Source organism: Aricia agestis, chromosome 10 (assembly GCF_905147365.1).
Source record: "Aricia agestis chromosome 10, ilAriAges1.1, whole genome shotgun sequence".
NCBI lineage: Eukaryota > Metazoa > Arthropoda > Insecta > Lepidoptera > Lycaenidae > Aricia > Aricia agestis.
Window position 1 is genome coordinate 4,208,667 of NC_056415.1, and position 272,152 is coordinate 4,480,818.

At 35.9% G+C, this 272,152-nt stretch overlaps 1 protein-coding gene across 1 annotated transcript; it reads right to left on the reverse strand.

Moving 5' to 3' along the window:
* Positions 1 to 38,354: 38,354 nt before the first annotated feature.
* LOC121730903 (NACHT domain- and WD repeat-containing protein 1) lies at positions 38,355 to 205,104 on the reverse strand. Its single transcript, XM_042120113.1, has 31 exons — positions 204,909 to 205,104; positions 127,580 to 127,729; positions 124,260 to 124,339; positions 113,313 to 113,435; positions 110,361 to 110,527; positions 98,659 to 98,813; positions 96,017 to 96,182; positions 95,217 to 95,376; positions 94,271 to 95,015; positions 93,927 to 94,070; positions 93,325 to 93,525; positions 89,898 to 90,076; positions 87,389 to 87,535; positions 79,419 to 79,537; positions 73,523 to 73,698; positions 60,603 to 60,726; positions 60,054 to 60,165; positions 59,225 to 59,503; positions 55,787 to 55,958; positions 55,215 to 55,333; positions 53,522 to 53,782; positions 53,021 to 53,191; positions 47,981 to 48,175; positions 47,242 to 47,440; positions 46,920 to 47,057; positions 43,042 to 43,128; positions 42,551 to 42,695; positions 40,943 to 41,015; positions 40,233 to 40,337; positions 38,796 to 38,871; positions 38,355 to 38,510 (listed from the first exon to the last, which is right to left on the reverse strand). The coding sequence occupies exons 2-31, from the start codon at positions 127,689 to 127,691 to the stop codon at positions 38,494 to 38,496; spliced, it is 4,947 nt and encodes a 1,648-aa protein (XP_041976047.1). The 5' UTR covers positions 127,692 to 127,729; positions 204,909 to 205,104; the 3' UTR covers positions 38,355 to 38,493.
* Between the last annotated feature and the right edge of the window lie 67,048 nt (positions 205,105 to 272,152).

The window sequence follows — 272,152 nt, forward strand, 5'->3', positions numbered from 1 at the left end:
TTTCGGGGGCAATAAATCGATCTAGCTAGGAATCATTTTTAGAAAATGTCATTTTATTCGTGTTTTATCGAATACCGAGCAAAGCTCGGTCAAATAGCTAGTAGAATGTTTATTAGAGTATTATTATGAAACGTAGCTAGACGTATAAAATGTATCTGCTAATGAAGCAATATGTCTGTTAAAACCAGGGATTTGTTTATATTTTGTAAAAAATGCTAGTTGTTGTAGTGTAATTTGTATATAAATAAAAAAACAGTTATATCTTGCAGCTGCTATATCAATGATAAATTCGAAGTGTGATATATGTAATTATAATTATTCTCTATCAACAAACTAAAAGTAGGCCATTGTTTATTTAAAAATTGGTTGTAACAATTTCAGTACTACCTTATAAGTTATAGTTTAGTTAAATCTTAATGCATATAAGATGTACTTTCACACGAGATGAATGTTAATTAATTATTTAACTTTTGAAATTCTTTTTCTAATGTCATAGAAACAATAAATATGTATATTGTATAGTAATAAAATATGTATATATTTTTATATTCGGATGTTTGTCTAGCAAACAAAACCTTAGGTGCATCTATTTAATAATAAATAATAATATTGTAGAACAATATTATCTGTGATCAATTGATATAATGTTATGTGAATGTTACGATTTGTATAAGTCGACCACAACTTTTAGATCGGCTGAAAAATGGACAAGGAATGCGCTGTGTCAAGTTATAGATCTTTTAACAATTAGAGTGGCGGCTGAAAAGGAAGATCTTCCGACCGAGCGAGATAGCATGCTATTTTTTTTTTATTAAATGAGCGGGCAAACGAGCAAACGGGTCACCTGATGGTAAGCAACTACCGTCGCCCATGGACACTCGCAACATCAGAAGAGCTGCAGGTGCGTTGCCGGCCTTTTAAGAGGGAATACACTCTTTTCTTGAAGGTTTGCAGGTCGTATAGGTCCGGAAATACTGCTGGTGACAGTTCGTTCCAGAGTTTTACAGTGCGCGGCAGAAAGTTACGCTATTGATGCTATCTCGCTCTCGCTCGGTGCTATTGATAGGTTAAATCAGATGTTATACGTTATTGGCAGCTATTGAAATTTTAGGCTATATTTTGTAGACTATAATACACATGCGTCTATTGCCGTGTCCAGTTTCGGCGAGAAATCTTAATGTTGTGCGCGCCTTACATAGTAATTTTTCTATCATGATTTTCTACTATTTATTAAAAAATGTTTGAAGACACTGCGACGTGTGGGAGTGTCAGAGCGTTTTATGTAAAAGTATAAAAATGTGCACAATATTTTAAATAAAAAAGTTGTCTGTAAGGTCGGTTTACGGACGGTAGTTTGACGTGACAACGTCAAACAATACAGTCGCTCGAGCCGATCATGCCTCTCTCTCGTTCGTGCCGCGCACGAGCTTGCGGAACGCGACAATGAGCGTAACGGGACAATGTCGTCATCTTTTTCGTGCATGCAGCCCGTAGTATCGAGTTATAAGACGTTGTCACGTTAAAATATTGACCTATTTACCAATAGCTATGTCCACACTGCAGTGTGCACTTTCATTTTCAATTTTCGTCATCAACTTTCATATTGGCACATTCAATAATTGAATGCGTCAAGAAACGCAACGCCAATAGTGTCATTTTTGAAGTTTTGGATACGGTCAGAGGGCATGCGTCGCGGGCATGCCTCACGTTCGCTGTTGACTGCGCTGTAACGCATGCCCTTGACGAACAGAAAAAGGCTCAATGTGGACAAAGCTAATGTGCGCTTTTATAATTCCGGACGTCACGTTATCGTGGACGCCGACTTCCACAGTAAAACGTTGGGTACGTTAAATGCCCTTTTGATTTTACGCACCGCGGACGTTTTGTGCGGTTCAGAAGAGTGTAGACGTCGTGATGTCCTCTAACGTGTACGTCAAAAAGTTATCGTCGACGGAAATTTAAAAGCGTCTTCATAATATATTTCCATACATTTTACTTCCCTATGTTATCGTTTTACCGAGGACGTCCACGATATTACCACCACGTCCAAAATTATAAAAGAGCACATTAACTATAAAATTGTATTTACTTATCAGAAAACGTATACAAATTACTATATAGGTGTCTATGTTTGATACACTGGAATTAGACAATAGATAGACAAAGAAAACTTGTATAGCTTAACTGCTGAAATAGAAATCTATAAATTATCTTGTAGATTAAATCATAATTTATTATGAACATTTTGTAATTACTTATCATTAATCAGCATTTAATATTTATATCAATTTTTGATTCGCTCACAATATTTTGGTAAACCTGGAGATGTGAACTATACCGTTGGACATGTTTTAAAAATTCAAACCCTCTTACTAGTAAAGATGTGATGCAGCGTATAACTATTTAAGGTTTAAACTTTGTCTGTCAAAATACTTCCAAAGTGCCAGATTAAGACGTGCAGACCTTGAATAGATCTTTATTGATGGGTTCGAGTTTTATTGTAAACTATTCGTCGTACGTCAGGCAAAAAGTTTTGTATTTGACCAATATAATCATTTGTATCTGTTAAAATAATAGATTAAAAATATTATATATATAAAAAAATCAGCTGTTGATATTTCATGCGCATTGTTTTTATACTTAGCTAGAATAAAATAAATTATTTTTCATGAGTTATGCCTTTTTTTTTATTTCATCTATTTAAGTGCCCACCCCTATGTCATCAAACCTAAGATCACGATTAGGTATCGCGGGCCGCAACCAAAATGTTAGGGATAAAATAAAATTTGGAAATATTTTACAGGCGGGCGTGAATTTCAAAATGGTTTAACTTCACGCAGGTCACATACAAAGTCCCGGCGGGCCGCATGTTGGGTATAACCACAGCTATAGGGTAGCTGCCAAGGCCATATATACACAGTTATGCCGCGGCCGCACATGACGTGTCTATCGTACAAAGCTATGAGACGATACAATTAGACGATAGGCGCAGATCGTACAATGGTATCGTTTTAGGCACGCTGCACGAACACGAAGCACTACGCAGGTGCGGCCCGGGCATAATACACACACAGATATAGGTAGGTACACGCTACGGTACTCGTCAAACTTCCCGCTTTTTTCGTCGCGGCCCGGGGGCTAACCTCTATATCTAATAAATATTATTAACTGTAAGCGACAGAAAGTCGCAGCCCCGGGGTTAATATAATAAATAATATTTTTATTAATAATCCACACTGTAAAACAGACTTCATAGTAAATAATTATAGGTGAACTATGTAGTACCTATTTGGCATAATGCTTTGTCCTGAATAACATGAAAATGAAATCACGCTACTGCAGTCTAAACCAGGGTTTTCCACACTTATTGGTACTGTGACGCCCTAGGGACTTTGCCATTTCTTGACGACGCCCCTGAACACAGCCCCCCAAAAATACTTTCCAATTTTAGAACCAGAGGCCGTACCACGAAACCGTTTTGAGACTCAAACAATCGTACGAGAATGCCGCGTCCTACTCTAACAAACGAGAAATGACGTTGTTAGAGCGGGACGCGGCATTCTCAGCCGATTGTTTGAGTCTCAAAACGGTTGCGTAGTAGGCCTACTGCCTACATAGATTATATTCTATACTTATAATAAAATCGTAGAGGTAAAATTTTTGTACATTGAAAATAAACTTGAAAAAACGAGTCAGAGGCATGTTAGCAGAGTAATAAAACACATTTTAACTGTTTTTGAAATTTTTGTTTCTCTGTCTGTTTGTCTGTTTGTCTGTTGTCTGTTTGGCCAAAAAATCATGTTTGTTTTATGGGAGCCCTCCTTAAATATTGTTTTTATTTTGTTTTCAGTATTTGTTGTTATAGCGGCAACAGATATACACAATCTGTAAAAATTTCAGAACTCTAGCTATAAAGGTTCTTGAGATACAGCCTCGAGAAGACAGACGGACAGACAACGAAGTCTTAGTAATAGGGTCCCATTTTTACCCTTTGGGTACGGAACCCTAAAAACGGTGACTTGATAAGTAATGGAATTGAAGGAACGCCTCGAAATTTACAACGACAACCAAAGTAATTACCAATTCTAGCAAAGGTCGATCTTTCAAACTTTTCCTAATATTCGTAAACGATTATCCAAACCATGGATGGATATTGACCACTGTGTATCTCAATTCGTTACCGGCCATGGAAATTTTAAAGTCAAACTTTACGGATCTAAGTTACTAGCATCGGTCGAGCACATAGGTAGAAATGGTAGAATATGTACGACCGAAGGCAATATGTTTGAATAAACATCTCATCATGTTCTCTGGGAGAGTTTTTTCTGCCAAGACGAAAGAACTACAATGTTAGAAAACCTACAGTGTAATTAATCTGATGTCGCATACTACGGTGATATCGTGGACAGCGCTATAGGAACTTAATCCGTGTCTTCAAGCGTTTTTGTCACAATTATTATTGGCAACAGTCTAACACAACAAATTCCAATTTGTTTACCTTCGAAGAAAGGATTTCTCAAGACGATAAGTATCTGAGGTGAATTAAATTAAACATTTCGTGTGTAATATAGATCCAAATAAAAGAGTCGTAGATGGGTGTTAAATTTTCTAAATCTCGATTTTAATAACATACATTCACGCGGACGAAGTTGCCGGCAACAGCTAGTTTATCATAAAAACACTAATTATTTGGACATTTTTATTTTTTATGAGGAAATAATTACCAAATAAAAACATAAGCTAAGCATAAAAATTCAAAAAAGATATTTCTGGAAGATATTAAAGCCAGCAAGGCTGGCTAATGTGAAGGATGCGCTTGCTTTTCTGAAAGCGGGGATACTGCACGGGATGAATGAATGGCATAATGCTCACTCGATTTGGTTGTGTCGACATGCGACGCCCCTGGGTTAATGTGGCGACGCCCCGGGGCGTCGCGACGCACAGTTTGGAAGGCCCTGGCTTAACCACTGATCGTAGAGACTTGAAATTTGGGGGGAGAGTTCTCCGTATGACGTCTAATTTTTCGAAATTCCTCTCCTTGACACAAATGACACGATGTTTCAAAACTAAATAATCAGGGGCTAGGGCTTATTTGAGAGCTAAAAAATATTATGTTTGTTACTAATTTATGCTTACTTAGGGTTCCGTACCCAAAGGGTAAAAACGGGAGTCCCGTTACGGAACCCTATTACTAAGACTTCGTTGTCTGTCCGTTTGTCTGTCTCCAGGATGTATCTCAAGAACCGCTTCGTGCGCGAGTCCGACTCGCACTTGGCCGATTTTTTATGTAAAGAATAAGTACAGATAACTTGTTTTTAGGGTTGCGTACCCATAGGGTAAAAACGGGACTACTACTAAGACTTCGATGTCTGTCTGTCTCCACTCTTCAGGCTGTATCTCACGATGGGTGATAGCTAGAGTTGAAATTTTCACATATAACGTATTTCTGTTGATGCTATAACAAGAAATACTAAAAACCTAATAAATATTTAAGGGGGGCTTCCATACACCAAACTTGATTTTTTGGCATTGTATAGTCGGGGAAATGAATGTTAGGCAGGAGGCTGGATTCAAATAAGTCAATGTTTTTCAGTAGGTTATATAAAAATTTCCCACATTGTACAACCGGGAAATATAGGTAACATAATATTATTAACCTTCAAACTATAGAGGTACCTAATTTTCCACGTAGCATTGCAGCCATAATCATGATTGACTTCGTAGTTAAAAACTTTGCCAACTTCTAGTGTACCCCTGTTGGTTGTCAAAAACTTGGTCGCCGCAGTTGGAGACTCCTTGTCAAAGGAAACTTTCTTATGACAATATGGCTTGGTTCGCGGTATATCTGTGATGAGTTATTACAGAATGGAAATTCATTGTTATTTTGATTGTAATATGTTGATAAATATGATGTACTTACTAGGTAATGAATGAAATATGCTTTTAACAGTTCTGCTTTTAACGCTAGAGGTTACGTACAGAATGTAGGTAAGCTACTATAACACTTGTTAGCTAAAAGATTATATTAGCTGAGATACTAGATAGTAAAAATTAGGAGATTATACTATTTTAAGTGTGTAGCTCATTCTTAAAATATTATAATCTCTTTTTCGTGCGATTTCGGCTACCTTTGGCTATTAAAATAATACTTATTAAACCTTAACCAAATCATTATTTTCTAAATCTACAGGTTGTAATAAAACTACTTATGAGGAGTCCACACCAACCTTTTTTCCATACAAACGTTGTCCCCTGTTTCCTCCCTGGATAATGCTAGTAGAGTTATAATTTTTTTCCTGAATATCTACGGCCACTAATACAATGTCCCTATGTTTTCTTTTTTTTCATAATTTAATTATTAAATAAGATATGAACGTTCAAAAACCCAAAAAAATGGCCAGATCCGCTGTGTTCAAACATCCAGAAAACAGATTTGGCTAGATTATACAAAAAAAAAAAAAACATAGGAACGCAGCTCAGGCCTTTCTTTAATCTTTTATCATCACTCTTATTATATCACTCTTTTGAAAAAAGTACTTAAATCGGTTAAGTTTTGGAGAAGGAATCAGAAGACAACGAATCGTTGATTTTCTGCAGTTGTCTCTATCGCGTTCTGCGGTATAGGCTTGAGGTAAGGGAGACAGATATAGATATTACACGTACTTTTTTTTCATTTCTCTAGCCCCTGGTGTATCCTCTGTGATAATATTTTAGGGCATGTATATAGAGTTCGCTGTGAGACTATACCTACTATAATATTATAATATACACCATTAAGTTCTTCTTACTCATATAAGTAGTCATCACGAAATGTGAGTCCTTCCCTCAGTGTACAAAATCACAAAATAACAAAATTCGACTCCATTATTTATATTCGGAAATATTTTATTCACAAACATTTTGCTCGCTGGTATATCATACAACGTAACTGAAAGCTCCAGACCGGCCATTAGTGAGATTACCTCCCCGTACTCGTAAAAGGTAATATTTTATCAACGTTTGCCGCTCTAGGATAAGTATTTCTGAGACAACTTGCTACAGTAATATAGCATTTAATGTGTGTATAGTACAAATTACAATAATACAGAGAAAATAATTATAGTTACATACACTGACAGAGAGAGAGTATCACCCACTCCACTCTCTTAACCTTCAGAGAGAGAGAATAGTGTGAAGTCACGTGTAAGTATCACGGCAAAATGTACGGTTCCTATAAGAAGCGATTAAAATTATTCTACGTGAACGAAGAATATAAATTATTTTGTCCTATTTCTATATTAGCTGTTACCCGCGACTTCGTCCGTGTCAACATAATGTAAAATACATAGGTAAAAAATAAAAAAGTAAAAATATGTCCTCCTCCTTTTTGGAAGTCGGTTAAAAAGTAGCCTAAGTTACTCCGTATTACATCAGCTATCTGCCAATAAAAGTCCCGTCAAAATCGGTCCAGCCATTTCGGAGATTAGCCGGAACAAACAGGCAGACATACAGACAGACAAAAATTCTAAAAATTATTATTTTGGTGTAAGTACCGTCTAAATATTCATATGCATGTAGTAAAAAACAGTTATTTTAATATTACAAACAGACACTCCAATTTTATTTATATGTATAGATTTATGCAATTTTTAAGGCCTAACCACAATCTAGATACATTAAGTAGCCTGTATTTCATATAAAAACTCATACCGACAAGTCACTTTCAATCAAACATTTATCTAACATTTCCACTGGCCGGGGCCGTATTTCAGACTTCAATCTTTCAAACGGGAATCGATTCAGCACTTAAGTGATTGGCAAAACATCAGCTGTCGTCACTCTGCATGGGATTTGCATTATCAATACCTCCACGAAAGCCGTTAGATATTTTATTCAGATTCTTTAAGTGGAAATGTTGGTTGTAGAACTTGTAGACTGTTGTCAATTTGCGCTTTTGATCTTAACATGAAAATAGTATTCTTAATTCTTAAAATATACCTATGCCCAACGTATATATTTTAAAGTTTTGAGCAATCAAAACACATTTACATAGAGAATAACATTTTGCATACGGAGACTGTATTGAAACCATTTTAAAACTACATTATTGTGTGCCAGAATATACGTACCTACCGAGAAAATAGCAATGCAGTGATGATACCACAGAATAAATCAAGATAGAACAGCGACGTGCGTCCGTTGCTAAGGAATCGCTAGTGTCAATTTTTGATTTGATTTTAGTTAAAACAAATAATTTACCCGTGGCAAGAAATACCTCCTTTTAACCGATTGCTTTTAACCGTGCGCACTGACTGAATGAACGTTCAACGAATCTTGCACGACGGAGCAAGATTGAAAAATGAAACATGCGTATCCACTCGCTTAGCCGTTCTATCTTGATTTATCTCTGTGGGCGAGACAGTGCTCTCCGCCAATTTTAACCGACTTCAAAAAAGGTTATAATAATATGTTCGGCTGTGGATTTTTTTATTTTTATTGCGAGTACTGTCACCACTTTACTCGGGTACTGTAATCAGGCCCTGTCGATTATTTAGCAGAATCCACCTACAGGCATTTCATTACAGTCTTTACAGCGGACCGTGATTCAGGCCGCCATATTGTAACTGCCGTATCCGCCATTACAACTGTAAATCTCACTAAATGCCTCAACCCTCTATAAATTTACAGCCAATTGTACTGAGAATTGCTAAGATGGGGAATATAAACATGAACGAAGCATTTGGCGTATATTTATAGCGATAATTATTGCGTTATGTTAACAGCCTCGGATTTATTAATACCGTATAGGCCGTATAGGGCCGGAAGATTTCGTAAATGGGGCGGCAGAAATAAATAGATGGCCTATACTCATAAAAAATATAAATTCGACACTGGTTATGTACCATCGGAGAAATTGATTCTTATTGGTGTAAATAAGAGCTCCGAAAGATACATGTTAAAGTAATCAAATAGTAGTACTCAGTCTAGAGTCTCAAGTAACTCAAATAAAATATACTAGCTATTTGACCGAGCTTTGCTCGGTATTCCATAAAAAAAAAATGACATTTTCTAAAAATTATTCCTAGCTAGATCGATTTATCGCCCCTGAAACCCCCTTTATACAAAATTTCATGAAAATCGTTGGAGCCGATTCCGAGATTCCAATTATATGTATATATACAAGAATTGCTCGTTTAAAGATATAAGATAAGATAGATCCTCTATGCAATCAAACTGTCGAAATAGAAGTTTACTATTACAAGTTAGTAGTTAGAATTTCGCTGATTAAGCTGGCATCAACACTCAATTAGTGTTCAAAAAAAAATTTAGGAAAGTTCAATAGATCAATTAATGACGTCAGTACGTGCAAGATTTACCAAAGACCATTTTGATACAAATGAAATGCCGAAGCCCCTCAGATCAAAGCGTTATTTTGCATCGAGGAAATCCTGCCATTATAGGGTCACGAATCTCATTCGAATTCCGGTTCGTACCTTTTTAATCGAATCGAAAAATTCTTAATGGGACTAAAGATTTATGTGGCATATAATTCTCTGATATCACCGAGTTTTGGGTTGAGACTTTGCAAAGTTAGTCTTAATCTTAATTTTAATCCTTCGATCGCGAATACTTGGAAATCTATTGTTATTCTATTGTGTCTCGTTCACCGGTGAGCTTATGGGGCTTGATGGGTTAAACTTTAGACAAAAGCTATTTTTATTAATCGCAGTCAATATCAATACTTATCTACCGTAATATTAATTATTAGATAAGTAACTCTAAAGATTTATATTTGGGCCATCTGTTTCTATTTTATAATACCTAAGTAATATTTTATACCCGATGAACTCCTAATATTCACTTAAGGGGGCGACTAACCCTAAAGTGTCGATTTTATAATTCATTTTCATACTTGAAAATAAGCCCCGAATTGTTTAATTTTCTAAAATTAGATACTACATTACATTTACGAGAATTCGATCTGAGTCAAAACATGATATCTTAAAATTTTCTCGATAGAAAAAAATCACAAAGATGCATCTAATTTTCACGAATTTTTCATTTATTGCCATAACCATACATTGAACTAAGTTCATATTTTAACACATTGTATAAATTCTATCATTGAGAGATCGACCTAGCGGATTTTTGAAATGTTGTATATTTAGGTATCGAGTTATTGAGAAAAAACTCATTTGGCGATGAATCCGCGTCGTCCTTTTTCACCTGGCATATGAAAGACGGGCTTGAGTATGAAGAGAGAAGGACGATGTTTGATTTTTGGGGTTAGTCGCCCTCTTAAAGAAAATAAAATAGCAAAGTAATGTTATGTTGAATATAAAAACCAGCCTCTCTCTTCGCTCCCTAAAGAGACCATAAAGTGCGCCCTCAATTTATAAGAATGACAGTTCAAGGAAGTTGGCACACGAGGTAGCTCATTAAAAAAAAGGAAAATGTGTACCTAGGTACACATTTTTGACAAGACGTATTGTAGAACATGTTTTTTGACGGAGTTAATTTTCCTTAGTTTTTATTATTCGTAGATTGTACCTCTAGTTAAATATAATAAGTAGGTTCGCTAAAAAGTCACAGTTTATTAACCCGTACGCAGGGCCCCCGTAAGGGCTACTGGCGCCTGTGTGCAAAATAAGGATTTCAATGGCGACCCTTTAGGCAAATTTTTTGGGTCCTTGGTTTTGGCGCCCATAAAGATGACGATTTGGCGTCCCTAGAGGATGGCGCCCGTGTGCATTGCACACATTGCCCATATGGTAGCGGGGGCCCTGCCCGTACGTTTATAAGCCCGTACTTCGCTACGCCCATGGCCACGCCCAAATACTGTAAAATACAACGTTATTTATTTATTATATCTAACTATACAGACAAGGACCTACAAAACAGTCTTAGATTTTACCGTCTTAATATATTATTATAAGCGACTGTTTATAAAATAAAGAAAGCAATTATATACAAACGTGTACAAAATAAGCATAAAAATTCCATAACACGATTGTAAAACGCAATAAAGACGAAATTTTATCTCGGTCGCCGCAAACGAATTTTCGGGACGTAAAAAGCCATTGTAGATTTTCACCGAAATTTTACCTTACTCAGGTGTGTAAGCGGGAGTAAGCCTGCCGACGAACTCCGCTGTATAATTCGATTTTACAATACCCTTTTTTGTTTTACGTTTAAATTTTTAATGAAATATATGCGTTTTTTTTTCGTGATCACATCACAAACATGTTTTGATGTAAATATAGTGGAATTTGTCGTTTTAGGCTTGGTTAAAGCTTTTGTATGTACCTACTCAAAAGTACCTTTAGCTTTCCACTACCTTACACTATAAAGGGCGTTTTTCCTCTGCGTGTTGTTACCCGCGCGCGTGGTACAGTGGGTGACAACATGCTCCTAACACCGCGCGTGTTGCCCGCATGACAGGAAAAGCGCCTCCGGCCGCTCGATCGTGCGGACACATAAAAACCGAGCTTTAGAAACTGGGCATAAGGGGTCTGCATGTGTTTTAGCCCAGGGGTTCCCAATCTTTTTCAGCCTGCGACGCAGTCACGTGTACAATATTTTGTCACGGCGGCGCCCTACTCTACCTAGATATTAGAAAAATATACATTTAAAATAAAATACCTTTAATGATTATAGTTAGGTTAAGCAGGAAAACAGTAAAAAACAAATAATATCCACCAACTTTACATAATTTATATTATAATTAAATTTTATAATTTTTGTAGTTTCGGATAATGATGAAAGATCGACTCACGTCGCTCTTGCCTTTCCACGGCGCACCAGGGAGTAGCCGCGGCGCACAGTTTGGGAACCCCTGGTTTTAGCCCATTACTTGACATAAATTAATTCAAATAACTTAATTATAAACTGAGCATCAAACGTATCTCAACAAACTGAAGTAGCAATTAGATACATTAAGTACATACTTAACTAATTATATTGTGCTGTCGAGATCATGAAACAAGTAATTAATTTTCTTAAGTAAGGGCTTATTTAATTGAATTAATTAAAAGTTAGGCTTTGAAAGGTTTTGTTCGACCATCTGTTGGATTTGGGAGTATGCAAATTTATACAGACGAACCGCGCGAATTGCCTTGCAAATAAAAACTGAGAGCGGGTTGTAAAAGTGTTTGGGAGAATTGTATCTGTATTGTCGGATTTCGGTTTAAGAGTTTTTTTTTTTTAATTTACAATTTTTAATTCTTTAAGATGGCATATATATTTATATATCTATTTACAATCCACCAAGTTTTTTGAATAAGAGTAAGTATAGTGAGTGTAGCAAACCGCCACCCCGGCAAGTGCGCCACACTACAATATAATATGATAAATGATAATAATATTATGTTTATTCCATACTGCTCATTGGAGATTTCTAATTTGCCACACTCACTATATATTTTGCACAATGCATTGAAATTGAACCCTTAGTCCCTTAGATATAGTGACACAATATATTTTTGTCCTTTGTCGGACACGTTACAATTTAAGTCTATTTAAAAGACAAGGACAAAACATTATATAACTAATAACTATAACGTCTGGTACACATAGCGTACTTTTAAAAGCTTTTATTTAACTTGCTCTGTATGTTAAAGTTATGTTCGGGTGACATTTTTGAACTAAATTTTGAAATAGATAATGATTTGGATGATAATGCACGATGACATCACGGAGAAATTTATTTTTTCTTTTTAGTGTTTATACTTTAAAAAAAAGTTTTTTTGAATATAAGTAATTTTATTGCCAAGTTACTTAATGTAACCACGTAATACGTGAAACAAAAACGTGAATGCAAAATGCTTTGTGTAAACTACAATTAATCTTTGTTACGCGAGATTGTGCGAGATTCACGGCGATTCTCGCGAGATCAGTGTAACAATGACACAATACCTGTCACGGGCGCGGGAACAATTTTCATAACGTATCACTTGGGCGGTGCGTTGGGCGGCGCGCTGGGCGGGCGGGGAGATGCCACTTTACCTAGGATTTTAGCTGCATTATGATTTATTTATATCATGGTTTTTATTTACAGGACAAGCAAGTAATAATACTTACAAATGATGATAACAAATATTCCCGTGTCATGTTATGAGAAATTTTCGTTGGTCTATGTCATGATTATCTCTAACAGGGAATACAACTTGTAATATGTATGTTTTATTATAACAAAGGCCGTGAGGGTCAGAAAACACCGAAACGACGGGAGAAGTTACACGACTTGGCGATGCTTAAAAGCGATACAATTAATTGAAAAGTCTAATCAACCTAATTTTGTATTGCTCTTGTGTCTTTTGGTTAAATCGCCTCTCCTCTTGTTTCGGTTCGACCCTCAGATATTTACTTTAGGCTTACGAAGTCACGGATGTATCATAAAGACGACAATTTAGTACACGATAAAGTTATCTTTAGCTACGTGCTTGCCTGTTAGAGTTAAACATAATATAAATTGTATTTAATTTCAAAAGCAAAGTAGCAATAAGAGAAAATACAATGTTAGTAACAGTAGCGCGGGGACTGTGCTCGCGGGTAATTGCCTTCCAGATATTAGGGCTGCCATTCAAAGTTAATTTTTAAGTTGCTTGACCTATTGTAAAATAAAAAAAACTTTGTCATAGGAACGAAAGATATAATATCATAAGTACTATGTAGTTTAGAACTATTTAGCTTAAAAAGATATAATATTATAAGTATTAAAGCTAAATAGTTGAGAACTATTTAGTTTTAATTAAAGTACATTGGAAGAGTTACTGCATTCCAGCTTGTATTGGAGTGAGCAGCTCAAAAATGATATTAATGCAATTGGAAGCAATCATAATAATATTTGTACATTAAATACTAGCCTATAATAAATAATACTTATTTGTACTTAAAGAAAAATATTTACATTTTTCTCAATCCTAATTATGTTTTTTGTAAAGTCAAGTCGATGTCAAGAACTTACAATGAGAGCTGAACTAGAGCTACACTCAACGGATCCTAATATAACATAATATTAATTTTTACTGAAGAAATTATTTCTATTGGCCATTTAATCTTATCTTACAATTCAGCAATATTCCCACGACACGGTGAAACATATTCATTTCCTATTCAGTGTTCCACACTTCTTACCCTATTATTTAATAGTTGTTTTATAAGTAGTGACAGCCCTGCGGTAATAGCACTCTAGTAATTAGCAGCCCTGTCTCGGCGCCACTTACGGCTAATACGGTAACGCCTCGTATGAACAACCGCGCTGTTTGTATGGAGCACACTTTTGTGAACTGTGTAGTGTATACTGTATAGTGTATACCATACAGGGTGTAACACAACAAAGTGAAAATGTTTTGAAGCAGGGGTTCCCCGTCCATTTTGAGAACTTTAAATGCTTTAGCATCCCCCTTGTTTCAATTTAATGTAATGCATAAATAATAAAAATGCATCCAGAAGAAATAAATCACCCCCCAAGCTCTATACAACGCCCCCATTTTCTTTCTGGGACCTTTAGACCTTCAGCGCCCACAAGGGGGCGTTATCGCCCACTTTGGGAAAGACTTGCTTTAAGGTATGTTCTGTAATAGTAATAACACGAAAAAATGATATTTTCTAAAAATGATTCCTAGCTAGATCGATTTATTGCCCCCGAAACCCCCTATATACTAAATTTCATGAAAATCGTTGGAGCCGATTCCGAGATTCCAATTATACAAGAATTGCTCGTTCGAAGATATAAGATAAATCAATTTATTTTTCCCACAACAAGTACAAGAAAAAATTAAACAAAATAAAAAATATGACATACATTTTGCACTTGCAGTGTAAGAGACCGGAGCCCAAACTAGGTTGCCTTAGAACTCCTGGCTCTTAGACTCATGACTCCTCTCCAGTATATTATGTATGTTGTCGATTATATAGTTCACTGTGAAAGTGGCAGCGCATGTTTCTATGAGAAACGCCCCAAAGCCATGAATTTATAGTACACCTGTATAGTGTTGTGTAGACGCTAAGTAAGGGATCTGTATAGGACTATAGGAAATGTACCGTGAACAGCTAAGAACATAATACCTATTGTGCTCATTGAACAAGCGATCTGAGCTGACAAGGATTCAGTGCTCGAGACAATATTAAATACACTAAATAACTAACTAAACAAAGGAGAACATCATCATCATTCATCATAATATTAAAACACTTGTACCTGCAACACTTGTGCCGATTTTTGGACATCTTTTTAAATTGATATTAGAAATTAATATTATAACACTATACTACATTAACATACATAATAATAATTTAATAGTATAATATGGAAGTATGGATATGGATTGTGATCAATATCCATGATTATAAGAATATAGAGAAGAAAAATAGAAACCAGCAGTGGCGAAGTGTACTCCGGCTTCCCTTCCGAAAATATTCATTTTCGGAAGGGAAGCCGGAGTAAAAAATCTACTTACCAAAACGCTCAGCACTGATGTTCATTAATGTTCGAGTTTCAAGTTTGATAATGATGCCTTTGAAAATGCCTTTTGAGTTAAGTTGTATGCGTGACGGCACATACGGTCATTCAAAACTAAGTTTTTTTCGACAGCAAATAATCTGTCAGACAACAGTCTCAGCTGTACGAGTCACAATTAACAAATCACTATACAAATTAATTTAAATTCGCGACACTGCACTCTTCTTAACGCTAAAACAAATAACATTCGACATTTAAACACAAAACAAACAAGTTGCTTACAAACACTCATCCGCCATTTGACTCATAACAATTTTACTTCATGAAGTTCATCTTTCTCGCTCGCACTTGTGCGTTGCTAATTAACTTTTCTCCGTAATAACTCGCCGAGTATCGGCTTATTTCCGAGTATATTGGCGCGTGGTAGAACGAGACAGAACATGACGATTAGTTCACAGGAATGAAAAGGACAGATGCTTACTATGAAATATCGTTGTATGAAGAAATAACCCGCTAATTTATCGGCTTCTATCGGAGATGGCCTGCACGTTGCATTCCCTATATGTATAAATTTGTAGGCGATTAATTATTAATTCAAACTATTTCAAGTGAGAGAAAAATTAATTGTATATAAAATTTTGTAGGCGTTTAGTGAATTCAAAGTTTTTTAAGTATGTAAAATATTTATTAGATAAAAATGTATTTGGCCCATAGATTCGATTTTCCAAAAGGGAAGCCGACGGGAATCGGGTTATAAGGACTCTTCGCCACTGGAAACCAGAGAAAAACAGACGGACGGACAGACCGAAACTATAAAGGTTCTTTACGGAACCCTAAAAAGAATATAAAAATATTGTCATATGTGTTTTTGTATACAAAACACAGATTTGACGACTTGACGCTCCGCTTCGCAGTCGCGTAGGTTTGGCCTAAGCTTTATGCATAAAGTTAATATATGTATAGGTATATTAACTTTTTAAGTTAAGACACTGAAGGAGCAATAAATTAAAATGCTTTCGTAGCTTTAAAGAATGGTAAAAATTTTAAGAGAAAACCGTAAGTTCTAAAGTGCCTTACTTAAGCAAAAACTTTCTGTGACCCCAATATTCTATAAAATATTATTATTCGACCCAAAGCTTGGCAGAAATAATTGCTGACTTCGGACGGAATGTAGCTCTGTGTTAGATAAACAAAAACAAAGATTCTCTTTCCTAAAGCAATGAATCAATATGCTGAGTCACGTTGTCCGGCCAACACTTGTAATTTCAAAAGAGGCTTTGTTTTATATAAGGTTGGTCGGAAATTGTTACTTGAGGTAAGCGGTTTTTTTGGGTCAAGAGTAATCTCTTTGTGAGCCATATTTTCTTCATTTTTTTCGAATTCAATGAAAATTATTTTAAGTGTCCCTTGAAACCTTCAAGGGAGGAATGAAGTTATATCTATTATAAGGAATTATATTATTTATTTATTTTTACACTTTATTGCACACAAAACCATTAAAAAGTAACATAATATTAGAAAGACGACACAGCAGGTACTGCTTATATTCTCTAAAAGAAATTTCTTCCATCAGTCCTAAGTAGAGAAATTTGAACAGAAACATCAGATAGGGCTTGCACAGATAATAGTAATTAAATTGATGAACAATTTAAATTACAACATTAAAATACTATAATTATACTATACTTAGATACTAATAATACTATTCTATAATTTAATACATGATACTATATCGACATAATATTATATACCAATTATAAATCGATGGCCCCAATGAATAAACGTGCAATCGAAAAAAGACAACTTTTCAGGAAGACAAAAAAACGTTTGGAACCACATAACTTTGACTACATAATAAATAGACAAATATAATGTATAATCAAATTAAAGGTAAAAAAAACATCTTTCAGCTCATATATTTATTAAAAATCAAATATTAACGGTTTACCACATATCACCTGTACTATCATCCGCATAGCAATTGTAGGATAGATCGACAGATCTATCCTACAATTCTATCCAGACATGGTTGCCTTAGGTATTTCAATTTGTGAATATAAATAGATACCTATTGCTGTTGATTATCAACTGATCAGTTATGACTTTTGAGTGAATCCGTTCAATGATCCATCCAAAGGTAGCGCTGGTCCTAAACTTTACTTTATATTAAAGCAAACACGGACAAAACGTTCATTTGGAGGTCTATTTCGTAGGGGTAGAAAGTATTTGTCAGTAATCTACAGCTCGTATTATTCTTGATTTTGTACTGTTAGATCTATAATGAATAAATTACTAGCTTCTCTGTTTTTAGCTTAATTTCAAATAATAATAATCTTGACAGATTGTCTATAGTACGCCCACGAAGCTAAAACAAAGAGTACGCCTCACATAATAATTAGCTGTATCTACAGTACTTAAATAAGTTCTATTTAATAATAACAGCATCTCAAAAAATATCTTAAGCACAAGTACTCATTACTAGTAGTTTATTATAACAGGCTGAAGTATTTTTCTTCTGTAAAATCTTTTTCTGTTCGGGTCGAATAAACCTGAATTTACAGATGAGTTCTATAATGTTACTGTAATACGCAAAGAAGGCTTAAATTTTGTTTGAAGCTAGCTTGAAAAACACCTTACCCAATTTAAAAGTCAGTAACCTACATTCCTTCGAATTTATGTAATGGGTGGATGCGGCCGAATCAATTTCCTGCTCAAACGTGTCGCTTTCAGAAGCGCCGGGGGAGACTGGGGACCCTGGCACATATAAGTAAGGTGAACGTTATATTATAATAATGATAATATAACGTTCACCTTACTTACTTTTTAATTAGAATTAAGTACTTAAACCTTTTTCTTTGCAAAGAAAAGTCTGCAGGGACTGAAAGTTTTAATGAATGGCACGATTGAATTTAAAATGAAGAGAAAACTAGTGTATTTTACATAGAAGTATTTTGATATCGTTGGTATTTTATGTAACTTTTTCTTGAGTTTATAACTAAGATAATATTATGCGTATTATAAAAATACTAGCTGTTTAACCGAGCGCGCGAGCTTGCTCGGTATTCGATAAAACACGAGTAAATGACATTTTTTATAAATGATTCCTAGCTAGATCAATTTATCGCCCCCAAAACTCTGTATATACTAAATTTTATGAAAATCGATGGAGCCAATTCCGAGATTCCAAATATAATTATATATACAAGAATTGCTCGTTTAAATATATAAGATTTCTATTAATTTTAAAATTCTGATGTCCCATGTTTCAGTTTCCTGCATTTTAATACTTACCTTTTTGTTTCTAAATTATCAACTGAAATAAAAAATAAACAGTACAGTAATAATTTAAATTCAACGTAGGCAGCATAATGAATTGTGTTTTTCGTAGCACCGACAACACTTCCGTTGCGTCACGTAGACTCAACGTAGCATTATCGTAACACGACAAAAGCGTGATTACGACGCCCGCATAGTATTTGTATGCTAATATTAATGTTCGTATATATCATAATGCTGACAGTAAAATGTGGAACAGTAAAAACACGTAGTTATTAAGCGAACGAAAATGTTTTATTTCCATATCGAACTTAGCAAGGTTTTCGGAATGTCAACAAAAGATCTACCACGGGATCACGAAAGCTACCACGATTCGGGGATTATTGTTGTCCTGGGCCTGTAGACAAGTGGCAAAACGCTAACGCTGACGCTAACGCTAGCGCTACAAAATGTATGCGATTTGACATAAGTCATCGTTTCGCTAGCGAATACTAATGTCAAATCCATACATTTTGTAGCGCTAGCGCAAGCGTTAGCGTTAGCGTTTTGCCACTTGTCTACAGGGGCTGTGCATTCATAGAAGTGTCTTTAGAAAAATGTATATTCTTGAAGGCCAAGAAAATATTGTTCTTATTTCCTGCTTCCATAGTCTTTAAAATAATGTATACTCTTGTAGAACAACTGGCCCAATTTCACCAACGTCTGTCAGTGTAAACAGCTTCTTAAAATGTCATGTCTTCTCTTATATTCATTTGAAAAAAGAAAGAGATAACGTGATACTAATTCGAGCATTAAGTTTAACAGTCGTTGGTGAAATTGGGTCTAAAGGTCTTACTGACTAGAAATGAATGAATTACTTAATATAAGCCAGTTATTTTTATTTGGACTTCCACATTTAAAGATGTTTAATAATACACAGGGTGTTACAAAACTAAGTGATAATACTTTGGAAGAGCAATTTTTTTACTATTGTATGAGGAAATTAGTGACGCTGGTGCGCTTGCTTGCTTGAAAAAAGATGTGGTCTTTCAGTGCTGCTGCTTTCACAGTGATCTCTGTACTAGGAACACATACACACCCTAAAGTATTACTTATCACTTAGTTTTGTTACATCTACTATTGATACATTTTTCTGCAGAAGTGTAAATTCTGCTGTCAAAATCATCTAGAAATCTGTACGAGTTAATTTAATCTTAAATAAATGTATTATCCGTCTTATAAGGGCACTTTGCTCTCACTACCTCATCCCGAATACTCCTCATTAATTATTTAACAGATCTTTTCTTAATTGCCTTAACAAGAGTACTTTTCAACTTGAGCACATAATAAATGAAGCGAATTGAAATACAGAGGTGAGCAGTATGAGATTTGCACGAATAATTAGCTAATGTTTTAAATTTAAGCTTTGTTCATCATCTTTCGTAAAGCTTTTTAGTAATTTGAAATTGTTTGATGATAGAGTAAAAGCAGTGGCGTTTCTTCGACGTATTTTAGCTTACATTTTTTTATCATATTTTTATATAAGGTCGCTTTTTAACAATAAAAGATGACCTTGGTTAAAAAACCTTGCTATTAGTTTGCGTTTCCACCGGAGCTGAGCTAAGCTGCGTTGCGAGGAACGTGTTTTACAAAAACCAATAGAATCGTTGCGCTGAACGAGTTCAGGTAAATTAAACGTTTCTATTGGTCCAAACACATTCCTCAATCCTTGCAACGCAGCTTAGCTCAACTCCGGTGGAAACGCAGCCTTAATCTACTACTAGAATTACTAAGTTTTTAGTTTAATACTAATAAATTAATAAATAAACTTTTTTGAAGAATAAGTTTATGATAACTTTTTAAATATATTTTTTTAAATTAATGACATAAGTATTTTGTAGACTGTAAGCATTATTTACACATAATAACATGATAAACATTATGTTATTATGTGTAAATTATAATAACTGCCATAAGCTTTGGGTATGAGGCAGTAATATCATAATAGCGTTACCATGCATGCGGGAAGCCTGCAAAGCGTTAAATATAATTTTCACGAAGCCCGTAGCTCTAATGACGATCCCCTGGCGATTTCCGTTTCAAAGAGCACCGTCGAACCTATTAATTACAGAACCTTTACTCCACGAAGATTTTTTTAGAGACAGTTATACCTCGACCTATGCGTAGAACAGAGTTCTATATGATCATAGGACATAAATGATTTTATTGTATAAATGAAATAGGAAATCAAAGCTCTACAGTCTCTCATTTTCAGAATTTTTATATCTTACTTATTTTCCGAAATACAGAATCGTAAAACGTCCTATTTGAAGTAAGCTCCGTCATAAAATGCACCAAGCGCACATTGGACGAGGAGAGGGGAGCGCGCGTGGCGCACCATCGTCATTTCGAACGTTGTTGTGCGGAGACAACGTTGTTGTTGAGTCTAATCTATATTGATATCAGACGTTGTTTTATAGAGGGTTAGCAAAATACGTTTCCAAGTGTAAAAAGTGAGATTTGTTTAATATTTGTATGTTAGGTAAAAATTCGTCGTGTTATCATCAAAAATAATGTCGTAAAAAGTTAGTGTAAAATAGAATTTATATTAATATAATAGAATTTGTATAAATATTGTCAAATATAAATATATTTTTAATTTTATATATAAAAATGGTTTAAATTTGTATTACCTTACAACTTATGGTGTGTGACAAATCAAAATCATAAAATTATCACTTTTGTGCGCATAATATCATTTACCTTATAGCAACATTATATTATTTTTTAATATATTTATTTACAAATAAAATGAAGTATTCTTTACAATACTATATACCTATGTATACATATTATATGTAAAATTTGATTTGCTTGTAATACATTTCTTGACATTTCATTTGATGAGAACAATATAACACCGCAAAATTCGCCTTTGCCTCCGAGTGCAGAAGAAATAAGCCAGCAACTGGACGATATTTGGCATGAAATTAACGAAGATCCTAATCCATCTGCTGACCTCACCGTCAATAGCATTCAACCATCTTTACTTTCTTTAGAAGCGCCTTCTAGTTTCGAAAAATTCACCTTTAATACAGCTGGAAGACTTAGAAATTTCCGACAGTACGTGTACTCTGGTTAGTCAAGAATTGTTAGTACAAATTCCTACGGATTTGTTAGTACAAATTCATTTCCAACTCTCTCTGAACTCTGACTCTGAACTCAGAAGTCTGCAGACCGCAGACAAATCGACGTCTTCGGGATGTAATGATGGAGGAAAATGCGCCTTTCATGGACTGCTTTCAGAAGCAACACATCCATTCTGGCTAAGCTGAACATAAAAATAAGGCTCTGTACCACATACCTCAAATAAATGTATCTTAGAATACCTACTATGGACATTGGACATGTGTCCATTTTGGCTATGTAGCCAAAACGGAAAGAGGCAATATTAAAATAGGCACTGGCAAGACTGGGGGCGAAGAACTGAGGGGCCACCGTCCAATTCGTTAGTCCGATCAAATCCACACCACTATTATTGAGTCAATCGTCATCGACGCAGTGCCGTAAACAGTCTTTTTTGCGCCCTGTGCGAGCTTTTACAACTGCGCCCTTGCTTTTTTAGATGCAAAAATGCAAAGCAATGTATTGGTCTATTTTACTGTTGGGATCGTGCTCTAGGGGCGCAGCGGGAACTATTATCGGGAGCAAACCGAAAAAAATAATACTCCTGCCTGGTTTGGCCATTTTTGCGCCCAGATACTACGCCCTGTGCCTGGGCACCGGTGGCACCGCCCTATTTACGGCACTGCATCGTCGCTCTTCGAATAGACGAAGACAGGAAAAGCTAGCGTAACATCATTAGCAGGAACTAGGAAGGTTATGAAAGGGGAGATCACGACCCTCTGACATGAGTAATACGACTTAGATATGAATAGGATCACTTAGGTTACTAGTACTAGTTCCTAAGTTTCCTGGCCGAAAGAAGAGATATTGAAATATAAACCAAGTATAATTTATATCCATACTTACATTATTGTAAATGCAAAGGTGTGTTTATCTATCTGTTTATTCGCCTGTTACCTCCTCACGCCTAAACCGCTTAACGGATTTTTCTGATATTTAAAATGGGGATACTTTAAATCAAGGGAAAGGACATGGGATACTTTTCATGTCAATTTTCAGTTCTCGGGCGATAAACGGGTAAGGCCAAGTTAGCCTTGAATAAGCTTAGTATTCTTAACAGAGCGAGACAGTATTTCAGTCCGATGCAACGCCTAAAACGAAGATTCGGCCTCACGTGGAATACTGTTCTCATTCTTGGGCAGGGGCCAAAGATGAGGACAAAGTACCAACTATTCCCTCTGTATAATAACCAACGAAGGGCTGCTTGGATTGTAGACAGCCATTGTGTTTCAAACAAGCTAGAGTCTAGACCCCTCGGAATTACGCTGAGATGTATCTTCGCTCTGCATCATCTATCTGCTGAATCACGGGGAGTATGTTGCAGGAGGTGTTAGCTATCACACCTCCTGCAACATTTCATCATTCCACGGGAATATATACCATTCTCATCACCATGAGTCTTTCACAGTAAAACTGAAACAATCTGCCGCAATCTGTAAATTTTCCGGACCTATACGACCTACAAACCTTCAAGAAGAGAGCCTCTTAAAAGGCTGGCCACGCACCTGCAGCTCCCCTGATGTTGCAAGTGTCCATGAGCGACGGTGGTTGCTTTCCATCAGGTGAGCCGTTTGCTCGTTCGCCCCCTTTAAAAAAAAAACCAAGGAGCAGTCGAAATATACCTACAGTTGGCACTAACAAAATATCTGTAATATTTGTTAGTGCCAACTATGATTTAATGTTAGCAATTTTGTTCAAAACACCACCTATTTTGAGATTTTTTATTAATAAACGTTTTTTAAGAAAAAAAAACTTTTTTTGTGTATATGAAGTAATAAGGAAAATTACATAGGACATAAAAATGACAGATAACTCCAACAAAAAACGAGTGATATGAATACGAGTATAAAACGTAATTTCATTCACAAGTTTCCATAAAACAATGTCTGGTGTTCAATACGGACCCTCCTCTTTCCGCTATAAAATGTCTTAAGTTGAAATCGGACCCGCTATCATGGTAAATATAATGAATTATTAAAAATAATATATACCACGTAAATAAAGAGGAATTTCTTAATAACATACAAAAAATCAAAAATATAAGTCTTACAGTTTTTAAGAAGCTATTCAAGTTTTTCAACTTGCAAATCTTCTGATTGCTCTACTGAAAAGTAGTGATTTTGCAGATCGGACTTTTTTCTACGCATAGGTCGACCTACTATTACTTTGTAGTGTCTACTGTTTAAACACACTAGGCCGAAGTTACGTCCGCAATGTATTTTAAATTACCGTTTGACATTGCGGTCGTAATCATGCGGAATTTACGCCGCATAACTTCGGCCTAGTGTGTTTAGACACGAGACAGTTTCTTTAAATAGTACGAGTAATTCGAAAGTCGGTACCTTCTCTCTTTATCTTATAATTTATCTGGTGTCCGAAACGACTGGACCGATTATGATGAAATGTGTGCTTATCGGTTAAGTTTAAGGATCGGCCAATATCTGTTTTTTGTATACTTACTACCTGTGTTTTGTTCTAATGTTTCATGACAAAGATTTATTTTATTCATTCGGTAATCGGACGACTAGACACTTCGTAAATACAATAGTAATGTAGCTAGCAAAAATATCTGCCAGGTCCGCCAGTCTATATAAAAATATCAAGCCTATCAGTTGATATTTTCATGAAACTTTGTATGAAATTTTATTGATACTAAACCACCTAATTGGTACTTACCCCAGCTGTTAGGACGAGAATGGTCGGCGTTACGTCTGTTGTTACGGCCCCAGATATTATACGATTGCAATATGAGGTTAGCTGTCTAGTAGATTAGTTTCATGTTTCACTAGCTGTCCCGGCAAATGTTGTTTTGCCATAAAATGATTTTCCCTGTTTTCCTGCTTTTCTCTTGAAGTTTTTTTCTGATTTTTTTCTATAGACCTCACGGAGCCTGAGACTTTTCCAACGAATGCAAAACCGTGATAATTGGTTCGTGCGTTCTGGAGTTATAGCGTCAGGAAGGAAAACCCGACTTATTTTTATATATTAGATTATAATATCATTGATTACTGGAGTTTTCTGATATATTTTTTGGCCAACTTCAAAGAGGAGGTTTTTCAATTCGACCGCATATACATTTTTTGTTTGTTCGCGGATAACTTCGCCGTTTGTGAACCGATTATGATGTTTTTTTTTTGTTGGAAAGTGGATACTTTACAGGTTGTCCCATGATAAGGAAATACTGTTTAAAATCGGTTGTTTAGCTCACATATATCATACAATGTCAGACAAAGAATATTTCGCGTCGCCTCAGTGTAATTTCAACTTTACAGTAATTAGGTTTCTTCTTCATGTTTTCACAACCATTGAAATATTTTTATGCCCAATTTATGTTTAAAATACTTACACGCTTCATCGTTATAAGTAATTTGATAATAATAGTCCTGACTCCTGTACAATATTTAGTTTTCTATTGAAAAAGATACAACCTTATTTATATTATACTGATTATTTTGTTAAAGTTAAGAGGTCAAATATATTTTCAGTAAACTCGATAAATGGGTTTGAATCGAACCTTAATTACTGTTAATCCGGATAACGCGAGTAGATTATTGGCTTCACAGGGCATTCATTATGTGCCTAAGTACGTTTATTGTGGTTTTGGGTACATCAATGTGCTGAATCAATCTTGCTATATTTAAATTGGTGGATAAAATAATAAGCTCGCATTTAATATTGACTGTACGAGCTCGTATAATGCAGAGTATAATAAATTTAGTGGGGCAATGTAATTTTCATTTCATATACATTTCATGAAGTATTTCATTCACATACACAGCAACAAATCAGTGCACCTCCGTCACTCAAACTGGTTGTCATTTCTCTATACACCCGACCTCCCAAGTCCCAGCATATCTCTATTCTTATCATAATATATTATAATTATTTTTCTATCACTATAATTGTTAATGTGGGATGTACGCTCAATCAACACTGACCTTAATATTATTTTAAAGATTGTTTAGATCCAACAAGCAAATGGATCATCTGATGCAATTTACTATTGTATCTATGGATATCCACCATAGTAGTGATATGCTCCTGGCCTTTTCAGGGGAAAAACCCTTATTTCATATAAATATTCTAAATAATTATAATAATAATATATTGTATTTAACATGGAAATACCCATATATTAAGTCTTTTGCCTCCAAAATTTATTTCAAAAAGTAATTTTTCCCCCTTTTTTAAATGTTTAAGTCTACTTATTTTTTTATGTTTAAGTCTACTTATTAACTTTTTGTTCCTTTTAATTTTAAACTCTTAATATAACATAGGATAGTGTTACTTACTAACAAATATGGACTATAATAATTGTCTGAAATAAAGATTTTTTATTTTTATTTATTTATTAATATTTTTCTATCTTTTTGTTTATAAAAGATCTCCAACATATGGGGTTCTTTGTACAGCCCTCCCGGGGTAACAAAGGGTAGCAGGTGGTGCTTTCAATCTGCCCCGTGTTTGTAAGGGCTGGGAAAATGCTTATTTGGGACGGGAGTTCCTTAACTAAGTGTTTTGAATGTATCATCAGCATCGTCATTTACTTTACAAAGTAGGTAAAATCCCTAGTCTGTCTTAGTAATATTATATCGCTTGTCTTCTCTATTTTTGCTATAATTGTCAAGCTATTGCGTCACGTTTATGACGTAAAATTAATTTGGATTCCATTCACTATAGATATTATATAATATATACTAGCTATTTGACCGAGCTTTGCTCGGTATTCGATAAAACACGAATAAAATGACATTTTCTAAAAATGATTCCTAGCTAGATCGATTTATCGCAGGGGGCGATTGATAGGGTGATTGAATGGCGTTGTTCAGTCAAAGGGCTAGCTGTTTGATTGAACGGCTATTTAAACCAGTCGGCTGCGAAATATATACAAGAATTGCTCGTTTCAAGATATAAGATTTACATTTTATTTTCACAAATTATAATATTATATTACTTTGAATTTCGAGAAAGGACATGGATAATTTTTATTTCTAGGCAAAATATAATACGGTTTTGATACGAAAGAATTTCAACAATACAGGTACAAGTTCCCTAGAATATTTTTTTGACTACTATCGAGCTAATTTTTCGTGAGTAGCTTCATTTTGATAAGACGAACAACATTTTCCTCTTCGAAAAATCTCGAAAGTGGTAGCTAACAGAGATTTGATGGTCCTAAAATATGTCATCGAGGACTTGACAGCTGATTTTTTGTATATATAATATATAGATAATAATTTAAGAGTAACATTGTCCTACAAATAGAACAATCCATATTTTAGTACCATCAAATCCTTTCGATCTCTGCTAGCTACCACTTTCGAGAATTTTCGCACAGGAAATTGTTGTTCGTCTTCTCAAAATGAAGCTACTCACGAAAAATTAGCTTAATAATACTTAATAAAAAAAATACTGTTCTACCTGTACTACAATATTCAGGTTGTTTATAATTTTTTGAAATAAATTGCTTAAAAATTAATTACAATAATAAGTGGAACAAATTAAAATAACAGCATTTTTCTGTTTTCTTCGCTGGTTGATCGAAAGTTCTTGAAGTTCTCTTGACGAACCGCTCGGTCTTTGTCGTCGCCAACTTCAAGTGTTTTTATTTTTATAGACCACGATCTGGGTTAAGATGAAATCATATTTCAATATAAATACCTCTACGATATAAAATAATTACTAAAACTGCGTTGTACCTACGATCTTTATGTCGATTTGCGCAGTACGTATTAGTGTTGTCATGAATTATAATAATCATTAAATAATTATCAGAAGGTTCTTTCTAAAGGTGATATTATTATTTCTGTCAAAATATATCTTACTTTATATCATAGCACACATAATTATATTTAGACAAAAGTATTTATTTCTATCCATACTTCCATACTAATATACTTAATATTATAAATGCAAAGGTGTATGATTTTTTGTCTGTTGTTTGTCTTAACGCCCAAACCGCTGAACCGATTTTGCTGAAATTTGACATGGAGATACTTTGAGTCCCGGGAAAGAATATAGGATAGTTTTTATCCCAGAAAAATGTACGGTTTCCGCCTGATAAACGAATTTTGGCACAAAAGAGTTGCGGGCGTCATCTAGTCAGTTATAAATATATTAAATTCCAAGTATAAATAGTTTAAGGTGATTTGACTTAAATATAAAGAAACTTGTAAGCAGATTGAAACTGTGTTAGATCTCATCCGTCTAGTGCGGAACTCTACGGAACTATTTTGAACTAATATAGATTTTCAAAGTTCAGGATGAATTGGGTTAGGTTAGTTTAGTCTCGAGCTGGGAGGTCGCCTGTCAGCCTGATTTAAAATAATCGGATTAATCGCTTTACTGTTATGTAGTTGTACGTAAATACACAAAAATGTTAAAATGTTTTTATTATTTACTGCAAGTTCTATCGACATAATAATATGTAACAGAAACTTTGTATTGGCGTGGAATGTTTGAAAATACGTAAAATGAGTTTACGTTTACGCGAATATAAAAATATGCTTGCTAAATTCATGCGAGTGCCTCAGATCTTACTCGAATTAGGCACAAACAATTAAGCTTTAAGTACAAATAATTTTAAGAAAAAAAACTTTTTATATCATGTTACAGTATATTCTACTTCTATAAGGAATATAAATTTGTAAGCATGGATAGTTAGTATATTTTCACTCAAGATATAATATTATATACATTTTTTCATAATCGTGCGTATTTTTCTTACAATCGAACAAAAGTTCACTTTACCAAATATATTATATCTTTTCAAACAAAACAATAGAGAACAACCCTCGAAGAAAATGATATTTTACGTAAAACATAGTTTGTATGATGAAAACATTTCGGTGGGCAATTGATCATGAGCTATTGGGATAACATCGAATGATATTGACCCGACCTCGTTAGAATGTGACCCTTCGAGGATTATGTACTCCCAGTATTATGGATATAGAAAAATCGTAACCCAAGAAACAGTATAATATTTAATATTATGTAGGTACATTGTACACTTTATAGTATAATATGTCCAGTAGTTTCGGAATTTATTAAAAGGAACATTAAGGGTGAAGCCAAACGAGCGTAATTTGTGAGTTGTGAGTCGCAGAATTTCGGCTGGCAGAAATTCTGCTGCATTCAGTTTCATACAAAAGTTCTGTTTGATTCACACGAGCGTGATTTTGTAAGTCATGATTTGTATGAAAAGATATTTACGCGGCAGAAATTCTGCGACTCACGACTCACAAAATTACGCTCGTTTGGCTTCACCCATAATAGACGAAAAATTATGCGCGGCTTCGACCGAGTAAAAACATTATCGCGTGGTAATCGCACATTTTAATACCTTGATCGTGGGAATCGCAGACACAATAGATTTTCAATTTTTATACGACAGCCGGGTGCCGCTTGGGGATTGGTAGGTTAATATAATAAAGTATCCCGTGTCCTTCCCCGTAGTCTTCTGTAGGTTTATGATAAATTTAATTAAAATTAGCTCGGTAGTTAACAAACCTATTCAACAAACGAAAAACCTTTTTCTCTTTGATTCGAACGAACTTTTAATCTCATAAAAATTAAATACCTACATAGGTACATTGTCTGCTAATGTAAGGGTGTAACGTTAATATTTAGGGAAATTTGCATTTCATTAGAGATGACCTGGTAAATTAACGAGCTGCTTAATCAGGTTGTGCCGGAGCCGGCAGGATCTCTGCCATTCCCTAATTAGTTTAATCTCAACTTACTCATTGAAGACGCGAAGGACGAAATCAGAGTCATAATAGGATTTGAAATACAAATATTTCGTGTAATAAATAAATGTACGACTACAATTTCTGTTTTATTAATACAATTCTAGAGCTTGGTTATTTGCACCGTACAAACAGACGTCAAAGAAGATTGTTTCTTTGTCAGTTTCTCTTTTTCTATTCCCCACAGTATTCTTGTCCTTTTGTTTCCGTACAGCCAGAAGAAGATGGATCCGGCGCACTGGTAGACGGTGAATATGCTTGTCAATTTGAATACTAGCGGAGAATAATCGTGGTTGTCTTCTCTGCACAATGTGTGCAGCAGCTTGTATCCGTCCCAGAATATTTGATGCAGCGAAAACGACAGTATCAGCATTATCATCACTATCACGATTCTTCTATTCTTTAACTTTCTGCTTTTATTATCGCTCAGTATAGTTCTAAGTATAATTATCAGGAGTATACCGTTAACGAAAAGCACAGGCCACTTCACCATGAGTAGATAGATCATGAAGAATATAGCATTCGCAATTTTCTTGTAAACACACGAGAAGAATAATATTATGGTTATTATAATCGGAACGAACCAGGCCGCCAACGAAATCTTCCAGAGCGTTATCTCCACAAACAGAACCCTGACGAAATTGTCGTACATTTGTTTGGTGAACAGAAACATCCATGCGACATGGACGATCTCTGTGTAAGTTAATAAGATGGATTCCGTGTAATTTCGATGTAGGCCCGTTCTCTTGCCGTAGATGAATTTGTGTAGATCCGTCTCGTATCGGATGATCGTGAAGAAAAATCGAGAAATCATGAACTGAAGGAGCACCTGATTCTTATACACCTTCCGCCATTCTTCGAAGAATAATGCAGTCAGTATGAGTAGTATTAATGCAGTGGTAGAAAACACCATGCCGAGAGTACAACACGCGAACATTGTGATCGAAAAAGTCGATTTTATTTCGAGGCTATCCACCCACAGCTCTTCCGCGTGCAGTGTTAATATGTCACAACAGTTGTTCATTTTAAACACTTTGTTAAAAACTTTTACTAACAATTTAAGCGGTTTTCACACGCGCGGTATACTTCACGTAACGCAGTACAATAATAACTCATAATGTTTTCGTAAGTTCTGTAATAACGTAGATAAGATAATTTCGATGAATATATAACTTATTACTTAGATATCGCTTATTATTACTAGATGTTATTTTTCAAAATAATTGAAAATCGAGTATACAATACGTATAGTCAGGGAGCCCTAGAACAATTTTTTTTTATTGCTATCAAGCTAATTTTTTGTGAGTAGCATCATTTTGATAAGACAAACAACATTTTTATTTGCGAAAAATCTTGAAAGTGGTAACTAACAGAGATAGAAAGGATTTGATACTTTGATTTGATGGTCCTAAAAATGGATTGTTCTTTTGTAGGACAATGTTACTCTTAAATTATATAACTATTAACCTACCAATATACAAAAAAAAAAACAGCTGGTTAGGGTTCCGTTTTAGGGTACCGTAGTCAACCAAGTTTTGTTGATTACAGATTAGCTCTGGCTCGAACATTGTATTCTACCATGTTCAGGACGTTCGTTCTAGTGGAGATAGAGAGAATAGAGCTAGCCGCCCCGCGCCGCCGTCTGCGTTACTGCATGTAAACTGGTATGTAATTATGTATGATCCACGGCGGGCAGCCGCAGACATGCCGCGCCGCCAGTGCCCGCCGGGCACCTGCGGCGCGGTCTTTTTGTCCATATGTGTGCGTTGGTAATATACATTTCCTTTGTGCTATCGTTCGCGGCAGAATTGACCGGCCCGCCCCGCCCCGTCGTGTGCAAAGCGCCTTATTATATAGAATATTGCGCAAATTTTGGCGGAACGTAGTTGCGGGCGTCGTCTAGTTGGATTCATAAAGCAGAATCAGAGAACAACATGTTTGTCGACATTGAATACAAGTCAAGCGCTCAATCAGGCGGCCGCGTGCATTAACCCTGCGGCGGTCGCACGATGTTGTTGAAATCAATTGGACATACAATTTCCTCTGCCCGAGATTTCGCCAGCACAGTCTTGGAAATAAAAATAAAATCTCTGCTTAGACTTAATAATAAGCAGTAAGTGCTTCTAAAAGTATTATTTATAAAACTATATTATTTTTAATAATTTTTTTTTAGCTTTTAATATTTTTTTAGCAAACGGCTTACGCTGGGTTTTTTAGGAAATCGTTTACAAGCAGTAGGGTTTTATTTTTTTCCAGTTTTTTGGTTTAAGTTATTATGTTATTCTATCTTGAAGATTTGACCAAAACATACCATGTTTCAAACGGGTCATTAATGATTTTAAATTTAATATTATATTTCTTAGTTAGAAAAACAAGTTTTCATTCAAAAAATCTGTTCAATTTACTATCTATTTAAATAATCCTACATGATAGAATCCGGCGTATCTGGAGTGGATAGATAAATGAAACAACGAGTAAGAAACACAGAGAATATATTCCAGTTATAACATCACGACAGGTGAAACAGAACTCACTCGAGTGAGACAGTGACGAGATATAAAACTCTATACAAATAGTCAACAAGAGACAGCGCCACGATCACCATAATATATTGAGATATAAACAGACATTCTATTATTATGTGCAGTGTTAGGTGAACAAAAATGTACAATTAAATGAATGAGATATTAAAAATAGAACTAGAACAATTTTTTGGAAATATTTTTTTAAATCACACATATTTTGGGATGACTTTAAACGAAAACCGAATGTAATAAATAATAAGTTTTTGTTACACTTTATGTATCGTTAAATTTTTTATTTCAAATAATTAAGAGTGACAGAAATGGTTAAACAATAAATAATAATTCTACATAATTAAAAAATCGCAAGTGAAACTCAAATCAAATTATAATTTTGGGATAATTGAGCAGTTTTGATTTTAAAATCTAAGTGATTTTTGCTAATTTTTAGTTGCCAAACTCAGAAGATATTATTATGATAACAATACAACCAGAAACAAAGAAACATTAGCAACTGAATGTGTAGATATTACATGAAATCGGATTATAGTCTCTCGCTGTAGCTAATCTGTGTCGGATTTGTCGAACACATCTGAACAAAGCTACGCGCTACGTGCCTACGCTCGTAGCGCTACGCCGTAGGCCCGCTACGAAAATCATTTTGTAGTTTCGATAGTGAAGTTAAGCGTTATTATTGTTATAAATAGGGCGACTAACGCAAAAAATCAAACATCCTATGCCAGATGAAAAAGGACCACGCGGAATCATCGCTAATTTATTTTTTTCATAATAACTCGATAAATATACAACATTTTAAAAATCCGCCAGGTCAGTGGCTCAAAGATAGAATGTGTTAAAATATCAACTAAAGCCGCCAACCCACCGCGGCGCACGATGTGCACGGCCACGCGCACGCGTGGACGTCCATGGGTTTATTTCTTTGACTTGACACAATTAGTGCGTAGCGTGTGCGTGGGTTGCAGTGGACACAGTCACATATATTTTCTTACAAAGCGAAGCTTGACGCACGTGCGTAGCCTCTCGGTGCGCCGTGGTGGGTTGGCGCCTTTAGTATAATGCACGGTTATGATTGGGTGCCTACGCTCGTAGCGCTACGCCGTAGACCCGCTACGAAATTTATTTTAACTTTTCGATAGCGAAGCGTTTCAATATTGTTAATTTGAAATTGTCATTATAAGGCCAAGTTATAGTTAGCGTACATTATGACTTTATTTATTGAATGCGACCCGCATTCAATGAAATAATATTATGTTTTATGACCAAGCCGATATGGCCATAAAACATAATATTAAGAATGTATAGAAATCGCGATCCAAAGTTGCGCGTTACTAGGCACGGTTTGTGGGTACACATTTGTATAGATTAATATGGTTGCTAAAATCAATATTGGTATAAAAAAGGTAAATATAAAGCTGCTTTTAAATAATTTTTAATATTCACTAAATAGACATTTATTTAAATATTATAATGGAAACATAGTTAATAATCTCAGATATGCAATGTATTATTAAATAACAGAGATATATCACAGAGAAAAAGCACAACTTATACAACAATACCCGAAGAATATAAATATTTGATAAATTCCATGCTTCAATTATTATAACTTGAGAAAATTGTAGGAAGTTTTTTCTGCCAATCGATAATTTTGCATGAACTATGAAAAAAATAGGAGTGTATAAGCCTAATTTTAGTAAACATAATATGATAATTTAAAGTACTTTTATGGTTTAAGTATTCCATCGTTGAAATTCTGCATGAATATGTGCATTTATATTAAAAATCTCGTGTTAAACACCAAAAACATAAAAATATAACCAACAACAATAAAACAAGAACTATCACTAAGGTGCATCTACTTATAACGTATTATTGCATTTCCTAATTTACATTTTAACATCTAATACAATGAGTAATTTAGACTTGTCTACGCATATCTCGAACTAAACGCTACTAAATATCTAGAGACTTGGCGTGAGCGCTACCGTGCCTCCAGTAAAAGTGGGAGCTTAGTCAACACGTTTCTTTATCACTTCTTTATAGAATCGCACATAAAAAAGTATGAAATTGATATTATGATATGAGTCGATACGACTTCATATTATCGAACGCTTATGTCAAATACCATACATTTTTCATCTTTTATATAGAAGCGATAAAGAAAACGTGGTGGCTAAGCTACCTGCCACGTATAGTAACTATTTTATATACTCGAATAAATAGAAAATAGCTGTAACAAAATAGCTTCTGAGAATTTTTTCTCGTACAAATAATATTACAAAAATCACGACAAGGTTATCTTATAGGCATTCTTCGTAAAACATGAGACATATTAAAAATAATAAGAATAATATTATAACTTCTCTTGTCTTAACAATGCGAAATTGATATTTTTTAACAAATCTTTTAGCGTATTAAGGTGTAGAAACGCGACACAGAATTATTTTAGACGTTTTTCCGACTTTATCACAGTAAGGGTTAGTTAGCATTGCAGCGTTGGAAGGTGTTTCAATTTAGGCTCAAAATGAGCCATTCTGAATTCTAATAGGCTACTGTCATTTCGATGTGAAATGGAATAGATCATTAAAGCCGATCGCACATTTGTCAGCACCGGACGCGCCGTACACGTCGAACGCACCGCATAGTACACGAAATGCGGCGCGTACGGTGCGGACGAATGTGCGAGGTTTCACATATTTTATACAATGAATTCTAAAATGCGGCGCGTTCGGCGCGCGCGTGCTAATAAATGTGCGATCACCTTTAAAAATGCATCGCAATATTGCATCCAAATTCCAAGTTTGACATTGAAATGTGAACTGAACTTTATACACGGAGGAAAATAGTTTAACAATCATTTGCAGTAAAAGAGCTGCAGTTGCGTTTATAACCTGGTCGTGTTTTTGTTATAATACAAGACATTTTAAGTATACCTACAGGTATAAACGGTAAGTACTAAGGACTAGTATTCACTATATCACATTCGCCTAAAGTTTGCAGTTCATCAGTGGCAATATCAAAAACTAGCGACATATCCACACAGAAGTCTAAATATAAGGGCTCCCACACATAACTGCGAATCCGCATCGCAAATATGTGCGACAAAACTCATACTAAAGTAAAAATGACATTACGATGCGAATTCGCAGTTCTGTGTGGGAGGCCCTACGGGAGGCCTAATTCTTTTTTTTTTGTTTATTTTGACATTTGCGCTAAAAGTCCATTCGTCTTAATTCCATCAGTGCCAATATCAAAAACCAACGACGTATCCACGCAGGATCTTAGACATAATAGTTTTTTTTTTATATTTGCGCTACCGACAAACTGCAAGCTTAGTGCGAATGTCCAATAGATCGATTACAAATACTTACATAGGGTATGTACTTACATAGAAGTCTTTATTAGGGATCACAGTCGGGAAACTCTAGTTCGATACAATCGGGGAAAATATTACAAGCCTACACTATAGCCAACAGTTACTGCACATCGGACACTCGATTGTGAACTTTATGTAGTCGACATAGAGGTCAGAGGTGTAGTAACTGTATGGCATACTTACACATAGCTCGATTCCTTATGTTACGAAGTGTTTGCAAATCAAACTACTTTTAGAGGTCTTTTTTTTCGGTTTCTTTCTTCTTCTTGGGTTGTTTTTATTGCTTTTGTTTTTTTTTTAATATTTGTTTATTCAATTTCATATTTTCATTTAAAGCGACAATAATCACCTTGGAAAAAAGTTAAGACAAGCATAAACTGCCATTTAAAAGTAGTTTTATTTGCTTTGCATAAAACCAACAAATTCTATATAATATAAAATTACTTTTGAAACATTTAATTCAATTCAAGTATGAAAAAGTACAACAATACAACGTAGTCTCAGAAACAATTTTCCTAAAATAGTAAATTAATTAAGTTAATTAATTAAAAACAATATTAAACTCATCGACTAATTTCACTGTGCGTTTGCGCGTTCTGCACATTATTTACTAACGGCCGTTCCCAATATTTGATCTATCTCTGGTTTTACCCTACTAGAGATAGGAATAGTTTAGATTAGACATTAGAGACATATATTTTATGTCAATTGTGAGCTATTCCTATAGAGATAGGAATAGCTCACAATTGACAAAAAAAATGTATGTCTCTAATGTCTAATCTGAGCTATTCCTATCTCTAGTAGGGCAAAACCAGAGATAGATCAAATATTGGGAACGGCCGTAAATAGTAGCTAAAGTGATTAATAACTGCCACACTCAGAGACGAATATTAATTAATTGTGACAAAAGCTCCATATAAAAATTTTGACACAAGCTCCCATATATTATCTGTCAAAATCTTCATTATTATTTTTTAAAATTATTTAAGTTTTATCATCATTAAATTTGTCTGAATGCGGCCGTTAGCTGCTTTTTAATTATTCTTTTTAATAGCATTCTCCTTCTTTACGTTTCGTCAGTATTATGAGTTTTTCGGTAACGTAAAATATAGTAGTTATTTACAAAATAAAATACACAACCATTGAAATAAAATTAAATAAATAAACCCTCTTCTCGTTAAAAGTTTAAGGGCCTGTTCCATCACTTGCTGATAAATGCTGGATAGGCTATCTACCACTTAACTTGACAGATAGAGTATGGAGAATCTGTCAAAAAAGTTGTGGATAGCCTATCCAGCACTTTATCAGGAAGTGGTGAAACAAGCCCTAAATATAGGTAGGTAACCAATGCTTATAAAGCATTATGAAGTCTAATGCTAATACTTAAACCTACTTATTACTAATATTATCTAAGAAGATAGGACCAGTTCCTTTATAGTACCAATTTACATTTTTTTATATAAAAAAAAATACGTATGCCACTCGGGGACTGCCGCGATAAAGCTATTGCAAAGCATTTTTTATCAAATTATGCAATTACAATTCGGATACGTCATGAGTAATTGCACGCACACAAATACCGTGCTGAAATCTGCCGAACTGATATGGCGTTAAACGATGCACCGCAACACCGCACCGCTGTGCCGGTCGGAGTGGGGAATGTTAGTTAGGTTTATTTTCGTTACGGAGATAAAAGCCCACGATAAAAGCTATGCAGTAGCTTAAAAATTGTAAGCAAATCGAAGTTGGTCAAAATAATATTAAAGTGATATTTCATTCGTCTGTTGTATAGTAAGTACCAGTTTGTAAAATTGTTTCACTTTGTACGAGTACAACAATTTGAATTTTCAATTGATTGGTTTCCAGTGACACTGACCGAACTGACCAGTGACCAGAGAATATGACATATTGAACGTAATAACCGCACTATTATTATCGGTATAGCAACATTTTTTAACTTTAAAATAAAAGTAGTTTTAAGTTTTGAAAAGAAAACTGTTGCTGAAATGATAATTCTATAGGCGCAAAGTGGTATTTATAAGTCGCGACACGACGAGTCGGACAATATCGTAGTTCCGATTTCGAATTTTCAAACAGTAAAGTTTCTCTTCTGCCACTTCATACACAGATTTACATACTTAAATAGAAAGTGATATTCACATTCTATTTATATAAATCTGTCAGAAAATAAAAACTTGTTTTCAAGGAACAGGTCCAATAATAGCCTACAAGATCACATTGCATAGAGGCTGGAGGTCTAGACTAACTTAGGTACGCTATAACATCCTATATATTAGGTATTTGATTATAATCATTACTTTAAGTACGATAGTGAATAACATAAATAACATTTTAAAGTATATACTTAACATAAAATTAAATAGTTTTCCCGAAGTTATGTTGTATTTGTCATTTTAATAAAATACCGTTAATGTGAACAAATGATCTTTTAAGTCCTGCGGGGCTAAAATGGTCGCTTTGGAGAATCTCATTATGATTCATAATATGTGTTTTTTAAATCGCAAAATGCAAGTCTGCTTGCAATTCATGTCTAGCAATTCGTACTAATTTGACATTGATTATTTTGACAGTTTTGACAATTCATTTGCTGAATTGATTGAGAGGAATTGCTAAATGTGACCATTTTAGCCCCGCTGTATTTAGTAGTATATCAGAGAAATTGATTCATTGTAAGATGGCGGGCATACATAATTTGGTCGGGCTATGTAAGTCGGCCATCTAGCATTGAATTAATTTGTCTGGTGGTATAATATAATAAAAAAAAAAAATTGATCTGATAACCTAAATAAATAATATGTTAGCACTTCGGGAAAACGTCTATAATTTTCAATAATCAAAAATAACTAAAACTAAAAATATGAGACCAGCTCGACTTTCAAATAAATATAGATAGTAGTAGTAAGAATAAAATTATACTTTCTACTCCACCATGTGTTCTGTGGAATAAAAATTAACTAAATTACTATGATTGTAGCTAATAATGAATACAATAACTAGCTAAAAGACGAGTTTTTATTAACATTGGAAAAGTTATAAGCAGACTAAGACAGCGAAACTTGAATACTAATATCACAATTATTGGTAAAAAAGGATAGTGCTTAAAATTCATTCCATTTAACGGAATTATATTTTTGAAAAATAAGTTGTCTAGAGTGTCTTTAATACTTTTTTTTAGTTTAATAATAATAATTATGATAGAAGTAATTAAACTCTTACAATACCTTGTTCTTCCACAGGAGTGTGATCCTCGTCTGAAGAGTCCACTCTCTCGATTAGAGAACTCTGCTTCGACAACGACTATAACAAGAACGTTCGTTTTAATGGTTTGTTATTTAGTTTAGTGTGTTCATATTATAATAGCCTGTGGCTATCCGAGGGGTATATAGAGTGGTGTACTTTATTTCAATATAGTTTTTGTGTCTATTATTGCTTGACTCTCCCAAAAACGTGTCTTTACAAAATGACAGACTGCGAATAGACCTAAGTGTAAAGAATAATAGAAGTTATATTTTCAGAAGAGCTAAATTATTATGGTAGTATAAAGAAAACTCTTGTCTTGAACTGTCAGTATATTTAAAGCCGTTGAGAGCAAATATTGCACAATGCACAATATTATATTATTATGATATCAGTCAGAAATTTGTATACCTATACATGGTGTAATACTTTAGGGTGTGTACGTGTTTCTCGTAGAGTTCACTGTGAAAGTAGCAGCGCTTAGTGTGGGTTGCACCAGAGGTTAAAGATGGTAAAAGTTAAAGTTAACGTTAATGTTATGGTTATAGTTAAGGTTTAATTTATCTTTAACTTTAACCTTAACTTTGACCGGAGAAATTAATAGTATTTCTTGTTATATCGGCACCAGAAGTACACAATCTGTGAAAATTTCAGAAGTCTAGCTATAGCGATTCTTGAGATACAGCCTGGAGACAGACAGACGGACAGACATTGAAGCCTCAGTAATAGAGTCCCGTTTTCACCCTATGGGCACGGAACCCTAAAAAATGAACCAAAAGAAAAAACAACGTAAACCAGCTTACAAAAAGAAATGAAATCCCAACAAAAACATTTTCATGTAAAAATGTTGCCAAGATGAGAACATAATATTATAGTTCGTCGTGGCAAAAAGTAGTGAGATCTCATGTAGAGCCAAGTTTCTTACCTTACATACTCAGCCCTAAATCTAAAAACCTTAAATTTACGCTAAAGCGCGGCAAAATATTTGATAATAATATTATAATGTGTCAGCCGCACGAGAAGAATCTAAAAACTCTACACATTAGTCAAAATCGGTGGCTTGACCATTTTATTATTTGTCAGGGCTTTGAACTTAATATACCGTAACTAATGATAAATGGCCAGGCCACCGATTTTAACTAATGTATAGAGTTTTTAGATTCTCCTCGAGCGGCTGACACATTATAATAAATTTTGCCGCGCTTTAGCATAAATTTAAGGTTTTTAGATTTAGGGCTGAGTATGTAAGGTAAGAAACTTGGCTCTACATGAGATCTCACTACTTTTTGCCACGACGAACTATAATATTATTTTGTCATCTTGGCAACATTTTTACATGAAAATGTTTTTGGTGGGATCACTTAGTTTTGTTACACCCTGTATAACTTTTACCACTACTATAATTTGGTCTGATATATTACCTTGTTGGACCGTCGTCGTGGCGGCGATATCTTGTTCCACAGAGCTTCCAGCTGGTCGAAGTGCTGCGATTGCGCGATCGCCGCCTGCTCCGGGCCCAGGCTCACCTAGTCATAATAGAATGAGGGTTTTTGAAAAATATTTCTTGACTTACCTACGCTTTGCAATCGGATATCGGATGCGATATCGGGTCGCATAAAGTGAAATCATTTTACATCTTCGGCATGTTTACGTTCGGTACCTATCATATCGTACGATGTGATAACTCCAATGAGGGTTTATGAAATTCTATTTTCCACCAGGTGCCGCTATGTAGACTGAGGGTCAATCGTGTAAAACTGCTGTCATATGTCACGATAATAAGTATGCCTATTAGTAAGTAAGTAAGTAAAGAAATATTTTATTTTATTTCTTTACTTCAATTACATTTTGCATACTATATACGATAGTAAAATGCAATTAAAAAGAAGAAAGGTTAAAAGTAATTATAGTGTGTGGGCCTCCAGTTTTGCTCGCATTTTATTACTCTACATCGAAATCAAACCCTAATGTAAATAATGACTCTTAAAATATGTAAATCAAAGACTCTTGTAACAATCAAAATTTGTTCGCTTACAGATGTAAAAGAAAGTATAGTCTAAGAGCCATCGTTTGTATTTTTATGCAAAATCAAATATAGTCAAAGAGCCATCGTTAGTTCGAGAGCACTCACCTGCGAGCCCAGGTCTTTGTTCTTGGCCTCCTGGATTTTGGAGATCTCCTCCATCGAAGCCGATACTGAGAATCTGTAATTGTCTCATTATTTTAATCCTGGTACAGAACGTTACATACAGGGTGTAACAAAAACTAGTGATAATAATTTAGGGTATGTACATGTTCCTTGTAGAGAGTTCACTGTGAAAGTAGCAGCTCTGAAAGATGAAAATTTTTTTTCACTTTTGTATGGGCAAGGACCCGAGCGTCACGAGTTTCCCCATACAAAAGTGAAAAAAAATTTTAGTCTTTCAGCGCTGCTACTTTCACAGTGAACTCTATACAAGGAACACATACACACCCTAAAGTATTATCACTTATTTTTGTTACACCCTATATAATTATAATACATAATATTATTTTCTTCTGTGACAGAACTGAGCCTTTAGCTAAGATGTTTCCTTAATCGATTATTTATAGAATCGCCGATTAAAATGTATTAAATTCACATAAGCGTTCGATAATATGAGTACCCCGAGTTGACGTTCGACTTATCTAATGTCAATTCTATACATTTTGATTGGCGATTCTATAAAGAAGTGATTAAGAAAACGTCTTGGCTATAGGTTTATGTATACAGCCCACTTTCATACGATAATTTCAACAGCGAAGTTCGAAATCTAAAATGTCTGGAATTTAATATAACGAATCGCTAAGTGTGTTTATTAAAGCGTTACTACGATGCGTTATGTCAAATTTGAAATTCCCAATCGTTTATCCTTTCTAATAATTCCTCCTTTGATAACTTTATTATCAAACTATTTTATATGAATGTGAGTTAGCTAAAAATTAAATAAAGTTGCAGAAGACTATAAATATTTTGCATATTAGGTTAATATTGATGGTTTCCGTACATGATATTTCTAAACTGTGACAGACTACGTATTATGTTTTTAGAATAAATACCAAAGGTATTTTTAACGTGTCAAAAATACACTATTTTTCACACAGGTCATGTATAAATTCTGAATCATTTTAACGTTTCATGTAAACTACGCAGAATAGCGGTTGGAACATGAAATATGTGTGATCGTTACATATTCCTATATGTTTTTGAATAAAATATATTAAATGGGACTTTTTGATAAAGTTATACACCCGTACCTACTGTATACCCATATTTTATATTGTATCGCTTTACAATTTGTGGCCTTCCGAGAATTTTAAATTCTATCGGATATATTCCTCGTATCCATTTAATTTTGAAGTACATACAATTACTAATAAAACGAAGTATTTTCTGCCGTAGAAATCCCAGGATCTGTGTTAAGAGTATATCGGAACTAGTCAAATACAGTAATTAGTAATTGCGATAATCTTTAAATAATAATATAATACTCCCCACACCGGTTTCGGTGACGGTGGCCGGTTTCATTGAAACCAGACCAGGTACGCAGGAGTAATTTTATAGTGCCCAAGTGTGTGCGCAGTACATAAGAGCACTCTCTATTCCTTTACTCTCATAACCCAGTGGGACGGAAGACCGACACGACTGGCGAGAGATCAGGCGCAGGACCGACTTTTTACATGCCCATCCGACACATGGATCATCTTACTTGTCTCCTACCTTCTTTTCAGCCGTTCGTCCACCTGCGCCATCATGGCCGCGGAGGTCAGATGGGCGTACTTCTTCTGCCACGTGTACGTGTCCAGTGACACCTCCTTCTTGAGCAGACGACGCATCGGTCGCTTCGGCGCCAGAGGACGGAGTTCTAGAAGAATAGTTTATGTTGTCAAATCTTTAAAGTTTTAAGAGATTCCTTTTCTAGGTATTTTACTAAAGCTCTGAAATAGATGCGCTGTCTACATGTAAACGCAAGAAGCTGACCGCTTTTACATTCCGGACATTTGGGTTTTGAAGTTTTTAGACATTGTTGTTTTAGGTGTGTAATAACTAATATATTTTTAGGCTCTGTTTTAAAGAGAAAAATAGAATTAAACTTAAGACTACCCATCTTGATTTATTCATAAAAAAAACTCCAACATAATCCATTAAAGGTTGCTCATTGCTCAAGTATCGCTGCAAATCGATCAATAGAATGCACAACTAATATTTACCGTCGGCGTCCTTGGTGGGCGCGGCGTAGGTCGGAATCTTGACGTACGTAGCCGGCGTGTTGTGCAGGCAGATTATTGGCAGGCAACCTGTTGAATGACGGGTCTGTTAGACTTGGAGCATAGGTTAGTCTTGCTTGAATAGTATATTAATGTACCATCGTAGAAATTGATTTATAGGCAGTTGATGGACCTGCGTCATTTGGCCGAATTATATCAATATGTAATGGTGGATTTACACGGGTCGATTTTAGTCGTGCGACAAGTCACTAGTCGAATCGCCTGTCCAAGCCGAATCGCCACCCCATTTACACAGTTATACAAACATTGCTTGTGACTAGTTCATTCTTTGTGAAAATGTCGCGTAAAACAGTCGCATTGCGTAGGGGCATTGAAATCGTTGGACAATCCATTATTTGAGAAATAATTTACCAATTAAAAAAGAAAGAAAAATATACTACGGTGAGGCTACAGTGCAGACGAACTATGTATTCGCAGCAAGCGATACGCCGCACGGAGGTTTTCGCCGTGCGGCTATAGTCACCCGTGTAAGCCACGAATAAGTCGTCAACTGTCGACTGGGCTGGGTTTGACTTAACGTGACCAAAATACTTAGGTCCGCCATCTGCCTATGAATCAACTTTCCTGATGTCTGTTAAAATTCGATAGTCAACTAGCGGGCCCGACGGACATCGTCTGGTCATCTATGAAGTTTATATGGTCGGTTAGGTTACAATAATTCTTTAGGTCCTTTGAAATAATTCTAAACATACGTAAAAAGTTCTTAAAACTTAAAAAATTGTACGTAATTCATTAATTTTTTTCTCCCCGTAAGAACCATCCTCGTACTTCAAGGGTGCTCCTTGAAGTACAATGTAAAAGAAATTAGCGAAATCGGTTTAGCCGCTCTCGAAATTTTCCTGTTTAAAATACTGCTTAACACAAAACGAAACTTTTGAAGCTATCTCACATCGAAACTCTCAACTTGTTGGTTCTAAATGAGAACATTAAAACATTTAAATTCAAAACGTAAAAGCCACAGGTTTTAATTATGCAATAGCTATCAGATAACACAAGTTATTCACCGTATCAATCGATCTTAATGAAAACCATTAGGGGGATTGCTCGCATGTCGGCGATGAGGGAACGGCATAATATTATATTTTACGACTATCCTGAATTATAATGCCTCCTATGTCGCAGATATTTATCTGTAGAAATTATATCCGTGCGGTTCATTTATGTGACTTGCCTTTTCCATAATAATAAAAATATTGGAAAAACAGATAACTGATAAGTTATTGTGTGAGTTGTTTTGTCTATAATTTATCAGTTATGTTTTTTTTTTTATGAAATAAGGGGGCAAACGAGCAAACGGGTCACCTGATGGAAAGCAACTTCCGTCGCCCATGGACACTCGCAGCATCAGAAGAGCTGCAGGTGCGTTGCCTGCCTTTTTAAGAGGGAATAGGGGAGGGTAGGGATGGGAAGGGAATAGGGAAGGAATAGGGTAGGGGATTGGGCCCCCGGTAAACTCACTCACTCGGCGAAACACAGCGCTAGCGCTGTTTCACGCCGGTTTTCTGTGAGAACGTGGTATTTATCCGGTCGAGCCGGCCCATTCGTGCCGAAGCATGGCTCTCCCACGTATAAATGTGTTATTTATGTGTTTTTCTACGATGGAAAATGCACAATATAAAGTTGTCCGCTTACTGCTTAGTCAAAATTTTATTAGCAAGGAGGTAAATATTGCAATAAAAAAATGTTAAAACATTGTTTTAATGACGTGCACTATTTAAACAATGAAAATTGAAATACACTCTGACGAATATACTAACAAAATTGTTTTGAAGCAAAAAAAATCTACAAATATTATACAGTAAAGGTTTATAACCTTTTTTTTTTAAACTCGGTTAAATGTAAAATGAAACGAATATTCCAATAGACCAAAAGTGCAAAATGCACATTTAAATTATCATTTGATAGTGCGGGTGAGGTCGATGAATAAAATTAGAATTTCGAATCATCTTCAAAAGGTTGCACTGAAATTGCTACCTCGGAGTCCTCAAACGTGCATTGATTTGAGTCTGATTGCGGACTGAAAAAGTCGAGTGAAAGCTATTTGATTTAACTTTTTTATTATTATTCAAATATGCTTAAATTTCAATACTTTGCTTATAGTATTGGATCCGACCGTAAATTCCTGCAGGAATCGTTTTTTTCGATCAAATATATTTTAAAATAATCTTTAGAACGTATAGACTGGATTAATGTTGGGTTGCCTTGACAAAAGTAGCCGCAAGTACCTCTAATTAAGTTGAATGTTCATGAGATAAATGCATAATATGCATGTATATTTTTTTCAGTAAATTTTACATCATTTGAAAGAAAATGACGTGAGAAAATAAGGTATAAATGGTTGCCAGCTCCGTCGGCCGCAACCTAGGGTTGCCAGCCCGTAAACAGACATAGTTCTTCATCAAAATTGAAGCATCGATTTTTTAAATAATTTTGATACCAAATTAAAGTTTTATGCATTTTGTGCATGAATATCCATGGTTGCCAGTTGCACGATAGCCGCAAACTGGGGTTGCCATCACTTTTGTATATGACAAATGTTCAGGCCTACAATTATTATGCCTGGCATTATTTGAGGAGAGAACTCGCAAGATTGCTATTTTTATTTAACAGGCGTTTTTATTTTTATGTGTATTGTCATGTCATTCCTCAATGTCATTCAGTAGTGCTAGCACGGCGACCAGCGGAAATGCGAAAGTATGGACAAACTGTGGAAATAAACCTAAGGTGCCGTTCCGATCTTTTTTCGTCCCGAAAAATTCAATTAAAATGCCACTTTATGACAGACTATAGTCACAAACTGTGGAGATAAACTTAAGGTGCCGTTCCGCTCTTTTTTAGTTCCGAATAATTCAATTAAAAAGCCACTTTATGACAGACTATAGTTCTAAAAATTCAAATAATATCCTACATTATGACATATACTATAGTGTGTCATAAAGTGGCATTTTAATTGAATTTTTCGGAACGAAAAAAGATCGGAACGGCACCTTAGGTTTATTTCCACAGTTTGTCCATACTTTCGCATTTCCGCTGGTCGCCGTGCTACCGCTACAGGAATGACTTCTTAATTCTCTTACTTTTCTATTGAATGCATGCAAGTTTGTATTACGGGCTTTCATTTTGCTCAATTAGAGGTACTTGCGGCTAGTTTTAACAAGGCAACCCAACATTAATCCATTCTATACGTTCTAAAGATTATTTTAAAATATATTTGATCGAAAAAAACGATTCATGCAGAATTTTGCGGTCGGATCTTAGGATATTACCTTTTTTACGAATGTCAATTCTTAAACCTATTTCAAATGCTTATAATATTTTAACTCTGATTTTAAGTAGATAGTATATTTAAAATATAATAAAGTCGAACTGAGTTTTTGCTAGGTTTTTGATAACAATATTTCATTTAATCTAGAATTGACTAGCGCTCCACTAAAGCTTACCACTAGCCTTTTACATTATAATTTAAAAAAAATTACATGGCAAAATTATTTCCGCATCTCAGGCGGCATAGGGACATCGACTGGGGTATGTGACTCCTTACTCTTTAGGCTAGGGTCTATCTCTAAGATCTAATAGTACTCTACTAAAGACAAGTAAGGCTTTATGCAGACGAACGGCACCGTCCAACGGCAGATACAAATGTAGCCGTCGATACGTCTTGTCGACGGCAGGCGACTGCTATAGTTGTATCTGTCGTTGAATGGTAAGTGCCGTTCGTGTGTAACAAGCCTTACGGAAACGATTAAGCCAACCGCAATTACTACCACTAACTAGCCTAGTTAAGTGATTATTGTTTTTACCTCTGTCCAACAAATGTACGACGATCCTGGAGCAGTCGCTAGTGATTTGGAAGCCCAGCAGTGGGACGTGCAGCGCCAGTGACGTCAGTGCTAACCCACGTTTCGTCTCCCAAATTATTAGGGTCTTGTCTTCGGCACCTATAGAAAAAGAGAAACAGTAGTTATAAGTATATGCATGAAGGTCAATTTATCGATTCTTTTAAGGTGGCTCGGCTGTTGTAATTTAGTAATCATAGACTGGTGTCAATTGATGTTGAGATTGCAGTCCCACAAGCCTAACGCCACCTGCATATTGCTATCTCTTTCTATTTACTGGACGTACCTGAGACAGCAATAGATCCGTCGCCTGTGACCTTGACGCACGTGACCTTTCCCAGGTGTCCGGACAGCAGGTGAAGGTCGGTGCCGGTGTTGATGTCCCACACGATGAGGTTGCAGTCCCAAGAGCCGGATACCACCTGGGTCTTGTTCGTTATCGACACCGCCACGCACGTCACTATGTCCGTGTGACCGACTAGCACCTGGAAAATGAGGCTTTGTTAGTAAAAGTCATTAATCAGCCCAAGGTCGTTTTTATCTGCAATACAGATGGTCCAATAAAATATAGATGGTCTAGCCTATATGTCGCAAATTCTAGCCAGCTTAAACATGCAGCATGTTTGAGTGAACCCATACTGCACTTACTGTGCGATTTTCAGATCATGGGGTAGTATACTACAAGTCTTGGCATCTGCCAAGAATCAAAGATTAATGCATTTGGTTACTGCGTCAGTTTTCCGCCTCTAACCTGTCATATACTTTAAGTGACATATTGCATGGTGAAGATGTGTCAGCGTTTCGTCAGAGCTCTTCTTCTTCAAAAAAGGGAAGAACGTACATCCAGCTATCTCAAAACACATCTGAGTAAATTTCCCACCATTAGCTGCCACACTTTAAGCGGCATGTCATATGACGTTTAACGATGTGTTGGGAATCTGCCGTCAGCGCGAACAAGTATTAGCTCTCCTGTTTTTCTTATCCTTAGAAGCAAAGGCCTCAAATCTTTCTATCTAAAAACTTACTTGAGACAATTTCCCGCCATTGAGCTGCCACACTTTGAGCGACATATCACAGGAGCCAGTGACGATGTGTTGGGAGTCCGCCGTCAGCGCGAAACATGTCACTCTCTCGGCGTGCGACACGGACCTCTTCTCTTCGCTTATATCACCCTCCGCGAGAGCCCAGATGCGGACAGAGTTATCGCCGTCGGATAATACCTAGAGAAAGAGATTATAGAAATAGAGATAAAAGGAACTGTAATTATTACTAGCGTAAATGCCCTTTTCACGCGGGATCATAATTGATAATATGAATGCGAAGCTGTCTTTAGCATGCACAATCTATGTCGGTTATGGGCAATCATAGATAAATACTCTTTCTCAGTTGGTAGAGCATGAAAATCTTTCGCAATTGCTTGTGTTGACAGTAGGCCCATAGGGTTATAGCCCTATGGGCCCACATGGAGAGGCCAAACAAATTTAAAGATCAAAAATTTACGTTATTTTAATCAACTACATCATATTATTATCTGTATTATGATGTTTATGTCAAAGCAATGATATAAGATATTTAACCACTACCACTTAGCTATAAAAATAAGAGTACATATTTTTACTTTTTTTTAATTTACTTATATATTTTTCTTCGGACTTTAAGTATGTGTCGTATACAGATATCTTATTGACTATCGCATCACGAAACTACTCGACAATAAAGTAAGCGACAGTTACTTTACTGCTGATTCGAAATTGAATTATAAAACAGTTTCATGAACATTTGGGCCGAAACATGCACTTTAAAACTTAGAAGATCGATAGACGATAGACCACAATTAATATTTGACGAACAGATGTAAAAGTTTGTTGCCGCAATTTCCATTAAATATTTATAGTTCACTCCGACTCGGTCAATAATGTAAACGCGCCGCAATATTGAAAGAAGACGTTTAGATAATAAGCCTAATAAAAGGGAAAATTAACATGTCTTTATGTATTTCTTTTCAACTAAAAATTGTACGCGGCTTCGCTCGCTAAAAGTAACATCAGTAATAATACTTTTTCTCGTAATAGTAGTCTGTAGTAGTCTATTCTGTCTTTTCAAAATTTTATCAAAATCGGTCCTGAAGTTTCCGAAATAGTTTAGATATAAGTACAATGTACATTCACTTTAAAACTTTTTAACCTACGATATTTCTGAGTTATATTGTAAAATATGAGGCGTTGTACATTTGTGAGCACAAACCATAAACGAGCTGTCAAACGAAACCGAAATTGATTTACGTCTGTGTGTAAAAAATATTTACATATTAAACACTTACACAAGCATCTTTCGAGATTAAATTGTCAACGTGTCGATAAGTGCCGACTGGACGTCAAAAAGATGAAAAAAATTGGTTCTGCTGTCACGTGTCACACTTGCTCAGGCCTTTGTTTCTCTATTCCGATAGGTATATTAACTTTATGGGACAAACAAAAATTATGTTGATTGATGAGCGACTAACGTGAACGTTCCAAACACTTTTATTACCAGCCACCTAAGGCAAAGGTATTTTCATTATAAACCAACATTTCAAACACAATTTCCTTTCAATTAGGTACGTTTTTCTAGTACAGTTGGAAAGTAATTTATTTCTTTTCTTTTTCCTGCACGGTATTGTGCTCGGAGGTGCTGCTGGGAATAACAGTAGGCTGATCGGTTTCAATTTATTTTAAAGGAAGAATGAGTCAGCTTATTGGCTACGTGCAAGTAAGTGGGTATAAAACCCAACCAAAATACAGCTACCAATCTAACGTAACAGAGTTGGGTTATGTTAAGAATATATTCAGATACGGTAAAGAGAGAATAAAATAGTTATATTATTAATATTACAAATTGTGATATAACCACGTACAATCTGTGAAATTGCTGGCAGATGAGGGACCTACGTAATTTGGTCTAAAACGTTCATAAACAAGCTTAACTCATTCACTGCCTTTCCGAAAAGTAACAACGTTACCCAGGTTCCGCCATACCATATCCATACTATGCAGCCCGCCCATATCGGCGGTCCCGGCATCTCGATTTAAATGCATTCTTGCCCGCCCATTGGCGTTTTCGGCACGAAGCTTCAGATTCAGTCATGAATCGTTTCGAATGCTCTGTTAATACATGTACTGTATCGTGCGTAAAACGTGTTACATAATTATGTGCAGTTGAAAATCAACCCGCCCATGGGTGCTCTCGGCATGTGAGCTAAAAAAAATTGCCCGCCGATGGGCGGGCTCGGCACTGAATGGGTTAAGCTTATAAATTAAAGTTTCTCTCGAAGTATTTACGGGCGCGAATCTTCTTACGTTGCGGCGCGTCTCAACTCAAACTTCAGATTCTAATAAGTGCTCCCAATTTTGATCGCCTTTTCTTGTTAATTAAAATACAATATTATTATGAAAGACAGCTTATGTTTGTTCGCCTGTAGTTTTGTTATGATAACTAATTTAGTTCTAGAAATAAGCCCTAATTCTAGAGAATTATCCGCGATAGATCGCGGCTAAAACTTTAAAGACTTTGTTGTTTTTGGGATAAAGGCATGTGGTTGTATTATTAGACAAAATTATATTGTATCTAAGAAGAGTAGACCAACATTATTTGGTAAGGTTATGACAATATTAATAATAGTTTTTTCATGGAATTAGTAGTCGCTGTAGCACTTTTCTGGTAGTATTTCAGCGGCACTAGAAGACATTTAATGATTACTTTAATTTAATTACGGTTTTGACAAAGTATAATTCCCATTATAGTTATGTTATCTTTAAGGGGCGATTTCACCAAAGAAATGGAACGCGTTCAAAGCACTCTGAACCGGTTCAAAACCTATAAACGCGATTATAACATCAAAATGCATTTCACCAGCATAAATTGAACGCGTTCACAGCAAATCGGAGTTTTATCTTCTGAACGCCCAAAGTCCGAAGTTTAACGTCATAAAACTCATTCAAGCTCTGTCATGGCGGAACGAAAAACACAGACAAAAGAAATGTCAAGATGACAGTTTTGACACATGCCTTTGTTAGTTTATGTTTTGTTTCTTGCTATTTTGTAGTTAAATTAACATGAAAAGGCTTTAAAATGATGAAAACATGTAAAATAATCGCGTGACGTCACGTAAACTTAGATTTAATAATCGCGATCAAAAGAAGTTTGTGAAATCCAATCGAAACAAAACGAGAACGTCGCAGCATGAACGCGTTCAATGGGAAATAAGTTTTATAAAACTAAGTATTATGTGTGTTTGGTGAAATCCCACCTAAATTTCTATATGAAAGCAGCTGTTTTTTTTTTAAATAATAAATATTATGTATTAATTTCAGCTAAAATGAAAACTAACACTGGCGTAATATGAAAACTTCGCGTGTAAACCTCAAACAGAGAGTGTCATCACTCATCAACATCTTATAAGTAAAACGACGTACTTGGTCCAAGTAGTCGAAATGTTGTAGCGATAGTCATAGAGCCAGAGCCCGATCTAAGGGGGGGCGAGCCGGGCATTTGCCCAGAGCGGCAAAAATGAGGGGCGGCGAAATTGACTAATTCCTATCTTCCAACATAGCCATCCACCACTTAAGAGGATTCCACACCGCCGTTTTTCCATACAAACGCTGTCCCCTGTTTCCTCCCTGGATAATGCCGGTAGAGTTATGATTTTTTTCCTGAATATCTATGGCCACTATTAGCATGTCCGTATGTTTTCTTTTTTTTCATAATTTAATTATTAAAAAAGATAAGAACGTCCAAAAACCCAAAAAAATGGCCAGATTTTCCTCTGTGTTCAAACACCCAGAAAACAAAACTGGCTAGAATATACAAAAAAAATAAAACATAGGAACACAGCTCAAGCCTTGCTTTAATTCTTAATGAAAAAAATACTTAAATCGGTTAAGTTTTGGAGAAGGAATCAGCGGACAACGAATCGAAGATTTTCTGTTCTTTTATTAGAACTTTTGTCGTGTTGTCTCTATCGCGCTTTGCGGTGGGAGACTTGAGATCGGTGAGACAGCAATACATTTTAAAATACCTATTTTCAATTTCTCTCGCCCCTGGTGTATCCTCTTAAGTTTGAGAATTTTAACAGCTAACCTACCTTAAGTTTGCTAGTGGAAATATTTGAGTATTTGACTTAAATATTCCTCCCATTTTCCCCCAACAAATATTATGTTTTCTGTATATGTAAAGGGCGGCGAAAATGATCTTTGCCTGGAGCAGCTAAATGGCTAGATCGGGTCCTGCATAGAGCTCCTTTATTAATGTCATTTAAACAAGAATTTTCTTCTGCACATTTTAGTTCTGTAGAAGGAAATTATAAGTTTTGCAGCATGTTTAGCCTGCAGGTATAAAGAAATGAAAATACTTAAATCGCTATAGTATTTTTAACAAGAAGCTCTTTATTTTGCATTGTTATTGTTCGCCATATTTGTGAATTGAGTCTAACGTGATTATGAACTTGGATTCCCGTGTTGTCGATCTGTTGTGAATTTCCATTTGTTGAATATTAATGTGCAGCTAACTGTTGGATTACTTTCAATTGGTTTGTTAAAGCTGCTTTATTGATTTTTACGTTTTTGTATTGCTATAAATATGGGTATTTAGGTCAGCGATCGTTTGACGAAAGATATTACTAATTACTTTGGATAATACACTTATTTCTTTTGTTTTTCACTAAAATATAAGATAAAGCACGATATTTTGCTAAGTAATAAACAAAATTACTAGGTAGGCGATGGCCGCAAATGAACCTAAGTATTTTAAGGAATTGCCTACAGAATGAAATGACACACGACATAAAAATAAACAACGAGACTGATTGCAATTTAATTAGCAAAAAAAATGTTTACAACGTGGCAGCCGTAGGTATATTCCGCCACTGTTAAGATTATTCCGTTTTAATTATACTACTATATTGTTGTTAATTCTCTACTCAAAATGTCGTCAATGTCGCTTCAGCGATTTAAGCATAAAGAACAGACAGACAGACGTAATAAAAAACATACATACCTACTTTCGCATTTATAATATTTTGTAATACTCACCGCATACTTCATATTCAGCGTAACGTCTATGCTAGTGGAGGGGCAGGTGGCGGAAAGCAGCACGATGCCCGAGTCCACCAGCCACACGTGGACGTGACGGGAGCGATCGCCCGACATCGCGCGACGACCGTCCGACATCATTAGTAATGTTTGCAGAGCTGATTGGTGACCCTGATGAAAATTTACTGAGATAAGCTTGGCTAAAGATTAGGTGTGATTGTGATGTTTCTGATTTCTCATTATATGTTATTGTAAAAAAAATCTTGGAAATGGAAATTATTTTAGCTACAGGACAGGACAGTATATATACTTATAAAAAAATCAATTTGCTAACGGCTCTGACTCAATCTTAATTTCTTTATTGTTAATTATTATGAGACAATGTAAGAAAGTGATAACAGCTATCTATTACAAACATAGTCGCCGTTATAGATCCCATATGCCCGCTGAGGGTCGTTTTTAGTCTGCGCTTAAATCTCTCAACTACGAGTAAGACCATACCTTATAAGTCAGCGACGGTGAGTTATCAGCGAGTTGCCAAACGACCACTGTCCTGTCTTCGGACCCGCTCAGTACGAGCAGGTTATTGGGTGAGAAGGTCACACAGGTGATATGGCCCATGTGCCCGCTGAGGGTAGCCTGTAGCCTGTGAGTAGACAGCTGCCAGACTCGCACCAGGCCGCGAGCACAACCGCTGGCCGCCAGTTGGCCGTCCCGAGACACTTCGAGACAGCTGATCGGGATGAGCTCGTTCTGTTCGGCCTGGGGGAATTGGTAACAATTGGTTGGTTAGCTATTGATGATTGTTTGTTATTAATAATTTTCAGCAGTTTTACAATTAATATTAGATTACCTATTTAACAGACATAATATACATCAATTAAGATAAATGTGTAGAAAGATTGACGAATACACGTTAGTTGTCTATTTTTCGTCTTTCTGTTTTTGGGTGTATTGCTTGTTCATCATCATGAGTTACTAATTTCTAAGTACTCAATGTAAGGAAAATAATGCCCCATAAAAATGATATTAGATGGTTTTTAAAGAAATACAGAAAGTCAATTCCTTGTCACCTTATAATTTTCCCTATTTGTATAGACCTTTTCTACTAAAAAAGTAAAGGAAATTCTCATAGGTATATTCAGTGGAAACGTGACATTTTCCCCTTTGATCGGTTTCCATGAATTTGGTGTAATATCCGGCCTCGGCGGATGCGCGTCTGATACAATGTTAGCTTTGTTGATGGCGATCTAAATTACGCCTCTAATGTTTCTTTACCTACTTAAAATATTTTGTCATTTCTAAAATACATCAACAATATTTATTTTCACATGTGAAGTGTAAATAAATATTGTGTGTAAAATGTAAATAAATATAGTATGCACGATATTATATGAAGCACGCTACTTATAATACCAATAAATTAGTTAAATTGTTCAATACATGTAAACTCTAATAGCGTTAGTTTGAATCTGGCTCGAAGGACCAAGTTGCAAACAAGGACTTTGTTAGTACGTGCGATATGGGAATTTAGCATAATTTACGAATAATACATGCTAAAAACTTAAGTTTTTCCTATATGAAAGTAATAATACACATAACTTGTTAATCGCTTCATAACTGGGGATTTGCACAGCATTTTTCACTGTGCTGTTATGGTTCAAACTACGCTGCTAGTCACAAAATTTCATAGAAAGTTTGACATTTACTATGAAGTTTTGTGACACGTGTCGTGGTTTGGTAAGAGGAAGCTTAATCTCTTATTGCTTGGCAAAATTAACCGAACCAAATCGCAAGTACTCATATTTCCACTGTGCAATAAAAGTTGTACTATCAGACAAATTGATTCATAGGCAGATAGGGGGACCAATATGATTTAGTTGCGTCATGTCAAACCCAGCCGACAGATCACGATTCACGACTAAGGGCCGAATCACACCGGAATGGCAGCGCAGCGGCGATCATTTTCAGTGTCATATGATTTTAAACTTTATCTTCATTATTGTAATACATAGTATCGCTTGAGAAACCGCGGCGGCCGCGAGACTTTTCAAGTTTCTCATTCATTAGTTTCTCAGCCATTCCGGTGCGAATCGGCCCTAACATTGAATTGACACAATTCGACCAAATACTCTACGTCTTCAAAGTAACGCGTATCAATATTAATAAGTATGTTTTAAGGTTTTGGACTTACCTGCAACAGAGTAATGTTAGTTCTTGACTTGGTCTGCCGCCGGCTCATCTGTTTGGTCGGCCTGAAGTTTGTCAAGTTGTCTTCCGTATGGAATGAATAAATTGTCACACGATTGCCACCTAGTTGGAAAAAATACTATGGTTAAACAATTTTAGACAAAAATTTTTAACTACATTAAAAGTAATTACTATGAAAATCCTATTGGGAAAACTTTATTGTTTAAAAATAATGATAAATTTAAACCATATTAAAGATAATTGGATAAAAATTAAACGAAAACCAACTGTAATCTCCAATGTTTTTTCTCAATCACTCGCGTAAAGGATTACGCTATTACAAAATTAAAATTTAAGTAGATTTCTCATTGCATGTTAATTTTTCCAATTATTTAATTTCAGTATATTTTTACGAAATGGAACGAATAAGGTATAATTACTTTATTATTATTTATTTTAATATACGAAACTTTGGAATTTATAATCTTGGATTGTTCGTCGGTTGTATGTAATAAAACTATTAATAATATTGCTTTGTCCCGGACAATCCGCATACAAAGGTCTGACAAATCTTACCAGCGGCCAACAAGAAGTGGTCCTTGTCAGCAATGGCCAATGCTGCCAGGTCGTGTGCTGCCGCCAACGTCCGTAACAGCTGCGCGCTGTGCAGGCTGTATATGTAGATCCTCTGGTCAGCGCAACCCACCGCCGCTCGGGAGGAGTCATGGCCCACGCAAAAGCATTTCACCTGGACAAAATATAATAACATACCCTAAAGTATTATCACTTAGTTTTGTTACACCCTGTATAATATTGTATTATTATATTGTGTTTTTTTATATATATTTATATAATATTGTATTATTATTGTATTGTGTATACACATGTTCAATATAGACACGCCTAAATCACTGGACCTTTACCCTTCCTTTTGGCTTTATTGGGTAACAAAATGAGTTATCGCAGGATGCTTTTGGTGATATGATATTTATGGGGGATATTCTGCTCACATAAGAATTTCAGGAAGTATACCCGATGGGAATTCCTATTTGAGATTGTATCCCAAAAATTTAGGTATGCTGCTCCAGGAATAGCCTTTTGAATTAACCAATAGGGTTCTAAATACGTGCCCCGGGTAGGGTCCAATATTATTATATTCAACAAACTCAAGAGGTATTTCTAAATTTTCTACATTTTAGTCATAATATATATAATATATTATAAAACTATTTTTCAATAAAATAGTTTTATAATATATAAGAAGACTAGCGTCCCGCCCCGGCGTCGCACGGGTATAAAATATATAGCCACTGAAAAAATGGTTAAAATTGATAGCCTATGATCCTTCACGTGGTCTACTTCTTATCTGTGCCAAATAACATAAAAATTGCTCCTGTAGTTCGCGAGATAAGTTTTGTTCCTCGATTCGAGGTTTGAACTTATAGTGAATTGGTAAAATTATTTATTTACCTCCTTAGATTAAATATGGCTCTCTCAGCAAAAAGTATAAAGTTTCTTCTCTTAACAACATAAAACAATGTAAGTACTTTTTGCAATTTATCTCAGGAGAAACTATTTAGTTCTTATACACTATATTTTACATGATGCTAGGAACTAATTGGATACGACCCTGGGGCCCCTAGCCAAAACTTTTCTCTATCACTTCTATATAGAACCGTCGATCGAAATGTATGGAGTTGACATTAGACGAGTCGAACGACAACTTCATATTATCGAACGCTCATGTCAATTTCATACAATTTGATCGCCAATTCTATAAAGGAGCGACAAAGAAAACACCTTGGCTAAAGGGCTGAAGCGGCCTGAGGCGTATCCAACCGGCAACCACTAACGTATTGCTTTTTTACGTTAAAAGCTTTTTGTTGGGAACACGCGAACTATCTATCTCAATAATCGCATTTCGGTGTTTCTTTTAATAGCCCGGGATAAAATTGAAACTGATGGATCAGCGGCTTACCACAGTTCATCATCATCACCATATTTTGTAAAATGATTATTTTTCTGATAAACATGTTAAAAAAGTCACTGCGACATACGGACGGATAGACAGACTGACATGACGAATATTCCGATTTCCGTTTTTTTGCCGTGTAGCTACCGAACCCTTAAAAATACGTATACCTAGTACTATGCTGAAAAATCCTAGCTTTCAAATGTAATTTTTCTATTGTGTTAATGCTCAACCAAAATAAACAATAAACCTTATCAAATTAAACTCGTGTTTAATATCAAACAAACCTTTAATCAAATAAACCATGATTTCATTGCGTATAAAATAAAAATAATACGAAATCTCCGGGGAATCCGGAATCTCTTCTAAGTGAAATTCGGTTATACTCGTAATGAGTGAATATTCTGGGTATTGTCGGACCCCTCCGTAATTGGGACCAGTAAATTCTTTTAGCTGTTACTTACACTTAGCGGGCGATAAATTGACGTCGATTTTCGGTAAGTGCCCCAAATGTTTTGTTGCGAGTGGACGAGATTTTGGGATGGCTATATTTCTCTTTTGTCAATCACTGGACAAGTTTTGCGTTGAGTTACATTTGACAGCATTTAGGTCTTTTAAATACATGGTATGGTATCGTATTGATTTTCTGCGATATATAATATTCTTGTACATTTGTTGATAAACTAGCTGGAAAACAGATTTAGAGCCTGTTTCACCCCTTCCTGATAAGTGCCGAATAGGCTATCTAACACTTAACTTGACAGATAAAGTATGGAGAATCTGCCAAAAAAGTTGTGAATAGCTATTCAGCACTTTATCAGAAAGTGGTGAAACAGGCCCATATTGACAAAATTCCCAGATTGTGTCACTGAATCTGATGAAGATCTGGTAAGTATTCGTAAATAACTATGAGCGATCTAAGTAGTGATCTAAGTCACCATCATTAAATTCTTTTCGTCTTATAAACAAGTTTTATTATATTTTCGATCTTAGAAACTCCATCTTGTTCCACTTTCCTATTCTTTCCATCAGGTGATCCCTTAGCTCGTTCTATGCCATTAAAACAAGACACGTTCATAATCCCCGGTACACCGCGTTATTACAAGGAAAACTACTTTAGTTCTTCATAACTTTCATTCATCAACTCTCTCATAAAGCGGTGTTGTTAGACAAATTTTAATTAAACTTACTCTATAAATGCGCAAGGTTCTAGAGTAATAATTCATCTAGGCATGTGTTTCTTTATCTTGGACGTGGGTAAGCTGAACTAAGTTTTGTTAGGCTGAGTTTTGTCATGTTGCTTAAGTTTATAAGTGATTGAAGTAGTATTCTATTACATACAAGCTTTTATATTATGTGTTGGATTATGGAGGTACAATTTACAAAGCTATGTTATTTTTGGGTACCCCAAAATGACTCTGAAGAGGATACACCAGGGGCGAGAGAAATTGAAAATAGGTATTTGAAAATGTATTGCTGTCTCACCAATCTCAAGTCTCCCACCGCAGAGCGCGATAGAGACAACACGACAAAAGTTCGAATAAAAGAACAGAAAATCTTCGATTCGTTGTCAGCTGATTCCTTCTCCAAAACTTAACCGATTTAAGTAATTTTTTCATTAGTAATTAAAGCAAGGCTTGAGCTGTGTTCCTATGTTTTACTTTTTTTGTATATTTTAGCCAGTTTTGTTTTCTGGGTGTTTGAACACAGAGGAAAATCTGGCCATTTTTTTGGGTTTTTGGACGTTCTTATCTTTTTTAATAATAAAATTATGAAAAAAAAAGAAAACATAGGGACATGCTACTAGTGGCCATAGATATTCAGGAAAAAAATCATAACTCTACCGGCATTATCCAGGGAGGAAACAGGGGACAGCGTTTGTATGGAAAAACGGCGGTGTGGACTCCTCTTAACTCTTGGTTGCTAAGCAATTATCACCTTTGAATCCAATCGTGCTGTCATAAGATGGACACCTATTCGCTACGTATGCGCACGTAATTTTTAAGAAACACTGACAATATTCTACAGCACACCATCCTTACCTTAGCTTTATGCCTCTTCAGCAAATGTAGATGTGTACCGGTGATAAAAGTTCGCACATGGAGCTCATTATCACCCTGAAGTGTGACTAGGAACACGTTGTCATCTGTCACCGTCATTGCATGGATCGGCGCGCCGGCATTCACAGTGCTGAGCAGAGTGAAGTTGTCCACGTTCCACGTGCACACGGTGCCATCTTGTGAGCACGTCACCAAAATTTCGCCATCTTGGATCACCTTCACTTCAGTCACTGGACCCCGGTGGTGGTCTAGTTTTGTCACCTGAAATTATGGTCTAATTAACGCCTCGATCGTGGGTATCGCAGATAGAATAGATTTTAAATTGTTATGCGGCAGCCACCTGCCACTTGGGGATTAATTGGTTAACGGCTAATATCTCCAAAGGTAATATACCTTTAAACTTGATATCTAAAAGCAGTATATGTCGTGATGGCTATTCATAAGTTATAAGACGTAACCATCACGACGTATACCGCTTTTTAACCGACTTCCAAAAAGGAGGAGGTTATATGTTCGGCTGTGGATATATTTTTTTTATTTTTATTTTCTTTTAATTTTTATTTGTGTATGTTCAACGATTGCTCCGCCGTTTGTGAACCGATTTTCGAAATTTTTGTTTTGTTGTATTAGGTTTTAGTTTATAGTTCCCACAGGCACCTTTTACATTCCTGTCTGTGACCGAAGCGTGTAGTTTTATCGTTATGTGTGCTGGACTTTTTTATCCAATCAGACCTGACAAATTTTTTGAGTTTTGCCGAGCTTAAGCTAACGTTACAACTTTTTTTGGCGCATTATTAAAAAAATAATTTACCAAAGCTCCATCGACTAGACTGGTGACTATTACCGCAGAGTCCTCTCCCCCACTGATGACGAGCGAACGATTGACGATGGCCGCCACGCACAGTACTGGCGCTATGTGTTCCCTGTTAAAAATGAAAATTTAAATATATTATGATATTGAATGTACTACATAACTTCTTGGTCAAATTCATGTTTCACAGTAATAATAAACGTGGAATAAGTGCATGAAAAGTGTATATTATTTATTACTATGAAAATTTAAACTATAATAGTTATGTAATGTGACTTTACAAAGTCTCAGCAACTAGCACCAAATATTTCGGTAGATTGCAAATGATTTACGATCTCTAATTTTTCTTCTTAAAACAAGATCTTATAAGATCATTTAGAAGAGTTTTCGAGAACCAGAAATCACTGTTTAATAAGCACATCATATAAGTACGGTGTCTCTACGAATCATAATAAAAGAATTTAAGTGGTGACTGGTGTCTGGATTTCAAGACGTAACTAATAGCTAGAATAGCTTAGATAAGAATCTAGAAGGTACTAAGATACTCACAGTATTTTAGTCTTTACAGCCAATGTGTGTAGGTCCCACACTATGACGCTGGTGTCTTCAGACCCTGTGAGCAGGTACTGCGACTCCCGCGTCACACACATGGAAAGTATTCTGCCAGAATGACCTGCAAATAAATTTTTTTTTTATGTATTGTATATCTAGAATGTTTAGCACTCTTTTAAGCAATCTGCCTACTACTGTTTAACAAACCACCGCGGTTAGTTAAAAAAATAACAATAATATGATTTAAAATCTTTTGATGTGGGATTAATTAAATAAATAAATAACAATAATAATATCATTGTTATTTATTTATTTAATAAATAACAATAAATTATTCTTGCCATATTAATAATAAGCTTTATAGCTTTTATCTAGCAGCATCGCTGCTAAAATTTAATATATGAAAATCTTTTACGAATTGCGATTGTGATAGCCGAGCTAGTAAATTGGTAATGGAAAGAAAGACCCAAAACCCTCGGGCAAAACGCAACGAATTAAAAACCTTTTTATTTCTTTCCCCTGCTCCGATATTACGGGCTTTTAATAATGTATCTCGGAATTGTACTTTTGGCACATCTTCAATACAGCAGACGAGACGTAAAAATGTTGAAAAATGAAAAATATTAAAATACAAAAGCAGTAATCCGGCTTAGGCTGTGGAGCATCTTATATTGTTCGAATTTTCTTGTTCTTTGTCCCGATGGCAATTTATTTGATGCGAATGAAGCTGATGTTGATCATCATCAGCTTTTATTCACAAAACTCTTTGTAATCAATTAATAATGCTAGAATGCTAATTTATGAATTTTACTTTATTCTAATATAATAATAATGACAAATACTTATATAACTATACTATTTAAATTTTAAGATGAAATAATATATTATTATTCTTGTGAGTATAAATTTCTAAAAAGATCTAATTAAATTGTATTGACGATCAATTAAAAAAAGTTGCATAACAATAATTGTATATACCAAATGATGATTTTAAATAATATTTTATGAATGATGTCACAATTAATTCTAATGCAAGTATGTAATAATCATTTGGAATAAGTTTTAAGTTAAAATGTGTGATTATATTATTTTAAACTTTAATATTTCTACGCCCAAAGGCTGAAATTGTGATACACAATATGTCTATAAATAATATAACACCTTATGTACTAATTTCCTGAAGTAAATGATTCTGATTCTGATTCTGAATAAATTCATCGGTCCTTCCCTGACTTTGGGTAACTTATAAAAATAAAAGTTAAGATTCGTTTGTTAAATTGAATGAATGTTATTAGTTATAACATAAAAGAAAAATAATATAAAAACATGTTTTTAATTTTTAACAATGTATTTTATTAATAATAATAATAATAGACATTTATTCAACAAATTTCACAGCACACTACAATAAAACAAAGCACAACAAGAGACAGAGAAAACAAGAACAAAAAACGCACAAACAAAACAACAAAAATACACACTAAGCCTAACCACATAATATAAGGTAACAGAAAAAAAAAACTATTGAGAACACTTAATTACAACGGTGCGGCTCATACATTGTACATTTTACGCACAATTAAGAGCTCACCTGACTCTAAAAATCAAACATCGTCCTTCTCTCTTCACACTCACGCCCGTCTTTCATATGCCAGGTGAAAAAGGACGGCGCGGAATCATCGCCGAGTTAGTTTTACTTGAATAAAAGACGAACTATAATGACTACGAAAAAAGTGTTTTGAGCAAATTTAGGTTTTATCAATACCTTTTTAGATATTAAACAATATTAAAGAAAAGACAGCAAACATCGAAGATCCAAGCAAAAATGTGTCTAAAACAAGGTTTTTTGTAAAAAAGAAACTATCGAGCATTTTTTGAGTAATCGTGTTTTCGTCTTGAGCATTTAATCTTTATGAACTGAAGTTACTTGTGTCAAAAAATCACTTTTCTAGACCTTACAGATTTTGAGATCTAGGTTAAAGTATGTAGTCAAGTTAGGGCCATATGCGCTCTTAATTTATATATCTTTCTGGTGCGGCGCGGATTGAGTGCCTTGGTGAAAAGCAGTGCAGTGCGAAAATTTGTCGAATAGGACTCCACTCAGGTAAATGAACATGGCACAGGATACTGTACCACGATCCCTGGTATTATGTGGATCCTCGTGATCCTCGCGTTTGACAGACACACAACACACAACATAATAATAATACTCATATAATATATTACATAAACTAGATAAAAATTTACATAAATATAATAATTCATAATCTTAGAATAAGTATTAAAAAAACTATTAAATATGTGTGGTAATGGAAGTGTAATTACTTATATAAATAATAAACATGGATAATAATAGCATATTTAATAATATCAATAATAAAAAATCATTAGTTATTGAAATGTCCAGTCTCGGGGCTACAGAGAGCAACAGCCGATATGAGGCTGGCGCCGCCGCGTCGGCTAAGTAAAGCCACAGGCGGCAGCTTGACGGGATTCCGGGCAAGATAAGGGAACGGGCGCGTGCGCTTCACTTCAGCGCGGCCCTCGCGCAGAGCTGTATTATGTTATTGTTGATGATTGACAATGACCCAAAGAAAGGTTGTTTGTCAACTCTGTGGCTCGAGTGAAAGAAAAAACAACGACCAAGCTCTGACATCATCATGTAACACCACCCATTCCTGTCATATGGTAATTATACACATAATACTGATAATAATTATTGTTCTACATAATATATGATAAAGAATTGAATTGTACGTAATAAACTAATATACTTAAATTTCATATTTCTATAAAGTGAATTTTAATGTAACTTGCGTAAATAGATATAATAATATGATATAAGTAATAATAATGTTGTAACATAATAAATATTAATAATGTAATCAATTCATTTAGGTGATATATTAAATAAAACGGCTACACACCATAGTAGCGGTGATGAATGAAAATATTAAAAACGTCAATTCAAATAATATTTTAACACATTTTCAGGAAACATTTAAAACGGTATTTAAAACCGTATAGCATACACATTTACACTACAAGTACAACTTCCTGAGCAAAAAGAATATGAAATTCATGAAAAAACTTTATATTGGATCATAAAGTGGTCGAAACTTCGTCGGTTTCCTTCATAAGAATATTTGGGCGATAAACTTTATAACAATTCGGCTCCGGGCACTCTGCATATTTTATTTCCACATCTTTTATCTTCACAACGCTTTATTTGTTGAATAATTGTTTGAACGGTTCTGTATTGTACGGTTTCATATATTATGAAAATGAAAAATGAAAAAAAGGTTTATTCAATAAACAGATACAGCTATCATACATTTTTTTATCTGCCAAACTGTACAACAGTTTGTAGGCAGATTTCGCTCACAACAATTAATTATATGTAGCTAGCATTACAGTATATATTATATTTTTTTTCTTTGTTTAAGTTTAAAATAAAAAAATAAAAATAAAATATAAAAAAAAAAAAAAAAAAAATGAAATAAAAATAAAATACGTTTATTGCAGACTATCACAGCCCATAGCGGTTAGTAATTAACAATAATTTTTTAATCCTATGTTAGTAATGATAAAAAGTGATTAAGTTTAATTTCACTATTTGGCGTATTTGCGCCACGGTACCGGCGCACTAGAAACATGGACATGGACGTGCTCCCAGTGCGCCGCTATCGCGCCGTCAGCTTGCCCACATATCGCCTTCAGTATGCTGTTGTCACTCTCGCGAACTCTGCACATCAGTGACGCTGTACGCTTGCGTAAAACTGACGGAAAGTCGTCAGTTCTAGCGTCAGCGAACATGCCAGATGCACTGCAGTATCGCGGGAGCGATACTGCAGTGCATCTGGCACGCGTTTGGCACTTTAACATTATTTTCTGCCACCATATTTTGGTTGCCTGGAAGAAACCGCTGAAAGCGGTAAGGCCGCCTATTTGCTATGTTCCTTGCCTAATGTTGTTTTTGTCATTTTATATTGTTTATCATGCAAATAAAGAATTTATAAATAAATATATAATTTAATAACAATGATATCAGTAACCTACCAATTTAACTCCTAGGACATATTATTATAGATTATTAAAATGATCTTATGTTTAATGTTGTTTCATTTTGTTTCATTGTAAGATAGAGTATGTGAGTGAGACTCTGTCTACATAATTATGTAAATGCCGCTTAGGCATCCTAGCCCTACGACTTAGTCTTGGGATCAGTTTTAATAAACCACTAGGATGCCTCAATCCTCCATGCTTATCTGACCATATTATAACATAGTAAATAGTAACAATTTCTTGAGAAAATAATATATTGTCTCAGAGGCACTTTCTGATAATAGTAGAATTAATTTTTCAATTTACGTTTTAAAATTAAAACAAAATAAATTGTTGTTTACTCCTATTAAATATAAAGAGAGTATGTAAGTGTGACTATGTCTCCATATACCATATGAGCGCACCTTAGGCATCCTAGCCCTACGACTCAATCTTGGGATCAGTGTTTAACTACTAGTATGCCTAAGGTTTGGTATTTATGCTTAACTAACACAATCACAAGGCCAATCCAGTATTGAGTAATAGAAATCTCTTGACATTTCTAACAAACATTCGCTTTGTCATATCAATCTTATTCCTTAATAAATATTTAGGTAACTTGTTAAATATTTTTGGTACTAAATGTTTTCTGTTTCTTTCACCATAGTAATTATTACAGGAAGGAACAACCAGTAGGTCATATTCTTTGTTTCTTAATGGCCTGATTCGCCTTATATAAGTTATAAACTCATCACTATTCCAATGTTCAGCCGCTATAGACAATATAAGCCGCTCATGGACCGGTAGTATCTTACATGTAATAACTTACTGAAAATAACTGTAGGTAATCTGAACTTTTACATTGTATCTTCGTATCTTTGTCTACTAGAAATTTCATAAACTTAATCTGAAGCGCTTTTATTTTATCAAGATAAGTTTTGAAGGTTCGACCATAGCTTGTTAGTCCATAAAAGATCAAAGAGTCAACTAGCGCATAGTACACAGTGTATAAAGTTCCCCTATCTAATATTTGGCTGAGATGGTGAAATGTAACAAGCACCACTCGTAGTCTATCACATAATTTTTGAATTTGCAGTTTCCATGAAAAGCTTGAGTCCACGATTAGTCCCAGATATCTGTACTCCCTGACCACTTCAATGCTAGCACACATGCAATTTGTACCATTGTTATGAATACATTCATATGTATGGCCTACAATCTTAGGCATTCTACTAATGCAACGTAGATAAGGAGAACAGATATGCATGCACTTTGTCTTTTTAATGTTAATAATTATCCCGTTGTCGTGTGACCATTTAATGATGCTTGTTAAATCTTCTTGTATTTTTGACTCTATTAGGCCGAGATCAGTGTCCATATAATTCAGACAGGTATCATCTGCATACATATGAAAACGACAATTTTTAACAACTCTGCTCATACTGTTGACGTGCATTATATTATTATCAGCATATATGTTATATAAATTGAAACATATTTTGGGGTTAAATTAAGTATGTATTTTTATTTTTTAGGCAATTTCTGGCATATTATGGCATTTGGCTGTTTTTAATTTCTGTACGATTAAATGCCTGCCTGCCCCCTTAGACAAAGTATCTTTCTTTAAAAACGATGACGAAATTCGTTATCAAAATGCATGCGGTTTGACACCGCTAAATCACGTTTCGCTTGCGAAGACTAATGTCGAATCCCATACATTTTGATAACGAATTTCGTCATCGTTTTTAACAAAAGGGACTTTTTCTACGGCCTTAGCAGTTTACATTACAACGCGACAAAGCGATGCGATGTGATAATAGGTTTTTACTTCTAACCTTTAAAGTTTTTCATACAATATTATCATTGCTTCTAACTCATCGGTCACACACGGTTACAATGTCCTCGCTGGGTCGCGTCACCGCCACAATGCGGTGCACGGATGCGATATCAAAAAGCACACTGAACTTTACCGAATAGAAGTGTTCATTTGTGATCGAATGTTTGGATTTCGGTAAATATGTTCAGCTTGGCAAAAAAAAGGTCTGGCGCGGTGACAGCTGGAACTAAAAGTATTAATTTATGCCAACATTACAATTTACAGTTCTTGTTCACATTAGTAAATTTTGTGTCAAAATTCAAAAGTGCGTTTAATTCAATCATAGTGTAAGGTTGCATTTAATAAAAGAAAAGCGCCCACATTTAACTGTACCCACTAGGGAATTCACAGAATAATAAAATCGGCCAAGTAGAGAACAGACAAAAATAAGCCAAAAGTTGTGTTTTGTATGGGAGCCCCCCTTCAATTTTAATTATATTTTAATTTTATTATTAATTATTAAAGTTTACATATAGGTTTCTGTGAAAACTTCAACTGCCTGCCTGTTGTCATTATTGATATCGAGCAAATAAGGCCAAAAAATCATGTTTGTTGTATGGCAGCCCCCGTAAATAATAATTTCATTTTGTTTTCAGTATTTGTTGTTATAGCGGCAACGGATATACACAATCTGTGAAAATTTCAGAACTCTAGCTATAACGGTTCTTGACAGACGGACAGACAACGAAGTCTTAGTAATAGGGTCCCGTTTTTACCCTTTGGGTACGGAACCCTAAAATGGTTTCCCGATGTTATTAATGCAACATAAATTCAACTTCTTTCAGTCTTTTTCTTTCTAAGCAGTATAAATTGTGTACCTACAAAATTTTGAAAAGGTATCTAATAATAATAATAATTATTATAAGGCTTGATATAAGTGATAAGAATAAAGGAATAGGCCAGTAATGAGCAATTAAGATAATAATTGTCATTAAGGGATGAGAATGAGGAAATTATTAGACGACCCTTGATACCTTCTTTATGGATACGAAAAGGTGCATCATTAATAATTTATTATGTTATAAGGGACTCTATTCATTTACACATAATTTAAGAAGATCTTAGCATCAGTTCACACTGAAACGTAACGAAATAGCGAGCGTTGAGCAAGCAAAGAAAAAATTCATGTGTCATGTCATTATACACTGCATAATATATACAACGCCTCCGTGGTCTAGTGGTATAGAGCGCAGCTCTTGATTCGGAGGTCGTGGGTTCGATTCCCGCGTTGGAAACTGTTGGAGATGTTGTTTCCAAGTTTGGTTAGGACAATGCAGGGTGATCACCAAATTGTCTGACAAGTAAATTGATCCATGCGGCGGATGGGCATGTAAAAAGTCAGTCCTGCGCCTGATCTCTCGCCGGTCGTGTCGGTCTTCCGTCCCACTGGGTTATGAGAGTAAAGGAATAGAGAGTGCTCTTGTGTACTGCGCACACACTTGGGCACTATAAAATTACTCCTGCGTAGCTGGCCTGGTTTCAATGAAACCGGCACCGTCACCAAAAACCGGTGTGGGAGCTATTATTATAATATGTACAGTATCCATAATATACATTGGCGTACTCGTACCCAGGATATTAGATAGGGGGGCAGCATACCTGTTTCGAGAAGATGGTCGGTCTGGTAAATGTACCGGACCGACCATCTCAAAATCATGAAAATTGACTACATACTAATGTAGGGTATCTAGTCAATTTTCATGATTTTTTTGTTCAATGGAAACAAAAAAAATCATGAAAATTGACTTTTATTAATTTGACTGAAAATATTATATTTTGTTTCCAACACTTCATTTTGCGCATAGTAGGTGCCCACTTTCCAGGAAAATGACATTTATTTTATCTTCTACCCCCCTTTGCCACTACCTGGGTACGCCTATGATAGTAAGTACAGTTTGTAATTCGAATTCTTATAAAATAGAACGTGAAGCTTGTCGAGTATTGAACTATTAATATTCAATACAAATAATGTGTACGACATGTTATTGAATAAAAATAGTTATAAATCATTACTTTAGGGCCCAGGACCTTGACGGTAGTTCATGATTTATCACCATGATTGCATAGCTGCTGTATGGGAAATCATCGTCGATAATGTGCAATTAAAGAATCACGTAATCGCCTGTATTTGCTTATCAGTTATCACGTAAACGCTTTACTATTGATTAACTTTGGTCGGGCGAAAATCGAACGTTTTCAGGTGATTATTATTTTAGATATATTTACTCAATAAATTAAATTAATTTCCTCACAAACAAACCATCCAATTATAATGAACGGGAATTTAATCCCTTTATCGTAGTAATCAATGTTATAATACTTCATTTTGTCTCATTCGTTTAAAATTATTATTTGCATGCATAAATGAATTATTTTTTTGTGATTGTATTTTATTTTAATACCTCGAGCGTAGGAAAACCAGACACAATGCTATTCAATTGTTATCGCGGTCGGCGGTGACCATAAAGTTACAGAGAGCAACAGTCTCGGGCTGTCAAACGAAACCAAAATTGGTTTTCATGTGTGTGAAAAATATGTGTACGTATACACTTACACAAGCATGATTGAATATGATTTCTATGAGATTAAATTGTCAACGTGCGGCACGTGCCGACTGGATGTCAAAAAAAGAGTGCTGCTGTCATGTATGACACGTCTCTTTTCACCACACAGTGTTACTGATAGTGACATCTCTCTTGCTCAGGCCTTTGTTTGTCTATTCTGCTAGGTATATTAACTTTATGGCGGTGACCGCTTGGGCACAATAGACATAATCTATCTACTCTGGTTTTGGGGCTGTCACAACACTCGTTTAAATAAGCTATTCAGTTTATGAACGTTCTTTTATTTTTCTTAATTTAAATATTATAAATTAGTTAATATGTATTATGGTATAATAGGGATGATGACAAGGTCAAAGATTAGCGAATTTTGTTAATAAAATAAAGAAATCACGGTTAAAAATAAGTGCTCCCAAAATTTCAGTTCGATAGCATTTGTATTTTTTTTGTTATGCGCCTTCAAAGTTGGATAATCAAGTCGAATTTTTTTTCGATTAAATTTCTTAATATTTGTATACCATTAGATTACTTATGCAATTAAAAGCAACTTTTGTTAAGAAACCACTTTCATAAACGCAATATTTAATATACCTATCAAACAAAGTTCTCTCCCGATGCGTACAAACTACGAAAGAGTGACGTCAGTCTTTCGTAGCACTTTGTATGGAGCGTTTTGGGCCGGTCTATTTTATGAGATGTTTGAATTGTCATATCTTGGTGAATTTTTAAGCTATCAGAGTAATTCTTTCAGCGATGTTTCTATTTTTTAAGGGTCTTTCAAGTACCAATAAGAAAAACCATCTTTAAATGCAGCAATATTAAAAGTTATTAACTTTAACACCTAGGGCGAAAGGTGGTAGGTAATTTATTTATTTATTCAAGATGTATTTTAAAGTCGATTACAATTTACAAATCATCTTTTCCTCCAACATGTAACGTTATTACGACGTACTCATCATGACATGACTAGAATCTTTCTGTAATATTTTTTCATGAGCAGCATTAGAATATTCCAATTTTAAAGTAACATCGACACTATCAAGGGAAATCTAGGAATAAATTCAGTCATTAGTCGCCTGGGAAATTATATTGTAAAAGCATAAGTGCGCTTCATTAACTTTATTAAGTTTGTAATAACGTATCAAGCTGCTGCTCCTACTCTTGTTAAAACAGTTTTAACTCGAAGATAGTCATAATATTATACTTAAGTAATTCCGTTACAATATATTTAAAAGTATTATATAAATTACCTATATTGTAAAGGATTTTTTTTATGAGCACGGGTATAATATAATGTTTCTTACTTTTTCACGCCAAAACTACTGAACGGATATTGGTAAAATTTGACATCGAACTTGTTTAAAAGCTTGATTCATACCTTTAGTTTCCTTACATCCCGAAACAGTAAAGCGTATTCATGACACACTGGATTTCAATTTAGGCGTCACCGCGGGTAAAAGTTATATACTTAATATAAAAAAAAATATCATGATATTTTATATTCGGTACATATCACAAGAAGAGCTTGTTATAACTTTAAGGCCTAAGCCTCAAGAGCAGCGGGCAGCTGGGCGGTGGCGGCGGCGGCGCGGGAGCGGCGCATACCATGAAACTGTTTTGAAACTCAAATAATCGGACCAGAATGCTCTAACAAACGGGAAATGACGTTGTAAGAGCAGGACGCGGCATTCTCGTCCGATTGTTTGAGTCTCAAAACAGTTTCGTAGTAGGCCTATAACTGGCCTCAAAGGCAACGGCGCGGCGAGCGGCGCTCATCGTACTAGACGGCTTCCCAGTTCCCGCGCCGCCGCTACCGCTACCCGCAAAATTCGAACCTGAGGACTTAAAGCTGTAATGGACTAGCCGCATGGTCGTAAAAACTGAGCACGTATAAGATTCATAACAAAACCTTTCTACCCCATTACGAGGGTTGATTAAAATAAACAGCCTCTACCTGTGGCTTCGGAACGTACGCCCAATTAAAATTCATAGCACAACCTGCATGAAATGGGTTAAAGGTTTTGTATTTAAATATAAAATATACTAAGTACTAAGTAGATCCGTAGTAACAAGATGTTGCCCACTTTGTTCGCGTTTCATTTATAAATTGCGGCAAAAGTCAAAACTAGGATTTCTCGGTAGTCAAAGTATCTTTATACCGAGTTTCATATCAATCGGTTTGGGTAACATATTAATATAACAACAAACATTTTATGACATTAAAAATATTATGGTCAAAATACACATCAATGCTCTTTTGTTGCAAAAAAGTTCTAAAATACAAAATTAAAGATGTTGCTTACTTATTTTCTTTAAGCATTTAGAAAAATTTGACCTATTCATAAACAAGGTAATATATCTTATATCTTTAAACGAGCAATTCTTGTATATATATAATTGGAATCTCGGAATCGGCTCCAACGATTTTCATGAAATTTGGTATATAGGGGTTTTCGGGGGCGATAAATCGATCTAGCTAGGAATCATTTCTAGAAAATGTCATTTTATTCGTGTTTTATCGGATACCGAGCAAAGCTCGGTCAAATAGCTAGTTACTTTAAATACAAGGTCATGGATTTATATTAAGTATGTGAATTTGCATGACCCAAATTTTATTATATTATAACTGAAACAAAGCATTGTAATAAACCGACACATTTAAATCAAAACCAGAGGAATGTACGGAAACATATTTTACTGTAATACTATAGTTTGTGCGTTTTAAGATGATATGGGTGCCGGTTTTCTTGTTCCTTGCTACGGGTTTTTTTTACAAAAAAACAAAAAAAAATGTAATAAATTATATTCCATCTACAAAAACAAATGTTTTCTATAATTGTAAATGAATAAAAATTAAAAGATGCTAAATGCTAACTCATAAATAAAAATTATAAAATATATTAACTGTGAAATAGGAGTAAAAAATTATTGTTACGAAAACATTTGAAAAATGTCATATGCATGAAACGGAACTTATGTCAATAGAGATTGACTCTGTTGAATCGAAATCAAATCGATAAAAAGGGCGGCCATCTTAAATTGCCGGCACCACTGCAATGTCAGTACGAAATCGATAATTTCGATTGCAATTCCTTTACGAAGTGATTCGATATTTTTAAATTATCGATTGATTTTTGTTAGGTAACTTCCCTACTATTGTCAATTATAATGTGTCACGCATATCATCATAAAACGCACAAACTATAATAATTGTTCAATCGGATCCCAACAAAGAATTAATCGCGTCAACACAAAGTTTGATGTACCGTTACCTGTAAAACTTTGTACTTAATTCAGTTGTTATTTGGTACGCAAACCGCACAATTCAACTTCTATCGATTTTGTTGGCACCAATTTTAATATACAGGGTGTAACAAAACTAAGTGATAATTAATAGATAAAACAAAACTAAGAGATAAAAGTGAAAAAAATTTGGTCTTTCAGCGCTGCTACTTTCACAGTGAACTCTATACAAGGAACACATACACACTCTAAAGTATTATCACTAATTAGTTTTGTTACACCCTGAATATGCGTACTATGAGAGAAAATGTGGACCTGCGTAATTTGGTAGGGTTACATTTAAAATTTTAAGATAAGAGACTAAGGGCCTGTTTCACCACTTCCTGATAAGTGCTGGATAGGCTATCCACCACTTAACTTGCCAGATAGAGTATGGAGAATTTGTCAAAAAAGTTGTGGATAGCCTATCCAGCACTTAATCAGGAAGTGGTGGAACAGACCAATTAGTCGCGACTAACGTTGACATGACATAACCCGACAAAATTACGAAGGCACGTTTGCCTACCGTACTATTTCTGATAAGAAAAAATATACTTTAAAACATTTGTTCTCGAAATAAAACCACATTATAACGTTAAACTTTTTTAAAACCAACCGAAATAATAGGGGTTTTCGTTACAAAGGGTCTTTGTATATCGTGTGAAAAACCTACTTTACATCTAAAATCATTGTAAGCGCGTTCGTTCGGGATAAAATTTATTAGGATCTCAGGCTACTAGGGCAGTATACAGAGATGGAAGTTATGGGTATAATGTCTGGATTTACTCGACTAGAAAGCCTCATTATTTGTGAATAATGCGCCCATTATTTTATTGTAACTTTCCTCGCCCCGAGATGTAATCTATCATGTTAATGTATAGCAACGGCGCGGCTGAGGGAATTATTTTTATGAATTGTGTGCATGCTTGGTGGTTTTATTTGTATAATAATAAACTACGTTTGCACTGAATTCACTATAATTATGGTGCTCTAGTATTTTTAGGTGCCCATCCGCATCCATGCAATTATAAAGGCTCTTTCATACGCGCAAAGAACGAAAGACCCGCGATAATAGCTCTAGGATTAATGTAGACTGACTCATTAGAGTCAAAGACCTATTAAGGTCTTGGAACCGCTACAAAGGACTCACTAACCTTTGAACGTATGCACCCGAGAATTTGACATAACGTGCCACAACTGCGGGTCGCCAGTCGCTGGCGCCAGCACGAGATGCTGTCCTGATGGCGCCAGCTGCAGTAATCTGACGCCAGCTCCGCTCGCCGCGCCAGCTGACACTACACGCACGGTCGACGCTATCGGTGGATGTAGCCTGGGGAAGGACAATATTTGAAGAATTTACGTTGATAAGTGTACAGCAACTAAGATACAAAATATATTACCTAAACACCAATTGGATCGTCAGCCGTAATGGCTACAAAAATTGAGGCGTAAGGATGTTGAGAACCGACATGCACTTTTTATTATTAAGTAAAAAACACCGACCTAAAAACTCGGTTACATTTTAAGCACCAATAAAAGTTATTAGTATATTTAGAAATATTAAAAACCATAGTATTATAACAATCTAATATTATTTTACAAAGCCGAATTGATCAAACTACGCAACTTCCATTAAACCTAGTATTAACTTACAGTCGCATTAGCTTTGCCTACTGCATGGGTACGTCTCGATTAATATGCTAACGAGATGTATAAAATGAGACTACATTTGCATGTTACGGGATGAAAAAACATGAAATGGTATACGGCGTAACGACATTTTTATAGGAAAAACAACAGTTTTCTGTAAATGTGATATCTTGGTTATGGAATAGTAAATCTTGTTTTTTTTATAAGACATAGCACACTTTTTCAGTTGCTGGGAGGTATTCTAAAATTGTTTCTTTCCAGTAGAACTATATTGATTACGTACTGCTTAGACTGTTTAGACTTTAGATCAAATTGGATAAACGCGGTGCGTCAATTCTATCGTCCTTGGTGCTTGAAACTAAGGATACTTTGGTTGATTTTAGTATCAGCGCAGACCGCTACGCGTAGTAGTAAACATCTCGAGCCATCAGCGCCGACAGTGCGCGTGCAGTCAGCGCACGATCTAGACTCTAGACTAGAGAATCCAGGATAAATAGAGAGGAGTTCCAGTAACTGTTTTTTTCTTAAACATAAACATGTGAGGCCATGGATACAAGCTAATGACGTTTTATATTTATAGATAGGTATACATTATCGTGTTAAATAATTACGCGTGGACTGAAGGCGCACCCCTTACGGGCACGTTAAATAGAATCAACTAGGAAGGGTGAGCTAATGATACTATAAATAAACGATTAGTGGCTAAATTAGAGGTCATTTACGATGTGTGCTAGCGTTGATGTATTAGGACGATCTAGTTGTTGGAATTAGTAAAACTAAAGAGTGTTTTGGGAACTAGAAATTAAAATGTGACACGATGAAACGGGAAAGAAGCTAGAAATTAAAAAATGTCATAATAGGACGAGAAATCAACATAATATGAAATTGCAAAATGATAATGAGACAAAGATATAGAAATGTAGTTTTTAAATTAATATAAGTACTTAGAATTTATACTGTAAGGAGTCAGGACATTATTTTAAAAGTTTTCATTTTAAATATATAATATCTTGCTCTGTATAGTACCTACCAGGACGTAAACAAATGTTGATAAACTAGGCAAAAACAAATTTTGGAACAGTGAAATGGGTCTGTGCAAAATATGGACAACACAATTTCTAAATACCTCATTGTTATCAGAAATCAGGATTAGGGGTTTTGCTATCATAAATAATAATTCATGAAACCTTCCCGCAGAATTAAGCAGATTACATTGATTACTGAAATAACAATTTCAATAAATATTGCTTTATTTTCTGTTTGGAATAGAAATGTGTTATCTGGATGTCCTTCTTGATAAAATAAATAAGGAGTTTAGACCACAGACCGAATATAAAGTATATACAGAGTTAGAGAGAATAACAAACTGAGGTCTGTTTTTAAGGTTTCATACTCAAAGGGTAAAAACGGGACCCTATTATTATGTTTATTCAAGGCTGAGTCAAACTACTTCTTCACTGCACTGAAAGATTTTGTAGTCACATAGTTTTATGAATGTTTATGTGGAAGCGCGTATAAACAAAGTGAATTCAGTAATTTAACAAAGGCTTTGCTCTATATTATTTTCTAGGTACTTAATATTAAAAACGTCATGGCGTCAAAACACCAATTTACGTAATTGGTCAAAACACCAATTAACGTAACGAAATATGTATAACATCAACCTCTACAAAGTCGTAGACAGGTCATGAACCAAATTTAGCGGTATATTTTAGGAATGGTGGGCTATTTTAGGCGATTGTTATGTAAATAGCAGAACGAGGGGGACCAAGAAATTGCCCCTTCCGGTCGTCGAGTGCCCGAAAAGTGGAATAAGTATAGCTAGTATTTTCCTCAAGGCCAAGCCGATAAAATTATGTAGTCCCAGGAAAAAGTTTTTCTTATTACGCTAAACGCGAACCAAATTGAGGTCAAAAAAATGTACCTTCAACCCATAATAATTAATAATACATTTCAAACACCGAGTTGAAAAATATATTTGAATAACAACCCAATAAAAAAATTAAATACTTGAATTTGAACAGGTTTTTGGGAGAAAAAAGGGACAATATAAACAATGTAATTGTTTAGCCACGACGACATGTAAATCTTTTTGATGTCATAAAAATGTATATTTAGACAAATCTCTAACTTTCTTACTAACAAAAACACACAGAGGTAATAATACAATGTTTTATCCTGGTCCGTATATCATTTATCAAGAGCTTCCGTGGCCTAATGGGTAGACCTTTGGTTCGCACTCTTAGAGGGTGCAGGTTCGAACCCGGGTGGAGGCGTGTACCTATGAGACATTTTCTTATCTCAAGTACATAATACGGATGCTCGTACGGTGAAGGAAAGGAAACCCGCACATAGTTGGTCCCAGACGTATTCACTAGTTCTTTCCTCTGGACTAGGCCGACTATGATGCGAGAATGTCGTATGCGCTTGGGCAACCATACGGACATTTAAAAATCTTGTCCCAGGCACTACAGTATTTGAGGAGTGGTTACTTCGCTCTACTAATTTACGCTCTACTAATTTTAAATATAAATTTATGGCGGGTAATAAAAGTCACAGTGAAAAAAAATACAAAGAATATTCAAAGTTACTAAAGGCTTGCATACTCAAATCTAAACAACTAACTAAATAGAGACAGAAAAAATATCTTACAATAATCAATCATAATTATGTAACGCCTTTTGATATTAGTAATTTATTTAATAACTATTATATTAATCAGAATAATGACAGTAATTTTAAATTCAATAGGAATGACATTAATAATACAATGCAATATAGTAATTATAGTAATTCAATGTACCTTAAGCCTACATGTCCGGTTGAAATATATAAATTGATACATACTCTCAACAATACGAAATCTGTCGGTGTCGATGATATAAATACAAAAGTAATCAAGCTATCAGCTCAGTATATATGTCAGCCATTGAGTTTTATTATTAATCGTTCTTTTCAGGAAGGCACATTTCCTGAAAAACTTAAAAAGTCGATAGTGAAACCAATATTTAAGAAAGGCGATGTGACAGACATGAACAACAATCGTCTAATCACACTAATACCGGTTATTTCAAAAAATATTTGAGAGAGCTATGTTAGATAGACTGACTGACTATGTATCGAGACAAAACATCCTCACGAAAGATCAGTTTGGTTTTAGGAAGAATTGTAATACTACTGTAGCATGTTTTGACCTAATTAAATATATTACTGAGTCCCTAAATAACAGAATTCCGGTTACTACTATATTTTTAGATATGATAATAGCTTTTGATAACGTAAATCACGATTTACTTCTTTACAAATTACAAAAGTACGGAATTAGAGGAATAGTAAAAAGGTGGATAAAAAGCTATTTATCTAACCGGTTTCAATGCGTCAAAATAAGTAAAATACGTAATGGCAAAAAGATTACGAATCGGTCGAACTTTCAACTTATCGAATGTGGCGTACCACAAGGCAGTGTTCTAGGCCCATATCTTTTTTTACTGTACATTAATGATCTTCCACATGTAACTACAGACAAGAAGATTTTATTTGTTGACGATACAACACTTATCATAAAATGCGATGATATTGAAAACTATGAAAATAATATTAACGAAAATCTTGATAAAGTACTGGCATGGCTTAGTAATAATAATTTGAAAATAAATATAAGTAAGACACATCTAATACAATTTCAAAATTACAATAGACGAAAATTTGACATAAATATTTATTATAAGGACATAAAAATTGAGGAAGTTAACTCTACTAAATTTCTAGGCGTTATGTTGGACAAATACTGCAACTGGAAAGAACAAGTAGAATATGTATGCACAAAGCTAGATAGGTTCGTTTACGCCCTTAAAAGATTACGGCAGACAGTAAGTACAGAAGCAGCCTTGAGTGCTTACCATGGATATGTGTCATCGGTACTATCATATGGGCTTATATTGTGGGGAAATTCTACAGATATTGATAAAGCGTTCCGTTTACAAAAAAATGTGTTAGAGCAATTGCTGGAGCAGGTTTTCTAGAGAGTTGTAAGCCGCTGTTCAAAAAATTTAAGATACTGCCCGTCACTTGCATGTATATAAAGGAAGCATGTGAAGAGCACAGGGAAAGAACGATCAAAGTCACCCTAAAACTGCTTTGAGGTTAATAATGCCATCTAGTTCGTAAGACGCTAAGCTTGCCAGTCACTAAGCATGAAAAGAATATAAACGTACAAAGTCACGATAAATTACGTTTTATTTTTTTACATAAAAGTTATTAGTGATCATAGTCTAAGCGGTAAAAGTTAAAAACGATCAGAGTCCGAGGACTTTGATCGTTCTTACAAGTTTTCGAACGAATAGTCAAACGTCAGTTGACGTTCTCATGCTCTTATTTACTAAAAAATAAAAATATTTTATATTTTTAATGACATTTATTTAATATTTTTCCAGTTCAGGGCCAAACCTAAATCATATAAATCATATAAATGTCACAGAGCATGAGACCGTCAACTACTTATGAGGACTTATGACTCATAACGTACATAAGAGTCCTATAAGTTAAGAAATCATTTATCTTTAAATTTATAAAAAATGACTTTGATCATTCTTTCCCTGTACTCTTCATGTGTTTTTGTAAAGTTACACCCTGAATATTTCCCACTTAAATCGGATTTAGGACGAAAAAACGAAAGGCATAAATTTAAAATCCATTTTCCGTTATGTAACTTAAATATATATAAGGACAACGCATTTGTACAAATTATAAAAATTTACAATTTTTTACCAGACGAATTTAAGAACTTGCCTTTCAAAGTATTTAAAAGAAATTTAACATTATGGCTAATAGAAAAATGTTTTTATAATATGAATGAATATTTTGCGCACAAAAGATTAATATAATTTATAGGATTGATTGGACTAATTATTATTATTATTATTAATTTATGATTTATGTGTATAAATGAAATTGTGTAATTTATTTATTATTTATTAATTATTGTGACATCTTTTTTATTATATTTGACATTAAATTGATATTGTATATGAACTTAATAGCAACTCAAATAATTGTATTTTCTATTTTTCTTTTTAAATGCATGTATTTAAATTCACACACCATTGTTATGGTAGAATGTACAGAATCTTTTGTTATGACTTTAATACTATCTTTGTACTGCATTCTTGAGAATAAAGAATTATGAATTATGAAAAATACTGTATAAATCATCCATAACGGATGTAAAGGCCTAGTTTTTATCCTTGTCCGATAATCTAGAAAATTGATTCAACAGACAAAGACAAAGCAATGTTTTATTTATAATTAGAGTGTTTTGTAATGGTCTGCGAACGTTACCGTGGGGCATACATAATATTACGTATTTTTATTAGCAAGGTAGGATTTATATCTATCACTTACCACCCATTCAAAGGCACAAGCAGCGGCTTATCGTATCCGTCGCACCACGCCATGGCGGCGGTGACCAGCGTCGCCAGCACCCCGCGTCGCGCCACAGATGGTCGCAGCCAAGCAATTATCTGGTTAAAGAAAATTAGATTCAGTAAAATAAATTAAAAACTTTTTAGGCACATGATTAACTACGGATAGGATTATGGATATGTGATTTGTATACGCAAGCGTTACAAAAAAGTTACTCTTTCAGCGCTGCTACTTTTACACTCAATATAGGGGACACATACATGATACAAACCTTAAAGTAGTATCACTTAGTTTGTTATACCTACATAATATTATAAGCAAAAAATTAACAACATCCTGCAAAATTTATAAACCTCGTTTCGTTAACTCGAATTATATTAATCAAAGTTTTTATGATCCCGACATTTAATTAATTAGTAAAGGGATTCCCGATATCATTCGATAAATTTAATTCCCTTTTATTGGAGGCCTCCTGTTCTTTTTTATACCTCCATAAATTCCCTCGTAAAATCTCTTCATAGCTTTTATTGGACTATCAACGCATTTAGAAGTCTCATTCATTATCGTTTACTTAATCTATTGAAGACATCAGTGGAAGAAGTAGGTAAGTTACAGTTAAAAACTTGCCGTTTTTTTGCATAAATAGACCCTTCATTTGTGTAAAAAATATGTAGGGCCGGGAAAATGATTTGAAAAAAAAAGAGGATTTTATATACAGCCAGATATATTGGCCAGATGATGAAGTAGATACAAGGCTTCTTCAAATTTTGAGGAAAACAATGAGTAATTGTCCATAATATATAAAATGTTAGTTATCTTGTTCTTTCACTCACGTTTTTAATTGTGTTTGTCTATTTGTAAACATCCGCTTGGGGTTAATCTCACAAGATACCACAATGATAATGTCGATGTCGTCTCAGACAAAAATAGAGGACATCGAATTATTTTGCGCCAAAATTCGTTTATTGCGCGGGAACCGTACATTTTTTCGTGATAAAAAGTATGCTATGTACTTTCCCTGGGCTCAAAGTATCTCCATACCAAATTTTAGCAAAATTGGTTCTGCGGTTTGGGCGTGAAGGCTGTAAGACAGATACACTTTCGCACTGATATCTTATATGGATGCTGTTAAGCATTGGTGTGTTCCTTCCCACATCGGACTAGTTTTGAGTAATCGGCGTCTTGTTTTTTGGAATAATCGTTATTTTCTGCTTATTTTAAGCAAAAAAATGTTATTGTGCGGTATCATTTTTTTTGTTGAAATGCGTAGATTATGATTATGAAAAAAGAAATTAATTTTACATTCGTTTTTAAGAGAAAAAGTATAAAAATGGTTAATGCTTTACTTATCATTAATGTCCTATTATATAAAATTTCCTCGTCACGCCCACACCGCTGAACCGATTTTTCCGAAATTTGGTATGGAGATACTTTGAGTCCTTGAAAAGGACATGGAATCCTTTTTATTCCGAAAAAATGTACTGTTCCCAGGCATTCAATAAAAATGATTTCTGCTTATACCGCTACATGGATTTCAATGATATTTGGTATGTAGGTACGTTATGTGTCGGGAAAGTACATAGGATACTTTACATCCGGGAAAAAGGTACGGCACCCGTATGATAAACAAAAATGATTTGTGCCTAAACCACTGAACGGATTTTGATGAAAATTGGTGTGCACATACTTTGACTCTCGTGAAAGGACATAAGATAATAATTGTCTTGAAAAATGTGAGGTTACCGCGTTATAAAGTTTCCTATTTTGCGCCTAAGCCGCTGAACAAATTTTGATGAAACTTGGTATGGAGATACTTTGAGTCCCGGAAATGGCCATAGGATCATCCTTTTTACCTCGGAAAAATGTACGGTTCCGAGGCGTTAAATAAAATGATTTCTGCTTATACCGCTACAATGGATTTTGATGACGTATTTGGTATGCAGATATACGTTATGTCTCGGAAAAAGACAGAGAGTTGCCGCTTCTTCTTCCCTTCCCGCACTTCCCGCAGAAAGCTTTTGTGTCTTGCGCACACACTTGGGCACTATGATATTCCTCCTGCGTAACTGGCCTGGTTTTATTGAAACCGGCCACCGCCACCGAAACCGGTGAGGGAGTTTTTAGGGTTCCGTAGCCAAATGGCAAAAAACGGAACCCTTACAGATTCGTCATATCTGTCTGTCTGTCCGTCCGTATGCCACAGCCACATCCATATTTCAAAGTTAAAGTTAATACCTTATTGCTGCTGCGGAACTCTTCATGGGCGAGTCCAACTCGCACTTGGCCGGTTTTTATTTATTATAATTACCAGCATTGGACATTGGGCACAATTATTGAAATACTCGTTAGTCTTTTATTAATTATTAATCTAATTGCAAACTAAAATTAGAATACATTTTATACATATTATTAATTAATTAACTTGCGGGAAATTTCAGATGTACAACAATTACTTCATCAATCTGATTAATTTGTAATCTGATTAAAATTACTAATTACTTTTTGCCCAACTCTGCACGTGATAAACTAATTATTTCTACATTAACTAAACTTAATCAAAATCGGTTCAGCAGTTTAAACGCAAATTAATAAAGTTTATTGCGTGAAAACCGAACATTTTCCATGATTAAAAATATTTTCCTATGTCCTTCTCCAAAACCTTACGTAATATCTACATGTACTCTATATAGATATCATAAGACAAATTCATTTTTGTTGACTGCGCGGGAACCGTACATTTTCCGGGAAAAAAGCGTCTAATGTCATTTTAATTGATTAAAAGTATCTGCATACAACATTTTATTAAAATCGGTTCAGCGGTTTAAGCGCAAATCATTTTAGAAACATAGTACATAAATGCTATATACAAAACCTCACTTACAGGAAGAAGCATTAACCATTTTTGTACTCTAGAATATGCTACAGTTGGTTTTCAAAAAAATGGATTTCACAGTCGTAAACCTTATGTTATAAAGAACAAAACTGCATTATTAACTCAAAATCCGATTTTATGTGGAATGAAACACTAATGCTTAACAGCAGCCATATATAAAATTGTCGTGTCACAATGTTAGGCCGCGTACTCCGAAACGGCTTTACTGATTTTAACCAAATTTTATATGCATATTCAGTGGGTCTGAGAATCGGCTACTGGGTACTTTTTATATTGATAAGTGCATTTGTTGAATAAATAATAGTAAATTATTACAACTCGAGACTGACGGCGACCATTGTTTGTGCGACGGGATAGCGATGGAAGTTGCCATGGTGACATACTTATTTAGTCACTTCCATAAAATAATATGGGTGAAAGGGGAAATACTTTATATGACAAAGAAATGTTTGCCGGGACAGGTAGTATTTTATATTATGTAGTATGGACTATGAATTAGGCGCAGCGCAGACGACAGACTATCCGTGACGCACTTTTTAGTCCGTGGAAATAGAACCTATGCAATTATATGCAGTAGCCAGTAACGCACACGTCTGCGCTGCGCGTCGTGTACGTTACTGCATTTAATTGAATAGGTTCTATGTCCACGGACTAAAAAGTGTGTCACGGATAGTCTGTCGTCTGCGCTGCGCCTTAGTCAGATTATTTATCAGTTATAAAAGTACTTTTACTTTTAGCGCCTGAACTCAAGCACGCACGCTATGCACGTTCTGTCGCTACACTCAAATTTGAAATTTCGTTTCTAAAAAAGGATCAGCTTTTAAGGCTCGATTTATATGCGTCCGCGCGAACAAGCGGTTCGGCTGTTTCACCGCAATATCACAAGCAATTGTATGTAAATAGCGGTGCGACCGCCAAAATAAATCGTTACATACAATTCCTTAGTTTTGTGGTATAGCGGTAAAACCGCTCGTTCGCCTGGACGCATATAAATCGATATAAACCTGCGCTACTACGATGCGAAACCGTAGATAATTCCCGCTCTGCCGACGCGAACGTCCCGCGTTGCAGACGCTCCCGCTTCGCAGTGGCCGTAGGTTTGGCTTCAAGCTTTACTGTCTATATTTATGCCACGCCGCTCGATGCTATAATATAGTAGCAATATTATATTACCTCTAGGCTCTATGTGATCTACTATCTAGTATCCTTATGTGATGTGACCATCAAAGCTAGCCTACAATATAACCACTTCATAAATTATTACCTATCATTGACCAATAGTTCAATATTAACAATAGAATATGAGATCGCAGTGCGCTTCCAACTGCACTCGAAATAGTTTCGATGTTCCCGAGCACGGATTTAAACGGATTAGGATCAAGTTTCTATGCCATTTTGATTTACAAGCAGCACTAATACTCTTGAATTTCTGATTGCTTCAAACTGCAATATTGCGGAATTAAATTGTTGAGTAGAGCTAGTGAATATTAATATAAAGAATAAGATAGAAGTATATTTTGTTTAACACCTCCATTATGGGTACGGTATTGCAGACACAATAAATTTTCAATTGTTATGCGACAGCCGGGTGCCGCTTGGGGATCAATATAATATACTAGTAATCTATGGTGGGGATTGATGGGAGAACTTAAGGCCGTCCCCCGAGCAAACGACCTTGGCCATACATTTGCCGCGTTAACGAGATCGCACCAAAATCCTACTTTTTTACTTATCTTACTTCAAAATTGACCTAAACAAAATTTAAAACGGTGTACATGTAGTTTATGATATTGTCGATCTATTGGCGTGTGTTTCAAATTAAAGTAATTTGTAAATACTAAGGAGATGCTGAATGTATGCTTGAATTTTAATAAATTGGCTTTACTTTGGAAGCTTATATCATGAGTATAATAAACGAAAATAGAAAATTAAAAACGAGGAAAGGAATGTTAAGATACTGAATATTATTGCTGTATTTTTGTTATAACTCTGTAGCTTTCAAATTAGGAGTTTATAAGGCTCTAAATACTGTAAATTACGGATTCTCCGTAGGGAACGCCCTTAAGAGGATACACCAGGGGCTAGAGAAATGAAAAAAAAGTACGTGTAATATCTATAGCTGTCTCCCTTACCTCAAGCCTATACCGCAGAACGCGATAGAGACAACTGCAGAAAATCCAGAAAATCAACGATTCGTTGTCCCCTGATTCCTTCTCCAAAACTTTTTCCGATTTAAGTACTTTTTTCATTAAAGATTAAAAAAAGGCTTGAGCTGTGTTCCTATGTTTTGCTTTTTTTTGTATAATCTAGCCAAATCTGTTTTCTGGACGTTTGAACACAGCGGAAAATCTGGCCATTTTTTTAGGTTTTTGAACGTTCATATCTTATTTAATAATTAAATTATGAAAAAAAAGAAAACATAGGGACATTGTATTAGTGGCCGTAGATATTCAGGAAAAAAATTATAACTCTACTAGCATTATCCAGGGAGGAAACAGGGGACAACGTTAGTATGGAAAAAATGGCGGTGTGGAATCCTCTTAAGAGGATACAACAGCGGCTAGAGAAATGAAAAAAAAGTACATGTAATATCTATAGCTGTCTCCCTTACCTCAAGCCTATACCGCAGAACGCGATAGAGACAACTGCAGAAAATCCAGAAAATCAACGATTCGTTGTCCCCTGATTCCTTCTCCAAAACTTAACCGATTTAAGTACTTTTTTCATTAAAGATTAAAAAAAGGCTTGAGCTGTGTTCCTATGTTTTGCTTTTTTTGTATAATCTATCCAAATCTGTTTTCTGGACGTTTGAACACAGTGGAAAATCTGGCCATTTTTTTGGGTTTTTGAACGTTCATATCTTATTTAATAATTAAGTTATGAAAAAAAAGAAAACATAGGGACATTGTATTAGTGGCCGTAGATATTCAGGAAAAAAATTATAACTCTACTAGCATTATCCAGGGAGGAAACAGGGGACAACGTTTGTATGGAAAAAGTGGCGGTGTGGAATCCTCTTAAGACAAATTATTTCGATAGCTTTTTAATCGCTTGCTACAACATTCTACGTAGCTCTACGGTGCTACGCGGCGCTACGAAGATTACTAAAGGTCTACCAGAATCTGATGGCAAATTTTGATGGCAGATTTTCAAAAAATATCCTTGATCATTAGATAAATTTTTATATTTGTATGTTTCACACACAGAATAAGCCTCTAAAGGAAAATAAGGATTAAAATGTTTTATTCCCATTACTCCGGTATTGCTTGAGTCAATTTATTTTCTCACTTTTTGCCATCAGATTCTGGTAGACCTATACTTCCCTACGCTCCGTAATCTAATTAGTATAGTTGATCAAAGTATAATCAATTTAGATATTTTAATGATGTTAAACCACCGTGCCGCCACAATTGTTAGAGCGCTTACAGACGAACGGCACGTGTCGGCGGCACGCGTCAGCGGCACGCGTCGGCGGCACGCGTCGGCGGCACGCGTCGGCGGCACGCGTCGGCGGCAGTTGACGGCAGACGACAGCACGTGTCGGCGGCAGTCGGCGGCAGTCGACGGCAGCCGTTGACCTTGCAGTTGTGACGTAGCGCGTAAAGGTAAAGGTCCACAGGTCGGTATCGTACGTCGTACGGAATACCGACTAGACAGTACGTTTATCTTCAAATTAGTCCAAACAAAGTTTCTAAGTCAAAATTTCTGCTTTCGACTATTCCACCCACACCCCCTTTTCAGCATTTATTTACTAGGCTATTCGATAATCCGTACGCTGCCGATTCAGCGGAAGTACCGTGAAAAAATTATCCGTTTGATGCGAGATGTCCGTTGCGTATGATACCGACCTGTGGCCGCTTACCTTTAGACGGTACGTCACAACTGGGGGCCTACCACCACCTCTATTAACGACACCGTTTGACAGATAAGTAATACTTACTTTAACGTCAAGCTAGTGATCTTAAAAAAGTTGATATTTCACAGCGGATTTAACAATATTTTGCATTTTTTACTGTTTTTTAGTAAAATTATATTTGAAAAGTGAGTACGGTAATGTTATTGTAATCTTACAACAAAGCTTTCTGGAAACATGATCGTATTAGGAAATTCGTGGTAGGTCCCTTGCAAGCGTCATAAATTGTCAACGGCTGCCGTCGACTGCCGTCAACTGCCGTCGACTGCCACCGACACATGCCGCCGACACGTGCCGTTCGTCTGTAAGAGCGCTTACGTAACTTAAAACATTTTGGTAATACACTAATACTGGCTTCTCATGGCGTGTAATATCAGGAGTCGCACCGCGCCAAGCACGAGCCAACAGGCGAGTCCGCGCTACCCGTTCTCACAGCGCGGAATATCACGAGCCGCTCGAGCCGCGCCGAGCCGAGCCTTTGAAGTCACCGACTTAATAATCGGATCGGACGCGCCTGCTCGAGCCAGCCAGCGCCACCTCACCAACTTCACACGGCGCGTGGCTCGAGCTGGCGCTCGTAATATTACGCGCCTTGAGAAGCCAGCATAAGGATTGCACGAATGTTGAGGCGCCCTCGTAAGTAGATTTTTTTTTTAATTATAAAATTGTGGCCGTCTATGGACTGTTCGTCCATATCCTTTTTTTGTTATTTTATTATTTAGATTTTTCGCACCAAGGATAATTGAAATAATATTATGAATTTTAATTAATTGTGGTATATATATATATATATATATATATATATATATATATATATATATATATATATATATATATATATACGGTGAGGTCCTAGTCGGTGTGGCGGCCAGTAGGTCCGACATTTTCCGATTTCCTTAGATTTTATGCTGCTCCACCCTTTGCCTTTAGATGTTGTGACATTGGCTTGGTGGAGAGGGGTCACTCAAGCTGGGTGGAGTTTCTAGGGTATTAAAGAGATATCGTTCTGTGTCGAATCTACCCGCCATGTGGCTTAGGACTTTATCGTTCCTGTCTTTTATAGCCATTTTTATGTTCATTTGTATATTCTCGTAAGTAGATTAGTATCTAACTATATTATTATTGCTATGTGAATTCATTCACCTGAGCGCCCAGCTGCATGGGATCCCGTGTGAGTATATCGCTGGCCTTCCGCACCGCGCCGTACACGAGCTCCACGTCGCGGTCCAGGATGTAGCAGCGGACGTGCTCCAGGATGCACCGGAGATACGATATCGTCACTGTCTGCACCTAGGTGTTAGATATTATAGGTTTTAGACAGACAATTTAAAGGTTATATAAGAGATATACAACTGTGCCAAATCTCAAAAGTGTATGTATGTATGTATGTATGTATGTATGTATGTATGTATGTATGTAAGTATGTATGTATGTATGTATGTATGTATGTACGACCTCTGTGGCTCAGTGGTGAGCGCGTCGGTAGCTCAAGCCGGGGGTCGCGGTTTCGAATCCCGCCGACGGAACAAAAAGTTTTCAATGTTCCCGGGTCTGGATGTGTATTAGATATGTGTATAATATAATAAAAATCTTAAATATATGTATAGTATATAAGTAGGTATTAAATATATTTCCGTTGTCTGGTACCTGTAACACAAGTCCTTTAGGTGCTTAGCACGGGGCCAGACTGACGTGGTGTGAAGCGTCCATAGATATTATATTATTATGTATGTATGTATGTTACATGTATGTATGTATGTATGTATGTATGTATGTATGTATGTATGTATGTATGTATGTATGTATGTATGTATGTATGTATGTTTGTATGTATGTATGTATGTATGTATGTATGTATGTTTGTATATGTATGTATGTATGTTTTTATTTTTGTATGTTTTTATGTTTGTGCACGTATATTTCCGGAACTACAAGTCCGATTTGAGTGATTCATTTTTGTTGTACTATACCTAGTACAACAAAAATGAATCAATGTTCAACTTAGGGAATACTGAAAGTTTCATCAAAATCGGTTCAGTAGTTTTTGAGATAGGGAATTTTAATTCTTAATAACGTACAATTTGAAGTCGGTTTTATATTTTTAATAAAATACTATTATTCTAATATCGCAACCACTTTATTGCGGCGATACAGCGATTGTATTGAATATTAAAAAACACATCCCATGCAACACAGCTGCGAGCAATGTGTCTCAAATCTCAATAATTATTGTTAAATTCAGAAAACGAAGGTAAAACAGAGTTTTAAACTATCGCCGTACTGACGTTACGAGATGAACTTTTAGATGAGGCATAGACATATATTTAATAAATTTACTATAGCAGCTTAATTATAAAATTATGGGTCCGAAAATCAGCCTGATCCGTTAATTATTATAACATAAACTACAAAAAGCAAGGCGAATGCTTACAAAAACTTCTCTTTCAATCTAAACTGCAAGAAATGGAGGCCATTAATACGGTGGCACAGACACGTAGATCCACTTTAGGTTGAACTAGTTTGGGAGTTAAAAGCTCTTTCATAAATCATATTCCACGAACGCCGTAATGTCTGTGACGTCACGCCAGATTTAATTTCAGTCTTTCGTCGAAGCAACGAGACGAAATATAATTTGTGTACCCCGACTGTTTATTTTGCAGCATAATGAGCAGTGAGTATAATACAGCCACAATTGAGAATAACCGGATAAGTTTGCGCTTACGTTTGCTCATATTTTGTACTAGCTGTTGCCCGCGACTTCGTCCGCGTCAACATAGTATACTAACAAAGATGGATAGTCCGCTAACAAATATGATAAAAGTAAAATATTATAACCTGCTCCTTTTTGGAAGTCGGTTAAAAAGTAGCCTAAGTTACACCTTACTACATCAGCTATCTACCAAAAAAAGTCCCGGCAAATAGCTCCAGCCGTTTCAGAGATTAGCCGGAACAAACAGACAGACAGACGGATAGACATACAGACAAAAATTGTAAAAAATGTTGTTTTGGCTTATGTAGCGTATATAGATTCATATGCATGTAGTAAAAAACGGTTCTTTCAATATGACAAACAGACACTCCAATTTTATTTATATGTATAGATGTATAGATAATGCAGGTCTTATGTTTATTTGTGTTATTCATCCCTATACTAACGTACAAAAGCGACAACAATTGCTTGCCTTTGTTGAAGTAATTTATAGATACAGCGGATCTTACACATGGTTGCTGTTTTACAAAATTGTTCCCTTTCCCGTTATACAAAGTATTTTCATATCAAAATTCGTTTTAAGAATCGACGAGAAACCATTATCTCATAATATTATTCGAAAGTTATTAGGTATTAATTAACAAAGTATTAAAAGAATAAAGTTCGTATAAGAATTATGTCTTCATGTTGTTTCAATAACCCTAAATATTTTTTTGGATATATTTTTGTGTTCGCGGTACAACAATGCCAGTGCGTGTTTACTAACAAGGAATTAGCGTGCCATATCATAGTCAGTTTTTCAAATATCAACACATCTTTGCAGTATAAGCGATCAAATAACTAGAAAACTCGATTTTGAGATATTTCAACTTAATTTTCACTGCAGTTGTATTGGGTGTGCAATATGTAGAATGTAGATCTATTATCTAGAGTCACACTTACTGCAGCCAACAAGAAATCGAAGTTGCACACAGTCAGATCCTTCAGCTTGCTGAAATCCCCGGCTAGGAGGAGATGTAGCCAGGACTCTTCAACGTGTCGCTGCGTGAAGGCGGCCGCGGTCCGGCTGGCGGAGTGGAACGGTGTGGAATCGAGTAACGCGTCGTCGTCTGCCACGCAACCTGGGTGAATATTAATAAACTATATTAATAAACTAGGCAAGACGCAAACGAAGACGCCCGCAACTCCGTTACGCCGAAACTCGTTTATCGCGCGGTAACCGTACATTTTTCCGGGATCAAAAGTATCCCATGTCCTTTTTCGGAACTCAGGGTATCTCCACACCAAATTTCAGCAAAATCGGTTCAGCGGTTTGGGCATGAAGGACAGAGAGACAGACAGACACACTTTCTCATTTATAATATTGTATGGATAGCAACTAGCGGGCCCGACGGACGCTGTCCTGTCTTATCTATGAAGTTTAAAAGTCGAGTATTCTGAGAAGTCAAGTATTCTGAAATTTACCACTACTCCACATAATTTTATAGAATTATTCTTCCATAAGAAACTTCGTCCGATATAAGCAAACACAATAAGAAAGAATTGGCGAAATCGATTCAACTGTTCTTGAGATTAGCGCATATCAACACATTCTGCTTTTTCCTAATCCGTTAAAATTAATTTTTGTATTATAGAAGAGTACGATTTTATTTTGTTTGCCGAAGAAGCACTCTTATCTCTCTTAGTATTTTCGCCGGAGTTAATATTGTCAATAGCTTCCTATATTGATTTCGAATTCGGTGAATGTGGTCAATCCCATTGAAACCAGGCAAAGCAGAAATAATTTTATTGAGTTCAAATATTAGAAATATGTAAGAGCACACTCACAAAGACGGTCACTCATTCGCGTTGGATGGAAACGCGATTTTCTTAGGAAGCAAATATATAATAACAAACCCCTACAGATCATACTAATTGAGTGGCGACTGGCGGCCTTTAACTGTTGCACTCAGAGACGAATAATAATTACATAACTGAAATCAATTGAAGATATTGACATATTATACGTATGCCTATGCCCCATGCATTATCTCTCAAAATCTTCATTTAATTAATAATAATAATAACTCCCACACCGGTTTCGGTGACGGTGGCCGGTTTCTGAAACCAGGCCAGTTACGCAGGAGTAATTTTATAGTGCCCAAGTGTGTGCGCAGTCTACGAGAGCACTCTCTGTCTCTATTTCTTTTACTCTCATAACCCAGTGGGATGGAAGCCCGGCGAGATATCAGGCGCAGGACCGACTTTTTATATGCCCATCCGACGCATGGATCATCTTACTTCTCAGACAAGCAGGTGATCAGCCTGCATTGCCCTAACCAAACTTGGAAATAACATGTTTCAAACACGGGAATCGAACCCATGACTTCCGAGTCAAGAGTCACGCTCTAAGCCACTGGACCACGGAGGCTTCATTTAATTACAGTTAAGTTATTAATATTCGGCTCCAAGTGCGGCAGTTAGACTGCCAGCAGGACTGATACTGATAGCCAAAAATATTATAATAGAACATTAAAATAACCGTTTTCGATTTGAATTCAATAAATAAATCTAAAAATGAGGTCGAATAGTTAACTTAGTTAATGGACCTCAACGATTTAACGAGTCGGGTAAGTTTTCTGAATGCTATTTACTTTTTCAAATGGAACTTTTGAGACTTTCATTACATTCAGCTTTGGAAGTCACAGACCATTCCACTTAGAATATGAAAAGTATTACTGACCCAACCTTTTTATCATTTTAATTTAACGGAAACCCTTTAGTTCAATATTTTTTATTAGAATGTCTCTTATTTAATTACATAAAATATATTATTTTAAATGGCGCGGGCGTTAGCAGAATATGGAAAACATCTTAGGAAAAGTTGATTAGTTAATAAATTAATAACGTCTATTAAGAACTGTACGGAAGTTCGTTATCTTATATCTTTAAACGAGCAATTCGTGTATATATATATATATATATATATATATATATATATATATATATATATATATATATATATATATATATATATATATAATTGGAATCTCGGAATCGGCTCCAACGATTTTCATGAAATTTAGTATATAGGGGGTTTCGGGGGTGATAAATCGATCTAGCTAGGAATCATTTTTAGAAAATGTCATTTTATTCGTGTTTTATTGAATACCGAGCTTTGCTCGGTCACATAGTACACTAGTATTTAATTAAATGTTCATAATTTATTTATCAGGTTGCAATATATTTAATTATCTCTAAATTAATAAGCCTTATTTCAAATAACTGTTTCGCGGAATTTTCTTAATTACTTAAGTTAATCTATCTGCCCGTTTCACAGACCAATTTAATAATTTGATATTATTAACGAATTATTATTATCGTCTATCTTATAATAAAAAAAAAAGTTATATTTACTAGAATATATTGTTTTAAATGTAACTATTTATTTGAATTCACAGGCAGATTTTTATAGGTAGCTTTTACCACACGGCAACATTTATTAATCCGTGCGCTTAAAGATTGAGGTAACAATCGACCAATATTTATTTATTTAATTGAAAAACATTTAGTACATTATAAAAATAATAAAGAATTTGATAGCCAAGAGCAGCAAGACTCACACGTAGTTTTAGCGAACTTTACAAAGTCGGTCAACTATTAAAGTCCTAACTATCGACAGATTCGATCCGCATCCGAAGTCGTTTTAATCCGGGCGCAGTTATCTCGGATACGCTCCGATCCCTTTCGGATGCGGTCAGCCGGAACGAGTGCCGGGAAATAACAATGTGAAGGGAAACTCTACGAAGGAAATCGTGGGGTAACACTTTGATAATATTTTTGTGATCTTCTTTTATGTTTCGTCTGCATCGCGTCGGTTTTGTGTGAAATGTAAACTACATTTCAACAACAGTCAGTGCAAACGTTGCAGAAGAAAGTTATCTACATTTTCTGACAAGTTAACTTTTATCGTGTTTGTTACATTTTAAATATTGACTTTCACTGTGCACCAAATTCAACTTTTGACAAAGTGCCAATACAACGCAGTACAACTGCAATGATTCGAGTAAATTGAAACGGTATATTTAATTTCGATTTTTAAGCGTCAACCTACATGCATGGTGAACAGCAACGATTAAACGCGATAACATATTTAAAACATTATGTTTAAGTGAGTGTAGACTGTAGTAGTATGCGCCAATATCAAAACTCAAGTACCTACCTACAAATATTATTCAGAAATTATTGCAAAGGTCTTACCAAATGTTGTAGGTCATTTCTCTCCTCGGCGTCCTGCAGAAAGCTGGCGAAGTGTAAGGTGGCGTGGTCTAGGAGGAGGAATATTGTCTCTGCAGTGGAAATAATAGGATTTCCTCTTATTTAATCTTACCAGGTTCCTGAGTTTCCGACGTATCATTCTCCTCAGCGTCCTGTAGGAAGCTGGCGAAGTGTAAGGCGGCGAGGTCTGAGTGAGCGTCGCGTAACGCGCTCTGAACGCGGATGTAGCGGCGGCGCGCGCGAGACCCGGCCGCGGCCGCGCGCCACCGCCACGTGCTGCGACCCGAAACTACTTGCTCGCTGATTATTGTCTCTGTGGAAGAGATAGCTGTTAGCCCTGGATTTATAAATAAGCCGTACAGGCCGCGGCCTAGGGGCGGTAGTGTCCCTGGGGGGCAGATTTCGTACATATTAAGAAAAAAAAACCGGCCCTGAGGGAGCAAACTAAGGAATGTATGGCGATAAGTTACAAGGAAATAACTTTTACGCTTAGGTAAGCCAATCATGGTGAGACGGATATGGGGTAAGTCTGGATAATTTAGTTGAAGCTAATGCTTGCCTGGCCACCCTTATCTCCCATGACGATTGACGACATAATGATCTTTCAAGACACTAATCTTCATAATCTACAACGCACATGTGAGGCGAAAAATATCATATTACTATCCATAATTGAAATAGGGCTAAGTAGCAATAATAATAACAACAACTCACTCATCATGTATTTGGCCACAGCTAGCGTTGAAAAGGTGAAGTTGGCATCATGCAGCGTGATGACAGCATCGCTGTTGGACGTCGGCATCAGCAGTTCCAGTAATTCTAACTCCGTCAGACCAAACTCAGAGCAAGTTATATAACCTGCAAGCACAAAAAGCTCAAGCAACCAGAATTTGAAGGCCTGAAAGGCCCTCTTTTTAATTATCCCAAAAATTGGTCATAAATTGATTTAAAAGTGAAAACAAGCTGCAAAACTTAAAACTTTTCAGATTCTTATTTTTCCCAGAAAGTCTTCACATATTAAGGGTAAACTTAAAACATATGATGAATGAAATAATTACCAGCAAGTTTGCTAAACGCTTTAGCACCGAACACCACTTCTAAGTTATCGAAGGCACCATCGATGAATTGTTCCGAGCTACAGTTCTCCGTCGTGTCGTCTATCGCGTCTAATAAATGGTAGCAGTTCTGAACCTTGAATTTCTCCTTTTGAGCCGGAGTCAGCTGCAGCTGCTCCAAAGGAACCGAACTCGTACAAACTAGGAACACGTTACGAGGCAATGACATGGGCAACCAAGACAACCCTGTCACAATATCACACTCCAGAGGATTCACCCTGTGGATATTGTCGATGAATATTAGTAGGATCTCGTTCTCCATCTCCTCGCATCTTCTCAGCAAACTTTGGAACCAATTGTTTATGTATAGAGGATCGAAGCTGGCGTCTTTGGGGAGGTACCCCTCGGGAATGTTCAGTATTATTGATATCTGCTGGCACATAACTCGCAAAAGTTCTAAGTTGTAGGCCGATCGCGGTGTGGCGGCCGAGAATCTCACTATCCGTAGTACCCGCTTTGGGAATATCTCTTCACATTTGAAGTATAGATGGGTCAATAGTGTCGTCTTCCCCGAAGCGTCCGGGCCATGGATAAGCACGGGTGGATGTCTAGATCTACTTTCGTAGTACTCTTTGGCGTTGTCTAATATACTCTTCGCTGTGTCTTCTATTTGCTTAGCGTTAACTTTAAAATTCTTATTATGCTCTATACATATCCTAAGGTGCGTTATGTGTTCTAAGAAAACTTCCTGAAAAAGACATAAAACTGTAACGTATTTAATACGACCAAGAACGGTTAAAAGACGGAAAATGCATTCTTAAATTTTATTAACATGCTAATAAACTGAATATAGGCTATAGCAATATTATAAGGCGACAAAAAACGGTTAAAATACGGAAAAGGCATTCTTAAACTCCATTAACATTTGGTATAGCAATATAAGACGTACCTGTACAGTCTTTTTTCTACCCTTCCCCTGATCAGGTTCAGTGCTTAGGCTATCGTCTACTAACAAACTCACGACCGTCTGCAACTTGTCCCTGAACGGGGACAGTTTCTCCTCCGCGTCTGACCCCGGGTCAGTCGGGGTGGACTCAGCTGAGGACGGCCTGGAAAATACCCTTTATTATCTCCAATCGCGTTACTTCCACAAAACTGCACAAGGGTTGCTTAGTGATCCGTAAGTTATAACATTATATAAAATATATTACCGCCTTAATCTGAACGTAATTTAGATTGATATTTTCAATTCTATTGATATTTTCTAGTTATTTTCTTTTTCTGCGTTCTGATTTTTTAAAATGAAATAAGGGGGTAAACGAGCAAACGGGTCACCTGCTGGAAAGCAATTTCCGTCGCCCATGGACACTCGCAGCATCAGAAGAGCTGCAGGTGCGTTGCCGGCCTTTTAAGAGGGAATAGGGTAATAGGGGAGGGTAGGGAAGGGAATAGGGTAGGGGATTAGGCCTCCGGTAAACTCACTCACTCGACGAAACACAGCGCAAGCGCTGTTTCACGCCGGTTTTCTGTGAGAACGTAGCATTTCTCCGGTCCAGCCGGCCTATGTGTGCCGGAGCATGGCTCTCCCACGTGTGACTTTATTTTATTTAATTACTTTTTGTCAAATTAATGTTTACCGTGATCACTTCTATCTGCTAGACTAGGTAACCTGATCAAATCACGTACGACTGATATCAATCTAGGAATACATTTTTCTAATTATAGTTAACATACACATGACACACTTACCCCACTCTTATTACATGCGTCGCAGGTAAACTGTCTTCTAGCTTCTTTTGTAGCTTTTTTAACCTTTCAATTGTAATTGTTATTAGTTTGTCATCTGATTTCGACTCGGGAATGTCTTTGAAAACTGCCACCATTCCTTCCGGATGTTTCCCATTTTTGAGTAGTTCTGAAACAATCACAAAATATATTTTTGGTACCTATCAATAGTATTTGTACATGGCATATAAACATGGCAGATTCACAAAGCGTTCTTTGAAAATGAACTTTTACCATCCGAATTCCGATACTTGTTTCAATAATACATTTTTACATAATATTTTGATGATGCCATGAAATGTTTTTATACAAACCGTTTTCCTGTTTTTGTTTATGTCAAACGTAACAAAAGTTTTATTGTACGAACATAAAAAAATACTGTGTCAAAAATATTTTTAACAACACAAAATACGTTTTCAATATAAAATTCAGCATTGCTTTACAGCAAGTTTTTCTTTCCTTTGAAAAGTGTACTTTAAAACTTGTACCGCTACAGTTACTAACACCCCGTGGGTGATACTTAGCGCTACTTAAGTTACTTTACAGCTCACTTCAGTAAACATTTTTCAATAACTTCTAATATTATTGAAAGTGAAGGTACGACTGTGTTACTTTTTTTATTTGTTATTTACTGTTTTATCATTTGCTATTATTATAATAATAAAACCGACTTCAAAATTGTACGTAAAGGTTATTTTTTTTATAAAACTTGATAAAACTTGAAGCATTCCGTAAGTTGAACAATACCTAGTACAACAAAAAAAGAATCACTTAAAACGGACTTATAGTTCCGGAGATATGCGAACACAAACATAAAAACATACATACAATATACATACATAGGTACTTACATACATATAATCTTTTGAAATTTGGCACATTTGTTCAGACAATGAAATAGACTAACATACACAAAAACTGAGCAGTTCTGAAAATATTACATACATACGCATCGAATTGATAACCTCCTTTTTTTGAAGTTGGTTAAAAATAATAAGGTACCTTCAACTTTAAATCTTTCTTATGCCTCTATACTATAGAGGCGTACCTCTATATAGAGGCACTAGATGTCCCGCGCGGCTTCACCTGCGTAAATTAGGAATTTTACAGAAACCGTACATTTTCCCATAAAAAATAAATATTTTTTATAGGAAAATGTACGGTTTACTTACCCGTTTTTCCCACATTTTCCTGAGTTTCTCCGGTCATATTAGTCTTAGCGTGATCATATAATATAGCCTTATAGTTTTACTCGATAAATGATCTATCTAACACTGAGATAAGTTTTTGAATCGGACCTGTAGTTCCTGAGATTGACGCGTTCGAGCACATACTCTTCAGGTTTATAATATAAGGTAGGTATAGATTTTTTTAAATTATCGCTTGACAAACTCGAGTCTCGATCTAAGAGACTATGACATGGTATAATAGCTCACTCACTACCAGTGATGATGATGATGATGATGATGAATGTAATTTGCATAGTAGCATATGCTTTCTGTTCTTAAAACAACGCCGAAACTCCCAAACTTGTATCTATAAAGAATCAGGAGTTCTCTCAGCACCTTCCGAACCACGGTATACCAGGTATATCTCGGTGCAAAATCTTACTTGTTGGTAGCATATGCTTAGAATACTTCTCACGAAACCGAAGTCACCACATGTTTCCCTATAAGTTTTGAGGAGTTCCCTCGATTACTTATGAATCCTTCATCAGATCACCACTTTTGTCAATATAATACCAAATTTGGATAATACCCTATATACCAAAAGAAAAATTTTGAAAATCGGTTAACAAACGGCGGAGTAATCGTTGAATATAAGAAAACAAACATAACACCTCCCCCATTTTGAAAGTCGGTTCGGTGTAGCCTATGTGTTATTCTGATGTATAAGCTATATTATTGTAAAGTTTTATTAAAATCCGTTCAATAGTTTTTGCGTGAAAGAGTAACAAACATCCATACATCCACACATCCATACATCCAAACAAACTTTCGCCTTTATAATATAGATTTAAAGTTTAAAACGTTTTGAAACGTATTTCACGTACGTTATATAGAAGCCTAAAATTATTTCGATCAACGACAAGGCTGAGGCTGAGTTTAATTTAGGTCAATTATTACTAAAGGCAGCTTAACGAACTTGTAGAATATATTAATGATAAAGTACTTATACTAAAGTATTCAAATGTAAAACATAAACATCTCAGGCGACACATAATCTTCGTTTGCTATAGTTCCTTTATAATGAAATCGAAAAACAATAAAAGTGCAATGCGGTCCGTGGCAATAGTTAGAGTAATAGTACATTACGCACCTAGAGCAGGAAAATAAAATAAGAAATGTCTTATCTCACAAACATAATATTATTGTGATCTGAGGCTTTCTTATTTACTGCCTATGGTGCGTATTTCTTATTTTCCTGCTCTAGGTGCGAAATGTACTATTTCTCATCGACGGAGGCGGAAAACAGCAACATCGGTAAGGGCAGTGGGAAGAAAGATGACGTTTTCCGCCCGGAGGTGAGAACATTTTATTTACACACGTCTGTAGTCTGTACAGTTCTGTGCAGTGCAATTAGTAGTAAGCTTACTTAATCCTCACCCAAAGCTAATTCGCATTGTATCTCCACCGGGCTCCGTAGTAAGTCGGCCACGTCGCTCCCCCTCTCGAGCGCTTCGAGCGCTAAGTTGTTAAACGCTCTCTGCGCCCCCGTAAGCCGCTTCCGCTGCTCGTCGCGCTCCAGTAGATCGCTGTACCTGTTGATTGATGGGTTATTAATAGTGATAGCTCCCATACCGGTTTCGGTGACGGTGGCCGGTTTCATTGAAACCCAGCCAGCTAAGCAGGAGTAACTTTATAGCGCCCAAGTGTGTGCGCAGTACACAAGAGCACTCTCTATTCCTTTTACTCTCATAACCCAGTGGGACGGAAGACCGATACGACCAGCGAGAGATCAGGCGCAGGATCGACTTTTTATATGCCCATCCGACGCATGGATCATCTTACTTGTCAGACAATCAGGTGATCAGCCTGCATTGTCCTAACCAAACTTGGAAATAACACGTTTCCAACGCGGGAATCGAACCCACGACCTCCGAGTCAAGAGCCGCGCTCTAATATCACTAGACGTTATTAATAGTACGAAACTAAGCAGGTAGATTACAGCTGCGTATTCGTAACGAATGTCTTTATGCTGTAAGCTTTGTCTTACAAGTTCGATAACTGGTAAAACACTGGTATCTGCTTAATGATGGTTGCAGGTACAATTTTTAAAATCGAAATATTTGGAAAAAATCTTAAGTTCAGTTTTTTTTCTCAGTTAATGTTAATCTTCGCAAACAGTTAAAAAAGACATGCTGCAGGGCATAGTATTCAAAATACTATAGAAATCTTGCAAACTCTGCCATAAACTGGTTATATGGTATAGATTGACGTGGTTTAAATCATCCTTGATCCCATGTTTAGAGTTTATCAAACAAAAATACAATAGTGACCGCTGATGATTACCACTGATAATTAGAAAATTAAGTCATTATTACACTTATCTTAATTCTAAATTTTATTCTTACCAAATACCATTCAGAAAATGAACGCATATTTCTACATTCTAAAGCAATATCCATGAAGCAACAGGTAGATTAACAAATAAAGCAAAAGCAATACAAACTCGGTTCAATTTTTAAATGCCCCGAGCATTGCGATAAAGCAATTTACTTTCTCTATAAATGTTTGAATTTCGAATATCAGCTCGCAGCGTTGTATAAATATGGGGAGGTCGTAAATTATTAATATGGAGTCGTAACAAAACATGAACCCTCAGAAAGGGTCCAAATTGAATGAAAATGTTTTAGTTTTAAAGTGTTTCTCTATGTTATATAACACGTACGTTTAGATAAACTGCTTGAAAATACGATAATATTTCATATACCAATGTGATTGTAATCAAGGATTGGTGAATTCTGTAAACTATAATATTATTAGAATATGAAAAAAATTAGGCTGAAAGTTTACTACTTTCGCCTGCGTCGGATTAAATCAGACTCATCTTTTCATGTAAAACATACTCATTAGTAAATAGTGACGGCTAGCTTTTTTAAATGAAATAAGGGGGCAAACGAGCAAACGGATGGAAAGCAACTTCCATCGCCTATGGACACTCGCAGCAACAGAAGAGCTGCAGTAGCCTTAGCACGGCCACCAGTAGAAATGCGAAAGTATGGACAAACTGTGGAAATAAACTTAAGATAGCGTTCCGATCTTTTTTCGTTCCCAAAACTTCAATTAAAATGCCACTTTATGACAGACTATAGTCCTAAAAATTCAAACAATATCCTACTCTATGACGTATACTATAGTCTGTCATAAAGTGGCATTTGAATTGAATTTTTGTCGGTCGCGATTGGCCGCGGTAAAGATCGGAACGGCACCTTTAGTTTATGTCCACAGTTTGTCCATACTTTCGCATTTCTACTGGTGGCCGTGCTAAGGCTATAGGTGCGTTGCCGGCCTTTTAAGAGGGAATAGGGTAGGGAAAGGAAAAGGGGAGGGTAGGGAAGGAAATAGGAGAAGGTAGGGAAGAGAAAAGGGTACGGGATTGGGCCTCCGGTAAACTCACTCACTCGGCGAAACACAGCGCAAGCGCTGTTTCACGCCTGTTTTCTGTGAGTCCGTTGTAATTCTCATGGAAGCATGACTCTCCCACGTCAGTTTTAATTTTTATACTGGTTTCTTTTTTGTTGTAGCTTGAACTAATGGATCTTACCGCTGTTTGTAATTTATTTTATTTCAAGACGAGTATAGTTACATAATAAATTAGAAAACAATAACTAACAAAATAAATGGGCAAACTCCGGCGGACATTATAAAGTGACACAAAATCCCTAGGGGTTGGTTATGTAATGTGGCGGGTAATTAGTTATGAAGGGGTGATTAACTACCCCAAATCTGTCACGTGGGTCACTAACTCACTACCGAGATTAATAAAGAACGGCGTGACGTCATTTAAATACTCAAATGTAGAATAGGATGGTTTTTGTAAAGTGGTGTAAAAATAAAAATAAAATAAAATAAAAATTGTTTTATTTCTGAATAAATGTTTTTAGAACGTTGAACTACATGTTGCCTACCCACGCGGCACCGGTGTATATACATTACTAATCATAATGTATATATAAATTCGCAAGTTTATGTGTCTGTTAACTCTGTTACCTCTAACCTCTTCACGCCCAAACTGCTGAAGCGATTTTGTTGAAATACTTAGAGTACTTAGTAGATACTTTGAGTCCCAGGAAAGGACGTATGATACTTGTGCTGAAATACTTAGAGTACTTAGTAGATACTTTGAGTCCCCGGAAAGGACTGTATATGATACTTTTTACCTCGGAGAAATGTACAGCTCCCCGCGCGATAAACGAATTTTGACACAACGGAGTTGTCGGCGTCATCTAGTTTTGTTTAAGGGGGCGACTAACCCAAAATTGACGATTTATAAGTCATTTTTATACTTGAAAATAAGCCCCGAATTATTTCATTTTCAAAACATAAATACTACATTATATTTCCAAGAATTTAATTTGATCGAAAACACGATATCTTAAAATTTTCTCTACAGATAAAAATCACAAAGATGCATCTAATTTTCATGATTTTTTCATATATTGCCAAAACCGTGCATTAAACTGAGTTAATTATTTAATTTTTGTGTATTTTCCGAGTTATTGAGAAAAAATTAACTTGGCGATGATTCCGAGTCGTACTTTTTCACCTGGCATATGAAAGACGGGCGTGAGTGTGAAGAAAGTAGAACGATGATTGATTTTTTGCTTTATTCGCCCTCTTAAGCTAATCTTGATGTGAATTTGTCAGTGCATTCGATATCGTACTTTGAATTCATAAAAAAGGAGCTAGATAAAAATAAACGGACATAATATTTTTTACGAAGCGCTTACAAGGGCAATAATTGCCCGGCGACACGAATGGACCGATCTGGAGCAATTAGTGGAGCAATATGGAGCAATTTCAATAAATTGCGGCAGTTATTTCGACGATATTGCTCCAGATATTTCATGCTCAATGTCGCCGATACGAATTGACGAATATCCGATGGGCTCGTGTATGACAGTATTGCCTATTAACCAAATGATGAAGTTCAATTGTATTGCGATGTATTGCGCAATATCGATGCTTGTTGCTGAAAATTGCTTGATGTAGTCGTGACGTCAAAGTTGACGAGAATTGACTGGAGTGGAGCAATTTTAGTTGCCCGTATAAGCGTACCTTTACATGCTTATAAAATAAATGATTAGTATTATAGTCTCCCAATCGTGGTAAAGACAAAAAATAAATTATAGATTTTTATGGAATCTTAAGAAATGAACGCATCGGTCCTTTTAGACATCATTTATTTTTCTTGAATTTACTTTGCAATGTATAGATTGATCTCTAACAAAGTTTAAACAATATTTTGATGGAGATCACAATAGTTTTCGTTTCCTTTCATGTAAATTACATTTTAAATTCATTTCGGTTCATTCGCGTTCGCAAGTGAATAATTGAAAAACTTTTCGACTAAAGTTGGGCTGAATAGACACAATGCAACTTTTGCTAGAGAAACTTGTGCCTTCAATTAAAATACTTTGAAAGTTAATATTTTAATAATGTATTGTCCAAATTATTCTGTACTTCGTAACTAAGTTTTTGTAAATTCAAATGTAAGAGTTGTTATTGTCTAAGTTCTAAAGTAGGTATTTATCCTCCCCTAATTATTATTTTAACACATGAAAGTTTTTATTAAAAAAAAAAAAGAAGATTGAAGAATGGTTTCATATTATTAAGTGTGAGATACAGTTTGTAGTCTATTATAATAGTCCTCATAATATACCTACGAATGATGGTATTTAACTATAGACACTTCATCTATGTACAATGTATTATGTATAGGTAATCCCACATGTACATTAAATGTAAAAAGGAGCCAAGCAAAATATTGCATAGCCATGCAATATATCAATCGTAAAAAGTTTTCAGATCACATTCAAGCCAAGCCTTCAACTTATTTTGTAATTTAAATCAACATTCAGTGAATTTATCAATAGTTTTCTTTATTTTATAATTATTGTAGTGGCTCGGCAATGAGCACAAGAAAAACAAATATAAAACTTCATATTTGGTGTAGTTCATACTTCATACTTACACAAACGGCAAGTGTAAAGTGTTTTTTAGTATGTAACGACGCATGTTGACGATGGTACCCAATAAATCCAATCAGTTGCTGATTATTTCTCTAGTGTTCATTGCCAAGCCACTATAATAATAATTATAAAATAAAGAAAACTATTGATAAATTCACTGAATGTTGATTTATATTACAAAATATGTTGAAGGCTTGGCTTGAATGTGATCTGAAAACTTTTTACGTTAGATATATTGCATGGCTATGCAATATTTTGCTTGGCTCCTTTTTACATTTAATGTTTTGGTGGGATTTCATTTCTTTTTTTAAGGGTTCTGTTCTTTTCAGGTCACGTTAAAACTTTTCTGTACTTAGCTTAGCACCCATTCTCTATCTCTAGGTATATATTCTAGATCGTAAAATTAATTGATAATAACAGGTAGGTACTTCTACAAAGTACAAATTCTATGACGATAGCCCAACAACTTTTGAACTTTCAGGAGGTAATTCGTGCATCGATGTTACTTTCGATTGAGAATTACGACCTATTCCGGTTTTTTTAATACATAATAATTATACTCCGCAAACAAGCGATACCGCGATATAAAGGGAGTGCTACACCATCTATCGAGCGAGTATGGAGTGTACATCGTAATTCGCAGTTCTGATTTCATTCATATTTTAATCGAATTTAATTATCATAGTTTCATTGTTAACTTTGTTAACACTATTTTTCATTTTGTACGTAAAATAATTATTATGAAGTCGAAACTCATTTTTAATGGCAAAGCCACAAACATAAAAATCTTTTCTTTTATTTAATAAAGTTATATTATACTTTTCAGTTTTTAAGTTTCCTTGCCCAAAGGATGAAAACGGGAGCCTATTCCTAATGAGTCTAGACTTCGCTGTCTGTCTGTCGTCCGTCCGTGTGTCACGTGTCTCGAGAGCCGCAATAGCTAGATATTTCATTTTTTTTACAAATTATGTACTTTTATTGTCGCTATAAAAGCTATTAGTCCAACTAAAATAAAATAAATGATTAATGGGGGGTCTCATACAACAAACACGTTTTTTTGCCCTTTTTTGCTCTATATCCATAATGGTAAAAGTAAGGTTTTTGAAAATTTCAGAAAATACTTAATTTTATTTCAACTTTAATAATCAGTAATAAAAAGTACATAAGCTTGTGATTTAAGGGGGGCTCCCATACAAATTTACGGTACGGAACTCTATGTACGCCAGTCCGACTCGCACTTGGCCAGTTTCATAATTTTTCCTTTCATTGTGGATAACGATTTACCTTGTTGCCAAATTTCAAGGTTCTAAGTCTGCTAGAAGTACCTTAGAATTTTGATGATCTGTCAGTCAAAGAGTGACAAAATGTACTCGTAGTAACTTTGATCATCCGTAACTATTAAACTATTTATTTTTTATTTTATTTTATTTTATTAGTAAAACAAACAAGTATACTAAGAAATCACAAAAGAAATTACATACTAAACTTAACATAAACAGTAGTATACTCCACTATGTTTTCACATATTATTAGGAAAAATATAATGCTTAATTGCTAACAGTGCATTAAAACATTCTTAATTTTTTTTCTAAACACCTTTTTAGCTTTTGCGAATATGTCTATGTTGGTAAAGTGATCATTATATATTTTAACTAATCTATGTAGAGGCGCGCGTTCACCAGCATTTGTACGACATGTAGACGTTGCAAATAGTGGGTAAGCGCGCGTCTCTCGTCTTATTACTGTCCTAGGGACAATATAGAAAATATTGCTAACCAATTCTTGACAATCAATTTTATTGTTTATTAACCCATGCAGCATCATAGTTTGAAGCAACAATCGTCTTGACTTAAGAGTTAGTAAATTATATTTGGCTAATGATTCCTCATACGGTAATATAGTCTGATGATGATTTTTATAATGACATTTATATTGCAAGGTTCTAACAAACTTTCGCTGGATTCTCTCGATTTTTTTGTCATATTTAGCATAATACGGGTCCCATATCATAGATGCGTATTCAACTTGAGGGCGAATCAAAGAGTTAAAAAGATAAAGATAGGTTTTTTCGAGTTTAAAATCAGATGATGCTTTCATAACGAAATTGTAAATTTGGAATGCTTTAGCAACTATTTTATCGACGTGTAGATTCAAGTGTAACTTACAATCTAGAATGACGCCGAGATCGCAAATTTGGGTGTCTCTAACTAATATTTCGTTACATAGTGAATAGTGAAATTGAAAAGTTTTTTTGTTTTTTGTGAAATTAATGTATTTGCATTTACTAATACTTAACTTGAGGTTGTTTTCAATACAGTATTCGGTCAATCTATTTAAATCATTTTGTAGCTGGCGGCAATCCTCTGGGGATTTAATGGTTTTAAACACTTTGAGATCATCTGCGTACAACAAGAACCTGCTATTGCGGAAACATGTGTTGATGTCATTAATATACAAGATAAATAGTAATGGACCTAATATTGATCCTTGTGGAACACCCGAAGTAGCCAAAAATGAGTCTGACTGAAATCCATTACACACCACAGTTAGAATACGATTACTAATATAAGATTGAAGCCAGCGAAATAAGTTTCCTTTGATACCATTATACGAAATCTTGTTTAACAGAATTTTATGATTTTAGGCCTTTTTAAAATCTGTATAAATTGCGTCTGTTTGTGATCTAGTATCCATGTTTTTAAATAGATAATTTGTAAAAATGATTAAATTAGTTGATGTAGATTTTTGCCTTACAAAACCGTGTTGTTCTGGAATGATATTTAATCTGACGAATTGATAAATTTCATGATGGATAAGTTTTTCGAATACTTTAGCAATGCTACAAAGAATAGAAATAGGACGGTAATTTTCTATATTCTGTCTAGCACCTCCTTTGTAGATGGGTATAATATTAGCTTTTTTCCAGATACTAGGAAAAATACCACTCTTGATACATTTATTAAAAATAATAAATAACGGTATACATAATGTGTCAGCAGACCGTTTAACAAAATAAGGAGAAATACCATCTGGCCCTGGGCCCTTTGTTGCATCTAGCAACTGTAATTGCTTGCGGATCTGAGGAAGGCTAAGATGTACGGTTGAAAGCGAGGTATTATTATCAAGGTAGTGAACATTATCAGGATTCCAATCAGGAGATAGATTGGAGGGTTCATACACGGACTGAAAGAACTTTGAAAATAGGTTGCAAACCTCTGATGGATCACTCGTAGACTCGTTATTGAAGAACATACGAGATGGTATGTCCGATTTACGTTGACGATTGGCTATAAATTTCCAGAAGTACTTAATATTACTTGGAATGGCATCTTCGACATTGTCAATGTAGGATCGGTAGCATTTTTTACATTCCGTTCGAAATCGAGTTCTATATAATGCAAATATCTCATAATCAGACACATTATTGTATTTCTTCCACTTAACCCAGGCTTTTCTTTTACAATTAAAAATATGTATTAAAGACTTAGTGAACCAGATTGGAAATTTAGCGTTTTTAGGTTTTAATAGGGGCACACTTTTTAACAATACTAAACAAGTGATCATAAAAAATATCAACACACTCTTCAGCAGTCTTGTTAATAAAAACAATAGGCCAATCAACATCGGCAATTTCATTGTTAATAAGAAGATAGTCCGCCTTTCGAAAAATATATTTAGGAGTGTTTTGTACACCTTTTTTTATGAATGTTAGTTTTAAATTAGAGGGGATTAAGATAGATAATGGAGGGTGATGGTGATCAACCTGAAGTAATTCCTGATTCGGTTTCGATACAGTACATGAATTATTAAACAACAGAAGATCGAGTATGCGATCTTTTAAATTAACCCGATGGTTATATTGTCTAAGATTGTAGACAGTCATAAAATCTTTCAATCGATTGCAAACAGCTGAGGTGCCAGTACATTGCAGGTAGTTAGAGGAGGTACTTATCCAGTTTACTGTAGGCATATTATAGTATCCAAGGAGAAGTAGATTATCAATATTATTAGCCATAAGTAAATTATCCAAAATATCAAAGTGCAAATTATAACTTTCTAACGGCATGTTATTAGGCATATAAACAACGCTAAGGAGAGTATGTGTATTATTGTAATGGCAAGGTATAGTAACAATGATTTGTTCAAAGTATTTATCAAATTGTAAATCAGCCGGGATCGCTAGAGAATTAGGGTTATACTCCCGTAAAATTGCAACTAAGACACCTCCCCCATCCGACTTCCTTGTTACAGATCTATTACGGTCACAACGAAATGTAACATAACGGTCGTCAATAAATTCATTGTTGTTAATAGTAGGAATTAACCACGTCTCAGTCAATACGATGATATCATAACAATTAGATAAAATGTTCATATAAAGAGTATTAAGCTTAGTACGTATACCTCTACAGTTCTGATAGTACAGACTGAGATCATATTCATAACTGTTAACTGCCATTGTGAATGTTTACAATTTTAACAATAAAAAAAACTACAAAGTCTAAATTCTAGGGAAATCAGTTGTTAGTGCTAGCCTTAATTTTACACATTAGATCATTACTGTTTCTAATAGTTACAATGGGAGATGTTTCGTTCCTCCTCACGAGGATGTTGGAATGCTTTACCCAGACAAATTTGTAGCCGTGTTTCTTGGCCATATCACGGGTTTCTCGCAGCAGTTGTTTTCTTGAAAGAGTCAGATGTTCATTAATATAGATAGTTCGGGGATTTCCAGATATTCCTAAGTCCAATGTGGTTAATCCTTTCTTTAGACGGCTAGCACTTAATATGTTGTCTCTCAAGATCCTGGTGCTAAATTTGGCAATAATGTTTTTGGGCCTGTCGTTAGAGATAGCATGAGGGACACGATGTACAGAGGTAATCTGGTCTCTGGAAATTGGCACATTAATTTTTTTGCTAATGTCTTCAAGTAAAGCTATAAGATTTTCGGCACGTCTTTCAGGGACATTGGATATTTCAATGTTACATAGCCTGGACTGTTGCTCGAGGCTCTCAATTTTAGCTTCTAAGTTTTTGATTGAATCATTATCCTGCAGTTTCTGATTTGCTTGACTTTCTAAATTCTTGAGGCGGTTCTGATAGTCGTCGTATTGATTTGAGATGAATTGAGTTGACAATTTAATCTCAGATACCGAATCCGCCAGCTGAGTAAAGTTATTTTGCATCACAATATTTTCAGAACGAAGACTGTCAATTTCTTTTTTCAGTTCTTTTGTGTATACGTCTAAATCATTTTTAATAGTCTTAATGCTTTCATTGATCACCACAAGATTCGTATCCAAGCTAGTCTTGAGCTCAAGAAGAGAGTTTTTAATTTCTGTAAAATCGGCACAGCATTCAGGTTGTTTTCTTTTTAGATTTTTGATGTTAGCGTCACCTTTCCATGTTTGATGGTGGGCAAGGTCGGGTTCCGAGACCGACTGCTCAGAGTGCAGGGCGTGTTTTGGGGGTGTACTCTTTTTACTATACATAGTGTGCCGGCCGAATCTCAAGACCGTCAATTTCTTCCAAATTGGGCAAAATTAATTACCTTGCAACCCTATGCGTGTGTCAGATTCAAATTTGATAGCTGTCAATTGATTTTGACAGCCCACGAATATAGAGTTGAGGGTGATTCCAAATGTTTCTTGACGTTTTTGCATTAATAAATTAGGTGAAGGTATAAAATTACAAGTTATCTTGGGTAGATTTCTTAGTTTCAAGTGAGGTATACACCGTGCAAACACTGTCACAGAATCTACGTTCGATAAACTAAAGTTTACAAGTAAGTTTATATAAAAATGTTCACTTTAACTATTTTTAATAGAAATGAATGCGGAACTGTAAGTGCACTGTGCTAGGGTTGCCAGCGAAAAAAAAAAAATTTATCGAAATGTTATGTAATTTGGAGGTTAAGCTAGTTTTAATGCTTGCTCCTAGTCACTGAAATTTTAAATTCCTAGCTTTGTTAACATCGAAGATAAAGGGGGAGTGAAAAAGCCGCGGACCGCTTCGAGAAAAGTATGCTACGGCCGTGCCTGTGCTAAAAAGCTTGGCTGGAGCACTGCCGTGCTCCCAGATATGATAACAGTATCCTACATTTTCAGCAACAATTGATATGGATACGAGTATTAGAACCCAACTCTATACCGCACCTATACAAATGCGACAGTGCGCGAGTAACACAAACAAGAGGTGACTGATGAGTCAATTTACGCATTTCTACATGTAATGTGACGGTAATGTTTCAACCGTCACCACATTACTAAACTCTACTGAAAAAAGTTACTGAATACGAATATTACTGCAATGTTTCACGCTAGAGAGTAGAGGCAGCATCAGAAAAGACAGTAAACAAAGTTTTATTCGACATTTGTTTCTGTCGATATTCTGATATGGCGTGTGCAACATGGGAGAGCTTGCTTCGGCACGAATGAGCCGGCTCGACTGGAGAAATACCACGTTCTCACAGAAAACCGGCGTGAAACAGCGCTTGCGCTGTGTTTCGCCGAGTGAGTGAGTTTACCGGAGGCCCAATCCCCTACCCTTTTCCCTTCCCATCCCACCCCTACCCTCCCCTATTACCTAGTTAGTACCCTATTCACTCTTAAAAGGCCGGCAACGCACCAGCAGCTCTTCTGATGCTGCGAGTGTCCATGAGCGACGGAAGTTGCTTTCCATCAGGTGACCCGTTTGCTCATTTGCCCCCTTATTTCATAAAAAAGAACATGTCGGATTTTGGTCTAATTATTTACTGTATATTGTGCTAGTAGCGTCCCTGCTCCGACCTTTGCTTTATATAATATTGTATTTAAGATTGGGATACATTTCCTATAAAATAGAGCAAAAATAACGAATGTGTAGAATTTACGAAAATCGTATTATCTGATTCGGCGCGCGCTAGTGTACTGTCCATGGCGTTGGCCAAATGGTGACCATGGCGTTCTATGTGTTAATATTCCTTAGAGCCTGTTTCACTTTCTGATAAGTGCCGAATAGGCTATCCACCACTTGACAGATGGAGTATGGAGAATCTGTCAAAAAAGTTGTGAATATCCCACTCGGCACTTTATCAGAAAGTGGTGAAACAGGTCCTTATTCATGAAAACTCACCACTTATCATCTCCCTCCAGGTGGTAGCGACCATCACCGAGCTTGTAGCATGCCTTTATCAGCGCCGACTGAGCGCCATCGCTCTTCACCAGCTGCTCGAACCTCTCTGCGTCAATCGTGAATGGCAGCACCGGGTGGTAGTGAGAGGGGTTCCCGCCGATAAAACACTGGAAAATGATACTTCATTAATTATCTAGTTTATATATTTATCTAGTTTAAGTAAAAGGTTGGCTTAGATCTTTTATCGATGTACCACCAAAGGAATTAGTTTATGCTGAGACTAGTTGACCCGGTGAACTTCGTGTCACCTATATAGGTACCTTCCCTGGACTGCCAGGATTATTTTAAGACTAAAATAAGCCAAATCAGTTCAGCCGTTATCGAGTTATAGCGCGACTAACACAATTGAAAATCTATTTTATCTATATAGATGGCGAAAGTACGTCGAACTACATTGGTCGGGTTATGTTAGTCGCAATCTGTCAACTGGACTGGGTATAAACTGATCAAATAACTTAGGTTCACCGTCTATCAATCAATTTTTTTATAGTATAATCGAAATCATTAAGAGATGTCCTGAAAGATACAAGCGTACAGTAATTATAACGAAGTAGGTATATTTAACTTACTATGTGCTTAAGGTGAGCAAACTGCAGTGTAAAGTTTGTCTTTCTCCAAACTAACTTGAGATCTCTAAGTTCAAGATACACTAGTGAAATTATGATAAGCTGATATCGTCTGATTATCTTATATCTTAAAACGAGCAATTCTTGTATATATATATATATATATATATATATATATATATATATATATATATATATATATATATCTTTTATATATCTTTTTATTCGTGTTTTATCGATAATCGATAAACTGAAAAATATGACTCTTCCTGACATCTATTGGCGAATAATAATACTATTAAGTGAGCAACTAATTGTTTTAACGACCAGCAGATGGCGTTATTAAGTAACACGAAGTCAATGAGTGTTTGCTATACCGAGCAAAGCTCGGTCATCCAGGTACTTGTTATTATGAGAGATCTGAAAAAATGACTAATAATTGCTCATGTTGTAACTTGTAAGATATTATAGTGACCCACTTAACATCGAGCAGAATTTTTCAAATTGTGTACTGATATACATTTGCGTATAGGAAATTTTCTCAATTTTAAAACGGTACTTATTTTATACTTAAATAATGACATTTCCTTTACTAAAAACGTGTTTTAAAAAACCCATTTGACGTAGTTGCAACAACCACAGCGCCTTAATCCGCTTATGTTTTCAAATACAAAATCATCTTTACCTACCAAAGTGTATTTGCAAACTCCATCGCTACAATTTCAAAGAACGTTGCATCGCTTTGAAGATATTACTGTGGATTCTCGGCTGGCATTCTTTCAGTCGTACAAAGAGGAACAGTTGAAATTCAGGGCGATATCGTTAGAGTTAATTGCGTTGCGTACATACCTCGGATCGTATATTTCGCCGCAAAATTCCTCTGTCTAATCAGGCCTTTGATATATGTGGTTTGTACGTGTATTTTCGCTAAGCTAGCAACGATTTACTGGTAAGGTCTGCATATAAAAGCTATGTACGAATAATTTCCTATTCAGACTTTTTTTCCAAAGTTTTTTTTCGAAATGAACTCATTTAAAATTAGATTCATGTTTTTTTTAAAATGAAATAAGGGGGCAAACGAGCAAACGGGTCACGTGATGGAAAGCAACTTCCGTCGCCCATGGACCGTCCGTCCGTCCGATCGCGCATCAGAAGAGTTGCAGGTGCGTTGCCGGCCTTTTAAGAGGGAATAGGGGAGGGTAGCGGTGGGAAGGGAACGCAAGGGAATAGGGGAGGGTAGGGAAGGGAATAGGGTAGGGTATTGGGCCTCCGGTAAACTCATTCACTCGGCGAAACACAGCGCAACCGCTGTTTCACGCCGGTTTTCTGTGAGAACGTGGTATTTCTCCGGTCAAGCCGGCCTATCGTGCCAAAGCATGGCTCTCCCACGTTTGTCATATTACTTATTTATTTCCATAACTGTGAAGTATTGTCTTTTAACTTTCGGAGCCCCTTGGTCCGTGGGTTATAATAATAATAATTTTTTGATAATAATAATTATCAGATTTACAAAAAAGTACAATAAAATATTACCGCTGATTACTATGCAAAATAATATATACCGTATCCGCATTCCGCAGTGAAGTCAATTCTCATCATAGGTTTCTAAGATAGAAAATGTCAGGAAATGCTCTAGCTATAATTACGCATTTTATACCCTCGTTTCCCATATTTCAGGGATGGAATTGCGTCTATATAGTATTATATACACGTCGGCGTAATGGATGAAAGATAAACTTTTATCGCGGAGTTTTGTTTTATTTTCGTTTCTGATGAACGCGCGCCCCTCGCCCGTATACATTCAGTTACGGAAACAAGATTTACATTTTAATGAGATATTTCTGCGTGAAGATAAAAAACTTCAGTACATCGCAACAAAAATATGATTGTGTAACGTACGAGTATATTATATACAAACTTTCATCCCTATTTTAACCCCTTGGAGGTGGAATTGATCAAAATCCTTTCTTAGCGGATGCCTATGCGGACGTCATATCATCTACCTGCATGCCAAATTTCAACCCGATCGGTCCAGTGGTTTGGGCTGTGCGTTGATAGATCACCATGTCAGTCAGTCACCTTTGAGTTTTATATATATAGATAGATATGTAGAGGTAAATGTAATTTACAATTTATTCGATAAAACATGTTTGAAACAGATGCAGTTATATTAATTGTAAGATACAAGTCACCTCATAAAACCACAGTACTTTTCCGGTTTAAAAAGTAGCCTGCGCGTATTGATAAACTTGTAGCATACAAATAATTAAATTCCAGTGTCCCACTACTAGGCAAATGCTGAAACGAATATAAGGAAAAAACTAACCAGGAAAAACCCCGCCTTGGACGTCTGATTGCAGCACCGTATCTCGTCGAGATGGTACCGCAGCAGCGCGGGGTTGGCCTCGTCGCCGCCGTCTGTGCCATAGTGCATGTCCACGAACTCAAACTGTAACAAAAACGATATTTATAATATAATATTAAGTTATTACACAGGATAAAAGAGCAGCGGGGCTAAAATGGTCGCTTTGGAGAATCATATTATGAATCATATTACGATTCATTTTTTAAAATCGCAAAATGCAAGTCTGCTTGCAATTCATGTCTAGTAATTCGTACTAATTTGACATTTGTCGGTTTCACAGTTTTGACAATTCATTTGCTGAATTGATTGAGAGGAATTGCTTAAATGTGACCATTTTAGCCCCGCTGATCATTGTACTACCAGAGAACTTGATTCTTAGGCAGATGGCGGACCTAAGCAATTTGGTCGTGTTAAGTCAGACCCATCCGACCATTTACAACTAACATTAAATTGACATGAGCCGACCAATTGATGTAGCCCGTCCAGCTGCCTTTGAATCAATTTCGTCTCTTGAAACATTATCGACTGAATCTTCTTGCTAGCGAACATACATAAAAAGGGCTAAGGTTTAAGGGGACAAATAAATAACAGAACAGAAGATTCTATGATAACATGACCATAATGTAATGGTCACCTGCGACACTTCGGAAATGAGCGGTGTAGCAAAATTCGATTGTATCTACACTAGCGACCAAGAAGAATTCTTCGTACTACGAGAACTACAAAGAAGCCAGGAATTAATACAGTCTAGTTGAACACTTAAATATCTTGATTATTTAGATTCTTTGAAAGTTGGTAATGACTGGGCTTAATAAGAAAAGCAATTTGATTTTTAAAGTACAGAAAATAACGTTCCTTTTTGCTACATTCTCAATGTAAGCGACATTCGAAATTTCGCGTTATTGAACATGGCAAAAAATAGCTTTGTTTGAAGAGTCCGCGATACGGATTGGACGAATCAATCAAATTGTGAAATTCAATTGCAAGGTTGATCTGTATTCCGTGGGTCGGCCAATCAAAACTTTTGTAAAACAATTGGGGCAGCTTTCGGTATGAGAATGTCAAATCGTTATATTTTTATCTTTTTAGTAAAGATGGCCCCGTGCTTATTCTTACGCCGGTTCTTCTCGCCGGGTTAGTTCCCGAACCGGTGCACGGTGGTAGGCCTTATTAAGACGCGACGTTCTAAAAGTGTTAACTTCGTTAACCTATTTAGAAATAAATATTTTGATTTTAGTTTTAATTTTATTGATATTGCTCGTTTGCCCCCTGATTTCATAAAAAAAAAAATATTATCTAAAAAAATTGAATATTTATACGTGGGAGAGCCATGCTTCGGCACGAATGAGCCGGCTCGACCGGAGAAATACCACGTTCTCACAGAAAACCGGCGTGAAACAGCGCTTGCGCTGTGTTTCGCCTAGTGAGTGAGTTTACCGGAGGCCCAATCCCATTCCCTTCCCTACCCTCTATTCCCTTCCCTTCCCATCCCTACCCTTTCCTATTACTCTATTTCCTCTTGAAAGGCCGGCAACGCACCTGCAGCTCTTCTGATGCTGCGAGTGTCCATGGGCGACGGAAGTTGCTTTCCATCAGGTGACCCGTTTGCTCGTTTGCCCCCTTATTTCATTAAAAAAAAAAACAATTTTGTTGCTTTATAACTCGAGAACAGCTGAACCGAATTGGCTTTTTTGAAATATTCGTGAAAGTCTAGGATAGGTTTATATTAGAAGGGAAATGATACGAAGTTCACCGGGTCATCTAGTTAAATATAATATCTTAATATTATAAATGTGAAAGTATGTCTGTCTTTCTGTCCGTCAGTCTGTCTGTCTGTTACGTCTTCACGCCCAAACCACTGAACCGATTTTGCTCAAAGGTATGGGGATACTTTGAGTCCCGGGAAAGGACAAAGGATACTTTTTATACCGAAAAAATGTACGGTTCCCCGATAAACGAATTTTGGCGAAACGGAGTTGCGGGCGTTATCTAGTTTTTGTGTGCGTTATATAAAGAGAATATTGCGGGGATATAGAATGTAAAACTTGTTATTCCATATTTTTAGACTAGCAACAATGTAGCTCAGCGCAGTTAAGTTCGCAACTAATAACTAAGTAACTAGATCCCTTGCAATGTAACTAACTTTTTACAAAATATGCAGCCAATGAATTGCATAAAATAGAGCTTGTAGAGTTAGCCGCGAAAGTCGCTTACTGTTTTGAAACTTTCTAAATGTGAATGCTCGTGTAGAAACGCGGTAACACTGCTTAATATGCGATATATAAAACTCAAGGGTGACTGACTGATTGACATGGTGATCTATCAACGCACAGCCTAAACCACAGGACCGATCGGGCTGAAATTTGGCGTGCAGGTAGATATTCTGACGTAGGCCTACGCTCAGAAAGGATTTTGATCAATTCCACCTACAAGGGGTCAAAATAGGGGATGAAAGTTTGTATATAATAATACTTCTTAACGCGAGCAAAGCCGCGGGCAAAAGCTCGTATGCGATAAAATTTGTACTATCAGAGCAGAAGAAGAAATATTGCTATCACTCTCCTATAACGCACCTCTAGAAATGAGATAGTAACAATGCGAAAGAGCAACAAAATGTGTAGTTAATATAATACTACGAATTATAAGTGCCCTACGATCGTATATTTACGTTACTAAATCGTTTTTAGGTTACTAAATTGTTACAATTTAAATTAGGAACTTACTAATGTAATAATGAAATATAAAAGGCTATCTAATTTTGAGAATAATTGTATTAAATATTGTCTTTTCTCCCTGAAAAAGCTAAGCAGATTAATATTTCCTTTGATACAAGAACCTTTTGTAAAAGCGATCGGGCTAATCGCTCTCAAAACACACCCAATTAATAAGACACCTAGTTTTCAAATTAATTTAAAAGTTTAACTTGTAATTTGGGAATTCATAGTTACTGAGGAGCAAATGTTAATCGTTCTATTGACCTGCGGGGCTAAAATGGTCGCTTTGAAGAATCATGATATGAATCATAATATGATTCATTTTTTAACAGACTTCCAAAAAACGAGGAGGTTATATTTAAATTGGGTCGTATTTGAAGCTTCACAACGCGCGCGGTAGTAACATATCTGGTTTGAGTATTTCATCATAGGTCCAACCCAAATGTGTGCCTTACGCTCTGGAGTAAAGGTTGAATTTGTTACTTATGTTCAATTTTGTGGTACTTGAAATATTATGTATTTTGAAACAACATTAAGTATATTTTTTTTGTATTAAAATCGCTTTGAAATGTACCAAATAAATAAGGACATAACGTGATGACTGATGATATTTTATGGTGTTGTGTGTATATAATTGTATTCATATACAACCATGTGAGTTGTGACATTGGTGACCCTGACATGGTAGTGATGATGATGATGATGATGATGATGAATGTAATTTGCATAGTAACATATGCTTTCAGTTCTTAAAACAACGCCTAAACCCCCAAACTTGTATCTATAAGGAATCCGGAGTTCTCTTAGTATCTTCGGAACCATAGTATACCTTGGTGCAAAATCTTGCGTTTTGGTAGCATATGCTTAGGATGCTTGTCATAAAACCAAAATCACCATATGTTTCCATATAAATTTTGAGGAGTTCCCTCGATTACTCATGGATCCCATCATCAGATCACCACTTTTGTGAAAATGGGACCAAATTGGAGTGAAACCTAATATAACAAAACAAAAATTTTGACAATCGGTTCACAAACAGCGGAGTAGTGGTCGAACATACAAAAAAAAAAAAAAAAATATATATATATATATATATATATATATATATATATATATATATATATATATATATATATATATATATATATATATATATATAATTGGGCCGTTTGTTGTTTAGTCTGAATCGAGCGCAGTCACGAACGTGCTGCGTCTTGTCTTACCTAAATAAATTGAAAATGACGTCGTGCGTGTTTCGAAAATGTACCAATTATTACTTGAAAGTAAACAAAACACATGGAATATCTTACCACATGTCTTGATTGCAATAAATACCTCGATTATTTACATTTTCAATTATTTTTTCGAACAATCTGGAAAAAACCGAATTTTCGTCATAGCTTAGGCGAAGAAAGAGACAGCGATACGATTCGACGTTTAAAAATAGAACTGTCTCTTTTATGTAAACGGTTTTTCGTATCTTTTGTTTCACTTATCTGTCAAATTTGTCAATGTCTGCAATTTTTGATTTGAAAATTGTTTGGAAGAGATTTAAGCCGGAAAATAGTATGAACGTAACATATCTGTATAAGTAGAACATCATTGGGTTGGACTGAAGGAAACGGGGCACTACGGAAAAAAGACAAAAAAATTTCGTCAAAATTTTAACCTCTTATAACCACCCTTTTTGAATACACCAATCGATAGGGGTCGCCAATGGGAGCAAAAAAGCTCAGGTAAACTTTTCTCAAAAATCAACCCCTGTCGAAAGACAGGCCGAAAAGTGACCCTCGTTAGTACGGAGAAAATAGAAAAATTTGGACGAAAAAATTCAACCTCTTATAACCACCCCTTTTGAATACACCAATCGATAGGGGGCGCCAAGGGGAGTAAGAAAGCTCAGATAAACTTTTCTCAAAAATCAACCCCTGTCGAAAGACAGGCCGAAATGTGACCCTCGTTAGTACGGAGAAAATACTTAAAAAAATTTGGACGAAAAAATTCAACCTCTTATAACCACCCCTTTTGAATACACCAATCGATAGGGGGTGCCAAGGGGAGTAAGAAAGCTCAGATAAACTTTTCTCAAAAATCAACCCCCGGCCAGATACAGGCCGATATACGAACCTCGTTAGGGGGGTATTAGATTATCATCATATATATTGGATCCGAGATCACTGAGTCAATGATATTGGATAATGTAATATAGACATATGATTCATTAACAAAGATTGGATCCAATACGGTCATAGAAATAGGTGTTGCCAGTTATTTAATATAAAAAAAGAGTTTTTAATTTCTTGTTCGTAAATATGTTTCAAATAATGTAATGTAATTATTTTTCTAATTAAATACTTGGATAATCTTGCTGAAATAACAAAAAACAAGCCATATTAAAAATGACGATGTCTTTTGACAAATCGAATTCTCTGTGATCTAGTAACCCTGACGTCAATACCTGTCAGCGTTAGCGCTCTCCATTAGCTATTGAAACCACATATGACGTAAAATAGGATCGATGAAATATGATAATGTAATATGTAGATATGATCAAATGATTATATATATTGGATCCTATATATGATCATAGAAATAATCCAATATAAATGATAATGTAATACCCCCCTTAGTATGGCGAAAATACTTAGAAAAAATTTGACGACAAAAATACAACCCCCTATGACCACCCCTTTTTATTATACCAATCGATAGGGGGCGCCAAGGGAAGCAAAAAAGCTCAGATAAACTTTTATCAAAAATCAACCCCTGTCGAATGACAGGGGTTGATTTGATTGACAAAGGGCGCAGCCCCCTGCCAAAACAAAAACAAACACAATCCAGAAAGTCCAAAAGTAGGTTAGGTTAGGTTGGAACTTAGACCACAACACCCAGATATCCGTCGACTTTCTTTTGTAGTAGTTTGTCAAATAAATTGGGGTAGGTTTGTAAACATTTACCAAGATTAAGATAATATAGGTACATAGTTTATAGGTACAATAATTGCCTAGCGGCTAGCACGTGTTTACTGTTCACTTCGATTTTTTTAAATGTATTGTTTAAAATTATCTACCTGATATTTGTGAGCACGACGTCTGACTCTTAACAAATTGTAATAGGAATTAAGATACGTAGAATATTAAATATACTTACGCGATGGTTAGTAGGTAACTAAAAAGAGTGAAATTATTATTTTTAACAAAAAATTAAAACCGACTTCCAAGGTAAAAACAATAATAACATCCTTATAATATGAACTAAAAAGTATTAAATAATTTTTCCTATCTAATAGTGCCTTTTTCCGAATTCGGCTAAACCTCAACTATTTCTGTAAGTACTCAATCTTCATAATTTTGAAGTCGGTGCCAGTTCCAAAAGTTTCAAATATTCTGTCATAGAACTAAAGATTCAGCTAAAGAAAGAACTAAAGATACCATGGTACCGACTTCAAAATGATGAAGATTGAGTACAGAAATAGTTGAGGTTTAGCCGAATTCGGAAAAAGGCACTATTAGATAGGAAAAATTATTTAATGCTTTTTAGTTCATATTATAAGGATGTTATTATTGTTTTTACCTTGGAAGTCGGTTTTAATTTTTTGATAAAAATAATAATATAAAATCGCAAAATGCAACTCTATTAGCAATTCATTTCTGTATTTTTGTACTGATTTGACATTTGTCAGTTTGACAGTTTTGACAATTCATTTGCTGAATTGATTGAGAGGAATTGCTAAATGTGACTATTTTAGCCCCGCTGATAGTTTTTAATTCATACCCAAGGGTGCAGTTTTTGGGGAATTTCAAACACGCTGCTAAAATAAATATTACTTGTTGCTTTAAGTATGTAAGTACTGGGTAAGTTCTGAAATTTAACCCAGTATACTGGTCAGTGCAAAGGACGTCTACAATCGACGCCATACTGTTGATTCGTACCGAAATATACATCAAAGTATTGATGTATATTATGACTTTGTTGGGATCTCATTACAATATGCCACATTTTATTTGCAGCTGCCAACCGGTACATTGTAGCATAATTATTTAAGACGTTACAAGCTCTGATCTGTCCACTAGACAAAATTTCGGAACACACGCATTATGAAGAAAGATAAAAGTAATAAATAACAAATGTGTCAAAGGACGCATTCCTCATTCCTCTGTATTCGGCGGGCTTTAATATCAAAATATACGCCTCACATTATTAGGGTAACTTTATGAAAACAGTTTATTGATTTATTAAGTTAAAATGGCTGCTCCATAATGCATGAATAGTTTCCCCGTTGTCATATTTTGCATGTTTACCGATATAATGGAATTTTGAAGTGTCATTCGCAATGTAAATTATACTTCAATAACAGCTGTACCGTGTACCATGTAGGTGGGCTGTGTTTGAATAGCTCAAACGTATTGTTATACGGCCTGAATAATAGATTGTTTAACAAAGAGACGAAATGTGATTGGTTTGATAAATTCCATTTGACAAAGATACGTGACACGGGAGAGCCATGCTTCGGCCGGCTTTCGGGCCGGCTCGACCGGAGAAATACTACGGGCTCACAGAAAACCGGCGTGAAACAGCGCTTGCGCTGTGTTTCGCCAAGTGAGTGAGTTACCCTTTTCCCTTCCCTACCCTCTCCTATTTCCTTCCCTACCCTCCCCTATTCCCTTCCCTACCCTCCCCTATTACCCTATTCCCTCTTAAAAGGCCGACAACGCACCTGCAGCTCTTCTGATGCTGCGAGTATCCATGGGCGACGGAAGTTGCTTTCCATCAGGTGACCCGTTTGCTCCTTTGCCTCCTTATTTCATAAAAAAAAAATACGAAATTGCATGATTTTATAAAACTAGCATATTATTTAACTCGGCACGCAGTATGTTGTAAAATGAAGCGCATAAAATTTACAATCTATTAAAATAAATATTTTCAATTCTGTAAGTCTCGCTAAAACTAGAGAACGGCCAAACTGATTTGGCTAATTTTAGTCTTGAAATATGCATGGAAATCCAGGTTTATGTTAGGAGTAGAAATGATACGAAGGTCACCGGGTCATCTAGTTTTAAAAATAAAGGGTTTAGTTTTTATTAAACCTAACAACGCGATGGAATTTTAAATAAGGCATTAAAATTGGAATAGGCAGTTTAAACCCTCAATACAATGTCTACCTTCTTGTGTAATACATTAGCGGTACATAATATTATTAGGGTTCCGTAGTCAACAGTCCTTATAGTTTCGGTTTGTCCGTCCGTCTGTCCGTACGTCTGTCCGTCTGTCTTTCCGCGGTTTTTCTCAGAGACTATAGAGCTACCTACCTACAAATATATACCTACAAAGCTGTAATTTGGCATGAATGCACATAATATTAATGATGCCGAAAAAATGGTACATGAAATCTTAAAAAATATATTTTTTATGGCACTTACCTTCCCTACACATCAAGCGGGGATTTTTTTCTCGTCCACCTCATCGTTTGGGTTGTTGTTGGATAGGTTTTTTAAAAATATTATGAGTATTCATTATTCATAGATAGAAATGTGAAAAAATTGACGAGAGTAAGAAAAATGCTGAATTTAAAAGGAAAACTATCACGGCTAAGAAGACTTCATAAGTTTTTGAGTTATGGTCGATCAATTAAAAAAATGTATTCGGCGCAGTATAAAGGAACTTTTCGTTCAAATTCTTTTGAACGTAACTAAGATGATGTCGTTTGTAGTGTACAACACGTTATAAATGTACATTTATTGACCATACAAAAATTATCAAAAACTAGCGGTACTACGGAACCCTACATTGCGCGTGGCTCGACACGCACTTGGCCGGTTTTATATTGAATAGTGTTTTCACTCGAGTCACAATAAGCTATCATGTTGGCAACCATTTTGTTGAAATTAAATGAAATGAAAATATTTATTTCTAAATAGGTTAACATTTTTAGAACGTCTACATGAGGCCTACTACCGGTTCGAATCCATTCCATATAAATAAAATTGGAGTGTCCGTTTTTAATATTGAAAGAACCGTTTTTTACTAAATGCATACGAATGTATATAGGGTATAGACACCAAAACAACATTTTTTACCATTTTTGTCTGTATGTCTGTCTGTCTGTTTGTTCCGGTTAATCTCTGAAATGGCTGGAGCGATTTTGACAGGACTTTTTAGGCACTTAGGCTACTTTTTAACCGACTTCCGAAAAGGAGGAGGATTATTTCACTTCTTTTATAAATGAACCAAGGGTTTATTTATCTTTTTTACTATCTTTGTTATCACATTTTGCTGACGCGGACGAAGTCGCGGGCAACAGCTAGTAATATTATATATTATAAAACTGTCATAAAGTGCAAAATGTAATTATTAACCAACCTCTCACCCCGTACTCGCGTGGAACTTCGTTATAACCCTTTAAGTGCAAATTATTAGTGTAATGAATACTGAAAGTGCTATCGAAATGGCCATTAAGGTATATTGCCAGCACTTAGTTGAGTGTTTGATGTATTAAACTCCTTGGACTGGTATATTTTTACTTTAAGTCTAGGGGTAGCTAAAATGAATAAAAATACCATAAAAATTCAAAAATTATACTTCTTTCGGCACAGAACAATAAAAAACATATAGAAAACATTCGATGAAATCAAATCATAATGCGGGCTTATTACTTTTGCAACTTGCAATTTATTTTCAAATAATAATTTGTTTTAGATGAATTTGGCTAAGTGATATTATTTTACTTGCGATGGCTTATGACAAATCTCATAATTTTTTCTTTCGAACTTTGAGAGCGGAATTGACGAAAGCACTTTGGCTAAAGGTCATTGAGCGGCGGCTACCACCAATCGGGTGTTTTGCTCGTTTCCGTTTCAAACTTTTTAAATAATCAAACTTTTATCCTCATAAACAGGATATTGTTTTATTGTCGCTTGTATGAAAATGTTTCTTTTAAAAGCTATTTATGAGCTTAAAATTTTTGTTCCAGCTGAACTACAGTAAAACAGAAAATGAACTCCGACATTTACTATCGAAATAAAATATTAGCAATGCGCACGAAATAAAAGCTAAAGTAGAATTTATTTTTCTCCAACGAAATGTTTGCGAAGTAATAAAGTATAATATGAGTACAAAGGTTTGTTTCCTTGAGTTTCATTTTACTCTTGTAACGACTTAGTAATTTGCTTTACAACTCTGATTAGTACTGCATTCAGACTTGCTAGTCTTGCTGTTTCGGATGTGTTGTAACAATAGACTTATAATATACTGTAGTAAGTTTATGGTTGTAACTATTTGTAACTTTAAATGAATCTTAATTTTTTACTTATACTTAAGTTGTAATACTATTTTTAAGGTACAGCCGGCGGGCGACGTGAATTTGTCCATGCAAAAATTACTCTTTCAGCACTGCTACTTTTACAGGAGAATAATACACACCCTAACAAATATATTATCATTATCATTTTGTTTTGTTATATTCTGTATAATCTATGATAATAGAAATAAAAATGAATTTAAAATTTGGTTACTCTCGCTAAAACTCGAGAACGCTGTAGATAGAATATTATTGCTAAATACTCACATACGGTTTTGCTCGATAGTTTTACTCCAAATTGAGTAATAATTACTGTGTGGACGGCAAAACTGTCAGCTCGAAGGCTCGCATCGGGCCAGCTCGAAGGCTCGCATGAAACCGGCTCGATAGAATTAAATATATCGATTTAAAGTAAAACTATCGAGCAATGCTGAATGTGTGGACGAAATCCCGAGCCACGGGTTTTGCTCGACGTGATTGCTCGAGCGAGCAAATACGCATGTGAGTACTTGGCATAATTATGTCAGTATATTGTTGTGAAATAATATAATTGCATTAAATCTAATTAAAGACAATAATAATATTATATCCATATGCGCGTGAAGCATCCTAGACTTTGTTTTAAATAACTTACGGGGACAGGTGGTCACGGAAGACCAGGGACAGCGGCGTCTGTCGCTGTCAAAATCTGAGTGATTACCTTTTCTTTTTTTCGTAGCACTGCTATTTTTGTACATAATATTATTCTTTTTTTTTACAACACATGTTTTGTTTCTTTTAGAATATATTATTTTTTATTTCTAAGTTATTTTTTGTTATTCTTCTGTGTATTTTATAATGGTGGTGTTTTTGTTACTAAAAATTGAATAAGTAAATGATTCTTATTCTAAATCTCACCTCGATATACCGGTCATCGTATGTGGTCTGCAGCTCTGGTCCCACCAGTTCCAACACTTGGCGCCGTTCTTCCCGGAAATCTATAACATAGGAAAATTATATTTGAGAATCAGCAAGTAATTGTTGTGACACGAGGGAGAAAAGACGTGGTGATTTTGATATTATGTTTTGTAAGATAGCGTACTGTTTTGCAGCACCCTCTGTGTCAGTTTAAAAAAAAAACAAAACTTCACCCTAACTAATTTATTAACCCAAAATTAATTAATAACACTTGACTACGACTACCCACACCTTACTTGCCCAGCTTCCAGAATCTAACTGACTGAGAAATTGAACTAGAATGAATACTAAACGAAAACTGCAACGCAAACGGAAAAATATGGAAGAATATAGAAATGCTAAGTAAACGAATTGTACTAACTAACTAGGGATGTAACAGTACGTTATGTATATACAGAGATAAACCGTATGTTATCTCTGTATATACAGGGTGTAACAAAACTAAGTGATAGTACTTTAGGGTCTGTATGAATTCCTTGTAGCGAGTTCGCTGTGAAAGTAGCAGTGCTGAAAGACCAAAAAATTTTTTGTGATTTGTATGGGCAAGCGCCCCAGCGTCATGAGTTTCCCCATTTCAAAGTACAAAAAAATTTGCTCTATCAGCGCTGCTACTTTTACAGTGAACTCTTTACACGGGACTCATCACTCCTTAAAGTATTATCACTTAGTTTTGTTACATCCTGTATATTGTTAGAAATTTTTATTCCTGGCTATCGTGTATAAACGTAAAAATACAAGATCCATACCTGATTTCAAGATAATCCTATTTTAGGACTTATAAACTACATACTTAATTCCTATTTAAATGGAAAAGCATGTTTCCCAGAGAGAGAGAGTACCCAAGCAGCAAATGGACGTGCTATAATGGTCGAGAGCACGTTCTTGTTTTCGCTTTAAGTTCTATAAAAGTTCTTAAAACAGTCGAGTAAAAGTGCTGTAAACGTTTACTCGACGCGAAAAAGGCGCAAATTATTCAGACTAAAGTCCTATTAAAGTGGAATAAGCGCTGAGTAAGCAACAAAAAGATGCTGTAAGATTTGAGTAAAAGTGGTAGAAAACACTAAAAGAGTTTTAAGAGTAACCAAAATGCGTATATAGGATATTTAGTTCAATAAACGCAATTGATTTGCTATTATACAGATAAAGTGTGCTATAATAGCAGACGAATTGCTTTTATTCTCCTTTTTAGTTCTATAACAGCGAATAGAATGCTTTTACTCGACAAATTAGTGCTGTAAAGAGTGCGAGCTTGTGTGCTACATAAATTTAATGCAAAAAAATTATAGTTATTAAACTACATCTCAATCCTTATTTATATTATCAAGTTTTTGAGAAATCAATATGTGATTATTTTTACTGTTCGTGTAGCTACTCCAAAACATCATGCGCAACAAGCTTTATTGATAAACCCAAAGGCATTTTTACATAAACATTCATGCGCTGCCTATTTTCTTAAATTTGAAGACTAATTAATATAATTAAATTTACTTAAAATATATTTTTTTACTGCCATTATCCACATTGATAATCTAGTTGCAGTTATAGCTAACTTATTCCATTAAAAGTCGAGTAAGAGTGCTGGTCACCACATTTATAGCACAAGGTGTCGCCATGATAACAGGATTTAGGGTTCGCTTCGTAAATATCGTATAACAGCTCTTAATTACACTACAGCTCCTATACGAACGTTTTTAATTCTACTATAAGAGTTAGTCTGTAAGCGTGCAGTAACAGCAGCAATGTTGCCATAAGCAATTCGATTGCGTTTATAGAGCTTTTATAGAAACATAAAAGATAGCTGAGTAACGGCTGTATAAAAGCACCCAATTCAGCGAATCATCTATTCTACAGCTATTATACGACTGTTAGAGATCAAACGATCGAATAATGAGTATTTTAGCCATATTAATTCAGCATCTGCTAAAAGGTGGAGTAAAAGGGCTAAAACATAGTGCTGTAAACGTTTATTCGACGTCCTTAAAGCACAAATTAGCAAATATTGCCAAATAGTCGAGATAACCGCTATTATACGATAAATAGGTGTTTTATGAACGGTTACCCGGCTCTTATACGATTAAAGGCTGAGTAAAAAAATCCTTATTCGACTGTTTTGCTGCTTGGGTAACGAAAATAAAGTAAAATGAAAACTAAATTTAGCTCAAATAGGAGTCAAAGTTCTAATTCAAGGTGCTAAATGAATAAAGTAGCTAAAATTACCGTAAGTCTTTAATTTAATATTTTGTTCTCTGAATTCCCTCCATTTACAAATGTAATTTGGATATTTTTAGAAGCGAGTGCATACTAAATCACAACCGTGCATTAAACAACTTTTTGAAATGCTTGATGCAATTGTTTACTATACTTACTGCATGACTGGTGAGACATGTTTAATACTCAAGGATATTTGGCTATTATCCATACATTAATAATAATAATAATAGCTCCTACACCGGTTTTGGTGACGGTGGCCGGTTTCATTGAAACCAGGCCAGCTACGCAGGAGTAATTTTATAGTGCTTGAGTGTGTGCGCAGTACACAAGAGCACTCTCTATTCCTTTACTCTCATAACCCAGTGGGACGGAAGACCGACACGACCGGCGAGAGATCAGGCGCGGGACCGACTTTTTACATGCCCATCCGACGCATGGATCATCTTACTTGTCAGACATCAGGTGATCAGCCTGCATTGTCCTAACCAAACTTGGAAATAACATGTTTCCAACGCGGGAATCGAACCCACGACCTCCGAGTCAAGAGCCGCGCTCTATACCAGTAGACCACGGAGGCGTTAGGTACTAATATTATAAATGCGAAAGTGTGTCTGTCTGTCTGTCTGTTACCTCTTCACGCGAATCGAATCGAACGCGAATAAAATGACATTTTCTAAAAATGATTTCTAGCTAGATCGATTTATCGCACTCGAAACCCCCTATATACTAAATTTCATGAAAATCGTTGGAGCCGATTTCGAGATTCCAAAATGTAGTATATGTAAATTATTATACTAGTATTGTAAAAAAAATGTAAGAATAGGTATAGTCTGTCAAAAAAGTGAAGAAATTAAAAAGTAGCAACATCGTAATGTCATCCCTTTCAAATCAATATAAGAAAAAAGGGATGACACTACGTCGATGTTGCTACTTTTTTATTTCTTCACTTTTTTGACAGAATATTACTTAGCAGAATTAATTCACTATTTTGAAATATCAAATATCACTTAAACTCGGGATATCTATAGGATTAGTACCTAGATACTCACTCTTGTAAGTGGAGGCCACGAAGATCTTGACGGCTCTGGGCCCAGGCCACTTGTCATGCTGCTGGACATGGCCTTGCAGCGCTTCCAGCACCAGCGGCTCGGGCGCGCTCATCGCCGCTGACGCTCAGCCGCCGCTCATCTTACACCATCCTGAAAAAAAAGTCAACTTCAAGATGTACGGAAGTTAAAAAAAGCATTCCATATTTAAACGATCTGGACCCGACTATAATCTGTACAGGTTTTCAAGCAAGGTTGACTGCAATTAGCTAGGCTTGTAAACAAACCAACGAAATCAGAACAAACACTATGCAAACGTAAAATATTGTTTACTTGTTGCCACTGTTGTGGTAATTTCCAAGCTTATACCAAAAACATTCTGACGCCTTAATTTATTTTTATAATAATAATAATAATAAACTTTATTCTCATTTTGAAATATTACACAACCATATTTAAAGCAACATAAAATTACAGCATAATAAAATACAGAATAAAAAGAGATTATACAGAAATAAAAGTCATACACAAACAAAAGAAACTTATGAACTAAAACTTAAAGTAAAATATTTTTGAAAGTATGGCAGTGCAATGCCAAAAATGGAGAAAAGGGGACCACTCAGGTTATGACAGCGTCATTTTTCAGACTATATAATCCAGTGTAAATTCATACTAACCGACTTTTAAACATGCCTTTGTTTATCATAATGTAAAAGTTAAATGCCTTTCAGGTTTTTAAGGTCCATATTTTTATGTCTAACAAACACGTAGGCAGCAGCATAATGGAGTGTGCCAGACGTGGAGTTTATTGTGCATCACGTATTCTATAAAATAAATACGAGATTTCAGTTGGTTCCGAGCACAAAAGAGTTTAATCAAAGCAACTCGAATGTCCATTATTATACGCCTTTTTATTACTTTTCTCCACTGAATAGGGCTGAGACTTGGGAGATTTATTGATACAGAGAACTGTGCTTAATCTGAGTTGAACGTGGACCAGTTTTTATCTCGTTCGCTCGTTTATTCAACTTATAAATTATTGCTGGACTGATTCATTGTTTCGTGGCCTCAGATTAAGCGTAGAACAATAGTCCACTAATTGCGAGACGAAATTGCGACGTATTTTAATGGAGTAAATAGTTTAGGCCAGGTTTTGAGGTTTTACAAGATTCTTCCGATTTATTGCGGTCTGCAGCATTATCACCAATATAATTCATGATTTTAGATGAAAAAGTTTTCCTTTATGAAGAAAGTAATCCTAAAAATTACAAATATAATTTAGTGATTTTAGTATTTATATTTTTAAATTTTTAGGTGAAGTGTTTAAATTATTATTATTATCTTTTATATTATTTCCTTCTAGTAATTACCGTTACTCAATTAAAATAAAAATATACTGTTTTTCATTAGAAAAATCTAATTTTGGTCAAATAATTAGGTGAATATTACAGTTATAAAGTATAAACTTGCAAAAGTAAGGGTTAAAATAAATTATGATCACCGTAAATGTGACCTAGTACATACATGATTTTATTCCAACCTCGAGGGTTTTGCCCAGCGGTGAAAAACAAATAAGTTTTAGATGTTGTGTGAGAAATTTCACGAGCCCTTTTCCGCCGGAAATAAAATAAAATGTATCCCAAAACGCTGAGAGATAACTTATTTAGTCGACTAAATTTATCACGAATATAACAAAAGCGTTTAATATTATTATAATCAGAAACGGTGATTTTTTATGTTCTACATATTCGAGCCAGAGATTTTTCTTTTTACATGAACTAGGCTGTATATTCAATCATATAGTAAGTATCGAATATTCTAATAAAAATATATTAACCCAGTTTCTAAGGTTCATTGACAGAAGTAATAATATTATTAATTCCCCGGGTTGGGGAGGTGCCTCAGTTAAGCTGAAGCACCCCGGGGGTATGTGGGACTCTTACCCACTAAAACCACCTGCAGTTAGCTTTCAGCCGTGTACGGAGGGATGTCCTGGATCTGCCTTACACAGGACTCCCTCCACGACCGGCCGGTCTACCTCACAAGGGACCGCACTTCCACCAAAATTAGGGAACGCTTAGGCAAACTGAAGCGTTCCCCTCGGCGCCGGGACTAGCTAAGCCGGGCAGGTTCCCATCCTGACCCGGAGCCCCGTGGGACGGAAGTTATTGGAGGTTCACATAGCGACGCCTCCGCACTCCCGTCCTACGCCGCGCCGGCGGAACGGAACGGAGGAAGGGTTATCCTCTCTGTTCCGCTCCGCGGCCTCTTTCTGTGAAAGGAAGGTTTAACCTAACCTAAACCGAGATACCAGACTACAGAGTAGGTACATAAGGGAGCATACCCATACTACGTGACCTACTTTTTAAGATTTTTTAGCGTAGCGCTGCTACTTTCACAGTAAACTCTATGTAAGGAACACATACACACCTAAAGTATTATCACTTAGATTTATGTATATTATAGCCATCGAAAAAATGATTAAAATTGATTCAGCAGTTTTGACTTACATTCATTATTACTACCCGTGGCCCGCTGCATTGGTCGGTACCGCCGCAAAAGCTAAGTCTCGCAATTTTTAAATATTATGTAATATCTTCGAAAATATTCATTTAAATCATATTCTGTAAAGGGCCATATAGATCTACATAATATATTAAATTTACAATGTATTTAAAGTATTTTGAATAAGTATTAATGCCGTATTGGTTAGAATCGCTTCGAAAATTAGCCATTATTTGTCTTTAAAAAAAATTACAAAAAAACTGTTATTGTGGGATATCCATAAGAGATAGACATATACCAATGTGGATTTTTCTGTAGACCTTTTGAATGTGTACAATATTTGGTACATTATTTTGATAAATCTCGTAGGGTTCAGCCTGCGTTTGCAATGTAAGTGAAAAAAAATGTAATTATTTACGACATCACATTAGAAACCCCAACAGTATTTCTCCACTATTGGAATGTTATTATACTTATAAACCTTCCTCTTGAATCACTCTATCTATTAAAGAAAACCGCATCAATATCCGTTGTGTAGTTTTAAAGATTAAAGGCAACAAAGGGACGTGAGGGAAAAAAACTTTGTTTTATAATATTTAGTGATAGTCTAAAATTACAATAGAACAATCAGATAAATTAATTTCTAGGCAGATGGCGGACCTAAGTAATTTGGTCGCGATTAAAGTTAAACCCAACTGACAGATCACAATTAACATTGAATTGACATGATCCGACTACATGACGTTGGCCTGTCAACTACCTAGGAATCAATTTCCTCGATGGTACCTACTAGCTATTTTAGTCACGACTGTGGTTCAAATTGTAATCGCACACCAAATAGTAAATATATGATCACCAAGCTTGACAGCTCCGCCAAACTTCAAAATGCCTGATAAGTCACAACTGTGCCTGTTTTTTTTAATGGCTGTTTGCTATAAATAACCATGATAAATACCAATGTCAAGTATTAAATGGCGAAAAAAATTTTTTCGTATGACGTTTCTCTCGGCGAAATTGACTACGTGACAAAACTCTAGACCCCCTCCCCCTCTCTCGTGACCGAGCGTAGTATTTTGAAGACCCCCCTCCCCCCCTAAATGGGTCACGTAGTATGGGTATGCTCCCTTACGTGTGCGCAGCAGCACAAACTCGTTTTATTGTATTGATTGATTTGGAAGCTTAGAATGATGAATTAGGATTTAGGTAAACATAAATACGTACTTTATACGTGGGAGAGCCATGCTTCGGCACGAATGGGTCGGCTCGACCGGAGAAATACCACGTTCTCACAGAAAACCGTCGTGAAACAGCGCTAGCGCTCTGTTTCGCCGAGTGAGTGAGTTTACCGGAGGCCCAATCCCCTACCCTATTCCCTTCCCTACCCTCCCCAATTCCCTTCCCATCCCTACTATCCTTAAGAGGGAATAGGGTAATAGGGGAGGCCCTATTACCCTATCCCCTCTTAAAAGGCCGGTAACGCACCTGCAGCTCTTCTGATGTTGCGTGTGTCCATGGGCGACGGAAGTTGCTTTCCATCAGGTGACCCGTTTGCTCGTTTGCCCCCTTATTTCATAAAAAAATAAAATAAAAAAAATAATTACTAAACAATATTGTTCTATGCGATCACATTATTTCGCATTTAATTATTTTCTAAACTAAATGGAATACAATAACACGTCCAAAGCAAATATTGTTTCTAAATAACATACTTTCATTTAACACTAATTTCATCAGTGGCTCCGATAGCCCAAATGTGCCGATACTCCTCTGATTTGTGGAGGATCCAAAATTAATTTTGCAATAAAGCAATTAAAATAGACTATATTGATGTTTAATTACGCACCTTTCAATCAGCCGAAGTATCAAATACCTATTAATTTGAAATTGATAGTAAATTGAAATCCACTAATTAATTTCTATGAAGGTACTGTAATTTTGGGATGGGGTTTTCTGTTTATTGCTTGTTTTATGCGTGAGTTTTTAGTTGATTATTCGGATAATGTATGACACCCGCACCTCCGTTGCGCCAAAATCCGCGCGCGGAAGCCGTACATATTACCGGGATAAAAAGGACATTCCTTTCCCGGGACCCAAAGTATCTCGATACCAAATTTTAGGAATATCGGTTCAGCGGTTTGGGCGTGAAGAGGTAACAGACTGACTGACACACACCCTTTCGCATTTATAATATACTAGCGACCCGCCCCGGCTTCGCATGGATATAAAATATAATAAATTTAAAAATGTTTAAAATCGATTCAGTAGTTTCGATTTATTTTCAATACTACCCGCGGCTTGGTACTACTATTTAATATAATATATTCTGTGCCGTGGCTCGCATTGGCCGGTACCGCCGCAAAAGCTACGTCCCGCAATTTCTAAATCTGTATATATTCGAAAATATTAATTTAAATCAGCGGAAAAAATGTAGTTATACATGTAATTATATACGACATCACATTAGAAACCCCAACAATAACAGTATTTCTCCACTATTTAATGAATGTTATTATTATTATAAGCCTTCCTCTTCAATCACTCTATCTATTAAAGAAAACGGCATCAAAATCCGTTGTGTAGTTTTAAATATTAAATTTTACTTTACAAAGAGACATAGGGACAGAAAAAGCGACTTTGTTTAATACTATGTAGAGAAGTTGAGATTAATAACGAATTTTATTCTCTGAATGCGACAGTTAATGATTTATTTACCTAAAATACAATTATTATAATGTATTAACTATTGGTATAAATAATTATAGTACGACATGAATTTTTTTTTTATATAATATAAGTGTTAAATTCACACAAGAGAAAATTCACAGAAATGGATCTAGTTCCATTTCTGTGTGTTACTTGTTCATGAAAAAACTGTTTATGAATAAGTATAATTCTTTTCCACATTAACAGGCTTTCGATGTTTTGTGAAACAAATAAATATCTGCTCACGGCTTAGCTTATATTATCTTACTTCCATATTTTTTTCCTTTTCCCTTGGCAGAATATGGGTAAGATTCTAAATTATTTAAAAAAGGAACGGACAGTGTAATTAGAAAGTTGATAGTATCACAGCAGTGTTGTACACTTAACGTCACTTAAGAATGGTAGCAGGTGGACCAAAGGTTTCCTTAATGAAAGAGAAAAATAAAAACTTTTTAATTTCCGGAACACTTAGCTACTTCTTTATTTAAAAGTTTATTTCTTTTTTCTTGTATGTTATGCAAAAGGTCGGAATTGCAAAGCCTTTAATCAGAAGCTTACAGAGGTTTTGTGGGATTTTAGGCAAAGATCATAGTAATGTTACTTTTTAGTGAAGGTTTTTAGTAATATGAATTTATTTTTTCTTGTAGCTTAGTCTGCTTTTGTATGATTTTAAATATTGTGCTTAAGAACAAGGAGGAGGACTTAGGGGAAAAGGGAAATATTTAATAACTTTTAGGGAACGTAAATATTTATAACTCATAACTCAGGGACTTTAGAAGTATGTGTGTTGATAGTTCCATTGGTTGGTTGTAGGATATTGCCAACAATAAACTTATTTTGGTATGGAATATGGATAAGTACAAACTTTTATTCTATTAGCTTACATAAAAAAGTATTTATGTGAAACTTTAATAAAAAGTTTATGTGAGACCACCCATTTAGTCACATTTTAATTAAGCTAAGTAACGGCTAGTCACATATTATGCTGTTAGAATGCCATCAAGTTGTGATTAATGGAGCACAGAATCGTCCGACTCGACGTTCGGAAACTTTTGCAATAAAAATTAATGAACCCTGGCGCTTTTTTGGTAATTTATGAATTCGTAATATGTGTAAACCCTAGGCAAAATAAAATGTGATCATAATTTTAATAATTTAAATGTATATTTTAATTTAATTTCCTAAGACCACTGTCATTGGAAAGTAAACTAAACTGAAAAGTTAACAGGTATCAAAAAAGTTTCTGCTTAACTAGGCTTATAGTAGAATTTTGTGCACGCAGACACCCTCTTAAGTTTTTTTTTTATGAAATAAGGGGGCTAATGAGAAAACGGGTCACCTGATGGAAAGCAACTTCCGTCGCCCATGGACACTCGCAACATCAAAAGAGCTGCAGGTGCGTTGCCGGCCTTATAAGAGGGAATAGGTGTAAGGTGAGGGTAAGGAAGGAAATAGGTAAGGGTAGGGTAGGGAATAGGGTAGGGGATTGGGCCTCCGGTAAACTCACTCACTCGGCGAAACGCAGCGCAAGCGCTGTTTTACGCCAGTTTTCTGTGAGCCCGTGATATTTCTCCGGTCGAGCCAGCCCATTCGTGCCGAAGCATGGCTCGATATGTATTTTGTATGCAATCAAATGCGATTTACGCGGCGTAAACGCGGCGGAATTTACGCCGGCGTAATTCAGCCTAGTGTGTTTAGACACTACCACGTATAAATGCACTTGTAGATGAGTCTTCAGTCGTCGCGGTCACGTCTCTTGACTTCAAGTACTTTGATGCATCCTAGAGATCCTAGTGCTAAAGGAATAGTTTTAGGACTGTTCAAACAAGGATTTTGTCGAAATTCGTGTATATTGTCGTGTAGATATTTATAAAAAGGAACTTATTGAGCTTAAAACAAAAAAATCCATAATAATATTATCATCAACGTGGGAGAGACATGCTTCGTCACGAATGGGCTGGCTCGACCGGAAAAATACCACGTTCTCACAAAAAACCGGCGTGAAACAGCGCTTGCGCTGTGTTTCGACGAGTGAGTGAGTTTACCGGAGGCCCAATCCCCTACCCTATTCCCTTCCCTGCCCTCCCCTATTCCCTTCCCTTCCCATCCCTACCCTCCCCTATTCCCTATTACCCTATTCCCTCTTAAAAGGCCGGCAACGTACCTGCAGCTCTTCTGATGCTGCGAGTGTCCATGGACGATGGAAGTTGCTTTCCATCAGGTGACCCGTTTTCTCGTTTGCCCCCTTATTTCATTAAAAAAACTCAAACTTTAAAAAATGTAGCCATTATCGTTCCTCAAATCTGAAATTCCATAATTCCACTGCCGGGGCCAGGGCGTACAAGCGATTATCTGAATAATACAGCGGTCGCGGCACCTGTAGCGCATTATTGATCCGACTCCCCAACTAACTGTTACAGCCAAATCATGCCCAATTCACGAAACTTACGCTACTTCATAATCTATACTTCTATACTAATATTATAAATGCGAAAGTATCTCTGTCTGTCTGTCTGCCTCGCTTTCACGCCAAAACTACCGAACCGATTGTAATGAAATTTTGTATACAGATAGTCTAAAGCCTGAAAAAGAACATAGGCTACTTTTTTACTGGAAAAAAGCGTTGTAAGGGGGTGAAAATGCGTAAATTTGTTCAAATTAAGTTAGTTCCAAAAATTCAAAATAGATGGCGCCGTGCGTCTCCTACATCGCGCTAACGCTTGCCCAGAAGTCGTTCTATAAGAGGTGGTAATATCGTATTCTAAAGTTTTCTCGATTGTTATTTCTTTTATACGTTACTTATTTTTTACGTTACTTATTAAATCAGTACTTTATCTATGCAGTGACGTAACCTTAAACCTGTCAATGATAAATAGTTTATGGATAAAGTTGTATAATTGGAGGGCTAAATAAACTTAAAAATTTGGCATAAAATATAAAGATTAATTTAAAAAATTGAAATATATAATGCACACTAATAGGGTTGTTGAGGAAGTGATTATGAGGAAGAGGAGGAAGAGGAATTTTCACGCGTAAATTTAGAGGATGCGGATGAGGAAGAGGATATTTTTTGAGGAAGAGGATGCGGATGAGGAAGCGGATGAGGAAGAGGATGATAGGAAATTATAAATACTAGCTAACCCAACCCAAAAGTCTTTGTCCTGTCTATCCATAACTAGGTACATACATTACACAAAAAATAATTAAAAGGGCATTTTCCAGTGGACCAAACTATGAATCTAAACCATTCTCAAAACACACACAATAAAGAATCATCAAAATCGGTCCAGCAATTAAGGAGGAGTTCAGTAACATACACAACACACGCACACAAAATAGATGGATACGCGACGAGCATGCGCAGTGAAATTCCTCATAAATTCCTCTTAAATTTTGAGGAAGCGATAGCGGAAGAGGATTTTTTTATTTTTATTGAGGAACCCAAAATATTGCGGAACTTCCTCATTATGAGGAAGCGGAAGAGGAATCCTCAGCAACCCTACTGACACTGCACAGCTGTTTTGATTTAAGGGGTACCAGGGTTTTTTTATTAAAGCTTTTGACACCAATTTTGTTGACATCGCGCGCTATAAACTGAAGTCCACGCGGACGAAGGGGGCAACAGCTAGTTATCAGAATATACTAGAATTAATAAAACACACTTGGCGGTTAGCAACAGACTGTGAAGAGTGAAGACCAGTGACAGACAGATAATAAAAAGCACAGATTAAATATCTAATGCTCTAATATATTAAGTTGCCAGTATGATATTTTGTTAGATAAATATAACAATAATTTTAACAATAATAATGTCGTAAACGCGGAAGTGTGTCTGTCGGTTTGTTTGTCGTTACTCGTTTACTTCTTCACAACCAAACTGCTGAAACGATTTTGCTGAAAATTTTGTAAAGTGATACTTTGACTGTACATTTGGTACTGTACATTTTCATCTTACGCAATAAACCCGTGCGACGCCGGGGCGGGTCGCTAGTTAAGAACTAAAGGACAAAAAAAAATTAACCACATAAAAATTTTACTGTTCCCGCATGATCAACGAATAATACAACGAATAGTACAGACGATGCCCGCAACAAAATTGCGTGATTATTTTTTTTGTCCTTTAGTTCTTAACTAGCGACCCGCCCCGGCGTCGCACAGGTATAAAATATATAGCCACTGAAAAAATGATTAAAATCGATAGCCTAGATGATCCTTCACGTGGTCTACTTCTTATCCGTGCCCGCAACAAAATTGCGGGCATCGTCTGTACTAAATCATAAGCTTGAAAGTTTGGACGTGTTATGAGTGTTTAGGTACTGTTTAGTATTTATGATTCGTATACTAAAATTATTTAAACAGGTCAACCACGGCAAAATAATATCCATAAGGCTATAAAACTAGTTCATAAGCTGCATAAAACTGTAGTATCATTATACGGCATGATAAGCTGAACACAATGTTATGTTAGACTGCCTTCTTATATGAAGAGGGCGTTCATCGTGCTTTAAAGCAGTATTTTCCAACCTTTTCCAGCCATGGACCCCTAGGAAATCAAGTACAGGTTTGACGAACATATAATAACATAAACAGCAAAAAAAAAACGGATTCATTCAGTCTCTCTGTCAGTCGTCTACATACGGCATAGGCGAACGCATTGGCCAACGCGTTGGCCGGCGCGCTGGCCCAATGTGTAGAACGGGTGAATTAATACCTACCGCCAACGCGCGTATGCTCGTTCTACACATTGGGCCAGCGCGCCGGAAAACGCGTCGGCCAACGCGTTTGCCTATATGTAGTGCCGACATTACGTATGGTCCAGAGATGATACTTGCGGACCCCTAGGGATCTGCGGACCACAGGTTGGGAAACACTGCTTTAAAATAATACCCACTGAAATAGAACAAGCCTCTAAAAAACACGATATCGTACCTTTCCTTACTTTTAAAGTGAATTATTTTGTGTGGGCTGAGAATGTCGAAACTCCCGTCAGAGAAGAATTTTCGATCAGGTCACGTGGACATTTGGTCCATGTGACCTGGAAAATGGAGTGCAAATCGTTTTTTTAAGTAATATACAAGGTGTAACAAAACTAAGTGATAATACTTTAGGGTGTGTATGAAGTCCCTTGTATAGAGTTCACAGTGAAAGTATCAGCACTGAAAGAGCATTTTTTTTTTTCACTTTTTATAGGGAAACTCGTGACGTCGCACCGGGGCGCTTGCCCATACGAATCACAAAAAAATTTGCTCTTTTAACGCTGCTACCTTCACAATGAACTCTAAACAAGGAACACATACCCTCAGGGCCGGGACACAAAAACACGATACGACGTCGTGTGGTACCACGACGCGGCGTCGTTTCACGATGCGACGTCGTGTCGTGGGAATCTACGACGCGCGTCGTAAAAAACTACGACACGACATCGTACGACGTCGCGTCGTTACTCACGTAAACTCACGTAGAAATTCAATGATGAGTTTCTACGACGCGACGTCGTACGCAACGCGACGCGATGTCATGTCGTAGATTCCCACGGCATGACGTCGCATCGTAAAACGACGTCGCGTCTTGGTACGACTCGACGTCGTATCGTGTTTTCGTGTCCCGGCCCTTAGTTTTGTTACACTCTGTATATTCATTGTACTAGTTGGTTGATGATATTGAAATGTAATAACTTAATTAATTACGTCTTGTAATATGATACATTTAGCTGCGAACACAGCTTGTGGAAATGTAATCAAGCGCCTGCAACACTCTATATTAATTATTACCCGATACCAATGTGATCAGATTTCACATAGCCATATAGCCATACTATTTACTAATAATACAAAGGCCAAATATGTCTGTCTGTCTCGTTTTTTCAAAAGATTTCATTTACTTCATCATAGTAACTACATGCATATGAAATATTATCCACGTTGTCTCCAGATTCTATCCATTCTTCTTCCATGCTAAAACTATCTTTCCTTTTATTTTTATTTTTCATATATTTTTTCCTAGCAAATTTATTTTCAGTCTTTTTTTTATGAAATAAGGGGGCAAACGAGCAAACGGGTCACCTGATGGAAAGCAACTTCCGTCGCCCATGGACACTCGCAGCATCAGAAGAGTTGCAAGTGCGTTGCCAGCCTTTTAAGAGGGAATAGGGTAGGGGAGGGTAGGGAAGGGAATGGGATAGGGGAGGGTAGGGAAGGGAATGGGGTAGGGGATTTGGCCTCCGGTAAACTCACTCACTCGGCGAAACACAGCGCAAGCGTTGTTCACGCCGGTTTTTGTGAGAACGTGGTATTTCTCCAGTCGAGCCGGTCCATTTGTGCCGAAGCATGGCTCTCCCACGTACGTCTTTAGTCTCCATGCTTCTCTTGCCACTTCTTTTTTCTTCTTCCTTTTCTCAGCTCTCCTTTTTCTTCTTTTTACTGCTAAAAAACTAAAGTAAGCGATTTTTAGATCAGACAAGGTCTAATATGTCAATTTTTAGGTACAGTAGTTCTAATTTGTTAGCTTGTTAATAAAATTATATTTTCAGAGAATATTGATGATATTTGCAGTAGAATAAACTACAAAATAACTTTAGTATGTATTGCAAAATGATGATATGAGTTTCCATGTCATCTATTAGGTTTTTTACATTTTCAAGAACTAATAGTAGACACCCTTTATATTGTTAGGGAAAATGGATAAAAAATCATAAATAAACATTAATTTATGTAAACAACATAACCATTAATCCAAGGAAATCCACAGAAATTACAAAAAATCAAATAAATGCATTCAAAACTTACGTGCAAAATTTCGCCTTCCTTAACCTATTTGCTAAGAAACTGCCGAGCTCGTGTTGACGCGGTCACATTTTTTACAAAAACTGATCCCATTTTAAAATTTTGTTCCCGTAGGCGTCCCTAATATATTTTTTCACGTCAACAGATAGCTTGAGAAGCTTATAAAATTTATAGTGATGAGAAAAAATTAGACTAATTCTTATTTTTATGGTATTTTTGTCGTAAGTGTCATCTATTAGTTCTGAGTCTACCATTAATGCTTTTACCTTAATACCCTTCTGGGAAAGTACAAGGTATAGATGTAATTTTCCCGCATATTATTTTTCTGAAATAGGTTTTTCGTCGCAACGCGGGCAACATACAATAATATATATTTTTTTTTAAATTATGTAATTTGGGGCCGTCTATGGGCTATTCGCCCATTTATTATCCTTTTTTTGCTATCTTTGTATATAGGGTTTAAGCACCAAGGTGGTATTACAAATATATATTCTGTGACCAAGGATAATTGAAATAATATTATTACTTAATTGTAATTGTAGTCCATCACGCCATGGACTTTTGTTTATATATTATACAGAATAGAAATAGATAGAATATAATATATACATAATAATATATTATGTGTAATATACATATATAAATATTTTGTTTTATAAATTGCATAATAATGTTTTGAACGGTGTGGTCCCAGTGAACACCTACAATATTAATTGTAAGACTGCATAGGTACTTTTTAGGAACTATCAAGTATAGTCTGTCAAGAAGTGAAGAAATTAGAAAGTTGCAACATCGTAGTGTCATCCCTTTTTTCTTAGATTGATTTGAAAGGGATGACACTACGATGTTGCCACTTTTTAATTTCTTCACTTTTTTGACAGACTACAGTTTAGAGAACATTGCATAGGATATTTGATAGTGTCTCCTATTTGCTTAAATGATATGATAGTATTGGTTATTTACAGAACAGGCTTCAATAAAAAGGATTTTTTGTTACGAAATAAAGTTAAGTTTATTATGGACAATAATTTTACGACTGTGTTGCCATTATTAATCACGCAAAACCTAGGATTCCTTATTTAATTAAACTTAAGCTGAATTCTAAATTCTCGTCATTCAGCTAAACAATTCCGAAACTTGTTAAAAGTTGCTCTACTTCCGATTCTTAAACGCCCGAGTCTACTTTAATCCTCTGTCAATTCGGTTCCAAACAAATGGTTTCTTTAAAGTTCCAATTAACAACGTACCATCCAAAAGGAATTTATTCAGCTCTATCTTATTTATCGTCCTTTTGTTTCGTTGTTTGTCTTCTATTGTTGGCAAAGTAAGCCTGTTATACGCCAACCCAGTTTTACTGGGAAACACAAATATTGGAACAAGATAGTCGATATTGTGGGAATGTAATAGTTTACGAGTGAAATTACTTTAACGTGACAAAGGAGTTCGAAGGTATTAATTCTAGGGCTATTCATATCATTTCTTTCCATTCCCATTTCGTTCAAGGAGTTAAAAATAATAATCCTCTTTTTTAAGTTATAAGTCATAACATTAATTCAAAAAGTTTTAAAATGCATATTTTACATTCATTTGATTATCGTTATTTCAGTGAGCATTTAACTTTTAAATCAGCAAAACCGAGCACAGCTTGGAGTTTCAAAAATTTCATTAGGAAATGAATCTTCTTTAAAGGTGATGATTGAACATGATGAGGAGTCTTCGGTTTTACCACAAAAAACTAAACATCTGTTGGACAGTTGTTTTGAGACCATTATGTACTGAATTTTTCTCTAATCAACTATTCAACAAGTGTTTAAATCTTTTGTAGTAAGACCGCTTGTTTTTAAAACTGAAAAGTTAATACAGAAATAGATTCACCTGCAAAGTTTTTGCATTGATTAGGTGAAAAAATCTCTGATCTCCTCATCCCGTTAACGGTTTCAACCAATGTCCGGGAAGAGGAGATAAGCCTGCAGTTCCGGTGAAAAAGCCTTGATGATATAAATGATTGTAAGCTACTCAGCTTTAATTAGTAAACTGTCAAGTTACTTTAAGCGTAAATTACTTTTTAAAATTGACATATTAATATATACTGTTTTACTTTTACAAAATAAACTTAATCAATAGTTTAAGAAACTTTACAATCAGTTCATATTGCAAGGATGCAATGCGATGCGATGCATTTTCAAATGAGCTTTTCAAATCGAACTTATTTACTACTGCGGGTAGAAGGTACATAATTATAATGAACGAGCTTTTGCCCGCGGCTTCGCTCGCGTTAAGAAGTATTATTATATACAAACTTTCATCCCCTATTTGAACCCCTTGGAGGTGGAATTGATCAAAATACTTTCTTAGCGGATGCCTACGTCATAACATCTACCTGCATGTCAAATATCAGCCCGATCCGTCCAGTGGTTTGGGCTGTGCGTTGATAGATCACTATGTCAATCAGTCAGTCACCTTTGAGTTTTATATATATAGATTTACAGGCTTGAGATATAAAATCATAATTCAATTTTTCTATCTGAATATTACTTATAGCTGTTCAGAAAAAACATCTCTTATCTCCTAAGTACCTAGTTCTTGGGGTAAAGGATTACAAAGCATGATTCATGAAATACGATTGTGGAAACCCTCTAATACTATTGTACCTCGGCCTAAGTAAGCTTTAGTTTGGAACCCACGAATTAATGAAACGGTAGCAAATATGTTAGGCCCAACCAAAAACATTAGTTTTGGGGACTGTATAATATTATCTTCCATACGTTTTTTGCAATATAGCACATGTATAATTTTTTGTCATGACAGTGACTATATTTTGGCTCGAATAGGCCGGTTTGACTAGCATTTTAGGCTGGATTTATATATGCATCTCTCCAAACGCGCGGTTAGGCGGTTACACCGCAATTAGCTCGTAATCACACGGCGTAGCCGCCAAATCGCGTTTAAATCCAGCCTAATATGTTAGTCAAACGGAACTCAAACCGAATATTAGTCATTGTCATGAAAAAAAAATCGTAAATGAAAAATCATAAAAATATATTGCAAGAACTGCTAAACCATCACAAGTGTATTTATTCGCGATTAATTGTAGGAGTTACAATACAAAGGCAGTACAATAAAGTAGAATGCATTAAGTACTGAAACAAAAGCCGCTTATTCAAGTTGTCCGTTTTTAGCCCAGGCTTAATCCTATTAGGGAGAACTAAAAATGATGTCAGCGGCGCGGCGCGGCGTAGAGCTTTCAACATGGTCGCATTAAATAGAATATAATAGAGGTCTTTATTTTATGAACACTGATTTGGGTGTCTCTTGAATAACAATGTTACATAATATAAGTACTATATTAACATTATATATAGTTTTATGATGTAACATTGGATTAATATAAGTACAGAATTTTCTGTATAAAAATGTATACTTACCTCATATTAATTAGTAGTTAATCTTCTTATTTCTGAAAGTAACATAAAATATGTAGTGATTTTCAAATTTCAATACTTGTTAAGTACTTTAGGGTCAATTCAGACCGCAACGCGAGGTGTAGATGCATTTCCAAAATTTGTATGGATTTGACAGACTTGCATGACGTCTCACGCAATTGAAGTCTGTCAGTTCAATACAAAAGAAATGCACGTACGGCGTACGGGTTGCGGTTTGAATTGACCCCTACAGCTGTTGCTAGTTGCAACCACTGTGCAGCGCAAGCAAACATACCTATTACCTAATTAATCTTTAAAAAATGAACAAAAAAAGTAAATAAAAGTAATAAAAGGTGTGATTTGTAGCTCGCGTGATGGCACGACGAACGTGGCGTGACAAGGGATTATTATGTCAAAAATACATTTGCAAAAAATGGGTATAGCCCAGTACATTACAGGTTACATGTTTGCAGATTATATAAATTCCCTATTCAATGGTGAAAGCGCCTACCAAATAGCGTTATTAGCTTTTGAGAAAATTGCAGACATACTCACTCAGAAACTTACAAGTGAAACTGAAAAGGTAAATAACAATTTTTGTATGGAACCTGTCCCCACCGTAACCGCGCTGAAACATAATGGCACAAATATTGTAAGGGCTTAAAAAGTTTAACATTTTATTGTGACGAAAAATTTCTAAAAAGTCAATGAGACTAAAAAGTTAAGGAAATATTAATTCAGCTAATAACAAGAAGCCTCGTTCACCATAATAATTTGTAATTTCATCATGATAAATATGAGCCTGAAATATTGATGATAAATGTATTTTTCAGTCATCATACTGAAACACTTCGCAGGAAATGAGAAGCAAATATAGCGCGTCATGCTGCGGCATATTTCAAATAGACATAGTAATATTTGATATATGTACATAATGTACACTTACCAATAATTATAGGTATCTACTTGGAAGGAGGTTGGTTAGTTGTAGTATGGATAGGTACATCCATCCATGGCCTTGCTACTCAAATATCCTGAACGATAAAATAACAAGAATATCTTTTTGGTAAAACCTGCAACCACTTTGATAGTTGACAGTTTGACTTTTGAAAGGGTATAAAGTAAGCGCTACACGCTACGGTCTACCAGAGTGGTGGCACCTGCTCAGGCATAACTGCACAGGTGACTGTGCAGTTATGCCTGAGCAGGTGTCACTCGAAAGAATTGATTTTCGATTTTGCGCCAATCGTCTGCACAGGCTCAAAAAACTGTACAGGTCTGGTCCCACACACATTCCGGTTTACCTACGATCTCCGATTGTCCGTAGCATGTATGGCAGCCATAACATGATAGCAATACAATATTACAACAATTATTACTACAGACACGTACGCTTTTTGTACATTGATTTTCTAATATTTGAAGTTTTATAACTTTATTGGAACAACGTTGCTTATCACGCGTTCGGCGTAAGGGGGGCTGGACAGAACAGTATTTGACCTCGACACTTTTTTATTAGTACCTGCATAGTAGGGGCAGAGGGCGTTGATAGTATTCCTGTGCGTCAACTAGATGGCGTTTTTGACAATAAACTTAAACGTTAGTATTCCTGGGCGTCAATAGATGTCGTTTTTTTAAATAATTTTTTAGTGTATATGTAATTGTATACAGGTTTTTTGAACATAAGAAATAACTTCATTCCATACGGGTGTCCCTTGATACCTCTCAAGTTTTATAACTAATTTATAAAATAGAAAAGTATTTTTTAATTAGAAACAACTCATAACGGATGAAAATTTGCCAATCTCCTTTAAAAAACTGCGCCCTCGCGAGTCACGCTTAGGGCCTTTACACATTACGTTTTATACGCTCGTTTGTATCGATACAAACGCAAGTTGAACGCTCAGTAAACGGAAGGAAGCCGACACGTTTTAAACTTTATATCTGCCAAAACGCGATGAAAACACGCAGAAGACGAGCGCATCAGAATACATCAGAAAAAATACGTCGTGTGGAAAAACCCAGTTTTAATGTAATACCTTCCCTCGCGCGCTTCCAAATCAAAGTTCAGTATAAGTTACGAGCAGATACTAAGTTTTCCGCCATTTCTATACATCTAATCGTTCGGCTTTGTTCCAGTTATCGATAGTTCCCCGCACTTATTTAACGAGATGACGAATGAGGCGCCCACAGCTATTCAAACAATTAACTCGGAGAGTTGGGATGGAGTTGCTCCATTTATTGATAACTAGGAGGCTTTGGGAGAAAAGATTTACAACGTTATATTTGTTAGATAAACAAAGTGTAAGCTAACTTCTTAGTTGCGCTAGGTTAAAGCTAACCCTGGGTTAAATGTTATGCCTTATTCTTTTGTAGGTTTTATATGTCTCAAATATATCCACAAAAAGCTGTTTTTACCCGTATCAGAGAGAGTAGATGTGCTAAGGATGTGAGAGTTTTTCCCGGAGGTATTTTCGTGAAAGCCTAAAATGGGATGGCTTTTTCTATTTTATCAGTAATAGCTGTTACAAGAGGGTATGCGGTATGCTAGTAGCATTTACAATTTTAGTAGGGTAAACGCAGGGGATCGGTCATCTTGGCGTTCATTGAGAGAGGCCTATGTCCAGCTGTGGACGGCTATAGGCTGATCATATGATGATGATGATGATGAAACGCATGTCATTTTTACAAAGGTCTTAAATAACTATATTATGTCTTCTTTAATAATTAACTAGCTATTTGACCGAGCTTTGCTCGGTATTCGATAAAAGACGAATAAAATGACATTGTCTAAAAATGATTCCTAGCTAGATCGATTTATCGCCCCCAAAACCCCCTATATACTAAATTTCATGAAAATAAAATAAAAAGTTAAGGGGTGTTCCTATACAAAATCACATTTTTTGGCCTAGTTTTGCTCTATGACGGTACCCTTCGTGCGCGAGCCCGACTCGCACTTGGCTGATTTTTTGCGATAGCACGATATATACATTGTATATTATACAACGTCGAAAACGACGACACTTGCACTGCATTCGAGCATAGCACCCGGTTCAGAAGATCTTCTGAAGCTATAATAATATATATACTTATTATTTATTTTAGTTTATCCACCATGTGTACTAATTCCAAGCTAGACAACAATTTTACCATTTCGCATTACTGAAATACTAATAAACATTTGCGACGTCATTCGCGTAGAAGTTCAGGCATAACGCTGTTTGGTTTGCGGATGCGGTGCTCAACCGAAATAGCAATCCATCCGAAAAAGCAAACTCATCCGCATCCGAAAACCTGCGCTAATCGATTGTATATAATTCTTTCGTTCAGTCGCACGTTTAGATTTAACCCGGCGATGCTGATTGGTCTCGCTGAAGTGATTCGCGCGTTGCGCTCTAGACTTAAGGTTGAATTTTCTATGTTCAGTTTTTGTGAATTCGCTTCGATGCGCTTCGACTCTGCGTTAGTATAAATTGACCCTAAAAGTTAACAAACAAGCGACCGCACTCACAATTAATGATTACTCAACTCAATATCATTACATACGCGCGCACGCGACGCACGATGCGCAAAAAGTCCGCCGCGTTACTGCATATAATTGCATAGGTTCTATTTCCACAGTCTAAAACACGTCACGGATAGTCTGTCGTCTGCGCTGCGCCTAAGTGGTGCCGCTAATATTATAATGACTATTGTAAAGTCTATAATCGCTTTCAATCAAATAACTTGATACCGCCAAGTTTCACGGTAAGCCGTAAACTCGATAAGATCGGTGACGATTGATTTGAAGGGGCGTATTTAGCAGTGGGCCCGGAAATACCTACATTGGGAGGAAATTGTGTATTTAAGGCGGCCCTAAACGTTACACGTTTGCGTGACGCGAGCCCATAACACGGAGTTTCCCAAAATGTATTTCCTCGATGTGCCGTCAGCAAAAAAAAAGTGGTACTGCCTCATTCAGAGACAAATATTTATTACTAAACTGTTATTATAAACTGTTATAATGAATACATTATCTGTCAAACTCTTCATTTAATTACGGTAAGGTATGTATAATTTATATTCATCTCTGATTTCGGCCTGGGTTATATCATAGCAAAGCGCGTGGTGTCTTCAAATATCGCGACGTAAAATTAAGACGTCAAATAATATCACGACGACGAAATGTCAAGCATGTTCGCGATATTTGACAATAATCCAACTTTGCATTGCCAAGTCGCACGACGTATCGTCTAGTTTCTGTGTGTGCTAGCATAATCTAATGTATAAAATTCTCGTGTCACAGTGTTTGTGTGCGAACTCCTCCAAAACAGCTCAACCGATTTTAATGAAAATGTAGGTATCTGCGTTAGGCCTGAAAATAGGTTTTTATCTACTTCTTATCCTTTTAAAACAGAAGTACGTAACTTTTTTCGTCAATAGGATTATTACTTACTAGCTGTTGCCCGCGACTTCGTCCGCGTTAGTATAGTAGATCACGTCCCAAGTATATATATCCCAAGTATTGTACAAAAATATTCAATATATAGATGTTCCGTGCGGCTTCGCTTGCGTAAATTAGGTATTTCACGCGACCGTACATTTTTTCGCAAAAAAATAGCCTATGTCCCTTAACGTGGTCTATTCTTCATGTTTGCCAAATAACATAAAAATTTCTCCATTAGTTCTTAAGAATCTTAAGATAATAATCAATTTCATATAATTTTCCCCGTTTTTTCCACATTTTCCTCTATTTCTTCGCTCCTATTAGTTGTAGAATAATAAAATATAGCTTCCTCGATAAATAGGCTATCCAACCCTGAAAGAATTTTTCAAATCGGACCAGTAGTTCCTGAGATTAGCGCGTTCAAATAAGCCCTTTCAAATAATTTCCCCCCGTTTTTTCCATACTTTCCTCTATTTATTCGCTCTTATTAGTCTTAGCCCCAATTTCACCAACGTCTGTTAGTGTTAACAGCTTGTTAAAATGTAATGTCTTCTCTTTCATTCATATGAAAATCGAAAGAGGTAACGTCATACTAATTCCGGCGTTAATTTTAACAGTCGTTGGTGAAATTGGGGCTAAGCGTGATAAAATATAGCCTATATTCTTCTTCAACAAATGGACTGCTATCTAACACTGAAAGATTTTTTAAAATCGGACCAGTAGTTCCTGAGATTAGCGCGTTCGAATAAGCCCTTTCATATAATTTCCCCTGTTTTTTCCACATTTTCCACTATTTCTTCGCTCCTATTAGTCTTAGCGTGATAAAATATGACCTATAGCCTTTTTCTATCAATGGGCTATCTAACACTGAAATAATTTTTCAAATCGGACCAGTAGTTCCTGAGATTAGCGCGTTCAAATAAGCCCTTTCAAATAATTTCCCCCAGTTTTTTTTCCACATTTTCCTCTATTTATTCGTTTCTATTAGTCTTAGCGTGATAAAATATAGCCTATAGCCTTTTTCGATAAATGGGCTATCTAACACTGAATTTTTTTTTTAAATCGGACCAGTAGTTCCAGAGATGAGCACGTTCAAATAAGCCCTTTCATATAATTTGCACCGTTTTTTCAACATTTTCCACTATTTCTGCGCTTCTATGAGTCTTAGCGTGATTAAATATCCTATAGCCTTCTTCGATCAATAGGCTATCTAACACTGAAAGAATTTTTCAAATTGGATCAGTAGTTCCTGAGATTTAAGCGCGTTCAAATAAGTCCTTTCAAAAAATTTTCCCCCGTTTTTTCCACATTTTCCTCTATTTCTTAGTTTCTATTAGTCTTGGCGTGATAAAATATAACCTATAGCCTTCCTCGATAAATGGGCTATCTAACACTGAAAGAATTTTTAAAATCGGACCAGTAGTTCCTGAGATTAGCGCGTTCAAACAAACAAACAAACTAACAAACTCTGCAGAATTATAATATTAGTATAGATTACTATTACGCAGAGGTAAAAGCAGAGGGGCTACTGGCAGTTGGCACCCTCCGACATGCTGCACACATCGTGCGTTGCTGGCCTTTTAAGAGGGAATAGGGTAGGGATGGGAAGGGAATAGGGGAGGGTAGGGAAGGGAATAGGGGAGGGTAGGGAAGGGAATAGGGTAGGGAATTGGGCCTCCGGTAAACTCACTCACACGGTTTTCTGTGAGAACGTGGTATTTCTCCGGTCGAGCCGGCCCATTCGTGCCGAAACATGGCTCTCCCACGTATAATACGTATAATATCAAAATATTGACAGAAACGTTGTCAAATGTGGAACAAACATTTTTGTTTATGTCTGTGCTACTAGTGCTACCTCTAGCGTATAAACATTGCAGTAATAATAATAATAATAGCTCCCACACCGGTTTCGGTGACGGTGGCCGGTTTCATTGAAACCAGACCAGCTACGCAGGAGTATTTTATAGTGCCCAAGTGTGTGCGCAGTACACAAGAGCACTCTCTATTCCCTTACTCTCATAACCCAGTGGGACGGACGACCGACACGACTGGCGAGAGATTAGGCGCAGAACCGACTTTTTACATGCCCATCCAACGCATGGATCATCTTACTTGTCACACAATCAGGTGATCAGCAAACATTGCAGTAATAGTTATTCTGTCGACGCCTCCGTGGTCTAAGTGGTTAAGAGCGTGGCTCTCGACTCGGAGGTCGTGGGTTCGATTCCCGCGTTGGAGACATGTTATTTCCAAGTTTGGTTAGGACAATGCAGGCTGATCACCTGATTGTCTGACAAGTAAGATGATCCATGCGTCGGATGGGCTTGTGAAAAGTCGGTCCTGCGCCTGATCTCTCGCCAGTCGTGTCGGTCGTCCGCCCCACTGGGTTATGAGAGTGAAGGAATAGAGAGTGCTCTTGTGTACTGCGCACACACTTGAGCATTGTAAAATTACTTCTGCGTACCTGACCTGGTTTCAATGAAACTGGCCACCGTCACCGAAATCGGTGTGGGGAGTATTATTATTATTCTGCCGACGGTACCTACTGTCATAATTGTCGTTATTTATATTGTTATGGCAAACAACTATTAAACTGTAATTTATTATCAAATACTTTATGTTTTCCATAAACGAAATATTATAAAGGCATGTTTTTCGAACCAACTGATTTTGACATGGTTCCATTTCCAGCCGTGAATTTGAAAATGTTTTTATTTTTTATCACAATGTAGCTCTTCTTTCGACATTTTATGCCCCTTTTAAAATTCATTATGTGTAATCTAACTCCAATACTTATAAGAATATTTACCCGATGGACAAACAGTAACAATTAATAATTATCTTAAAAAATATATAAAAAATTTGATGCTTTGTTATTTTTAATACGTAGGTAGAAATTGACAGATAGCAACAAAAATTCTATACATTATTCATTACATAAATGTTTAATGCTCAAAGTCGAATCTATAACGTTACATTACACGTGAATGTTCGTCGGTCAGGTATGCAGGACCCGATCTAGCCATTTAGCCGCTCCAGGCAAATATCATTTTTGCCGCCCTTTACATATACAAGAAACATATTTGTTGGGGAAAAATGGGAGAAACATTTGAGTAAAATACTCAAATATTTCCACTAGCAAACTCAAGGTAGGTTAGCTGGTAAAATTCTCAAACTTAAGTGATGGATGGCTAGGTTGGAAGATAGAAATAAGTCAATTTCGCCGCTCCTCATTTTTGCCGCTCTGGGCAAATGCCCGGCTCGCCCCCCCTTAGATCGGGCCCTGCAGGTATGTATTTTTGTAATGTAATATTCAAAAATCGGCCAAGTGCGAGTCGGACTCGCGCACCGAGGGTTCCGTACAAACCTGCAAGGTTTACAAAGTTCGTTCATTACGACAATCGAGTCATAACTATGGTATTTTTATTGCAAAATGAAATTCATAACATTACAATGGGGAAAGATGGAGGAGCATAAATTTAAGACAAAGATCTCTTTATCGTTTAAGTAATAAAAAGTAATAAATTTATATTTATTAAAAAATATATATTTTGTAATGTAACTAAAAATTTAAGGTTTTCGGAATTTTTCCTTTATGTGTGCTATAAAACGTTGCTTCATGCCAAATTTCAAGATTCTAGGTCGACTGGAAGTACCCTTTAGGTTTTGATTCCCTTGCGAGTACTTGCGAGTTTCAAAATATGCAGCTTAAATTGCTGTTTCTTTTGATTGCGTTGACATAGAAGTTTGATTTTCTTACAGCTTAAAGGTATTATAGACCTGAGTATTTAGTATGAATTTCAATTTAATACCTCTACGCGTTTATGAGGAAATGGGTAGTAAGTTTAAAATTATTAAAAAAATATATATTATGTGATGTAACTAAAAATTTATGGTTTTCGTAATTTTTCCTTTATCTATGCTATAAGACGTTGCTTCGTACCAAATTTCAAGATTCTGTGTTCACGGGAAGCACCCTGTAGGTTTTGATTCCCTTGCAAGTGTCGAAAATTTGCGGCATAAACGGCTGTATCTTTTGATTGCGTTGGCTTAGAAGTTTGATTTTTTCACAGCTTCAAGGGACAGTAGACCTGAGTAATTGATATAAATTTCAGCTTCATACCTCCACGCGTTCCTGAGAAAAAGGGTCTTGACAGACGGACGGACGGACAGACGGACAACAAAGTGATCCTATAAGGGTTCCGTTTTTTCCTTTTGAGGTACGGAACCCTAAAAAACGAATCTATAATGTTACATTACACGTGAACACTCGCGGTGTGAGAGCACCTTTATAGTTGTATAATATTGGACAGCGGAAGGCAATTTTCCCCTCGCTCTTAACACTACTGCCGGCCGCAAACTTTTTCTTTTTACGTTCAACGTTAATTAAATTACTCGAAAACTCCATTCAAATTCGCCGTCCAACTTCAGTTCTCTGCAATGTCCTTGATCAACTTTAGAAACCCCTAAAATTGAAGGTACGCGTTTATACTTGGCACACCTGTTGCCTGTTATATCTGTCGTTTAATAATAAACTCTATAACGGTAGCACAGAACTCACTTTTATATGATTACAACGCTACCTTTACCTAGTGTATCGATTTCTCAGTAAACCAACGTTTCAACCCAATTGAGCTCCAACTTTTAACGTGAAGTGAGAGAATTTCAACTTTCGCGTATAAACACTTTCCCTTACTTGTAAAATATTTTCACAATGATGTAAAGCTGCATTGTTTGTCTGTGTGACTTCCAACGTATCAGACAATGCGCAAAAAATGTGTTTTAGGTTGGTTGATCTTGATTCTTGAGAGAGAGGCTGTAGTCTTTATAATTAATAGAGGTTTTTTTTTTTTTTAATTTAAGAAGTAACTAAACACAACAGTAATAAACGCCATAGAAATTCTTATAAGATCCAGGTGGCTAGCTGATTATGAAAAAAAACTGTGACTGCTATAACAGTTTATTTTTTCATGGAGTTTTAATTATAATTGATTAGTCAATTCTTCTTCTTTTTTCCTTTCTTTATTTAACAAACCTAAAAAATCAAACATCATCGTTCTCTCTTCACACTCACACCCGTCTTTCATATGCCAGGTGAAAAAGGACGACGCGGATTAATCGCCAAATTAGTTTTACTTGAATAAAATACGAATTATAATGACTATGAAAAAAGTATTTTGAGCTTTAGGTTTTATCAGTGCCTTTTTAGATATCAAAAATTATTAAAGAAATCGTGTTTTCGTCTTGAGCATATTTTAATCTTTATGAACTGAAGTTACTTGTGTAAAAAATCAGTTTTCTAGACCTTATATTATTTTGAGATGTAGTCAAGTTAGGGTCAGATCCAAACAACAAAATTCAAACATAAATGTTGTATTAAAACAATACCTACTCGTATTTCGAGTAGTAAACGATGCCTCTTTATCCCCATCAAATGAGATCTCTCCCTTTTTCCCTCTTTCCCTCCCCGCTCTCCTCACCTCGGCCTCGTGTCATGACAGATGAAGGTTTGCGGGGAAAAGATAATGTATTAAAATAAAACAATTGAAATAATATTAAGCTTCAGAGCAACATGTCAAAATGGATGCCGTATTTTTCGGGCATGGGAAAATGGGTGTATTTTGAGAAAAAATAATAATTTATATATACGAAATCGTCCATGTAGGTACCTACTATTGAAACTGATAATAATAATCGGAATCGGCTCCAACGATTTTCATGAAATTTGGTATATAGGGGGTTTCGGGGGCGATAAATCGATCTAGCTAGGAATCATTTTTAGAATATGTCATTTTCATCGAATACAGGGCAAAGCTCGGTCAAATAGCTAGTAATAATATAATGTTTTAAGTGTTTTGCTCATTTGTATGCTCGCATCGTACACACTCCGTAGCCCCTAAATTCATTTTACTAAAGACACAAAATATGTAATGTAGACCACAATGAAAGTAACCAAAAGTTGTTATAGATTTTTAGTAAAATGGTTAAAAAATCTTGCTTTTTTAATGCACAGCCACAGAAAACCTAGTATTCTTAAATCTAAAAGTTAATGCTTTGTTAATGACGATATTGTATCCGTTGATATTGTTCATATGGCATAAAGAAAAACCTAATGCTATAATATCACTAGATCGCTATGTGAAAAACGTGACTCAGCATACACTGAGGGACGGTTTAAGTGAATTATACTTTATGCTGCTAAAAACTTGAATACATTTTGCCATGTTATTGTTAAAAACTAACGTTAAGGGGGCGACTAACCCTAAAGTGTCGATTTTATAATTCATTTTTATACTTGAAAATAAGCCCCGAATTGTTTCTTTTTCTAAAATTGGATACTACATTATATTTCCGAGAATTCGATCTGAGCATATCTTGAAATTTTCTCGATAGAAAAAAATCACAAAGATGCATCTAATTTTCACGAATTTTTCATTTATTGCCATAACCGTGCATTGAACTAAGTTAATATTTTAACACATTGTATAAAATTCTATCATTGAGAGATCGACCTAGCGGATTTTTAAAATGTTGTATATTTATCGAGTTATTGAGAAAAAACTAATTTGGCGATGAATCCGCGTCGTTCTTTTTCACCTGGCATATGAAAGACGGGCGTGAGTGTGAAGAGAGAAGGACGATGTTTGATTTTGGGGTTAGTCGCCCTCTTAAGTAAATACTTATAAAACAAGAAAATTCTCAAAGTTTTCAAAGACATTCTCTATATTTCTAAGGATTTTAAACTTGGATGATAATATATTAGTGCATACGATTATTTAACTCAGTATATTCTTTTTAAACGTAAGTACCCAGGTACGTATAATATTATAAATGCGAAAGTGTGCCTGTCGATTTGTATGTCCGTCTGTCTATCTGTCTCCTCTCTTTTGCCTCTAGCAATATATATGATATTGAGCAAAGATTGGGCATATCGATGACGGGTGAGAATCTACGTGCCATCCTAGGGGGGAAAAAGAGGGATTTGTTTCTCTCTTTCTGTAAGAGAATAGTGTGTTATACAAATAAGAGAAATTCGAGTATGTTATTGTGATTCTTAAGCTGTGATATTATTATATAATATATATTATTATATAAATGTATATTAAGAACATGTCACGCAATAATTATATAAATAAGTACATAACAGTCAGGTATCTACGTATTACTTCAACTGTGACCTTTATTTATAATTTCATCTCATTATTTCTAAGATGTCCTTCATAGTAATAAATAGTTACAGTGATCAAGTGACCGCTGTAACTGACTGTACCTACAAGTTGTGCTGTGTCAGCCAGGAGTTAAGGAGACGGTTCCTCACCTGTTACTCGTGTGTCCAATGCTAGCAATAGATATGATATTGAGCAAAGATTGGGCATATCGATGACGGGTGAGAATCTGCCTGCCATCCTAGGGGGGGAAAAGAGGGATTTGTTTCTCTCTTTCTGTAAGAGAATAGTGTGTTATACAAATAAGAGAAATTCGAGTATGTTATTGTGATTCTTAAGCTGTGATATTAGTATAGTTAAGTGTTGTGCTGTATTTTTATTGTTTTTAATTTTGATATTTATAATTATTTTTAATCGGAACTTTATTTACCTGAATTGTTAATCGTTAATCGTTAGTTTAATTGGAATTATTTTATAAGAATTTTATGTACTTAAGTAAGTATAGGAATATTTTAATATTGTAATGCTTCGATCACTAAATTGGTGATCGAAGTTGTTATGTTAAATGTAGGTACTTAATTTTTGATGTAAATTGAATTTTTTATGTTGTATAAGTACAAAACTAATTTGATAAATACAAGCCCTAATACCGTTAGGGGGATGAGTAATAAAAAAAAGCAAAGTACTACAAAGTGTACTGTTGAAAGTGTCATTACACTTTGTAGTTGCAGTTAGTTACAAAAAACGATTTTTGCATTTATATTGCATGGCAATCTTAAGAAGATTGACTAACTTAGCTTAGGAAGCCTTCCGTTAGCTTTGCCCACACTGTGCCTTTTTCTGTTCGTCAAGGGCATGCGTTATAGCGCAGTCAATAGCGAACATGAGGCATGCCCGCGACGCATCCAAAACTACAAAAAATATTGGCGTTGCGTTCCTTGACGCATTCAATTATTGAATGCGCCAATATGAAAGTTGATGACGAACATTGAAGATGAAAGTGCACAGTGTGGACACAGCTGTTGGTACACACAATAAAGTGTTATAATAAACTAATTAACCCTAATTATTTTGACTATTCAAATCAGATTTAACTTTTTAAATAAGCGCACGAATTTAAAAATTGAGCTACGGTACGTTTCCGTAGCGCTATGCGTTATTCCGTTGTTTATTTTGACGGTTCATAAATTCAGAAATAGAACGTCAATGTTTTCATTTCAAAATAAACCGTTGTTTTTGATACCAACTGGAAGAGAAATATGCACACTGTGATACAAAACATGTCAACGTGTGTCGAAAAAATTCAATGTAAGTACAATTATTTGAAAATAATATAGCAAAGATAGTTTACATTAGATTGTCTTTATTGCTCATTTCTAAGACTATTTTTGCGTGACCAATTAGGTTTTAAACGTTATTTGTGATAGTTATACTTAATAAATATTTATAATAAGTAATAACGCTTCTTGTTTTTCCGGTTCCGGCGGCTAAAGTGTCAATACGTACATAAAGAGCTCCGCGCAAAATAATTGTGAAACAGTGAAAAACAGTGAAAACTCCACAATAATAAGTGCGACTGTGACGCTATAAGAACTTCTAACAATTTTGAAAAGTGAAAAAGTGCAGGCGAATAAACTTACGCAAATCACAACTTCGATTATCAATAACATAACCTAAAAGCCAATTCATTCAATAGACAATAATATTATAGTTTTGTCGGGCTAGTACCTACTTTTTCCTCTTTTGGCGTAATTTGACAACCAAGCAGTGACGTCCACAAACTGACAGCGACAAGAACGCCATAACTAACAGTACTGCCACAAAAACAAAACAAAAAGAAGAAGAAGAAATATCTCACAGCAAACCAAAGACAATATAATCACTACGTGCAGTAAACAACAAAGTGTCACCAGAAAAAAGGACAAAAATACGGAGTTACTCTGCAAAATACTGGACGAAAAACTAAATAAACAAACAGAGCAGATAACGCTGTCTGTTACTAAGAATGTGACGGAAGCCATAGAATCGAAAGTGAACGCTATTATGGAAGAAAACAAACTTCTTCGAAATAAAATATCACTACTGGAAAACAAAGTGAAGTCCCTAGAAATGGAAAAAAGGAGGAAAAACTAAGTGTTCTTTGGAGTAGAGGAAAATGGAAAATCCGAGGCAGAACTAGTAGACTACATAAAGGACATTATAGAAGACACAGGATTGCAAATGAACAGCCAAGAGATAAGCAACATATATAGAATTGGGAAGAAATCAGAGAACAAAAACCGAAGAGTTATTGTCACCATAACTACACAATGGAAAAAACATCAAATACTCAAAAATAGGTCAAGTCTGCCACCAAATATCAGTGTCAAGGAGGACTACTCCAAGGATACATTAAAAAACGCAAACAATTGCAACCACAGGTGGAGGAAGAAAGAAAGAAGGGAAACTTAGCATACCTCAAACGCGATAAACTTATAATCGTAAAACCAAAAGAAACCAGAGAAAAGAGAAAGAGGGAAACATCAGACTCTCCCAACAAAACAACCCAAAAGAAACCTAGCAGAAACAGCACTAGAACTCAATCCCCATTCCCCACAAAAAACCAAAAAACTGACTTAAGCAGAGCGAACATGCTCAATTATATAGAAAAAGCTGTATCGGATACGCAATTAAACAAATCAAAAAACTAACAAAGCCTTCGGAAAACCGGAACCTTGCGAAAACAACGGCCACATATTACACAAACAAACAATACAAACCAAAAATTTGTCTCCCACCACGGCTGGTCCCCGTGAAACAGCCAAGCGCTGTGTTTCGCCGAGTGAGTAAGTTTACCGGAGGCCCGATCCCCTACCCTATTCCCTTTCCTTCCCTTCCCTTCCCATCCCTACCCTCCCCTATTACCCTATTCCCTCTAAAAGGCCGGCAACGCACCTGCAGCTCTTCTGATGCTGCGAGTGTCCATGGGTGACGGAAGTTGCTTTCCATCAGGTGACCCGTTTGCTCGTTTGCCCCCTTATTTCATAAAAAAAAAGTGAAATGAGAAGGCTAGGAGAGCAGATAACGGAACAAACTGATTACATACTGTATTAAAATGGAGGAACATCATGCCATAGAGGAGTTGGTTTTCTAATCAAGAAAACTCTCAAACACAGAATTCAAGAACTGTTAGGGATTTCAGATAGACTGGCAGTCCTGAACCTCAAATTGCCAAACTCCAAAAAACCTTGGTCAATCATTCAAGCATATGCTCCCACAGAACTAGCTCCAGGATGCGACAGCGACAACTTCTATTCAACTCTGCAAGATGTAATCAGCAAATACCACAATAACTTCATGATAGTCATGGGAGATTTTAATGCACGGGTCGGTGTTAGAGAACATGGTGAAGAACTAATCATGGGTAAATACGGATACGGAACAAGGAGTGAAAACGGTCACCGCTTAATTGAACTTCTACTGCAAAACAATCTAACACTACTCAATTCAGTCTTCAAGAAAAAACCAATAACTAAATGGACCTGGATATCACCAGATGGAAAATATAAAAAATGAGATTGACTACATAATAATATCTAATAAGCCTAAGTTTTTCAACGATACACATATCGTCCAAAACTTTAACTTTAATACAAACCACCATATGGTACGTCGCTGTCTAAAGAAGCTTCCATCAAAACTAGGTAGGAAACACAGAAACAATAACTTGCTGACTCCAGAGCAATATGGCAATATAGATCAATCATCTATTAAGACAATAAAGGAAATGGTAAACTCTGACAAAAGTGTTATTGAAAAGTGATTATATGGAGGTGCAACTATCAAATTTCAGGAACGTAAAGACATTTAAAAGCCCGAAACTTAGCGAGAAGACAATCAAGCTACTAGAAGAAAGGAAAGCAGTATTATCAATTAAATCAAATAGCAAAGAGAATCAAAATAAAATATCAAGCCTCAGCAAGCATATACGACAAAATATACGGAGAGACAGAAAAGCAAGAAGGACCAAAAAACTAGAAGAGGTAATTAAAAAACAGGCGGAACGAGAAAAACCTTCAGAGAGCTAAGAGAAATGGGAATGGAATGGATACCCAAACTAAAATGTAAGAAATCCAAACAAGTGACAAACCGCAGAGAAATCCACCAACTAGCTACGGACTACTATAGATCTCTCTACTCGAACATAGACCCGGAGCAAGGGAACAACACAAACACACACCCAAACAAGAGTCACGAGGATGTACCACCAATTATAAGAGAAGAAGTAGAGAAAGCAATAATGTCACAAAAGCTGGAAAAAGCCCCAGGTCCTGACAACGTGACCAACGAACTATTAAGAGGCACCATGGAAGACATAAGCCCAATTCTGACTAAGTTATTCAACGAAATATTAATAACAGGCACTATCTCAAACCAATGGCACGAATCATACATTATTCTGCTCCACAAGAAGGGGGACAAAGAAAACATCAGCAATTATAGGCCAATCAGCCTTATCTCAAATGTGTACAAAATATTTGCTAAAATAATATTCGAAAGAATAACGACGACACTAGACGAAAACCAACCAATCGAACAGGCGGGATTCAGAAAGAACTATAGCACAATAGACCACATCCACACAATAAAACAAGTAATCGAAAAATACTGTGAGTACCAAAAACCACTATATATCTGCTTTATTGACTACTACAAAGCCTTTGACAGTTTAAGTCATAAACACATTTGGCTTACCCTAAAACACAAGGGGTAGATGAAACTTACATAAATTTAATTAAATCAATATACAGAAACAGCAAAGGTCGCATTAAAATGGAAGCAAAAGGTAACCCCTTTCCAATAAATAGAGGTGTGAGACAAGGGGACCCATTATCCCCTAAGCTCTTTAACGCCGTGCTGGAAGACATATTTAGAAAACTGGATTGGGTAAACTATGGCCTCAATATCAACGGCAACAGACTCAATCACTTGAGATTCGCGGATGACATCATCCTACTTGAGGAAGACCCTAGAAAACTGAAGTGCATGGTCAAGGAGCTTGCGGAAAAGAGCAGAGTCGTAGGCCTGGAAATGAATGCTGAAAAAACAAAGCTAATGACCAATACTACTGAAGCCACCATAGAAGTCAACGGAACCCAGCTTGAGTACGTAGCAGAATATGTCTATTTAGGACAAATTATATCTCCACAAGATCCACCAATGACAAGCGAAATAAATAAAAGAGTCGCCTGTGGATGGAAAAAATACTGGTCGCTAAAAGAAATAATGAAAAACAAGGATTTAAGCATACACATCAAAAGGAAGACCTTCAACACCTGCATTCTCCCTTGCATGACGTACGGCTGTGAAACATGGGCACTAACAGACAAACTCAGACAAAAACTAGCAATTACACAAAAAGCAATGGAACGTAGTATACTAGGGATCAGACTTAGCGACAAGGTTAACAACCAAGAAATAAGAAGGAGAACCAAAGTTACGGATATAATAGAGTCTGACCAACGAAAGCTGAACCAAGCATTTATTTTGATTGGCAACACTATTCTGCCAGTCGATGGTTTGCGGTTGCACGATTTCATGATCTTGATACTTGGTCATATCAATGTAATTATTATTTTATACTCTTGTGATCTTTTAATTTTTCATACTAGACATGTTATTTATTTTAATAAATGGTATTTTTATTGAAAATCTTCACGAAGATTCGGATGAGAAACAGGAAAGTTTCCACCATACCATTGTGACCTAATTACCCATCGAATATTCTACTCTCTCGTTAATACCGATTAGACAAAAACACAAATAAAACACAATTATTTTACGTGCACTTTTTCCACTATATTCATTTATTATTATTACAAATTTTAGCTAAAAACACGACCGGTTTCGAAACAATTCTACTAGGCTTAGTTAGCAATATATTTTCTAAGTCAGTATAGGCTATAATTTATGTTAGACTTTTCTTTTATAGGTGCATAATTTTTTGCACATTGGAGTAATATAATATCTAGCATCAGCAGAAAATGATCTAAATCTTTTTTTCCTACTACATTATGTGATACCATATAAATAATTTTTAAATTTGCCGCGGTTTGCTTGGTTCAGCTTTCGTTGGCCAAACTCTAACACGCATCGAACACCTGAAATGGAGTTGGACAGGACATATGTTACGCTGTAAAAATAACAAATGGAGCAAACAAGTAACTCTGTGGTATCCTAGAGAAAATACCAGAAAATAGGGCCACCCAAGAGTGAGATTGAGAGATGACATTCGCCTGACTTTGGGTCCTTACTGGACAAGAGTAGCAGATGACAGAGCTCAGTGGAGAGCACTGGAGGAAGCCTATGCCAAGAGGCACACCGAATTGCGTGATCTACTTATAACACTAGATTAACCAAATTAAAAAGAAAATGTAACGCTTTTCGGAAACAAAAAGGCTATATTATTATTATATTATTAATAACGCTTCTTCAGTTTTTTATCTTAGAAATATCGCCCAGTTTCTGATGAATTTTGACAAGAGTATCAGTAAGTACCTATTCAACAGCGCTTGATTAGTTTATGTTATGAGTTATGACGTTCGCCAATCAAAAGCACTATAGTAAATAGATTAACTTCAGTAAAAAATCTGAAAAATCTGGGTCCATTAGAAATTATATTAACAGGAAATTAAATGTAAATATAAGAATTATTAAATTAAAATATGTTCACTACCTACACGTATTTATAGATACACGTATTTATAGATATCGATTCGAAATTCAATTTACCGTGAACTCGGCAAACTCTCAGCACGTTGCTGCAATCAACTTGACGTCTTATTTTCTAGGTCGTTGGGTTCAGTATCGATGTTGCATTACTGGCTTTCTGAATTTATGGGATATGCTCCTAGATTTATTGACGACTTCTTTCGGTTCTTGTATATACGTTCCCGGTGGCGGCTTAATATAGTCCCTTTGATATTCATAATATCGGGTGAGTTAGGCGTTTTGCATCAATATTATGTTCTATTTTCTCCTCAAAGATAAATAGGTTATCTAAAGACTGATAAACTCGTATCTACCAATTTTGAGTGGCTTAGACCCAATTTCACCATCGGCTGTTAAAGTTAACGCTCGAATTAGTATCACGTTATCTCTTTCGTCTTTATTGTGAATGAAAGAGAAGACATGACATCTTAACAAGCTGTTAACACTAACAGACATTGATGAAATTGGGGCTAAAGCGTGGAATGCTCAAAATTAGTGTAATAGTATTTTAAGATTGACGGTCCTACGGCCTACCACAAAAGATTTAAACATTTATTGAACAGTCGTTTTGAGACCATTATGTACACTGAGGTAATTAGTACTTATATTATGTCAGTGATTATGTACTGAATTTTTTTTGAATCAACTGTTCAACAGGTGTTTAAATCTTTTGTAGTAAGACCATGAATGTTTGCACAAAAAAAACGCAGTTAAAGGTACTCAAGGAAGAGGAGGTATACTCAAGGATTTGTGTAACTTTAAGTTTAAATAATAGTAAGTTTTAACATTGTTCGTCGTTCTAGATGTGATATTAACTATGATATTAACAATTTTTGTTAAAATTAGATTTTGATAAAGAAAGTTTTAAATAGTTTTTCTGGGTGATAAACTGCTAACCCGTCAATCCCCAAGCGGCAACCAGCTGCCGCATAGCAATTGAAAATCTATTGTGTCTGCGATACCCATTACCCATGATGGAGGTGCTAGTGTTTTGAGCATTACAATACATTTGGATGTCAAAAAGCGACTTTTAGTGACATCTTGTAACAAGCACTGTTATTATACTCTAAGTATTTAAAAAAAAACCGCTTAAACTCTATCACATTTCCAATGTTGTAACTTCTGAGTTCTGATAGTTCTATATCAGAAAAAGTGATTTTAGGTTAGGTTAGGTATTTTTACGAAGGAAGCTTGTTTGTTGAGGCAGTTTTGAGTTGACTTTCATATCAGCTGTATACAAGCAAAAGGTCGTTACAATTAGGTTTAGCTTCGCTGTCTTAATATTATACTTTTGAGGAAGTTGATTCCTAAGCAGATGGGGGACCTACGTAGTTTGGTCGCGCTACGTCAAACCCAGCCGACAGATACAATCAACATATTGACATGATCCGACGAAATGACGGTGGTCTATAAACTGCCTAGGAATTAATTTCCTTAATGTTTCATACGAAAGTGTATCTGTCTACCAGTCTGTTACCTCTTCACTCCAAAACCGATGAACAGATTTTTCTGAAATTTGATAAAAATGTACTATTAGTCCCGGGAAAGGACATAAGACACTTTTTATCCCGGAAAAATGTACGGTTCTACGATAAAAGACTTTACGCAACGGAGTTGTAGACGTCATATATAGTAATTATTGTTCTCTTTGTGCTTTCATTATATTTTTCTTGTGCACTATCGGTAACGTCTCTATATTTCTCAATGTCTTGTAGGTCTGGTGGTAGAGATCTCTTCTAGAGATAAGCACACCTATGTACTCTATTAATGTATGGTCTATTTTAAAATAGTCTTAAAACATTATACCATCGAAGAAATTGATTCATAGGCAGTTGAAGAACTTATGTCATTTGGTTGGATTATGTCAATTCAATGTAAATTCATGATCTATCGGCTTGGTTTGACATAGCTCGACCAAACTACGTAGGTCCGCCATCTGCCTATGAATAAACTTCCCTGATAGTAAGTACATAAAGAATAAGTAAATATTTTTTTATATATTTTAATAGTTTTCTAAGATTCCATTACTATGGCGACTTCCAAGCCATAATTGGCATCTCCTTGTATGGAATGATTTTGCTTTATCATTTGTACTGTTGTACAGTGATTGATACATGAATGAAGGCATCAAATAAATAAACAGGGCGGTGGAAATTTATTACAATCGCGATCAGTATTGGCGGCTCCTTATGTATGTATGGTCATTTATAAACCGTTTCATTCCTGACGTTAACCACTAAATCAACTTTGTTAAATGTTATATTGTTGAAATGTTCTGCGCCATTTAGGTTTGATTTTTTGCTTGTTTTACTTTAGAGTAGTTATAATTATGTACACCCACAATTTACTAATATTATAAACGTGAAAGTGTTTCTGTCTGTCTGTTACCTCTTCACGCCCAAACCGCTAAACCGATTTAGGTGAAATTTGGTATGGGGATACTTTGAGTCCCCGGAAAGATGCTTTTTATTCCTTAAAGGATACTTTTTATTCCTTAAAATTTGCGGTTCCCGCGTAATAAAAAAAAAATGGTGAAACTGAGTTGAGCGTCATCTAGCAAAGTTATAAAGATTGTATAAAAAAATCCCACAGTAAGTTATCATTTTTGCTCTCTTCGTTAGCTTCAAAATCTTATTTAATTTTTCCTGGATCCTAAAATTTTTGTCTACTATGCCCTTTTTGGCGAATTTCTTATTATAGTACGGGAGCCCTATTTTTAACATGGGGAGATGCTTTACGTATCCCCGGCAAATTGGGGATATCGGCCGGGGTAGGTGGGACTCCTGCCTGTCTACCCACTAAAACCCCGTGGTGTTCCACTCATCGCTTAAGGCAGAGTTGCGGGTACGATAGAATCTATCGTAACTCTACCAGCGATCATCTACATTTTGCAGACCCAATACCACCTCACTACTCGGGGGGCTGCGATGCGCAGGAACACCTTGCGGCTCTCTCTCTAGGATTCGGTGTAAAGGGCCACGGTGTCCCCACACCACCGCCCCGGTACACAGTGGAAAATTTGGGTCCGTATCGGATCAAAAATCTATAACTTCAAGGTTTTTCATCGTATTGTATTGAGATTTGGCACATGTATACAGTGATATACAAAGATTTAAAAAATAATCAATTTTTGTATTTTTTTTAATGTATACATATTTATTTGAGGGTAAAAAAAGAAAAGAGAAAAAGTAATACGAGTAGTTATATTATGTTTATTTTTTATAAATAAGTACTAATATGAGTAAAATTAAGAAAACTTAAACAATTACTTATCAGTCTTATCACACAAGCATAATAAAATACATAAAATTATAAAATCGTATCTAAGTACCTATCTATACCTCACACCAAACTAATTAATCTCAGATTAGACAAATATTATAATATTATTGGTTTTATATAACTAGGTTTTAGTTACTTATAATGTTGTATCTAATTGTTGTCATCCTCACTATTCCTAACTAAAATTACTTCCGGTGTAAATGTAGGATCACCTTCATGTACCACCTTCAAAAGACTTTGTGCCTCTTCATCAAGATCCTTCACATTTCTCACATAAGGGTTTCTTAAACTTAAAAAAGTATAGATCTGAAGTATATAGAAGTGTTTTAAATACGTCTTCATTTTCTGGCATGGTGCAGGCGCATATTTCTGTAGTCTTTATTGCGTGACTCTTGTGCATCTTCCGACAGTTGCCCAATAGGAAGAACAGAAAAATGTTTGATCACGTTTTCTCCGTGTATAAGTAAATTGTGCATGTAGTACCAATCATAGTTACTAACATAAATTCGCGCAGTTTCTAAGGCATAAACTCCAAATTTTTCGGGATCGATCATCATTCTAGAAGATAGAGCTTGTAAAATAATGTACAAGCGTTTAATCAATGTTTCATCAACACCTGTTATGTTCGCCGAGCAAGTGTAATTGTAAAAGGATCTTCGTGCTGTATTTCCATCACTTGAGTTTTCACTTATCTTCTTCGTTCACCAGAAGTTGATGGCAGTGAATGTGCTTCAGACTCCGGAAACTTTACTGAATATCTTGACTCCAGCCAGCTTGTATTATTCCGAATAAATTTGTCCTTTTTCCGTGATGCTTGAGCCCAGCGCTTATTGAAAGAAGGCAGAATATGTCTTTGAATGTCACCAATTACAAAATACGAGTTGTTTTCAGAAACATTTAATGTTTGCTGTAGAACTATGGACAACGATTCCAAGGTTCTGCCACGCTCGATATAGGGAATGATGAAATCGCCCTTAGTACAGTTGAAAGTTGACATTTTAATGGAAATAACCAATTTAAATAAGTGTCACTTAATATATTATAATACACGCTGAAGTGTGCAATTTGAAGATATTTCCTTCCCCTTATATACTGGTTTTTTACATGAAATACGTACTAATATCAATGTTATGCATATTAACTCACGCAGGACGAGTGCAGAATAGAATATTGCTATCAAAATATTGTGATTAATATTGATTTTGCACACTATGTCAGCAGTAACCGCAAAAGATACCGAATTATCTACTCCGACCTCTATCACATTTTTCCCCATAACTTCCAGGACCGCATTCTCCCGCAGTTGATTTCTTTAATTTTTCATTTATGAATAGTTAGGCTATCAGATAACACATAAAGTTGAGCGTGGGGAGATGTGGGTAAATGTGAAAACCTTCGACGAAAAAAAAAAGTGAAAAATAGGGTATGTCAATTTTTAAGTACTTACTCAAAAATAAAAAGCATATTAAAAAAAGTTAATAGCTCATTATTAGGAACATAAAATATTATTTTTAAAAATGTATAAAACCGCATGCATGTGCTAAATACTTTTTTCACAATATTCATTTGAATTATGTGTATGCAAACATTTGAATGAGCCATCCGCTACTTCAACTTACTTCAACCTATGATAAAAAAATATTTATGCAGTTTTAGTATAAAAAAATGTCTGATTAGGATTATTAGGTTATTAGAGTATCGAATGCAATAAATATTTCGTTCAAATTGTGATATTTTTAAAAACCATTTATGATATTATGCTCTAGTTCTACCATTTTCCATAGTGCGGTAGTACGGGAGCCCTAGAACATTTTTTTTTTATTACTCTCAAGCTCATTTTTTGTGAGTAGCTTCATTTTGATAAGACGAATAACATTTTTATCTGCGAGAAATAGACAGGATTTCATACTTTGACTTGATGGTCCTAAGATAATATGGATTGTTCTATTTGTAGGACAATGTTAATCTTAAATTATATAACTATTCTCCTATCAATATACAAAAAATCAGCTTGTTAGGGTTCCGTTTTAGGGTTTAGTAGTCAGCCAAGTTTTGTTGATTACAGAACCCTATAACGGAACCCTAACGAGCTGATTTTGGTGTGGTTTGATAGACTAATAGTCATATAATTTAAGAGTAACATTGTCCTACAAATAAAATAGTCCATATTTTAGGACCATCAATTCAAAGTATGAAATCCTTTCTATCTCAGTTAGCTACCACTTTCGAGATTTTTCGCAAATAAAAATGTTGTTCGTCTTATAAAATTAAATTACTCACAAAAAATTAGCTTGATAGTAATAACAAAAAATCTAGGGCTCCCGTACTTATCCTGAAAAAGTCTACAGAACTGAATGCGATAAACGTTAGCAGCTCTTTTCCCGATTGAGCTAAATCACATTACAACGTTTTTAAAAGAACCCTTTTACGGAGTATGAAACTCAGAAGTGCAAAATTTTGTTACGGCTAAGTGTCCCAGAGGCTAAATTGTTGCTCTAAAAATACAAGTCAATTTAAAGGAGGGAAACCAAAAAGGTTGTATATGAAAAACATTACAATATTTTGTAGGTACTCATAGGCAAATGGCGTAACTTAGTAATTTAGTCATGCTTTTACTTATTACAAGCCCAGAGTCAGACATAATATGTATAATAATTGAATACACGTACGTCTCCTTAATTCTCATTGTTGTCAGCATGCTAGCAGCATTTGCTGCTTGCTGGTAGCTTAGACTCTAGAATCTAGACTAACACACGCTACTTACAGTGTTGCCGTATTATAACGACTAGGTTTTGCCCTAAACAGTAAGGTTGAAGCCAAACGAACGTAATTTGTGAGTTGTGAGTCGCAAAATTTCGGCTGGCTGAAATTCTGCTGCATTCAGTTTCATACAAAAGTCCTGTTTGATTCACACGAGCGTAATTTTGTAAGTCATGATTTGTATGAAAAGATATTTACGCGATCGAAATTCTGCGACTCACAGCTCACAAATTACGCTCGTTTGGCTTCACCCTAAAGCTAGTATGTACCCACTACCCTTTGAGGAGAAACTTTCTTGCGGTTGGTTTTCGCAATCGCAATTTCTTAAGCCGTTTGAGTTAGCAAATCGCCTCAAAACAGTCACGTTCGACCTCACGTTGGGAAATATTCAACTTTTCTTTCAACTCGAAACCGTAGTTTTTCTGAAGTTGTTTGATGTGAAATCACGTTTGTTCAACTGAGTTGATAATCGCCATGTGCGCGTGACACAAAACAATATATTTTCTTCTTGTGAACATACAATGTACAGTCAGAGAAATTAACTTGTAGGCAGATGGCGGACATTATATTTTGGTTGAACAATGTCATAATAATGTTGGTCATGAACGGTTAGCGGACTCTTGAAATAACCCGGCAACATTACGTTGGTTTGTCATTTGCCTGTCATTTACCTGATGGTACATACAACGATGTACCTACTGTCAGAGAAATGGATAAGGAATTAAGTTAACTTAGGGCCTGTTTCACCACTTTCTGATAAAGTGCCTAATACAACTTTTTTGTCAGATTCTCCATACTTGATCTGTCAAGTTAATTGGTGGATAGCCTTATCAGGAAGTGGTGAAACCGGCCCTTAACAAAATTAAACCAAATTGCATTCTCTGCTTTTAAATCTGTTTATAATTACAACCCGGCTAAAATATTTTTGAACAGAGTCAATTTCGCTTTCAGTAAAATATTAATTTCTAAAGGTTTCGTAAATTCTTTTATACAAGACTTAAAAGCTTCAAATAACAAAAGAAAAGCCATTTTTCTCGATTAATCAAAAACCTTAATAAAACTTTTCTTATATCCTTTAATTGTCATATTTTAAAGATGAAAGGCCTTCAAGGAGAAGTTTCGTACCACAGAGTCATCAAAGACCCGCTAAGTCCGGGGCTCTGTGTACAAAATGATTAATTTATTGAACAAAATCGGCCAAGAGTGGTGTCAAGAAGTACATAATTTTTAATCGGGTCACGAGGGATAACTATGACGATCTTAAAAGCATGTGCTGCGTTAAAGAATATTAATTATTATTGTTAATCCTTTCATTAAAATGTTTTACCGGCGTACTCAGAGACATAATTAATGAAGAGTTTGACTGATAATGTATGGGACTTATGTCAAAATTTTGTACGTGGGAGAGCCATGCTTCGGCACGAATGGGCTGGCTCGACCGGAGAAATACCACGTTCTCACAGAAAACCGGCGTGAAACAGCGATTACGCTGTGTTTCGCCGAGTGAGTGAGTTTACCGGAGGCCCAATCCCCTACCCCCTATACTACGATGTTGCCACTTTTTAACTTTTAATTTTTAATTTTTTAATTTTTAATTTAATTTTTAATTTCTTCACTTTCTTGACTTTAGTTCCATGTCAATTTCTGTACGTTTTACTGTTTAGTTTATTAGTATTGTGAAGCCACTCATTGGCCCCCGCAGAATATCAGTGCAGCGGGCTCGCTTGCTGCGTTTGCTGAGCTGGGGCCAATTTTTGGCATCACACAGCATTGTAATAATATTTATAGATCTGATATATACTGTTTGTGACTAGATCATAATAACTGTACCACTGAATACTGTTTAATTATTATGATGTTTCGTGTGATGCTGGAAATAAAAGTATTCTTATTCTTATTCTTATTCTTACCCTATTCCCTTCCCTACCCCCTTCCCTCTTAAAAGGCCGGCAACGCACTTGCAGCTCTTCTGATGCTGCGAGTGTCCATGGGCGACGGAAGTTGCTTTCCATCAGGTGACCCGTTTGCTCGTTTGCCCCCTTATTTCATAAAAAAAAAATTAAGTAAATAATGTTCCACACGAGCGTAATTTGTGAGTCGTGACTCGTGAGCCACAGAATTTCTACCGGGCAGAATTTTTTTCATACAAATCACGACTCACATAATTACGCTCGAGTGAATCAAACAGGACTTTTGTATGAAACTGAATGAAGCAGAATTCTGCCCGGCAAAAATGCTGCCACTCACAACTCACAAATTACGCTCGTTTGGCTTCGCCCTTAGTGCGGCAGTCAGTTTTGTATCTATGTAGACTGGTAGAGTCAAAAGTTAAAAGGTTTGGCAGTTTATGACAATACGTTATACGAGTATTCTGATTCTATTATACTATACGTTATACATACAATGTACATACTTTATCTTCCCCTAACATCGTAAATTGTAATAGAATACCTTATTATTTTAATGGAAAAAAATATAAAATCCTACATTGAATAAAGCGAGTACTCGTAAATGGGTTAAACACTTTACGTAATTACAAAGTAAAGATTGTGAAAATATATAATTAGCTATCATTATGCGGGGGCACGACTTAATGACGTCATTGCCACAGATTCATTGTATACAGATTAATTAATCCATATCTTTATTCTTAACTAGCTGTTGCCCGCGACTTCGTCCGCGTTAGTATAGTAGACCACGTCCCAAGTATTATTTATTGTACAAAAATGTTCAATATACAGCATTGACTTTCCTACGATTTTATTATATATAGATGTTCCGCGCGGATTCGCTTGCGTAATTTAGGAATTTCACGCGACCGTACATTTTTCCGCAAAAAAATAGCCTATGTCCCTTAACGTGGTCTATTCTTCATGTTTGCCAAATAACAAAAATTGCTCCAGTAGTTCTTAAGATAATAAGCAATTTCATATAATTCCCCCCGTTTTTTCCACATTTTCCTCTATTTCTTCGCTCCTATTAGTTGTAGAATAATAAAATACTAGCTATTTGACCGAGCTTCGCTCGGTCTTCGATAAAACACGAATAAAATGACATTTTCTAAAAATGATTCATAGCTAGATCGATTTATCGCCCCCGAAACCCCCTATATACTAAATTTCATGAAAATCGTTGGAGCCGATTCCGAGATTCCAATTATATATTTATATATGTATATCCAAGAATTGCTCGTTTAAAGATATAAGATAACTTATGGCCTTCCTCGATAAATAGGCTATCTAACACTGAAATAATTTTTCACATCGGACCAGTAGTTCCTGAGATTAGCGCGTTCAAATAAGCCCTTTCAAACAATTTCCCCCCGTTTTTTCCACACTTTCCTCTATTTCTTCGCTCTTATTAGTCTTAGCGTGATAAAATATAACCTATAACCTTCCTCAACAAATGGGCTATCTAACACTGAAAGATTTTTTAAATCGGACCAGTAGTTCCTGAGATTAGCGCGTTCAAATAAGCCCTATCATATAATTTCCCCCGTTATTTCCACATTTTCCACTATTTCTTCGCTCCTATTAGTTTTAGCGTAATAAAATATAGCCTATAGCCTTCCTCGATCAATGGACTATCTAACACTGCAAGAATTTTTCAAATCGGACCAGTAGTTCCTGAGATTAGCGCGTTCAAACAAACAAACTAACAAACTCTGAAGAATTATAATATTAGTATAGATTTTATAAATAAGAAAGTAAGGCTCGAATTATACTTAATATAAATTATAATACGTCCGCGTGCCAGAGCGGTTTGGTGGTAGCGACTGCGCCGCTATTTAAATAAATCATTCCATATTATATTAATTGCTTGTTATATCTTTGTGTAGCGGCAAAACCGCTCCGACACGAGGACGTATACAAGGTGTAACAAAACTAAGTGATAATACTTTAGGGTGTGTATATTGTGTTCCTTGTAGAATGTTCACTGTGAAAGCAGCAGTGCTGAAAGACAATTTTTTTTCTCTTTTGTATGGGGAAACTCGTGACACTGAGGCGCTTGCCCATACAAAAAGTAAAAAAAAATCGTCTTTCAGCGCTGCTACTTTCACAGTGTCCTCTCTACAAGGAACACATAAACTACTAATGTAACGAACGTAGGTAATGAACCCTAAAGTATTATAATTAGTTTTGTTACACCCTGTATAAATCGAGACTTACTTTCTTATTCATAAAATTAAGAATTTTTAACGCTTAAAGGCCCCTTTATACAGGTAGGCCAATCATTTTGACCCTAGCATTCGGCCTGCTTGTATGTAAAGGGCCACACACATTAACAGTTTGCCGGCAGGCCATCCAGTTAATCGGAAAAGACCACAGCTTACAGTTCCCCTGAAGATTTTGTATCGACGGTCAATGACTGTCATGCAGCCTGCCGACCAGAGCCTGCAGGCAGTTCGCCAGTTAATGTGTGGGACCCTTAAGGCCTTAAGCCGCTAAACAGATTCACATATTATAATTTTTAATAGAATATTAAAAATTGTAATTTTTGATAAAATAATAATAGCATGGAATAGTTTTTATCGTGGTAAAATGAACGGTTACCGCGCGATATCTTAATAGGGGCACAAGTCACAACCGCACAAAGAACATCTGGTTTAATATAATATTAAAACTCAATCTGTGTTTACACTTTACAACAACCATATATGCACAAGCAAACATAATATAATATAATATGCCTTATTACTGGGACATGAATAATATTATTGACACACTTACATAATATCTTCTTTAAATGAGCGATATATGGCCGCGATACTTAATAATTGTATCTACTACTCGTTTAGACTTTACAGACTCAACTGGTATCATACAGCCATTTCCGAACTCATAAAAATATAACAGTGTAAGAATAAAGGGGGATTTACACCGGATACTAAAACCGCACAACTATGGCCGCACGGCGCAAATCGACCTACTAAATGGCAAAAAATTGACATCTTTTCGATGTGCGGCCAAAGTTGTGCGGGATTAGTCACCACTGTAAACCTCCTTTAAAGGCGAGACCGCACTAAGCGATATTACTCTGTAGCGTAGCGACGCAAAACTTCACGTATTTTCTTCGTATCGCACGTGTGGCAAAGATTACCACACTCGATTTCATACAATGAATATTTGACACGCCTAGTGTCGTACGGCTCATAACTCACCGGGAAGTCATCGCGACGTGGCCAGTGACGTTGCCATGTCACCTCTACGTCGCCGCAAAGCGATTTTTTAAACTTAACTTTAAAGCTCTGGTTTCCTCCAAGAGCGGTGCCGTCGTGTGGCGGCCGTGATGCAGCAATAAACGACGTCACTAGAATGTTGTCTATGGAGTGTCAATTATCGTTCTCTAAGAAACCGCGCCATATTGCTTACATGGACAACGTTCTAATGACGTCATTCACCGCTGTATTGCGGCCGCTGCATGACGGCGCCACTTTTGGAGGAAACCAGAGCTTAAGAAAAACAGCGCTTTGCGGCGAAGTAGAGACGCCAGACGTTGCTTGGACGTTGCCATGGTAACGTCACTGGCTACGTCGCCATGGCGTTCCGATGAGCTATATAGTTACGCCTAATGTGGTCTCATCTTTAACTCATATATCCCCAAGCGCCAGCCGGCTGCTGCACAACAATTGAAAATCTAATGTATCTGCGATACCCATGTCGATGGAGGTGGCTTTACACACGGCAGCCATAATGTTAATTCTTCAAATCCTACTTTTACAGACGACGCGACGCAAAACAACATTGATTTAGATTAATTAAGAACTTTCAAAACAAAATTGTAACACTATCGTTGACGATGATTGATTTTATGGATAGAAGCTCGGAATCTATTTTAGTTTTTTCATTAAAAGCCTCACGTGAACGCTTTGATCCACGGTGCCGGGAACTGTACCTGCAAACAGAAAGTTCAATCAAACACCGACTAGAAATACTCGCGGATATTGCATGGACCTACTATTTTGTAAGCCTTTGAGGCGGAAGCTAGCTCGATAGAATTTAATGAAACTAGAGAACCCGTCAATCGTAATTTAAAAATATAATTTCCGGAAACGTCCAACCATAGAGTATTTTTTCAAAATGTCTGATTCCTCTGGAGGCTTAATTCTTAGAAATGTGCCTGAAATGTTTGCTGAACGCTTATCAAATAATATATTATATTAATACCGTATATATTTACTTACCGGTTTGAAATTGGCTTAATATAATCTTATATATAAAATTCTCGTGTCACAATGTTCGTTCCCGTACTCCTCCGAAACCGCTTGACCGATTCTCATGAAATTTTGTGAGCATATTGAGTAGATCTGAGAATCGGCCAACATCTATTTTTCATACCCCTAAGTAATAAGGGTTGTTCACCCTTAATAATTTATGTGGCAAAACAACGTTTGCCGGGTCAGCTAGTATATTATATATAATAAGCCAATTTGAAACCAGTGATTCCTCACGAACGCGAACGGTGAGCCGTACAGAAAAAAGTGTAAAAATATTTTTTGTACAGAATTTCATGATCAAATATGTTATATAACGTCTCTACAAATTTTCTGCTCTATGGATTTTTTCCTATGTTACAACTTTCTTGTAATTTTTGTCTAGGCTACTCAAAATCTGCATCGATATGTTTTATCTCTTAACTCAAGATGTTTGGTTGTGAGTTCACAACACTTCGTGATTAACACATTTCATCTGCAAATAATGAGGGCCGCGCGGTAAAGCCAGGCTCTCCCTTACATTATCGTTGAGCTGGGGGCATTTAACGAGACATATTTATAGTTTCCTCTGTGACTTTCACAGATAACTCTCAACTTGATGGCTTGTTATCGACAGTTTTTGCGACCTGTTTACGTTACCTAAAGGTGGCTTTTTTTGCCTTTTCTTTAAGTTTTTGTCGGTCGCAGTCGCGGTAAGAATCGGAAAGCCACCTTTAGTTTAACTTTCGCCGTACAACGTGAAAAAAGTCCTTCCCGAACAACGTGGGGTCCAAATAGCCCCACATGAATTTACGAGAGTAAAATGAAAAAAATACTTAGTACTTATATGATTAAATGTAACATAATATTGAAGGATATTTAAGTTTGTGACATATTATTACGAAACCCATATTCAAAAATTAAGCGCTTCCTCGAAAAATAAATATTACTGTTATGTTCAAATATTTCATAACACGTTCATAGCCATAGAATTGAAGACCAAGCGTAAAAATACACATTCATTTGAAACCACCGACCAAACAACAATCACTGAATTTGAAAACAGACCGTCATTTCAGACAGATATAGGCTCCCGGGACGTTCAGTTCAATAGCATTTTGTGACGTCATCAACATGGCGGACATCGACCTGTCATTGTCACGGTTTTGTTTTTGCGGTCGTAAAGATCTGCAAAGATATTTCACGTTCTGGGCAATTCGGTCCATCGCATCCAAGGGCAAAAAAGAACTTTAATTCAGGCTGTTCGGAAAAATTGTCCAATCTCAAAATTGTGTTAACCTATGCCATTTGAAAATTGAATTTCTAATACCTAACCGCGGAAACATATAACTTTTTTCGTCTGTACTTTAGCATAGTTCGTAGAACTGCTTAGATTAGTTCCTAGCATAATCATTTTACGACAACAACTAACAAGGCGTTGAAGAAAGAGAGAATAAGGCTAATAAAGATCACGACATCCTTGTCTAATTACAATAAAAATTCATGGTAATTGAGTTTTCATTCCCGGGTCGTAATTACACACGTTGAGTTGACATCAAACATGGCTGCTCTCGACGGCGAGGGTCCTCCAGCGCCGACTGAATTAATTGGATCATCCAGCACCGTGACGTCACCCACATCCAGGGATGTGCAGATATGACGTCACTGCATATCCAGGGAATGACGTTGTGCAGATAATAATGTCTTCACTGCCAAAAACTTCTAGTTTAAATAGAATTCTTTGTTCACTGCATGCCCAGGGTATGACGCTGTGTAGATATGACGTGGCATACCGAACAAATGACTCTGTGCACATAATATGAAGTGACGGCACATATTACGACGTCACTGATGGATCAGGGATGACGTTCTATGTCATAGCAGAGCGTCACGTGCTGGAGTAAGTAAATGTCATAAACACAACGCATACTTGAAATTAAATCCAAGGATGGGCGATTGCTATGACATCGACAGGATATTAGGTAATAATAAATAATATTATAATATAATAGTCAATTAATAGCATACGTAAAATTTCCGAAGAATGCAAGAAACGTCTAGAATTTTATTAGTGAGTAGATAATTGTCTACGCCGTATTCTCTACGTTGGATATTTCAGTATTCAAAAATATTAGATATTATGTTGGCTCGACTTTTTTTAAACCACTTATCTATGTCTACAGTTATCTAATATAGAGCGTGGCCATGATACTCTGGTACGTTGCGTCGTTGTAACGAAATAATGGCATAGATGCGTTGCGGCAACGCACGTCAAGAAACAGTAAACGTACAAAAAATCGCAGACGTTGTTCGCCCTCCCACTTCCTATCCGTTGTGCTCTCAAAACACAACATCGACATAACTCATCAATGTAGGATATCATAAAATATTATGTACGTAAAGCCCGCTGCACACATTGGACCGACCCATCAAGCCAGCCCATTGAGCCAACGTGTACACTACGGAATGACGCTCTCAACTTATGGCCAAGAAGGCCTTAGATAACATGTTGGTCCAATGCGCTGGTTCAATGCGTTGTTCCTATGTACAGCGGGCTTAAAACGACGGTGCGGCATCGTTGGGTGCGGCAACGACGCATCGCAACGCAACGGAGAAGTGTTGCTTACACACAATATGGGCACAACATGGGCCATAAACAAGCAACGTCTATTATGCAAAATATTTGATCACGTTATCAAGGAAAACTCAACATGCTTACTTTACGATTACATACGAGAGAAGGCAAACATTCAACGATTCTCGTACAAAATAGTACAGTAAATAATCCTTTATATGCCCCGGTAAATATTTACGTGGAAGACGCACAACCTTCTAGATATCAAATATTTACAGTACGATGTATATCACCTTTGCTTCCAAATACACGGTAAAGCTACGCTAAAGTGAATAATATATTATGCTATGTAGAATAGGATACTTAAGTTTTATCCATGTGTGTTTTGATCTCAACAGAAGATCTTAGTAGGTTGATTTTGCCAAATAATAAATCGATACTAATATAAATGCGAAAGTGTGTCTGTCTGTCTGTCTGATACCTATTCACGCTTAAGCCGCTGAACCCGATTTCAATGAAATTTGGTATGGAGTTACTTTAGAGTTTAGAGTCCCAGGAAAGGACATATAAAATGTTTTATCTCGGGAAAATGTACGGTTCGATAGCGCATTACGTTCGTACCGATCGGTAGTCTATAATAGAATAGTACGTTTTGCTGGTAAATTAGAAGAAGAAAGGAAGGTTAATCAAAAGATTTAAGGAAGAAGACGTCACATTATAATAATTTTATAAACAGCATTATTGAACTCTTCATTATAGAACATCTATTGATGTAATAACATAATACGTTTATTTAACCGTAGTTATAGGTGCAGTAAGCCAGAAGCATGTTCTTGTCAGGCACTAGAGCGATGATTAATTAATTCGCCAACTAATTGACCTAGATATTATAGGTACGCCGCAAACTAAGCGCATATGTATGGGCCCTAACCACAGGCGTGCTATGATGTATGGATGTAAATGGGTTTTAGCATCAGAAGCACCGGTGACCGGATTACAATTAAAACAAAGAAGGAAAAAAACAGTTTTTTCTACGACGTTCAAAAAGAGTATTTATGATACCTATCTATAATATAAAAATAAGTCGCTGAATGTGTTGCTAAGCGCAAAACTCGAGAACGGCTGAACGGATTGGGCTAATTTTAGTCTTAAAATATTCGTAGGAGTCCAGGGAAGGTTTTTAAGTGACACGAAGTTCACCGGGACAGCTAGTTTTGAATAAAAATATATTTTGCTTTATTTATTTATTTAATTTACTACTTACTAGCGGTCAAGATACACAAGTTTCAAATAGAAACTTTTTGAAAAAAGCTGCTATAAAAAAAATTTATTATGGTCTAATTTACTAAATACTCAATCAAAATTCTTGACAAACACATTTGAATATCAAAATCGGTCGAGCTGTTTTTCGGAGTTTGGCAATAAACACTGCGCTACGAAAATAGTATAAAAAAATTTAGAGACCCGCATAAAACACAAAAATTCGGTAAAATTTGCTGAGGGTATAAAAATTGCGATCCTGCTATTGAGTGTTATTCCCAACCGAAGTCTTAAACGTCTCAAATTCGATGGCTGCGATAATTTTGTTCACAACTTTTCATTATTTACGTCAAATCCTTTTAACTTTCCCGTTAATAGCAGTTTCAATGCCATAAATTGTAAATACGTGAATTTCAAACAAAACTCGTTAAGAATATTTCGTAAACAGTCGTTAGCGATCAAGAATCTAATCTTGGTTTAACCCTTCGCTAATGGAAGCCTGGTCTTTTAGACCCTTGACCGATCACGTGGAAAAAGGCCAAAGGAGTTGGAAATCACTTAAGAAGCGGTCGCAAGTTAATTGGGAGATCGATTTTCATTTAGTTTTCTTCATTACCCGGCTGCTGGGCTGTAAAATGCTGCAAGTGGAGCTTGAAAGCTTTTATAGCTCTACATATTGTTCAGTTGTTACGTCCCACCTTTATACTTAACGAGCTTTTGCCCGCGGCTTCGCTCGCGTTAAGAAGTATTATTATATACAAACTTTCATCCCCTATTTTAATCCATTGGGGTTGGGATTTATCAAAATCCTTTCTTAGCGGATGCCTACGTTATAACATCTACCTGCATGCCAAATTTCAGCCCGATCCGTCCAGTGGTTTGGGCTGTGCGTTGATAGATCACCATGTCAGTCAGTCACCTTTGAGTTTTATATTATACAGATAGATAGATTAATAAAAATTTAAAAAAATAAAACAATATTGGTTTGCAACTAACTATAATATTATTTTGTTGATACTTTTTTCATTACAAATTTTCTAACTGAAAAACCTTATCTGATACGATTGTTATAAGTAATACCAAAATTAGAAATATCGGTGCAGCCGTTTTAAGTTTTAGCGAGACTCTCACACTGCAGTCAGCTTCAATATTATTAGATATTATTCATGTTTACTATAAAGGGGTTTGGGTAATATTGGCGTCATTTTCAAATCTCGTGGCCACTCACCAAACCGGCATTTTATGAAAGAACATATCAAGGGGAGTAAACTTTATCATATGGGACATATAGCTAAACTGTATCGGAGCCGAGATATTAGGCATTTTAAGTTCGTATTTTCAACTAAACGTAAATTCAATCATAACATGAATATTCAGGAAAATACAATAAAACGGTGTAATTTATTAGCTTAAAGCCTTCCTCAATAAATGGCCTATCCAATACAAAAACATTTTTTCAAATCGAACAAGCAGTTCCTGAGATTAGCACTTTCAAACACACAAACACTTCAACTTAATAATATTAGTATACAGGGTATAATAATACTAAGTGATAATTCTTTAGGGTGTGTACTGTGTATGAGTCCCGTGTTACTGTGAAAGTAGTAGCGCTGAAAGAGATTTTTTTTTCACTTTTGTATGGGGAAGCTCTTTACGTCAGGGCGCGCAAATCACAAAAAACATTTTTTGGTCTTTCAGCCCTGCTCTTTTCAAAGTGAACTTTATACAAGGGACACATAATGTATACCCTAACTAAAGTATTATCACTTATGTTACAACATGTAGATATAGATTATAGATACAAGAACAATTAATTATTCATCTCATCATTTATTTTTAATTTTAGTTATTCTTACATTTTAGATAAGACTTAACCATTTAACATACAATCTACGCGCCGCGCCGTCATTTAATGAGTTTTTTAACTATTTATTTTGCTTTTGCAAAAAAATGCAAATCCATTTTTTTCTCGAATTTCTTAAAGAGGGCCGTTTTGATTTTTTCATATTTTTTGTGTAAGTAAATAGTTAATCTGCTCATAAGTGTCATACGTATATCTTATTATATATAAAAATGGATTTTTAAATGTGTTAGTCGCGCTAAAACTCGAAAACGGCTGAACGGATTGGGCTGATTTTAGTCTTAAAATATTCGTAGAGGTCCAGGGAAGGTTTTAAAGTGACACGAAGTTCACCGGGACAGCTAGTAAAAAATAAAAATGGATTTTCAAATGTGTTAGTCGCGCTAAAACACGAAAACGGCTGAACGGATTGGGCTGATTTTAGTCTTAAAATATTTGTAGAAGTCCAGGCAGGGTTTTAAAGTGACATGAAGTTCACCGGGACAGCTAGTATTCTATAAAACATTCCTGCAGCTGTACTTCTGTAATGAGTCGGGAAGTAGATTAAAAGCTGGACTGAATATTCTGCTGAAAGCTGGTGGAGTCGGGCGTCATACTACTTTGTATACTGCAAAATTCGTTAAATTGTGGAAATAATCGACATTATACTATGGGAATAACACCCTAGAGTCATTTTACCCACAACACATTAATACGACAAGAACAATAATTATTATTGCCTAATATTGCATCCGGCCCTTTGAAAGCCACTGTCTAGTGAAATATAGTCTCAAGTCTGGCTATATTTTAGTCGGACGAGTGTTAAACCCAGTGTGAAAATATGTATGAAAAATTATTCATATTTGACGCGGACGAAGTCGTCGGCAATAGTTAGTGCGAAATATATATCCAACAGACTTATATACTCTTTTTACGCCTGTTTGTTAAGGATAGCTCCATAAAGTAACGTTAATTACTATTGATTTTGTGAACTTAAGATGCGAAAATAAATATACTGAAATAATCGTAGCTCAGCTCCGATATTACTTAGAACAATTTTTATTACTAATATATGTTTCTATAATGTAGTGCTACAAAATAGTTATGGTTTTATCCCTGGCCACTGAAAAAAAAAATGACGCCACAGGTCCATACAAAGTTACCTAATGCCCTTTGTCGGCGATGTTCCATATTAAATGGAATGAATCATATTTACCGGACAATTTAACGTCGACCGCAGCTGTATTTAAGTTAATTAATAATTATATACCTCCAAAACTATTAATACCTGTCAACGTTATTTATTATCTAGTCTATCGATCGCGAATCATCATCAAAATTCTCATCATAAGACTTTATGGTATGATCCTTATACTATCGCAAGTTTCGTATATCATACCATAGTTCTCAAGATTACACTATATAAAATTATTTTTTAGTTTTTTATCCGTCTAGGGTGATACCCAATTTCTATGATACAATTTACATCTAAATTTCTTTATGATTGTCTGATGTCACCGTGAAGGGGTGTCAGACAGACAGACAGACAGACACACTTTCGCATATAAAATATTAGTATGGATTACGTATGTGGTCCGTTTCCATTTATTTTAATCTAAGCTTAAACAAAGCTCGGATGATGCATGATAGTTACAAATGACCTTGGTCATTTGTAACTATCATGTTAATAGGCCATGGCAGTCGCTTCCGTAGCAAATTATTATTTTCTCATCTTGTTGACATAAAAAGGAAATACATATTAATAAGTAACTTTTTTTATAATTTATACTAGCTGCTGACTCGGCAAACTTTGTTTTGCCATATGAATTATTTCTAGTATCAATACAAAAAGTAGATACAAACCTATCCTCAGTCCTAATGAAGTGGTGGAGCCGTTTTGGAGGAGTTCGCGCACAAACACTGTGACACGAGAATTTCATATATTAGAGATGACTATTCTGAAGGATACCAAAACGATCTCACGGTAGATCGCGTGACAAGCACGTGCGTGACAAATGATACTGGGCGCGAGTTGGGTCTACCCTGTATGTGCCTGGGACCGGGGCTGTCACTGAAATATACAGCCTGTCCTTACCAGGTCTATAGATCATCATGATCACCAAATACCTCGGAACGCAAAAAGAGGAACAAGGAGGGCCCGACAGAAGTGAAAATGAAACAACGGAGTTGGGTTAACTTTTTAGCCATTCTAGAAATTAGTTATAGATCTCAAATAGTGGAGTGCCGCCGAGTTTTTAGTGGGTAGGGGCTGCGTCCACTAGATACCATCTTTCGAGCGCAGTAGAGACCCACATACTTGCGGGCAGGACCCCCATCCCCCGCAAGATGCTTAAAAGCATTTTCTCGGCGATAAAAAAAAAAAGGTATAACTCTGTCTGTAATAAGGACATTAGCTAAGATATATACAAATATATACAAACTTAAAGTATAAAGCTACAAAAAGAAAAACTATGTCTTAAAATATAATCAATGTTATAATATAAATCTAATATATACAATTCTCGTGTCACAATGTATAATACGTTAGATAGCGTACTCCGAAACGGCTTTACTGATTTTAACCAAATTTTATATGCATATTCAGTGGGTCTGAGAATTGGCTACTGGCTACTTTTTATATTGATAAGAGCATTTGTTGAATAAATAAGAGTAAATTATTACAACTCGAGACTGTCGGCGACCGTTGTTTGTGCGACGGGATAGCGATGGACGTTGCCGTGGTGACATAGTTAGTCACTTCAATAAAATAATACGGGCGAAATACTTTATATCGCAAAGAAACGTTTGCCGGGACAACTAGTTATTATAATCCATATTATAATATAATAATATTATGTTGATTATTTATAACTATAAAATACATTAGAAACATGATGATAACGTAACCCAGAAATAAGATGAGATTAAGCGTATCCAGAGCCTGCAGCCAAGTCTTTTCTTTATCGCTTCTTCATAGACTTGTCAATCAAATTGTATGGAATTAAATTTAAATATTAAATGTTTTTATACAATCTCCCTGGTTCATCTTTTTTAAGTGGAAAACGTATTTGAAACGAAAAATAATAAAATAACATAATGCTATTTACATAACTCAATTTTAACTTCGACATTCCTGCGAAATACGTTTATTACTTTATTGAGTTATTTTTCCATATTTTTACATGGGAAATGAAAAATTTCGTATTTATTCAGCGTCCGTATTGATTCAAATCTTTTTGCATTGCAAATCCATCCATCCATCTAATATATAAAAATAAGTCGGTTTTTCCTTCCTGGCGTTATGACTCCAGAACGAACGAATCGATTTCTACGGTTTTGCATCCGTTGGAAAGTTCTCGGGCTCCGTGAGGTCTATAGAAAAAAAATCAGAAAAAAACTTCAAGAGAAAAGCAGCAAAACAGGGAAAACCATTTTATGGCAAAACAACGTTGCCGGGACAGCTAGTTATAAATATAAAAAGTAAGTACATGTTTTCTATCTGTCTGCTATCTTTTCAGGCTTAAATAGCGGAATTCAGATTTTTGATGATATTTTCCTCCTGTCCCGGCAAAGAACACAGGAAACTTTAAACTGGAAAAATGTACGTTCTTTTCAGCGCTACGAAGTAGCGAGCAGTAGTAAAATAAGTCCACATTAAAATTCCTGGTTTTATATTGTATAGGTCTAAAAAGTCTCGTTTAAGGCTTTGTGGGGAAGATTGTTAAATGTAACGTGTTTGTGCACTCTACCGTGACGTTTTGCGGGAAACGGGACACGGGACGCGGGACCGGAGGAAATGCGTTCCGTACAAAACTAATCTATTGTAAAATATTAAACGCTGCAACTATTTATGGCGAATTTAACAGCGTTGTGGACAATTTTGCGGCTAAGTAAATGTTTTTAGAGAGTGTACGGTTCAACCGTATACTTCAGCATAACAATACCTAGACCTACTATTCGATGTCAGTTCTCGATGCCAAATTTTAAAATTAGTAAAACTTAGGTGTGAAGAGGCCTTTATAATATTAGTATAGACATGAACCATATTGTAACTTTACTATAGGTCTATCTGAATCTGATGGCAATTTTTGACAGCAGATTTTCAAAAAATATCCTTGATCAATTGAATTAATTTTTAAATATGTTGCACGTTTAACACAGATAATCAGCCGCTATAAGAAAAAAAAAAGATCAAAATGTTTTATTCCAACTATTATTGCCGCTACTAGTATTGCTAGTCAATTTATTTTCTCACTTTTTGCCATCAGATTCTAGTAGACCTATAATTATTATTCGTTGCCCAACATAATATTTTAGTTTCTCTGACTATTCATAACATTCGGCTTTACATTTTTTCTATTTTAAAGGCCTCTGTAAAAGTTTTTATGAACCTGCTTTAGCACCTAACTGTTAATCACTTTGCAAAAAAGTAAGGCCCTCTTTATTCGCAATCAGCATTCCAATAATTGGAAGTCCTAATAAAATTAGAGCCAGAACGTATCGATTACCACGAGACGAGGCTAAAACCCGGCCGGCTGTTAATAATTAAGTGGCCCCTATTCATCACTTATTCAGAGAGGGATTCACTTCTCGAATGTTCTGCAGTTTAAGATGAGACTGAAATATAAATTTGGTCTAGTTTATTTCAGCGCAAGGAGCTGCATTGTCGCTATATTTCAGCATTCAAGAGAATCATACTTTTGTAAATGCTCTATTTTAAGTTTTAAGCGAAAATGTAATATTATTAAATATTGGAAAGATTAAGAACAGGGCTCTGTTGCTTTTCAGTGTGTCGTAGCAGCTTTGCCGATGCGATGCAGGTTTTACATCCATACAAATATTATAAATGCGAAAGTGTGTCTGTCTGTTTGTTACCTCTTCACGCTTAAACCGCTGAACCGCTCTGTTTAAGAACTGTCGGAATGAAGATACTTTGAGTCCCGGTAAAGGACATACATAGGATACTTTTTATTCCGGGAAAAAGTACGGTTCCCGAAATCGAAAATTTTGAGTTAGCCCAGAATTGTTTTATTTTATAAACATAGATACTACATAATATTTCCGAGAATTCGATCTGAGCAAAAACACGATATCTTAAAATTTTCTCGATAGAAAAAATCACAAAGATACATCTAATTTTCACGAATTTTTCATTTATTGCCATAACCGTGCATTGAACTAAGTTAATATTTTAACACATTGTATAAAATTCTATCATTGAGAGATCGACCTAGCGGATTTTTAAAATGTTGTATATTTATCGAGTTATTGAGAAAAAACTAATTTATATTTATACGTGGGAGAGCCATGCTTCGGCACGAATGGACCGGCTCGACCGGAGAAATACCACGTTCTCACAGAAAACCGGCGTGAAACAGCGCCTGCGCTGTATTTCGCCGAGTGAGTGAGTTTACCGGAGGCCCAATCCACTACCCTATTCCCTTCCCTACCCTCTCCTATTCCCTTCCCTTCCCTTCCATCCCTACCCTCCTTTATTACCCTATTCCCTCTTAAAAGGCTGGCAACGCACTTGCAACTCTTCTGATGCTGCGAGTGTCCATGGGCGACGGAAATTGCTTTCCATCAGGTGACCCGTTTGCTCGTTTGCCCCCTTATTTCATAAACAAAAAAAAATTTGGCGATGAATTCGCGTCGTCCTTTTTCACCTGGCATATGAAAGACGGGCGTGAGTGTGAAGAGAGAAGGACGATGTCTGATTTTTTGGGTTAGTCGCCCTCTTAAGAGGAATTACGCTAATAATAATATGATGGTTTTATTTAAGCCAAATGGACCTAAGAAACAGTTTAGTAGAATCTGCAGTGAATTTCCTATTTCCTTGTATATCTGTTTTAGGTTTGTCACAAAATTTACATACGGAATATTGAAATGCAAATCGTGAAGATAATCTGAATCCATTGAAAGGCAAATAGGACAGTACTTCACCCTGAAATATGATTAAGTTATGAGTTATGACGTTTATTTATTCGTAATTTAAGTGAATAATACTTACTTATGAATCGCAACTTAAGTAAATAAGTTGGATTAATCTTACCTTACAAAGATAATCAGTAGTCCCATAATCTAGATACTTTCAATGATTCGACTATCAAATAAGTGGTTTGTTTGACAAAGTCCTAATTAAAAAAAATTGAGTTAAAAAAATTCCACCCGAACATTACATACTTCCATACATACAGAGCAAGTTATATAAGAGCTTTCAAAAAGTTTTGAATTTTACAAAATATAGTATGCGGGTGAATTTCAACAAATGACCTTTTTTTTATCATATCGGTGAACTTTTTTATTTATACATATTTTATATACTTTTCAGGTTATATGTATTATTTAGGATACAAAATGTTCCCAAATTTAATATCATTAACGTATCATTTAAGACTAAGGAGAAAATTCAGTTTAAATTCTAGTTTCCACCGGTATGATAAACCGGCACCGATTTTTATTTCTGTGCACCGATATGATAAGCTTAACCACCGAAATGACATACTAATCCAGCGATGTGATAATATTATTTATAATATTATATTTATGTATTTATTTTGATCAAGAACAGGGCGCTTAAAATAAAATTAAAATATTTTAAAAATATTTTACAATATTTGAGTGGATTTCAAAAACTTTTGCAATAAGCATTTTTATATAATTTTGGTGAAAATTTTTGTTTCCACCTAAATTGGAAATTAGGTGTTTACGGGAAACTGGTACGACAACCACCACCTAGACGAGTTAGCTTATGACAGAATGAGGTGAATGTCGTATTTTTTATGCTTCAAGAAACAATGGTATTTTGTAAAAATAATGTATTACACACCCTCTTACCCACCAAAATTTACCCACCAAAATTGGAATTTGCAAGAAAAATATTCATTAAAAAAATTCGTGCACTAAAGTTATAGCACATTAACTTAACTATAAACAAACCGTAACTCAAAATAACAACATGATATCATTGCCACAAGTAGGATAATTTAAGTACACCAAAATTGCATAAAATCGGGGGTTTTGTGATAAAATGGTTTTCTTTCATTTCTGGCTGGAAACTGGTACGACCCAGCCCACAGCCACCTCCTAAACGGGTTAGCGTGTGGCTAAATGAAGTAAATGGCGTATTTTTTATGCTTAAGGGATCAATGATATTTTTTAGAAACAACGTTTCGTAAATCCCACCAAAAATTAAAAATTCTCCGCGACAGACCTAAACTGTGTCATAAAACTCAACTACAGAATATGTAAGAACAATAAAATTGATATATTATGAAGAGTCAACTATATAAAACGACTACATAAAAATAAAAATCGAATCCAGTATCAAGTTTTCTGTTAATCGGTCTAGATATTGCGTAAAATAGTTCGGCGACAAGCCACCAAAATTGGAAATCGCCTATAAATTATTTTTATTTTCTTGGAAAATAATAATTATTTAAAAAAATAAATAAAGATAGGCCCAAATTATAAGCGTTATGTTTACTTTTAAAATCAAAAATGAAAACGATATCTTGAAAAAATAAAATAGCTTTCAGCCTTGCCGCGCAAAAAAGCGGTTTGGGAAATCCAGTCATTTGATGTAGGGATATAGAATAAATAAAATAATAAAATTTATCATCGTTGCCTTTATTAAAATGAACTAGATGTGAAAAGAAAAATAAAGTAAAATCTTTAAATGGTCTATACGTCCTTACATCCATTCGTTTTTACTATAATGCGCATTTGTAATTTCTTTGTATACTTAACGAAATGCCACTAGATCAACCGATATGATAAAACAATTCACCGATATGGTAAAATTATCAACCGATATGATAAAGCAATCCACCGATGTGACAAAACTGTGCGTTGGTCATGATTCCAAACACCGATATTAAATTTAAGACACCGATTCGTTTTTTCTTATAATTTCGGTGTAAATAATCATATCGGTGGTTAAAATGACCACCGATTACACCGATATGAGAGCAGCGACGTGAGAAAAAACGCACTTTTTAGGAAATTATAAAAAATGCATTAAATCTAAGATAAAGTTGGTTACAGATAATGAAGCTTAATCACTTAATACATTCATTAGAACCAAACAACAATTTTAAAACTATTAATTACATTTAAAAAATTCAATCACCGATATTATAAAATAATTGCCCGAGAACATTTTAATGGCATACTTATATTGTTGGCACGAATATGCAGCGGTTTGACGAAAATCTGTCTTGACTGCGTGGAAGCACACACTAAGGAGTAAATTAAAATTGGGGTGGGGAGACTTTCCGACTCGTCGATGAAAAGTAATGCTCAAATTTCTTTTATCCAGCGATATGAGGAAAATTCTCAGGACAAGTACATTTGTGCCTCTAAGTAAATATAATCGTTAATTATGTAATAAAATATGATATATAATAATAGATTAACTAATATTCTACGAAATAATTTAAGTTATACCCTTAAATTATTCATATTTTCTAGTATGTAAGCGTTTTTGTTTGTAAAAAAAAGTAGAGGGACAGCACCGATTTGATAAAAATAGATCTTCATGTTATTTATTTCTACCTTTGTAATAGTCCTAGGCATATTATATTTTTGCCACAATCCTATAGCTACCCATTGAATAGTAAAACAAATAATTTACAACAATATTCCCTTTTTTTAATAGTAATTTTAACGAAGACAAAAAAAAGCCGTTTGGGAAATTCACCAACATTTTTGATTTCGGCTTTCGATAGCTAGTAGAAGTATATATTTTATTATTAGCATAAATTTTTATATTCTGTGGCAGAAGTAACAACTAACAAGCCCGATTATTAAAACTAAAACTACTTCGTTACATTATTTCATTCTATTATCATTATATTATAATCTTATATATAAAATTCTCGTGTCACAATGTTCCTTCCCGTACTCCTCCGAAACGACTTGACCGATTCTCATGAAATGTTGTGAGCATATTGAGTAGGTCTAAGAATCGGCCAACATCTATTTTTCATACCCCTAAGTAATAAGGGTTGTTCACATTATTAAAAATTATGTATATGGCAAAACAATGTTTGCCGGGTCAGCTAGTATAATATAGAAGTACATTTAGCAAGTCTTATTATATTATGCACACAGTTACCGTGTTTGTGCCTTTATGTTGAAAACAAGATATTTTTCAACGGAAACGACCCGTGGTGAATGGTTAACGCAAATCATGGTCGCTTATTTGAACACAGAGCATGTTGGTGCGATATTACAAATCTGAGAAGCGGCTATAGTGTTGGGCATAATTTGTATCGATAAAATTTTCATTAATTTTAATCCATAATAATTAAAAATAAAATATTTTGTTACTCTCGCTAAAACTCTATAAAGGCTGAATCGATTTGTCTAATTTTAGTGTTGAAATACGGTATTTGTGGGAGAGCCATGCTTCGGCACGAATGGGCCGGCTCGACCGGAGAAATACCACGTTCTCACAGAAAACCGGCGTGAAACAGCAATTGCGCTGTGTTTCGCTGAGTGAGTGAGTTTACCGGAGGCTCAATCCCCTACCCTATTCCCTTCCCTTCCCTACCTTCCCCTATTCCCTGCCCTTCCCCTATTACCCTATTCCCTCTTAAAAGGCCGGCAACGCACTTGCAGCTCTTCTGATGCTGCGAGTGTCCATGGGCGACGGATGTTGCTTTCAATCAGGTGACCCGTTTGCTCGTTTGCCCCCTTATGTCATAAAAAAAAAAGTCCACGGAAGGTTTATACTTTATACTATTAGTAAAGTTCACCGGGTCATCTAGTCTGTAATTATTATATTCCACGTAATAATATCTTGGCTTATATTATATTATTCTTAGTTATATTATAAGCTACAAAAGAGTTGATGATAATAATATGTCTCTATAATAAATGTATAATTGTTTAAATAACTTTTTTTCACGGTTCAATTCGCGTAGGTACATACCTACATAATATTATTATTATGCCACAGAAACATTGTGATGTTTCGAAATAGAGTGTACTGTGTATAGCGTTTGTAAAACCAGATTATGTTTATATTTATTTTTATAAAAACTAAGGGGCGATTTCACCAAAGGGCGATATCAGCAACGAGTTCAATGCACACTGAACCGGTTCTAAGGGCCGATTCACACAGGAATGGCACCGCCGGCGGCCGCGATTTCTCAAGCGATACTATGTATTACAATAATGGAGATAAAGTTTAAAATCATATGACGCTGAAAGTGCTCGCCTCGCCGCTGCCATTCCGGTGTGAATCGGCCCTAAACCTATAAACGCGATTATAACATGGAATTGCATTTCACCAATATAAATTGAGCGCACGTGGAACGAAAAACATAGACAAAAGAAATGTCAAGATGACAGTTTTGACACATGCGTTTGGTTAGCTTATGTATTGGTTCTTGCCATTTTGTTTTTAAATTAACGTGACAACGCTGCATAGTGATGAAAACATGTTAAATAATCGCGTGACGTCACGTAAACTTAGATTTACTAGTCGCGATCAAAAGAAGTTTGTGAAATTCATTTGAAACAAAACGAGATTAAACGTCGCCGCGAGAACGAGTTCAATGAGAACTAAGTTTTATAAAACGAAGTTTTAACTGTGCCTGGTGAAATCCCACCTAAGTCTGTGTTTTATTATCTTACTAATATAGATCAAATACTTAAGAAGAGGAAGCTGTGGACCAATTGGCACCACGATCCTGAACTAGTACTGCAGCTGGCATCTGCTTGGCCAAACATACTTTCGTGTTCGCGTTCCCCATTGAGGCTCCTACTCATATTTCTAAAAGACTTACAAAAAAGAAGTTCTATTTTCATGTGTTTAAATATTATTATTATCGATAAATAATTGTTAACATTCATCGATAACAAATATTTACATTAAGCACATCCCTAGAATTTTATATTGAATTATTATTCTGTGAGTGTTTGCTAGTGGTTGCCCAAATTATATACTAATCACGTTCATCACACCAAGCAGATTTTATTTCACTATCATCATCATCATCGTGTCCTCAGCAAAATAGAAATAAAAAAATAAAAGCAACTACTTGTGATCAGGGATAGAAATATTTATATCAACGCTATATTAACATAAAATAATTAAGTTATTATTAAGGCAAATTAACAAAGTTGGGGGAGTTTGGGCAAATTACATTTAGGTTATGTAGTAAAAAATATCGACTTACTTGTTATTTAAATCAAAAAAGTTTTCGTTGCATTGTCAGATCTATACCTAATATAATAAAGATATTTCTTTCTTTTTTTTCACTATCAAAAAAAATATTCCAAATATTTCTCTCCCTTCTCAATATTTTTTATTTGTTTTCTCAACACAAGATATATTGAAATAACATTACTCCACAAAGCCTAGTGTCAATCGCAAATAAGTTTCATTCCATTTTCTCCATAAAATGATTCGGCGGAACCACAACATACAAAATTCAATAACACCGAAACGTATCAAACCCAATTTCGGTAGGGTTGGGACTTGGGAGTTGGGAGTTAGGGCTTGGGACTTACGGCGAGTGTACAAACTCAGTGTGCAAAAATTCAAACTTACGCGCTGGACAGCAAAATATACGATTTAATAATTTTTAAAAAAGCTTATTATAAGCCACGAATTATCGTTTCATTTTTTTAACATACTGTTTATATTTGTGAGGGAAATTAAAATTTTCACATTTTTAATTTACTCATTACCAAAACGGTGCATATTTTAACTGAGGCAATATTTTAAAACATAATATAAAATTCTATTACCGAGGGACTAGACTAGCGGATTTTTTAAATTTTATATAATATATTTGTCGAGTTATTAAGAAAACTATTTTCGCGTCGATTTTGCGTCGTTATTTTTCACCTGGCATAATATGACAGGCGCAAGTGTGAAGAGAGAAGGACGATCTTTTAGTTTTTTTGCTTTATTCGCCCTCTTTATAATATTATAACTTAAACGACGCCTTGATAATTTGGCTGTAGCGATATCGATTTTTCTCAGCAATGACTAAAGCTAAGAAATTAAAGTTCATTGTCAGTATTCATCATGTCTCTGTCTTTAAATTACCCATAGCATAACACGATTGGTCAACTTTTATAACAGAGAATAATATAAGTACCATGTTCACCACTTTTGTGAACATGCTCTGTATGTATTGTATGTATGTTGCGGTGAAATTTTTAACAATTATTATGTTTTATGAAACCGTAATCTCTAATCACACAATAAACTAAACATTATTATTGCCTTGATGAATGTAATCAGCTCATTAAATTGTACCCATAGATAAGAGAAAATTACATTTAGAACTAGATATTATTAGAGTACATTGTTTTACAGTGTCTATGTCGCAGTCATCTAGTTGAATCTGCTATTTGATTCAATGACTAGCGAATTCATTAATTGAAACCATTAAATTGAGCGACTAAATCTCAAGTCGTCAAATCGTTGACTATATATTAAATGGTTTCATTCAATGAATTCGATAGTCATTAAATCAAATACCTAGCAGATTCAACCAGATAACTGCGACAACTATGTATAATATTATTTTAATTCACTGCTATTGAAATAAATATTGAATAATAACAATAGTGTCAGCCAGGCCAGGCTGGCCAGCGGTGCAGTGGGACAGCAGTGGGACAGCATAGGTTAGAAAAAAAAACAATAGTGTCACATTTTAGTCCTATGGTGACCGAAATAAACATTTTGCTCTTTCCATAATATTATTTGTCGCCCAAAATAAAGATGAAATAAAATGTAAGTAAATTCATTAACCTTTATTTTTCAACTTAAACATTCTAACCTTTTGATGGTCTTCTTTTTCCTTTATGTGGTTTCTGCCCTTCTCAGAAGGTCCAATACAGATCTACCCTCATTTAGTTACAATTAAGGTAATCCTTCGTATCGGTCGGTAATTGCAGCGTGCTCGTAATTAATTTACTAATTTGTAGACTCTACCTTTGTAAACATTCCGATCTGTGTAGGGTTAGCTCACAACGAATTTCTAAGATGGCGGATCTAAGGGTGAGTGCTTACTGCTCACTTGAGAGTTGAGAGTTGAGACACGACAGCCCGAAGACATTGTCAATTTGTCACACGAAAAGGCCTGCCGCATTCGTAGATGAATATTTCTTAATAAATGAAGAATTTTACAGATACTGTACATGTATGGCTTATGTCAAAAAATCTTCATCTCATTAGGTCAAATCAAAACACCCGAATCTATGAAACGTAAGAGCCCCAAACAATGCACCTGCATTTTGCACCTGTGCATGTGGTGGGTGTTCGCTGTCGCGGTCCGTCGATAAGTGCTATAACTCACCGGAAAGCCATCGCGACGTGGCCAGTGACATTACCATGGTAACGTCCAGGCCTCTACGTCGCCGCAAAGCGGTGTTTTTCTTAAAGATAAGTTTAACAACAGCGCTTTGCAGCGGCGTCTTCCGACGCTCGGGAAATACGACCGTTGCCGAAAATTTCTATGCGCATTATCACTTTGGGAGCACTGTATTTATTAAGTACGGTTTTAATATAATAGTTGTGAGCAAAACTTTCCTTTATTAAGAATTGTGGTCAGAAGAACACAAAAAATCCAGCAAAGTCCACGGAACTAATACGAAGTTGTAGAGAAAATTAGAAAAAAATATTTGAAAAGTTCCGAAGATTTTCCTTCGAGCGTAGTTTTTACTAAGCGACATTCGCCGGAGACACAGAACTGTCCTAAACAAACTTTATGAGACTGACCTTGGGAATTACTATGGGATATTGAATATATGAATCCCTGTGTGGATTACTTCTCACTATACTTTGGGTCCTGACTTTATCTCACTTCGTTTATTTATTTATTTAATAAACTTGAGAAAATCTTCTCTAGTTAATTAAATAAAGAAAAGATATACCAGATGTAATAAAACTAAGTGATAATACGTTATATCGAGTTCGTTGGTGTGTGGGTGTTTTGTTACACTCTATATAGAAGAGCACGACAGACGTTGGGAATCATGAAAGAATCATGTTGCTGATAACACCCGTAGACATCCATCTATTCTGTTAAAACGCGCTTAAGGCCATCCCCTGAGCAAACGACCTTGACCATACATTTGCCGCATTGCCGAGATCGCGCCAAAATCCTATTTTTTTTACTTATAATATTAGTTTAAAATTGACCTAAAAAAATTCAAACGGGGAGTATATTAATTTAGTTAATGAAATTGTTAATCTATTAGCGTGTGTTTCAAATAACCGTAATTTGTAAATACTAGGGAGATACTGAATGTATGCTTGAATTTAAATAAATTGGTATTACTTTGGAAGCTGATATAAAAAACAAAAATAGGAAATTAATAACGGAGAAAGGAATGTTTATTGCTTTTGCATTATATTGTTGCTGTATTTCTATTATAATGTAGTACCTTTCAAATTATGAGTGAATGAGGCTTTAAAAACGGTAAATTACGGCATCTCCGTAGGGGGAGCATCTTAACCCGTCGATCGTGGGAAAACGAGACACAATAGATATTCTATTATGTCTCGTTCACCGGTGAGCGTATGGGGCTTGATGAACTAAGGCATAATATTATTAATTATTATTATAAAAATTTCACTAGCGACTATAATAATATTATATTGCTATCGCGCTATCGTGTATTACTATTACATGTTTCGCGATTCCACTTTATTGCCAATTTCAAGAAAGGTAAATTTTGGTATATTATTATTAAGTAATGATTTTATAATATTTTTCCCTACGAATATAAAAACATTACTTTTTATTATTCGTAGATTTTTCCTCAATCTATTTTGACATTAAACCCTTCTTAAAATTACCTTCCAAAGAAAGAATTTAGAAAGTTTAGTAAGAATAATGTAAAGGGTGAAATTCGAGGAAAGACCCCAGAGAGAACGTCATACTTATTTTATGTCAGAGCTCAGAATATAAAAGTAGTTTTGTCTGAAAGTTTTCCGAAGTTATTTCTGTCGTCATCCATGAATATAAAATATTAAGACGTCTCATTTCGTTGTTTCTTAAATATTTAATCTCGGTTATTCGGAGATGGAACTTTATCTGTAAAAGTAGATTAAATTCATCATCATCGTCATTGTTCTCGGCCATCATGTTAATGAAATGAATCTCCTTTTAGCTAAACATACTAGAAACATGTTCAAAAGAATTAATTACATTACATCATACGTAACAAACTTGGTGAAAATTTAATTTTATACGTGGGAGAGCCATGCTTCGGCACGAATGGGCCGGCTCGAACGGAGAAATACCATGTTCTCACAGAAAACCAGCGTGAAACAGCGCTTGCGCTGTGTTTCGCTGGGTGAGTGAGTTTACCGTAGGCCCAATCCCCTACCCTATTCCCTTCCCTACTATCCCCTATTCCCTTCCCTACCCTCCCCTATTACCCTATTCCTTCTTAAAAGGCCGGCAACGCACTTGTAGCTCTACTGATGCTGCGAGTGTCCATGTGCGACGGAAGTTGCTTTCCATCAGGTGACCCGTTTGCTCGTTTTGCCCCCTTATTTCATTAAAAAAAAATGAAAAAGGTAGCTTAAAGGTGCGTTTTCGCCTGTGCTGACCGATCCAATAAGGTTATAATTCTATGGATCCAATAGAATAACTGCGCTGAGTGAGATCAGGCAAATTAAGAGTTTCTACTGGTTTTTAAATGTACATACCTTGATGGCCGTTAGGGGACGCCTTGCGTTAGTGAAAATAGGTCTAGTCACTTTCCTATAAGAATGTATCTTATAGGAAAGTGACTAGACCTATTTAGACTCCTAATTTGACTCTGCGACCACTTTTCATATAAACCACTGAACTAAACGGAGGAATGAGTCAACGACCTGACTATTTAAAGAATGCATTACGTAATCGCTAGCAATATCTAATCTGTTAATATTGTTAACCGATCGCGCGAAACTGGTTAAGATACAATGGTTAACCATCAATATCAGCCTAGTGCTAGTCCTTAGGTGACTAGGGTTCCGTAGTCAACCAAGTTTTGTTGATTACAGAACCCTAAAACGGAACCCTAACCAGCAACCGTGCGAGTTTCTTACGCCGGTTCTTCTCGCCGGGTTAGTTCCCGAACCGGTGGTAGGCATCATGTTGACGTTCAGAGAACATTTGCAAAAATTTATTCTGAATAAAAAAGTTTGAGTTTGAGAGCTGATATTCTGTATGTTGGTAGGTTAATAGTTACATAATTTAAGAGTAACATTGTCCTACAAATAGGATAATCCATATTTTAGGACCATCAAATCAAAGTATTAAATCCTTTCTATCTCTGTTAGCTACCACTTTCAAGATTTTTTGCAAATAAAATTGTTGTTCTCTTATCAAAATGAAGCTACTCACAAAAATTTAGTTTGATGGTAATAAAAAATTGTTCTATGGAACCCGGACTATACGAAGTGTAGAATCCTAGGGACACTGGCTCACTAACACACCCAGTACCACTTCGGAGCCGACGTCCATTCACCGTCACTGTCACAATACAACTGAAACTATAGACTACTTGACAATGACTTATATAGATTGCATCCCCACTACTGGTGTTTATGAGACAATGTTAAGTATCTGAAGAATACAACTATGAAAAAAATAAGGGGTAAAATGAACCAGCTTGAATATCGCATATTATAAGGCTGTCACTATATCAGGAAATAGCTTTTTAAGCGGTACAGATAATACACGGTAAGGTTGTAAGGGTTGCGACACAGGGCTTTCAAATTCAGCCCCTGCGCTGGAAAAATGTACGGCTTTCATGGGCAAAGTATTTGTATGTGTCTTCTTTTTTAAGAACACTAAAAGTAAACGGAAACAATACAAAGAAACAACAAGAGATCTGGTGGGCAAAAATGGTCACATTTAGCAATTCCTCTCAATCAATTCAGCAAATGAATTGTCAAAACTGTCAAACTGACAAATGTCAAATCAGTACTAAAATACAGAAATAAATTGCAAGCAGAGTTGCATTTTGCAATTTTAGAAAAATGAATCATATTATCATTCATATCATGATTCTTCAAAGCGACCATTTTAGCCCCGCTGCAATTAATTGATATTTTAATATGATAATGGTTTCCTCGTCACAAAAAATGGTAGCTGCTTTATATCGAATCGAATTACTTATGAAGTTGAGACATTTACGAGGTTTTGATGCTTATTACTTTTGGCGCAACGCCCGTGTCCGATTTCGGTGACCGATTTTTGTCGGAAAAATTAAATATCCATTTAAATTAAAGAGCACACGAATATCGGGTATCGGCAACAGGCGATCATGTTTGTATAATTTCGATCACGCGCAAAAAATTGTTGTAAGGCTGTTTACACACGGCGCCGCAGCTGCAGCGGCACGGCCATACCACTGCGCCGTGCCGCTGCCGCTGCGGCGCCGCTTATAAGGGCCTATAGAAATACAATATTATAATTAATGCAGCGACACCGCTGCGGTGGCGCGGGCGGTGCCACTGCCGCTGCGGCGCCGTGTGTAAACAGCCTTATAGGGTAAAATATAACTGCAATGTTTTCACGCTAGAGGCAGCACCAAGCTGTAAACAAACATTATTATGAAATAAAAAAATATATATTTCTGAATTTTGAAACAAATATTTTCAGAAAGTCTACATGGTGCCTACCACCGGTTCGGAAACTAACCCGGCAAGAAGTTATGTTCTGATATTATGATGCGTGCAACATATCGGATTTTGGTCGTATAAAATAAGGGGGAAAACAAACAAACTGGTCACCTGATGGAAATCAACAACCGTCGCCCATGGACACTCGCAACATCAGAAGATCTGCAGATGCGTTGCAGGACTTTATAGCGGGCATACGATGTGCGTTCAAACAATGAAATTCTTCATCTTTATGTAATGTGTAATATTAATATAGATACTAATTCCGAGTGAATCAACATTTAAGCTCTTACGTCTGTGGGTCAACTCATCAGCTGTGACCTCCTTGTGCCGGACCAAATCTGGCACATTTGTATCATCTAAGCCCGCATAATCTTTATCTATTACATCATACCACTCAGAACACTTGCATAGTAAATAATATTATATACATTACTCCACTTTTAATACATCAATATTATTACATTTTTAGCATCACACAGCATTATAATTAATTTAAAGAAATCATAATAACTGTATCACTGAATTAGTGGTGTTCCTAACGGCTATATTTTCATAACGCGCTATATGGAATATGCTAAATTTTTCAAGCGCGCGAGTTTTGACGCTACGTTATAACGAATGAAATCTCGTAGCGTCAAAACTCGCGCGCTCGAAATCTCAATTCTTTCGAGCGCGCTAGTTTTGACGCTACGTTATATAACGAATGAAATCTAGATCTGGACGCGTTGTACAGGCACCGACGTTATTGAAATTCTTTCGTTATGTTATAAGCTAGGTCAGTGACCGCGCGGTACGTTATAACGTAGCGTCTTATGCATAGATTTATAGCGCGCGCTATTCGTTGCGAAGAACTAGCGCGCTATTTTTTTCAGCTATACGTTACATTAACCACCACTCCACTGAATACTGTTTAATTATGATAATGTTTCGTGTGATGCTGGAAATAAAAGTATTCTTATTCTTACAATGTAGAGCAGACGTGAGACGCATATTAAGCAAAATTACTTTAAACATCATAATCTGTATAATTATTCATAATCAGATTCGGTAAATTCAATTAAGAATATTTTACATACATTGAATGATCTAAGCTTATAATACTTATAATATTATTATACGTTTAGACGAGTATACACGTTACAATTTATACACTCGAAAAACTTTAAATTAACTGGAATTTGCTTTTAACAACGATTACTTTAAACATCATAATCTGTATAATTATTCATAATCAGATTCGGTAAATTCAATTAAGAATATTTTTCCTACATTGAATGATCTAAGCTTATAATACTTTATATAAAATTATTATACGTTTAGACGAGTACACACGTTAGACAATTTATACACTCGAAAAACTTTAAATTAACTGGATTTTGCTTTTAAATATAAATTACATTTCATTGTAATTTAATTTAAGAAAACTTAATTTCATAAAAAATGCTATGCTTTACCGCGGCAGCCCCAAATGCCATACGTAATTTTTTTCTATGTTTGCAATTTACATCCTATAAAGATTTTAAAATTTTATTCATTCACTAAAGTTATTAAGAGGATACACCAAGGGCTAGAGAAATTAAAAAAAGTACTTGTAATATCTATTGCTGTCTCCTTACCTCAAGCCTCCCCCCCGCGCGCGATAGAGACAACTACAGAAAATCAACGATTCGTTGTCCCCTAATTTCTTCTCCAAAACATAACCGATTTAAGTACTTTTTTCATTTAAAAATTAAAGCAAGGCTTGAGCTGTGTTCCTGTTTTATTTTTTGTATAATCTAGCCAAATTTGTTTTCTGGATGTTTGAACACAGCGGAAAATCGGGCCATTTTTTTGGGTTTTTGAACGTTCATATCTTTTTTAATAAGTAAATTATGAAAAAAAAAAACATATGGACATGCTTATACTGTCCATAGATATTCAGGAAAAAAATATAACTCTACCGGCATTTTCCAGGGAGGAAACAGGGGAAAACGTTTGTATGGAAAAACGGTTCTAGTGTATCCTCCTAATCTCCCAGATTACTGTTATTTAGGGCACACTTAATTAAAATTACATTCTTTGACGAATTGGCCTCGATTCGCAATATTTCAGCATATTAAGTACGCGAAGCTTTTAATTCTCATGTATTAAAACTGCATTAAATACTTATATCATTGACCTTTTAGCAATTAAATGTGATATTTTAATTAACCGTGACATTTTAATGATCAAAAACAATTTTATAGCTGGCTTACGAATATAGGCCAAGTTCAATGGAATGTATGAGTAAAACCACAGTATAATAATAGTAGTAACTCAGCTTTGGAATCAAACTCGCTTAACAGAGATGAGTATTACGATTTACGTGCCTTCTATAATGCTTCTTCTATGTGATAACGCTTGTTTTTCTTATTCGTAGGATACCGCATAGATTTGCGAATCCAAGTCTAGTGGTTATTTTTTTAATACTATTTTTCTGAAAAATATTACCCAAGATTAGGTGGAAATGGGTAGAGAGCAGTAACCCTAACGATATCTCACCATAGGAGGTGACTTAGATCTAGCTAGTAGTCATAATTAACATTAATTAATTATTCCCGTGGTGCTTTCCCTTTAGTTCTTTGACTTTCGGATTGCAACTTTGTGCTGTCTCCCGCTTTTAATGACTAGAGATTAAAACTATATATTCTCCTTTTGATTAATTTCGTTGCGGTTTCCGAGGCAACTTTAGCATGTCTCTCGGCCTGAGATTATATCAAAGGGTTTTCATGGTTGGATACCGCTGTCGATCCTGGCGACACAGGAGATACAGTGGTGGGTATGTGTGGTGGGCCAAAGCCCGTTAAATCACTATAGGAGGAGGGAGAAATAAAATACGTGTGGCACTCGGCGACTGCCGCGGTTAAAAGCTAATGCATAGCACTTTTTATCAACCCTTGCATTTATAATTCGCATACGTGATACGTCTGTCTAGTTTAAGTTAGACGATGCACGGCAACGCCGCGGTCGAAGAGGGGATGTAAGGTTTTCGTTACGGAATTTCTTGATTTCGTGGCCGCGCTGAAAGCGATAAAAGCTTTATTACATTATAGCTGAAAATCGTCCAAAAAATGTCACTTAATTTAAAACGCCTCCGAAAAAGATAATATAATATTATATCTATGTTATTAAATAGGAACTATCGCAATCGTCTTTTTTATCAACAATCGACGCGGTGTTTCATCAGTATGGGCTTAGCATCTTCTGGCTGTTTATCACAATTTTTTACTAGCCACTGTTTGAATATGAGATTAACGCCCAGATCCGCCATGACTAAGCTTAATAATGCTAAAAAGAAAAAAATGTAACATAAAACATTTTATATTACATTTTATGAGAAGATTGAAAGCTTTATTTTCTTTGTAGATATGTTACAACTTACACATTATTAAAGAAAGGAAAAGTTATGATTCCGTTGTAGTGACGACGTGTGCAGACATTTTCTTGGCACCATCTTTCTCCGTGTTGTAGCAACTTATTTCACTTGTTATGTTTCTTAAGACGCCTTTGATATTTTTTTATGAAATAAGTGGGCAAACGAGCAAACGAGCAAACAATTTTAAAAATATATGTTAAAATTCGAAATAAATAAGTTTTTTTGTTAAAAAATCGGCATAATATTATGAGCTGACTGAACAACACACGAGCATCTGAAAAACCAGGAAGTAGGATCTACAGGCTTTTCATAATCAATTTTAGTAAACTTTAATCCATCCATCGATTTCTAATCGAATCGAAGAAGGTACACATAATTAATAACTCTATGATTTCACATAACGCATCGCTAAGTGGCATGCTATATTTTAACCTAACTTCATTGTAACTTTTCTTTGGAAATTATCGAATGCAACATGCCCAAATGCCCTGGGGGGTGAGCCAAGATCTTTTTTTATCGCTTCTTTATAGAATCGCCGATCAAAATGTATGGAATTGAAATAAGATGAGTCGAACGTCGTCATAGTTAACGAACGCTAAGATGAGTCGAACGTCGTCATAGTTAACGAACGCTTATGTCTATTCGTACATATTACATTGTTGGCGATTCTACAACGAAGCAATAACGAAAGTCTTGGCTAAACGGCATCCACCGAAGAAACCGGCGTTATTATAATTAGGTACAGTTTTCCCAGTTCGTGTTTATATTGGGAGCATCTGGTGCGATATTTTAGACAAACGCTCATTGATGCAAGTAGGTCGGTGCTGGAATTTAGTAAGAATCGGTTAACTAAACATTCCTAGTTCATTATCCTCATTAACTAGGTAGAACATAGACTCACTGCAAAAAAACTCCTCATTCTGTAAATCCAGTCTGTGATCCTAGATCAAACTACGAACTGATATTCTTGTGTAAATATCGGTTAACACAAGAGAATACAATTTTGTAGTTGGATAGTTGGCTGTGTTTGTCGAATTGTGCATTTCTTTATAATCAGGGCGAGCGAAGCGAGCCCTAGTATATCTCACAACCTATACATTTTGTGTGTGCTTTGCGGAAAAACTATCACGCCAAATAATTGACAGTAATTTTTATTTAGAGGTATATGTAGATGTGTTATCATCAGTCAGTCAAGGCTTTTAGCTAGTATATTATTAAAAGCCTATGGTGTCCCACTGCTGGGTAATGGCCTTCATAATAAATATTAATTATAATAAAGTTTAGGAGTATAGTACGTTATAATAATATCTAATGTTTGTCACTGTTTTTATACCCTAGAGACACGGCATATTGAGGGAAACTGTGCCCACAATTCACAAACGTTGCATTTTGAGGCCTTTTGGACACGTTCATTGACTTGACAAAAATAGTTCTTTAAAAAGTGTATCTCACACTTTATTTATTAGATATAGAACTAAATTTCTAATGTCCCATGGACTCTATAATGATAATTAATAATTTCTGTTCACGAAGGCCTGGACAGAAATCGATGTTTATTAAAATTACTGTCATGGTTACGTAGTAATTAAATACAAGGTGATTAAATCTATTTAATATAATTTTAATGATCTCTTTTGATGTTGCAATAAAGGCAAATTTTAAGTATAAATTTGTAATTTACATGACATTCAGATTCACTTTCATAAACTCGATATAATCTAAAAATAAAAAATCGGCCAAAAATGTATATTATGATTATTATGTAACTGAATATAAATTAAATGTTCTTTTATAATGTTTCCTGTAACAGGTCTACTGGAAGAGATTCCAATTGGAATAAGTAGTACCTTTGTACTAAAGTGTATCTCTTATTTTAAGTTTTCTCTGTTAACGATTATGTGTACATAAATTATTAAATAAATAAATAAATGAAAAGTAATATTAATTAAAAAAATAATAATTAAAAGTAATAATCGGAAGGTATTGTAATTGATGTAAAACCATGTGAAAGCTGTGGCTTATACCCAATTTGGGTTATTAATGGGTGACATGGGAGTAATTCCGTGGTCCACCATCGCCATGGATTATAATTTAATATATTACCATTATAAGGAGTCATTTTATTATATTAAATAGTTTGTATATAATATATACAGTAGGTAATGGCCGAAGAAATCTCGAACTTTTCTAACATGATAAAAAAGCGTATAGCTGTAATTGCAACAAATATTAAAATATATTTTGTGATATTATTTAAAAATAATGTTGTGATTGTAAAATAATTATATTACTAATATTATATTATTACTAACTAGCTGTTTCCCGCGACTTCGTCCGCGTCAACATAGTATAATACCAGAGATGGGTAGTCCGCTAACAGATATGAAAAAAGTAAAATATAACCTCCTTCCTTTTGGAAGTCGGTTAAAAAGTAGCCTAATTAAGTTACACCTTACTACATCAGCTATCTACCAAAAAAGTCCCGGCAAAATAGCCCCAGCCGTTTCAGAGATTAGGCGGAACAAACAGACAGAAGAGAAAAATTGTAAAAAATGTTGTTTTGGTGTATTTATCGTATATAGACTCATATGCATGTAGTAAAAACGGTATTTTCAATATTACAAACAGACACTCCAATTTTATTTATATGTATATATGTATGTATGTATGTATGTATGTATGTATTTATTGTATGTATAGATAAGCTATGGAGGTTAGAGCCGTGGTTACCTATGGGTGGCTGACCTACATATGGTGGTCCTAGCATATTATATCTATTCCCTTAAAGGACTTAAGGGATCTGTGCCTAACATTTATGTTAAACGTTGCATAAAATATTATATAGTAGCAACCCACCCCGGCGTCGCACGGGTATAAAATATATTATAGCCACTGAAAAAATGATTTAAATCGATAGCAGATCCTTCACGTGGTCTACTTCTTATCTGTGCCAAATAACATAAAAATTGCTCCAGTAGTTCGCGGGATAAGCCCTTTTAAATAATTTCCCCCGTTTTTCCAAATTCTCCTATTAGTCTTAGCGTGATAAAAATATATAGCCTATAGCCTTCCTCAATAAATGGGCTATCTAACACTGAAAGAATTTTTCAAATCGGACCAGTAGTTCCTAAGATTAGCACGTTCAAGTTAGCCCTTTCAAATAATTTTCCCCGTGTTTTCTACATTTTCCTCTATTTCTTCGCTCCTATTAATCTTAGCGTGATAAAATATAGCCTGTTCCATTCCATACCATTCCATTCCTCGATAAAATATGGGCTATCTAACACTGAAAGAATCATCAAACTCCGTTGCGTAGTTTTAAAGATTAAAGAGAACAAAGGGACATGAGGGAAAAAGGCGACTTTGTATTATAGTATGTATATACATATAGATTATTATCAGATACATACGTCACGTAAGATGGAAATAATACTATCCATACTAATATTATAAATGCGTGAGTGTATCTGTCTGTATTTTACTTCTTTACGCCCAAATCGCTGAACTGACTTTTCTGAAACTTGATATGGAGATACTTTCCGGGAAAGGTAATAGGATATTTTTTATCCCGGAAAATGAACGAATTTAGGGGCAACGCTGTTGCGGGCACCATTAATATAGATAATTATAATACTTTACATGTGTAGTTTGTTAGTACTACTGCAACTGTATAGAACTAGTATCTAGAGACAGGCTTTTTTTTTATGAAATAAGGGGGCAAACGAGCAAATGGGTCACCTGATGGAAAGCAACTTCCGTCGCCCATGGACACTCGCAGCATCAGAAGAGCTGCAGGTGCGTTTCCGGTCTTTTAAGAGGGAATAGGGTAATAGGGGAGGGTAGGAATGGGAAGGGAATTGGGGAGGGTAGGGAAGGGAATAGGGTAGGGGATTGGGCCTCCGGTAAACTCACTCACTCGGCGAGCTACTACGAGGCTAGCGCTGTTTTACGCCGGTTTTCTGTGAGAACGTGGTATTTCTCCGGTCGAGCCGACCCATTCGTGCCTAAGCATGGCTCTCCCACGTATAAAAAGGCTTGTTTAAATAATAACGATACATATTAATTTACATAGGCTTAACTATTTGTCGTCTACATTTATGTAAAATGTAACTAGGTTTAGACTTTAGATGGATAAAACCCATTATGATTGTAATGCTGCAATTTGAGTATTACAAACCAATTACAATACTTTAATTAACAGGATTACTTATTATACAATTAAAATAAATCATTACAAATTCACAAAATATCAAGTCTAAAAATAATAGCGCCAGATTCGCAACACAAAAATTGTAAATGACAAAATTCAAACATTACGAGTATTAGCTGTCCCGGTGAACTTCGTGTCACTTAAAAACCTTCCTTGGACTTCTACGAATATTTTAAGACCAAAATCAGCCCAATCTGTTCAGCCGTTTTCGAGTTTTAGCGCGACTAACACATTTGAAAATCCATTTTTATATATATAGATTCTCGTACTGATAAAAAATTAAAAACAAACGTATTCCTTAGAATATAATTTTACTTGTGATTCTCAAAAAAAAGCTTAAGAATAATTTTCCAAAAGCTCAATTATATGTGTCATCAGAACATAAACCATAAATCACATAGAGCTTACCTGAAAGAATCTCGCTGAGAAACAGCGGGAAAACACACCGTATCTCCCTTCTTATCACAGTCACTGAAAAAACAAATCTTAATCACAACAACTAAACTCGTTTAACGACAGTTTTAATTCATATTTTCAATGAGAAACGCGTTTAATGCGAAATATTTGTACCGCGCGCGCCGACACGTCCGCACTCAGTGGCGGATTGAGGTGGACTGCGGTGGGCGCGGGGCGCGGGGGGCACCGCACTCGCAACCGCTCAGTTCAACAGGAGCTACACGTATTTTCCTAATTTTCCTTCTAATCTCACATCTTTTCCTTATCGCTTGATTAACCACGGTTAAGATAAGCCGCGGTTAAGATTAAGCTGTAACACGAAAGCAAAAGCTTTGTTTTCGTGCAACAGGTTATGTTTGTGATGAAAATAACAAAACGTTACTTAGTTAATTCCGTCATGCTTTATTTTTCACTTTTATGTAAAGGCTGATTAGCCTTAAACCGAAGAAAAGGTCTTTAGCACAAGAATATTTTACTGACAACTCCAAATAGCAGCTGAAATTACAGTGTGACCGCAGGAAATGTCTAGGAAATTCGCTTTTTCATCCCGCTTTCCGCTTTGAGACTTATACGTTTTCATAGTAAATCTTCAGGAGTCATTCAGAATTACATAATTTACTTCTGTCGAGAATATTATAGGTACGCCTATTACACAAAGCGTGGAAGCAAAATAAAGAAAACACAGTCATATAAACAGAAACACATATACAATGTAAAAATCATACAGTAGATCAACTCCGCCTTCTTGTTTTGCTACTTCAAGTTATCTAGTTATCTAGAAATCAAGCTCATTGTGTGTGTTCTACTAATTTGGATAATCTAGCCGCTAGCGTAATGGTCAGGAAACGTCCATATGAGAATGAATTTCAGTATATTTTATACATTTTATAAGCTTTGTGATATGACCAAATATTAGAATTTCATTCGGCATCTAGAGTTAATTTAAGAACCTTTTTTTTTAATGAAATAATGGGGCAAACGAGCAAACGGGTCACCTGATGGAAAGCAACTTCCGTCGCCCATGGACACTCGCAGCATCAGAAGAGCTGCAGGTGCGTTGCCGGCCTTTTAAGAGGGAATAGGGTAATAGGTACGGATGGGAAGGGAAAGGAATAGGTGAGGGTAGGGAAGGGAATGGGGTAGGGGATTGGGCCTCCGGTAAACTCACTCACTCGGCGAAACACAGCGGAAGCGCGGTTTCACGCCGGTTTTCTGTGAGAACGTGGTATTTCTCCGGTCGAGCCGGCCCATTCGTGCCGAAGCATGGCTCTCCCACGTATAAGCTTTTTTTGCTTCGCTTGGTCATTGTCCACAGCACAACGAGCCTAATCGTTATTTTGAGCAGATTTTCTGTAAGGTTGTGTATTGATTCGGTTGCCCCGGGGCAATTTTGTCAATTTGGAAATTTACTTCCATTTTCAAAATTATCTTCCACTTCAGTACATGCTAAGACTGCCTCTCAAAATCCTATCGTTGCTCAAATTAGGCGTGAATTTAGTAAGACTTGATTTTCTAATGTTTCTGAATGTTTTAATGTACACTAATTTTATTATTGTTTTACCAAATAAAGTTTCTTTCTTTCTTTTAACATGAATATGGTTTACTTTATAGAACTTATATTGTGCTAGACGTGGTTTGTTAGATGTAAACGGGTCACTTGATCATAAATCGAATTTCCAGTGGCGGTTGATTCGGAAACTTGTGACCGGCTGACTTCACCCAACTATTCTCATTCTTGTGTCCTTTCAACTACCAACTATTTTCATTCCGTAGTCCTTTGCGTTTTATAGAAATTATTCAATATTTTGTATCCCGTACAACGGGACAGTTTGTATCCAGAATAATTTTAAGCTTTTATAGCTATTAGCTGTAGCCTGTAGGTTATAGAAGCGAATTATTGTTGGTATAATTTATGTATAGGAGGTAAAGGTACCAAGGTTATAGAAGCGAATTATTGTTGGTATAATTTATGTATAGGAGGTAAAGGTACCTCCTATACATAAATTATACCAACAATAATTCGCTTCTATAACCTACAGGCTACAGCTAATAGCTATAAAAGCTTAAAATTATTCTGGATACAAACTGTCCCGTTGTACGGGATACAAAATATTGAATAATTTCTATAAAACGCAAAGGACTACGGAATGAAAATAGTTGCGGAAAAAAATACGTTTCCCGCCCGATAAACTAAGGAGTTTATCGGGCGGGAAACGTATTTTTTTCCGAAATAGAGGGTCACAAAGCATCTCCATAGCATTCGACACAAACGATTCAGCCGTTTGGGCGTGAAGAGGTAACAGACAGACAGACACACAGGCATACAGACACACTTTCACATTTAAAATATTAGTATGGATATAAAATATGAGCTAGTTGATGCCCGCAACTCCGTTGCTCTGTAATTCGTTTATCGCGCGGGAACCGTACATTTTTTCGGGAGAAAAGGATCATAATATTATGCCCTTTCCTGGGTCACAAAGTTCAACGGTTTAATACTGAAGAGGACAGACAGAAAGACAGACATTTATAATATTAGTGTAGAAAAGTGTTACCTTTGTAAGGGGAGCGCCCTTACAAAGGTAACACTTATACCCTTACAAAGGTAACCCTAGGAGAGATTAATAAAATGAAAAGTATTATCGGACTTCATTTATTGCGTTAAGATTAAGTGTTCACTAACTACTACTAGGTACCGTGTTCGTGCTAACTTCCGACAAAGACAAAATGAACGGGTAAAGTGTAAACCGTTATTACTGTTCGATATGTTTTGATGAATGCTTCCATCTATCAACGTCCATTTTTAAACGGCTTGAAATTGCTGTTATTATTTTGTACTTTGTTAATAGCAATTTATGTGCTCCCTAGATGTTATGATGGTTAGTTTAAAGCTTTTGAATTATTAGGACCGAAAAATTTGTACATATTATTATGTACAATATGAATGTAGAAAACTTGCAACATTCGTAACAATTTCTTGGGGCAGGCAAAAACAAACCAGTTTTGTTGTGTAGTGTTGAACGTTGTAGTCAACAAGTCGGCTAAACGACGTATAGCCGTGTGATTGAATGGCGTTGTTCAGTCAAAGGGCTAGCTGTTTGATTGAACGGCTATTTAAACCAGTCGGCTGCGACATATACAACATGACCATTAATCCAATGAATTCAATAGAAATTACAAAAAATCAAATAAATGTATTCAAAACTTTCGTGCAAAATTTCGCCTTCCTTAACCTATTTGCTAAGAAACTGCCGAGCGCGTGTTGACGCGGTCACATTTTTTACAAAAACTGATCCTATTTTAAAATTTTGTTCCCGAAGGCGTCCCTAATATATTTTTCCACGTCAACAGATAGCTTGAGAAGCTTATAAAATTTATAGTGTTGAGAAAAAAATAGACTAATTCTTATTTTTATGGTATTTTTGTCGCAAGTGTCATCTATTAGTTCCGAGTCTACCATTAGTGCTTTTACCTTAGCTTTGTCGACACTGTGCCTTTTTCTGTTCAAGGGCATGCGCTATAGCGCAGTCAACAGCGAACGTGAGACATGCCCGCGAGGCCGCGACGCATGCCCTCTGATCAGCTTTGTCCACCCTGTGCCTTTTTCTGTTCGTCAAGGGCATGCGTTATAGCGCAGTCAATAGCGAACGTGAGGCATGCCCGCAACGCATGCCATCTGACCGTATCCAAAAAAAAATGACAATATTGGCGTTGCGTTCATTGACGCATTCAATTATTGAATACGCCGAAACGAAAGTTGAATGAAAGAAGATGACGAAAATTGAAGACGAAAGCGCATAGTGTGGACATAGCTAATCCCCTAAAGGGGATTGTTAAAACACAGGGGAATCGTAAATTGTAATATCCAAGGTTTTTTCTTAGGATTTAAAGTTTTTCCATGCGATATGATTATCATCTTATCACTTTAGCACAGTGGTGCCCAACCGGTAGCTCACGGGCACCTGGTAGCCCGCGGCCTGTTATCTGGGCGCCCGCGAACAATATGGGTCAAATAAATTAAACAATAACTAAATTATCTAGTTTCCTTTATATCGCTTATGTTTTTTTTTAAACTTCGTGGTGCTCGCGTGGCACATCGGGATTTTCAAAATAGCCCTTGCAGCAATACCAGTTGGGCACCACTGCTTTAGCAGTTCATTCGTAAAGAATTAAGTGACACACAGAAAAGCTTACGCACTTACAATATTACTAGATGCACTATATTAACGCTAACGCTAACTAACGCAATATATAATACTAACGCCTCCGTGGTCTAGTGGTTAGAGCGTCGCTCTCGACTCCGGAGGTCGTGGGTTCGAATCCCGCGTTGGAAACATGTCATTTCCAAGTTTGGTTAGGACAATGCAGGCTGATCACCTGATTGTCTGACAAGTAAGATGATCCATGCGTCGGATGGGCATGTAAAAAGTCGGTCCTGCGCCTGATCTCTCGCCAGTCGTGTCGGTCTTCCGTCCCACTGGGTTATGAGAGTAAAGGAATAGAGAGTGCTCTTGTGTACTGCGCACACACTTGGGCACTATAAAATCACTCCTGCATAGCTGGCCTGGTTTCAATGAAACCGGCCACCGTCACCGAAACCGGTGTGGGGAATATTATTATTACTAGATGATACCCGCAACTCCGTTACGCCAAAATTCGCTTATCGCGCGATATCGGTTCAGTGGTTTGGGCGTGGAGAGGTGACAGACAGACATACTTTTTAATATATTAATTATGGATTAGTATTTTTTTTTTATTAAATAAGGGGGCAAACGAGCAAACGGGTCACCTGATGGAAAGCAACTTCCGTCGCCCATGGACACTCGCAGATTCAGAAGAGCTGCAGGTGCGTTGCCGGCCTTTTAAGAGGGAATAGGTTAATTAGGAAGGGTAAGGATGGAAAAGGAAGGGAATAGGGGAGGGGATTGGGCCTCCGGTAAACTCACTCATTCGGCGAAACACAGCGTAAGCGCTGTTTCACGCCGGTTTTCTGTGAGAACGTGGTATTTCTCCGGTCGAGCCGGCCTATTCGTGCCGAAGCATGGCTCTCCCACGTATCTATTTAACGATATTTATTTAGTATCTATTTAACGATATTGGAAATTAAATGTAGGTTTAGTAGCAGTTACCAGTTAGCAGTTACCAATAACGTAATTGATGTTAGTAAATGTAACTATTTTTGTAATAATATGTGCTAAATTCTAATATTCTGATACTTACTTATAAGATTCTCAAACTAAAGACAGCATAATATGGCTCCCTGCTAATATTATTGCGGATAGTACCTAAATGTCCACCATGTATGGACATCAATTAACAGATCACTGCATATAGATAAGGTTCCCTGTGGGCTGTAGGCCTGTGGCATATCAAGGCATGTTGAAAGAGGCCGAAGTTCGTTTTGCAACAAAAATTACTATCCTATGTCCTTTACCGCCCTCAAAATATCTTAATACCCATCAAATCTATTCAGCTATTTAAGACGCTCGCCCTACGGAGATGCCGTAATTTACCGTTTTTAGAGCCTTAATAACTCATAATTTGAAAGCTACAAAATTATAATAAAAATACAGCGATAATCCTCAGTATGTGAACGTTCTTTTCATAGTTAGTGATTTCCTATTTTTGTTTTTTATACTCGTGATATCAGCTCCCAAAGTAATACTAATTTATTTAAATTCAAGCATACATTTAGTATCTTCCTAGTATTATAAAAATTACGGTCATTTGAAACACGCCAATAGATCGACAATTTCATTAACTACATACTGGACGTTTGAATTTTTTCTAGGTCAATTTTGAACTAAGAGAAGTAAAAAATAGGATTTTCGCGCGATCTCGGCAACACGACAAATGTATGGTCAAGGTTGTTTGCTCAGGGGATGGCCTTAAGCGTGAACGTAACAGACATACAGACAGACAGACTTTCGCATTTATAACATTAGGATTATTAGCAGCAAAAACCTCACTCACTAAAACTTAGGATTTCATGAGTGAGGTTTCTAATTCCTAATTAATTCCTAATTCCTAAGTCACATCCAAAACTAGCAAACTGTTTATTCCGTTAGTATTGATTTCAAACTACGAATCGAAGGTTCGAGGGGAAATAAACTTCTTATTCTACGTCTCTGTCGCCGCTGCCTACTCTACATATTCGAGTACATTCCTAATGAAGTCTTCAGTTGTGAGAATAATGTGGACGTGCCGTATACATTTTCTGAAGAAAAAAAAAACGGGTTATGCTGCGTCAGTGTCGGCAGAAGTGGTCAAAAACTGCACGACACCGATCGTACAGACTTTATTTTAAAAATCTTGAGAGGAGTTGTAGTAAGTCTAGCTAAAACATCAAACAAAGAAACTAGAGTAAACGTAGAGTTTACTCTAAGTATGCTATATAATGTTGCCCCATATTTAATCCGTAAATTTTTGCCCTCTTCATAATATATTTTTCATACTGAACTCCACCAAGCACCGCTCTAAAATAAGTTTTCACTTTAGCGGTATGTCCATAGTACGACGACCATCCGCAACTTATCAGTACCCTCGACTTTGTTAACGGCAAGACTCGTGAATATAAAACTGAGCAAGCGATTCCTTTGCGTCAGTCCCCCGATCTTATTTAGGGCCTCGTTATATCTCCTTTATGCCATCACGTTTTCCGTCTCGTCAGTCCCCTGATGATAATTACTCGTGTACCTTTCACTTGACTCAATGACCTCGACTAATGTATAAAATTAGAATAAGTTTACGTTATTTCCGTCCACAAACTATAAGTATTTAGTACATATAACTATTATCTAAAATTATGTAACATATGACACAAACTGTAGAATAATTTTACGTTATTTTCAAACACAAACCATCTACATACATAGAGGTACCCATAGTTATTATAGTCACAGTGCTCTCAAAGTGATAATGCGCATAGAAATTTTCGTAATTTTTCGGCAACGGTCGTATTTTCCGAGCGCCGGAAGACGTCGCTGCAAAGTGTTTTTAAACGCTTTAAGAAAAACACCGCTTTGCGGCGACGTAGAGATGCCAGACGTTGCTTGGACGTTACCATGGTAACGTCACTGGCCACGTCGCGATGGCTTCCCAGTAAGTTATAGCCATAAAGTTAATACCTAGCGGAATAGAGCAACAATCTCGAGCTGTCAAACGAAACCGAAATTGATTTACGTCTGTGTGTAAAAATTTGTTTACGTATACACTTACACAAGCATCCTTCTAAGAGGTTAAATTGTCAACGTGCCGATAAGTGCCGACTGGACGTCAAACGCATGAAAAAATTGGTTCCGCTGTCATTTATCACACGTCTCTTTTTACCACGCAGTGTTACTGATAGTCACATCACATTCACATTCCAGGCATTTGTTCCTACTCTCGGAGATTCATTACCTTCCCTCAAAGCCTTGCTTCGCCTTTTCACGATTTTATTACAATCAAATATGTCACAAAAATATAACACATAAGTGCGAGCGTTGGTCAAGTAGCGGCCATCAAAAGCTGGCCATTGAATGGAATCGCTTAGGCCGAGGCTTTCAGCCGCAACAAAAGGTCTACTGTTCCCGCGTGTTACCTATATTTGCCTTTGTAGAAACGTCCAGTAATGATGAATGAACTTGGCTCGGAAATTGCTTTCTTCTAATTGTACTTCGTGATGATAAGGCGTTCGTGTTGCTTTAGAAATGATAATAATATTCGTCTTTGTAAACGTTTATAATTTATGTGTTTTGTCACTGTACATTTTTCGTAAATAGTGACACTAAGGGTCAATTCAGGCCGCAACGTGACGCGTAGAAGCATTCCTAAATTAGTATGGATTTGACAGATTATCAAGACGTCTCACGCTGACGACATCTGTCAAATCCATACTAATTTAGGTCGCGTCGCGTCGCGCCTCGCCTCGTCACGTTGCGGTCTCAATTGACCCTAAGGCTAGCCATAGACGGACCGCATTTTGCAGCCGCTTTCGACTGCAAAATGCGGTCGCTGCAATTTTTATACTAAATTGAAAATTCATATCCGCAATACACGGACCATTCGAGCAGCGGGGCTAAAATGGTCGCTTTGAAGAATCATGATATGAATCATAATATGATTCGTTTTTCTAAAATCGCAAAATGTAACTATGCTTGCAATTCATTTCTGTATTTTTGTACTGATTTGACATTGTCAGTTTGACAGTTTTGACAATTCATTTGCTGAATTTATTGAGAGGAATTGCTAAATGTGACCATTTTAGCCCCGCAGTTCTTCTAGCAGTGTTCTTGAGCGGTCGGTCCTGACTACAACTTGCGGTCCGTCTATGGCCAGTCTAAAATAAAGGTTGTTTAGAAAAATATAAGTAAGCTCTTTATCTTCGAATAACACTAAAATATAAAACCTTTTGACATAAAAAGGCAGTAACCCGAGATTTGTGTAATTTTCACTCGAAGCATCTTTGACAAACTCGCATGATGCAGGCTGCTCTGTTTGCTCGTAGCGCAAACACGCCGCCTCTAGAGGCTATGTTGACTGATCCGATTCCATGAAAAACTTATATACGTAACCTAAGTGTTATGCTCGTATGGATTTTGGGCCTGTTTACTACATCTATGCGTCTAAATCGGTAAAATGATTTTGATGGGTCTTGGATAGTTTTGTCACGGACTTAGTATGTTGCGGGAAATTTCGTTGATTAAACTTAGTTAATAGGTTCATATCACTTGATATTTATTTTGTAAAATAGAAAAACCATGTTGTACAGTGTACTAGACTCCTAGAGGATTCATTGATAAGCTATCTCGTATTTAGAATGTTCAATATCATTGTTATTTTGTTATTATGATCAGATGTAAACAAATTAAAGTAAGCTCAAAGAATATAATTCGAAGCCAATTACGAACATTCAAATTAATTTATATAAATTACTAAACGAATACTGAATTCTATACAGAGAGGTGAAACTTGGGAATTATGAAAAGTTGGAACTTGGAGCTCGAGGCGTGAAGTCGACGCCATTAACGTCAAATGACATTTTATTAAAAGGCGCGTTAATCATGGTAACGCCAAAATATGAATTTGCAACTTTTGACTGCCCATCTTCTGGGGGTACGCAGACGGGCAATACGGTATGCATTATTTCTATATCCCAGGGAAAATCAATATCCTTAATACGGTTATAGTTACATGCGAAATCTGTCTCCTGTAAGCGTCACGTTTAAACCGGTTTTGTTGAAAGTATTGAGTCTCGGGAAAGGAAATAAGATACTTTTTATTCCGAAAAGACGTATGGCTCCTGCCCGATAAAGGAATCAAAAATAAAAATCAAAATTGTTTTTTTCTGAATAAAATAAATGTTTTCAGAAATTAAAGAATTTTAGCGCAACGAAGTTGCGGGCGTTATCTAGTATTAAATACATTTCAAAATTGAAATGTATTTAATACTAGATAACTAAGCGACAATATGGAGTAAATACTCCATATTGTCGCTTAGTCATGTTTGCCTTTTCAGCATCCATTATAGTATAATTATTATTATTCGTAGCAATAATAACTGACTAGGTATCAAAAGATGGATGACGCTGTGGCCAGAAAAGTTGGCTCGAATGACAAAATTTGTTTATTAAACTACCACTTTGTCTATTATGTCATAGGAAAACATGCTTTCTGTGGTCTCGTAAGCTAAGCCAAGTGCGAGTTGGACTCGCGAACGAACGCGTACTTCCGTACCATTATAGAAGGAAAAAATTGTGTTTTTTGTATAGGAGTCCTCTTAATTATTTATTTTATTTACATTTCATTATTAATTATTATTAACTGACAAATAAAATTGAGTATTTTGTGATTATTTCAGGTACCTATCTATTGCCATCATTTTTATCGAGCTAAAAATGGCAAAAAATCACGTTTGTTGTATGGGAGCTCCTCTTATATATTTAATTTATTTTGTTTTTAGTATTTGTTGTTATAGCGGCAACAGAAATACAAATTTGTGAAATCTCTCTAGCTATTACCATTCTTGAGTTACAGCCTGGAGATAGACAGACGGACAGACAGACATCGAAGTCTTAGTAATAGGGTCTCGTTTTTACCCTTTGGGTATCCTTAAAATCGACAAGATCGCTTAAAATTATTATGTCTCGTATGCACTATACCGAGTCTTAATGATGGTACTTGGCCGGGGACCAAAAACCTCTGCTATTGGTTCATATTATTTGGGATGATATTGGTGCTTCGATTTCGATTAATCATCTTAATGTGTAAAGCTGGTAAACGTAGGTTTGAGGCTGTTTTCTAGTATGTATTAAGATAACGTTACTAAACTTATATTAGGAAATACGTTTAATATTTTAATTACAACAATTGCGTCTGTGGTTTGGATTATAATAAAAGAGAAGCTTTTAGTTTTGGGCGCTTTTTCTATTATGCGTCACATCGCCCGCACTCGAAAGTGGTCCGCATACTATCATTTCTTAGCTGTTTTTCCTATCATGCGGCCCACATGATGCGGGCAACATGCGTGCGGCCAGGAGCATGTCATCCGTAGGCGGACCCGATCCGCACACGGGTGACAACACGCTTGACAGTTGACAGTAAAATCGCTCTTACAATCATTATCCATACAGTTTATAAGATTATAAATACGAAAGTGTGTCTGTCTGTCTGTTACCTCGTCACGCCTAAACCGCTGAACCCATTTTGCTGAAATTCGGTATGTAGATACTTTGAGTCCCGGGAAAGGATAGGATACTTTCTATTCCGGGAAAATGAACGGTTCCTGCGATAAATGATAAACGAATTTTGGCGCAACAGAGTTGCGGACGTCATCTAGTTATCGAATTATGACCTGTATTCACTTTGATAAGTGATAAGTGCAGGTGATTATTTCAGGCGATTGATAAGGAGAAAGTACCTAAGTGTAGACAGCGACTGATTAGTGCAAGTCCTTTATTTTCTCCTAATCACTAATCACCTGCACTCGCACTATTAAAAGTAATTTCAGGCCCTTCTTACAAGAGTTGCGAAGTAATTTGTAAGTCGGCCGTGGCACAAGTTCGCTCCGTAGCCCCCGAAATCTCAAACCCGAGTTCGCAAAGGGTTCTACTGTATGTACTACTCTTAACAAAAGTAGAAACAACTATAAAAGTAACAAAACATTTCCTACATAACCTACAAATGTAGAAACATTCCGAATAGAAAAACCTTTGGCGTTTTACGGTAATTGGGCGCGTCAGGCCTCGTTCTATACCAGTGTTTTTCAATCTTCTTTATGATGCGACCGGGGGGTCGCGAAATAATTTTTCATACCGAGGCCGAGGGTGATATGCTACCTACCCTCTGTTGTTTTATCATATAATTAGTATGAATGAATATACATATTATTTTCTAAAAATCTCCTACTAAATATATCGATATTTTCAATGTTTATTGTTTTTTACTGAAATAGTTCTGTCAACCTCTGGCTACCCCCCTAAAGAAGCTTCGCAACTCCCCAGGGGGTTGCGACTTGCGACCCACAGGTTGAAAAACACTGCTCTATACAAACGCACCACACCTCGGGCTTTGACATCTATGGATGATAGATCGACAAACAAACGTATTGCGATTCGCGACCCTACCCTTTGTGACGCTTTCGGTTATAAACATTACGTGGGTCTTATTCGATTGAATAGTCAAAATGTGTCTTTTAGCACATAGAATTTATTAAAAAAAAACGCAGTGTGCACAGTTTTGTATTTGTAAACTGCACATGCAAGCTAATCAAACGGCTTAGCTTTCACGGGATCCTCTTCGCCAAGGAAGAACAAATAAAGAATAATATCTATCTTCGCGGTGACCTGAAAAAAAAAACAATAATTTTTTCGGATACCTACGAAATAATTACTAATATGGTGACACTTCACATGGCTCTTTCAAGTATTTGCGTATTTGTTGTATTCGCCAAACAATCACCATGTGTAGACGGTATGTTTGACAAAGTATTGGCCTTATTTGCCTTTTTGACAAATATGACCAACTAGATAACGCCCGCAACTCCGTCTCTCCAAAATTCGTTTATCGTGCGTGAACCGTACATTTTTTCGGGATAAAAAGTGTCCTATGTCCTTTCTCGAGACTCAAACAAAGTCGGTTCAGCGGTTTGGGCGTGAAGAGGTAACAGACAGACAGACAGACAGACAGAAACACTTTCGGATTTATAATATTAGTATAGATACCAAATACACATAACCGTCCCTTTGTCGGTTTTTGACGCACTGATGTGCGTCAAAGAGTCAAATAAAAAAAAATGCAACAAATAGCAATTGGCAAATACCAATATCCAATAGCCATGTGAAGTGCCACAAATAAACAAACACTTTGACTCAATTTGCCTGGCGCTGACAGAAGCTGTATAATTTAATAAAACCCGTAGCACGCGGCTGACAACTAGTTGGAGGCAAGACAATGCCCGTATGCCGGCGTATTCCAGTGGCTTACGAAAACAAAAGACCCCGCGACAATGGATAAAGCCTATATAAGTATAGAATTATTGCTTTTTAATATTAAAACAGTTTGTGAGTTGGGTAAATGTTTTAATTAATTTTTGGACAATATTTTACAATGGCAGCACCAACACAGACAGTGAACAAAACGTTTTGTTCGACGTTCGATAACGTTTCTGTCAATATTCTGATATGACGTACTGTGCATGTCGGATTTTGGTTGGATTATTTACTCTATGTGCTAGTAGCGCCCTCTGTTCTGACCTTTGCGTTATATTCCTCTTTCAAAGGTAATATTTAATTACTTTAAAAATATAAGATTTGATATATTGTTATATATGATAGAAATTTAAACACTAAAATACTATAAAAAATATACAGATATATTATATATACAAACTTTAAATATAAAACTATAAAAAGAAAAACTTGCCCAAGTCAAAAAGTATCTTGCTTTCAAATAGTATCTACTATCAGAGAAATTGATTGGTTCATAAGCAGATGACGGACGTACGTAATTTTATTGGTTTGTTTGGTCGTGCTATGTCAAATCAAAGTTAGTCGTGTCTAAAGCCAAAGATTTAGACACGACTAACTTTGATTTGACATAGCACGACCAAATTAAAATGTGAGCCCGCCATCGGCGTACATAAATTTCTGTTAAGGTACATAATATAATTATATTATAATGTATAAGACAACAAAAAGACAAGCTTGCTTTGAGGTAGAGTCCAAAAATGACATACATTTTTTAATAATTATATTTCTGCCTTAAAGTCAACATTAAACCTATGTAACACAAAATATGTGATGTTTTGAAATAGCTTATTGTGTAGCACCTCCATCGTGGGTATCGCAGACACAATAGATTTACAATTGTGGGGATTGATGGGAGCGTAATGCGCGGACCCTAAATACTTACAACAAGCGAATATTATCTACGTAGTTCCTATGTTTATTTCAAAACCTGGAAAAATGGAAAAGGTTTTATAAAGCTTTTTGTATATGATTGAAGGTATGTTATTTGTGTAATAAAGGTGCGCTATTATGCCCCCGTTTTTGGGGACGACAAATAGACAGTCATATATTTCCCGCCCTGTATTTCGCAGAAATATCTGCTATATTTGACCCACAAGTGCCCATTGTGGGTCAAACATAGCAGATATTTTTGACAAAACTTACTCATTAGCATTTATTATCTACGTTTGGAAGTTTAAGATAAATAATGTAAGGTAGGTAAGATGGTGAAGAAACATAACCTTAAAAATATATTATACAGACGAACATAATATAACCTCCTTCTTTTTGGAAGTCGGTTAACTACAAACCAATGTTTAATGGCTTTAATGGTACTTTCTATACCACACCAAAAAAGCAGTAACGTTCCTTGGCCTTCCTCCGAAGCATATTATATTACGAGCTTTTGCCCGCGGCTTCGCTCGCGTTAAGAAGTATTATTGTATACAAACTTTCATCCCCTATTTGAACCCCTTGGGGTTGGAATTCATCAAAATTCTTTTTTAGCGGATGCCTACGTCATAACATCTACGTGCATGCCAAATTTCAGCCCGATCCGTCCAGTGGTTTGGGCTGTGTGTTGATAGATCACTATGTCAATCAGTCAGTCACCTTTGAGTTTTATATATATAGATAGAAGATTGCCTCGAAAACATAATATTTTTCCTTAATTGGTAATCAAACCATTCAGATTTCGAAAACCAAAGCTAGTATAGGTTTAGCCTAGACCACGGATGCGCTGAATCCACTTATTCGAGTGATGAATCACCATGGTAGGTTTAATATAAGCCAGCTGCTAGAGTGAAGTGCTATCAATAGAATATGATGATACTCATTCACTTTATAGTAATATTGATAGAGATAGGAACCCAATAAGCTGTAAGTTATTCCTTGACACCGCGCACCTTGTAAAGCCAGCCGAGCCGAGCGCCTCATAAAATTTTATATCTCCGTATTGAACGTAAACAGAGCTCTCCTCGATACGTGACAACGTAAATATATGTTCTATAAACTTATAATGGAATACCTAGCAGGGATCACAATATATTTTCAATGATACGAGTATTTTTCTGTAAATAAAGCTTTTTTTACAGAATGCTATTATGCAATATTTTAAAGCCTGTACTATCAGAGAAGTTGATTCCAATGAAAGCAATGTACATTTATAATTATATTATGTTACTAGATAACTCAACCCAGTATTAGAAGGGAAGTGATATGAATATCACTTCCCTAATAATATTATAAATCTTGCCTTGACTTCCACGAAAATTTTAAGACTAAAAAGCATCCTCTATCGGTTGTATCACGGGGAGTGCTCTGAGGAATTGTTCGGAATCATACCACCTGCAACTTTTCGCTATCGTCCCACGCGAAAAACATACCATCCTCATCACCTTGATGAGTGGCAGTCTTCCACAGTGCGTTTTTCGCATAACTTTCTGCCGCGCACTGTAAAACTCTGGAATGGGCTGTCACCAGCAGTATTTCCGGACCGATACGACCTGCAAACCTTCAAGAAAAGAGCGTATACCCTCTTAAAAGGCCGGCAACGCACCTGCAGCTCTTCTGATGTTGCGAGTGTCCATGGGCGACGGTAGTTGCTTACCATCAGGTGACCCGTTTGCTCGTTTGCCCCCTTATTTAATAAAAAAAAAAAAAATTCACGAGTTTTAGAGCGAGAAACATAATTTAAAATTAGTCATGCCATTCAAAAGCCCTGTATCATAATATAATAAAAGGCCATATAAGTAAAGGCCAAGTTTGGACTATACTTTACGAGATTAGTCTTAGAACAAAAAAACAAAACGGACGAATTTAAAACATCTACACTCGAACCACAGGGCTTGCATACTAAAATCCCATAGGATTAATTTGCTCAATGGACGCCCATAAAAAAGCTTCCATCGTTATCATTTACCGAATGGTGACCGTAAATGCAATTTCCGAGATACTCTACATATTGCGACACGTCCATTCACACTAAGGGCCTGTCCGCATCTCCACGTCACGACGTTAACATGGAACGGTGCGGGAACGTGGCACGCTACGTTGACGTGACGTGTAAATTTACGTCAACGTAACGTAAAAAAATATCCACAGCCGAACATATTTAACCTCCTCCTTTTTGGAAGTCGGTTAAAAATGCACGTCTTTTTTCTTCCCTTTCTTCGTTTTTAGCAAAAGCAGAATGCGTACTGTGCGGTCCACATCTAGATCAGTGGTGAAGAATGTAGTTGGTAATCAGTTCAAGGCATGGCAATGTACCAATTTTGCTATATGGTGATGTGCATTTTACGTTACGTTAACGTAAATTTGCACGTCACGTCAACTTACCGTGCCACGTTACCGCACCGTTCCACGTTGACGACGTTGTGACGTGGAGATGTGGACAGGCCCTAAAGTATACCCCAGTAACAATACGAGTTACGGCTGTAGAATGAACCTTATGCAGTGGGCATTAAGGCGACGTGTGAAGTATACCCCTGTAACAATACGAGTTACGGCTGTAGAATGAACCTTATGCAGTGGGCATTAAGGCGACGTGTAAAGTAATATAACTCGGAAAGAACAGTACACAGACAGAGTGGGGCAATCAGCACAAGTGGGTTATCAATGGACGCAAATTCAATGGCTCTTTACTATTTTAGGAACGTGTTAGGGCTAGTTGACACTACGGGTCAATTTATACTAGCGCAGAGACGAAGCGCATCGAAGCGAATTAGTAAAACTGAATATAACAAATTCAACCTTAACTCCAAAGCGTTAACGCACTTTATTACTTCTGAGAATTTATAAAGGCGCGCGCATCTGCGCGAATTCGCGTCGGTGCGCCCACTGATTGGCCTGGCAGAAGTAATGTTACGCTCTGGAGTTAAGGTTAAATTTTCTGTGTTCAGTTTTTGGGAATTCGCTTCGCTTCGCTTCGACTCTGCGCTAGTATAAATTGACCCTAAGGCTGGATTTGTATGCGAATGTAATAGATTACAATAATTCAGGAAGTAATTGATTTTTTGGATCCTATTTACCCGGTTTTTATCCCGAAACAACTGAAAAAACACACTATACGGAAGATACAAAGAATTACAGAAAAATTCAAATCATTAAAGAGGCGTTTGATTTTATGAGGGTATCAGGAATCCTCACGACGTTTCTTTTTCAGACCTTAGACGCAAATTAATGTGGGCCATCTGGAGAACGATTGACTGACGAAAAACTCGCATTCGGGACCGTTCTGCTTGACTTTGTCTTTTCTTTATCTTAAGCTATTTATCTTGAGTAAATCACAGTCGAGGACTCTTATCTCAATTATTCAAGTTGGGTAGCAGTGATAAAGTTTAAATTAAACAAAGAACATTTAAGCAACTCCCTAATTGAAAAGAGTTACAGACTTATGGCTATTATGGCACGTGGCCAAATGGGAGCAATAGCCGCCATATTGCAAAGTATCACTTGAGATAATAATAATAATAATATCTATGGACGCTTCACACCACGTCAGTCGGCCCCGTGGTAAGTACCTGAAGGACTTGTGTTACGGGTACCAGACAACGGAATTAATATAATTATTTAATACTTTTATACTATACATATATTTAAGTTTTTTATTATATTATGATACACATATTTAATACACAAGCATGTCCCAGGAACTTTGAAAAACTTTTTGTTTCGTCGACGGGATTCGAACCCGCGACCCCCGGCTGCTACCAACGCGCTCACCACTGAGCCACAGAGGTCGTCAGATAGTTTTACACTCACACCCTTCTGACTCACTTCATCCAAATATTTGTGTGAGGACTGCGGATGAAATGAAAAGTAGACGCTGATTTTAAAATTTGCTCTGTGTTAACATACTTTCTTAAATAATTATAGTTAGGTACTATATATTTAGGCTGCCTTCACATTAAAGTCGCGAGCCGCGCGGCAGCCGCGCGACAGCCGCGAAGCTCCATACTAAAACGAGCCGCGCGGCAGCCGCGCGACTCGTTTTAGCAATAGCAGTCGCGCGGCTGCCGCAACACTCGCGACAATGTGAAGGCAGCCTTAGATAGAGAAATAGATTCATAGGCAGATCGCAGACCTTGAACGTGGCCGGCTCAAGCCAAGCCGCCAGATCACATTGACGTGGGAGAGCCATGCTTCGTTACGAATGGACCGGCTCGACCGGAGAAATAGCACGAGCTCACAGAAAACCGGCGTGTAACAGCGCTTGCGCTGTGTTTTGCCGAGTGAGTGAGTTTACCGGAGGCCTAATCCCCTACCCTTTTCCCTTCCCTACCCTATTCCCTTCCCTTCCCTACCCTCCCCTATTACCCTATTCCCTCTTAAAAGGCCGGCAACGCATCTGCAGCTCTTCTGATGCTGCGAGTGTCCATGGGCGACGGAATTTGCTTTCCATCAGGTGACCCGTTTGCTCGTTGGCCCCTTATTTCATATTAAAAAAAAAACAACTGGCATAATCTGTCTTTTGTTCTACCTATGAATCAATTTACATGGTACGGTATAACAAAACGAAGTGGTAATACTTTAGGATGTGAATGTGTCCCTTATATGGAATTCACTGTGAAAGTAGCAGCGCTGAGAGAGCAATTTTTTTGTATGATTTTTATGGGAAAGCGCAACAGCGTCATGAGTTTGCCTATACAAAAAAATACTCTTTCAGCGCTGCTACTTTCACAGTCAACTTATACAGGGGACTCTGACACCCACCCTAAAGTATTATCCCTTAGTTTTGTTACACCTTGTACTCGTATAATATGATAGTACATTGAAATGAGATTCATCATATCTACAATACAATATTTCGAGAGCTCTTCAATCTTATGGCAACTGAAGCGTGTAAAGTTGCTGAAGTATCTAGAAATATTTCTTCTTTAGTTTGTTACTTTGTAGTTAGTAGTCAAGTAATAAATAGATAAGATTAAAATTGTTATCGACGATATCATGTTCTAGTTTACTCATACATTTGTTGCAATTTTAAAATGTCGGGTTATTTCATAACATAGTTTTTTTTTAATTGATACTGTACACAGAAGGTTCGTATCAAAATTGTATTATTATAAATAAATTGTAAGTAGTAAAAAAATGAAAGAAAAATCGTGCGTGTTAAAGGTCTTGAAGTAATACTTAAATAATAATTTATTTTGTACATTATTATGTTTGTTAATGTAGATATTTTTTCCTAGAGCTCAGATTTCTGATCATTGACCGGAATAAGAGGGTCCAACCCTTGGTCTAAGTAGGCTCACATATAAAAATACAAGTCTCGAATGTTCTTAAAATGGTTCCACGTACATTCGCCGCAAAGGAAACTGTTAACCTCATTATTTCTGTAAAGCATAACTCAAGAGCGTCTCACGTTGTATGAGAGCCCTCAATGTGGAAGAAAAATTCAGAGTTTTGTAAGAATGCTGCGCCTTTTGCTTTACATCTTAAATATACGATTTTAATAATTACAGTAGCAAATCCTATAAATTATAACTAGCTATTTGACCGAGCTTTGCTCGGTATTCGATAAAACACGAGTAAAATGACATTTTATAAAAATGATTCCTAGCTAAATCGATTTATCGCCCCCGAAACCCCCTATATACTAAATTTCATGAAAATCGTTGGAGCCGATTCCGAGATTCCAATTATATATCTTATATCTTTATCTTTAAACGATATATATATCTTATATCTTTAAACGAGCAATTCTTATATATATATAGGGTGTGTACGTGTTCCTTGTAGAGAGTTCACTGTGAAAGTAGCAGAGCTGAAAGACCAAAATTTTTTTTCACTTTTATATGGGGAAACTCGTGACGCTCAGGCCCTTGCCCATACAAAAGTGAAAAATATTTTTCGTCTTTCAGCGCTGCTACTTTCACAATGAACTCTCTACAAGGAACACGTACCCACCCCAAAGTATTATCACTTATTTTTGTTACACAAGAATTGCTCGTTTAAAGATATAAGATATTATGTATCTTACAATAATAACTCTAGTCATTATGTCGTCATTATAGCGTCAATGGCCTAGTAGTGGGAAGACCTATGGTCTGCACTCGAAAGGGTACAGGTTCGTCGTTCACCGGGTGGAGGCGTGTACCAATCAGACATTTTCAGAAAACATCGTGAGGAAACCCGCACATAGTTGGTCCCAGACGTATTGACCTGCTCATTCCTCTGGACTAGACTATGTTGTGAGAATGCCGTATATTGTGCTTGGGTAGGTAACTTTTATACGACCAATTAAAATCTTGTCCCAGACACTAGTATTTGAAGGTCACTTCACTCTTGCAAATCCACTTCATATTAATTAGATGCGAAAGTGTGTCAGTCTGTTACCACTTTACTTTCAAACCGCGGAACCGATTTTGCTGAAATTTGGCATGGAGATACTTTGAGTCCCGGGATAGGACATAGGATACTTTTTGTACCGAAAAAATAAACTTGGGAGAGACATGCTTCGGCACGAATGGGCCTTCTCGACCGGAGAAATACCACGTCCCTATTCCCTTCCCTTCCCTACCCTATTACCCTATTCCCTCTTAAAAGACCGGCAACGCACTTGCAGCTCTTCTGATGCTGCGAGTGTCCATGGGCGACGAAAGTTGCTTTCCATCAGGTGACCCGTTTGCTCGTTTGCCCCCTTATTTTATTAAAAAAACGGTTCCCGCGCGATACGAGAGAACGAAGAGAGAAGGATGATGTTTGATTTTTTGCGTTAGTGACTAGCGCAAAAAATCAAACATCGTAAGCTCTTGTGTCTTGTACATATTATGGTAAAATGGCTGAAAATGATTCCGGGCGGAAATTAATTTCACGTTTAATAACGAGTGGAGGACAACTGGAGCAGATCGGCCGAGTTTGCATACATAATACTTGAGTTCAAGAAAGTAGGGCAGTGATTAACTTTGTACTTTATTGTGTCATAAAAATCTAATTTTATTATTTAGTCGTTCTTTCTTATAATTGGGTTTTTGAATTTTTTTTTTTTTGTGATAAATGGAAAGATCATATATAAGTTTTATAACAAAACTATTTTTTTTTTTTTTGCAATAATTAAAAAGTTATTTCAAAATAAAAATTAAATTTTAAATTCAGTACCGAAGATCCGCCGACAGCTCCCGAATAAACCCGAGCGCGTGTGACGTCACAATGTTAGTTTTTGCTCATTGTAGCATACAGAGATATAATAATTAGTACAGTGTTTTGAGTTTTTATCTAGTAAATTCTGTTGGCATTGTTAAATAACCAAAAATGTCAAAACTCAAAAGTTATCGCTCTTGTTTTGTACCATTATGTACAAATACTACAAAAACAACTCCTGAAAAAATGTTTTTAAATGTTCCACAAGACGAAAAACGTCGAAAGAAATGGTTTCAAGCAGTGCACCGAGATTATTCAAAAACAAAATCAATTTTTTTTTGTTGTGAAGATCATTTCGATGTAAGTATTCATAATAATATTACTTAATAATATTATTACATAATATTATAACTTTTCTTAATTTTTCATTGATAGTTAGAGTAACTGAGTAAGCTTTACTCCGAACTCGGTGTTCTGGACACACACGTCCTTTTAAAACACAAATACCATTCTTACGATTAAGTTGAACATAACCTATAGCTTTATCACCGTAACTCTCACGTGATGCTCTACAATTAATGAAATAATTATTAATTATATTTAATAGAGAATAAATACTTATTTTCATTTAGAATAGTATTTTTTAACAGACTTACCTTGATGCCTTAGCACCTCGAACTTCAGCAGAATTAAACCGAACGTCATTTTAAAAAAAAATAGTGATCATAAATATATCAACATCAGGAATATTATCCGATTTTGCTTTTATAAATCCTTTATCACACATAGTTAGTCGAAATAAACTTTTCAAATCGTTTTTCACTAATAAATTTGAGATATTTTTATCAAGTCAAAGATAATAGCCATAAACACTGTACTATCATGAAATTGCTTTAACATTATGACGTCACAAGTATGGCGACCAATCATGGCGCGTTTACAGTCACGTGATTTTTATTTGAATTTTATCAATTTTTAATTGTTTATAATTAATTAAAAAAAATTTTTTTTCAAGTTTTTTGCATTAAAAATCAATATAATTAATAATAAAGTTTTAAAATACATAAAAAAAATAAATACTTTTTTTTTTTTCAAAATCCCAATTGGGTAACAAATTTTCTAAGTTCCGGTGACAGAAGTGGGATTTAAAAAATTTATAGGGACTTAATTATTGTCACGGTGCGTCCAATTTTCTCTATATATTAATACGTGAGCCAAAAACTTTGTATACCTTTTGACGAAAAATGGGGAAACGTAGGTGAATGAAACTTTGCACAGTCATAGTTTATATGGGGAAGGAGTGCATCGAGCTAATGTTATTTTGAAATTATGCTTTTATAATACTTTTTTTAACAAATAAAACATTACACACACTACAACACACACACTAGGAAAAATGACAGATTTTTGAGTGACAAGCCTATACATACGAAGTATACTCTTTTATTTGGTTGAATGGTTGAAGTCTGTTGACAACAAGGTGACAAATTTAAAATGGATTGTAGTTTTTTTTATTGAATCTTAGATACTAGTCACTAGACAATAATTACACGACCAGTCTGAGATCAGCTAAGTCCCAGAGACAAGAGTTGAAAAAAATATGATAGTTAATATTTTTTTAAGAAAATATAGGTAGTAGTCCTAATGTCGATGAAACTAAGGTCGAATTTCGACCATTGGGCGATCTCTAGTAAATATTAAATGGCCGACACACAAAAAATAGCGTAAAAATTTTGGTACATAGACACGTTTGAATGGAAGCCGGCCATCTTTATTACGTTTGGAAGTACCGTTGCGTCAATGAATACCATGACGCTTCTTGCAGAGTAGACTGAACTAAGTTGACTAGCGTACCAAAACATTTTCGGACCTAAGAATACCTATAATATCACTTACACACTCTTATTTAAATATTCTATTCTAAATCTATTTTTATATGTCTTTTATCAGCTTTATTCGTTTTTAAATTATAAGCAACGTGACTAAATTGAGTTTTCTGTCGTGAAAATCGAAGCAAAATTCAATTCTATACTTATTTGAAACGCCTTTGTAGACTGATTTTGCACTGCCTTTTAAATATTATGATATTTTCCTCCACTTACATTTTTAAATGCAATATTAGGAGAATTCGATCTTTACAGCTTGTGATAATTTAAAGGGGAAAGATGATTTTTTTTTGCATTGAATACGTTTCAAAATTACTATAAGTGGTTCGATTTTAATAAATGCTCTAAAAATATTATTTATTTTTATGGCGGAAAAAGTACGATACGGCTTAATTTTATGTGCACGAAGTAGAGGGCAATATAAAATATAATTTATATGAAATAAAGATATTAATACGCGAGAGAAAAACTTTGTAAGCCTTTTTACGAAAAATGGGGGAACGTAGATTTTTTTTTATGAAATAAGGGGGCAAGCGAGCAAACGGGTCACCTGATGGAAAGCAACTTCCGTCGCCCATGGACACTCGCAGCATCAGAAGAGCTGCAGGTGCGTTGCCGGCCTTTTAAGAGGGAATAGGGGAGGGTAGGGAAGGGAATAGGGGAGGGTAGGAAGGGAATAGGGGAGGGTAGGGAAGGGAATAGGGGAGGGTAGGAAGGGAATAGGGGAGGGTAGGGAAGGGAATAGGGTAGGGGATCGAGCCTCCGGTAAACTCACTCACTCGGCGAAACACAGCGTAAGCGCTGTTTCACGCCGGTTTTCTGTGAGAACGTGGTATTTCTCCGGTCGAGCCGGCCCATTCGTGCCGAAGCATGGCTCTCCCACGTATTCAGGTGCATGAAATTTCGCACAGTTATAACTTATATGGAGAAGGAGTGCATCGAGCCAATATTATTTTAAAATTATGCTTTTATCATATATATTTTTAACAAATAAAACGTTACACACACTACGACACTACTACTAAAAAGATGACAGATTTTTGAGTGACAAGCCTATACATACGAATAGTCTTTTATTTATGGTTGAAGTCTGTTGACAACAAGTTGACAAAATTGAAAATGGATTATAGTTTTTTTTTAATTTTAGATACTATTAGACAATGCTTAAAAACGGCCAGTCTGAGATTAGCTGAGCAAGAATTAAAAACTATGATGAAGTCAATATTGTTTTACAAATAGGTCCTAATGTCGTTGAGAGTAAGGTCGAATTTCGACCATTGGGCGATCTCTAGTTTATATGAAATAAAGACGTAAGGTAGAGAGCAATTATTGTGATATACATATTAAGCGGTTCATACGAGTGAATGCTTATTCGGGTTCATCTTTCAATACATTCAGCAAATTCTATTTTATGTTCCACGCGTTACTTGGAGTGAAGGACACCTAACGAAACAGAAAATCTAAAAATGAACATTCTGATACTATATTTATTTTATTATTTTATTTTATTTATTTAAAACTTTTGCACGTTTCTGTACAAAGGCGGGCTTAATGCCTCGTGGCATTATCTTCCAGCCAAACCTTAGGGTGTTGCAGAGAAAGTGAGGTAGATGCAAGCCCTTAGAGGACAAGTGATTAAAATACGTGGGAGAGCAATGCTTCGGCACGTTCGGCACGACCGGAGAAATACCACGTTCTCACAGAAAACCGGCGTGAAACAGCGCTTGCGCTGTGTTTCGCCGAGTGAGTGAGTTTACCGGAGGCCCAATTCCCTACCCTATTCCCTTCCCTACCCTCCCCTATTCCCTTCCCATCCCATCCCTACCCTCCCCTATTACCCTATTCCCTCTTAAAAGGCCGGCAACGCACCTGCAGCTCTTCTGATGCTGCGAGTGTCCATGGGCGATGGAAGTTGCTTTCCATCAGGTGACCCGTTTGCTCGTTTGCCCCCCTTATTTCATTAAAAAAAAAACCTAAAAATTAATAATACAATTATAGATATTATATAATGTGTGCGTAAAATCAAAAGGACATTTAACGTACCTTAGCTCCGTGAACGTACCCAACGGTTTATCGTGAAAGTCGGCTTCCACGATAACGTGACGCCCAGAATTATAAAGCACACAATGTGCACTTTTATAATTTTGGACGTGGCGGTAATATCGGAAGCCGACTTCCACGATAAAACGTTGGGTACGTTAAATGCCCTTGATTTTACGCACCGCGGACGTTTTGTGCGGTTCAGAAGAGTTTAGACGTAATGATGTCCTCTAACGTGCACGTTAAAAAGTTATCATCGACGGAAATTGAAAAGCGTCTTCTGAATATATTGTCATATATTTTACTTCCCTATGTTATCGTTTTAAAGCGGACGTCCACGACATTACCGCCACGTCCACGTTATAAAAGCGCACATTAGCTCAAAATATTTAACTACAGTCGTAACTTACACCAGCAATTTCATCTGTGTACTCAAGTTTTTAAACAGAGTTAGCTGAACTAAGTTTAGTTTCTATTTCGACCGCTCGAGCTACGTTTGAAAATTCATGTAATGAGTTTAATTGGCGAGCAAACTCAGTTAAATACCACGAAATTCACAAACTGTGGTTGTTCAAATTTGTGCATCTCGGTTGGAAATTGCGATGTTGCATTACTGCCTTTTAATGGTTTTAGTTTAATTAGCACTACAATTAAGTATTATAAACAAATCGACCAACTGCGAGTTGGGTTCGCCCACGAAGAGTTCCGTACCATTATAGAGCAAAATTAGGCCATACATTGTGTTTTTTGTATGTGATTATATTTGTATGTAATTTTTTAATTTATTTTGAAATTATTATTAAATATTAAAGTACACTTATAACTAAGGACTTTATAAAAAATTCAAGTACCTACCTGTTGCCATTATTGATATAGAGCAAAAAAGGCCAAAAAAATCACGTTTGTTGTATTGGAGGCCCCCTAAATATTTACTTTATTTTGATTTTAGTATTTGTTATTATAGCGGCAACAGATATACATAATCTGTTAAAATTTCAAATCTCAAGCTACTACCGTTCTTGAGACAGACAGACGGACAGACAATGAAGTCTTAGTAATAGGGTCCCATTTTTAACCTTTGGGTACGGAACTTACAAAAAGTTAAAGGTATAAGTGTAAAATTTCACAATATCCTATCAAAGCAAAGCTAACTTAGAAACTTTTACACTATTTGCGGTGAAAGCAAAGTAGGAGCTGCAGCTATGCTGGATGCTGGCTTCATAAAGTGACATTGTGACAACAACGTGACATAAAGCCGCCAACCCACCGCGGCGCACGCTGTGCACGGCCACGCGCACGCGTGGACGTTATTTTCTTATTTCTTATTATATATTCTTCGGTATTTTCTTACAAAGCGAAGCTTGACGCACGTGCGTAGCCTCTCCGTGCGCCGCGGTGGGTTGGCGCCTTAACTGGCGAATTGACATAGGACCAACTTTTTATTCCCCATAATGCCACAATGATCATCTGTTTTGTCAGACAAGCAGGTACTCAACGTATATACATTATACAACTTATGTAAGGTGTAACAAAACTAAGTGATAATACTTTAGGGTGTGTATGAGTCCCGTGTTAAATACAGTTTACTGTGAACATCACGCACGAACATCAAGCAGCACTGAAAGACCAAATTTATTTTTCACTTTTGTATGAGGAAACTCGTGACTTAGGGGCGCTTGCCCATCAAATCACAAAAAGATTTATTTTCACCGCTGGTACTTTCACAGTAAACTCTCTGTAGCTCTACCGTGAGTTTAAAGCTATAGTATTTTTCGATACTCGATACCGACTATCGTAAATTTTTAGTATGGCAAATTTTACAGCGCCTCTAGCGGTTAATTGCTGAACTAAATCGCCATACTAAATATTTACGTAGTCGGTATCGAGTATCGATAAATAGTAAACACTATAGTTTTAAACTCGTGGTAGAGCTACTGAACACGTACACTCTACACACCCTAAAGTATTATCACTTAGTTTTGTTACACCCTGTATAAATTGTAATAACCAAACTTGTAAACATTTTTAGTTTTAGGTATGCAGCAATCAAACCTTGCGGCCTTTTTTTTTATGAAATAAGGGGGCAAACGAGCAAACGGGTCACCTGATGGAAAGCAACTTCCGTCGCCCATGGACACTCGCAGCATCAGAAGAGCTGCAGGTGCGTTGCCAGCCTTTTAAGAGGGAATAGGGTAATAGGGGAAGGTAGGGATGGAAAGGGAACGGAATAAGGGAGGATAGGGAAGGACATAGGGTAGGGGATTGGGCCTCCGGTAAACTCACTCACTCGGCGAAACACAGCGCAAGCGCCGTTTCACGCCGGTTTTCTGTGAGGACGTGGTATTTCTCCGGTCAAGCCGGCCCATTCGTGCCGAAGCATGGCACTCCCACGTCAAAAAACCACGGCCTTATTTAAATTAGAAGTTAAGAAAGACGAAATAATAATATCACTGCAATGTTTTCATGCTAGACGGCAGCGCCAGCACAGATGGTAAACAAAAAGTTTTATTCGACGTTTGACAAGGTTTCTGTTAAATTTTTGATATGACGTGTAAAACATGTCGGATTTTGGTTGGATTATTACTGTAATCGCGTCCTCTGCTCCACGGGCGTAGCCAGGTTTTAGTATCGGAAGGGGTTCAAGAAAATAATAGGGAAAGTACTCACATAAAATAACCCTTATATTCATAAGAAAAATATTAAAGATGTAAAAAACAGATACTTACAGAGAAAAGCTTTTTTTAGTGCAATAGTAAGTGATAAATGAGGTATGCCACACGCTTGTCCTTATTTTAATTTTATGAATGTTAATATCTTAAATTTTTCGGTGGGAGGGGGGGGTCGAACCTATTATTTCATTTATCCAGGAACCGTCTCGAAATCGCGACGCCAAAATGACTAAGTAAGAAAAATTGCCTCCGGTTTATGACACGGGCGTAAAGAATCGTCTGTTTTCGCCCTGGCTCAGTCTCATTATTCTTTTCTTTGCGTCGTTCCTCATAATTACTCGTATTTTTGTTAATTATTTATCGGGAGTTCCACGAATAGGTATTCGTTTCGCAATCATCTATTTTCTCGTTAATGACGTTGTTAATGAAAGGAAAATGGCAACTGTTTTTTATTGTATTTGTTTATATAATACGATTTTAGAAACGTATCTATTTAAGGAGCTACGAGCGTGGGCTTTTTTAGTATTTGTTTGCATAAGAATCGTCACTAAAGGTAAACTGAAAATAAAAAAATGTCTAGGAGTCTCCAAAAATTGTGTACCGCAGCATAGCTGGTGTACCTAGTACCTACTGTGGTTGGTACTCTCAGTAAAAAACGAGGGAACTAAGTTTATCGGAAAGCCATATTAATAACAAAGTGCCAAAAAGGGGCACCTCAGGAAAGTCGACGAAAACATTAAGTTTATAAAAACTTATTTCTAAATTCTAATTTGTGATTCATAATTTTTTATTGTATTCAAAGTACTTTTATGAGTCTACGGTGAACATAAAAAGTTTGCGGGAAACTCGTCCAGTCAATACAAAAATAAAATAGGTCACGTAAACTTTCACGTGCGGTAGTCACGCGGAAATGTATCCGAACGGCTTTTGTGACGTTTGCGCGAACGTAGAGCACGTAAAAGCTAGTTTTGTATGAAAATGACAAAGGATAGTTTGCGGTTTGTGAAGTTGTGACCCGAAACCAACAGTTTCATTAGGGTTGCCAATTCTAAACGTGTTAAACTATATAAATGAAAATAACTTTTCAATTTTGTTAGTCTCGCTAACACGAGAATGACTGAATTGATTTGGCTAATTTTAGTCGAACATTCGTGGAAGTCGAGAGGAGTTTATATTGGGAGAAAAGTGATATAAAGTTCACGGGTCATCTAGTAAGCTATAAGATTATGATGCCAGTAAATCAGATAGAAAAGATCTACGTCTGGCATAGCAGAAAGGGCGGCTTAAACCGGCTTAAGTCGCGTGGTTTTAGTGTAAGCTTAACAACATCTTTAAAATAATTTGTCCGCGGTTAAGGCACGGTTGTTAGGCTGGATTCAACGTCCGCCCAAACGCGCGGTTTGGGCACCACGAGATAACGAGCAAAAGTATGGAACGATCTAACTAGATAGCGTCGCGGTCGCACTGTCATTTACATTCATTTGCTTTTAATCACGCGGTTTGGCCGCCAAACCGCGCGTTCGGGCGGATGCATAAAAATCCAGACTTAATCGCGTGGTTTTGTTGTTCAAACTGGGGTGAAGGGTTTTAAACGGTTGTGAGTTGTGAGTTCACTGACTTGTAGTACTCGTATTTCATACGTCGTATGTAATTCGTCATAGAAAAAAGGTTTGGACATTATTCGATGTCCAAACCATTAGCAAATTGGGTTTGCTTTTAAAGGATCAGCGTTTTCATTGAGAATTCGATTACAAATCTTCATCGTTAACAAATGTTTGCTTTGCAAGATGGAGATGAATATGGATGGAGATAATTGCTCAATCACTTGATTGTTTTAATTTTTGGCTTTTTAAATGTAAATTTTGTAATTTTTCGGTTATTGGACACGGAAAAGGAAAGCAGAATGCATAGACGCGTATACAATCCACGCTATTAGTAAAATATCTACTAATAAAAATACAAAATTCAACATACGGTTATTACGTTTATAAGTATTCAATTGTGAAGGAGTATACAGGCAAAAGAATTCCCCTTTTCTAGAAAAAAGGTATCGAAACATACCATTTGAATCTGGAATGCTTTAAGTTATCGGGTTACGGTGTAAGAATAGTTGTGAAAAGTTCAGCGTTAATCCGAGCTGTTACGAAGCAGTTTTCAAAGATATTTTATTAAAGTTGGAATACTTTTTTTATACTTACAAACAAAAAAGCTTGAAATATGAACAAATAACGTGGTAAACTTGTGCAGCTCTTTCATAATATTACGTTACACAGTTAACTACAAAATATCTATACAACAATAATCTTGAATTCAGAATTTATCTTTTCGTAGTAAGTTTCGTCATTGCATAGTAAGTTTGAACGAAAGGGCTACTAATTTACGAAATAAATTCGATTAAACAAAGGAAAACTTGGCAGTTCCTTAATTAATGATCACCTGGAAACAAACGCATATTTTTCAGACAGTCTGGTGGCTGTTGATGATGATGGACATCTATTAGTCCTGGCAACGTGTTGGCACGACCATAAATCCCGTACATCGAGCTGGGGAGTACAGGGGAAAGCTTTTAACACTCCCCCCCCTCAATCCCGAGCGACCAAGCCCGCGGGAACAAAGTGCGAGCTCATTACCAAATGTACATTACTAAATGTATACATTAGTTTCGGGTAGACGTCTGGTTGTAAAACAAATTATTTACTTAATAATGTTTTTGTATAAATTATAATATTTTTGATTGCATAACGATTCAAATTGTATTTTAGAGTCTGTGTTCGATCTTCATCATATTATATGACACCGACAAATTACAGAAATCTTTTAACAAAAAGTGTGATATTGTTTTAAAAATGATTACCATTCAAATGCATTTAATAACAGGGACTTAGACTCCTTGACAAGTTTAGGAGTTGTAGATGCCTAACTAAGTAACTAGTAAATTATACTTAAAAAAAAACAAAAAAAAATAAACACCTAAAATCAACGTGCTCTTTTGATTGATTATGGAAGCATTAAATCCCACTGTTAATAAAATTCTGTTCGAAAGTATGATTTTAATAAACGCATTTCTTATCACAATGAACCACATAATTATTCTATTGAGGGACCGTAGACGGTACTCAACAAAAAATTAATAAAGCTCTGCCCCGTACCGCCAGGTACAAAGGTCATTTAAGAGGATACCACAGCAGCTAGAGAAATGAAAAAAAAGTACGTGTAATATCTATAGCTGTCTCCCTTACCTCAAGCCTATACCGCAGAACGCGATAGAGACAACTGCAGAAAATCCAGAAAATCAACGATTCGTTGTCCCCTGATTCCTTCTCCAAAACTTAACCGATTTAAGTACTTTTTTCATTAAAGATTAAAAAAAGGCTTGAGCTGTGTTCCTATGTTTTGCTTTTTTTGTATAATCTATCCAAATCTGTTTTCTGGACGTTTGAACACAGTGGAAAATCTGGCCATTTTTTTGGGTTTTTGAACGTTCATATCTTATTTAATAATTAAATTATGAAAAAAAGGAAAACATAGGGACATTGTATTAGTGGCCGTAGATATTCAGGAAAAAAATTATAACTCTACTAGCATTATCCAGGGAGGAAACAGGGGACAGCGTTTGTATGGGAAAAATGGCGGTGTGGAATCCTCTTAATAATTTACATCGTGGTTCGCGAACAATCGCTTTTAATATTCTTTTGATGATTTATTTTGGGCCAATCCTAATAAAAAATCATATCTTTCTATTTTTAAACGACATCATTTAAGTCATGAATTATTTTTGACTTGATGACCCGGTTACCTTCGTATCACTTAACCATAAACCATTTCTGGACTACCTTCTATTTCAAGATTAAAGCCAAGTCTTTTCAGCAAGTGTCGCGAAACGAGACTTACAAAATCTCAAATTCATTTTTATTATAATATTATATTTCCACTGTCCTCTATTTACAGGCTTCCTTAATTGGGCCATGATATATATTCATGATTACTACTTTGTTTGCGTATAGGACGTATAATCGATGTCATAATATCATAGACAATCATAGACTAAGGTCTAATGTCTAACTCTACAGATTCGTAATCGCATATTGTGTTGGTCAACCATGCATGGGCATTCAATATTATGGAGTAGTGAGACTTGCAGCTTTATATTAAATAATGAACATTCTGAAAACAAATGACAGTTTTAAACTAGCGCTAAGTAACTATTGTAGTCTGAGAGCCAAAGTTTAAGTTGTCGTCGGCGATGAATGACGTACGATATTTCAAGTTGGCACGATTAATTTCGCCGAGAGTTGACAGGCAAGTGATGTGAGCCTTAATGAACGCTCGTATTAGATTTTGCGGGTCTCCTAGACTATAATTAGTGGTAAGATTAATGCAAAGGTAAATATACCGATACAGTTTGGTGATCAATGTAATTTGTACCGATCTAACCTTTAATCTCAAGCCTGATCTTCATATTGTTCAATGATAATGTCGAAAGGTTTCAAAGTGATGCACTTTACCTATAATAGGAAAATATCGCCATATAATATAATCAGAGATGCTTACAAAAAATGTGTAACAACCATTTAGAATGGCTGAAAAATACACTGTATATTTTCGGTATTTATAAAATGCGCCCGTCCCAAAATATCTTTAAATAAAGTCCATACTAATGCGAAAGCGTGTGTAATGCGTATGTCTAACTGTATGTCTGTTACCTCTTTACGCCTAAACCGCTGAACCAATTTTGATGAAAAATTGGTACGGAGATACTTTGAGTCTCGGAAAAAGACATAGGATACCTTTCTTATGCGCAACAGAGTCGTCATCTGCATACAATATTCTTAACTTTAACACATATAAATTCTCCAACACAGATCCTCTGAGTATGCCAACTTGTATTTTCCGCGTTAATTACAAGATGGCGTATTCTGGCCGCACGTTTGTAATGGCGGACCCGATACAGTTAATACGCCAATTAATGTAACCGCCGATTTATCCTAACCGACAGTTTTTCCTTTAATTAGAGGAAACATCTTGTATTAACTAATACGTAATAATTAATGGTGTTTTGTTTCTTATTAACTGACTTCCAAAAAGGAGGCGGTAATATTATGTCCAGTTTCTTTATAATATATTTTTAGTAAATAGATATCTATAGCCTAGGCCAGGGTTTCCCAAAATGTGCGTCGCGACTCCTCCCAGGGGCGTCGCATGTCAACACAACCAAATCGAGCGAGCGCCGCGCGCATAAATCCCGGGCAGTCTATCCCCGGTTTCAGAAGTTATGCTCAGAAAAGCAAGCGCGTCCTTCACATTAGCCAGCCTTGCTAGCTTTAATATCTTTCATCTATACTAATATTATAAATGCGAAAGTATCTCTGTCTGTCTGTCTGTCTGTCTATCTGTCTCGCTTTCACGCCAAAACTACTGAACCGATTGCAATGAAATTTTGTACACAGTTATTCTAGAGTCTGAGAAAGGACATAGGCTAAATTTTGATGTGGGAAAATATCTTATTTCCATGAAAATATCGATGAAAATTAATTCGCATTGCGCGTGGCCAGCGCTCATCCCGGGGGTCCTGGGTTCAAGTCCCGCAGGCGCAACAAAAAGTTTTCAATGTTTCTGGATCTTGGATGTGTATTAAAATAATATTTCAAAAATCTTAAATATATTTTATGTATAATATTATAAAAAATCCAGATATATATCGATGCAATGAACATTTTAGTTCTAATACGATTCAACAGATGGCGTTTTATTTTTTACTTCATTGTAACATAGAACTAATCATACTTATTAGTTATTATGTTTTTGTTTATAGTTTTTAATACGTTAGAATATTATGTTTAATAATATTATCACTTGGTATAATAATAATCAATCTATCTTATCTTATAGAACTCCTACTGCATTTCTAAGGAGTTCGAGTGTACCGTGTTGGCCTATATTCCATCCAGAAAATATATCAATGCAATCAACATTTTAATTCTAATATATGAAAACAGATGGCATTTTATTTTTTACTTCATTATTGTAACAGAAGTAATCATAAATATATATTTTTTAAAATTTTATGCTTATATATTATTATGTTTTAATTTGGTCATTATTTCCTAATAAAAATGTAAATGTCCATTGTCCAAAATAGTGTTTTATGATAATCTATGTAGGCTGGTTCTAAAATTGGAAAGTATTTTTGGGGGCTGGGTTGAGGGGCGTCGTAAAGAAATGGCAAAGTCCCAAGGCGTCATAGTACAAATAAGTTTGGGAAGCCCTGTCCTAGGCCCTAGTAACTAGTTGATTCGCATTCGAGAGGGTGCAGGTTCGATCCCAGGTGGTTTGCACCGACTAGAAATTTCGATTTCAAGTACACTATACCTTGAATGAAAACATGGTTGACCCCAGAACTTAAAAAAATATTATACAAAAAATGTTCTGTAAATTTTGTTTGTTCGTTGCCGAATCAAATGACATTAAATATAAGTAATTTGTCAAGGCACTACACTCTACAGTCTACAGTATTCGAACTAGTAATTATTTCGCTCGAATACTTTATACTCCGGGCTCCCATCATATCTACGAAATTTAAATTGCCAAATTCTGTATGGTGGTAAGGTATTAGCTATTGGCTAGCGTATACAGATTATGCGATTCATTTTTATAGTATAGATATAATAATATTATTATTATAACATATTAGGTTGATTAACACTATGTGCTATCTGTACATATTGTGTCAAGATATTAAAAACGTTTCTAGCTGCTAAAATGCACATGCTCCAGCTAACGCTGCTTTTATTAATTAAATTTCCCCTAGGGTTGCTGTTTTATAAATTAGGTGCACTCTGGAGCTGTGGCTGAGTACAAATATTTTAATTTTTATGTTGATTAGTTGATAACCAAAAAGGGGATTTTGAAAGAGTGATATTGATTTATGAGCGCACCTGACCCTAACTTGACTACATATTTAAACCTAGATCTCAAAATCTGTAAGGTCTAGAAAACTGATTTCTTGACACTAGTAACTTCAGTTCATGACATGATTACTGAAAAAATACTCGATAGTTTCTTTTTTACAAAAAACCTTGTTTTAGGCACATTTTTGCTTGAATCTTCGAAGTTTGCTGTCTTTTCTTTAATATTTTTAATATCTAAAAAGGCATTGATAAAACCTAAATTTGCTCAAAACACTTTTTTCATAATCATTATAGTTCGTCTTTTATTCAAGTAAAACTAACTTGGCAATGATTCCGCGCCGTCCTTTTTCACCTAGCATATGAAAGACGGGCGTGAGTGTGAAGAGAGAAAGACGATGTTTGATTTTTTGAGTGAGGAGCGCTCTTAAAAAGATACGTTAAATAATAAAAATATCTTATTACTAGAAGAGACTGCCCGCCAAAAATAGTTTATCGCGCGGGAACCGTACATTTCCCGGGGCTCAAAGTATCTCCATACCCACTAAAATCGGCTCAGCGGTTTTGACGTGAAGAGGTAACAGACAGACAAACAGACAGACACACTTTCGCATTTATAATATTAACATGGAAGTATGGATTAAAGTAGATTAAAGTATACGCTTACATACCTACAGAGAAACAGCAATTATAGTAGTCAAATCGATTTCACTACTACAAGCTTAAATTATTATTTTTAACAAAAAAAATAAACCGACTTCCAAGGTAAAAACAATAATAATATAAACTAAAAAGTATTAAATAACTCTTACTGCATAATAGTGCCTTTTTCAGAATTCGTCTAAATCTCAACTATTTCTGTACATACTACAGTCTTCATTATTTGAAGTCGGTACCAGCTAATTTTATCGTGAGTTCAGTTAATGTCAGAATATCTGAAGCTTTTGGGAAGTGGTACCGACTTCAAAGTAATGAAGACTGTAGTATGTACAGAAATAGTTGAGATTTAGACGAATTCTGAAAAAGGCACTATTATACAGTAAGAATTATTTAATACTTTTTAGTTCATATTATTATTGTTTTTACCTTGGAAGTCGGTTTAATTTTTTGTTAAAAATAATAATATCACTCTTTTTAGTTATCTACAAGATAAGGCTTTATACGTAAATAGCCACTACGAATGTTAACTATTCACATTATGTTACTGTAAGCGAACTTGTGGTAAATGCTTGCAGTTATCTAAGCGATGCTGCAATTTAAAAACTTTTAACTTTAAAGGTTCAAGAGTTCTGGTCAGTGCCTTTGGACCAAGAGACACCTTTGTGTGAACTTTCTCTCATTCGTAACATATGTTTAAGTTACTAGAAACAACATTTTAACCACTATGAGTCTTTTGATAAATTTCAAGGATTTCCCTCGATTGCTCATAGATCCCATTATCAGCTCACCACTTTCGTAATTATTATACAAATCAAGATTATATCCTATACAACAACACAATAATTTTGAAAATCGGTCCACAAACAGTGAAATAATCATCAAAAACATCTGCTTCGATGCAAAATATCACGAAAAGCATCAATAATTGGGTCATAATGTGATGATACATGGCACAATTATGATTTTGATGATGATGATCAATTAAATTGATGTATTGGCTTATGCTTTCAGTTGTTTAAACAACGCCGAAATCCCTGAACCTGTATCTATAAGGATTCAAAAGTTCTGTTGGGTACCTTCGGATCCAGGGTATAACCTGGTGCAAAATCTTACTTTTTGGTAGCATTTACCTCGAATGTTTAAGAAAAAATTGAAATCACTATATGTTTCCATACAAATTTCAAGGAGTCCCCTCGATTCCTTCATCAGATCACCACTTTTGTGAACATGGTACTAAATTCAAGCTAAACCCTATGCAACACAAAAAGAATTTTGAAAATCGGATCACAAACGGCTGCGTTATCGTTGAACATACAAAAAAAAAAGATACATACAGCCGAACGTATAACCTCCTCCTTTTTGGAAGTCGGTAAAAACAAGGGGCTTTAACAAAAAAACATGGTATTTTTATCTTTCAGTTTTTCGTTGATTCCGCATAACATTTTTATAAGAATTATTAAAAATGAGATAAGTCAGATAAAATATAGCGACAGCGTGCAATGGACCACCTTATCTGATGGAACGGTTTCCATTCAGCAACTGTTACAAAGGAGATTTTAATAAAATAGGGCTGTCAGATAAGAGTTTTCCGAATATTTTTCACAAAATTCTTATTTTATGCTTACAAATTGCGAATATAATAATATGTGTTTTCTTTACTGTTACTTACTACTTACTAGCCAGCCAGAATATGAAATACCCAGAAAGGTCAGGTCATATTACAGCTCACGAGGCGTTTAGATGCGATTTTAAATAGGCTATTTTAATTAGAAATTGGCAGATTGACCCTGCAAACTGCAAGTCTCTCAATTCAACGTGTATCTTCTTCTGTTATAAATAAAGATCAGTTTTGAATTTAAAAATGCATCGGATTAATAAGACAACTAATGGTTACTATTGTGTATTAAAATATACAATGTTAATTCATGTAGTTTTATTTGCAATAATATTTACAAAGTGACATAACAACAATAACTCCATGGTAACGTCTATGGGTGACACAATAGTTCACAGATAATGTAAAGTTAGGTAAGATAATAATATATGACAGCCCTCCGCCGCTATTCTCGAATTCCTGGAGCAGGCAAAAGCTGCTCTACATGCCGGCGCCAGACTGTTCCTGAATCTGTTTGGACCTCATAATGCAGTTGGCCCAGACGTCGTAAGATCGTTCCAAAGGCCCATCTCTGGGAGCCGTAGGCCCTGACTTGGACCCGGTCGCCTGGTGTGAACATCTTAACTGTGGGCATGTCGATGCTGGCTCTCGATGTAGTCTGCGGTATTTTGCGAAACATAGCGTGAAGGGAAGTTCGAATGTCACGGCCAAACATTAGCTGGTACGGACTTTGTCCCTCGCTGTTGGGGGTGCGTCTCAGACGCGTCTTGACCGTCACTAGCTTACTTAGTAAGTCGCCTTCCTCCCCCTCCATTGCACGTATTGCCTTTTTAATGGTCTGTACGTAGCGTTCGGCTTGCCCGTTTGTGGCCGGATGGTAAGGAGCTGACGTTTTATGTACTATTCCGCATTTATCCATGAAATCCGTAAATTCTGCTGATACAAATTGACGTCCGTTATCTGACACAAGTGTATATGGGATTCCAAAGATTGAAAACAATTCCCTTAGTTTCTTAATACACCAGGAACTTGTGGTATTTTTTGTTGGTAGTATTTCAACCCATTTTGTAAATGCGTCCACGATTATTAAGAGCTGTTGGCCTTGAATCGGTCCGGCAAAATCGATGTGCAGCCTTTGCCACGGCCCCGTCGGTTGCTCCCAATGATGTAGTGGGGCCTTAGGGGGTTCGTTTTGTTGTAAACGGCACGCCCTACATGACTTTACTTTCTGTTCGATGTCTCTATCGATATTTCTCCAATAAACATGGCTGCGAGCTAGAGCCTTCATTTTGACTATACCACTGTGCCCGGCATGGAGTTCGTCTAGTACTTGCTCTCGTAGGTTTTGTGGTATAACGACTCGAGTTCCCTTGAGGATACAGTCATCCTGAAGCGTGCATTCATTGTCATTGAAACCTATTGCGCGTAAGGATCTGCCATTTTGTAGGGCCTCTCGCAAGGTATTTAGTTCCTCATCATTCCGCGTTTCCCGGACAATGGTCATTGGATTGATGTCTAAAACGTTGATTTGAGCGCGTTGATAGATGCAATGCTGGTCTTCGTAGGTTTCGTGCACTGTTTCCACAGGGAATCTAGATAGGTAGTCCGCGTTGCCATGTTTAGCGGCAGCTCTGTATTCGACTTCGTAGTCGAATCCCGAAAGAAAATGTGCGTAGTGAAAAAGCCTCATGGCGCTTAGGGCTGGGAGTGTTTGATGGGGATGGAAGATGGAAGTAAGTGGCTTGTGGTCTGTCACCAGTGTAAATTTCCGTCCATAACAATAAGGGAAAAATTTTTTGATACCCCAGAATATGGCTGTAGCTTCCTTATCTATTTGGCTGTATTTCCTTTCACTTGTGGCTAATGTTCTCGACGCAAATGCCACAGGTCTTTCTGATCCATCTGGTAGCCTATGTGAAAGTACTGCTCCTAATCCTACAGGTGAGGCATCAGTGGCTATAATTAATTGTTTCTTTGGATCGAAATGTGCTAGAACTCTGTCACTGGCGATTTCCTTCCTTATATTATTGAAACAAGTCTCGCATTCTGATGACCAAATGAACTTGTTTTCTCTTTTTAATAATCTGTTTAGTGGATTTGCGAGTGTTGCCAAGTTGGGGATAAATTTATTATAGTAATTGGCCATACCGAGAAAGGTTCGAAGTTCGTTTCGGTTTTCAGGCCTTTTTGTATCTAATATAGCCTTTACTTTTTCTCTATTTTTGTGTAAGCCGTCTTTGTCTATTGTATGTCCTAAGTAATTGATGCTACGTTTAAAAAATTGGCATTTATCTCTGTTTACTCTTAGGTTACTTTCTTGTAGTTTTTGTAAGACTTGGCTCAGTCTTGTAAGTAGTTGCTCTTCTGACGCTCCCTGGATGATAATGTCATCGAAAAAACATTTGACCCCTTCTAATTCTTGGAGTAATTGATCCATGAATTTTTGCCAGAGGCTTGGAGCGACCTTAACCCCAAACATTAGGCGGTTTACCTTATAAGTTCCCCTGTGTGTACTAAGGGTTTGCAGGGCAGCGCTTTCGTCGTCCATTACCATGTTGAGGTAGGCTTGGGTAATGTCCAAAGTGCAGAAGAATTTACCTCCGTTCATTTCAGCGAATATGTCCTCGATAATAGGTATAGGGTATTGTTCGTCCTTTATTACCTTGTTTAGGGTTACCTTGTAGTCGGCACATAGGCGGATACTGCCGTTTGGTTTCACGACGGGGACGATCGGTGTGCCCCAATCCGAGTGATCTATTTTAGTGATCACTCCTTCTCTGCTAAGTCGATCTATTTCCTTATCAACCTTGTCTTTTAAGGCGTAAGGAATTCTTCGAGGTTTAATAAAAATAGGTTGGACATCTTCCTTTAGGTTCAAATGGGCTTTGTAGTTAGGTATCATTCCTAAATCAGATTTAAATACCGTATTCGAGTATTCCTCTATAAGCTTCTCTAGTTTAGGTGTGGCTGTGTGTATTGCTCGCATATCTGCCAGATTGATTGAAATTTCCTTCATCCAACTTCTACCAAAAATAGGGTCTACGTCTTGATTAATAATGTATAGTTTTCCATTGAAACATTGATGTTTGTAGGAGCATTTGACGTAAGTCACTCCGACTGGCTTGAAAATTTCTCCTGTGTATGTTCTGAATTTCATGTCTGTTTTGAAAATTCTCGTTTTAATTTTTAATTCACTGTACAGCTTAAGTGAAATCGAGGACAAGGTAGCTCCAGTGTCAAATTCCATGTTAACCTGTGTATTTTCAATTTTAATAGGAATCATGTATTTTTCGGAAATTTCGCTTTTAATAAGATTAATGTCACACAAGCTCTCTTCACTACTCGTAGTGTGTTCCATTTGGTGTGTCGGTGGTGTTCTTTGAAGGCAGACGCGTGCCAGATGCCCTTTCTTATTGCATTTTGAACAGGTAATTTTTAGGGCACTGCACTCATTTGACTGGTGGTCTTCCTTTCCGCAACGGTAGCATTTCCCCCTTAAGTCTCTTATTGTGATTGGTGATCTGCGTTTCATATTTATTTTTGTCGAAGTAATTGGCCGAAGTTGTCTTCTTGTAGATGTTACAGCGTTCGTGTTCCATGCTCTTTTTAAGTCCTGCGATATGTTTTTATTCTCATCTTTCCCCATTTCCATTGCTGAGGCTATCTGAATTAGCTTTGCAAATGGTGGCGTGTCTCTTTCTTGAATAATTTTTGTTCTGATGTCGCTATCTCTTAAGCCACGAATAAACTGCAGTGATAGAAAGCTTTCTAATGTGGATTTCTTGCAGTTATGACATTTGAATTCACAATTAAGTGACAGTCTCTTCAATTCTGCAGCGTATATGGCAATAGTTTCATCCTCTTGTTGTTGCCGGGAGATAAAACGATGTTGTGATGCCCACATGCTAGGTTTAGGGTCTATATAGTCGTCTAATAAATCTGTTAGTTCCTTAAAATTCATGTTGATTGGTTCTTCCGGAGAGCATAGGTCGTAGAGTTTCTGGTGAAGTATAGGAGGTAATGCCGAGAGTAATGTGTACACTTTGAATTTCGCATCTGTGATATTGTTCAACAGAAAGTATACAGCTAGGCGCTGAGTGAAATTCTTAAAAGTTTCGTTTTCTTGTAGCGCTTGGAAGTTTATTTTCGGTTTAGATTCTGCTGGGCTGTTGGTAGCCAATTGTGGATTCGACATTGATTGTGTAAGGGTTTGTTCACTTTGATCAGGCATATTTAGCAATATGGTTTTTAATAGTGTAAATTTTTCTTCAATTTCGTACCTGATTTCCATTTCGTTATCAAATTCGTCATCTGCAATTTCCGATTCTATTTTCAGTTGTACTTCTTTGAATGACTGTAGACTTTCTTGTAGGGACTGCAGTCTTGTTTGTATTTCCGCGTGAGTTAGAGTTTCGTTCGAGTTTACGTAATTTTCTAGTTTTGTAAGTTGAGCGCGTGTAGTAGCGCGTATTCTTCTCCATTTCTTTAATTCTGCTGTCGACATCGTCGCCAGATATTGTGTATTAAAATATACAATGTTAATTCATGTAGTTTTATTTGCAATAATATTTACAAAGTGACATAACAACAATAACTCCATGGTAACGTCTATGGGTGACACAATAGTTCACAGATAATGTAAAGTTAGGTAAGATAATAATATATGACAGTTACTTAATGAGTGATAATATTTTGACAGAAAATACAGGATGTAAGTGACATCATCATGACAAAACTAAGTGAAAATACTTTAGGGTGTGTATGTCCGTTGTATACAGTTTACTGTGTAAGTAGCAGCAGAGTAGACAGAATGATAGAGTATGCCGACTTAGAACTGATGCTGAAATTTTTAAAGTTGACGTATTATGACGAAAATTGTCGCTAGGGTTGGTAATTTGTTACCTACGAATTTAAAAATATGACATATTCGATGGACGTGTTCCTCTTTGGTCGTATTGTTGTTTGTGTTTTGGCACATGTGATTAAAATTGTCAGAATCCAATTTTGAAAACTTTATTTTTAATATTTAAAAATTTATTATATCAGCCAGCGCGAGGCACATTCCGTTCATAATCCTAGTGAAACCCGACGAATTTGACAGATATTGAAACCTGTCCGTCTCTTTGCAGTCGAACTACTGGTCGTTATGTCTATTGTGGTAGCAGCGTTGAAAGATGATCCTCAAACATGATATAAATTTATTCACGCAGTTAGAAGTTAATAAACCAACATGTTTGGGCACTAAATAATTGTACATTAATATTATCAAAAAACGCGTAACGCAGTAATAAATCGTACGTAACTTGTATGAAGAAGTTAAATCTCAATCTTGGCACGGGTTATAATTTAGGAACCGAACTTATATTTTTTTTTCAAGACAATATAGGCTCATCACAAAACTCTTGAGACGGTATGCGTAAAAATATATTATCGAACTTGAAATTTAAGGGAAACCCTAATGTACATACTACAGTCTTCATTACTTTGAAGTCGGTACCAGTCCCAAAAGTTTCAGATATTCTGACATTGACTGAACTCATGATTAAATTAGCTGGTATAGTGTATACGTATAGAAATAGTTGAGATTTAGAAGAATTCTGAGAAAGGCAATATAGTTAGAGTTATTTTATACTTTTTAGTATATATTATTATTGTTTTTACCTTGGAAGTCAGTTTTAATTTTTTGTTAAAAATAATAATTTTCTCTTTTGTGTGGCCAAACCAGTAAAGGACACATACACACCCTAAAGGATTATCACTTATTTTTGTTACACCCAGTAACTATATGTCTACAATTATAGTAAGTACAGTTTAAATAATCATTAAATATGTCTCAAAGAGCGCCTCTTAATTCAAGTGACTTAAAATTTTACAATACTAGATTGAAATATCCAAAATTTTGTCACACAGTGAACATGTCCTAAAGTGTAGTTATGTCCCTAGCGTTTGATATTCCATGCATGACCGAGCACACAGAGTGTTCGCAGTTTTCTTGCCTTTTATAGAACCTCTATGCCGACCACATACGGATCAGTTTCTTAGAATTTCAAGGGAAATATAGTTCTGACTTCTGAATGATGTACATGTAGGTATACACTCACCTGCAACAATCTGTATGACCAAAATTAATACGGACTTAGTAGTTTTTTTTTAATGAAACTGACAATAAATGCATTATTATTATAAAATAGTAGGTAGTACCTCCATCGTGGGTATCGCAGACACGATAGATTTTCAATTGGGGATTGATGGGTTAAGACTTAAGACTTAAGATAATACGGTACAACAATTATTACATTAATAAAATGCACTGTCAGAGAAATTGATTCGCGAGTAGATGGCGGAAACTCATTTGGTCGAGTAATTATATTAGTCGTAATATTCAGTCGGCTGGGTATTTGAGTAAGTAATGTTCTGTCACATAACACGACCAAGATACGTATAGGTGTGCCTTGATTTGACTGATTATAAAAACAAAGAATTACCTAATTCATGGACTGAAAGTCCATGAATTTATCGTCAATAGTATTTAACATATTATTGCTATAATATAATATTATGCTATTCGTAGTTGAGCACGAGTCGAATTTAAAACCTAGTGCAATTTATACGTTAGTTACACTTGAACAATATTTTAGCTGACTGCACCAGCGACTAAAATCGCTTCACATGCGATGTTAATTGAGTCAGTTCACTACTGAAACTGTAACAATTTGGAAACATGTGTTTCATAACTTTCATACAAGGATAGCCAAACGAGTAAAAATATTTTCAACCAATTGAATCATTCGCTTCAGCCTTCACGGCATTTTTTTAAGTATTTCGTTCAATTTAAGTGACTTTTGTAAAACTGTTTTTACATTTTCTAACCGCTTAACAATTTTTATTATTTGAATTTACAAAGAAATTATCCTAGGTATAAGATTGTTTTAGTCAATAATACTAACTAGACATCGCCCAATTCAACGCTTTTCTATTGATATTCTATTATCAAAATATTGACTTTATTACATAAAGTTAATATACCTTGCGGAATAGAGCAACAATCTCGAGCTGTCAAACGAAACCGAAATTGGTTTTCATCTGTGTGAAAAATATGTGTACGTATGTACGGGTTGTTGCCAACCGTACATAATTAATATGCTTACACTTTAAGATTCAGTAATGTCGCGGATCATATTCATTTGTATTACGATTTACGTAAAATAAAGCCAGTTATCATTTATCCATCAAAGGGAGCGGTTTTATTTTATCATCTTCAATCGTTCTCCCTTAATTATCATTTATCTTTATCATAAATCTTTAATATAATATTGGTTGTAAGGCAGGCTGCAGCAGTAGCCCCTACAACGTATACACTTATACAAGCATGATTATTGATTGAACATGAATTCTATGAGATTAAATTGTCAACGTGCGGCACGTGCCGACTGGACGTCAAAAAAAGAGTGCTGCTTTCATGTATCACGTCTCTTTTTACCACGCAGTGTCACTGATAGTGACATCTCTCTTGCTCAGGCCTTTGTTTCTCTATTCCGCTAGGTATATTAACTTTATGCTTTATTATTCCTACGACAGGTTCAGATTAGTAAAGTCAAATTATGACAGACTGGCCGTGTAATAATAATTGTCTAATGCAGTATTTAAGATTCAATAAAAAAACTGGCCGATTTCAATTGAAACCAGGCCACAGGAGTAATTTTATAGTGCCAAAAAATACCACAAAAAACTGGCCACTAGTATTAATAAGTACCATAATATACTTAATAGCTATAGTATCCATGGCAGTAAAAAACATTAAAAGTTGAGCTGTAAAACCAATCTGTTAACCAGTAGGTACCGGGTCACTGTGAATTAAAACGTGACCCAAATAGTCGCGCGGGTCAAGAGCCTTCACCCGGGTCTGCCAGACCCGGGGCAAACCCGGGACAAAACCGGGCCAAACACCGCTGCAAACATCGGGGCAAACACGTCAACATGGTTATAGCTAAAGTGCAGTGGTGTAATGGGCATTGTCCAAAAAAATCACATGTACTTTTTATATTTTTTTTAGTTAAAATAGGGTATTTTAAGAATATAAATTAAATAATTTTGAAATTCATTGGCTAGTTTTTTCCCAATAAATTTTTAAAGTTTCGCTCTGACGTCATCATCGGCGGCCAATAATTGACCTCTGCAGTACGTTTTTTTCCTTTCAATCTTATTTATAATGGCTGGTTCGTCAAATGCAAGTTTTACAAGCTTACCAAAAGTTTGAAACGTAATGTTGGTCGAATTTATTGCTAATTTAACGCCATTAAAGGTCAAACAAAGGTTAAACATATTTGTGCAAAAATATAAGTAACTAATGGGTATTTTTTTCGTTTATATACAGAAAAACGATCACTGACCTTATTCCTCGAAACGTTTTTGTAATGAGCAAAGTAGTGAGCAAAATTTAAAAAAAATGGACAATCCCCATTGCGTAGAAAAGTCAAGTGACATATTCCATCCAAGACAAAATCCTTAATTATATTCGTACTATCATATTATTTAATAATAAAATTAAAATAAAATATATAACTAGAGGGGACCCGATACAAAAATTACTATTTTTTCGCTCAATAACGGTACGGAACCCTTACATCCCTAGTTAGTTAGTACATTCCGTTTAATAAGCATTTCTATTATTCCTCGATATTTTTCCGTTTGCGTTGCAGTTTTCGTTTAGTATTCATTCTACTTCAATTTATCGTGCAGTTAGATTCTGGAAGCCGGGCAAGTAACGTGTGGGAAGTCATAGCTTAAATGTAACTAATTTAATTTTGGGTTAATAAATTAGTTTAGGGTGAACTTTTGGTTTTTTTTTAAAAACTGACACAGAGGGTGCTGCAAAACAAATTGGTGTCAGAAGTGTGCAGTAATTTGATCCCGTAAAAAGTCTAGAAAAATTAGACCAGGGATCACGAACCCGTGGCACCCGTGTTTTAAAGTTTTTTGGTCGACGGTAAGACTCCGCCACCGAAGGCGCGAGCCCGCACCACGTTTTTTGGACGACAGTAAGCCTCCGCACCTCTGCGCGAGCCTGCTCCAACCGGTTCACACACTCGGATGACGGTCAGCCTCAGGCCCTAGCCTGAGCCCGCTCCAGCTACAACCCCACGAGGACTTCGGTCTGCCCCAGCAGTTTCAACAGCGGTGCTGTGCTGTCTGAGCCGCTCCAGTCTAACTCGCCAGGGCCACATCATCGGCCCCCAGCTCCGGGTAAAGCGTAGCCTCTGCACGCGACTCCGGCTCCACTCCAGTCTCCACGGCATGCAGGTTTTCGTCGTGTTCCTGTGAGTGTTTTCTAGTTTTTCTAAATCCTCTGTTTCTACTAAATTCAAGAAATCGTGCTAAATCAAAAGTGCTAAATCTATAAAGTGTTCTAAATCGTGAAGTGAATTCTAAATCTAAAATTTACAAACTCTTAAATCTAAAATAATTCTAAATCCTAGTTTATTCTATTTTTAATTTCTAAATCTTAATATATTTCAAATTTTTATACAAGTTCAGCATAACATAATTCATAATGTCAGTCAAAGGAGAGTCATCTAAAGACAAAAATATGTCCGAAAAATTAACGCTTTCATTTTTAACTAAATTTATTAAACCTTATTCTGGTGACAGAGAGTCACTTCCTGCATTTCTCACAAACTGTGAAAATGCTATGTTACTAGCCAGTCCAGAACAACAATTAATTTTATGTAAATTTATTATTTCTCAATTAGAAGGTAAGGCACAAGTCGCCTGTAGTTTAAAAAGTTTTTCAAATTGGGCGGAATTAAAATCATTTTTGCGCTCAACTTTCGGCGAAAAGAAACACGCAACTCATTTACTGTCCGATCTCCAAAATTGCAAACAATTGTCTAATGAGGATGTCATAAAATATTCACTTAGAATAGAACAAATTTTAACTCGAATTCAATCTAATATTCATTATAGTTGCGTAGACGAGAGTGAACTTCCCGGTCGAATTGCGGCTATGGAAGAACTCGCTTTAAATACATTTTTATTGGGCTTAAATTCTTCTATTTCTATTATTGTTAGGTGTAAAAATCCTAAAACCCTCAGTGATGCAATTCAATATGCCACTGATGAGGAGAAATTATTTAACTTATCTAAAAATAGCACTAGGGCTCAAAAACAGTGCTCTATCTGTAATAAATTCGGACATGGCTCTTCTGAATGTTTTAAAAATAAAAAGACTGTCTTGCAAAAATCTTATCACGTAAATCCTCAAAGTTATTTCAATTCTAACTCAAATTCTAATTTTAATTCTAACTCTTTTCCAAAAAATAATTCTATTTCTATGTCTAATAATAATTCTAATTTTAATGCTAAATCGTGTAACTATTGCAAAAACGTCGGTCACACGATCATGGAATGTCGTAAGCGTCAATTTAATATGAAACGCCGCGTAAACGCTGGCAACGCGCAACGTGACGACGGTCATATTCCTTCACATACATGTGACTTTGAATATAATGCTAATAATGATCATCAGACTCAATCCAAGCACGATGATTTAAATTAAAAAGGATTTTGGTTCCGTGTCTGCCAAAATCCAACGTAAATCATAAGGACACGATATATCCTAAATCTTCTAATACTTCTAATTTTTCATCTCAGCCACAGATGCTGAGTCCATCTCAGTCAAAGTTACTGAGTCCATCTCAGCCAAAGATGCTGAGTCCACCTCAACGAAAAACGTTGAGTCAAACTAACTTTCCAAATTTTTCTAAATCTACATCTCAGTCACAGTTACTGAGTCCATCTCAGCCACAGATGCTGAGTCCATCTCGACGAACAACGCCGAGTCAAACAAATTTTTCTAATATTTCATCTCAGCCAAAGATGCTGAGTCCATCTCAACAAAACATGTTGAGTCAATCAAATTCTAAATTTACATCTCAGCCAAAGATGCTGAGTCCATCTCAACAAAACATGTTGAGTCTATCAAATTCTTCTAAATCTACATCTCAGCCCAAGATGCTGAGTCCATCTCAACAAAATAAAATGTTGAGTCGTAATTCATCCCAAAATTTGGGTCCTACTAAATTTTCATCTCGATCAAAGGAGTCGAGTCAAATAGATAATACATCTCTGTCAAAAGAGCAGAGTCATTTAAATTTTAATGGCCAAAATAATTGCCAAATGTGTAAGAATAATTCTAAATCAAAAAATGTCTCATTTTCTAACTCAATTAATACTAATTCGTCTCAATCGTCTCAATCGCCTCAATCGTCTCAATCTAGTAAATTAATTTCTACTAATTCTAGTTTAAATAATCCTAAATCTACATCTCGGTCAGATGAACCGAGTCAAATTAATTTTAAGGACGAAATTGTCCAAAATACTAATTCTAATAAGTCACTTAAATCTAACATAAATCCTAGTTCTTCTAAATCTATATACGAAATTAATAATTATTCTAAAAAGGTATCATTACCTCATACTTATTTGCATTGTAAGCATGCACCAGGATCGGGTATGCTATGTTTTCTAGTTGATACGGGATCAGCCATCAGTATCATTAAGGGGTCCTGTCTATCACAAATTCCAGATCTTTCACATGAAATCGTTAAGCTAAAAGGCATTAACAGTTCCGAAAATCCTGTCGAGACATTAGGAACTTTTCAACTAGAATTTTCTATATCTTTCGAAAAATTTAATTACAAGTTTCATGTGACAAATGACGACATAAATTTAGCCAATTATGATGGTATTATCGGTAGCGATTTTTGCAATTTCTTTAAATCTAACATTGATTATTCTTCTAAATCTATGACTATAAATAATCATTACATTCCTATTGTTTACACTCAGCCAACGTATATCATTCCGGCTCGTGCGGAAGCCTGTATTGAGTGTACTGTATCAAATTTCTCGCCCGAGCTTTATCATAACAATGAAGCTCTAGTTCTAGATCATACCTTTAGTCAAGGTGTTTATGTCGCTAATTGCATAGTAAAGGTCAAACCTAATGGGAAAGTGAACCTTACTATTTTAAATACCACTGAGTCCGATATCGAAATTAAAGATTATCACGTAAAATTAACACCATTCGAAAATGAATGTCTAAATAATTATAAAAATTATATAAGTATAAATTCTATTTCTAGTTCCAAGTCAAATCGCGTAAGTCAAGTTTTAAATTTAATTCGCTGTTCTCATTTAAATAATGAAGAGAGAAAAGCTCTCTTAAACTGCGTCTCGTCTTACACTGATATTTTCCATTTAGATGGCGAGCCTTTAACTTGTACTAGTGTCCTTGAACACAGTATTAATACGGGTGACACTCCTCCTATCCATGTTAAATCCTATCGTTTTCCTGAGTGTCACAAAGAAGAGGTCGATTCCCAAATCCGCAAAATGCTAGATCAGAAAATTATTAGGCCTTCTTCTTCGCCTTGGAGCGCCCCAGTTTGGGTAGTCCCGAAAAAGATAGACGCTTCTGGCAAACAAAAGTGGAGAATTGTCATAGACTATCGTCGCCTTAACGACGCCACTGTTTCAGAGTCTTATCCACTGCCTCTTATCACAGACATCCTAGATCAGCTAGGTCATTCAAAATATTTCAGTACCTTAGACTTAGCAAGTGGCTTCCATCAGCTTAAAATGAGTCCTAAGGACGCCCCAAAAACGGGATTTACAATTAGTACTAATTCAAGCATGTCTGGACATTACGAGTTCACCAGAATGCCTTTTGGGTTGAAAAATGCCCCAGCCACGTTCCAGCGGTTAATGAATACCGTATTGTCAGGCCTACAAGGTCTAGATTGCTTCATTTATCTTGATGACATCGTTATTTTTAGCCAAAATTTACAAGATCATATTACAAAATTAGAACGTGTTTTTGACAAACTTCGACAAAGCAATTTAAAGCTTCAGCCAGATAAATGCGAATTTCTTCGACATGAAGTCGCTTATCTTGGTCATATCATCACCGATAAAGGTGTCACTCCGAATCCTGATAAGGTCAAGGCCGTTTCCCATTTTCCAGTTCCCAAGAATCCTAAAGATATTAAATCCTTTTTAGGTCTAATAGGCTATTATCGCCGTTTTATTGACAATTTTGCTAAGTTAACTAAGCCTCTTACGTGTCTCTTAAGAAAAGATGCTGTTTTCCACTGGAATGCGGAACAGCAACAAGCATTCGAATTTTTAAAAGAAAAATTAATTTCTGCTCCTCTTCTCCAGTATCCCGATTTTTCTCAACCTTTTAATGTTACTACAGATGCTAGTAATTATGCTGTAGGCGCAATTCTTTCTCAAGGTCCTATAGGCAAGGACAAACCTATAGCATACGCCTCGCGAACTTTAAATAAGCCTGAAGGCAATTACTCTACAACTGAAAAGGAGTTGTTAGCAATTTTATTTGCTGTTAAAACTTTTAGACCATACTTATATGGTAATAAATTCAAAATCGTTACGGATCATAGACCACTTGTGTGGCTATTTAATGTAAAAGATCCAGGTAGCAGACTCATTCGCTGGCGCTTGAAACTCGAGGAGTATGACTACGAGATTGTTTATAAACAAGGTCGTCTCAATTCTAATGCCGACGCTCTGTCTAGGTGTTCGGTCAATGCTCTTAATATAAATAACTTAAATAATTTAACCTATGAAAAATACTTTAAAAGTCAATTTACTAATCAACTTCCTATTTCTAATACTATTATCGAAGAATGTACTCAAGGTTTACATTTATCTAAATTAAATAATATTGCGTGTCCAGTTTCTCTAGATTTCGACAATTCTATTCCGCATTGCGAAGAAATTTTATCGCAGCTAGAAAATGCTGACGAATTACTGAATTCTGAACGTGAGCCGTTCACAATTAAACATTATAATTTTAAAGATAAAAATTACTATTTCCTTTTTACTAAAGTTCATCATTTTGATGAAACTCATTATAAAGATATTTTTAATCTCTTAATTAAATTAAGAAATATTTTAGTCGATTGCCAAAATATTACGGATCTTGCTATCTCAGATTTTTCAGATCCATTTTCTAAGTTATCTTATACTAAAATTTATAATATGATTTCTTATATTTTTCACAATACTAATACTAAAATTTATATTTACAAAAATCAATTAATTTATCCTACTCCGGTAGAAGTTCCTAAAATTTTAAAGGAAAATCATGATTCGCCTATTGCGGGTCATCCAGGTTCTCAAAGAATGTATAAAAGAATTAAAGCCAGTTATTACTGGAAAGGAATGCGCTCTGATATTGAGCACTATGTTAAAAAATGCAAACTTTGCCAAATCAATAAGCCTTTACGAAAATCTAACAAAGCTCCAATGGAGATCACTTCTACTTCTACAAGGCCATTTGAGAGATTAGCTCTCGATATTGTAGGCCCTCTGCCCGACGCGGGTTTCCAAAATTTTAAATTCATCTTAACGTTACAAGATGATCTTACTAAATTCACTAGCGCTTATCCTATGGTTTCGTCGACCAGCGACGAAATAGCTCGAAATCTTGTTCATTTTATGTCTCTTTTCGGATTTCCTAAAACTATTTTAACAGACTTAGGTACACCCTTTACGTCTGATTTATTTAAACAATTAACTGAAATTTTAAAAGTAAAAGCATTATTTACTACTCCTTATCATCCTCAAACAAATGGCGCACTAGAACGCTCTCATGCAACTTTAAAAGAATATTTAAAATCTTTTGTCAATGAGAATCAAAACGATTGGCATTGTTATTTATTTACTGCTATCTTAGCTTATAATACAACGCCGCATTCTTCTACTAATTTTACGCCACATGAACTATTGTTCGGCTATAAACCTTCTATTCCTAGCTCTTTATACGAGAATAATAATAATACTACTTATAATGAATATATTCGTGCTTTACAATATAGAATGCGCTTTAGTCGCGAAAAAGCAATTCAGAACCTTATCAGTAGTAAAGAAAGGTCAAAACAATATTACGATTCTAATTCTCGCGAAGTTTCTTATAAGTCAGGTGATATGGTGTATTTAAAACATCATCATAGATTAAGAAAAGCCTTATCTCCGATATGGAAAGGCCCATATAAAATTCTTAAAGTTCATAATAAACACAATGTGACTCTACAAATAGGTCGCAAAAATGTCAAACATCATACTAATGAAATTAAGCCTGCCACTTCTTAGCTTTCTATCTCTATGTTATAAAAACATATTTCGTCTCTTTCTTTTCAGAATATTATGCTGTCATGGCTTTTGCCGCAGCGACGCGGAGTCGAATATCATTCCTATATCGCATAGTCCAGGAATTTACTTTGAACCTGTTACTTATGTAAATTTTTATAATGATTATTGGAAAGTTGTTACTCATATCGATTTATTTTCTCTTGAGCCTTATTTAAATAAAATACAAAATCTTTTATCTGATACAATTGATATTTGTAACAAGATTCAATCTCAAGATTTAAATTTTTGTAAAGACATATCTAACCCTATCGAGGTCTTGATTCATAGTAACAGTATTAAATTACAATCTTTGTCTCATATTATTTCCGATCATAAGACTACTAAAGTCAAACGGTCACTAGAATTTGGTGGCGAAATTTTAAAGTTTTTCTTCGGCACGTTAGATGCTGATGATGCTAGAAAATATGATGCTGCAATTGAGTCTTGTAAGAAAAGCGAATCTGAAATGTTTCATTTAATGCGTGATAATATACACGTTATAAAGTCTACAATTAATAATTTTAATAATACTATTTACAAGCTCAATCAAAATGAAATGAAATTAAATACGCAAATTAATAATATGAATAATATTCTTTCTAAAATTACGGATACAGATAATCTATTATTATACAATTCTAAATTAAATAATTTACTTAATATTATCGAAGGTTCTTTGCTTACTATTTCAAATTTACTAGATACCACCTTAAATTCTATCTTATTCTCTAAAGTGAATGTTTTACATCCTAGTGTAATTAGTCCTATAAGTCTCTATAATGAGTTAATTAAGCATAGTAATCAAATAAGTAAAAAATTGGAGTTTCCAATCTCTCTTAGTATAGAGAATATTCATACTTTAATCGATATTTCTAAACTTAGTTCCTATTTCTTAAATAATAAAATAATTTTTATTTTACAAATTCCTTTAGTCACACCTGAAAAATTTATGGTGTATAAAAATATTCCTTTGCCAACGCCTCACGATGATGCTCATAATACTTTCGCGTTAATTCAACCCTCTGACTCACATATCGCCTTGAGCGACGACAGACTGCATTATGCTATGCTGAGCTCCTTAAATGATTGTAAATTAATAACTAGTAATTATTCTATTTGTGAATTGTTCAATATTTACTCTTGTGTTAGTAATCCAAATTGTGAATCAAAAATCTTAACCGAGGTCACACTTTCGTTGCCCTCTGAATGTAATTCTAAAATTTTATACGGTAATATCAATATATGGCAAAAGTTACAAAATAATAAATGGATTTTTGTACAATCAAAACCAAATAAATTAACTATTCGTTGTGATGATGAAATTAATGATTTTTCTATCCAGGGTACTGGTATTGTTAAATTAACAGCTGATTGTGTCGGCTATTCGAAGACTGTGCAATTGTTGCCAACCAATTCCTATTCTTTTATGATTAAATCTCCTTTAGATATAAGTTTTGATATTACCGAGGACGATTGTTGTAAGAAGGACATATTTAATAAAAGTTTACCACATTTATCTCCTATTTCCTTAAGCAAAATAAATTTAGACTCTTTAAAATATGCCTCACATCAAATGGAGAATTTAGAAAATGAAATTAATAATTTAGAAAAAGAATCTCACTTTATTAAATATGGCCAATATTATTCTACATTTACTTATATTTTAATTGTGTCTCTATTTTTGTATTTTGTGTATAAGATTTTCAGATGTTTTAAAAATAAAAATTCTATGAATGAGTCAAGATGTTGCATTCAGATTTTCAATCAATGTAATAATAAGAAAAATATAAGACATAAATCTAAAATTTCAAATTCTATCGAGATGACTCAGATTTCATCTTCAGATGAAGAAAGGCAATCTATTAAATCCTTGCCATTGCAACATCGTGCAAATATTTTTGATAAAAATCAATCTTCTTCTAATAGAAATTTAAATTTTTAATTTAATAATTTTGTCTCGTTTTCAGTTAATAATTTTGTCTCGTTTTATTTTCAATTTCTTTATTTTTGTGAAGTCTACGATTTTTCTATTTTATAACAATGATGTTTTATTATGTTGATATTTTAATGATGTTTTTAATAATGTCAATGATGTTCTATTTTTAGATATTTACTTCCTATTTCATTTGTGTTTTGAATGTTTTATATTTCTATGTTCTGTAGACTTCGCACACTTTACGTCTCTATCTTTTTAACTTCGCTTATCTTAAAGAGATAAAGCTTCGTCAAAAGGGGGGAGCTGTTACATCCCTAGTTAGTTAGTACATTCCGTTTAATAAGCATTTCTATTATTCCTCGATATTTTTCCGTTTGCGTTGCAGTTTTCGTTTAGTATTCATTCTACTTCAATTTATCGTGCAGTTAGATTCTGGAAGCCGGGCAAGTAACGTGTGGGAAGTCATAGCTTAAATGTAACTAATTTAATTTTGGGTTAATAAATTAGTTTAGGGTGAACTTTTGGTTTTTTTTTAAAAACTGACACAGAGGGTGCTGCAAAACAGTGCGCGAGTGCGACTCGCACTTGGCCGATTATTTGGATCATAGAGAAGTGTGTTTTTCTTTTCTTTTATTGCATATATTACTACGTGGGAGAGCCATGCTTCGGCACGAATGGGCCGGCTCGACCGGAGAAATACCACGTTCTCACAGAAAACCGGCGTGAAACAGCGCTTGCGCTGTGTTTCGCTGAGTGGGTGAGTTTACCGGAGGCCCAATCCCCTATACCCTATTCCCTTCCCTACCCTCCCCTCCCCTATTACCCTATTCCCTCTTAAAAGGCTGGCAACGCACTTGCAGCTCTTCTGATGCTGCGAGTGTCCATGGGCGACGGAAGTTGCTCTCCATCAGGTGACCCGTTTGCTCGTTTGCCCCTCTTGATAATAATTAATAAATAATTATAGCATAGCATTATATTATTTTAACTTAAACTATAATATTTTATTATTTAATTATTATTTCGCCAAAAGTCATTCGACATAAATAATAAATAAAAAGTAAATATTTATAAAAATAAAGGCGATTCACCAAATAACTTGTAAAAAGTCACTAGTGAAAGTAAAAACAACTCAAAAGCTCTCAAAAGTGATTTTTTTTTTGTAAGCGTAAAAACTTTTTCGATTAAAATTAAGTTACCCGATAAAAGCCTTTCCAACAATATCACTTTTTTCTTTTTGACCACTTTTTCTGCTCTATACACTTCGTCCATTTTATCAAATTTAGCCAGTTACTTCCTGGGGCCCACAATGAAACCGTTTTGAGACTCAAACGAAAGAATCGGTATGCCTCGTGCTCCTTAACTCTAACAACGTCATTTCACATATTTTGTTATATAGAACGCAGCATTCCGATTCGATTTTGTCAGTCTCAAAACGGTTTCGTTATAGTTCGCCCCCATTATGTAACAGATATCGACAGATATTGCAGAAATGGCTAAAGTTGATAAAATGTACTAAGTGGATACAGCGGACAAAGTGGTAAAAAAGAAAAAAGTGAATACTACAATACGAGGACGGCTCATCTCGGAAACAATTGTCTCCTCCGTGCGGAAACCATTTGGCTGCACAATTTTGTGGATTGGACTTTCATAACCTAGGGCTATGTTTATTCTGACTAGCGACTTCATACCGTGCCTACACCTACATGTACAGTATATTAAAATCGTGAAGGAATCATACGTTTTCCTGACTACAGATTACTAAATAGTACGCTTTGGTTTACTCTAATATGTCTGTTCAAATATCTACAAAATCCTTTCTAATGTACTCAGTTGAGAAAACAAACCTAAAAAGTAAAATATTATCGTAATAATATAAAAAATGTGTTTTTTTTTATGAAATAAGGGGGCAAACGAGCAAACGGTCACCTGATGGAAAGCAACTTCCGTCGCCCATGGACACTCGCAGCATCAGAAGAGCTGCAGGTGCGATGCCGGCCTTTTAAGGGGTAACAGGGGAGGGTAGGGAAGGGAATTACAGGGGAGGGTGAGGAAGGAAATAGGGGAGGGTAGGGAAGAGAAAAGGGTAGGGGATTGGGCCTCCGGTAAACTCACTCACTCGGCGAAACACAGCGCAAGCGCTGTTTCACGCCGGTTTTCTGTGAGGAGGTGGTATTTCTCCGGTCGAGCCGGCCCATTCGTGCCGAAGCATGGCTCTCCCACGTCTGTAACTTTTAACATTTCAAAAGGAAAAGTTCAAAAAAAGAATGCGTTTGTAAACAGCCTCTAGGGTTTTTATCAAAATTCAAGGAGTGTTAGATGGTTTAACTGTCGGACGTTGGTTGATAGTCCACAGGGAAATGACTATGGAGGAAAGTTTTGCAAAAAAGAAATAGCTACGTGACTTAGCTTCTTTTCATTGAAAATTGGAGTAGCGTCGAGTGATGATATTATTATGGTTATAAATGGACAGAGATGGTAGCATTCATTTGCATGAGTCTTTGTTACAATTATAGCTTGGATTGTGTTTTGCCGAAGGCTAAACCTGTAAAATTTAATACTTCAGAGTCAAAATTAAAAAAATAGAACGCTACTTGAATTATACGTTCTTGCTGGTTTTCGAGTTGGAAATGTCTTTGAAACTATACGAATCTACTGTCCCGGCAAACCTTGCTTTGCCGTAATATAATATATCAAGTATTTCGCCCATTATATACATAATACATACATATACATAATAAATACATATTATTTTATTGAAGTGACTAATTAAATATGTCACCATGGCAACGTCCATAGCTATCCCGTCACACAAACAATTATGGTCGTTGTCAGTCTCGAGTTGTAATAATGTACTATTATTTATTCAACAAATGCACTTATCAATATAATAAGGTACCCAGTAGCCGATTCTCAGACCCACTGAATATGCACATAAAATTTTGTTAAAATCAGTAAAGCCGTTTCAGAGGAGTACGCGGCCTAACATTGTGATACGAGATTTTTATATGTAAGATATAATGTATCATGGTAAATATTCATAATATTGTATTCTATTTGCTCGTTTACCAGTTTTAGTCATAGAAAATACAAAGTGTATGAATCATAAATATTAAAATATTTTCAAAGCGCAGACTAAATTCGCTTAGATACTTGACATTCTTACAGATATGACTCTCATAACGCTACCGAGTTCAAAGAAAAATATTTATAAAATTCCATTTACGTTTTCAGAAACTTGTTAAAATATTGCAAGCGATCGGAATTCACAAAATATTCCTTATTTCAATGTTATCAAAAATTACCTAGATTACTTTGAAACTTTGAATTGCAATCACTATCACATTTTTTTATTTCGTCGTATAGGTATCTATTAACACATTTTTTGTACTTATATCTAAAACAAGGCAAGCTTGATAACAAATTATTATCAATACTTATTTACAAACACAATGAATGTATGTAATGTTGTCGGCATAAACCTTACGACAGTATATATTAAGTCTATGGTTGTAGGTATACTACTGATATTGATAGGTAGGTATGTATACTTGAAACTCAAAAAATATAGAAAGATTTTTTCAGGCATTGTCAGCAAAAAAAATTTATTTATTTATTTACAAATAACGTTGTGGGGGCTAGATAATACTACTATATACTCTTGATTTCTGTTAAATCAGTACAGAAAGCGCAAAACGAGTAAATTTTTGCGCAATTTGTGAGGAAATTGTGAGCTGATTGCTCCGCGCTGATCATGAATAATTTATGCGATCTTCAGACGTGTGAGCGACTAAATTAAAACTCGGAAACTTTGGATTTTGCCCTTTTGAGATGACTTAAGTTTTGTACACAAAATTATGAATGCAAAGAGAAATTCTGAATGAGTGATCTCTTTAACACGAAACAATGTAATCGATAAACAAATACGACAAATAAAATTTACCTCGTTGAATAAAACATTCAAAATCAAAATATTTATTTCTAAATAGGTTAACAATGTTAACACTTTTAGAACGTATACATGAGGCCTACCGGTTCGGGAACTAACCCGGCGAGAAGAACCAGTGTAAGAAACTCGCACGGAGCCACCTTTTACTAAAAAGGCCGAAAATTACAATAATAGCTTAAACTAATTTACATTAAGTATGTAAATATGTAGAAGCGGCCTATGGTCTGTCAGCTTATTTTTCCCAAGGTGTGCTATCATTAAGAAAATGAGTTACCATATAACAGTTATAATAAGCTTAGCACACAAATGTTAACAACTTTTTTAAATTTATTAATTGAAAGATTTTTGGAGTTTTCTAGGATTTTATTAAATTGACATTGATATAATATATACCTTTGAAAGATTTGTTTACTTTACTCAGCCTGGTTATTGGTATATCCAGCTTGTGCTTATTCCTAGTGTTCCTACCAATGATATTCTATGTTACTAACGTAACTAGATTGGAAGTTTACGGTAGCAACGCGTTGCCACTTCGAAGATGCCTGCAGGCATATCTCACATACATAATGACATAACGAATATATGACTTGACATTGTCTTTTGAACAAAAAAGTGGTTACGCATTTCTGAGAATCTTTTGTAAGACATTGCTACTCTAGTATTTTAGAAGCTCATTGGTTCCTACAGTGAATGTCACTTTTCGTTTATAAATTATCTACATTTTTTCTCACGTATTACAATTTATAATACATTGTCCAAAACGTATTTAAAGATTACGGTCAGAATTCTTATTTATTTAAACTTAGAGAGGTCGCAAAATACACCTAAGGGCCAATTCAGACCTCAACGCGACGTGTCCAAGCGAGGCGTGGCGCAGCATAAATTTGTATGGATTTGACAGATTTCAATTGCGCGAGGCGACATACCAATCTGTCAATTCAGTACTTTAGAAATGCATCTATGCCTCGCGTTGTGTTTCCAATCAACCTTAAGAGGATACCACAGCGGCTAGAGAAATGAAAAAAAAGTACGTGTAATATCTATAGCTGTCTCCCTTACCTCAAGCCTATACCGCAGAACGCGATAGAGACAACTGCAGAAAATCCAGAAAATCAACGATTCGTTGTCCCCTGATTCCTTCTCCAAAACTTAACCGATTTAAGTACTTTTTTCATTAAAGATTAAAAAAAGGCTTGAGCTGTGTTCCTATGTTTTGCTTTTTTTGTATAATCTAGCCAAATCTGTTTTCTGGACGTTTGAACACAGTGGAAAATCTGGCCATTTTTTTGGGTTTTTGAACGTTCATATCTTATTTAATAATTAAATTATGAAAAAAAAGAAAACATAGGGACATTGTATTAGTGGCCGTAGATATTCAGGAAAAAAATTATAACTCTACTAGCATTATCCAGAGAGGAAACAGGGGACAACGTTTGTATGGAAAAAATGGCGGTGTGGAATCCTCCTAAGGCTTCTTACAGACGAACGGCACCTGCCGTCGACTGCCGCCGACGCGTGCCGTCGACACGTGCCGTTCGTCTCTAAGCGCTCTAAGGCATCCCGCGACTCCTCCCAGGCTTCAAAAGAAGACCTTTACCAGCATCCGTTCCAAGAACCACCCTTAGTAAAACCGTATTGGTTAATAAGCAATAAATTTTATTGTATAAATAAATAATAAATTGGAGTTAAAATGTACTAACAAATTTTGTTTTAAAATAATTGTTCAAATACTAAAAGTCTTGATGATAAACTATCCACAAAATGAAATTAATTTGTGAATAGTTTACATCTAATAACCAAAATATTATGTATCTCGATCTTTCTAACCCTTAAATAACTTTCAACATACAAGTCTACATTACAAGTTGGAATACGAGCCGAGGGAATTCGATTTTCAAATCGTATTAGAATTTTACAGAGGCGACGCGACGACATGTTCTTGTCAAACGAAACGACATGATTTTTATTTTCTGGTGCCTTACTCCCGAAAGTGATATCAACTTGATACGAGTCTGATTTCGATTTCGTTTTTGATGTCATTATAACGCGTAGGAATTCTGGAACAAAATCGTATCAAAATCGAGATGTTGACATGGCGTCTTGTCAACGTCGTTATGGCAACGTTGTATTGTTATTTAAAATTATTAGAAGGTTACAAAAAATATGAAATATTATGTAATGTCGTTAATTGTATGTTAATTTCGTCATTCCATAAAAATACATTTCTTTAGAAACATTAGATGGATGTGCTCATTTTCTACTTTAGTGGGTTTAAAATGGTTATTTTCGTTAAGGAATATCTTGACATTAAACAAATATGTAAATTCTCTTTTGTAGTTACACTTAACATTGTCATAAGTACCGTCCGTGAAGTACCTATACATATTCTAATATATTTTGTAGACATCAAAAGTTAGTTTTTATTTGGACAATAATGGTCCGTCTGACGCACCTTACTTATTTATACGTGGGAGAGCCATACTTCGCCACGATTGGGCCGGCTCGACCGGAGAAATACCACGTTCTCACAGAAAACCGGCGTGAAACAGCGCTTGCGCTGTGTTTCGCCGAGTGAGTGAGTTTACCGGAGGCCCAATTCCCTTCCCTATCCTCCCCTATTCCCTTTCCTTCCCATCCCTACCCTCCCCTATTACCCTATTCCCTCTTAAAAGGCCGACAACGCACCTGCAGCTCTTCTGATACTGCGAGTGTCCATGGGTGACGGAAGTTGCTTTCCATCAGGTGACCCGTTTGCTCGTTTGCCCCCTTCTTTCATAAAAAAACCTATAAATGTTGTTGAGATTCCTGGAAGAAAATCCAGGAATCGCAAAAGGGTACATGCGGGCGAGCCAAGCTAAGCACGATACCAAACTTAAATGGGACCGTATAGCTGTAGAGATACATTGGCGGTACCATCAATCACATTAAAAAAGCTTGCAGGCGAGCTATATTATTATGTTAAAATAATAATGAATTAATATTTATTATCAACAAAAAATAAAACGACACCATGCCAATCGATACCATAGTGACCCTAAAAACGTTTACATTACCTACCTAACTCGGCAACAATCGATCTCAATCTATGTCGATGCCTCTGTTGCTACCGTGAAATTTGACGTTTGTAAACGATCTGAAATTCGATTTTCAGACAATTTTGTTTCTCGCGAGCATCTAAGATTTCGATTTGGCGAATGTTTCGATGCTGATTAGTTCCAAATTGAGCCACATCCCGATCGTGCGCTAGCATAGCTGTCAGGAATAGCAAAATCCATTGAGGTTGAATTAGCTTCAAACCGATCCGCATCACGATCGTGCGCTATTTTAAATGTCTAAAGCATGTCTAAAGTGTCAAAAACCGTTGAAATCGAAAATCGAAATCGTAATCAGTTTCGGGAGTAAGCCCCCAGGTTCTCCGAAGTTGTCTCAAGTTACACCGAGCAGGGAATAGGGATATAACTTAGTTTGATATTACCCTATAGGGACTTTGTTTATAGGTAAGTTGGCGAATATTGTATAATTATAATACTGTACTAGATGATGCCAGCAATTTTCCAGGATAAACAGTATCCTATATCCTTTCCCGGGACTTTATTACCAAATTTCAGCAAAATCGGTTCAGCGGCTTGGGCGTGAAGAGGTGACAGACAGACATACTTTCGTATTTATAGTAATATAAGCATCGCACAGATTCTTAAAACGTCTCAAATCTGTCAAATCCATACAAAGCGCCTCGACTCGTCGCGTTGCGGTTCGAATTTACCCTTAGTTCCTTTTTTCGCCACGTTCATTTAAAGCCTTGTCGAGCTCTAAATTTCTATACGTATTTATATTTTCCAATTACTTACTATAAATAATGTGGTGAACTCGACAGTTGGAAGCCAGCCAGAATGTTCTGCACAAATTCCCTTATGAGGGAACGTAATATACTTTCATTTGTAGACCTGCGAATAACTCACGAAATTTATATTGGAATACTTCTAAATTGTGAACGAAGGTTCTGGAATGTTACAAAGACCCTGGAAGGTCGTATATTGAAAGCTTACTTTTCACTTCAAATTCAAAACTTTATTTGCGACCTAGTACCTACGTAAAAAATCTAAATAAATTACTGAAAATCAAAGTAAGCACTATCAGAGAGTTGATTCCTAGGCAGATGGGGGACCTACGTATTTTGGTCGCGTTACGTCAAACCCATTACCCAGCCGACAGATCACAATTAACATTTGACATGATCCGACCAAATGACGTTGGTTTGCGAACTGTCTAGGAATTAACTTCTCTGATAGTACATCAACAAATTAACTAACGGCTGCATTCACAAACATAATATTTTTATGATTAGGTACCTACTTACCTAGAACTTTAAAGTTTGATTTTATTTTCAAATCATTATGTACCATCGAGGAAGTTGATTCCTATGCAATTGACAGACCAACGTTATTTGGTCGAATATGTGAATTCAATGTTAATTATTATCTATCAGCTGGGTTTGACGTAACGCAACCAAACTACTTAGGTCCCCGATTTGCATAGGAATCAACTTCTCTGATATTACATAATAATGATTAAAACATTTAATGTTTGGTGCACGCGCTAGTATATCGTTCAGGCGTTTGAAAAAACAGTTTACTGTTTACATCCGTACTAATATTACAAATGCGAAAGTTGTTCTGTCTGTCTCCTCACGCCCAAACCGCTGAACCGATTTTACTGAAATTGGTTTAGAGATACTTTGAGTCCCGGGAAAAGATATATAATACTTTATCTCGGAAAAATGTACGGTTCCCGCCCGACAAACGAATTTTAGCGTAATGGAGCTGCGGGCGTGATCTAGTCTAAAATATTTCGAGTGAATATCGGTCTCGCATCTGCATCGCCTCTGGCATTGCGGATGTGACATCAAAGATTGCGCTCTTATCTTCCCGGTGACTGATGATAGAATAGAATAGAATAGTATATATTTTATTGCTTTCAAGATATTGTACAAACATAAAAAACATTCAGCATAGATACAAGAATGCAAATGCGGCTTTATTGCTATTGAGCAATTTCTTCCAAGCGACCTTTGGTATCTATAGGAGTACAATAATAATTAACATAGGGCATACTGTGCACTCATAAAAAACTGATAACTATGAAGGATAAAAACATGGAAGTAATATTAAAATCGAAACTGCAAGCAGCTATTTGTTTCACAAAATCTCAAAGAAAGTCGCATGAGAGTGAAAGAGACAGACAAACCTTTTCTATTCCTTTTTTTAGTTTTCACTGTTTTGGAGTAAGTATAAAATTAGATAAGTATTAACACCAATAGGCACGATAGAGAGAGGGAGGGAACATAAAAAACTGAATTCAAACTAAAAAATATATCAACTATTACTTCGTGGCCGTCTACTAAAATCTTCAACAGTGAAAACTAATGTTTCTTCTTCTATTTTTAAAAGAAATTCAGGACTTTTATAAAAATATTGACATCATTAAAAAGAGCTTATAGTTCTTGCAATCTATGAGTGCGTGGCGCCCTTAGTTGTGTTGGTGACCATATCTATACACGCGTACATGGCTCGCTCGCTACTGACTGCTCCGTTAGGTACGCACACTAACGAAAATGTCTATTCGTATTTCCAACTACAAATAAAGGCTACGCGCGCTCGTAGATTGCAAGAACTATACAAGGCGGTAAACGTCTACACTCTATATGTAACGAAGTACTAGCTTATTTTCTTCTCTATATCTTACGAGAATACAGTCTTAAGTTTATATTTTGCTCAATTTTATAGAATTTAATAAGTATGGTTATTTAAGTTTATTATAAAATATTAAGAAAAGTAGCTGAACACTTTTCTCAGATTTTCTTTAATTCGGTTCGCCATTGAAACTATAGCGAATGCATTAAAACGCACTCTGATCTTTAGTCAGTCGTGTCGGATCATACATCCAACTAGATCAGCTTTTCCCAAAGTGGGCGATAGCGCCCCCTTGTGGGCGCTAAAGGTCTAAAGGGGGGCGGCGGTGGGGGACCCAGAAAAAATGGGGGCGTTGTGTACAGGCTTGGGGGGGTGATTTATACTTAATTTCACCTGAATGCATTTTAAATTGAAACAATGGCAACAACGCTACAACATATAGGTAATTTGTTCTCAAAGTGGACAGTAGACAAAGTAAGTTTGGGAACCCCAGAACTAGATGGTGATCATAAAAGTGGCTTTTTGATCCTTGCGGAAGCGACAGCGACCGGCAAAATTCAAGTAAAATGGCACTTTCTGACCTACTTTACAGGTATCATTTTGCTCTACCTACGCCATTACAAAGCAGCGGCAACATAGGTCGCTAGAAAATGAAACCTATAGCCTAGTTCATATCGTGGCATTTTATTTAAATATTTTTTTATGGTCTCGTTAGCTTGCGGCAAAGACCTTTAGGGTGAAGCCAAACGAGCGTAATTTGTGAGTTGTGAGTCGCAGAATTTCTGCCTCGTAAATAAATCTTTTTCATACAAATCACGACTCACAAAACGCTCGTGTGAATCAAACAGGACTTTTGTGTAAAACTGAATGCAGCAGAATTCTGCCGAACCGAAATTCTGCGACTCACAACTCACAAATTACGCTCGTTTGGCTTCGCCCTTAGGGTACAGAAAGCGTCTTTGAGCAAACACTATTGCACGCTGAAATAAGTCTGCGATATTTGATACACTTTTGTAATTTTAATTAAAGGATATAGGGTTGATAATAAAAAGCATGTAACGTTGTATTATTTTATTTCGTCTGTGTCTTGGCCACCCGTACAGCGGGCGGCGATTACTTTAGTACACGTAGTAACGCTACTATACCAAATGTCGAAATACTGATATCTGAGGGCTCCCCCGCAACGCAAAACCGAGTACGACCCTGAGAGGGCACCGGCCATAAACATTTAACATACAAACGTACATAAATTATTTACAATCGCCAAACAAATTGATCTAAGTAGGCAAGTAATACCACTGGCAGCTCCAAATTTACCCTGTAAACTGCCAAGATATGTTTCCTACGAGAGTATAAATCGCTTCTACTTAACTCAGAGGATAGAACATTTAGGAAGGTAAATAGATTTAGTTTTAAAATATATAACGAGGACATAGTGATAAAATTTATTTAAAAATCATTTTAAATATAAATGACTCTACATTTCTATGCTATGTCTTTAATATAAATTATGGGTTAGATATAGGCCTTTTCGATATAGTATTACTTGCCTCGAGTGGGAGTGGGGAGATATTCAGAAGCGCTGGAACAACATTAGTATACTACGATGAACACCAAAGGAAGGACTATTTGGCACCATCTGACTATTGCCGGTATTGATACAACTCTAATTCATAATTTCTTTATTCTGTATATCCTAACAAATTTCTACTAACTAAAATCAATCATACAATGGAAACAACGAGAATGATATAATATAATTTTACAGTCGACATATTTTTGTATAGCTTAGACATTTATATAGATATTTATTTTTTAATTAACGAATGCCATTTGAGACACGAATGACGAGTTCTATCATATGATTGACCGCAATATAACTATACAGGGGGCCCGGCCGGGTCGCCTCTCAGGGGCGTACTCTAAGCCAACTGAAGCCGTGCTCCGTCTACACTACTGGCTGCTACTGTCGAGCGACACTTCAAGTCGTATGTACATCTACCTGCTATGTACCATCGGACAACTTTACATCATAAGATTATAGTCCCAGAGGCGATAGTCGTTTGCGCGTGATCGAGCTTAAAAACGGTAAGAAACGCTGCGATGTATAATGTATCAAAAGAGCGGTAGAGGTTATTGTCTCTTCTTAAATTGAATAGAATAACAAGTGTAAAGGGTATAAGTCCCAAAAATCTACCCGTCAAATTCACCTATAGTCAAGCCACGAGGTAAGACGAAACTTGGTATTAAAATATGACAAAATTTGTTTCACAATCCTCGTGAATTGGAGCATAATAGGCGTACTTTTCTGACACAAAAATCATGTCCGCCTTCAACATTTTCAATCTCGTCACCATAACTGTTGGTAAAAATGTTTTTCTAATAAATGTTATTACTTATCAAAAACATTTTTCGTTCCGCGATCACGCCCAAACGAGTACTAAATCGATATAAAAATGCGCGTACATCGAACGTTCCAAACAATGTGATTAAATTTTAAGAGTAGGAATACTTATCTTAATATCAAACTTCGAACTATCTTAACCGATGGAATGAGAAGGCCCCATAAAGTGAAATAGTAATTCTATGGAACCGGTGGCCTCAAGCTGATTTAGTATAAACCATGTCTTTGAGCGATTAAATACTTATCGTATAAGAGAAATGGGCCCGACTATACAGAGCAGACCACACGAACTATTAAGCCCATGTACACTCGCTAACAGGGTATTTAGTCAAGTTGCATCCAGTAGTTTAGCAGCGAGATAGAAATAAAAATGTTTGGGACTTGATACAACGCATCTCTAAGTCTTGTGAGGCGTTATTTCAAACTACATACGTTTCGATTTCTAACTTTGCTGTTGAAACTACTAAATGAAATTGACCAAATGCTCAGATGTTGATCTTAGTTTCCATTACCGAATACGATTATAAAGTTCCTTAAAGAGGTGACTTGTCAATAAAGCAACAATACCTATATTTGCGATGTTATTTTGTTTTCGAACTTCGTGATCGTAATCGGCGATGCTAAATACTACGGTATACCACATCTTGATCTTATTATATCAATAAGGTCATAAGTGCTACACCAGTAGAAGTACCTTTATATGCCTTCAAGCGCAAAATTCATGTGGAGCCAGCTTTACTTACAACATCGTCAATATTAAACATTAATCTAAACTCATATTGTCATCGACATCCAACCAGAAGAGACGTTATTGTAGGGACGAAAACTCGCTGTCAATAATTGAAATAAGTTAAAAGTTTTAAATACATAATGTATTTAATTGAAAAAGCAATAGCACCTAAATAGATGGGATAGTAGAGATAATAATTATTAATAATATAGAGAATTTTAATGTGTATATTTTATTTAAAATTCGATAATATTTGAAATTTAATCGCCACTTTAACGGTGAGTTATCGTCCAAAAACATTCGTGCATGAATTCTCTACATACTATAAAGTCATAATTTCACTAACAAATCTACAATTAAATACTGTTTCTCTTAACATTTGTCTCAGAAGCACTTTCAAAATTCAATAAAATGTAATATTTATCAACAATAAAGGCAAATGTTGCCAGTTAAATAATTCGATAATAGGAATTCATGACCGAACATCTCATTTATAAAAGCGAGGCTCAAACACAATCTATACAAACAAGAAGTAGGTAAAACAGTAAAGTATCAAAACATTGTGTCCCGTTTCAGTCGTGTTTGTGCATGCTATTATATTAAATGGGGCAACACCATCAACTCGAGTGAGCAAGACTGTCAACTTGACATTACCGCGTTAACCGTTGCGCGTTTTGGAACTGTTCATCAGGTAAGCAATGGCTAATGCACAAATGTCATCTGTCTTACGTAACGTTATGGTGAAGGCCCAGCAGTAACAAAACTTCGTCTTGAAGTGTTGCTCAAAAGCTATTTGTAACCAAACAGCCTCCGACAGACATATAATTAAGTGTTAGTCGAAATCGTTTTGAAAGCGATGTGGCTTTTGTTGATTTAGAAAACTATAAAAACAATTACATTTTCGCTCTCTCATTGAATTTCGTAAAGTTCAA

What these genes read in the sequence shown, in the direction of transcription:
- LOC121730903 (XM_042120113.1), bottom strand. Translation starts at nt 127,691, where the DNA reads ATGAGCGCGCCCGAGCCGCTGGTGCTGGAAGCGCTGCAAGGCCATGTC. An exon ending in CGTGGCCTCCACTTACAAGA is followed by an intron (nt 124,340 to 127,579) that starts GTGAGTATCTAG and finishes CCTATGTTATAG; the next exon opens with ATTTCCGGGAAGAACGGCGC. An exon ending in CGCTGAATATGAAGTATGCG is followed by an intron (nt 48,176 to 53,020) that starts GTGAGTATTACA and finishes CTCTTTCTCTAG; the next exon opens with GTATTATCCGACGGCGATAA.